The sequence below is a fragment of the Dermacentor andersoni genome, chromosome 7 (genome assembly GCF_023375885.2).
Source record: "Dermacentor andersoni chromosome 7, qqDerAnde1_hic_scaffold, whole genome shotgun sequence".
In the NCBI taxonomy this organism is placed as follows: Eukaryota; Metazoa; Arthropoda; class Arachnida; order Ixodida; family Ixodidae; genus Dermacentor; species Dermacentor andersoni.
In genome coordinates this window covers 53607433-53886113 of record NC_092820.1, presented here as the reverse complement: position 1 = coordinate 53886113, position 278681 = coordinate 53607433, and the positions used below count along the sequence as shown (strand labels likewise).

At 44.4% G+C, this 278681-nt stretch overlaps 3 protein-coding genes and 2 long non-coding RNA genes across 6 annotated transcripts; 3 read left to right on the top strand and 2 right to left on the bottom strand.

Annotated features, from left to right (window-relative positions):
- Nucleotides 1–15300: 15300 nt before the first annotated feature.
- Nucleotides 15301–27095, top strand: LOC140219257 (uncharacterized). Its single transcript, XR_011895394.1, has 4 exons — nucleotides 15301–15396; nucleotides 18232–18449; nucleotides 18629–18710; nucleotides 26956–27095. It is a non-coding gene; the product is annotated as an uncharacterized lncRNA (long non-coding RNA).
- A 42414-nt stretch (nucleotides 27096–69509) lies between these two features.
- On the top strand, nucleotides 69510–93379 carry LOC129385785 (uncharacterized). Of its 2 annotated transcripts, none has more exons than XR_011895393.1 (4): nucleotides 69510–69738; nucleotides 86495–86694; nucleotides 88043–88124; nucleotides 90050–90092. XR_011895393.1 is itself a non-coding variant. In XM_055072898.2 (4 exons), the coding sequence occupies exons 1-4, from the start codon at nucleotides 69687–69689 to the stop codon at nucleotides 93309–93311; spliced, it is 393 nt and encodes a 130-aa protein (XP_054928873.2). In that variant the 5' UTR covers nucleotides 69510–69686; the 3' UTR covers nucleotides 93312–93379. The 2 variants fall into 2 exon arrangements, 1 of the variants encoding a protein (XP_054928873.2); XM_055072898.2 differs by lacking the exon at nucleotides 90050–90092 and adding an exon at nucleotides 93253–93379.
- An 8000-nt stretch (nucleotides 93380–101379) lies between these two features.
- Nucleotides 101380–165123, bottom strand: LOC129385867 (uncharacterized). The gene is made up of 3 exons (XM_055073040.2): nucleotides 164943–165123; nucleotides 134304–134480; nucleotides 101380–101948 (listed from the first exon to the last, which is right to left on the bottom strand). Exons 1-3 carry the CDS (start codon nucleotides 165121–165123, stop codon nucleotides 101878–101880), a joined length of 429 nt encoding a protein of 142 aa, XP_054929015.2. The 3' UTR covers nucleotides 101380–101877.
- Nucleotides 107085–117984, bottom strand: LOC140219256 (uncharacterized). Its single transcript, XR_011895392.1, has 2 exons — nucleotides 117618–117984; nucleotides 107085–110277 (listed from the first exon to the last, which is right to left on the bottom strand). It is a non-coding gene; the product is annotated as an uncharacterized lncRNA (long non-coding RNA).
- A 103777-nt stretch (nucleotides 165124–268900) lies between the features above and the next one.
- On the top strand, nucleotides 268901–277822 carry LOC126534432 (sulfotransferase ssu-1-like). The gene is made up of 2 exons (XM_050181707.3): nucleotides 268901–268992; nucleotides 276109–277822. The coding sequence occupies exon 2, from the start codon at nucleotides 276129–276131 to the stop codon at nucleotides 277071–277073; it is 945 nt and encodes a 314-aa protein (XP_050037664.2). The 5' UTR covers nucleotides 268901–268992; nucleotides 276109–276128; the 3' UTR covers nucleotides 277074–277822.
- Nucleotides 277823–278681: the final 859 nt, after the last annotated feature.

Below are 278681 nucleotides of genomic sequence, written 5' to 3'. Positions count from 1 at the left end.
GTAAGAATGAAAATGGATTGATAAATCGAAGAATAAATAAATAACACAAATCCAACTAAGTTAAGCAAATAAGTATGCAATTGTCAGAATTGCAAGAAGAGACAAATAAATATGAGGTGGCTTGCAGGAATCTCACACATCTGAGGATGTGAACCATCCGCTTCGTTTATTGTTGCTGCGGCTGCTGCTGCTGCTTATGAGACTTCTGCCAAGAATTCCATGAAACCGAGTTGTAAAGGAGCCTTTGGTATTTGGCTGCCGAAATCTATGCTCACATACTAATCATGATACACTACACATAAAGAAGAAGGAACCGCAACTCCATCAAAGACTGCTTCAAATGTCACTACATCATTAATTACACTCACGTTGTCACCCAGGTGCCACTGATGGCTGCAGCAACGCGACTCGTGCGGGAAGTGGTGGTGGCCGCGTTTGAAGCGAGGTACCATGCGTTAGCGCTAGCGGGTGACGCAACGCTGGGCCTAACTAACGCTATATTCATACTGGTGAAGCGAGTAATACCAATGTTTTAACAAACATTGACTCTTCTGCCAGATCAAATGGGAATCATCATTATAAGCCTATTAATATATCCACTGCAGGACGAAGCTCTCTCCCAGCGATTTACAATAAGCCCTGTTTTGCGCTAGCTGACTTCTTGCGACTGCAAATTTCCTAATTTCATCATCGTTCCTAATTTTCAGCCCTCCTCTCGTGCACTTCCGTTCCCTTGACGTCCATGGAGTAACTCTAAGGCCCAACGTTTATCTGCCCTGCGCATTACATGGCATGCCCAGCTTCATTTTTTTTTTACTTAATGTCAACTAGGATATCGACTATCCCCTCTTGCTCACTGATACACATCACTCTCTATCTGTTTCTTAATCTTCAACTTAAAGTTCTTTTTTTCTTATCATAGCTCTTTTGCGTTCCTTAACTTGTTGCCGAGCTTCTTTGTTAAACTGCAAGTTTCTACGTACTATATTGGCACCGGTAGGCTTCGATGATTGTACACGTTTCTTTTCAACGACAGCGGTAAGCACTCAGTCAGGATTTGGTAACTCCGGCCGTTTGCACTCCAACCCATTCTTATTCATCTGTTAGTTTCTTTCTCATGATCAGGATCCCTTTATGAATAATTCACCTAGATAAACGTAGTCCTGCGCAGACCCTAGAGGCTGACTGGAGATCATCAATCCTTGTTCCCTTTACATGCTATTGAATATTACCTTTGGGATCTGCCTATTATTCTTCAATCCTACTCAAGAACTCTCTCGGTTAAAGGGGTAAACATTTGATGCAATTCATCCTCACTGTCGCTGAAATGTAAAATGTCATCTGCAAATGGTCGGTTGTTGAGATATTCGTCGTTGATCCTAGCCGCTAAGTCTTCCCAGTCTAATACCTTGAATACTTCTTGTAAGCGTGCAGTGTATCGCATTGGAAACGTTGTGGCTCCTTTCCTGGCCCCTTTGGAATAATATACAGGGGGTCCCAACTATGATGCAGCAAGATTTAAAAATACGCAAATGCTACGTCGCTGCGCAGAGAAGCAATGTAATGTTCTTTACCGCCGCTTGGAGATACTCAGATCATTTTTTGCATTCCGCCTAGTTGCATAATTGGTCCTAATTAGGCGTAACTAGTTATTCAAATTCTCAAATATAATTATTAGATGAGAGTTGGCTGTGAGAAAATTGTAGAGCAACTGTAAACACCCCCGATACAGATTTTTGTTGTTGAATACGTCCTACAAGAAAGTGTTTTTGCCAGCTTGAAAGGAGCCGGCTAATACACGTAAAATTGCCGTGCGAGCGGCCGCTGGGGGCACTTTTCGTGTATTTTCCAGCTTCTTTCACATTCGCAAACGAAAACATTTTTATGTAACACATACATTGAGCAACAGAAAGCTGTATCGGGAGTTCTTTACGTTGCTCCCCAATTTTCTCGTTGACACTTTTCATCTAGCTATAATATTTGAGAAGTTGATTAATAATTAAGACTAATTATGTAATTAGACGGAGTGCAAGAAATACTCTAAGTATCTCCAAGCGACGGCAAACACTATTACCTTGGGTTTGTCCAGCTACGTTTCATTCGCATATTTTGAAATCTTGGTGCATGATAGTTGGTATACCCTGTATATTTGGACTAATACAGTGTGTTCAGTTGATCACTCGAGGCCTTTTTCGGGAAGTCACCAAGATAATGGGAAATGCATACCTTACCAAGGAAGCTTCGCACGGGAAACGACATAGCTATTCAAGTGTCTTTTTAACTGCAGGCCATGGCTTCACCCATTTCGGGAAGGATATGACCGGGCCAGGCCGGCCATACTCGAATGCTGCTTACTCACAAAAAGCTGACGAAAGCTTTAGGTTTCTATTGCGTTCTGAAAGTGCGCGCGCATAGAGGCATCTCTTTTGGAATGGCTCCGTGTTTATATTTATTGCTCGCCACAACATGTGCCTAGTGCAGAATGCTGTGGTTCGCCGTGCGCCATTCCAGTGTGCCAAAACATCATACGACATACGACATTGTGTATGACGTGTCGCCAGCACCTCACGAAACGCTATTATTATATTGTGTTATATATGTCACTATGCTCGCGTAATCCCGAAACTCTTAACCATTGTGTTTCTGCAAAATGAGATTTATTGGTTACAAGAGGCTTTCTGCACGATAGATGTAAAGCCCGAAAAATGGAAGTGTGCGATAAACAACAGATAGCAACGTGTGGTTGAACTTGGCCGCGGTTTATCTAGTACAATCCGGTGTTCTGGCTTACAAATCACAGAATGCTATTACAGGACACCAACATTATGCAAACGTCCATCCTTCACACGAGCGTCTGGAAGCACGGCAGCTACTTTGATGGACTGCTTTGTGCGACTCTGGAATGTACAGCCATGCTGGCGAGAAGAACACTACGCTTTAAAGTGATAAACAAATTCACCGACAATTTCGATACTGCCTAATCCGAAATTTCAGCGCAGCTGTATATGTGTTTTCATTTCGCGATATATTGGCTGGCGCGGTTAATCTGCCTCGTGCAGCACGTTGGAAACGCAGCGAAGTGTGGCGCATCTGCCACGCTAATCTGCAGAGCGCGAGAGGCAGCGCGTGCATGACGCGTGGGTGCGATTCACAGCGGCCGCCGCAGAGAGACATCCGCTCATGCAGCGCTTTGTTTCCATATATAGTTATCGGTGGCGTCATCGGTGAACAGACGACGTGCACTACTCTGACGCGATCTCATAGTCCGCGACGTCGTCCATAGTACCCTCCCTATCAATAACCGCGCTTTTCTTCCTTCTTTTGGTCGATACAATAAAATTACTGTATTTGGCGGTGAACTGTCATTATCGTACATCTGATCAATGCTACTTAACACCGAAACAAGTCTCCCCATTGTCAAGAAGCAAACGTGACACGTATCATGCGTGGAATAACCCCTTCAAGATTTCTTTGTTTCTGAAGAGCGTTAAACAATGGAATAGCTTATTGTGGTGCATCCATGGACAGCAACTAATTGAGTGCTCAGATTATCCTAGCGATTAGACTGTCTTGTTTAAAGATTCTGAAAAAACTGTCGTAAGAATAAATGATGTTAAAATGATGTTAAGGTGATGTTAAACATATCACATAATATAAATGCAAATATGAAACCTGACCTACAAGCAAACATTTAGGAAAGATGAAGAGTCATTGCCCGCTGGTGAAGGTCCACGAAATTCAGTATTTCTCTTTTGCGCACACGAATAGATCCTTTAAAAGTTAGTGTAAAGTTTAAAGTTAGTTAAAAGCGTACAAGACAAGTTGACGCATCACCACGTAGGAGTACAAGAATGGCTTAGAAATATCACTGCCACAATGCATTTGGAAGCACGTGCACGGCCATGAAAAAATGAAAGGAAAATAACGTTTATAATGGATGTACAACTCACAGAGACTAGATTGTTCAAGCGAACTTTCTTTCGTGCCTAGCCACAGTGTGCTGAAAAAAAAGTGCTCCTCTGCTGGAGAAAAATTTATGCATGCCGCTTGCTGATTTGCTTTTAATATATTCTGCACAATGTAATTGTTCTGTCTTTCGCACGAACTAATGTGTCAAAACAGCTGCAGGCACTTGCAATATAATGTTGTCGAAACCACTACTAACTAGGTCTACAGTTTATAACCGGGTTATGCCACTGTTTCATACTTTTTATCACGGCTGCTGATACCTCAGAATTGTGCTCCCACGTTCAAATTTTACCGGCCACCCGTGTCTTTCTGCAAAGTGAAACAACCTTTACCCGAATATTTAGCGCAACAAGGCAAGCCAAGATTGCTCCTTGACGGGGTTAGCGCTGTCATGTACTGATTTCTAGGGGAAGAAAGAACGTGTTATTACTCAACAGCCGCATCTATAGTTGTGAAATAGCGGGAATAGTCATTCCTACATCGAACACCTTTTTTACACTTCTTCTTACTCAACACAAAAGAATAAAATTTTGTCTCACTAGATATCAGTTCAATGTATGCCTGGAGGTGACTTCTCGGAGTTAGCGTATTCAATACCACGGCACCATATGTAGTAAATACAACAAAAGCTCGTTCATATCGCTAGAAGTCATACTATTTTGATTGGTTCACGAAATATTGAGACATCTGACCAAAGGCATAAATCTGTACATTACCACGTTCTCGTTGCCCCATCAAAATCTTGTAATTAAACTTTCTGATTATTATATCGGAATGAGACAGCCTTTAAGGCGACTACACTCGGACATTTCCTACACATTTCATACCTCTCTGTCACCCCGACCTATAAGCTTATTCTGCTATCGAAAGTGCAATCACAATGGTTGATTTTATAGAAATGGTTACTGGAGTGGTCGATTTCTTGTACAGGTAGCTTAAGAAGCTGTGAAAGATGCATGGAAGTTAAAAAAAAAAACGGTTCAGAAATGTTTTAGGTAACGCATGTTCTCCCTGCTAGTCCGCGTTATAAAGAGGCGCTTAGTGTCGGGTTACGTTTGCATCAGTGGAATTGAATGCAACGGTGTTTGTTGGTGGTTTGTATTGTGCAACAAAAACAACATGTAGCATGGTAATGTAGCATGGCCACTAACCGAAGCTTTCATTTAGTTCAGACACCGCCCATAAAAATGTGAGATTTGCAATTACGTATCTGCTTTGACAGCAGGCCATAGAGTAATATGCCAAATTACCCTTCCCTGATCCTGAGGCGCAAACTTGGAAAGTCGGTAATTTTGGACGTTGTTGAGGTAGTTACTACGCAACGTTAATCTGCCTCGGACAAAAATATTACGTTTTCGATAATAAAAGAGCTTCCAAATGTTCTTACTGGCGACCAATATGTAATGCTTAAGGCAATTGGATAATCGAGCGTTGCTAAGTTCTAGTATGTGCCCCTAATGTTGGTGGATATTGCGCGTATCCCGTTCATGGCGGCCGCATTTCGATGGAGGCGAAATGCGAAAACACCCGTGTATTTAGATTTGTGTGCACGTTAAAGAACTCCAGGTTGGTCGAAATTTCCGGAGTCCTCCACTACGGCGTGCCTCTTAATCAGAAAGTGGTTTCGGCACGTTAAACCCCATAATTTAATTTAATATTGCGCGTTCATTTTTTGAACAGAATCTAGCTAGTTCTTAGTGAAAAAAAGGCCCAGCACGAAACCCTGAAATCTCGTGGCAGTGTTTGTCGCTGCTTTCCAAATATTTCCAGTTACTTCTAGTAGCACAAGATTTTAGGTCCAAATTGTGGTTTACACAACTTTCCTAATTCCGTTTTATCGAGCAAATAATACGAAGTTCACGAAAACTTGGTTTTCTGAGCAGCGTCTCCAAAAAAAAAAAAAAGGATTATTTATCCTCCGGTGCGCAGTGGACGTTTTTATTGTCTGCCTATACATGCCTAGATACCAGTACTTGGTACCAATTTATTTATTTATTTATTTATTTATTTATTTATTTATTTATTTATTTATTTATTTATTTTTATTTACTTATTCATTCATACCTCAAATGCCCCATTTGGGGTTTTACATGAGGAGTGGGCATATCTATGTCACATTTTCAATGAATGCCTTGAACGATGAATGACTGAAGTGGCGCACCGCTTCAGCAGGTAGGTGATTCCAGTCTTTCCCTGTTTAAACAAAAAAAAAAAGTTAGGATGAGCGGTGCTGCGAACTGGAGGGAGATGAGTAGCCTTTGAATGGCTATGACGGAATGGAGTGCTAAGCGCAGGCGTGATACCGGTCTGGTGAAGCATCGAGTGACAAAACTTGCAAAAGAGACGCAGTCTTGATGTTTCCCGGCGGTGCTCGAGAGTTAGAAAGTCCAAAGATGACTTAAGTTTGGTGACGCTAGGGTAGTAAAAGTAGTCAGAGTGAATGAACCTTGCTGCACGATTCTGTATGGATTCCAGTGCTGTTGCCAGGTTATATTGGTGTGGGTCCCACCCTGAGCATGGGTATTCCACTTTGGGTCTAACACGTGTTTATATGCAAATAGTTTTACTGAAGGGAGAACAAGTAGATTGCGGTGCAGGTAGCATGGTACATGGTTGGCATCATTGGTAATGCTGCAAATCTGTGAGGACCAACTGAGGTTAATGGACAGGTAATACCTGAGTACTTGTAAGAAGTCACCACACAAATTTCAGAACCGGCGATATTAGCTTAAATAAATGATTGACGACGGTGTAAAGTAAGTAGCGACGCTTTTTTAATGTTGAGAGACATTAGCCAATTCTTTCACCAAGTTTCAATAACGTTAAGGTCGGACTGGAGAGCTTGAGAATCAGCGTCGTTAGTAATGAGACGATAGATTTCGCAATCATCAGCTAATAAACAAATTTTCAAAAAACAACCTTTCCGTAAGTCGTTAGACGAGTTCTAGACGACAATTGGCTGGCGTAAACGACCTGTTAACGGTTAGTCAGAAAGTTTCGTATCCATTGGAGAACAGAAGGGTTACGAACAGAAGGGCTCACAGAACATGGCTTTCTGAAAACCATGTTGATTAGGACTGGCAAAATTAGCGCATGTTAGATGCATTACAATAGCAGAATAAATTATATGCTTTATTCGTTTGGAATAAACACTGGTGAATGAAATTGGACGGTAATTGTGGCACAATGACGATGATCCTTTTTTTGGTACTGGAATTATCTTAGCTATAGTGCAGTCTCGCGGCACCACTCCTGATGATAATGATTGCTGAAAGATGTGACACAAATATACACTAGAGATGTGCGCGATATTCTTAAGCATTTTGGAATTTATTCTATTGATGTCGGCCGAGGCAGTCAATTTGAGGGATAGTGTTAGTTTGGTGACTCCGTATGCCTCAAATGTTATCATCTGGCGTGGTTGGGTGGTTGAGGTAAGGACAGCCTGGGAGGTCAGTGTTAGGTTCAGAAGTGAACACCGCAGAGAAGACAGAGTTTAGTACTTCAGCTGCTTTGTGGTAAGGTAAACGGTTAGTGTCGTCATCATATAATAATTGTTTGCTGTTATTTGGGTTAATGTATTTCCAGAACTACTTGGGATTCTTTTGCAGCATGCAGAGTGTTGTTGAGTAAAACGTTCGTTTATCTGTTGCGGCCAAAGAAGCAAGCGCCTTTTCACTGACGTAATATCTTCCCCAGGCAGGAGCGGTATCGGAATGTTTGGCTTTGCTAAATAATGTTTTCTTTTTTCTTGTGTAGTCGTTTAATATGTTGTTGAATCATCGGGACCAAGGTTGCTCAGTTGAGGTGATATTGGTATGCAAGTCTCAGTGAGTTCGATCATATTATTATTAAAAAAACGTCCAGTTGGTGTCTACTTCGCGCGTCGGGAAATCTACAATATACCAGCTTTAACGCTCGGTTAGTGCATTGTTAGCACTGATGTAATGATCTTTATCGTAATGTATTATTTTTTTTGTTTTGTTTTTTGTCTGAGGTAGTTGCCAGGATAATTCTGCATGTAGTACTGAGTGATCAGGTAGTTTTGGTAAATGTGTTACAGAAGAAACACTGTCCGGATGGAATGTTAAGATAAGGTCGAGTATGTTAGAGCACTGTTCGTTTTTTTGTGTTGGGGTAGATACTAGCTGCGTCAAAGCAAAGGAGAAGCATGTGTTAAGAAAATTACATCCGAGGTCATTCTTAGAATGCGTTATCGCTGGTTCGGACCACGTTATATCAGGAAAGTTAGTCACATAAGAGGAGAACTGCGTGCTGGCTCGAAGGAAGATTTTCAATAGCGCTTAGAATAATGCGCACAACAACATGCTTGCCATTTGTCTAGGTCCTTGTTTTGCAGCTTCATATTGTACTACGGAACGTCTGTGCCGGTATGTAGCATTGATTTTGTGAGCACTCGCGAAGTTAATCAAATTACTCAAAATTTCAAGCAATGTGCACAGCCGTTCTAGAATATATGCGGTAGCTCTGTGCGTACGTATGTAGATGTATTGGCTGGAACAGCAATCGTCGTATTTCTCGAAAATTACTTCAAGTACAGGGGTTGCAATATAGAATCAGGACTACACTTGGCCTCAATCAACCAAGTGAACAGGCTGGCTTCAGCAAATTGTATGACAAATCGTGTTATGTCACCAATAGGGAAAGTGCACAATATACAAAGTACAATCAACTTTACAAGGCTTTCATAGATTATGAAAAGGCATTATATGCAGCGAGATATAGCAGAAGACATGGAGACATAGCGCAATCAACGAGAATGGGAGGCTTAGTTGAATATGTCGGGAAATATCTAGCAAAAGTCTACAGCTACATCGATTATTCCAAAGAAAAGTGAAAGAAGCACCTCACAAGAGAGGAATCAGGGAAGGAGACACGATAGCTCCAATGTTAACCACTGCACGTTTAGAAGTTTTCAAGCTATTAGAGCCGGAAGGCTTAGGAGTGAGTACCATCAGCTCATAATGTGCACAGCCTTCGGTTTGCAGATGACATTGTCCTCTTTAGCTACACTGGGACTGAATTGCCAGAAAGGATTGTAGACCTTGGGCGAAAAAGTGTAAGAGTAAGGTTATAATCCCGAAGGAAAAGGTAATGTTCTATAGAGTGGCAAGGAAACAAGAATTCATAATTGGCAATCAGCCTCTATAGTCTGTACAGCAGTAAGCTTATCCAGGCCATGCACTCGCAGAAGAACCTGACCATGAGAAACAAATTCACAGAAAAAAATAGAGATGGTGTCGAGCACATATGGCAGGCATTACTAATTCCTGACAGGCAGCTTACCACGGTGGTTGAAAAGTGAACAATTATTGTATTCTACGGATTCCAACATAAGGGGTAGGAACTTGGAGGTAACAAAGAAGGTCGAAAAAGATTAGGGCCGCATAAACGTGGATGGGGACCATGGGGACCTTGCATGTCCCACACATGGCCTTCCCACTTCAGCAAAAAGTTCTCTTCACGAGACTATAATGGGTGAAAGAGCTGGTGTCGGTTTATCTCAAGGGAATAAAACAGAAACAGCGCGGCACAGGACGAGCAGGTTTATCTCGGTCTCTTATAGCCGACTCATTAATGATGTTCTATGTTTAGGCAATTATGTTTGACCAGTAAGCAGTAACGACGCTCGGCCCAAAAGTATTGTCACGTGGTACTTTGCAGTTCCTCTGCTCTTTTCTGTAGCTTAAAAAAATCAAACCGGCATGTTTACTTCGTAAACTCTGCAACGTCTCCCTTTGTTGTTTTCCGTGTAGTTTCATTATTCAAAGAATTGATCAATTATTTTTGGTAATTAATTACCCTTATCACAAAATTAAAGCTCGGTCATGTGATGTGAACATTGAAGAATTGTGCGTCCTTCACATTGGAGTACAGAACGAGCTTACTTACTAAGGCATTGCTACTGTGAAACTTGCTTCCTGCATAAAATGATGAAAACAGAAACTGACGTCTGTTGGATGCGGTTTATTGATAGAAATGTGCAAGATGCGCTAGCAACTGCCCTCACCTCATCCGTTATTACTCTCTTCGTTTTCGGTTTTCATTACACTTTCGCGACCGCATTGCCCATGTCCGCCTCCAGGAGGTACAACCGCTGTATAGGACATGGGACTTGCTGGTCGTTCGACAGTAGTATAAGGAAGGACCGCGTAATACCGTATCTTCCTGAAATGCCCTAATGACACGGCATATCTGTCATGTCAGAAGCGGCGTGTTTATGTACCCAATGATGAGAGCATCCTCGGGCTTTAAGTTCCATGACAGCATATGCTTGCTATAGTCGCGGCCGCGCAGGAAAAGAAGGTATTGCTCCTTCCACAGCTTTCCAAAGCCTCCGAAGCAGCTGCTCTCGATGCCGAGCCCGTCATCGAAGGTGAGGGATACCTGCACTAAGAACAGGGTTTTCTCTTTCTCTTGGCAAAGTGACGAGATGCTTTCCGACTAAGACGTGCGAACGCGTCAAAACGGCTATACATGTGACGTCGTCCTCCGACTAGGTGAGCGGAGGACAGTTAACTGCCACCTCAAGCTCAACTATGGTGAGCAGCCCGTTGTAACTTAAGCTGCTCCGTCTCAGGCAATGCTTTATTATATCTCTCAATTATGCGAATTACACGCTCCCAGAAACCTGACTACCACGGCGCATATTCAACAGTGCGCCATTGTATTCGGTGAGAGCTAGCATAGTTCTGAATATTGTCTTCCAAAAGGGAGCACAAATGCTTGGCGCTGCAGCTGAATGCCTTCGCTGTGCTGCAAAGAGACTGAAGTCTAGTAAAAATACTTGAGCTATCAGATCTGTGGTCATCTCTAGGTGCACTGCCTTCGTCACAGCACAAGAAAAGACAACAATATTGACCTTTACGGTTGAAGGTAATTCTGCAGGCAATAGAGTAGCCCATTTTTAATGATATTGCTTCAGTGGTTCTTTATATAGGCATAGGTACTACAGGGGAAGCTTCCGGAAGTATAGGTGCCGTCGGCGACATGCTAAGCACGCTTTCAGAACGCGCTTCACTGTGCCATACCCCTTGAAAGCCAAAAGCGTTTTGGAGGGTCCAGGAGGGTGAGTAGAACTCCTCAATGGAGGAGTCATACTTGTGTTGCATCAACGAAGAGGTCGGTGAATGGGTGATCTGGAGAAAGCAAACTCGGATGTTTCGATACTTCTCGGTCGTTAAGGCGCTTAAGTCGGCCTCGCGAACAAAGTGGTCTGTGACGTTCGAGAACCAGTTGTTACGTCAACAAACTGGAAGCGTTTGCAACTCGCTAGCCTTCTTACAAAGCTGTGACTTCGCTTACGAATGCGGAGTGCCGCACAAGCCTCAGCCAACACATCTCCGCCAGTGCAACTCTGACTCCTTTAGTGATCCGATATATGATGGCGTGTTCTGTGAAACCTCATGATCGAAGGCGTTGCTCGCAGTAATCAGGAGAGGTGTCCGAAGGTTGAAGCCTCTAGCATTGGCTCGTGTGGAAGCGCAAGGGATGCCATTAGTGTGATGAGGCAAGCTGATATCATTTCAGAGGTCTCGCGATAAAGGCAATCCGCTGATGAACCAGAACAAGTCTTCGCACGACATTGCAAATGACGCTGTGACAACCACGAATGACCGGCCCACAACTGAGGCTTGCGCGTCAGTAATAGGGCTGCTGCTCCACGCGTGAGCGAACCTGTATTGGCGTTACCTGCGCAGTGCCTCCAAGAATAACCCCAATTCAGGCGTTGTATTTCAAGAGCATGGTTTCTCACATAAGTCTTCTATAGTTTGGCGTAATGAGGAAACCAATGTAGGGCTGTCAATGAGTAGCTCCAAAAAAGCTCTGACAGTCCGATGTTTGGTGAACACCTCGTAGTTGGTTCACAGCCTGGCAGCCAACAGACGCGCAAGCAGCTCCAGCCGTTGCAGAGAGGTAGTTTTCAGCAGTGCGACACTGCACTTGCTCATGGCACTTGAACCTTAAACGTTCCTCATTTGATCTGTAACGCAGGTAGACGGCTGCACAATATGCCAGTGGGCTTGCATTGCAGAACACGTGAACTGGAAACGGCGGAATCTGTTGCGGAGTGGAAGCAATGACGCATCATGGAATGCGCTTCTAGAAGCGCGTCGCTTGTTCGGATGTCCAGCTTACATACAGTTGCTCAATGTCTTTTGATAATGGCTCTTCTCACGCTGAGGTGACTTGCCACAGCTGCTGGAACAATAGTTTCACTCTAATGACGAACGCAGCCGTGAGGTCTAACGTATCGTAGAGTCTTGCGAATGACTTGATATTTGCGCGTTTTCTGGCTGAGTGCGCAAAGACGTACGAGGAAACAACTGTGGTAATAAGCGCAACTTTCTCAGCGTTGCTATCCCATACTAAGCCGAGCAATTTTCGTATTCCTCTGGCTTCTCCAATGTAGTCGAGAAAAGCATTGTTCTTGAGGAACTGACGACAAAAAAAGTGCGAAGTAGAGCACCACTTTCTCAGCTTCGTACTTAGCGTCTGTTAAAATAATAAAACCAGCGTGGTAAATTTCCAGGGCTTCTTCAGTGGAAGCTCCTATGAAGAGGTCGTCCACACAAAATGATGTCTCTAGGCTTGCAGCTATTATTGGCTTAGTGTTTCTCCACATTTCTAAGTGACGCTGCAAAGTGGCAGAGAGATGGGCACAGCTGGTTGACGTTCCGAAGGGCATACGAATCATTCGGCGTTCGGCGATGGAAGGTATTGTCCGGTATTCGTTGGCTGCTGGTCGACCCATAGAAAGCGGAGAATTTCCCAGTCTTCATCACGGTCAGGACAACTGGGTTCATCCTGAGCTGTAGAAATAGTTGCAAGAGCTCGGCACCAGTTTTCCTACCTTTTTCCAAGATTGTCGTTGAACCATGACTCGCTACATTCATGGTAAGAGCTCCAGGGATGACTGCGGGGTGCGGGAAGTAGTAAACCGCCACTCCAGGCTCTAGAGTGGTGTCTACGTGTTTGGGGTGAGCTTCTTTGAAGTACTCACTCATGGAGCACGTACTTTGGGAAGTGCGTCAGTGCCACTTGGTTGCTGACGCCGGCTCTATCCAGAGGGTCGGTGATCCCTATTGCATTGAGTCGCCACATCTCCAGCGAGTCAGCAGTATCCTATGCAGCTTGCCCATTCCGCTCACACGCAATGAATACGGCAGATGTGCTGAAGTTTTTAATTAGGCAAATCATTGGCGGGCCTTACTGAGTGGGCCTTGCTCCAGCCAACTGGAGACCGTTTCAACTGGGCATAAGTCGCTGCTTAGGCGTTCTATTCCAGTCACTACGTGGCAATAGTAGCCTGATCCAACAATGACAATGATTGTACGTATTGGCCGATCCCCCAGTCAGTGCTCATCGGCGACAAGCAACTTGCGTTCACCAAGCTGTGCTAGGCGATCTTGTCGGATGGATGAGGTGTTCACAATGCAGATTTCAGTTACCTCCAACGGTTCCACCATGATGCGGCGGAAGTCAAACCAACTATCAATTTTCAGTTTGGCGCTGTTACCGCAGTAATTATGGGAACACTTAGAAGAGCCAAAAGTCAACAGAGATAGGTCTTTTGCCTCGAGGCAAAGCACGTCAAATTTTTTGGACGAGTCGCATCCAACGTATGTTCTCTGGCGCCCGGTGTCAAGCAATAAGAAACGCGGAATTGTGGTTTCCGGACGGCCACACTGTGGCCGTTTGCCTCAGGATAGGTGCGGATGTAGAACTACTAGTTAGATCATTTGTCACTGGCGACTTGTCACTTCTTGTGGTCATCGTTGACAAGTGGGTCGCTTCTCTCAGTAGTGGGGTGTTCAGTGTAGTGTTTCCGTGTGGTGCAAAGTTCTGAAAGATGACGTCTCGAGCAGTACTTGCACTTGAGCAACGCTGCGTTGCGGGTCTTTCGTGTGACCTCTGCTGCATTTAAAAGAACAGTTCTTCACAGTTAGTTGGTGTCTAATCTAGTCGGCTGACAATGTTATGTGGCAGTCTTTATCGTGTGGTCCCGTTGATCGCACAGTACACAACAGGGATGGTCGTTCGATGCAGATCCTACAGCAAGCGCTAATGCTGACACCACCGGCAGTAGGGGACAATGTTGACATCGCCCATGTCACGCAGGTGTATTTTCCGGAAGGGACCTTGAATGGGAGCCCTAGCTCACTTCTGTGCTGGCGACTTGGTCCTGCAGGGACTTCATGGCTATTCGCACTTGCTCTTGCCGCGACCTCGGAGTAGCCCCGTCGTCGGCCTCAGTCTCATTCATACATGGATGACATCTTCAAGTGGCGATATCTTCTAGGAGTGATCGCATAACGACTCGGTAAAGGACCGCGTATTGTGACGCTCGAACCCCGAGACTATCGAGGTAGCTTCTAGGAAAGTGCGCCTCTTCGTCGAGTTCCGCAGCTCCGATGACTGAGAAGAGCGGTCGATGGGTTTGGCGGCAAGCAAACTGTCAATATGGTCGTCCCCGAGCGCGGTAGGACGACCAAACCTCTCTCGGAGCATTCTCACCGCTACTGCAAAGTTCGCAGCCGCCAGTCGCACACCTTCGATTGCACGCTTCTCTGTTCCGGTTATGTATGATTTCCAATGTGAAAAATGTTTTTGTATCGGACAGCTCGTGGTTGTTATGGGTCGTGGCCTCCAAATGTTGCCAGAATCACTTCCACTCAATGTAAAAGAAGAACATGGGTACCCTTAGTTTTTTTTTTTGGTGAACTCGTTGTATCGGTGCTCGTATCGTTGTGTCAGACACGCACCACTTCTGCCCGCTCTATAGCACGTGAGAAAGACTCCGCTGCATTCACATGACAGCGGGCGACAGCTGCTTCAGTCGCCGTCGTACATGACCTAATAAATGAACGTGTAACAAAATGAAAGTTTTCAGGTCAGAAATAGTGGTCTCATTTGCGATCTTATAAGCTGAAATTAAATTGAAAAATATGCACGTAGTAGATCCTATATACGCAGTTATTTATGTACCGCACAAAATAAACATTGCTGTATAGATTTTAAGAGACTTTTTTGACACCGTGAAGCAAATTAAAACAGGAGAAATGCAAGCGCCTGTTCTCTACGCCGTCGGGATTATTCTTTCAACGCAATGAGCCCCTTTAGTGTTTAAGACAGCATGTCCTTGGCAAGGCAGATGTGCTGCGCTTACGACATAGCACTGATAACACACAAAGGGTTTTTCTTTTATTCACTCTGAATTCTTGCATTATATTCTAGAAAAACAATTCAGCATGAAATCTGCCATCTGCGGGTCAGTATATCTTCTCGCTGCGGGAGCACAGCAGTCTTGCAGAGAGTAGTTGACAATAGAACTTACCTAGAGCGGTCCACGATAGACGATGGGTATGCAACCCTTGGCCGTTGCTATATTTCTGATGTCTGTAGGTAAGTATAAATTGGAATGCATTTCTGATATAGAGCCAATTCAGAATATTTTGGCGCCATATGTATGAAGCTCTTTGGGCGTTTCATGCGTGAACTTGTATCCCGCTACAACTGCTGACTCCTCATATTGTGCACCGTTCTCCTTCTTTTCTGTGCTTGTTCTGGAGTGAAAAGCAACTCTTATGAGCGATCCTACAGAAATGATGCACTGTCTGACCTTCGTATTGTTGCTTGTTTAGGAATTTAGTTTATGTTTACTGGCATGTTTCTGGATGGTTTCGGATTTAAAAGATCGAGATTTTCTCCTAGTCCTTGCATTGCTCTCGTTAATCTTACTTTTAACTCAAAATGTTCGAAAGATTTGATGGGATAAGCCAAAACATAATATTTTATCACCACTTTCTGATTTCTCGTGAGAAATTCCTTTAGATATTTGTGACAGATAAACAAAGAGGGAAACCCATCGCCTGCAGTAAGTTCAGTCAGATTGTGCATGCTACAGCCAGAAATTCTGTGGTGTGCCTGCGTAAGTAAAAGCTTTGTCCTCTCATTCAGTCAAGCAGGAACCGGCACTCCTTGCTGTCTTGTTGTCGGAACCTCGATCGTCAAGCCGACGTTGTGATCTATGCTCATAATGGATGCATTTTTTTTCAGGAAGTGCTCGATCATAAAGCCTAAAAACTCTTTTTGCACAGTCGAGGCCTTCCGTGGCAAGTATTTTAATTGGAATAAAACGCAAAAATTATCATGCAATGGACTCGTTCAATTGACGTATGCGCGTGCACAAATATTTTCGAGAAATATATTGTGTGCCAGTGCATTTGCTCAAGAAATCACTTGTCAGCAAGATATTATGGATTACAGCTTTTCAGAGAAAAAATATGTGGGTGTTGATAGCTTCCAGTAGCCAGAAACATTCTAGCTGGCCCTAAAATTATTGCACTAACCCCTTACACGTTAACGAAGGAAATATACGAGCCCCATTTATTGCATAACCAACTAGTTGAACGTATTCGTGTTTAAGTTGTGCTTACTTAAGTGCGCACGTGCGTGCCTTTATACATTGCACGTGAAATTCTTAAAGAACAATGATTTGTAGTTGGTTTATATATCTTGCGAAATGTTAAGTGGTATTCATAGTTGTCAAATAATTCGCTACGTTTCGCAAACAATAACCCTCTGCTACATGTGGAAGAGTATAAAAGCGAGCACAAGATCTCATGCTGTAGAGCACGCAAACGGCACGACAAGCGTTATCAATGAATAATCAGTGTAAAGTAATATTCCCATGCAGAGTACTAAAACAAGAGTTTTCTCAGTGCAGGCATACAACGCCTGCGTAATTATTACCGATGTTAAGGATCAATGTACTTATGGCATTTGATTCAGTTCAGATACCAGCAGCCAAAGAGACGTTACGTAATCTAGGAGTATAGATGACGCTTACGTAAATATCTTGGAAAATATTCACAGCAATTTCACAGCTACCTTAATACTCCCCAACAAATGTAGGCAGGTACCTATAAAGGAAGGGGTCAGACAAGCAAGCACAATCTCTCTAATGCTATTCACTGCGTGCTTGGAAGAAGTACTCAAGCTAATAAACTGGCAAGGCTTAGGAGCTCAGCAACCTTCGGCTTGGAGGTGATAGTGGCCTGTTCAGCAACACTGGGGATGAGTTACAACAAATGATTGAGGAATTTAACAGAGAGTGTGTAAGGGAGGGGTTGAGTATATTATGCAGAAGGACAAAGATAATGATCAATAGCAGGGCATGGGAAGAAGAGTTCAGGATCCACAGTGAGCCTCTAGAGCCGGAAGGAGTACGTTTACCTAGGTCAATTACTCACACGGGACCCTGATCATGAGGAGGAAATTTACAGACGAATAAGAATGGGTTGGAGCGCATAGGGAGCCATTGTCAGATTCTGACTGCTAGCTTACCATTATCAATGAAAAGAAAGTTGTACAATCAGTGCATTCTACCGCTGCTAACGCATGGGGTACAAACTTGGAGACTTTCAAAGAAGCTAAAAAGAACTTAAGGACCGCGCAAAGAGCGATGGAAGGAAGAACGTTAGACGTAACGTTAAGGCTAAGGAAGAAAGCGGTGTATATCAGAGAGCAAACACAGAAAAGAGGAAAAATGAAGCTGAGCAGGTCATGTAATGCGTAGGTCAGATAACCGGTGGACCATTAGGGTTACAGAATGGGTGCAAAGAGAAGGGAAGTGCAGCGGAGGACGGGAAAAGGCTAGGTGGAGTGATGAAATTCAGAAATTCGCAGGCGCTAGTTGGAAACGGTTGACGCTGGACAGGGATAAATGGAAATCACGGGAACGTCTTTCGTCCTGCAGTGGACATAAAATAGGCTGGTGTTCTCAAATGTCGCCTATTGGATGATGGTAACTGTCCAGAAACTCCCTATGACAGTAATTTTACGTTCATGAACACATAATATATGTATATATATATATATATATATATATATATATATATATATATATATGTAGTTTTCTATCACTTGTCCTTAGGTAGCAGAATTCCATGGGGCAGACAAAATGTGCTTATTCTCTTAAATCATCTCACATTTTGGAGACAGCACTACTTACTGATTGTCACTGTATTGAAGGCAATTTATATGCATTGAATATATTGTAATACGTACTACAACAAGGAAAGCAGGTAATTAAAATTGTTTGGGCGAAGTAGTTATGCCCTTTTTGCGACAGGCTGGTAGTTCTTTTATAGAAGCCAGAACTTATTCATTGTATATTGATTTGCGAGCTTTGTGATACAGTCATGATGGCGTATCTGAAAAAACCATTTTTTTCAGCATCTCTGACAAACTCACTTCCCAAGTACCAATCGCAGAACACTAGTCCGTATCAGCGGAACGAGTACGAATACTGGAACGCCTACAATCCTCAAGGATGGTATACGCATGACCATGGCAGCTATCACTTGCCGTTTTCCTTTAACCATCCCGAAACTGGAAGCAGTGGGGTCATTCCTATCAATCCAAGACCAAGCACTGACCGGAGCTGTTGCGCAGTGAGCGTATATTGATACTTTATGAATACTGTAACACAGTAAAGGAGGTTCTCTGCTTAATTTTATAATGGATGCTGAGCATGCAATGAGTGAATGCACTGTATGAATTAGGTTATTGCGCATGCTGCCAATGCCAACACTTGCGTTGTATGAAGGGACACGTTTATTATTTATTGCAGGCGGTGTTCTGTGCAATAGGAAGATACTGCATCTGCAGGAAGATTTATTGCTTCCGTGCTCCGTGCCCGTCTCAAGCTATGTGTAAGTGGGCTCCCCTGTTTTTTTTATTCCCAATTCATCTGTATGAACAAATCTCCATCTGTTATTTGGACATGAAGCACATTATATGAGCAAGAGCGATAAAGTTAAGCACTGTAAAGCGCAGCGCACTTCAGCGTCCCGTGTACAGCGAGAGCGGAGCAAATGCAGCACGAGCGTTGCAAGCAGCAAGCCAACGAGTACGCGCAGTACGAGCAGCACGAGTAAAGAGAGGACGCGCAACGCGACTGAATAACACGCCTGAGAAATGAGTAAACGCAGTGTGTGGGTCATAAAGAACGCGAGAGAGACCACGTGCCGCGTAACGGGGTGCCACGTGCGAGAAAGTTGCGGAGGATGCAACGCGAGCGCCTTTAGCAAGGAGAGAGTGAGCATGCGCAGTGCTAGTGGCACGAGCAAAGAGACCATGTGCACCGTGACTGAGCTTCGCGTGTACAGAGAGAAGGGATCAAATACACCGCTTGTGCAACGAGCAAAGAGGCAGAAGGCACGCCCACTGCGAGCGCCACGAGCAAAGACAGCACGAGCAGCGAGACTAAGCGCCCCGTAGGAGATAGCAGCTAGCGCAGCGTGAGCGCCCTGAGAAACGAGAGTGGCGGTACCCGCAGTGCGATTGACACGAACAGAAAGAGCACGCGTAGGGCAAATGAACATGTCGTCTACAACAAAAGAGGAGCGAATGCAGCGCAAGTCACACGAGGAAGGCGACGCAGGACACGCGCAGTACGAGCGTAATGAACAAAGAAAGCACGAGCAACGCGACAGAGCAGCGCGTGCGAGATAACAGCTAACGCAGGGCGAGCGCTCAGAGCGACGAGCTAGAGGGCACGCGCAGTGCCCCAGAGGAGCAAATACAGCGCCAACGCCGCGAGCAACGAGACAGAAGGCACGTGCCGTACGAGTGCCATGAGCTATAAGAGCACGCGCAGCGCGACAGTTCTGGAAGCGCGACCGCCTTGAGCAAAAACAGCACGCACAGCGCTGCTGACAGCCGCGTGTACAAGCGAGGAGCAAATTCAGCGCGAGTGCCGCGAACAATGCCAGAGGGCACATCTAGCGTGATTTGTCAAAAGCAAAGAGAACAGGCGTAGCCAGACTAAGCGCCGCGTGTACAATGAGAGGAGAAAATGCACCGCCGGCTCCGGAGCAATGAGAGAGACCACACGCCCAGGACGAGAGCCACGAGCATAGAGAGAACACGTAGCTCGACTTAGTGCAGCATGTACAAGAAGAAGAGCAAATTTAGCTCGAGTGCCGCGAACAATGTGAGAAGTCACGTCCAGTGTGAGTTGTCAAAAGCAAAGAGAACACGTGTAGCCCGACTAAGTGACGCGTCTACAATGAGAGGCGAAAATGCCCCGCCGGCTTCGAGAGCAATGAGAGAGACCACACGCCCAAGACGAGAGCCACGAGCATAGAGAGAACACGTAGCTCGACTTAGTGCAGCATGTACAAGAAGAGGAGCAAATTTAGCTGGAGTGCCGCGAACAATGGAAGAAGGCACGTCCAGTGTGAGTTGTCAAAAGCAAAGGGAACACGTGTAGCCCGACTAAGCGCCGCGTGTACAATGAGAGGAGCAAATTGAGCGCAAGCGCCGCGAGCAATGAGAAAGACCACACGCCCAGGACGAGAGCCACGAGGAAAGAGAGAACACGTAGCTCGACTGAGCGCAGCGTGTGCAAAAAGAAGAGCAAATTCAGCGCGAGCACCCTGAGCAATGGAAAAGAGTGCATGCCCATTGCGAGCTCCACGAGCTAAGAGAACACGCTCAGCTCGACAGAGCGCCTAGTACAACGAGAGAGGGCGAGCGCCGCGAGCAATCGGAGAGGGGTCACGGTCAATGCGAGAGCGGCGAGCAAAGAAAGCACGCGTAGCCCGACTGATTGCTTTGCGCGAGACAGGAGCTAACACACCGCGAGCGCCTTGAGCAGTGAGAGAAAGAGCAAACGCAGTGTGAGGACCACGTGCAAAGAAGCACGCGCTGTGCGAATGAGCGTCGCATACAAGAGAAGACCAAAGGCAGAGTGACAGCTGCCAGCAAAGAGAGAGGGAGAGCAAGCGCTCGAGCAACGAGAGATGGAGACAGCACACGCAGAACGAATTAGCACCAAATGGAATTTGAGAAGAGCGCGCGCGCTCCCTTAGAGACATAACTCAGTGAGCGCAGCGGCGTGACCGCAGAAATACACTTTGTAACATTGGAGGCGCTTCAAAAGGGGCGCAGGAGCTCTGTCCTCCGGAACTTTTAAGGCCTATAGCTGTCCTTAACTTGAGCATGTTTTCGTATCTTGTTTGTGTGCATGAAAAATTTACGGCACTCTTCGGCCTCTACTGTGGCATGCTTCAGCCGACATGCTACACGTCATGTAAGTCCTGCCACCAGGCTTTCCATCTCTAGCTACAATAAAACTTTCGTGCGTCTTTATCCCACAGTACACCGCCTAATTACGTAGTGGTAGGTAGCAGTGCTCTGAACTTAGTAAGAGCATACCGCGAGCCCTAAAAAACATTCGCACACTTTTGTTTTATTCGGCAGTTCTGCTTTAAGAATGCGGCGCTATTGCAGTGACGGTCGCGAATGTGGTACCAGAAAGATGCACAAAGGAGTTCTGTACATTACAATTCATTTTTTACTTAGATTGCCATAGTCCCCGAAAACTCAATAAGAAGCCAATATGCCGCTACTGCTACGTTCACACAACGCTTTGTTGGCGGCTTTATCGCCGCTAGTATTAAAGCGATGGCTAATTTTGGCCACACAATACTTTGTCAGTGCTGAGAATTGGCTGATCGTACCTTTACTCGCTGCAGTCGCAATCGAATTTTGGGCCTGATGATATATCAATTCCAGCAACGAAAACAGCGAAAGCCTGTCATCCATTCATTTTATAGTTTGTTAGCTGAATGGGTTCCGACCGCGTTTGTCTCTAGACATGAGCGCCATATGGCGGATACATTTAGCGCCAACAGATAGTGGAGGATGAAAGGGAGGAGAGTGCAGCCTAAATCCACGAACAAGGAAAGGAATTGAGCGGAGGTAGACAACTCAATGAAATACGGGGTGCCTTTTGTAGATGGGACAATAGTTGGGTACACCAAATCTGTTGCAAGATAGCCGTGTCGGCGCTGCTTAATATTTTACTCGGTGGCACAGGAGCGGTAGTGTAAACCACCTGGTCATGTACATGATACCGTTGGTTTGTAGCATCATCGCACACATTTAGGACACTGTTATTTGTAATTTTATGAAACATGAAGACAACACTTTAACCGTTTTTGTTATGTCCACTGCACTCGTACTTGCATTGTTAATAGAAAAAAATCGTTGCAGGCGGCGTGGTGGTGTGGCAATCTTTATTGATAACAAATTGCATTGTTCTGCTTTTAATATCCCCTACTGATATAGGAAGTTGACTCTTGCATCACAAGAAATGATTGTAGGAACAGTGTACAACACTCCTTAAGCAAGGCCGTAGGACTATAATTCATTTGTTGACTTTGCGCGTGAACTTTTTATACGCTATGGAAATATCGTAGCAGTTGAATTTAATGTGCCTCATCTTGTATGGAAGATGAAGCGAGGTGAACGCGATGACGAGGCCGCTGTTTAATGGAAGGAGCGATCTTTCAAGAGTTACGAAGCAGGTACCCATCGATGCTGTTATCATTATTAACAACATAATTATTATGTGGTTGCTAAGACAGGTTAGAGCTAATGTTCACTCTTCAGTACTTTCAAGTAGTCACTTCTTTGAAAACGTGACCATTACACCAAGCGCTGGTGTAATGTTCACGTGGAATTATCATTAAGTTGCATTTCGTGGCGCTCAGTTTCATTTTCCATGTGTTACAAAAACCACGAAAATTGCTATCAGACTGCACGAAGAAATGAATAATACAATAAATGATATGATATGCAACAAAGTCGTCTGCGAATAGGCCAATAAAAGAGGCAATACAATCAGTTTGGTCGTTTACCTAAATTAGAAACAGAAGGAGCCCAAGGGCAGAGCCTTGGGGAATTCCTGACCAGACAGGTGAGAAGAATAGTGGCCAGTAGCAGTTAGAAAGTGTTGTAGGGTAAACAAATTTTTTTATGAATACAAGTATGTTAGGGTGAAGATTTATTTGCCTGAATTTAAGATAAAGTAGGACATAGCAGACAAATTCTAAAGCTGTACAAAAATCTAACAAAGCAGAAGCGATATAAAACATCGAGTATAGAGCTTCTCAATATTCCTTACCAAATTAAATTATTGCGTTTCACAGCGGAATGTCTTGCGGAAAACATGTTGACGAGATTGGGGAAAGGAATTAGCTTCAAGAGAGTGAACAATATAAGAATAAATGTCACCTTCAAGGAATTCACAAGGGCCAATGGTTAATGATAATGGCCTGTAATCTATCGCAGAATGAGTATCACCATATTTATGTAAGGTCACTACTTTGCCTACGTTCCAACCGCAAGGCAATGCACCAGAATTCAACGTCGGGGCAAAAAGCACACACAAATATGGACGAGTAAATAACCGTACTTTTCAAAAATGTAGCATTTATACCATCAACGCCACATGACGAAACTTTTAAGTTGTTAGTGAGGCTAATGACATAACCGTAGTCTATTAGTACTGGAACCATTGTTGGAAAGCTCGCGTCACAAAATTCCGGCAGGTACTCAACACGCCATTCTAAAAATGTTTTGGAAATACATCGTTGAACAGGTAACAACATTGCGAACGAGAAATGGTAACACAACTGCCATGAGTTATTGACAATACGTTTTTGCTTGCCCCCTTAGCACCATTACAGAACTTTTTGGGCTCGACCTTTAGGAAAGTGTGTAGAGTATTGCCACAGAAAGTGTCCTCGTCGTCCTTAAGGGGATTTTTGTATTTGCCGGCGGTTTGTTGATACGGAGCCTAGTCACCTTGACCAATTAACATTGATCAGTTCCACAGTGTGCTCCTCAAAACTTGGCATGGAGTCTTCCAAAAAGGCTGCTCCCTATTAATAATTGAAACTTCGCCATGTCATAATCTCTGATGAAATTTGGTTGACTGACGGATCGTTCACCAGCGGCGTAATATAAAAGTAAATCACTGTTGTGCTAACACAGTGATCATTCAGTCCTGGTAAGAAAGCTAGCCAATGCAGATCAAGGGCTGTTAAAATAACACCAAGTACATTAGCGATGGGTTAAGTAGGTCTCTTTAAATTAGTAACTTAGTGAGTAAAATTGAAATGGTAACGTAACTTTACAAATGTGGCGTTTTCACTGGATGATTCATTAGAACAGGAAAAAAACTGAACGAATTGGTGTTTGGGAAATTAACATCACCTAAAACAAAAATGTGTGCGTGTGCGAACCTAACGATTGTAGCGTGCACAGAATGATGCAAATTCTAGAAAAATTATACCCTGCGTTAGGCGGCCGATGGCGAGCACAAAAAAATGCCGCAATGAATAATGCGCATGTATCCGGAAATAACTTCTGAAAATAACTGAATGGGAACGTAACACGAGAAAATGTGATCGGAAAGGGGGGCATCAAAACGCCACCTCCAGATATAGAGCCACGTTCAAGACGATAAATCTTGACGCCTTCTGTAGAAAAATATTTCGCTATCACGCACTTTCGACAATTACCATGCCTCCGTTATTTTACCACGCTTCTTAATTACCACGGTTGTTATCAACACGGCCAGCATTTGTAAAAAGAAAATTGCGGTTATTAGATGAATATCTGAATTATGCGATAGCTGTGCCAAGTGAGCGTTATTTGAAGTGAGCAGAACACGGCATGGCTCTTCGTAAGACGTCGTTGTTGATATATCCGTATATCAACCGTCGTTGATATATCAAACATTTTATCAGTTTTGTTTTTATTTATAACAAATTACTTGTCTAATCAATGTCGTTCCCAGAAAGGTCGGTCAACAACCGGCAACATTGTGCGCATCAAGGGTGTCATTCACAATGCATGTGGACTCAAACAACTATTCATGTCCATATTTCTTGATTCACGGAATAATTACAAGTTGTGCGAGAGTTGTTCGAATTGCGCATGAGGGGAAACCAAATTAGTTTTAGAGATATATGATTGTTCAGACACACTTGCCGCCTAAAGGTAGCTAGAGTAATTTCAAATATATATATATATATATATATATACATATATGATGATGTGGTGTGTTTAGTGGCGCAAGGGCCAGGTTTGGCCAAAGAGCGCCATGACAATATATATATATATATATATATATATATATATATATATATATATATATATATATATATATATATATATATATATATATATATATATGGCGCACGCATGGCTGGCAGGCTAACTGCACTCTCTTGATGGCAATGATAAACTCGCTTCGGGCATGCTCATTACTAGCCAATTTACATTCTCTCTGCTTAGACGAAGTGTAGAGGGACTTCAGGTCCTGCAACGTTGCAGTCTACAAGCGACAACTCCAGCTTAGCCTGAAAATGCTCTCTAAGCGTGAAACCGAAAATACTTGCGATATTACGCTTGTAAAAGTTTGCGTGTTATGCCCACAAGAATGAGAAGTGCGCTTTATTGAACTTCATGTACTGCGCTTACAATGAACAAAGAACACTGTTTTTTTAGGCCTTATAGTTATTTGAAAATTAACTTTGATTCAATCAATGACAACTTTCTAAAGGTAAAATGCCTCAAAACAATGAACATACGAAAGGTTGCACCGAACGAAACGCTCGGCAGGGAGAGAAAGTCTATTATTCAGATGCACAAAAGTCTTGTACGTTTGCGCTTACACTATGACGCCGTAGGTTATTGGTCTCTGAACGAGTCCTGGGCAAAGCATATACTCAGAATGAAATGAGTGGTCACTGCACCCGCACAAAACATACGCCACATTAAAATAGGTCCCGAAAGTATAGTTCAACCGTCTAGTGGGAGAATGTTATTCACGGAGTTTATGCTAGCTTTGTAAAAAAATTGATGTCAACTCTTCGATAATCCGTTTATGGCTTCGGGAACGTGTTTAATACCATGGCAGAGGCAGCTCGTAGAATGTGACATGTGGTGTGTATAAGTCTCCAATACGCTGCATCGTATTTGGCCAAACTGAGGAGATTCGTCATCAATAACAAAAATAACACTAGCTGAAGGCATCTTCTGTAAATAAGAGTAGGTCCCACATAGACCACACACAATTATTTCTGCACGTGTGCTGAATCTCTAAGGTGTAGTAAATGTGGCTAGATTGTAACCTTCCTTCACGTCTCGTAAGTGTGTCAGGAAATAAGAACCTCCAAGGAAATTGTACTTTTTTAGCGTACTGAGAAGATATTCTTTTTCCTGCGGCAATGATCCTAGCACCCTCCAGTTTTTACATCGCAAATTCATTTAAGGTTCTTTTTTTTAAATATGTCCCTTCTGTTTCTAAATCGTCGATTGGTTCAAGTTTTTTTTATGTTGTTGGTTCAGTGCAAGTTATCAACCAAAAACATTCATAGTGTGCAGCGACCATCTGTTACTGTGATTTGTCTTCGCTTCGGTGAAATAGTTACCCTGCCTGGCCTCCTCATGGTGGTCATTGCCCCCTACTCTTTCTCGGGACGTGGGGTGGCTGCCCGACGGAGACGCCACCACTGCCACTTGGCAAACCAGTTTTACTGTAGGAATAAAGCCAGTCTACTCGTTGTTCTCAACCTCTCAAAATGTGTGTTACCTGCCTCTGCTAAACCGAGCTCCCAACAAGCTCATACCCTGACCAGAGGCTTCTGCTGCTAGAGTTTTGTTTGCATATTCCTCTAGGCCCTTGACATTGATTGAGAGCTTTTGTTCAGGCTGTAGCGCTTCTTTAAAACTATTTCCAATAAGACATTTTCGTGTATCATTGCTTGCTAATATATTTTCGTGTTCGTAGAATAAGCCTCTTATCATTGTCATGCTTTTAATACAGATATATTTTAAACGCTTTACAGGGCTTGTTTCGAGGCCTCTGTAACGTCATGTTGCATATTCTCTGTTATTCAACTGTATATTGACTAACACCTCACCGCCTGTTGCATGGCGGGCTTTTGAGACATCTGTACCTTGCGCCACAAAATACCACATAATCATCATTTCGACAGAAAAACACCACATTGTCACACGTCAGTATGTGCAAACATGCATTGTGCATTGATACCCCATGCTCTCTTTCACACCCAATTAACCTGCACATTTCAGGTGTGTCTTGGAGGAAATATAAACAGCATAAGGCCTACCAGTGGTGACCGTAAGTGGTATGACTGAAATGTTGCAGTCATGAAAGAATTGACACTACAGATTAGCAGTCAAATAAAACCCTCTTCTGTTCCATTTTTCTATTTTGGTTCATTTACTTCCGTGTGTGTTGTCTCCTCGTACAACTTTGAGCGACACGGTCCTGTCACAACATTCGCGTCCTTGGGTCATATACATTTAGATATTTCTGTCTACTTATGCCAAATTCCTTCACCTATGATGAAACAATCGCTCTGATCTGGGCTAGTTGGCTTACGTACACAATGGCGAAACGGCAAAGACGATGGATAGGGTGAAAATTTACAAATGTGTGGCCTGTTTCACCCGTCTCTTGGCCAGCTCTGTTTTGTCATTATCTATGAAAGGAGCCCATGGACTAGCGGTGACCTATTTTTTGAAAGAATTAGCAATAGCAGATGATATTTCACACCCGGTTTAAAGGCAAGTCTGCTCATAGAATATTTTACGTTGGTTGCTTCTACACCGACGTCTCATTTCAGGCATACATCTACAGGCAAATGGTTATATTCTGTACCTAAAGCTCACATATCCAAGGGACGGCTACGTTTTGGATGAAATTCTGACAGAACACTTTCCATGTGTAATGTCGACACTTATGTCATAAGTATTAAAGCAGTGTAGCAACACATGGTATTGCGACCGAATACACGGGTAGTGGCAACATCGTTCAAATTCACAATGCCAGATAATACCGTAACACAGTATATTCATGTAGTCGGCATTATTAGGGGGCCCGTAATCAATGCCAGGACGCGGCGGCCGCACTTCGTTGGGGCTAAATGTAAGACAGTCATGTAGCGTTCGCTAGGTTCAGATAGGGGAACCCCAGCTGGTCAAAATAATCTACAGTCCTTCACTATGTCTTGCCTAAAAAACATATACTTGTTTGACACGTGAGTCCCAGAGATTATTTCATCATTTTTCCAGGAAAGCTGGCAATGGCGAAGATCCAGAATTATGCGGCGTCAGCGCTGAAAAAATCTCCCCTAAAAAGTGAAAGAGCCAACGCCCGACCTGGTCCTATTTTCCCGCCTGAATCCCTTGTATGGCGCTGGGTCCAACCTGCGACTCCTGGCCTATTTTCCAAACAACTTCCTCAATTTAATTGTCCTTAAAGCGTCATTCCTTACTCTTCGCCAGTCAGCTGCATCGTCCAGCCACTGACGCCCTCAAGTGACCACCATCGCTGGGTGCATGAAATTGTTCATATAGAAATTTTGGTTCACTTACTTTATGAGCCCACCGTATCGTCGTTGCACTAGATCGCAAGGATGGCTCCTTTTTCAGCCAGGGAGCCATTGTAAGAAAAAAGAATGGCACTAGAAAGTCCCGTCACCATCGCATGGATCGGAGCTAAGCGAAGATCGGCATGCTAGAAAGTGTTGTCGCCTTGTCGTGTGTCATGCGGCCAGTTCACCGATACAGCTGAGCTGTCGTTGCTGCTATTGTATTTGTAGCTGTCGGCAGGTGGGTCCAATAAACCTTGTCAGAAAAGCAAGGATGGACAGTACGTAGGTGCCTGACTCAGGGCGAATATGTCCGGGAACATTGATAAGGTACGTGACAAGCAATCTGCATTTTCATGCAATTAATTGTCTAGACTTGCAGATGACAGATAATCTACAGTCCTTAAATATGGCTTGCTTAACGACCATATCGTTCAAGACTTGTCTTCTGGGAGTCTTAATAGCCAGTAACCTAGAAGTCCAGTTGGCTCCTTGGGCGAGGAGAGTCAGCAGAGGGCATGATGGTCTGTAACCACAACCACAAAAACAGTAACCAAGATGGTCTGTAACCAGTATGGCCGAATGATTTGGGTCTAATTTCGGTGAAAGGCCATATTAAAGCCACAGTCACCTGTGAGTAAAAGGAACATTTCTTTGCGGAGGTGGAAGAAAGTGACTGGCATAGGCGAATACGAGTTCCTTGCCGCACTGTTTTTTTTTCTTTGCCAACGAAAACAAAAGTAGATTGGTGAGGGCCGAAAATGAAGCGGCTTTTGCGGAACTCCCCATGAAGCGATCGTCCTTCTTCAAGAGTTCATGAAAGGGGAAGCTATGTCGGCGAAGATCCAAAGAGAGCGAAGAAGTAGGAACATATTACTAGAAACATCCGGATGTCTTTGGCTGAGCATGGAAAGGAAAATAGTTACATTGCTTGCGCCTTGTTGGGGTGTGGTTGAGCACCGGCAGCACTCCAAGGATGACCAAGTTTAGTTATCTGGTGTCACCCGAAACAGTGCATGGCAGAGTTCAGCTGAAGAGCGGCTCTACGGAAAGTGACAAGAATGGCTCTAAAAAGGGTGAGGGGGTTGTCCAACGTAGTTCAGTAGAAAATGTTATTTTTTTTATAACAGGACAGATGGCCCACTTATATTCCTCCATTAGAGAGTCCACCATACATTGGAATATTTCTGGGGCATTACACAGTCCGAACTGCATCACGTTGGGTTTGTATAGGCTACATAGTGCCATAAGGGGAGTTTCTTGATGGTCCATGAGGTTCACCTAAATCTGCCAGTAGCCCGAATGAAAGCCGGTGGGCTAAAAGTATTCGGGTCAACGAAGGCAGTCGAGGGTGTTGTCGATGCAAGGCAGAACTTAAGCAATGTTTTTTAAGAATTACTTGGTTTCAATTCCGATGATCAGCTTCGTCGATTCTTTTTCCTGACAACAACAGGGAATGCCCAGAGGCTAGACGAAGGCTTGATAGCGTCCTTTGTAATCTTATTGTTGACCTTGTTCTGGATGACGTTGTGTGGAGATATCCTACATGAATGTCGGCGTGAAGGATTGCGGTCGCCAGCATTTATTGTACAAGTCACTACATATATTTAGCGCAGAAGAGGCGATAGAGATTTAACATTTGTCTGGGCTAGACGTTCATCCAAAGCAGCAATCATGCCGGGGTCAACAAGGAAATGATTGCCAGCGACGTGTCTTACGCGATAACCTTTGTTAACAGGTTGGTGGTGAGAAGGAGAATGAAGGCTGTATTTTAAGAAAAGGAAATGGGTGTGTGCAGGGGTGACATCCTGGTCTAAAAGATGGCGACAAGCGGAGACATGATGTATTCGCCAAAGGGAATTTCGCGTGAGGACGTCAAAGTAACGCATGTAGCAGCTTAGGCGCCGAGCGAACGTGATGGCTAGAGCATCAGCGTGCTGATCTGTCGGCTCAGTTATCGGTAAAGTAGAGCAGCTCGAGCAGAAGAGCACCAGTCGGACAATCAATGAAGGCAGGATGAGTAGGCGAAAAATGTTAGCCCAGTGTTTGGTCGCGGGAGTGTTTCTCAAAGACGATGGTTTGGATGGATGTTTGATGACCAGCAACACAAAAAGGGGTCATGCGCATGCCAATAAAGGCAGGAATCACTTCACCATGCGACGCGCATCATGCTGAAGGCGGCAGGTGTGAGCACTTTATGCAGGCAATGACGAAGATGTGCGCTGATTACAGAGATATGCGCCCCAGTATCGATTACCGCAGGCATAGTTATGCCATCGACATCAACGTCTAACATGCTTTCCTGTGGTCGGAAGCTTCAGATGAGAACTTGTGGTGGAAGCGGCCAATAAAGCAACAGCTCTGGGCGCTGCATTGTTAATTTTTTCTGATATGCATGCGCAGGGCTAACGAGTGATATGCATGCGCAGGGCTAAAGAATGAAGACGATCGGCTAATCTGCGGTGAATGAGAGGAGAGGCGAAGGCCAATAAGTGAGCGTGACTAGTGGCCATGCAGCGACGGGAAGCTACTATTTATCTCTGTGGGAGCGTCGGCGTTGGGGAAGTAAGACTGGGTTGAATGTGCGAAGGGGTTGTCCGGATGGCAGTAACGGGTACACATGGTTTCAGGCGATGAGGACCAGGGGGATAATGGTCAATCGTCAAGGATTCTTCACGCAGCGGGATCAGCTTATCGTGTAGGAAATCGCTGCTCTTGACAGAATGAAAGCGAACACCATGAAGTTTGTCTTGTGCTCATCCTTAATGCTCATCCATGTGGGCGATATGCTGTGGGACAAGGGGTCGGACAAGACGAGTCGTTATTGAGCTCTAGTCACTGGCGCGAACTGGGTCAGTGGTCATGGCCTTAGCTTCGCGGCGTACAATAAGGAATCAGCTTATCTGACGGAACTCACGGATGCCGTGCCATGTAGTCTTCGCAAGAGGAAGCTGTAGCCATGTTGGGAAGCCGAGAAACGCGTGACCAATGCGCCGGCTTTTATGCTGCTCAAAGCACCGGCAGGCTTTTTTTTTATGGTGCCGAGTGCAGAAAAATATTTGCAGATTGGAAGGTCAAAGGCGTCGTCCGAAATCTCTTTGAGGACATGACTGACGGTATTGGTTGTCAGCAACTCGGCACCCTTCTTTTGGCATACCCATACGAAAATTTTTTTTTACCTTCTTTAGAACTGTTGCCAACATCGTATCAAATTTAGTAACAACCTATGGACTTCAACGTTTTAGTGACATTTGTTAAAAAGTTTTTTACACTGTTTCTTTTTTAATTTTTAATCAACTTCCTAGTAACAGATGATAATAGAATGTTCATAGAAAAAAGATTTTTTAAGAAGGGCACAAAAACATGTTTTCAAATGACATTAGGTATTCAATGTACATTATATTGACACGTGTACTTATATTTATCGGGCGACCACGTTTCGCCGCCTAACAAATGTTATCGCACAGCGCTGGACGCGCCTGAATGTATCCGAAGTTTCTGGAAAGTTATCGATACTTCTATCCGCTCTCTGTTGTCGCCGAACTTCATGTTATCTGATTTCATCACCTGACGCGAATGGTGTAGAACTTTGTGGAAGGCACGCGGGTCCGAACGATTAGTCTGGAACATTCGACGACTGCTCTATAAAAGCCGACGCTCTTGACCCGCTGATCAGATTTTCGACGATCGCCGAGCGTGTTCGCCGCTATCGTTGTGCTATAAGTGTAGCCTGTTTTGTGGGCACAGGTTCGCCCAATAAAAGTTTGTTTTGTCGTTCGCAGTATTGCTACTGTGTTATTCAACGTCACCACCACGTGACATCTGGTGGAGGTGCTGGGTAAGTCCGGTAATGAACGGTAATTCTTGCCGTGCAGATCCCAGTCGGCGTAATCAGGTGTCCTCCAGCGGTGCGAATTTGAGGGCCTTCCCATGCAGTCTTAACTTTCCTCAACTGGGCGGCGATGGGTCCACTCATGACGGAGTAATCGGCTCCTGTGTCTACTAAGGCGGTGACTGCGTGGCCGTCGAGAAGCACGTCGAGGTCAGTGGTTCTTTGTCTTGCGTTACAGTTAGGTCTCGGCGTCGGATCACGGCTGCATCGTGTTGAACTGAAGCTGGAACGTCGCGTCGTCAAGTCGTCTTTCGTCGGTGTAGTCTTGGCTTCCTGACTTCGTCGGGACGGCGGCGTGTCGTCATTAGGTCGTCGAGATGGTTTCTTCGTCGTCTTCGTCGGCGGCGGAGGATCTTCGTCAGTTCGACGAACAGCAACCGCACCTCCATCGGTTGCTGCTTTTAGTTTTCCGGATACGGGCTCGCTGACCGGCCCCGGGCTGGGCCAGTGTATGGTCGGCGCTGCGGCGACAGGTAGCGGCCTGGTGATGGCGAACGCGACGGTCGTCGAGAGCTCCACTGAGTAGCGGCGAGGTAGTCGGCGATATCGCGAGGGCGTTCACCTTGCTGCGGGCGTGGAGCGTTCACGGCGAAACCTCGCAGTCCCATTTCCCGGTACGGACATCGTCGGTAGACGTGACCCGCTTCCCCGCAGTGGTAGCAGAGCGGGCGGTGGTCAGGAGCGCGCCAAACGTCGGTCTTCCTCGGGTAGCTGCGCTGGGCGACGGGTGGGCGTGCTGGTTTACGGCAGGAACCCGACGACGACGCTTGACGCCATGCTGCCGCACGTAACTGACGAAGAGAATGTTGACGTCGCTAGCTATCTCCAGCGCGCCGAAGAAGCCCGACAGCTCGCCCGCCTGCGAATCAAGAGCCAGCAGAGGACCGACAGCCGACACTACAACCTCCGACGACGCTTCGTCGAGTACCAGCCTGGCGACCGTGTTTGGGTCTGGACCCCGATACGCCGACGAGGTCTCAGTGAGAAACTACTCCGACGCTATTTCGGACCCTACAAGGTCATCCGACGTATTGGCGCTCTGGACTATGAGGTCGTGCCAGACGGCATTTCGCATTCACAGCGGCGCCGCGCACGATCTGAAGTGGTCCACGTGGTGCGCCTTAAACCCTTTTACGGACGCTGACGAACTTCGTTATTTTTGTTCTTTTCTTTGCTACAAGTGCTTTTGTTTATTAACTTCGTTTGTTCGCAGCATCGGGTCGATGCTTTTTAAGAGGGGGGTATTGACACGTGTACTTATATTTATCGGGCGACCACGTTTCGCCGCCTAACAAATGTTATCGCACAGCGCGGGACGCGCCTGAATGTATCCGAAGTTTCTGGAAAGTTATCGATACTTCTATCCGCTCTCTGTTGTCGCCGAACTTCATGTTATCTGATTTCATCACCTGACGCGAATGGTGTAGAACTTTGTGGAAGGCACGCGGGTCCGAACGATTAGTCTGGAACATTCGACGACTGCTCTATAAAAGCCGACGCTCTTGACCCGCTGATCAGATTTTCGACGATCGCCGAGCGTGTTCGCCGCTATCGTTGTGCTATAAGTGTAGCCTGTTTTGTGGGCACAGGTTCGCCCAATAAAAGTTTGTTTTGTCGTTCACAGTATTGCTACTGTGTTATTCAACGTCACCACCACGTGACAATATGTACACCTGGAACTTCTTGCTCTTCTATCAGCTTTCGTATAACGTATGCATGTGATACAAATTAATGATTATATATTTCCTATATGCAGAAAACAAGGTTAAATTTTCCGTTGCTACCGGTGCAATTTTAGAGATACTCATTACTGCTTTTATGAGCCATATGTGATTAACGATAAAATGATAATTTTTGCAGCCTAATAAAGGTTTCAGTTCGGGCATACAACATACTGATATGCGATAATTGGAAGAATGATGTATCTCCTGAGATTTTTTGGGTGTAGTTCTGAAAATTGGCGTAAAAATGAATCAAGTTGTTGCGCTTTGGCTGAGTACGATTCCGGAGTTGAAATAAGCACATTTACTAATTAAATTTTAATTATGGACATTGGTTAATTCTCTAATTTTCCATTGCTACAAGAATGGTACTGCCGCCATTCTTGCATGAAAGCAAAATTTAATTTTTGCACTACTCTTCTGATTTTGGAAAATTTCAGCAGACACATTAGTTTTAAAAAGGGTCGAAGAAAAAGTTATTTCAATGGCACGATAGATTACTTCCCGTAGCATCATGAATTCCTAGCAAAAAGAAAACACCAATTATTCTGAAAAGTTCGAGCTCAATCAATTAACCATTTACTCTGGTATTTAAGGTTTTTCAAAAGAATATGAGGCTGGCAAGAAAAAAGCAATGGTCACAGCTCAAAATAAGTGATAGGGATGCAACATATTCAAAGGTGTTGTACTTTATTTTGTAAAAAGTATACATTCACGCAAGAAGTTGAATTGCATAGGGATTATTATTCATGATCGTAGCAATATATATTCATGATTTAGAAAAAGACACAATGTGAATGTTCCCCATATATATGCAACTTATTAAAAATAAACAGGCATACGAAATCTAGGACCGGGCTATTGGGCGCTATCAATAAAGATAACAAAAAAAACATGAGAGGTTGCGCACTTACATAAAGCTTAACAAGCAGGTATAGTGGCGTAAATAAATCTTTCAGCAGCACATAACTCATTGGGTAGAGAAAAAATATTCTACCGTGACACTAGTGCACTTCTCCCATTTCCCTGGAACTTTTGTGATACCTTGTGAATGAATCCTCTTGCTGGTCAAATTACTGTTCTGTGACAGTTTCAAGATGGTGTAGGTTCTCGCACCTTGCTCCTTTAAGGTGTTTTTCTAGGTTCATAAACAAAAAAAAGTCAATGGGGGCCAGAAGAAAATGTTAAAGTAGGCTTTTAAGTTCTTAAAATGCACGTTTTCCAATGACAGCCTCGACAACAAATTTGTGAGCTGTAGCAGTGTCCTGAACGAGGACACCTCTCGTGAATTCCCATAGTCTCTTGCATGCGGTGTTCTCACAACATTGGCATAATATTCTCATGTGTCTGTGGTTCTATAAGGGCTATCCTGACCTTGGGTCACCCTGTGCTGCAGGCTTTTAAACTAGTTGCACCAAGAATTTATTTTACCAAAAGTATAACTTTTTACTTACACATTTGCTATTTTACCACAAATTTCTTTATGAAACTGCCGTTTTTGAACAAAGACTTTATCACACTCGGGCACACGACATTAAAATTATGAAACCTAGGACGCCAGTTCAACTGGCGGATGCGGAAGGATGACGGAACAAGATGTCTGTGTATTGTGACCATGTTTGGCTGAATAGACGTGCGGACCAAAGGACGAGGGGAGTGAGTGCCCGGCTCTTCGTCATAGCTGAATTGCAAATCATTGACTGCGCCTCATATGGACACATGTATATTTTAACCCTTTAATTGGCACGCCAGAGATGCCTCGGGCATCCACCCTCACGTAGCCCCTGCCAGTCCCAAGTATACTCATTTTATATTTTCAGCACACTCCCTGCCACTCCAGAAATAACTCATGTAAGAAATGGCATTGCACACAAGTTGTGCCATCCATGAAGAGGTCATCTATACATACAAAATCCATGCAAGTTAAATTTCTGACTGCCGGGGCAGAAAATATCGCAGTGCTCTGCCACTCTGTCACGGCAGGGCAGCCACCGATTCCGTGGCAGGCCTGTCCTTACTTTGGCAGGTGAAGGAATTTACGAACAAGATGAATTATGGATCGGAAGAAACTGACAGTGTAAAATCACATCATGAGAACACACCAAGGACAACATAGGGAAAATTACTTGTACTTGCTGATTGAATTATATGAATTTTTGGCAATGACAGTGGATGAACAAACTTGCAGCAGGTGGGGAACGATCTCACGTCTTCGCATTACGCGTGCGATGCTCGCATATCAAACTTTTTGCCTTACCCTTGCAATCACCACGCAGCGTTTTTTTGCATCCCCTTTGGCATTTGCCAAGTCATCTGCTGGACCCACTGCCCCTTTATAGTGCACTCTATAGGGGTTGTATAGATGGTGTTTGCTTGGCTATGCTTGGCTATTGAAAGCGTGCTTGCTGAATTTTTTTATTTACTGTATACTTTGTTCCTGCCTTTTTAACAACCTCTGAGCAAAAAAAAAAATGTCTAGGACATTGGTGATGCCCACATCGATATCCTCAGAGACAGTTTCATTAATGTATCAAAAAATAATCTCAAATTATCACGGTACTACACTGCCGCCTGTCGTTCCGCATTCAGGCTTTTCCAATACAGCCCAGTCTGCTTTTAAAATGTAAAGCGCATAATATATGGGCACCACCAGCAAGATTCTCAGAGTCTGCGCCCACGTAGATTACTGCGTATCATTTTACAACAGCACCATGATGCACGTTCTCGTAAACTCGGAGACTGAGGACACGTGGGACGTGTATCCAGTAAAAAGAATCAGCGGTGTAGCCATCAGGATGGAGCTGTTTTGGGACCCGGCCAGCGCACTAGAAAAGATTCAGGGCATCATTGTGGACGTCATGTGGGAGCCTGGAAAGCCACCAGCACCAGCCAGGATTCTAGCTATCGGTAAGCTGAACTACAAAAAGCGGTAGAATGTTATAGCCTCGCAAAGCAAATTTCGGTAGAACTAAAATGTGTCAAGCGATGTGTGCGCCTATCATATTGCAAGCTATGTGCGAGGAAATCTTGAACTTAATTTGCTTTCACTGCTGGAGAATTCTCCGTGTGCTAATTTTGCCGTTTTGTGTCCTTATGTTGGTACGCAAGGGGTTAGAAAAAGAAAAGAAATCATTATTGTTGATTTAAGTTGTTGCGCACGTGGTTGGCATTTGTTGCGCAAGGAGCGAGTGGCATTTTGAAGAATTTTGCAATCGGTGTCACGTCCTATGATTTTAAATTTCTCTAACCTCGTGTATTTGCGCAGCAGATCAGTTTTCCCTTCTCCCGTGTTCCACCAAGTTTTGCAGCCACTCGGCCCTTTGGCTGCCGCAAGCCAATACTTAAATGTAATCTCCTACCTGCTTTTGTTTCTTCTTTTAAGCCATGCGTGTGAGAGCTGTAGTACTGTTTCTAGCAGTTAGCTAGCACGTGCGAGGGTTAAATGTGGTCATTTCAGATGCGCACGTGTTAGGCGAACAGGCAAGCTGAGTGGTAGGCCAGAACACATACTTTTACCTGCATTTACCATGAAGTGGTGACTCGTCTGTAAAATGGTAAAACTTTCTCCCCGTGTACAGTTCAGCTCTTGAGGAAATTTTATGCAACATAATTTGCCTTCCTGTCACCTATGTACTTCGAAATCGCCTACGACTGGCACATAGATTATTTCTTTGTGGAAGAAACAGTACCTTAGAACGTGATTCATTTTGATGTTTGTCTACAAGGCTACTAGTTTAGAAATCTTTAACGTTTGCAGCATCTGTCTTCTGATGCAGCCAGTAGCAGCAATTGCCCCCTTCAGCGTAGATGCTTTTTATTTTAATCGGTGCAAGCACGTTTTAACATGCATCATTAATGACATGCCTGATATATACAGCTTAATGTGTAAGAAGTGCACAGCTTCTTATGAAGTAAATGCAAGCAATAGTCTAGAAATTCTCAGCCAGAAGTAACGGTATTTAAGATATGCCAAAGAGGGGTATTTGTTTCTGTGCACCAGCAAACCATCCACTATCACTGCAACTTACAATGTTCTGTGCCCGCATGCTTAGAGGGACTCAGGCTTCCATGGAGAGAAAAAGAAATAGGCTGTCACTGGAGGCTGCCAAGACTGACAGCCCAGCCACTGGTGCGGAGGTAAATGCCAGTTCTTATTTAAATAAGAAATTTCCAAGTAACTCCCATGTGTTTGTAACCTGTGCACTAACAAGCTTACAGATTGTCTGTTTGCTTGCTTTCTTGGAGTGCAATTAAGGGTACGGGCATTCTCTTTTTTTTCTTTTTTATTTGATTACATGTGCCGCTTTTAACCTGATAGCTGTTTACGTTTCCCTAAAACTATTTCCTTCATACCTTTTATTTCCTTGCCACATTAGGTTATGTTGAGTAGAACGTGTGGTCGTTGAGAAACGCGTTCAACTTTTTTTAAAGCAAGGTCCTACCATGTGTGAAACGCAGCACTTGGAACCACTAATTTCACATTTTCGTCTGCAGCTATACCATAATACCATTGGTGTTCTCTGTTGATATTGAAGACTTCGATCCTGGAATAGCGACTGCTGCGAGCTGCTAGCCACTCCAAAATGACCCACTAATTTGCCATGTATCTCTGTCATGGGAAAGCGCGTGAAAAGTGCTACTATACATGTATTTTCTCAAGCAGAAAAAGTACACCGAAAACGACTTTGAAGGTGTGCTTTAGTTCAAGAAACATTGCAAATGCAATTCTGCTACTCTTCGCATGTACAGGGGTGGTAAAGTTGCACCAATAGTGACCAAGTGCTACCTTTGCTACTTGCTGCACTGAAACAATAAAAAATGCCTTGGATTGCGCCAAAGTTGCTCCGAAACACTATGCGGGACCGCCACTGGTTCGTATTTACGCGAACTTGAGTGAAAAGTGGTGGCTAGGTTTCTAGCTTGGGTTTTGTAACTTCATTGTAAGGATATCGGGAGTCACCATGTTCTCGAATATCGCGTCAATTTAGCCAGCAGGCCCTAAACAAGGTGTCCATGTGGGCAGACCGAAATGGATTTAAAATCAACCCCCACAAAAGTTCCTGTGTTTTCTTCACAAGAAAGAGAGGCCTGGTCCCAGACCCTTTTCTAGAACTGGGTGGACAACAAATTCCTTTTAACAAAGAACACAAATTTCAAGGTGTTATAGTTCACCCCACGCTTACATTCATTTTACACATAAAATTCTAAAAACAGTATGTCTAAAAACAATGAACCTACTTAAAATCCTATCCCACACAACATGGGGTAGTGACAGGAAGTGCCTGTTGAATCTTTACAGGAGCCTAGTTCGATCACGAATAGACTATGGTGCCGTAGTATATCACTCTGTCGCCCCGAGTGCGCTAAAGGTGTTAGACCCCGTTCACCATCTGGGAATCCGCCTGGCCACTGGCGCATTTAAAACAGCCCTGTTGAAAGTTTGTATGTCGAGTCCGATGAGTGGTCACTCCATTTTCGGAGGACATACATCAGCTTTAACTATTTTCTGATAGTTCGCTCTAATAAGGAACATCCGTGTTTCACAACCGTTAACGACTTGACGCGTGAAACACTTTTTCGTAATAGACCCTCTGTGAGATTACCTTTCTCATTGCATGTAAGAGAACTTGGCGAAGAAATGGACGTCCCATTTCTCGAACATCGCCTAATGCCCGCAGTTAAGCTATTACCGCCCTGGCAGTGGCAGGTGATAGAATGTGACGTATCCTTTGTAAAGGTCACAAAGCACGCTCCTGAGCTTGAAATTGCGATGCATTTCCGTTAGCTTCAATTGAAGTTCTCCTGCTCCGAGTTTTACGCAGACTCATCAAAATCACATGCTGGCGCATCCTACGCTGCTGTTGGTCCCTCTTTTACTGAATCTGACGTGTTGAACCCTATAAGAAGTATCTTCACTGCAGAAGTCTACGCAGTACTGTGTGCAGTAAAACATATAAAGACACCTAAACTCCACAAAGCCATCTTATTCACAGACTCGTTAGGTCTTGTAAAAGCACTCATTTCTTTTCAAAAGTATACGAATCCTGTCTTCAATGAACTCTACTCACTCTTATGTAGCATGTACCTATCACATAGGCATGTAGTAATATGCTGGGTTCCTGGCCATAGATGAATCGAGGGAAATGTGCTTGCCGACGAGATCGCCAAATCAATAGCATCGCAAGGCATTCGTTCTGTTGCTGTCCCTGCCACAGACATGAAGCCTTTTCTAAGAACCAAACTCCTAAAAGTAATGAGCTTCACCTAATAAAGCCGAAGTTAGGTTCCTGGCACCCAACTACGAAAATACGAAGAACCGATGTCCTATTCACTAGACTGAGAATAGGACACACATTTGGCACTCACAACTTTCTCTTAACCGGTAGCGAGCCTCCAACCTGTGGTAGATGTGGCGACCGGTTGACCGTCCTCCATGTCTTCCTGGAGTGCCGGGAAGCCGAAAGAGACAGGAGAAAACATTTTCCTTTTGCATATAGCCATTGTATCCCCCTGCATCCGGCTATGTTCCTTGGTGACGAACCGCTTTTTAAGACCAAAGCAGTCCTCGCCTTTTTGAAAGATGTTGTGCTCCATGCCACAAGCCCATTAATTTCGTAGCGCATCCTCTTTCCAGAGGATGCTGCTACGATAGTTTTCTTTGTAAAGCGCATGCCTCTAAGCCCTTGGCTTTCAACAGCTCTGGTGAGGCAGTAGTGCTCTAGACAATTTTAGCACCTCACAGACTTCATATATTGCATCATTCTTTCTTTATGCATTCTAATCTTCATAGTACACGTCAATAATCATTCCCATAATTTTATTACGCGTAGATTTGATGGAATATATATCAACCCTTTTAGGCGTCTTACAGTCACGTCACATTAAGTTCACTAAACACATCAGTCCACTGCGAACTCATAACACTAGCATGGCGCTCTTTGGCCACACCTGGCCATTGCGCCATTAAACATCATATATTCATTCATTCAATTTAGCCATTGTTCGGCTCAATTCATGTGCAGTAGCACCCATATTAGCACTCCTGTGTTTGCGTTATGTCGTAGACTTATGAATCACATACCTTTATGCGTAGCCATTCAGATGCGCGCAATCTTTTCTGCCACTGATAACGGTAGGCAAAATGAACCTTGGCTTGGTCACCCACGCCATCTGAAGACATCTTGGTTCTTTTAAACGACTTGTCGGGTGTCTACTGTTGATGCAACACGTTTGTTTGTGGGTGGGTGCTCCTTTACAGTAGTGGGACTAAATGTAGTAAAATACGAATCCACAAGCTTCTAATAGACTTCACTCCCGTCCTAGTAAGACCGTAGCAACGCACACGAAGCATTTTAATCTAGGTGCGTTCGGTTTCATGTTATTTGAATTGCCCCTGTTATAAGAATGTTACTTCATTTTTTCTGGTATTTTGCTACTGCTCTGAACGTGCTTACTACACACTAGTAAATGCCTCGCTGCAAATCTTGACCACGTCATGTTGTAAAGACAGCACGGCAAAATTCTTAATGTGGAAACGAAAACGGAGAGAAATGGTGTGCAGGGACATGCTTTTGCTTATCAGGAGTGATAAGTGCAAAAATACTAAGATTGAAAGCATTATTAGGTTGATAACAAACCATCACTAATTCTGCTTGACATGGTCAGTAGCACACCTCGGAAATGCAGATAAAGCGATTCATTATAGCGACAAACACGCCCGGTCATTCACCAAGTAAATGCCAAAGCGCATCATATTATTCGCGGTAAAACTGTGGAACAGAAAACTTCTTAATTCGCAAAAAGATTACGAATGGTAAGAAATACGTTGGTTAACAAGGCATTTTTAACAAACATGGTTTTAACATGGTTAAAATTATCAAAATAATGCCTACCGTGTGGGAAGCAAATCATCTAGCTAAACGCGAATGGAGCTGCACGTTTGTTGACATACCAGCATCACGTACTTCCTACCAATACGCGGTATGAAATAACTGATTGTTTCAAGTATAGCTTTTTTCCAAGAGCTATCAAAGAATGGAACGCCCTGTCGGAAGAAGCCGTTTCATCCTCATCAATTGATTTCTTCGCAAAACTCATTGTAGATATCTTAGTTTGTAAGTAATATACGTTACTTTGTGTCTTTGTTATCTTCAGCGGTTTATGCTGTTACCCCTTGGTGTTAATAACTTTAATCTATTGTCCCTTTTTATGTTTCAATGTACAATTTTCCATGTACAAAATATTTGATTTGTAAACGTTCGTATTCCCCTCCTCCTACAGCCCTGTGTAAGGGCTGGTAGTATCTGTAAGCAAATAAATAAATAAATTTCTATAACATGTGCCAGAAAGCTTGCGTATGTCGTAGCTGTCAACTAGAGTTTTATTTTGTGTCTAGGCATGCAAGTACAATAATAAGAACATGATACATATATATAAGAATAATAAAATTACACAAGTGGTAAATACATGTACTGCTGGAATCGCACTTCGGCCAAAATGTCCGCCATATTTTGTAAAAAAAAAACCCCGGGCTACGCTGCAGTGAAACCACGCAAAGTAAGGTCGCTTGCCGGGTTCGTGCGCTATAGGGAAATCATACGTGGAATCAAGCAGTCGCCGCAACGTAGCAGTTACGGAAGCTGACACAGTCTACATTCAGCCACTCAACCATTCTTGAAGAGTGTGTTCAGTCTGTATTTTGTTTAAGCGCACCTTTGTTCTCTGCATTGTCACGTAGTAGTGGCGGTGAAAACACAGCCGTAAAACTGTGAATAACTTAATTTTTTATTGGGCGAACCTATGCCCAGAAAAGGAAGTTACTTTCAAAGCACAATGATAGCGACGAATACTGTCGGCGATTGTCGAAATCTGATCTGCCGGTCAAGCGCGTCGGCGTTTACACATGAGTCATAGAAGTTACCGGAGTAATCACTGGTGCCCACGTGTCTTCGAGAAAGTACTACACAATACGCGTTGCATATGCAATCAGATTATGCAAGCTTCGGGCTACAAGAGACAATGCTGGAACCGTCGATAACATTGCAGTAGGTACCAGTCATGCGGGTGCGTCTTGCAATAAGCGGTAACCTTAAGTTGTTGGTGAGTGAAATGCAGTCTCTGAGAAAAGTATAAATAAGTACATGGGTCAAAATGTTAAAGATATAATGTATTTTTCAAAGAATAAGGTCACGGTGTTTGGATTTTCAAGATTTCAAAGGTAAACAAATTTATCCCTTTTTGTTCATGACAAAAGCTCTAAGAAAAACGAATATATGTTGTCAGTGGTTACCACCTTTTCTCAAAACACTGCGTAGTATGCTTTTGAAATTCAAGCAATTTTTCCATCTAGAAAAAGAATATCTCAACAGTTTCCAGCGTTCGGTTAAAGCAGGCAATTCAATCAGGCATAAAATTTTGCTATTCGGGTATGCCAGAATAAATTCTACAATGAAACATTGCTTGCTCTTATTTTAGTGGATTACACCAGCTGAAATAGTTCCTATTAGCAAGCTCTAACATTGATGTAATATACGTTAAGTAAGTCGTTAGATAAACAGATTGGGATGCTGTCTTTAATTTGCAGCGAAGGAACCATAACATCTACTCCACTTGCAAGAGCTTTTGGAGATCTGGACTTTCCAGCCCCACTATGTAATAATGTGATGAAGTAACTAGAAGGACACGCAATACACTTTAAAAACAGTTGCACCATTTGGTGTGTATATTTGCCACACAACAATAATGGTCATGTGTCTTGTCCGCATTTCCTTTCTTTAGCGCGTTGAGCCCGGTGCTTTCCAGTAACGAACGGCATGCGCGTTCTCAGCATGACATAGCATTCGCGACAGGGAAGTAACTAGCGCAGCGTTTTCAAGAAAGGAAATGCGGGCAAGGCGGATGACGATTATTGTTATGTGGCAAATATACACTCCAAAGGTTGTAAACTTTTCTTAGAGTGAAGGTGCAAAGTGGAAAGGATGTATTCTGCGAAGTATACACCTTGAATAAGTTTAGGGTGTTCGGGCTTTTGAGCAATTCAAGCAAGTAAAAATCCACAAGTCTCTATTTCACAGTTGTTTCGACCAAATTATGAGGATACAGTAAGCTAAGGCTGTCAACCTGCTTCTTCGTCTTTATGGCGCCCCAAGTGGCGAAGCGGAAAGTGATCGATTTTCTTTTTCTTTTATTTGCTACTACACTTTTCAGCGTTTATCACTGGCTTCAATTAAGCTGTTTCTGCTCACTGTTCTGCTTACAACCACTGCCAATGGCCAACAAATTAGACCGCTAAGCCAATAACAGTTATTCAGGCACATGTCCATTATAGCGTAGCAGCGGCGCCGACGCCGTTATATGTACTGCATATCTTGCCTTGATTCTTGCACTATCAGCTGGAATAAACATTTGCCGGTGCATGAAGGGCAATCTACTATAGATTACAACACAACAACCTATAGTGGAACGGGCATACCACGGTGGTAAAGTGGAAACATGCAACTATTTGGTCTCTCCTTCCAGCCTTTCACATCTTGCTGCTAACTTCACTTCAACTGGTTAGCCTAGGTGCTCAGTTAGAGATGCTTTAAACCAATAAAGAGCGTGGTGTCTGCCCGTCAGAGCAGCTACAGGCACTACTGAACGCCTAAGGTGCTGTACTATTTCCTCTAGTAGCGCCATTGGTTGCTTCGCTAAGGAGTTACTTACGGGGATCTGTAAGCTGAATGTTTCAAGTGTATAAAATGCTACAGCCGGAACGAGACTGGCTTTCTAGGTTAAAGGGCTGATGCACATGCCAGAGTCTTTATTATTTCTCTCCTCCACCTTTCCTGGAGTGCTATGGTTGCGTAATTTATATCTGCGAGAAGGGAGTAAAGGCAATAAATAAAGTGCGGTGGAGGTGTAACACTTCCGATTGGCAATCTGTAGGTCCAAAGTGGGAATTCAGACTGCGCCGCTTCCTTTCTATTTGATTCAGCTTTTTTTTCAATATCCGCCTCGAAAAACACTTCGGGACAACTCCGGCGTACGTGCAAAAGATTACGGTATGGATAGAATAGCATAATGACTGCAAAAATAAAACGTGGTATAGATTTTTCGTGAGAAACGCATTGAGGAAAGGTTCGAATTTCGTAATATCACCCTATCAAATTAGTGTACTAGCTCGCCTAAACACCCTTCTCAATCAATGTAAGGGGGTGGGTATTGACGCGACAGAACTCTCTTGAAGGGGCAGTTTCCTTAATGTGTGCGCCGATACAACATTGTTTTGGTGTGCAGACACATCACCGACGGCTGTGTCAGTGGAGCGTCGGCTGGGGCAGACTCGTCGGTAGAAAGTCGGACAATTTTCTTGTTTCAGGGCAATAACACGACCATAGAGGAGGCAAACATGGCAGCGCCTTCGAGGCGACAGCCGCCCCTATTAGGACCTTCATTATAGTCGTACTGCGCTGTTTCGTCCCATCGTTCTGAAGAGACACGTGCATTTGCGTTCGATTTTCCTCATCGTGCGACTACAGCAAATTATTGCGGCAAACTAGGTGCACTCTGCGAGATGCTATATCAGTTTTCTGACCCAAGTGGGTAAATTAGCTGAACATGGCCTCCGAGCTTTTATACACTGCAAATACTCAGATGATATACATTACGAATGTTTGGCTCTTCGTGTGTACAACAGATTGCGTCACACGAACAGCACGCAATGTACATTTCGTTCTTTGCTTCAAAGACAGCTCAAACCATGCAGTATTGACAAAATTATTGTCGAAACGAGGAAAAAACATATTTTTGGGCAGTTGAGCAGCTTCGCATAGCATTGAGATCACCTCATAAGAGCCGCTGGGCTTCGTAAACAGCTTTCAGCGGTGTTTGTGGTAGGGGGTCTTCGTATCGCTCCTTCGCACTTCTTATTTGCGCTCCGTACGAAGTACAGAGTAATTCATTTAATGTACCTATACGCAGAACTTAGCTACACTGAGTTCTGCCTACAAACCAGCGTCGCGTTGCCATTGCGTGATCAGGCCTCTACTTCAGGCCCCTAGGTAGTGGGTGAGTGACCTCATAGGCTGCTGGAAAGCTCACGGCTGAACAGAATTCGCACAGGCTCAGTAACTCGAGAACTACGGCTGGCAGGGGCTGACGATCAGGCATTCTGTATTCGGAAGTATGTTTTAAATCGCTTTGAGTGCGTGTAATTAAATATGAGAGCGCAACTGCTAGGTTAGTCGCGTTATCGGTGCGATGTTGTTGCTCTGCGGCCAATCTCACGAAGGCTGGTCGAACGACAGTCGACAGCCTGGTTTCGTCGGCGTCGATTACTCGCCGTCGTTGGTCGCGTCGGCGGCGTTGTAGGCCTAATCTGGCAGAATGGCACTCGCAGAAGCATTCCGCCAATCATCCGCGTCATTGTTTGGTCGTTGGCTTGTGGGCGCTAGTGCCACGTCAGCCTAGTGTGATTGGGCCTTAACAGAAGCGAAGATCAAGAAAGGTCAACATACGTTACAAAGGCGCAATAACTAAAGTTGTGGATAGCAGTGGAGAAAGACCACTGTAGAAAGCAAGGCGTTACACTTTTCTGGGGCTATGGATTCACAAAATAAGTTAATAAGTATTTCTTTCTCTGTAGCTCTCCCATAAGGGTACGTAAGCTAACCAGAAAATCGATCTGTTCTGCCAATATTAATGTCATCAGCTATCTCACACAACTAACTCGACCTTGGTGTACTTCTCACTAAGCATTGTCACATGAGTGTCCTAAAATCATGTCCGACGATTGATTTACATGTTGAGCGTGAACAGCACAGGAGGCAGTACGGAGAAGCAAGCGTGGCTGGACTGCGCTGGATTCACCTTGTCCTCGTCCGCGTGTTGCCTCTTGCGCTGTTCACACTCATCATGGATTACCAACTATCCCAGCCTGCTACATTGTGAAGATTGGTTTCTGACCTTGCTTCCTCATCACAGCAGCCAGATGCACATATAATTCAAAGCTGTTAGCTTAGTGAAGATTCTGTCAATTCTTTATTGACTAAGGAGCATTTGCAGCAAGGCAAATTTATAAAACAAAGCCAACTAAAAGCGTTCAACGTTGCCTCTTGCACTACCTTAAGCACTGTATCTGCAAACCTATTTTACATCACCTAACGGTTGTAGTCTTCTGGGAGGTATGGCTTCAGTCCGCCATTTTTTAAGGCTTTATTCCAATCGCCTGAGTTCCAAGGCACGCCTAAAGGAGGTGTGGAGAATCTGACGCTGTCACAGGCGCCGAGTGCTTGGGGCACGTTGCGTGGTAGCCTTTTTGTTGAGCCTTATGCAAAGCTTGTGTAAGATGGTGTAAGAGCCACTGCAACCCGAATCCTCCTAAGAGATACTTCTTGCGCCCGCTGAACGTTACCCGGAAGTCAGTAACATAATACTGACCTAATTTCTATCGGAAAGCAGCCGCCTACATATCACTGCATACCACCGACCTACCTTTCCTAGGCTTGAGGTGGTTATGAGGTGTCTGAAACCTCTCGATGAAATCAAAACAAAAGCAGTGGACAGGACGGCAAATGTACGCAGTGTTGTCTTGCCGAGCTTACATGCACAAGAAACTACTTTCGTTAGAACGGTTTTGGAGTACGCTAACACAGTTTGGTTTCCCCACTCAGTAACTAACATAACGAAGCTGGAAAAATTACAGCGATAAGTGCTGCGGTTTATTCACAACAAGTATAAGCGCACAGACTCACCCACTAACCTTGCGGCTATATCGGGTTCAGCGACGCTCTCATGAAGGGCGAAGCAAGCACGGCTCAAATTTTGATTTAACTTGATTCACAAGTATTATAACATTGTCCTAACAAAATCATCTGTTTTTCGCAGTCACGATCATCGAGACATAAACATGCACACGCTTTAACAGAATATTCATGCCATAATGACACATTCATGTACTCTTATTTCCCCCTCGTGATAAGGGAATGGAATCGCCTCGATCCGTCAGTCATTTCTGCAGACTCATTATCTCAGTTCACATCACGGTTAAAATCCACGTCTAGTAATCAGTAACGCAGTCTTATTCACATAATATGCTTTGCAATTCTTGTAAGCCATGCTGATTATCGTGAAGGTGTTTACTGTTATTTTTGTTCCCGTTTGCTGTTCTTTTCATGATGTATTCTCTGTATTGCTGCGCATGTGTCCTAGAAATGTGATATCTATATTTGTTTTCTTTTTATGTATTCTTACCTTGTTCCTTTACGTTCCTTGTTTGGCTTATTGACACACAATTTGTATGTGCACGTTTATTACCATGTCTTTCATTTCTGTATGTCCACCTGCTATGGTCCCTGATGGGACTGGCAGTATTGAAAATAAATAAATAAAAATAAAATGCAGTTTCATTAGTTCCGCCTTGACTCAGCTTCGCGCCTGCACGTTACTCAGATCATCGTATCTCGAATATTCGTTTTAGAGCGCAGCTCCTAGGAGCCAGTTCCTGCGGCGATCGCAACCGAGCGAATGAACGAGCACAGGGAACGATTAAAGAGCGAACGCGGAGCGCAGATGGAAGACGGTGAAAGCGAAGGGAGCGCGAGGAAGAAAGCAGAGGAGGACGGTGCAGCGGCGCTTGTGGAGGAAAGTGGAGGAGGAAAGTATGGCAAAAGGATGAAGAGGAAAGCGGAGTGCCGGCGGCGACGAGGCAAAAAAGCGCATGCGCTACTTCGCCTGCGCCACCGGCGCTAGAGAATGCACCTCGCACGAGCCACGCTTCCCGTGTACCGGAAAACCCAGCTATAACAGCTTGTATAAAGGCGCTGAAAACTGCAAACTTGCCAGAACCATAGCGAAGGAAGAGGTCCACGCAGCGATCGAAGCTGCACCAAAAATACTGTTCAATAAACTGATCGCATAGGAGACGCTATCGTACGAACCTTCGCGACGAGGACATTCAAATTCTCACAAAATTCCTAAATCACCGTGGGGAGACGGAGACCGTGCCCACAGAATCAACGTACGTGGAAGTCACACTCATTCACATACCAGGCAAGAAGCTCCACGCTGAGAATCTCAGACCAATATCGCTTACATATTGCATTGGTAAGCTATATGCGCGGATCCTAACACAGAGACTCCAAAACTACATAGAGGAGAGACATTTGTACCTGTGCACTATGTTTGGTTCCCGGGCTAAACTGTCGACGAAGGACGTGCTCCTTCAACGTATGGAACAGGCCCTCAAGGACGTCATAACTCCAGGGGGACCGCATTCTTATGGCCCTACACATCAAGGGGGCTTTTGGCAATCTCAGCCATAAAGCCATCCTGACTGGACTAGGCAATCTGAACTGCGGCAAATGCATCCACGGCTATGTAAAAGCATTCCTCTACGACAGAACAGCTACAATAGGTAAAAACGACGCCCGCATAAATATTTTCCAACTCCCCAATAAGGGCACACCCAAGGAATCAGTCATCTCACTGTTGTTCTTTAACATAGCCATGATCGGACTTGCCAGAAAAATAGAGAACATCTCAGACATCAGACATGAAAATTACGCAGGTGACATTACCTGTTGGATCGGCCAACGTTCTCTGGGGGAATAGAAAGCAAAACTACACGAAGGCGCCATCTGCGTCGAGCATAATAATAAAAAAGGAGGCCTGGAATGCTCAACAGAGAAATCCGAGCTACTGAAAGTATGGAGACACAAACTAAATAGCACGGCAACCACGGACAGAAGTGCCCGGCTCAACGTGCAGCTCGAGGGCCAGGAAATACTCGAGAAAACGATCACCAGCCTGTCAGCCTGTTACTACAAGGGAACTCGATGCTGTTCATAGACTTCCAGCGAAAGAAGGAAAGACAGAGCCGATACTAGTGAAGTTTCAGTCTCGAACCACTAAGGAAGAATGGCTCAATAAAAGGGCGGTCTTGAGGGGGAAGGAAGCAACTGTGGGCTTGCGTGAGAACCTCACATACGAACAATAGACTGTTTTGGCTAATGAAAGCAAAGGCAGCTGAGAAGGATCACATGTTTACATGGATAAAGCAAGTAAAGCTATTCGTCAGGAAACGTCATGGGGATCGTGCAATTAGAATTCAATCAGAGGATGACTTGTCATAGCTACAATAGAAGCTGACAATGTCGGTAACACTGATGTAAATGGCTGAACTACTAACCCCCCCCCCCTCCAAAGAGAGAACCAATACTATAGTCAAGCAACGTTCAGAGTAGATGTGGGCAGTTATGTTCATAACAAGCAATGCTGCTCAGTTTTGCACATGAATGCTAGAAGCCTCAGGAACAAACTTGACGATGTTAACATGCTTCTCGACTCTCTGCACTATTGTTTCAATGTCTTGGCCTTTACAGAAACCTGGTTCTGTTCTAATAATTTTATTCCCGAACTTGAAGGTTACAGCTCTGTGTCTATTTCGCGATGTAAAGGAAGAGGTGGCGTCGTTGCATTCAGTTTTTGCAATGACGTATTGTACAACGAGTTGAAAGAGTACAGTATGGTTAACGATGATTGCGAATCACTTGTAGTTGTGTGTGACAGCCTGCTTCTTGTTTTCCTGTACCGTCCACCTGCAGGTAGTGTGAATATTTTTTTGCAAATTGTTGAAAAGATCCTGGAGCACAGCTTGTTGTTGAAAGTGCCAGTGTTACTCATTGGTGACTTTAGTATTGGCTTCCTTTTTGAAAACTCTCATAAATATGATGTACTAGATGTTATTCACTCTTATGGCTGTCTGAGTTTAATCGAGGTGCCAACAAGAATTAATGTCGAAGCAAGTATACTGTTAGACTTGTGTATATCGAACCATTTAAGTGATAAAATGGTCTCAGGCATATTGTCTAGCGACATCAGTGACCACTTACCAATCTTTTGCCTTATACCGCGCTCTAACCATCACAGTGTTTCACAGAATGGGAAAAAAGCGAGAGCAAGTAGAAAAATAAGTGACAATATCATCACGCAGTTTCAGCAGCTTGTAACTAACACCGATTGGAGTGTAATAGAGAGAGAACAAAATGTGTACCAGGCTTACAGCAAGATTTTAGCACTCTTTAAAGAAATTTACGGCACTTCTTTCCCACTAGAAACGCGCAAAACGCACCCAAAATTAGAAAGCCTTGGGTCTCCGACGAACTATATACAGAAATTGAACACCGTAAAAAGTTATATTTAACATTCGACAAATCGAAGGATCCACACGTCCTGCAAGCCTACAAACAGCTTCGGAATAAAACAAACTCTAAAATTAAGAAGGCTAAACGCTAGTACTTTCAGAATAAATTTCTGCGCTGCAAACAATCCTTCACTGCTTTGGAGAAGATTTGGAGAATTACTGACGGGCAGCAAAGCGAATTGTCCTCAGCCAATAGTAATCGACGGGGTAACATTATCAGGGGAATGCCAAGCCAACAAATTTAACTCGCATTTCCAGGTTTATGCTGCGCAGCGTAGCGATGCTCCTGTAGGCCGATCTGAAGCATGCAATAGATGTTCTGATATGCCAACTATATTCCTGTACCCAACAAGCCCAGCCGAGCTAACAGATTTCATAGCTACAATAAAGAGTAACTGTGCATGTGGAGCGGACGAAATAAGTAGAAAGACTATAAAGAATGTAGCGCAAGTAATATGTCACCCGCTTTCGCATATCTGCAACCTCGTCTTATGGACTGGTGAATTTCCCGTGCTCACTAAAATTGCAAAAGTAGTGGCACTGCATAAGGGGGGTGCGTTAGATAACCTCAAAAATTTCAGACCCATCTCAATCCTTCCTATCTTTTCTAAAATCCCTGTGTGTATTCTAAATAGAAGAATAGAGGAACTTGACAAAAAACGCAGCAATAGTACCAGCACAATTCGGGCTTCAAAAACAAAAGTATACTTTAGATGAGAACTTCGAAAAATAGACCTACACTATTGGAGTGTTTTTGGATTTCCGAAATGCTTTTGTCTCTACTAATTACGATATTTTGCTCCGAACGTTACCCTGGTATGGCATAAGAGGTGTAGCATATACTTTAATTAAGAACAATATCAGCTCCCGTAAGCAGTTTGTTTGCCTAAAAGAGTCTAACCCCCGTATTCAGTAATGCAACTTAACTTGAAGCCCATGCTTGACTTAATCTAAGTGACGCCTATCGTGAACGTGCCGAACGAAACGCAGTGAGCGTCTTTGGGTACGCTAAGGCCAGGCGTCATGTAAATTAAGTCATGCGTAGGCTTCGACTTAAGTTCCATTTCTGAATGCTGGGGTAAGTCCCAACTTCTTGATTTAAACTGCGGTGTTCCTCAGGGCTCAATCCCAGGCCCACCTTCGTTTCTTCTCTATATTAATGATATTGTTAACACCCCAAACACACCGTGCACAACTTTGTATGCAGATGACACCAGCGGTTTCTCTGATCATGACATTCAAGAAGCAGTTAACGTTGTCAATAGATAGGTGCCAATAGATAGACCTCAACTGTTGGCTAAATTCAAATAGAATATAACTGAACTGCGAAAAAAACTAAGTATGTCATATTTAGACCTAAAGGAAAGCAGCTGATGGGCCACTACAAGTTAAAGTTTGGGGGCCACATTATAGAAAATGCGAAATGCTAAAATTTTTAGGCGTATGGTTTAAACCTACATTGGTCCATTCATGTAGAGACTGTCAGAGCCGACATTCGTATAGTGACGGGAATGATTAACATGTTAAAACGTCTTGATCCAATGAATTTAAAGAAACAGCTATATTACACACTAATACACTCTCCTTAACATTATTCCCTTCTGGTTTGGGGAACCACTACCAAAACTGACCTTATGTCACTACATAGGTTGCAGAAAAGAGCTGTAAGGGCAGTTTGTAACCTACCTGATCTTGCACATGCTAAACAGTTTTTTGATAAGCATGGCATACTCCATATAGACCTACTGTTTTTGCATAAACTATCGCTCGAGGTCTTCCGTCTCCGTCAAGCTGATCACATACAGTTTAATCAGACCTTCGCCACCAAAGAAACTCCGTATAATCTCATACATGACCCAATCTCTATTACGCTTACTCGCACGAACTATGGCAAACAGGCATTAGACTTTCAAATATCGACGTTACTAAACAATAATCCCACAATCCTGGAACAATTGCAAACCTCGAAATCAAGCTTGAGGTTCAAGAAATCTGTTAAAACGTATTTTCTTCGCTGCTTTATTGTATAACTTCCTTATGTACCTCAATGTTATTGTTTAGTTTTCCTTTTTTAACATGTTCTGATTAAGATTCGGATCCTTTGTTGTTTTGATATGTTATCATATTTTGAAAATTGTTACACTTGTGCTGTTGTTTGCTGCAGAGTGTCAACATGCATTGGGTGCTGCAGCCTTTGTCAGGCAAGAATACTGCCTTTTGCTGCAGCACGTCAGACAGCTGTATGTCTCAAACAACAAATAAATGAAATGAAAATTAAATGAAATAAGATTGCTGCGGATGGTGGCTCCAGTCTAACCAACGCAGCGACCATACCTATACGCTGCTCAAAAATACAATGCTACAGGTTACCAAAATGACTGAGATAATCGCCACTCATTTGACAGGACGGCGGGAACAGGACGCTTTGAAACTAGTAAGAAGCCTAGTCATCAGCAGAGTGATACACAGTCTACCGTACCAATGGATGCATCTCCACGAAGATGATGATGCTGATGATTTGGGAAATCTGCGTGAAGAGAAACGAGCGGAAGTAATACTTCGGAAACCTACCAAACGGCACTGAAACTCACAATCCCTATGCCAACAGAGACACCACTTGCTTTGGAGGTGCACAATACCTTCCAAGAACAGCGGAAAGCTCAGCTCCAGGCACAAAAAGAAAGACTCCTGCCGACACCAGCGCGTCGAGCACTTCTGAAACATCTTTTCTATACCGAACAAATTAAGAGAATGCTAGCAACAGCTAGCATACCGAAATAACATCCGCAATGAGCTCCGAGTAAACCCGATGCCGAAGAACATGGATACCAAATTGCACGAAGCCGGGCGGGTAGCATGTACACATTAAATCCAACTCATGTATTCCGCCAAAAACAACATAGTGTACGTAGATGCAGCCACCCAAGATCTTAAACGAAGACGCAGGGTGGCTAGAGTCATCAACGCAAACTATCACGAAATGAGAAGCGGCTCAATAAGCCAAAACACCGTGGCTGTAGGTGAGGAGCGACCTCTCGCTCTAGCAGCTGCGGAGCGTTTCAAAGGCGGCAAATCTCTGGCTATTGTAATTGGTTCTCAAGACGCCTGCCGTAATTTCCTGAACTGTAGAATAAGCCAACGCGCATTCCATGTACTCCTCGAGAGGACAAATGGCGTAACACGCCACACAACACAACCATAGCCGATCGAACACAAGGTACTGTGTGTGCCTGGGCATGCATAAATAGCGGGGAACGAAGAGACGGAGAGGGTAGGTGGTGAGTTTGCAATACGAGCAGCGGAAAAATCCACACTGGAAAGTCTACCCTCTGTTCCAAATGAATACTCGGCTTTATTGGCACACTAGAAAGGAACCAGGATACGATATCCTCTCCCGCGTAAATCACTCACGAAAGCACATGCCACTGATAGGAGACAGCTCTAGACCTGTGTCATTTCCTATCAAATGGTCGTGACTGTATCTCTAGCAGTTTAGTAAGTAATATGTTCCCCACCAGATACGACGAGAAACGCCCACCTTGTATCCCACTACATGAGAATGTTAACTTATAATAGCCGTCCCCAAACTCATAAATCCAAGGGCGGAGCAACAGGAGGCACTGCTGGCCAGCGATCACTGCGAGGACCAAACTTGTCTCGTGCAGTAAGCACGCAGGGCCGCTGACGCCGTTGGAGCCCTGGAAAAAGGCCGCCACCCATGCTAAACCCAGGCAAGGGCGTCCAAGAACACCCCGACGGACTATAACAAAAGAAGCTTTAGAGATCAATAAATGTTTTTGGGGATGATGATCCCATGTTCCCAATTTCTTTCTGAACACTGAGTGACACAACCGATGGAAATGGCTTCGTGTGCAGCAGCTGCTAAACGAACTGCTTGAGCAGAGGCTCAGTGTGGCCACCGAGATGACCATGTCGTTCAGGAACAAATCTTTGCCACATTACATCGCGAATTCAAAACAAATAAACAGCTGCGCTCAAAATTCAAATTTGGTACCATCGTAATCGTCGGCGATTTTTTTTTCTTTGCTCCTGTCATATGCAGTGGGCACAGTTCACGTGGCAGATTCCTCCAGCGGTGCCAAGGAGTGCTATTTCCCAAAGAAGTGGCAACAAACTTGGGCGAAAATACGCAGTTAAATATTTTCAAGATATTTTGTTCTTTAGGAGTGTCGTAAGTATTTGAAAATGAAATATTTTTTCAAGTTTCTTTGCTGATACAAATGAAAAAGTATCTGGCCAGCGCTAAACATGGAAGATCAAAAATGCGCTCGCACTCAGGCTCAAGAAAGTGCTTTACGCACCATGGCTACCTTAAGGACAGGTTTCTGTATATGTTTTACAAAGCATTAATATTTTGACGCTGACAAATTCATGTCTTACAATTTGTTTTCGGCAGTATGAAACTGAAGTGACAAGAATACTGAAATCATGCAAGCCTAAAACGGCAGACCATTTTAGCTTTGAAAAGTAGTAAGAATACTTATTTCAAGAAAGTGCATGCTTGACGACCGTGCAACCTTATCGAGCGCGGCCCAACTACGTGTCTACACTTCGAGAGATAAACCGTTTGTTAGTGAAATTTGGAAATTTCTTTGTCGGTAAAAGCTTTTTACACGCAAATCCAAATGAGAACAACAATAATCGCAACGCAATATTTGCGTTCAATTATACTGATCTGCATTCGACGCACCGTTTTTCCAAGGCCGAACTTCGTTGCCGAGGCTCTTTCAATGTTATAAGACGTAAACTCATGTGCTTTTTTCATAATATGGTCGTTACTGTGTATCTAGCAGTTTACTAAATCAGCGGATTGTTTTCTTAGTCAAGAGATTGTGTCCTTTACCCCGGCGGACATGATTATATGCAATAAAAAATAAGGCGACAACGTTTAGTGGCTCCTAATGCTCGAATTTATGAAATAATCACTAAATAAATGTATAGTAAGTACTTAGCACCGCGTTACACGAACGCGCAGTCGCAGCGCCATCAAAAGAATGACTATGCAACTGTTCAAGCGCTAGCATAGTAGAAGACACAGGCAAAACTTCCAGGGGACGTGAATAGAGCGTCGTCGTTCACAGTGCCATGCTCGGTTGCGAATGGTGCCACTAACACATGATACCGCTGTCATATCCTATTTTATAGGATTTTATTACTCGAGAACGTGCGAGAGAAGGCGCTCTTAGAGAAACAACAAAAGTCACGAACACTAGAATGTTGCACCAATACGCACTCAGCTGGCACAACTAAACGAAACTAGGGGCTGAACACTCCACTATGCGGGTGCGGAAGGATGGAATACTGAAAAAGGAACAGAGAGAGATCATGTATCACGGGAAGGCAGTTGAAACATACGTTGGACAAGAGAGATCTGGGGATTACTGGGTGCTTCGTCATGCTTTCGCGACAACAGGGGCGAAATGCCGGTCAACTTCTCACATGCATAAAAGGATGGAGCTGGAATTTAGTAAATATATTTAACTATACCAATCTCACCTGACGAAATATATCACTTTGCTTTTGTTCTGAAACCAATCAAGTGAGCAGGGCAAGGCGCATTTGCTGCACGTGTGAGAGCTAAATTCACCGCCGAAAGAAGGGGATTCACAACACTGAGAAAATTCTATTCGTCGTTCAATTTTGCCACTTCTTTCGAATTGGCTAACACCCGTCGCCCTAATTTACGCATATTCACATTTGTGTGCTAGATATGATCAGCTATCGCCGAGGCACTCAAGACAACCCTTGTGACTACGGAGGACCGAGCAGCGGACCTAGCACTCATTCTGAGGACCTGGCAGCGCATTTCTTACCTTTTATGTCACGTAATCGCTAACTGACACTTTGATGAACGACCAGCACGCCTGATCAGCACAAGACAATAAAGGAGCCACACTCCATTAGCCCGCCCTTATGAACTAGTCATATCAGATATAGCGTAATTTATTATGTTACAGAATCGAAGAAATGGCCATGAAACCACTAAAACGAACCTCGCCAAGTGAATAAGAAAGAAAGAAAAACAGAAAAATATGCTTTCTTTCATATTCCTTCGAGATGTATGCGACTACGTTTTAGATACTTTTCTTTGATGAGGCTCATCAAGACACCTCTATCATTCGTAAGCTGATTTCATAGTATCTCGGTTATTTTCATAATTTTCGCATAATCCCTTTCCGTTTTTCTCAAGCTCATTAAACCGCCTTAGCTGCTTATCAAGCCAACAAATGATAAACGACTTCCCCTAAAACCTTTGCTACAAAAAAAGAAGAATAAAGCTTATGTGATGCCCCACGTCTTCATATAAACCAGAAAATTTTATACTCCTTCCCGAATCTACTCTCCGGTTATCACCGTTGCCTGACCGGGGACCTCACGCTAGATAACGTGGAATCTGATGACAAAGGAACGACGCGACTACCAGCATTCGAGAATATCCAACTAAGCGCTTGTGCTGCCCTTCGTTCGGCCACTTTGCGGAGTATGTGGCAGCTGCGCAGGTTCATAATTTCCTTGCGTAGCGCAATTTTGAAAAATCACTTGGGAAAGATAGCATAATTCTTGGACTTCAGCAGTATTATCGACGAGGTGGACATTACAAGCACGAGAAATCAAAACCAGGTAAAATAAATAATAACAATGCACCAATTACCTTCTTAATTGCTTACCTTGCGGCACATATATTAATTTGCGAATTGTAGCCGACGTGTTTGCGAAACGTATTCACTTGAAGTAAATCCCCAGGAAGACACCAGTCTTGCGATAACATATCACAAAATGTGGGATTAAATACATGGGTGTTTCATCTACTTTGGTGCTTGAATGCATAAAAGAGCTCCTTGTTAAAAAAAAAAAAAGTTACTGAAACTGTAAGTTTCATGTCGATATTGATGTTGCATGCCTTCAAAGTGGTGTCGTTCTGCAAATGCATTCCAAATGAACAGATCTCGCAAACGCACCGGCTGCAATTCGTAAATTGTAATTTGTGCCGAGAAGTAATTATATAAGCAGATAATTAGCAATATTTTAATTGGTTGAATATGGGTTTCCATTTCTCGTGCCAATAATGCCAACCTTTACGAACAACCTAGATCCAGGACTAGTATTGTGTTATCTCCAATAGACGGTCTTTAAAAATTCTGGAAAGCTTACGAATGATCACACCGGATAAGTGCCACATATAAGCGCTGCAAATTTTGTAGTGTGATTAAAATACTTTGAAGAAATCTTAGAGAAATGCGGAAAATTGTCCCCTAACGCATAAGCATTCTTTGGCTCGGTTGTTACTTCGCTTTCATTTACTTATTTAGCTAGCCTATGCCTTTCCACTCATCGCTACCAATCATCTACTATTATGCCATTATAAGGAATACATTTGTAAATTATGCATATATATAGCGCATATCTTGAATCAAGTCAGGCAAAATGCCATCACAACCAGGGGCGCTATGCAGGATGCGCCGAGTTTCTCGTTCACCCGAGTTTTACCCGAGTTTTCTCGACGGCAGTCAGTGAAGGGAGATAGGGTGAAATGCGCAAACGCTGCAGGCAAAAAAATATGTAGACAGAAAGCCGCGCATGAAAACATGAGCGCACCCTGTGCGGCACGCTGCTTCCACGTTTCAAGCGCAGACGGCTGCACAACGAAGCGCGCCAGCGCCGCATATTGTTATCAATGGATTATCGCTACTTAGCAATACCGCGACTGTCCCGCTGTCTGTCTGCACACTTGCCGTGAGCCGCTTGCCACGCCTTTCCCGGGCGCGTCAAGGCCGTGCCTCCTCTTTCGGGCACTATCTTTCTATCCTCCATCGAATGCGAACATGGTACATGCAGCGCATTCTTGCACCTACACTTTCCCTCATACGAATACGTTAAACTACAACAAATAAAATTACAAACATTTTTATTTCTTTAAGTGTTTCTTTTTCGTTTTGAATGCTAGAAATTTCTGATGACAAACGCAGATCGAGCAAATTATTAAATATTGCTCTTCTTGCCGCCAGTGCCGACGGTGAGGCGAAAGCTTAGAAGCGGATGCATTGAAGCCAGTCGCACGCACGAGGCAGTTCATACGGTTATAAGTCGCCTAGAGGCGCTACAGTGCTATTCTCAAGAAAGTCACTTCTCACCACTCTTTCTCTATTGGGGGAATAGAAACGCAGCGCCGCGGTACGGCTGTTCATCGCAGGTGCTTTAAGGCCCCCGCTTTACCAATTAAAAATGACACACTAGTCATAAATACGGGAGCAACGGCTGTCGCTGCAAGAGGGCGGTGCGTAGTGTCCGTAGTGACGCAGTTCAGTGAAAATGTACCAGTTTATCTTTCTGCGCGAAGCCTCGGCGATGCATTGCGAAGAAGTGCGTGCTTCCCAGCGACACAATTCACCGCTTGTCATCGCTTGCCCAGTGAAAGGGCCTCTGAGCGCATGTACGCAGTATTTGAGTGTTTTCTGCACACCAAGGTGCTTGCGGATTACCCATGCTGGAGCCAGCAGCGATCGCAGAAGGATATCGTAACGACACCGCAGCAATCGCATTTTGTCAGGTAAGAGGGCTCTTGTGTGCAGGTATGACTTCGAAGTGAGGAAGGTGTTGGAACTGTTGAGTGCGCAGTGCTTGTGGTGAAGAAATGCCGTTGCACTGGGTCTAGAAAAGTGAGCGATTCTCGGACGCTAATCGTGTTTACGATGCTGCGGCTCCGATACATCACCGATGACAGAGCAGCCATCTCAAATGACTGCTGCGATACGCACTCCTCAGCATCGTCGTCCCCCTCGGCGCATCGATGCCTTGCAAGCAGCTACAGGGACGTGCCGATAATTATTTACTGTGCGCTACGCCGCCACAATGCAGGCAATGAAACCATGCTGTGGGGCCATCTCAGCCCGAGAAGACATGCATAAGCCAGCGACAGTCAACGCTTTGTTTTTGACGGTGGTGCGCAGTACATCACCGATGACAGTGCGTTGTGCGTGTTTTATGTCGGTTGTGAAGATTGTTGATGCCTCTCAGCTCCGCACCGCGTCGCTGTTGCCGAAAGATAAGTTGGGTGTGGCCCAGCCGTGGTGGGTGCGTGCACAAGAGTTACTTGCCTCGCGCGGGGCGTGACCTCTGGCTTTGATTGACAGGCGAACTCGTGCTAAACTCGTACATCGCGAAACCCCGTCCGAGTTCAACTCGGGAACATGGCGGCGGCAGCAGCAGCTTGTGTCATTGCATCCAGCAGCAGCAAGCGTCAGTATGACAGTCTGGACCCGTTCACGTACATGACCGCCGTGAAGTTTCAGCGCCATTTTCGCCTGTCGAAGACATCAGTGAGCTGGCTGTGTGACGAGCTAGGCGAAGACTCTCGTCTGTGCAGACAGCGTGGCGGGCTTCATTCGCTCACCGTCGAAGAGCAAGTCCTCTGCGCCCTCCGTTACTACGGCACTGGGGAGTTTTCAGGGAAGCGTCGGCGCCGAGCGTTACCTTGGACGTCATCAAACTACTGTGAGCCTCTGTGTCAGAGATGTGTCTGATGCTGCAGTGCGGAATCGGTGGCTGGCTTTCCCGAAGACTGCGGCTGAGCAGGCATTTATAAATGAACGCTACTTACTTCGCGGAAACATTACGAACGTAGTCGCGTGTGTCGACAGAACGTACGTAGGAATTAAGGCACCTTCAATGTCAGCGTTACTGTGCTTAGCATTGAAGGAATGTCTAGACGCACCATATTGCCAAATTTGTCACTTCTGTGTAGCCTAGAGTGAGTGAGTAAAGACTTTATTTGAAAACAAGGTATTCACGGATGACCTTGTTGTTAGGCAGCCACGCGCCCCTGGGCCCGGGCGGCTTCTTCAGCTCTCTCGATGACCTTGGCCTGCAGGTCAGGGTCGGAGCTGAGCAGCACGGCCTCCCACTGCTCAGTACTACTTATTTCGTGATTTGTGTGATTTTCGGCTGGGAACGACCACATAATATGAAATAGATCCGCTTTTTGCTTACAATGCTTACAGGCATTAGGGTATTGGTCCGGGTAGTAGTAGTGATAGGCTACGGGGTTGGGGTAGGTGTTCGTCTGTAGTCTTCTCCAAGCTACTTCTTGTCACTTGTTAAGCGATTTGTGTGCTGGCGGGTACACTGCCCTGGCTAACCTGTAGTGCTGAGTTATTTCCTGGTAACTGACCATGCGATCCCTCCCTGATCCTAGCGTGAGCCGTCCGGGTGCTCGGTTGGCGAGTCCTCGAGCGGCGGTGTGGGCGGCATCGTTGCCGGGTAGGGAGGAGTGTGCTGGCGCCCAAATGATCTGGATTGGTCGTGGGTGTTGGTTGGTGTCTATTATGTGTTTTACGGGAGCTGAGACCCGACCTTTCGCAAAATTGCGGACTGCTGCTCTGGAATCGCTAATAATGTAATGACAATTTGTGGAGGCTTTTGCCAGAGCGATAGCCGCCTCTTCCGCTGTTTCGGAGCTTCTGGTGCGAATTGAACCACCAGCGCGTATTTGACCTGATGAGTCCACCACTGCAAGGGACATACAGTTGCGTTTTATGTATTCTGCTGCGTCGACAGACTAGATCTTTGAAGGCGTGGAATTTCTGATGTAGGGCTTTGGACCGCTCGGCCCTCCTTTCCTTGTGGAATTCGGGGTGCATGTTTTTAGGGAGTGGATTAATTTTGAGATGGCGCCTCTGATCGTGAGGAATGTCTACTTTAATGCTTTGCATCGACTCGTAGTTGATGCCGAGATTCTGGAGGATGTTTCGCCCGGCGGCACTCTGAGCTAACCTTTCGTATTGAGATATAAGGTGCGCTTCTATAAGTTCATCTAGGGTGTTGTGCACACCTAGGGCTAGCAATTTAACGTTGGCCGTTCTTATAGGTAGCCCAAGAGCCTGTTTATAGGCCCTCCGGATAATTCCCTCTATTTTCTCTCTCTCAGCCGCTTTGAGGCAGAGGTACGGGGTGATGTAGGTGATGCGGCTGAGAACGAAGGCTTGTACCAACTTTATGAGGTTGGCTTCTTTCATGCCAGAGTGTCGGTTGGCAATTCTTGAAATGAGTCGCATCGTCTGCTGAACGCATGCTTCCAGTTTATGAATTGTGTTTCCATTGCGCCCGTGAGCTTGCATGAAGAGGCCTAGTACACGGATGGTGGTCACCACCGGGATCGCGCCTCCTCCGGCTCGCACAGTGATTTCTGGGGATGGCGCAGTGTCGGATTTGCGGTTTGTAGGGCCTCTGAGTAGGAAGAGTTCTGATTTTTGCGGGGAGCAGGCGAGGCCTTTCTCGTAGGCTTCTTAAATTTTGTGTTAACGACATGACACATGCGGCAGCCTACGATATTGACTTTTTCGCTGGTTGCTGACTTTTTGCCGATTGTTCTACTTATCTGTCAGGGTGCCTTAAAAATGGCTCACTTTTTGGGGAAAGAGGTTAATGAAGTATAAATAGATAAATTGATATCACAGATTGTGTGAAGTACCCTGTGAATGCTAATCTCATAAAGAACTTGGAGTTCTTTATGAGATTACTTAATACTTAGTACAAGTTACTTAGTATGCATAATGCTGAATTTTGGTCATGCGTCATCTATCGGCCGCACTATGAAACAGCAAGGCATTGCACAATTCGTTGCAGTGCGAGATGCGGGTGTTGCGCCATGCCGGTTGTGCCTATGCGTTTATGGCAAAATGAAAATGCATTGAGAATCTTAGTGTGCTGGCTTGCATGAAGAAAATACTTCAGAGTGGTTGCTGTGTTCTCTGTTGGTGCATGTGCCAGAGGTTCAGTGCATATTCTTTTTTTTTGGGGGGGGGGCAGCGTTGTTCTGGGTGGAGGAATCGTATATTTTCGTCTCATAATGGGGCTCTAATTCTTCAGCAGTAGAACAATGGAGATCCAATGCTCTGCAGAACTCGGTGTGCGTGTAGATGTCATGAACCACCAAGGCAAAATTACATATCGGGAGAAATGTGGTGCAAATGCCAATGAAAAGTGGGTATTTAACCCGCCATGATAAAAATAGAGATTGCAGACTGAATAGACCTTTCCTACAGCTTTAGAGCAATGATTACACAAAACGTGACATGCTCAAACGTGTAAAAGCTTGCCGCAATGCCAAAGTAGGATGAGTGAAATGCAGCATATTTTGGCATTGAACATGTCTTGTAACTGCTATTTTTATTGTAAGCCTCGCTGTCACACCTTTCCCTCCGGCACTCCCTTTACTGAAACACAGCACTGTCTTTCCATTGGTGTCATGATGATGATGGTAACGGCAGCAGTAAGGCTGGTTAATGTTTGCCCCTTTGATTCCTGCGAGTTGAGTGGTACAGAATATGGCACGTGCATACACCTGTGCAGCAAAATTTTATGCTTGTGGTGATTTGTTGGAGAGCTAATTCGTGTTGGGACATTTCAAAGATGTGTGCAATTGTGGCCTAATAACTAGAGCATTGGTGAGATTGAAGACTGGGTGTATTGCTATAGAAGCTTGAAGTGGAATTGCACAACAATTCGACGGGGCACAAGAGAAATACACAAAGCAGAACGCCCTGCTGTGTGTGTTACTCTTCTTTGTGTGCCGTCGAAATGTTTCGCGATCCAACTTCAAACAGAGCATTGGGCTTCTTTGGTGCAGGATCGAGGAAGTGTGAGGTATTTGACAACATGCCAGTGCCTTGCCACACAATTATGGAAGTCAGAAGGTTTGCAAACAAAGCTTTGCTTTCAAATCCACCTGCTCATGTAATACAAGCACTGATTGAAAGAACCGTCATACAAAAATAGTGGTGAAATAAATGGCCTTTGAAAAGTGTAATTTTCATGTTGACACTAATGACATAATAGGTGCCTTACCGAACTCGACAATTGTACTGGACAGAGCAGTTTGTTTCCTATGTGAAGCACAAGCTTCCATTACATGCCGTACAGTTAACCAAGCTCAGTTTGTTTTAACGTGGTACACAACATTCACTGTAATCGGTTTTTGATTCTAAAGAAGTGCCAAACACCGCCTCTTTTTCAAGGATGTCATGGGAATAATTGGCGAGACCTTTTTACAGCCCCTCATAATGGAAGTGTGGCCAGCAAGCTTTGCTTGGGTGTCTTTATAGATTTCTGTTCCTGATCACGGTGTGCTATCAAGTTGCTAAAGTCTATGCAACCAGGGCAAGTAATTACATGATTCTATTGTCGGATACAACTTTAGGAGGCCGCAGAATCTGCAATTGAACGGCAGGTGAACACAAGCCTGCACCAATGGGCACACACTCTACACTGACGTCGTATCGCCGGACACACTAACACCCGCTCGTGGGAGAGGGACTATTTCTTTAGACGTGGAGGCAATCGGCTGCTGCGCTATGGTCATCTGGGCGGGGCCTCTCCTGTCTTGTGAAGTTGTATCCGACTAGAGAATGCCGCTTTTCATACAACACAAAAGGACAAAGTGTACAATTATATGGCCTATGAAATGGATACATCACAAACGAGCTATGCAAAGGCCTAAGCTGTGTGAAAATTAGTACATGCAAATATATGACATTGTTAAAGAATATGTGGTACCGAACATGCATGTATTGGCAAGTTTATATTGGTGAGTGTTGCATTCATATACACAGTCCATAGGTGATAGCATTATTAAGCTCATGCCGTTTCCTGTCTTATCATTGGGAAATACACACACCGTTCATCTTGTGGCTAATCAACACCCACTGTATTCTTGCACATAAAAAGAACAAACCGCACAATGACGTATGTGCTGCAATAGTGTCTTATTCATTTACACGGCCCAAGAGTGGCACAGGTTGTCTTACGTTTTTGCCCATTTTGAAGAGACATCAAGTGCATGTTACAATTGTCCGAATATGCACAGCACAATGTTTACTGCAATAACTTTATTCATGCTCTTGAATAACAAACAAAGTGATAAACTGAAAGCTCCTTTATAAGGTGTGTTCTGGGGGCTCGACTGGAGAGCAGTGAGGGCAGTTATACTACTGTTGCAGAGCAGCCCTCTTGACCTTGCCACACTCAAGAGCACATGCCTGGCACTCGCCTACTGCCACCAAGCGGTTGAGTGCCTCCAGCAGCAGAATGTTTTGCTGCAAAAAAAAAGTGGATTGCTGAAATGAATCAACCGTATATAAACCATCATTTACAAAGAAAAATGCTCATTGCACTATTAGCACTGAATGCCCTTAAAGGGAAGCTGAAGAGTCTGTCGAATTCAATAACATGCTCATATACGGATGCGGGGACCTTATAAACCATGTAGGTAAAATTTGGGGTTTTTTTTTCAATTAGGAGCGACGTAATCGTCGGCTAAAATTGCGCTGTAGCTCCGCCCCCCGTCGAATGCCGCGCGCTGCTGCTGACGCTGGCGATGCGAGCGGAGACCGGAAACCGCGGTGTTGTGACGTCAACTCTAGTGTTTCGTTCCTTCGCAGCGTCCGCGACCGTGCCTGACCGCGCTTGTTTCTGCGTGCGTGCCATCGCAATCTGCTTCGATCGGCCCTGCATTCCTTTGTTGATGCGTGTGCCTGTATGTAGAGTGGTAGTCAACGTGCGTGGTAGTCAACGTGAGTGGTAGTCAACGTGAGTGGTAATCAACGTTAGTGGTAGTCAACGTGGTAGTCAACAGATGAAGGTCACTACACGTACTGCATGAACCGGGAAGCTTTTCACGCGTTTAAACCGTCTTTGTAGATTGCCGACAGCTTTGGACAGCGCACAAATGCCGACGATCGCATCCTGGCTTACGTTCCACGAGGAGGCATGCAGGAACACAACACTACAGTTGTTTGACCGGAAACGAGCTCACTAGATCGGCGAAAGATCGGCGAGATCACTAGATCGCTTTGCAAAAAAAACACACTCACCAAAGATCATTTCCAACACGAGGAGATCCCAAGACTTTGCTTTCGTTCGCGTCGAAAGCACTGCTCGCACCAGCATCGTTTGCTTCTTCGAGAGGCCGGCTCTTCGCAATCGGCACGTACATGTAGGGAGTAACGCCGAACTTCTCAGAAAAACGCAGTCTCTCTAAATTTTCCATTACCGTCTCAGAGAAACAGCACCAAACTACCTGGCGCCGCGCTTCATGTGTAGTGGCAGCGGTCGGTTGCTAGTGTTGACGTCACGAAGCGCCCGACCAATCACGGGCGGAAACGAGACGCACGAGCTGGGCGTGTCCGCTGCTGCACTTTTCAACGAAATAAAATATATTTGCGCTTTCTTTCGCTCAATTTCGATATTCGAATACGGAGGGTTGAAAACCAATATGTACAGATGTTCACTCATTTTTTCTGGAAAACCTTTCAGCTTCCCTTTAAATGTGGAAACCTTTATTGTATGTTTAATAGAACAATTTGTCGGGACAAGGTTGCTTTAGTTTTCATAACTGGGGTTGTTTTTTCAGAGCCAATTGTAATGTTTATTAGTGTGCCAGCAGCTGAGCTGTCGTCGCACCTTCACGAGTCTCTACTGTCAGCACCACAAACCTATTTTTGTTCACTGCAAAACGAATGCCGCTCCCTAAAATCCCGTCTTATGCGAGCTGATTGCATCCTTTGCCTACAAACATCATATTTTTGTCCCATTACGCAATTTTCTACCATCCTCGGCTGCAGTTCTCTCTCCTTGACATCCATTCTGTCACGCTTACGTAATCACCCGTTATGAATTGGCCACAAGTGAGTGAAGGCGTGCATGGCCGGCCTGGCGATTTCATTTTTTTTTTCTTAATCTCAACTAGCATATCAGTTGCCACGGTTTACTACGCCACTGTCTTCCTGCCTTAATGCTATCTCCAACAATTTTTGTTACTTCGCTTTCTGCACAGTCCTCGACTTCTGATGTTTCTTTGTTACCCTCCAGGTTTATGTCCCATATTGCATAACCGGTAGAATGCAATGATTCTCAACATTTTTCAAGGATGTCGGTAACGTGGCGATCACGATTCGGTAATGCCTCCCATGTGCTGTTCAACCCATGAAATTTTTGTATATGTTTCCTGCGTTATATCAGTACCTGCTATTGATATTTCACCTGGATAAAGATACTCTTCCATAGATGCTGCGGGCTGAATGCCACTGGTGAATTTCTGTTATCTCACCAAGTTAGTTATCTCACCTTTATCTTTTCCATATTTTCGCGGGCCTACGTGCATGTAAAAGCACGAACACTCATTGGTTCTCAATGCATTTTTTAAACTTCTGGACATTCAGTTCGTTACTACGAAAGTGATTTAATCCATGCACTATTATTATGGTGAATATGAAACAGTAGAAATATACTTATCTGAAGTTTGGCGATGTCTCCTTCACTGTGTTGGTAGCGAGATCAATCTTTGGCACCACCTCCTTGTCACATCGTAGCTATATCGGCTGTCTTCCTTTTGCGCACAATATGCAATATTCGTGACGCTCGCAGTCACACAGAGGTGAGGAACTCGGCGCACTCACAGAAGCAGCACCGGATAAGTTGTTTGTTCAGGATTGTGCCGTGAACAGTAGGTGCGCGTTACGATCTGTAAAATCGCCGAAGCTATTGGCAGTCTTTCGGGGTGCACGGAAAGATTGCTCACGGAGGAACAGAACTATCCAAGAAATAGTGGTCATCGTCGAGCCTGATCACTACGTCGCGCACTTGAAGCTCGTTGCACGAGTTTTTGGACACTGGTACTCTTCGATGTTCAGCCACCATGCTCGCCCGGTGAATGTATGTGATGACGCCACCACAGCGTTCCCTCGTGGTATAATGCAAAGCGTACTAAATTACAAATTAGTCTAATACACATTCAGTGTACAGCTTGTAAGCTTTAAAATACTTTTAAATCACGTTAAACTAACTAATAATATTGTACTAAATCTATATGTTTTATAACTCGCTTGTGCATGTAATGCACTCGGTGGAACGACAAACAAGTGAAAGAAGGCACGACCATGCACCGACGGTATAATCACGTGAGCCCCAGTTTGTCGACCGCCCAGAAGGCAACGCCATAGGAATGATAGCCACCCAGAGTGAATCTAGATAAGCCAATGAAACTGTAGGCTTGTCGAAAGATAAACTGTGTCTCGGTACCATTTGTGCTTTCATCTTGGGGGGTCGCCAGAGCTCGGGGAGTTCCCGAGTTTCGCCAAACTCGGCGCATCCTGCATAGCACCCAGGTCTTTTTTTTTTTTTTTTTTGCCACAGCATAGCTTTCTTTCTGTTTTGGTTTTTTATACGACCTTGACGTGGCGACACCGTCATCACCAGTTTTTTTTAGCCCTATCAATCCTCTCCGATTACGCTATCATAACTGATATTCTTTAACCTCTGTAGTTTCATTTTTTACGGCCTTGACGCGGCGACAGCGACATAACCAGTTCTTTTTATGATCTTTTTCTAAGGCTACCTATTATCTACTGTTACGCTAGCATAAACATTACACGGGATAATTTGCTTCTTTTCCTTGTTTGTTATGACCTTGGCGAGGCGGCGGCAACGTAACCCTTTTTTCATTTATTATTATTTTTTCTACCGCAACCAATAATCTACTCCTTCGCTATTATAACCATTACGTGTGTTAGCATGATCTATTTTGCATTCATTTGGCAGATATAAGACGTCACGGGAAAGAGATATTTTCTTGGGTATTCACCAAAGAATGCTTGCGCATTATTCTAGGAGTGTAGGAAACTAAGGAAATTGAGAGAACCTTCTTACTGTCCTCCTGACTTCATCAAGGTGTGATGTAAACTGAGGCCGAGACAACTTTCACTTCGATAAATGTAATGAGGCTTACACAGGCATCTGCCTGCCAGGCTGTTGTCCACTTCGAATCGAGGTCAGAAGTATTTTATTTCTAACGTTACCAGTCACTTACTATTGCAATACTATAACCATTCTGTGTCTTAAATTTACCCGTTATACATTAATCTTGTAGATATAAAGCATCACGGGACAGTGAGATGTTTCTGGGGTGCTCGCCAAATAATGCTTACGTACGCTGCGGTCCATGATTCTAATCTCTTTGAGAAGTACCTTTTCCCCCTCTAATGGTGCTAACCATCTGCGATTACACTTTTATAATAGTTACACGTAATAACTTGACCAATTATGCATAATAATTTGCTGATATAAAGCGTCACGGGATGGACTGACTTTTCTGGGGTACTCGCCAAAGAATGCTTGCGTACTAAACATTTCTGCGCATCTGGACGAAAACTTTTTTGCTCAGTGCCGCGAGACCACTTTCTGTAGTCTTGCCGCCAGTTACAATAGCAAGAAACAAACGTCTGTGTCTTATGCAGTGCGATTGCAAGTCGGAAGCAACGTAATACTGCTACCCTTTTTCAGACAATGCACGCACACCCGTACAGATACGCCTGCCCTCTAAAACACATGCATTGTTTTCTTACTGCACGTCCACTCCAATGACACAATGCCTCTTTTCGTGGTAGGTTTCACGTTTCTGAGTAAGATATAAATGTACTGCGTCTTCTTCAATGTTAGAGCAGCATGCTTCTGCCTAAGGTGTTTCTGTAACCTTTAAGGTTTACAACCTTGCAGCTAAACTTTACCGGATTCTTTAATGCGAATAGACCGCGCTATTCCAAGGCAAGGTTGAATTTAATATGATTCTCTTAACGAAAACGGCTATTTTTGAGATATTATTCTTCAGTACAGGTGAGTTCTCATTATTGCATTCTTTCTCCCTTTTTATTGTTAGGCGGTGTCATTGGTGCATTAGTTTATTCTTACAAAATGGTTTTAGAATTTATTGCCAAGACAAGCAGCTGTATTACGAGATTGAATGAGCATTGCTTTACGCTTTTTCCTCACGTTTTTCTACCATTAACGTATCGCTACTTCCATATGATGACGATGATGATGATATTGATGATTTCTTGGTGTACCCCTTCAAACGGGGCAGGGAGAAATATTCACCCTCCTTCTTGAACTATTCAGGTATGGCCTAGATGCTTTCCGTTCTAGTATTTTCTGCATCTATCTCCTGGACATCTTTTACGCTTCTCAAAAACTGCTCTATCCAGCTGGCACCGCGACCTATGCCTCTAACGCATTCCATCGTATCCATCTCTTCCCTGCTCTTTCTCCACCAATACTGTAAACGCATATTGATTATCATGACTGCTTACCTGCGGACGCTCCTGATAACTTTAAATCCAAATGCTTGCGGAACGTGTGCCTTACCTACGCTAACTGAGTGAATGCCTTTCTAGTATTATTGAAAGAGTAGCGCCACGTAGCGCATCTGGGCGGATTCGGCCCCCATCCCGTACTCTTCAGCTAAGTGCAGCAGCCCTTGACTGCACGACAAAAGCTGCTCGCCAACCGGAAGCATTGATTCCTTGGGTCGATTCGTTTTGTATAGTTAGTATGTGTCCGGGAGTGCGCGTACGTTGTGGTTGTGTTCTCAAAAAGATTAAGCTATGTGTCGTTACTTCAGGCGACACTAATTTTTCCAGTACTTTTCTTTACTACATTCGATTTGTAATACAGTTTTATACAAAGTGTCCTGCGGTTGATTATCAGTCCCTAAAATAGACATATTTTACCGTAGTCGTGCCTACATGTTGATATGCATCTTACAGGCAAGCCCCGTGCGTGCCAAAAAAAAAATTCTTCATATCTGCATGAGGTTGCAAAGGGCTATTCGCCCACTTTTCAAAGAATCTGTTATTGTCCTTCTGTTTAACATCAATGTTTTCTCCGGCTAGTTCAAGGTATAAGAGCAAGACACTTTCAAAGTATAAGAGCAAGACACTTTTATAGAAGCTAATGAGATTTGTAGGGCTTAGAGATGCTGTGTGCGCAATTGTAACAAGCATATTTCCTGATAACATGCTCTTTTCAATAAATAATGATAAAAATTAAATAGTTATTACAGAAAGTGTAGCAGTTACAACGTACAGGCATGCACAGACTGCTTGAAGAGCACCAGCTGTCAATCAAAAGGCAAATCACAGATTACCAGAACATATCACGACAAAACAAAATATATTTAAACCTAGCACAAATGTGTAATAGCCGTTCTTTGCAAGCATTGTTACAGGTAACAGCAATGCAAATAGATCACGCCTAATAAAAGATAGCGTGGAGTGCGAAATCAACTCGGAGGTCAGTAAACGTCATTCTTGTAGAGCAGTAACATACGTTCTAGGTGACAGAATGTAAGACATACCCCACTGACACTAAGGTCTCTAGAACTGACATAAACGAAGGATTAGGCGCCGGAGAGATTTTTTTCTTTTCGACTTATACACAGTGTTTACCTGAAATCATGGTACGGTAGTTTATTTAAATATAACAGGATATAATGAAGGCTTGATAGCAAGCCATGTTTTCTGTTAAAACGATCTCACGTAATGTTCTTTTGAGTTTCACGTTTCGAGCCGGGAGTTTCTAGTCTGCTTTTTTTTTTAATTGAAATGAATATTAGGAGAGGTTGGCGCCGTTATGGTGGCACCGGCTACTCCATGTCACTTGGCAAAGGAAACAAATTTGCGTAAAAAGGGAGAATAGGGACACGAAATATGGCATTCAGTAGAACACTAGATGAATAAAAAATGTACAGTCCAACAGTACATGAGTCGCAAAGTTCTGTGCATTAGTTCAGTCCACGCACGCATACATAAAGTCAGATATTTCGAACAGCCAAAATACACAACACATGTAATGCACTGCAAGTACAGAACAGTATTACACATATTGGGCAAAAGTTGTGATCACCACATAGATCAATTATGAACCACAAACTAGTCTACTCTTAGCGGTTCAAAAAGCCTGTATTATTCTATGACGAAATATCGTAACATGTCTATTCTAGTTAGGAATGTAAAATTGAATTTTGTCCATTCACAATATAAGCAAATATTGACCATAGACAATTATTCCGTAGCCTCAAACACTGTAATGTTGCCATGAACTGTTGTTTTATGAAGATATAGAGGCATTTAATTAGTTTCAACGTAAACTAAGCTGAGTACTACACGGTGTTTAAAAACATCAATATGTACCGGCACTACCCCAGTGAGGCATGCTGCATCGGAACACACGGAATGTGCCTTGGCACGAGCAAAGCATGCATTTAGCTGTCCAGCGTGAAACTTCAAGCACCTCAAAGTGAATCATGACAAAACAAACAAGGTAAGCCGGATGTGCATTCATAAAAACAAGGCTGAATCCCTCTAACGTACCTTCAAAAAAGTTGGAGGAATACGTCAAAGGTACCTATAGCCCGAGTCTTTCATTCTTCCTGTCTACAGAACACCTCTTTCCGATCACTGTGTAGGCTGGCGGGCGTCTTTTGTAGCTTTAACCAGTTTGGTTGAACTTGATGTCGCCCTGGCCTCGATGTCGTCAATGGACCATGTTTGCCTAATTGGGCATGTCAACATAGATACCGTACGCCATTCAGCAACGACAGTTAGCAATTATTAGGGCGTCATCTCCAAATGGGGCTTGCAAAACACGATCTGTGAACCTACACGCGAAGAATTCCTTGCTGGTCATCTTGTCACATCTTGCATAGATCATATAAATATACGTGTACCTAACTTAAGTGTCAAATCTGCCGTTATTACAACGAAACTTGCTGATCATTACATGGTCTGCTGCTCTCTAACAGATGACACTACCAACTTGGTCACTCCAAACGAAGTCAAACAAATCTCAATTGTTGACCCCTTGGCTTTCGACAAATGTGTAATGAATCACGACTGGCATAACTTTTTGATGACTGTTCCTCCAGGCGACGCCTATGACAACTTTGTAACACTGTTCACCGATTTCCGCTTGCAGCTACACGGGTCTGTAAAGTCAAACAACGTAACTTGGACCAAAAATGGATGTCGACAGAAATACTCGCGGCAATACAAGCAAAAGGTGTATTATGGGTTCAAACAAAGAGAAGTCCTAATTGTACTGCTTTGCGGCTTCGATTCAAAGAGCTTCGAAATAAGGTCAATGCTATGATACGTCTAGCAAAACGTAATAACTTACGAGCAAAATTCACGGCCGCTCGTTGTGACAACAGGAAAACATGGTCCCTAATTAACAATCTTAGAGGTGGTGATGCAAACGCTAATCGCCATGTTGATCTGATGTCTCATTTTTCTTCAAATGATACTGCAACCACTAATGATTTTAACTCATTTTTTTCAAGAGTGTCTGGTGTAGCGAGACCTCATCCAGATATTTGCACATTGCAAACTAGTATTTCAGAATCCGCCCTTCTTCCCATGTTTTCGGAGCATGATCTCAAATCAATTCTTTTCAGTCTAAAACCAAGTAAGTTTCCAGGAATTGATGGTATTTCAATGTTAGAGCTGCGCAGAACTTTCGAAGCAATAAAAGGTGTGCTACTACTCATTTTGAACAATATTATTACCACTGGTATCATTCCCGATAATCTGAAAAATGCGCTGGGCATTCCTCTTTTTAAATGTGGCGCACGCAACAATATCGAAAACTGCGGGCCTATTTCAATCCTTTCATGCATTGGGCAGATATTGGAAAAACATCTGCTGAAGACAATGAGCAGCTTTTTAAACAATCATGGCGTGTTATCTCCTAGCCAGTATGGTTTTGTGCCGAATCGGGGTACGCAGTTGGTGCTTGAATATTTTTCCGATACACTAAACTCTGCGTTTGAACACAATCAGATTGCTTGTGCACCGTTTCTAGACGTTCGCAAAGCGTTTGACAGCGTCTGCCATAGTATACTGCTAACCAAACTTTCTTTACTAGGCTTTCGGGGTGCGTTTTTCCGGCTTCTAAAAAACTTATCTCATAGGCACCAACTTGTGTCTTTTGGAAAATTTCGTAGCAACCTGACCGAAATTAAAGCTGGCGTCCCCCAAGGTTCAATTTTAAGTTCGTTATTATTTAATTTATATTTTAACGATTTATCTAATGTTGTGAACGTCAAAGTATATCAGTATGCTGATGACACTGTTCTTGTTTCACACGCTCGAAGTTACACTGACGCCATCTCCTCTTTGCAAATGGCAACAACAAAAGTGATGGACTGGTTTCAGAATAATGTAGTCGATATCAATGCGTCCAAAACTCAACTAATCTATTTCCACAACCCTGTCAAGCAAGTTACCCTATCGTCCCCATTATATCACATTGCAATCCCTGTTCGTGTGCCCCTGTGCAATAAGCTTGCTCAATTAAATACCTTGGTGTCTTTTTTGACAGTGATTTATCCTGGAACTCTCATTTCGCATATATTGTCAAAAACTTCGCGCCGTGTCTTGTGTTTTGCACAATATTAAATTTTACATACCATTATCTGTCTGAAAGCTTGTAGTACATGCCTTATGCTAGAGTGTAATCCGGTATGAGATATCTACATATGGTCATGGCGCTTAACATTTGGTAAACCGGATCAACTCCGTCCTTCGTGGCATTCTGAAGCATGCTGCTTACGATGTCTCCCCCAAATCTGATGTGTTCAAAACTTTGTCTTTACCTGATTTGAATTCTTTGCTGCTAGAAACTGTTATCTTAAAGCATTTTTGGATAAGCCAGTGTAAAATTCCTTATGTGCCTGTTCATTCCCTGAGACCAAAGAATCCTTACGTTACACCCCGCTGTAAGACGAGATATGGTCGAAGACTCCGTAACTATTATGTCCCAGCAATGTTTAATTTACTCCCTCAAAGCATAGAAGATGTGAAGACGAAATATGGTCTCAGAAAGGCTCTTAGACGCATTAATGCGTGATCGGAAGCCTGTTCATGTGTTTGTGTGTTTTATTTTTCTTCACTGTTCTCTACAAGCTAACAACGTGTTACTGATGGCTCTGTCGCTGTTTGCCAGGCACTGCCGTTCCAGCACACTGCGGCTATGGAAGGCCAGATTCTTCCACTGTATGATTCTCAAGTCATCAATAAAGTATTGTTATTATTATTAGTCAACGACAACGGAGCAGTGCGTGAAGGTATGAGTGCGTGAGTGAAAACAGGGGGAAGGCGGGAGATGGAAATCTAAGAGGATGAGCAAAACGAGAACAAGGTGAAAACGGCAAGAGAAAGTGGAAAAACAGTGGTAGGAGAGCTGCAGTTCTTGTTTATTTGCAAATGTAAGTTGCTATAAATATTACAGGACAATCATTTTTCATTTAAACCATGAAGACGACTGAGGAAATTTCCATCCTTCCCATTTCACGTGTGCGGTTTAATTAATAACAGGTCAGACAGCTTAAAAGCTAGCCGTCAAGGGAAAAAAAAAGAAACCTATTAGTATAGCGGAATAAGCTGTTCTCCTCGGCCTCGGTATCATCCTGCTGTTCTGTTTCCTTCAAGCCTGCTGTCGTGTTTGCTTCCGTCTGAGCATGGGGGCATGGAGAAATACCTCAGGGCTAGTGGCCCGAACGTCACGTCAACGCTGTGCCTTGTAAAGAGACCACAGGCAAGGCGGCTTCCAAGAATAATGGCTTCGGTTCCCTTCCCGCTCAAATGCCGGTTCAGGTACCGCTTTCACTATGAGTTCCTTTTGAGACACTGATTATAACCCTGCATGCATGAGCTAGACATGCGTGCTGATACCGTGACAGCACTACTCCGGCAACGGTGAATACGCAAAGATGCCTCAAGCCTCTATAACTGATATCGCAATAAGACGTGGTGCAATAATACGCTATGTTTCAAGGGTCCGCAAGCCAACTGGTATAACTTGCAGTTATTTGCGTGGACAGTCGGAAGACACAAGAACTATGCGTGTTGCCTTTTGAGTAGGATGATGAAGATTTCCACATTTTTGCACGAATTCACAACCAGGGATTAGACAACAAGCCGGTGGTACATATTGTGCGAACGCCAACTAGCTCCTTGACATGATCGTTGCGTGTTTATGACAATCTTGATTTCCGTACTGAGACACATAAGCACCAAGCCGGATCGACCCAGTAGCGTGAGCGCGTGCTGACTATGAAAATGTTGATTTGCATGCGAGAGAACGTACCCACATTGTCGGAACAGCCACGCATGCGCGCTCGTCGATTATGGTGATTTCTAAATAGTGGCGGACACCGATAAATGGGGATTGGACAAGGACCATGAGGCACATATTGTGACAACGCTAACTAGCTGTCTGAGATGATCGCGGGGTACTGATGATTTATATGATTTTAATGCTATGGCACATATTTACAGTAATATAACGTCCAAGAAGTGTGTCCGCGTGTTCAATATGATGATGGTGATTTCCGTAAAATGGCTCATACCCAAAACAAAGGGCTGGTCAAAAGGCGCGCGGCACAATGGCACATGTTCACAATTGGTGAGTTGCAGAGATGCGGAAATTACATGTCGTGTCAACCGCCAACTAGTTGTTTCAGATAATTTCCGCGTGTTGGTAAGGATTATGATGTCCATACTATGGCACGTGCCAACAATGGTGCCTGGCCAGAAAGTCACACGTATATATAAGAAACGGACGAAAAAATGAACAAATACAAATCTCCATAAGATTTGTCAAATTGCTTAGAACATGTACACTGCAGCACAAATACGCGAGAACACACAAGCGCGCCAGTTTCTGTCACCTCAAGAACACAAGAATTAAATGTGCAAGTTTAGAGAATTCCATTAACCCAGCTACCAAAAAAGCGATAGAAGTCTGCTTCTGACGTAGTAGTTCTGCGGAAACCCGCAAGTTGGAGAGGAGTAATTAATAAAGGGAAAATCAGACATCCACCCTTTCGTAGCAATTGCTACAAAGCAAACCCATACGGGCTCCTTGAAAGAAAAGCCTCAGAGTTGAAGAAAAATTCGTCCTGGTCCGATTCGCCAAGACGAAATGATAGTCGGAAAGACGCACTAAAAGTTCCATGCAGTCCGTTTAGGAGTTCGCATATCTTTGCTAATGTCCGGCGGATATGAATACTTGAAGAAGTTCTAGAATGCTGCTTAAAGCAGGTTAGAAAAATACTTTCTGGGAAGGGACCTTTGTAAGACCGTTACAAGCTTTTAAACATACCATAGGAACTCTTGTAGAATGCGGATTTCGATAGTTGTTTAATCTTTTTGTTTCCCTTCCCCTCCTATCTTTCTTTCCTTATCCTGTTCCCTGCGGCATTTCGCCAGCCGGTGGCCTGTTGGTCTGCTCAATACACGAAGCACATATAGCAACAATTTTCGTTTTTCATATAAGATCGATGACCGCTATACTCGCGGACAACTTTTTGGGCAATGAAGCGAAAGCTACGAAGGCAAACTGCGCACAATTGAGAGCACTTCTAAGGAGAGTCCCATGTTTTCATCCGGGTTAGTTTAAGGTGGGGAAGAGAAAACATAAGTACCTCATTGTATACAGTTAAATAACATAAAACACACCACTGAATGTAGAAGTTTACTTATTTTGGGGCTTTGCCCTTCCGCGTCTGGGCAAACGCGAAGCCGCCACACCTGAAGCTGCGTCGATTCAGCGCCTTTCCTAGCATGCAAAAGCACTGTCAAACGCTGGCGGACTACTTGGCGCCGTAACACATGTGTAGCTACCACGCCCCCGTAGCATTCCCTTCTTTGCCAGAGAACGTTGTCCGCCAATATACAAAATAAGGGTAGTGATCTTGTATGTGAACATCAGAGACTACTAAAGCTAACCACAAAAACACGTGATTTGGTGAATATTGTGCGCTTGCTGAACGTACAGAAAGCCAGATAATCAACATAAACTGCTTTTTTTGATAAGGCACTCGCATGCCATTTTTGCAATTTACTGAGCAATATCGAAGGAATGTTTTCACCATTGAATTAATATGCATAGGCAGTTAACAATTTAGAAATTAGTATAATAAGCTTGAATAAATCAATTAGGATATGAAAATATAAATCCTCCAAAAAAACCTACACCCATTGATTGTAGGAATAGCTTGACGTTTTGAACACAAGAGTAATATTGTATGGAACAGTTTGAAATCAGGTTCTAATAATGCTCCACGCGTGTGATATTTGATTGTTTGAACAAGGCGCGTGGGCGCCATCACTCGAGAAAGGAGGTATCAGAACGAACTAGGCTCGCGCTGTGAATCTTACCGGTCAGCGTGGCAACTGCTGTTGTAAATATAACCTGCAAATAGTTGCTCGCCTTACTGACTCGTCCTTCGCGTAACATTGTGGTGGAGGATGCCGTTCACCGTCCTCGCCACGGAGCTCTGCAGCGGCCGCACTGTCCTGCTTTCCGCCATGGCTCCCGGTGATGACACCTTGTCTACTTCTACTCCTGCGAACCCGACAACAACGTACGTTACGGTTACCAATCCCCGCGATCCTGGCATATTCTCCGGCCAAAATAATGTCGACGTAGAGGACTGGCTCAACCTGTATGACTGTGTGAGCTAAAACAACCACTGGGACCCTAAGATGATGCTAGCCAATGTCCTAGTTTACTTGGGCGGAAATCCTCGTGTCTGGTTCCGGACACACGAGGACAAGATCTCAAGCTGGGATGCTTTCAAGGAAAAGCTCGTCGACCTCTTTGGAAATCCCACCGGTCTTCAGCTGGCTGCTAGAAAAGAGCTTGTTACGCGAGTTCAGTCTTCTACTGAATCGTATGTCTCATACATACAAGACGTGCTCGCTCTTTGCCGGAAAGTCGACGAGAAAATGAATGAGGTTGACAAAGACGGCCACGTACTTAAAGGGATCGCTGACGACGCCTTCAATTTCTTGGTCTTCAACAATGTGTCCACCATCGACGTCATTGTCAAGAAATGCCGCCGCTTCGAGCTCGCCAAAAGCCGCAGCTTCATTCCACAGTTCTCCCGGCTCTCTAACACGGCTCCGACGTCGTCTTGCGTTGACCTTACCGCTCCCCCCCCCCCTTTTTAATGAGCGCGTCACACGTAATGTTCGCCGGGAACTCGAGGCTACAAGTCCTGCGCCGTTCCATTCAGGCCCACTTGAACCCACCATTAACCAACCAGCCCCAGCGATCTCCCTTATTCAGGCACTTGTCCGGCAAGAATTTGCAATCCAAGTTTTCCTGTTGCCTGCTTCATCTCCCGACCTGACGCCCGACCGGTGCAGACTGCTCCGCCTCAAGGCGATCTGTATTCTCATCGCAGATACCGCAGCCAGGCCGAGTGGCCCACGACAAGCCCATTTGCTTCCGTTACCACGGTATAGCCCACGTCGCTCGCCACTGCCGCACCTCTTGGACGTCGCCGTATTAGAGCTCCTTTTCCCCGTCTCCTCAACCATATGGCTACCCGCGCCGTTACTCGCCTCGCCGTATGCCTCCTACCTCTGACGTATCCGACGAAATCGGTCGTCCTGCTCGCTCACCGTCACCTCAGCGCCGTCGGTCCCCATCTCCCCAGCCACGCCGATATTCGTCGCTGATCAATTATTGACCATCCAGGACGGAAAACTAGGCCATACAGATCTTACAGGTAGTGCTGCATCACGTTCGTCCTGTCCAAATCCTCAATTGACGCCCCTCACCAACACGAACCTAATCGAAGTAGACGTAGATGTTGTTCCGCCCAAATGTCCATAATGAGCGCTAGCCTATGTCGTCACCTCAAAAAAGTTCTTGCACCTGCGATCACTCGCGCAGTACGCGTCGCGAACCGCGTTACTGTTGCCGTCAGGGGTATGTGCACTGCTCGCATAGGGATTGCTGGCCGCCAAGTTCCAGTCCTGTTTACTGTGCTGACCAGTTGCCCTCATGGCCTAATCTTCTGGCTCGACTTTCTGACGACGCATTCTTCCCTCATCGAGTGTTCCATCGGTAGGCTGTGCCTCGACCTTCCTCTTCTTTCAGACGTTCGCCCCGAACAACTGAACACCCTCTGGACTACAGCGTTTGTTCGCCCACTTCCAAAACCCTAACCTTCATCGAATTGGCCTCAACGGCGACCATGCCTCATGGCGATTATGTCGTCGCACCTATTCGTGATGTCCTCCTGGCGCGCGACATCTCTGTGCCACACTCCGTCGTAACCCTTGCCGCTAATCGCATGTATCTCGCCGTTGTCAATTTTGGCTGGACGAAGCAAGTGTTACCTGAAGGCATAGCGGTGGCCACGCTCCGGTCAGTGACAGACGACCCCGTCACTGCTTTTGCAGCGGACGCGTCTCAAGATCCTCCTGATTACCTGCAAGGTGCCTTGAAACTCGACGACCCATTACGTCACATGGTCGCTCTGGACCTCGCACCTGACCAAGCAGCCGCCCTATATCACATTTTGCTTTCCTACCACGACATATTTGACCCTGACAATCGACCACTTGGTCAGACGTCCCTTATTAAGCATCGGATAAACACTGGTGATGCAGTTCCGCTTCACCGCCAACCATATCGCGTGTCCACGGCAGCGCGGCAAGTTATTCAGCAGAAAGTAAACAAGATAGTTTCCACAGGTATTGTTGAGCACTCGTCGAGTCCTTGGGCGTTACCGGTCGTGCTCGTCAAAAAGGAAGATGGCTCGTGGCGTTTCTGCGTTGATTACTGCCATCTCAACCAGATTACTAAAAAGGATGTTTACCCTTTACCACGAATCGACGGCGTTCTTGATTGTCTTCACGGTGCCAAATACTTTTCGTCCATCGACCTTCGATCTGGTTATTGGCAGATTTCCGTCCATGAGCGAGACCAAGAAAGGCCGCTTTTGTCACTCGAGATGACCTCTACCAATTCAAGGCTATCTTGAAGGTTAACTTTATCATTATCAACAAGGCGTAGCTACAGCTAATGAGTACCTTGGGCCCGTTCTCGACAGTACCTATCCCGACGATCACATTTCTTATAGCGGAGTTTGTGTGGGAGCTACGTGCACAATTAGTTCCCTTTGACAGGCTCCTTCAAACCGAAACTGGCTGGCGAAAGAGCATATGCGTCGTCGATATCGCCACCCCCCGCCTTTCATGAAGTCTCCGAAGTCACCGCCGGTCCGGCCCTGCGAGCAGCTTGCGTTATCTACTAGGCCAACGCTGCTGTGTGCGGCATTGGCCTAGTGCTTCAGTGCCAGTGGGCCGCCGAATTTACTTAGTCATTCCGTTTGGCGCCACATTGCCGCTATAGTGCCGACTCCACTCTTTGGGCGCTTAGATGTGAGTCGGTAGAGTCAACCATATGGTAATCCTTTTTTTTCCTTCCCTTGGTGAGTTATGTAACTATCTGTTTTAGTTCACGCGTTTTTATTTACACAACTCGTAAGCGCTTGTTCGAGACAGCTTTCCCGGAAAAAGTCAATTTCGACTAAACGTCATTCTCATCAAAAAGCCTTAAACGGCATTTCATCGGTGGAAGTGGACACGTCGTGCCCAACGGCACGACGAAGTAAATTTGTGGGCCCTCCGGCACTGAAGCGCTAAGCCAGCGCTGCAGACAGCAAGTAGATAATGCAAGCTGCTCGTGGGGCCGGACCGGCGGTGACCTCGAAGACGTGACGAAGGAGGGCGGGAGGGGGGAGGGGCGGCTACATCTACGCGAGAGACGCTCTTTTTCCAGTCACTTTGGATTTCAATGACCCTACCAAGGGTGACTAATTCTTCGCCTAGCTCCCACATGATAGACCAATATTCAAAATTTGATCGTCGGGATAGGTAGTGCTGAGGACGGGCCCCAGAGTACTCATTTATTGTAGCCACCTATTGTTGTTAATTAGAAAGTTGTTTACCGTAACTAGGCTAATAACGCACGTAATTGCGGAAATCATTCTATATCTAGAGGCTGCAAATCCATACACTCACATGGTAAACGTAACGTTACCGTGATTTATATTTTTGTTATTTTAAAACTTTGGTGCAAATAGAAAAAAACACCCTGAATACTGCATACTATTAAGATTTCTTGATTTTTGGTCGGCTCAGAAGTTCAAACAGCGCAGTAAAATCAGACAGTGCAACAAATGTGCATGTCCGGCTTTAAAACGCTTCTATAAAAGTGGCTTTCGTTCTCTAATAAAGATACTAAGGCATAACATATATCGGTGATACGATTTAGGAGTTTATATGGAAATGAAATGAAAAGGGTCTTTATTTGCTGGAGGAATGAAAGGGGCAATATTCAAACTGAATCGCAGCGGGGTTATTCAACATCAGTTTAGCTATCGCTTCAAAAAATGAAGGATGCCACGTGTTCAGTTCATCATTTAAGGGCGAAACCCTTTTGTTTGTAATTTAAACAGCTTTTCTTTACTTAATCGAGTGTGTATTTTTTTTTTATTCTTAACCGCAGAATAGAAATTCATAAATGATCTTGACTTATAAACTGATGACCTAATTTGTTTTATCGTCGCCACTCAATTGTGATATGAAGTTACTCTTGCGTTCACATTCATATTGCGAATGAAAAAAGGAAAATGGTCCAGAACAAGCGTCTAAGGGCTGCCGCTTCTTTCAGTTCGCGTAAAGCCCACATTCCAGAATAGTGTTGTGGAAACCATGAAAGTAAAATTTAAGCGGGACATCTCGGAGCGTTAACTTTCCTACATATGGCGGACGGTGCGGTGCGACATGTGTTTTTGTAGAATGCTGCTAGAGGGGGGGGGGGGATATGCTGACATTTATGCGTTTCTTATTTCTGTATGCTTGAGTAGTAGCAGCACAGAAATGAACGAATTTACATTGCGGAACATTTACATTCCACACCACGCCATGCGCCCTATAATACTACGCGTACCTTCGATAGTTCTCGTTCAGGAATGTACCGCTTAAATGGTGTGCGCGATGCCCGGCACGGCATAACCAAGGCGGTAATGGCGGCCCGTGGAAAGACAGGTGGGCGTGCGTGTGGGATAACACACGAGAGGCCCATCATCTCTTTTTGTGTCTGCTTTGGTCACCTTCCACCTCATTGGTCGTGTTTTTTCTGGAGCGTCCCATACTGTTTGCTATCGCCCTATTAGTATAGGCTGAAATACGGATGGCTTCGGTTTAACTTCTCCTTCTTAGGCGTGGCGTATGGGGAACAGCGAAAGCAGACAGGTTCGTAGAATGCTTTACGCCGGCGCTCCCATTGCTATCGCGGACAATGGGTCGTTTGTCCCTGTAGATCGGATGGCAGCTATCAACCGCGCAAACGTAGAATAGGTTTAAACAGCGCATTTTCGCCCTCTATTGAGAAAGGAACTTTCTGGTTTCTTATAGAATTTTAGAGGGACTCACCAGAGAATGCTACCTATCATTATATTTAATGTTCTGTCAGCTCGTTAAAACTGTCCTCCTTAATTTCACATGCAGAGACTCGCCGCGCTGGAGACTGTCAGACTACGCAATGCATTGACGCCGTGTATTGAAAAATTATCGTACGAAACCAGACATTTTGATCCTACATTGTACAACTCCAGTCCACTTGTTCTGCTTGATTACTTTAAAAATTAAATTTTGGATGGTCTCGTACTGCAGGATAATATAACATGTGTGCTAGTGATTTCGCGGTCAGATAGTTTTATTTCCACGAGGAATTGGCCAAATCTTCGCTTCTATCATTGCTGAAATCGCAAACTCCCTGAAATACTCCTAATATAACTCAAAAGGAAAGGAGACAAATGTATTTGCCCTTGCATGGCGTATTGTACCTTATTTGGCGGAAACAACTCTTGCGCGCTCGTGCATCGCTTCAGCAGGCCATTCTGATAGCTCACATAATGTGTATCAAAACACCGCTGACGCAGGAATTTATTCACGGTGCCAGCACACCGGTTGAAATCTGCCAAGGTACTGCGCTGCGCACGAAGCCATGTGCAGAATGCAAGCCTGAAGTTCAGTATCAGGGCTGGTGCAGGAGTGTTTCGAATCATATTCCTTGCGATTGCAAAAATTTTGTAAGCATGATTGAGTAATGCTGAAGTGCGCGGTGTGGTTTTATTCACGAAAGCACTGTCTTCATGTGAATGTGTAATAATCATCACAACTAGACTAACCTCGCAGTCCTGCTTTTCAGTCATCGCCTGTATCCAAGGCAATAAATATAAACTACAATGTGATTTTTTTGATATATTATTACTGGCGAACGTTTCTTTGGACCTCGTATGCGCTTTTTCGTTTCGTTTTCTTCGTTTTCATTTTTTATAAGCTCCATAATACCCTTGAGTGATTTGGCCATAGACCGAGATAGGCACATTTCTCGCGTACTTACTATTTTCTGCAATGTTTGTACAATTAAAAGTGTCAATTACTTAGCACCTCTTCTACCAATGACTATCTTCATGGTTAGCACAAATTCGTAAGGCGCAAGAAAGACAGCAATCCCGAGTTCGGTAACCCTATCAAGAGAATTGGTTCTGTAAGTATTTATTTATTTATTCATTTATAGTACCCATTGAGTAAGTACACAATATAGACGAGAGGGGTACATAAACGAGTTTAAAAGCACGGTTATACAGGAAAGACGCAGTATAAGTAACAACTAGAAATTATGCCAGCTCACTAATTTACACATCATAATAAAATCAATAGTGGTAGTTCCCCATAAAATCTGATGATACACTTTTCAATTCACAAATTAGGAATGTTAGATCAATACATGCATAGTTAAGTTGCAAATGTCTTTTTTAGTTTCATGATTTATATGTGCTTAACTAAAGCATCTCTAAATCGAACAAGATTACTTATACTAACAATAGATGCTGGCTGACCGTTTCATTCGTTACATGTTTCGGGGAAAAATTATTGCGAATGTGTTAGTGCGTTAGAACGAGGAAATGAATTGTGCTGGATTGATCCACGCCGAGCGAAGCGGGGCGTTTTGGCAGTAAATCTTATAAAATAAGCATAGACGTGATTGCCTCGAGGGGGTTAACAGCGAAGGTAGGTTTAGTGTAGTCTTTATTTTTGTTAGGCTTGCTGTACGATGGTAATTAGTATAAACCGAGCGAGTGGTTCTGGACGCTTTCAAGGCAGTTAGTTGGGACGGCATGATGTGGGTTCCATACTGATGATGCATATTCTAACTTTGGACGAAGATATGTGGTGTATAACAATTATTTGTGCGATAATGGTGCGAACGAGAAATTTGTGCGAACATATCGAAGTGTGAGATTAGCTTTGCTCGTTATAAAGTCGATGTGGTTCTTCCAAGATAAGTTATAGGTTCTACAGACGCCGAGATATTTGTAGTTTCTTGCGCTCTCTCAACGAATATTATCATGTGAATAGACAGGACAAGCTTCATTAGTACGGGATATTTGCATCGATTTGCATTTTTTGACGTATAGTTGCATGTGCCATTTTATAGTCAAGGGGCGCTATAACGTAAAACTATTCCAAACGTTTCTATTCCAATTCTGCTATCAGCCCTCCGCGATTGGTCAAAAACTTTTTTCGACCTACCCCCACTTCACCTGTCTGTCACGCGACGTCGCGAAAACCGCAATACCTCCCCATCTGATATGATGTGTACACACTGATTATGCATGATTTGACAGAACAAAGAAAAACAGTTATTTCTGATTCGACCCCTTTTCGCCATTAGCCCTCGGCCATGGGTAAAAAGTTTTCGGGCTGCACCCACTTCACCTGCCTGTCACGCGACGTCACAAAACCGCAAGACCTCACCACGTCAAAATGACGTGTACGCGAAAAAGATACATTAATATGCCGAACAAAACTGAATTTTTTTCGGAATAGCCGCAGACTGCCCCGTTCCGAAAGGAATAAAAGATGGCTGCCGCCGATCGCTGAGACGCTGGCTACTCGCACCTGCCGGAGAGCGTCGGTGTATTTGCGTATAATAAAACTTCTTGCGTGACCGTGTAACGTTTTCAAGCACACTCGGCACGTTTACTACCTCATTCTGCCAACTCTTCTTTGCTGAGGGTCCGTTTTAGCGTCATTCTTAAGCTTCCCTTGCATGCCGCCGCGATTTTCGACCAGCCACCACAAGCTAAGTAAGGGAAAGCCGACCATTCGCAGACGCCGGCACCGTCCTCTTCATCCGGTTATCGAGTTTCAGTGCTCTGGCTCTGCCCCAGTGAATCCCTCTCCACTTGAGCGTTCTCCTCGCCTCTTGTCAGCCAATTAGATACGACAAGCCGTTCAGTGTAGGCAATGTTATTCGTTTTTCAAGCAAACAAAAGTGACCTCCTATGAACGAGGAGAGCGTTTGATTGGTCTGTTCAGACAGCCCTGCGGGTCACCGCCCGGTGCTTGCGTCGGTGATTACGCAAATTTGACGTCAGGAAATTGGAATAGAAACATATTGTAATAGTTTTACGTTATAGTGCCCAAGGTATGCAGTGTGTTGAAATCGTCTTGAAGAGAGAAAATATTAGCCTCATTCTTTCTGGGAAACACTACCTGTTCTGCGGGTAGTGTTTCCCAGAAAGAATGCTGCTAATATTTCCTCTCTTCAGGACGATTTAAACACACTATATAACTCGGCTATAACATGGCACATGCAGGAGACCTCTTGCTCTGGGTAAATCACATTCTTTCAATTCGCTATATTTTTTTTTCAGTATGCGCCAAGTATTATTTTGAAGAGGACCTCATAGGTTTCCCGTTCGAACGCAACAACCGAGAACAGCTTGGTGATTCTCCGCGCTCCTACATCAACGATGCTTACTCCTTTGGATTTCCCAGACCGAATCGTCATCACAGGACCAGTGCGGCCCGTCCAGTATATTCTCCCTCCCAACTTCAAGAGAAAAAGTGCGGGGTAAATAAACTTCGCCATTTATTTTTTGTTCTTATGTGGCAAAATTCTATGTGGCAGAATCTGTTCTTATGTGGCAACAAGATTAGCTGCAAAGCGAAAGAAAAAAGGGTTTCAAAACACAAATTTCTTTTAGTTATTGTATTTCTTGCTTTGAAAAGCTGCATATAGTGGCAGTTTTGCTTTCTTCTGGGCTGTTGTGGGTACATTAGTGCAGGTTGCTGAGAAGGTTGGCAGACTTGCACGAAGGTTAGGCTGGCGTGTGTAGTAAATATACAGGCGCAATTGAAGATGTTGACTTGGGTAATGCATGTGCTTTCCTTGTTATACAGCAGAAACAAATGGGCAGAGCAGTGTTCTCTAAGACCTTGCCACTATAAAACCATTTTTGTATTGTCTAGTATATGTAGTATCGCGTAGCAAATATAAACCAAGAAATGCTATTTATTGGTATGATGCTTCTACATTTGCGAAAAATAAATGTTGCATGTCTTTACTGAAGTGTACCGCGGCATCATCCCTGAATTATTTCGCGAATGTTTCATTGGGGGAAGCTAAAAAGCTCGAAGAGCGCTCCTACGACACTGATCACCCTGTTGAATTAGTGCTGTGTTGTAGCAGAGTACTGGAAGTTATTCTGCACCGAATTTACGCCGGCTGTGCCATCGCCTTGGAGAGGGTAATATATTAGCAAAGATGGCTAGTTTCGTAGTGGTCGCACGCTCAATGAAAGACCAAAAGCATCAACAAGTTTTCGGGAGCTACTTGGATAGTAAATGTTCAAGGGAGTCCTAGCCATTAGGGAGAACTGAACGTTGCACCGCCTCACCTCTCGTTAACTTACCCTGTAAGGGAGCTGCCTGGCTCTGACGTGTCAGTTATGTTGAGTAAAGCTTAGTAGATGTTTCACGATTATTAATTCAGTTACTTGTTCCAACTGGGCACACACCTTTGCAATATGAAGACGATGCTGAATGCTTGAAATCGCAAAACAAACTTAGGTGTTTCTAACCTTTTTATAACCAAACTAGATGTTGCCGGACTGTTAGGCAATACATATACGTGTGGGGCAAGATTTGTTCAATTTATTTCTTCTTTCCTTATGATACATCAATTGGCTAACAGTTATTGCTGAATCCAGAGGCAGTGATAAATGCTCTCAAGGTTGAAGGAGAAATTAAAGTTTAGCTTAACAATTTGGCACCGGATCTTTCATGGGAGCCCCGTCATAGTACTAAGAGGGACAAATCCGGCCACTTGTCCGCGAGCACGTGCCCTTCGGTAGCTAAGGCAGGATGTCTAAATATATACCATTGTTGGGAATATAATGCTTTCTGTCGGCTTCCTACAGAGGACGACCTGCCCGCGGGGAACTCGCTGTGCCTTTTTCTACGTCTCCTGCTACGGCGGTGATTGTCCGCCGATCTACTACTGTGAGTTCTTTTTCCGCTACATTTTGCATTTATGGAGTTGAAAAAGCAAAGCGTGTGACGCAGGTGTAAAGTCAAATTCAGCCATATTTTTGTATCAAATACTCATGCACGTGGGAGGCATGAGAAATATTGTATTGTATGCATATATCTGATTGTGAAAGAGTGCGGCCGCAACCAAATATGGCAGATATACGCGGCGCGAAACGAACATTACGCTGGCACATTTATATTGACGTATGTATAATATGATGTACGTTACGATATAATTCGACTTGCGTACCTCAAAAATAAAATGCAGCAGACCTTAGCACAGTCGCGTAAAAATTGGTGGTAATGCAATGCTGCGTAAAAATTGGTGATATATTGCAAAGTTTCTTGAGGCTGTGATTGCGTAAGGCGAAAAAATTATGTTTCTTATGCCTAAGAAATGAACCCGTATATAAATTAATGGTAGGGGTAGTCGGAATGCATCGTTTGTTGCTCTGTCTCACTCAACATGTTTACCGCGAGTGTGCCAGCAGAAGAAACTGCTTCACTCATCTGCATCATTCACGTTGGAACATTCCGCTCAATTAGTAGTCTCCATCAAGACATAAATTTCGGGTGTTAAAGTTCTGTCATAATTTCCGTAGTGAAAACAGAGTAATGGCGTCCCAAAACGCGGTCATATTAACTCAGGCAGGGGAGAATCCACCACATGTTTGAATGTAGTCGGCGCATCGCAACGTCAAAATGAAGCAGTTAAGCCCATGTTACCCATACACTTTATAACGGAAGTGGTCTTAGAGCAATCCACATGATCCATGCCAACGTGCCATTGCCTCAAGGATATATATAAAGATTAGGAAAACTCGGCATTTCGTAAGCAACGAAGACCGTCATTTGTGCTCTGCAGCGGAAGTATGTCTATGTAATGGATTCGTTTCAGGTGCCTGCTGCGATCGACACTGAAGCCAAGTAGAGCCATTTCTTAGCTCGACACTGGATCGCGGGAGAGGCAAACAAACAATGTGTTTGTCCGCTAAGCATGTTGTCTATTCGTTCGGTAGTATACAACTTTCAGTATTGCAAAGACGATATTATCTCTGCCGAAGCACCGAGTGGGTGTCAGTTTTTATGTGAAGAGCACAAATGTGGCTCGGAATGAAAGAAGTGCACCGAGACAATTTATGCACCACAGAAGCCTGAAAACACCAAAAGAAATCAACCTAGGTCATTCTTGCGATGCACTAACTGAATATCACTTCAGTAGAAGGGTCGAGAAGACGGAAGTCTGGCAGTGATGCCAGCCTTAAGTGAATCCGTTTGCACGGCGAATCTGTGCAGAGAAGCAACCGGCTGGCGCCCTTACAAAATTTACATTGAAGCAGCCTCAAGGGAACCGAGCAGTGATTGCTGAGAGAGTGCGTGCTGGAATTCGTCATGCGAAAATAGGACTTGAAATGTAAAGGTTATTTTTGCGAGTCGGAAAGAGGTTGCCTACAATTGAAAGCACGACTGCATTAGACATAGCGCTTAAGAATGTGGGTATTAGAATCCAGGCGTACGCAGGAGTAACGTACTCGTCCTTGACATTAAGTTTACTCAGAGCTTGGTCAGTGCCCGTGTGGGGCACAACTACACAAAGCCGTCAGGCAATGTAACCAAGGGTAGCACCAAGCAAGTTCATAGCCTTCTCTAGTCGAAACGTAGCATTATAAACAAAAGAGAAATACGGTGTACAGCAAGACATATTGTCGTAGATTACAGCTTTCCTGATGTACGCGCAATGTTTCACAATTTAGATATCACAGCGGTGGTCCTTTCCTCCGCTTTCTAATGATTTCTGCATATATACCTGATTCAACCTTTAGAGTGTTAGCTAGTGTAAATTAACCCCACTGTAGCGTATGTGAAACCTCATTTCAGCCACTTATCTCTCGTAGTAGGTGGACCTTGGAGCAGGCAACTGGCCAATCAATCGACGTATCCTATTTTATGAGCTCAATGGTACCAAACCTGATATAATTTCTACGCAATTACCGAGAACAATAGGCAAAATAGAGGGACAGATCTCTTTCTTATCCACTCACATGGTCCAGGCAATTATTTCTGGAAAATTCTAGTGGAAATTGTCTTTTCTATAAGAATGAGGACAACCAATAAGCTGCACGTTTTGTTAGTAGTAACGACCTGGACAGCCGCTAAAAAAATTATTTAACAAACCAAACGCTGCACTGAATAAATTAGGGACATGGAGCACAGCAAATTTCTTCTTACACACTTCACACCTGCCGCATCGTATCGGCAACAACAATTCAGTCTAATATATATATAAACATGTTCTCTTGCAGAAAAACTCGCGATGTGCAATAACTAACCCGGGATTAGGCGCACAAACCGAGCCTCGTTCTTTGCTACTTTAAGTGACGAAGGCACATGACCACATTGATCCCTTGTCATTAAAGCTGGCCGAAAAGGACATACGTCGCTTTATACATATTTAGAAGCCAATCTCTGGAGGCATTGGCTTCTCACTAAACATCAGAAATCATACAACATGTGTAAGGAAAAAAATATGGCGCACACCTGCATCACGGACGCCGTTCGGTGACCAAGTATACCACTACAGATTACCATTTCTTCCAAATATACCACTAGCATTGTCACATTTTCTTGTTCTTAGAATATGAAGTACTAGCCCTGTGTCATGTAATCGTTCTATAACTTCTGCTGCCATCACGGTATGCGAGTGCTAGCTTTTAGGGGGTGAGGACCCCGCAAGCCTATTTTCTGCATAACGTCAGTACAACTATTTTATTTACACACTGTTCTCAAACAAACTACAATTTGACTTGAAGTGAACAGACAGTGAATAGGAGGAAAGCACAGGACAAGTGAACTGTTCCAGAACCAGGTAATTGCTTGTAGACCTATTGTAGGATATATTGTCTGTTGGCGTAATGTGTTTCTAGTATAACAAATCAGCTCTGTGGCATCGCTTATTCTTTTCACTTATTCGGTAACATGTCACTCACATCGAGTAACTTGAACTGTGGAGGAAGAAATGTGCAGATATCGCGCTTAGACACCATAGGAAACGTTGGTGTTCGATGATACTTGCCGTTTCGGCAACAAGGGCTTGGGGCGCAGCGCCTGAATACCCTCTGAAGTGCTCGGAGTTTCCGGCCCCCACGGCTTTAGCGGATTCTTGCCATCTGCCGTGACTATGTCCAGAGACAAAGCCCACAAGAGAGATAGTGCATAGTGGTGCGAGAATATAGATAGACCAGAGGACCAACTACCAATGGTTAATTATGGGCGAAACATTCCTCAGGCCATTGATGCAGCGCAATCACAAAGAAGACCTTCGCGCATTTATGCAAGAATTATATGCGGCATGGCAAACCGTGCATTAAAACAAAAAAAGAGTGCTAGAGCAGTGCACGCAGCTCGCGGCTGAATTGTGTGTACGTTCGATGTTAGCTTGCACGGTTAGAAAGAAGCATAAAGGGCATTGAAGCTCTAGTATCGAAAAACGCATGTGTACACTGTTCAGAAAAGAAAAATTAAGCAACTTTTGACGTAAGTGGAAGACCGCTGCGTGTGAGGAAAAATATATATAAAGATGAAGTGCAGAAGGAGCCTAAATATTGTCTAATAAGTTAGCACAGTCTGGATATTGCGCTTTCTAGGGGAACGATGACGACACATGGCCCGCAACAACAGCAAGTGAGCTGAACCTGAGGCATTCGTAGGTTTAAGGATAGAAAAAAGGCCAATTTGAAAAATTATAGCGAACAAGCAACCGACGTACATTGGAAGCAGGCTGATTGGTGCCGCCAAACGGTGGCACGCGAAAATTGTTACAGTGGACGATGTGTGTAGAGCAAGTGCGCAAAGAGCAATTGGACGGTTACTTTTCGTACATCACGGATTCACGATGACAATACCAGTAGATAGCACGGAAGGCCAAGGTGCTTATGTATCCGTAGTCAGGTGAAAGGGTTTGTACTATTGTGGTTTGTTTGTTCCCACAACTTTCGTGTAAGTAATCGGCACAGTCAGAATACTCTGCAACAGAAAAGCTGTCCGGTTTTAGTTAAACATTTCAGACCATCGGTGCGTGGCTCGCTGAGCGAAGCATTGTAACCAGGCAGCCAGAAAGATGTGGCTAATATGCAATACAATAACTTTTTTGTTGGGCGAGTTGGTGTTTGCTAAACGACACGGTATTGCAGCGCCAAAAAAAAAAAAAAAACAGAAAAGGAAGGTAGGTCCAGGAAGATATCGCCAAAGTGGTACGAAAAGTACCGAAATATAGACTTGAGCCAATGACGTCGGTGCATGACTTGGCCGCAATGAACCGTTCCATGCCAGGAAAAGCAGATGTAGAACAGCGTGAGAGGCGTTTGCCTGAAACTGTTGATTGCCTGCATAAGTTTGCTGTGTAGCGCCGCCTTTCCTTTTCTCTTCTGTCTATCAGTAACAATCTTCAGTTTCCATTTCTTGCGCTAAAATACCATCTCGTTTAATATGCAGCAGTTCTTTTGTAAACCATATTGCATGAGAGCTTGAATATGGCTCATTAATATGGCTGATTACATTCTTACCCCTTTTGTTACGCGCTCGCACTTTAACTTGCGTACACAGCAATGCGTGATCAGGAATGGCTTGTGATCATTTGAGTGGGTCATCACTGTACCCGGCATGCTATCGCAACTCATTGTAGTTTTGTCACATGTTATCGACTGCTAACAGTATGCTGGCTCATTGACAAAAGCTTCCGAAAGGCATTATTGGTTACATTTCAATTTGTTGCTGTTCAGCAGGGAACGCTGCTTGTTTAGCAGGGATTAGAAATTCGTAAATGCCGTGTCAGAAGCTCACGACCAAATGGGCGGCCTACTTCATGGCCATGGTATATTTATCTCACCCAGGTTTGGCGCCGAAGGCTGCTTGTACAGACCCCGTGTTTCTTTTTATTGAAGTTGTACTGCCATGGAGGGTGTAGGTGGGGATGGCTCACGAATATGGCTTATTTTATTCTTACCCCACTTTGCTCACTAAATTTTCAAATTTATTGCATCAGATATTGATTTACATCCCCGAAAGTGTCACTGACTGTTGCTTTTCTTTTTTATTTCAGGTAAGCCAGCAAGCCCAGAGCCCATAAATCCTTACCTGGATTCTGTTTTTTTCTCTTGAGAAGAATATGAACTCCAAGCTAGGACGTATCGTTCTGTGTGCGCTACAATAAAACAGTAGAACACTTACTTGTATTTGTTGTTTCTCCACCTTGACTCATTTCCCCAAACAACGCCACTTGGATTTAAATTAATATTGAAAGAGATATTAAATCTACTGAGAACAATTCTGTGTCCGGCATTGAACAACGTAATAACTTCCCTGATCTTAATAGTATCATTACCTTCCTTCTCCTTTTCAATAGCTCTATTGTTTTGCAATGAGCTCTGGAGCAGCGCATGTGTCAGGCACAACACTCTGCATCATATGAAATCAGCTGACTCGGCTGCGAGTGCATTGTCATCACGGTAGGCCGCATTGACGGCTCCATAAGGAACTTTCTACGTGGGTTTTCAAAAAGCTAGTTACAGCAGTTTTTTCTTGCAAGGTAGATTCTTTAATAATATTTCTATAAAGAAGGAACGAAAAGACTGCCAACCACTAAAACGTTAATTTCCTGCTATTTGTTCGCTGCCATACAAATAACACATGTCCTAAAATATGACTGACGTGTAGCCTGGCAAAATAAAATGACTCGTCTGAACCAAACATCGCTTTTTCAAAGTCTGATAAATGTATAATAAATCGTAAAATTATAAACACTTAACGAGGAAAAATAATTAGAGCATTAAAAAACGGCCACACTACACATAACCTCATTTTGCCCAACCAATACGCAAAAAAAAACGGTTACATCTATTCGCAACGAAATATGATACCATAGGAGCATTTTTACCTTTGTGTTTTAGAGCAGGCTTACCATGTAGTTCAATGAGGGAAGTCATGTTATTCTGCAGTAGACACAATAGCGTGGAAAAAAATGTGTGCATGAAAGCACAGAAAACGTTGGCCACAAGCCCTGACTAAGCTCACATCGGAAACCATATGGATATTAATTTGTCACGTGTAGTGACGATGAAAAAAGCAGCGAAACAGTGAATGACGAAAGTGGCTTTTGATTGGGTGAACCTGTGCCCTAAAAAGAGCCTACACTTAAATAAAAGCGATAGCGGCGAACACAGTCGGCGCTTGTCGAAATTATGATCTCCGGGTCCATCGCATCGGCTTTTACACATGAGCCATCGAAGGTTCCAGAGTAATCGCTACACGCAGAAAGTACTGCACGATTCGTGTGGCTCATACAATCAGATTACACAAGCTGCGGTGGCAACAGACAACGCATAGAATCATCGATAACATTCCAGTAGGTTCCAATTACGCAAGTGCGTCATGCGCTGGGCGATTAGGCGGGCGAAATTAGTGGGCGAAATACAGTCACTCAGAAAAGGATAAATAGGTACATGCGTCAATATAAACCATTAAGTAGCGTGCAGTCCCTGAATATTCTCTCAGTTGATTCGGTCAACGATTTGAATTCAATATTTTTGAAGCAGTTTTCCAATATTTCACCAAGGTGGCTGTCCGTGACTGAACATGAGACTTCAGCTAAACGAACCAAATTTCACCGCTGTAACAGTGGACATAAACATCGGAATGGTGCGTAGAAGCGCACTGTGTCGATCAAAGAGCAAGGCCTTTCCAGTTGAACTACAATTACTCGTAGTCAAATTTTGTCCAGACATAGTATTCGGAAATAGATAATATTAGGTACTTTGGTAATTATTGCAGCTGCAAGTACGTGATCCTTTACTGCTAAACCTGAATATGCTCATTTTTAAAGTTATTTGATAATATAGTCGCATCATGGGGTGCGGCACTTCTAGTTAGAATATAGGTGCTTGCTTCAGTGTGCTATCGCTGCAATAAAAGTGTGCTTCAAAATATACGCAGAAGCTAACATGCCCAAAAGGACGCCTTTCAAGCTTTCCTTTTGCTAAACCGCCACCGCACATGTTCGCAAGAATTCTACTCATTTATTTAAAATGTTCCATGTGAGGTTTTGTTCAGTCATAGTAAAAAATGTCCAGCATAATTACGGAAACTTGTTATTGAAGTGCATATTATGATGTCAAAATTAGTTGAAGTAACTTATGAAAAACGTGCTTGCTTTCTCTCACCGGCGCAGCTAGCCTATGGTACCGCAACCGCAAAGTGATCTCCTGGTCAGCATTGTGGCAAGTTTCCCCTGACTATTCGGCTACCCAGTGGTAATATAAGTTTGTGCAGACATTCACATGTCGTTTTGAAAGCTAACAATACCGTACTCATCATTGCCGCCAGTTTTTAAGGTTTTTTACAGTTTACTTTGCTTCAACATCTTGAAACTAACAAAATTTTATGCAGAATCCAGCATGGTTTTAGACGTGGCCTTAGCACTATAGCTCTACTGATAAAATTCATTCATGACATCAGCAGCACTTTAGACATGGGTGACCAGATTGATGCTGTTTTTATTGACTTTGCAAAGGCTTTCAACACTGTCTCATAGCCCAAACCTACGCACAAGCTGTTCGCTATAGTAAAAAATTCATCTTTGGTTGGCATTGTTGGAAGTTAGCGCTGTGTGTGTCCCTATGTGTCTTCTTTTGTCCCGTCTTTTAATCGCGCTACCGTACTCCCCTTGAAGATGCATTACCAACAAGCCCACATTGCAACCCTTGTGGATATCGAACTTTCTTTCCCAGCGTTCGCAATATGTATGTTTCAAATATACTAACTCACCCTTGATGCCTGTTTCATCAGAGGTTCCCCAAGGTTCAGTACTGGGTCCTCTTTTATTCCTGCTTTATATTAATGATCTGCCCCTACACACCTCAGTTCAAATGCGCCTTTTCGCAGATGATTGCGTTATGTCACACAATAATATCTCCTACGGATCATGTTGTCCTTAATAATTATTTTGCTGACTTCTGTAACTGGTCCAATGCATGGCAAATGAATATGAACTTTTCCAAAACTGTCTCCATGTCCTTGACACGACACTCATCACCTTCCTTCTTTGCCTATGCCTTTAACAATATTACTTTAAATAGGGTACTTGAACTCAAAAAAATGTAGGTATCCTACTAACACACAATTTGTCATGGTCGAAACACATTGATGTCACCTGTAACAAGGCCCATAAAAGACTAGGTTACTTAAATCGTACTCTGTGACACGCTCTTCAATAAAATTCTCACATACAAAACCCCTATTCGCCCCATCCTCGAATATGGCTGCGTTGTATGGAATCCATACAAACAACGTGACGTCAAAAAACTAGATTCAGTGCAAAAAAAGGCAGTGCGTTTTGCGTGTAGAAGATATGACAAGGAATTTTCGCCGTCTCTCTTCCCCTAATTGGTCTGACTCTTCTCGCAGAGCGTCGCAAACATGAATGCCTAAAATTCCTTCACACGTTAATCAATCATCCTCGTCTCTCCTCCTTAGATAACTACTTGACTTTTTGCAAACCCTCTTGTACGAGGAGTCACTATGCTCTAAATATCTCAACCTTTTTTGCCCGCACTGATTACTTTAAACGCATTCTTTCCATCAGCAGTTGAAGTCCTGAATTCATTAGCGGTCAACATCCGTTCACGACCACTGAAACAATCCACGCAAGCTTATTTATGCACGCAAGCTTACGCACGCAATTCACGCAAGCTTATGTTGTAGGTTTGTTCTTCTGCAATAGCCTCATTGAGGCTGCAGTATAAATACACAAATAAATAAATAAATAAATAAATAAATATTTACTCAATGTGATGAAGAAATCCATCTGCAAAAAAGGAGTATATCGGCTAACGTTTGCACATGTCGTGTCCCCTCTTTCTCGTTCATTGTTTGCGCACGGAGACGTCTGATAGGGAAATACCAACCAGTACAATTTCTGACCCGGCTACAAAATATGGCAGTACTTTTACACGTCAGGCGACCTCATTTGGCAGCGCATTTACCCTTTGCCACGACAATGACAGGTGTTTCCACGCATCACTATCCTAACAACACTACCATGGGTCCATGGCGGAGCGTACAAATGAAACGCGACGTCGTCCAGCCAGCCAACAGTTCGTAGGCATCAACAGCCATCTTTCTTAAAAAGAATTGCTTTCGTGAGGTTCTGCGTTGATTATCGCGGTCCCTACAACGTTACGTGCAAATACATTCAGCTTTCTATTGCAAAAACCAGCGTCTTCCGATGCGTGCCAGGATGAAATCACCACTTTTTTGACACTGGATCACACTGGGCACGCTGCCGCTCGACGGGAGTCACTGGTACGCCGGTGAGAACGCTGGAGACGAGCTGGATCACATTGGACAATGCGCCGGCTACACTGCCGTGACGCTGAGGTGCACCGCTGTGCGCTGTAAGAGCACTGTTTCTGGAAGGAATTCGATGGCTTGTACTAGAAACTGTGATGCATTCACATGTGACAATAAATGCGCCTTTTAGCGTACAAGAGGAGTACAGAGAAAAGGCTAAGAAACTCGAGCGCAGGCTTCACTCGTGTGTCTGTGCTCGTGTATCTTAACCCATTCTCTGTCGTCTTCTGCGCAAGAAGGCGCATTCGTGGGCTACCAACATGTGCGAACAGTCACCTTAGTTACACCTAAGATTACTTATATTCTTTTGCAGTTTGCTTTTGACTGTGAAGATCCCTATATCCTTGAACGACAGTACGCAGACGCAGTTAACGCTCCGCTTGCGAGCCGCTTACAGTTATTTTTTTATTCGTTTGAAATTAACAAGGGCTCATTGTTCAACCAGCAGACAGACGCAGTATTCCTAGACTTCGCGAAAGCATTGGATAAGGTACCACATCAACGACTATTACTAAAGCTATCTCTAGCGAACGTGCACCCCCATATATTGCGATGGATTGAAGCTTTCCTTACTAACCGCTCACAGTTTGTCCTTATTAACAACAGCCCAACTGTTTCCCTAGCGGTAACTTCTGGGGTTCCACAAGGATATGTCCTCGGGCCTCTCCTCGTTTTAATATATATTAACGACTTACCTCTGCATGTATCCTGCAACATTCACATGTTTGCAGATGACTGCGTCGTTTACCAAACAATTGCTAACATGTCTGACCAAATCTCCCTTCAGGAGGATATTAACCGCTTGCAACAATGGTGCGATTGCTGGTTAATGACGCTTAACCCAAATAAATGTAAAGTAGTGGTATTCTCCTGCCGACGTAACCCACTAGCTTACCCATACACAATAAATAACGTAGTCGTAGAAACTGCGCAGTCTTACAAATACCTTGGTGTTACCCTTACTAATGACTTGACTTGGAGCCCACATATTACTAACGTCATCTCATCTGCTAATAAATTTCTTGGTTTCTTAAAATGAAACTTAAAGTAAGCACCCAAGCATGTGAAATTACTAGCCTACAAAAGCATAATCAGACCTAAACTCGAATATGCATGTGCCGTATGGAGCCCTCATCAAGCATATCTAATCAACGCACTTGAATCGGTGCAAAACTGCGCCATACGGTTCATCCATTCAACGTATTCATATGATTTCGGCGTGTCATCATTGAAAAAAGAATCCGGACTGTTTACACTCGCTGATCGCCGTCGCATCTCAACTCTCTCTCTTTTTCACAAGTTTTATCATAATTCACTTAATCAACCACCATACATTATTACCGCGGCCCGTATATCACATCGCACTTGGCACGTGCACCAAGTTGGCCGCCCTCGCACTCACATTACCACTTTTTCAGGCTCATTCTTCTTTCGCGCAGCAACAGATTGGAACAACCTGCCCCACCAAATTGCCGCCATAACCTGTGCACCTACATGCATGCAAAAACGAACTGACCAGTTTTTAGAATAAAAAAAAAAATATACGGCATATGCTATCTATGTGTGTACAAGATGGAATTATCTACTTAATTTTCACGTGTGTTGTAACTTATGCTCTGTTATTCTTAAAATGATTTATAATAAATATATCTATGCCCACGCCTTATGTAATGCCCGTATGAGGCTTTTAAGGAAATAAAATGAAATGAAATGAAATTGCTCAGCTGCAGTACATATTTACCTTTCATGCGCGCTCCCCCTACTACTTATTGGAGTGTCCGTCACGTGTTCCATCTATCATTTCAGATTGAATGATAAGTCATGACGCAAGGGATGACTGGGAGTTGTCGCAGTTTTGTGAAGTCTGCACGAATTAAAAAAAAAGCCAGCAGTCTTTCGGACGTGTTGAAACGGGCTTAAGGAAACCTGCCGCTGATTGACATTATTGCACCGACATAACAACTAGGGCAATCCGTGCATTTCCGCTTTCCGTAGTCTACTAAACAATAGTAGCCAGGCCTCCCAGCCAGAACCCCGGGCTCCATAGTGCTGTTCACTGCGATTTGTTGAGGCCGGAGCGCCATGCTGCCGACGTCCGTGGTTACCATTCTGGAGAGGGCAAGGTCTCTTAGACTCTTTCCGGTTTATTGTGAACTTCCCTGCTAAAGCATGGTCTCCAATAACATATAGGAGAAGACGGTGCTTCGAGTGCGGCCACAGGGTTCGGGAGCTGGCTTCCTTCTCTGCCACGTACTATCGTGAGCATTATGAGCGGGAGCACGCGAATGCTTCAGCCTCGAAACCGAGTTAGAGCGATATGTGGATGAGGCTGCATAAAACAAAAGGGAAACGGGAACGCTCTTCTGCTAATTGCTCGCACTCCCATAGCCTCTGCATTTGTCGAAAATGGCAGTTTACGGCATTTCACTGGCCGCCGATGGCCGATAAGACGGTTACATGCACAGGAATTTAAAGCGAGTCATTTTTTTTCAGTCACGCCTGTTTTTATTTAGAGAGCAACTCTTAGGCGCCTGCTCCTGCGTTCAGCGTAAGGTATCTTCAGATATACCCCATGGTACCTGAAGTATCTCTTGTGGAGCGCATCGTGTCATGCGTTCAAGAAAGACGGACAGATTTTCCAGCAAGTATATCTGAAATGTTTACGCATCGAACCAGTGCTGCTATTGGCCACGCTTCGGTGCACAAGGTTATTAGTAACCGCAATATCAAACAACTTTATGCACGTGCGCCGGCGGTGCGAAGTTTCGCACTTTGTATAAAGAGACGCCTTGGTGGGAGCCCCTACCGTTATTAGAACAACGTCCTCCTTTCCACTTTGTTTCCGACGGCGCTCGCCACGTCCGCCCATAGCAGCGTTCGAAGCTATCTGACACGCGCTTCTGTGCTCCCGGTCATATTGCTCATGTTAGTACATCGCGTTCTGCCACAAGCTGATGGCAGCGCCGCTGCTACAAGTTTCCTTAAACAGCGGAACCTACCCAGTCCCTCATCTAAGTGACCCATGCCGGCGTAAATTTTTAAAGAGTGATACGTGTGTACCAACTCCGTTTAGCAGCGGTTGGTAAAAACATTAGGCCCGTGCTAACAAGTGCCACTACCATCCCCTTGTCGCTTAGTCTCTTAAAAATGCCAGGCGCCTGCAGTGATAGTCTGCTTCGCAGTCGCAACTGGAGAGGACAGGTTAGTGAGACGGCGTGAAAGGTAGGGGCAGTACTCCCACCTCCCTAAATTGAGTTAGACTACCTGCGTGCCACGTACACGGATACCTCAGTTTCAACATTTTGTCAATACGCCAACTTATGAAAGTTTGTATACATGTTCAATGTTTGCAATATTCATGAACAGTTTCTTTTCCTTTCTTTAAATGTATTTCCACCAATGAATATATCGGTTTGTATCTTTACCTGTTTAATCGCTTTCCGTTCTTGCTTCAATCTCCCCGATCGAGTTCCGAAAAAAGCAATTTTTTTTCGAAATAAAAGAAGCAGCGAGTCCCATACTGTTTCGAAAATAAAAGTTTATTCCTCCTCCACCAGAAAACACTAAATTTTTATGGTACAGGCGTTCATGAATTCCCTATATTTTCCCTTATGGGCCTGTGACAGCGGAACACTGCGCACGAATCTCTTACTTGATGCTGAGTTTTGTTCGGTTAAGTCCTATGTTGAGCAGAGTCTACGTTCGAGTTTGGTCCACTGATTGAAAACTCCCTGGCACCACGAGAAACAAGTTCGCAGTTCCTGATTCAGTACAATGAAACTTATTCAAAACGATGGGAAAATACTTAATATTATGGGACAGAAATACAAATGTTGCGCTGGTGCGCAAAATTTTACGCGTCAATTTTGCACTTTTCTATGTCTAAGACTTCTGCAACCATGAACATAAATGTTTATCATACAAAGCATAGCATCCTGTCCGTAACAGCGCATCCTCATCATATCTGATCATCAGCATCGGGCATCTCGCGTAGTGCGAGTAGCGAGCAACCAATAGAACGCGCTATCGTCACTGACCTGGCTAGACGCCGCACTTCCCTCTCTGCTTAAGGTTTCGCTTTTTCCCTTGCCAAATTATTGTAAGGCCGACGACACGCCAAGTCCGTCGCCCTCACATCGTGCTGTGGTAGTCATGAAAGTAGATCTCCGTGGCATCTGGTGACACCGCGCAGCAGAGAAGATTTATTGGATGCGCAATATAAAAAATAAACACCATGCAGGCGATTCCATCGCAAACTTCTTTCGGCAATGTTACAAGCGCCCTGTGCTGCGATGGTCCGTCAACGGACTCCATTCAGCGATCATGCTTTGCGCCGCCGGCCCGTCTCCCTCAAAGAGTCCTTGTCACGCTTCCGTGAACTTTCTGGTTTTCCTGTGAGATTTAAAAAAAAAAAACCGCTAGGCATCAAACAACTTTCTTTCACTTCCTTGAAATATAAGCAAACACGACACTTTCGTTCGTGACACTTGCTTGGCGTTACCGTGAGCGGAGACTTGCGCCAGAGTTGTAATGACCGATGACAACGGAAAATGAATGCCTACATTTTTTTCGTGCGAGCAAGTACTTATTATAGTGAAGCTTGCTTTGTCCCTGCCACCGAGTTTCTTCTCGTCGTGATGTTCTTGAGTGATTAGGCTATAAGTGTAGCACAGAATTTTCACCGACAATTTGATACCAACGAGTGCATATCTGTTGTGCCTAACAAATGAATCAATCTCGCCAAAAAGAAAACCGTACAGTGACAGATTATCGACATTTAGAATCATGCACACCTCTTCAATATCGCGTGATGTTCAATAACTTCTCCGACTTCATAAACTATTTGTTTTGTTTGACCCGCTTGTCTCACAACTCCTGCTGTGACAAAGCATGCTCCGGCTTCAAAGTGACAAAATTTTGACAGAAAGTAGGCCAATGAGCGCCTCTCTGTTCTCCAATAAAGTAATAATACACGGAAGAAAACCTACAAACATGCAACCTTGTCGGACTCAGTGATGTGGGTGTCAACTTTGCGGCACAGAGCCAAGACGTCCTGAATGTACGTGACATAGGGCTCTGTTGACGTCTGCACACGGCCGGAAAGCGCCTTCCGCGCGGCACGTTGGTGACCGTAGGGGTTGCCGAACAAGTCTCGAAGCTGTGTCTTAAGTGAATCCCAACTGGTGAGCTCATCTTCCTGCGGGCAATACCAAACTCTAGGAGTGCCACCGAGGTAAAAGACTACGTTGGCGAGCATAATAGTAGGGTCCCTGCGGTTATTGCGGCTGACGTGTTCATACAGGCTGATCCAGTCATCGACGTCTTCCCCATCTTTGCCCGAGAATACGCCAGGATCACGGGGAGCGGGGAGAATGATGTAGGTCGTCGAGGTGGCAGCAGGTGTCGGAGCCGGCGGAGTCGGGTTGTCGTCGCCGGGAGCCATGAAGGAAGGCTCGACGTACCGTCCACTGCGAAGCTCCGTGACGAGGTACAGGGAACGTCCACCTCCACCAGATATGTTACGTAGGAAGATGCAGATGAAAAGCTATGTACAAGTATATTTACAAGAAAATACGCTGCGCTTGGCCAAGAGGCAACAGCCCGCGCTAGCTTCTAATCGTCGTCGTCGTCTTCTTACTGCTCGGCTCTTCGTCATTGGAAATACTATCCCGTAGCAATATTATCCGTGGGCTCTTTAAACCAGATATGTCTGAATGATACAGCCCATCATTTGTAACGGATTTTGTATTTTTATTTTAGTGCATTTGGGCTACCCATATCGTGAGTTGTTGGGTACGTGTAAGTGGGTGCATGCCCATTGTGAGAAGCACAACGGAAAGCAAGCACGTACGCATAGCATAAAAATCATTCTTGCCCTCATACAATTTTTCCGCGTCGCTTCGATGTCAACAATGCTCTGGATCTGCATGACTGTATTGCCATAGGAGATATATGTACTCTCCAAGAGCGTTTTCGCCGTCGCCATTCGCGCAATCGCGCTTTCACGGCATAGACGTGAATTCGTAGCAGAGGTGCGAGCCGTTACAGAGCTCCAGACACCCACAGTCTGTCTGGCAGCAGAAGGGAAGAAGCCAAGAAGGCCAATCGTCACGCTGACCTGAATCAGCTCTGGCTTCCGCCGCTGGCGTCAGTGTTGTGTGCACATACATCGGCGCTCCTGCCGAGCAGAGGTCGGCATACCTCACTGTGGCGGATGCGCATGTTTTAGAGGAACGGGCATCAAGCGTTAAGGAAAATCTGTCCAATAATTTCTCAGGGCGCTCAAAAACAACGATGGTTTTCCTGCAGTCTCATTTCATGAACAGTTAGCATGAGACGCCTGTGACGCCGCCGGTCGTGCTGCTAATCACATCAGATTTCGGAAACGCGTTTAACGCAACGCTGAACCTTGCTATCGGTTTCAATGCCTGGCGTTCTAGCGAAACTGCCAGATACTTTATGTGCGTTGTTCGGAAATGTTGAATTATTTTTGTATTAAATGCGCTGGCTGTCTTTTACTCTTTCGCCAGTTTTCTTTTTGGTCGGCGGCTGAACATTCTTCGCTGTGGACACGTGATCTTCACTACCAAAAGCTAATCCTGCTTTCCGTGACTCTATCAGCACTGACGAAACGTCCTGCCGCTGCGATGTGCGTATGGTAAAGTTGGAGGCAATTACACATTATATTTCTCGTTACATCTCAACACGGCCAAGGGCATTAATTAGACGTTTACAAGGAGGTTACCCCCGCTCCCATTTGTCAGCGCCAAACCAGAATTCAACGCAGCGTTGACACTGATTGCTGACGGATCTACAAAATATGCCTCCTCCTTCACCTGGCAACCTGAACTAATGGTGAAAAGGGCCAACGTCAAATGCTATCGTGGGTATGGCTTCCACCTGGGATTCCCAGAATGCTACGCGCTTGCTAAATATTTGGGGGAATATTTAGCAACATCGGAGGTGGAGTTCACCGGAACGGTGCGGTATCATCGGCGGGCTTTGCGACTGATTCCACTACTGTGACTGGCCGCAATGTAGTAAAAAAATTCCCTAGTGTAGCAATGTAGCCAAGACGATGGTATTAAACGCGGAGACGTTTGCTGCAGTAAGAAGTGCTCACGTGTCATAATGTGAACTCATACGTTTCATATGCTCCTACATGGACTGGGCTTCCGTATATGTAGCCAGTGTAAATATTGTAAAATAAAGCCTTTTTCTTTCATTAGACGGGTGCGTAGACGAGTGCGTCTACCAGACGCACTCGTCGATGGGCTTTGTAAATTTCTGGTCCAAACACCACCTTGAGCTGCAACATTCTGTTTGCATGCAAAAGTAAAGGTTGGGCTGTCCATAAATTACAAGTCCCTGCTGATTGATATTTACTACAGGCAAGACATTCCTGGTTGTCTATGTCACCAACCTGTCTTAAACTTTTCTCGACTTAAGCCTGTGTGGTGTTCTCTGCACGGTGTCTGTGTTTTCAAATGCAAAGAGATAACTGTTACCGTTATTCGTGCATTTTTAGTTATTGTATCACACGCATTGCTTACAGCGTTATGTTAGGTGTATTAGAAACGTCTCACTGTAATATCTTGTTGAACTTCTCGTCCCTAAATCTATAGAAGAAATAGCATGCCGCCAAATGGTGGTGTACATTCAAGCTCCACAGATGTAGTGTCATTTTCCTATTACCCCTACGATTACAAGTACCGTATGCGATACCCTATTTGAGTCACATTTAGAGGTGCCCCCCCCCCCCCACCACCCCCCCCCAAAAAAATTTTTTTTTTACCATTTGATGTTGTTTCTTAGACCTTTTTACACTCACAATAATTAGGTTTAACGTATCACTTAGATTCTGTTAAAATAACCCGCGTCATTTCTGCTTCCGCCGCCCTATTAGTCCATTGTATTTTTACGTATGGGCTATTGAAGGCTTCTCCTACGACATATTAGAACGCCTACAGTCATGGCATGCAATAAGGAGTTGATTCCCTACAATAGTGCGCAAGGTTCCTGCTTATCGACGATCTGTGTCCTTTTTATATCACCTCGACTCTTTCGCTCAGAAGAAACAGCACTTGCATGCAGCAGCATTGAAATTTCACTCATCATGAGGAGGAGGAGAGGGGTCTATTTCGGCTGCGAGAAAACCCTTAATGCCAGAACCGCCGCTTCTGCTCAGTTTTAATTCCTGTGATATTACCTTGAGCACATGTTTAACGTTTGCTGTCCTGCTTGTTTACACTCTGCAAGCTCAGTTTTTTCCTTGAAAAAAAAAACCGATGCCCTTGCTCGGCACCCCGTTGTATACTGTGCGACACCTTACTGGAAGGTAAGGTAAGGTGAGTAAGGTAAGTTGCTGGAAGTAAAGCAAACATGTGTTCATGTTTCAGCTGCTGTCGTGATCATCACATGTTCGTCATTCCAGCTTTGTCATTGGACGCTGGACACCCGACTCTAGTCATGCCGCCGTCGTCATACAACCTTCGTCGATCCATCTAAGCATCCCTTGTTTATCATTATATGGTTATGATGCTGTCATCATTCAATCGTTTTTATGGCACCGTTCTCGTGACACTGTCGCCATTGCGCCGTCGTGAGCAGAGGCTTTCATGCATCCGTTCTCATACAGTCAACGCCATTTCACTGTGGGCGTGGTCATTCCAGATCTTTCATGCGGTAGTCGTCTTACCGTCGCCACGACATCATCGTCATGTCATTCTCATGATGTCAACGTTGTTACAATGTGGTCGTGAATCTATATAATATCAGACCATACACTGTAAACAAAAAAACACCCAGATGGGCGTTTTTTGCTTGTCCTCTAGCGCATTCCCTTTTGTACATCTTTTTGCTCCCATTGAAAGGGCGTACGATAAAACTCCCATTGACGTGGGCATTAATTGGGCACACAACGCGGGTACCGTAATACGCCCACTTCACCCCCCCCCCCCCCCCTATTTGACTGGGAGGTACAATGGGAGTATTGTGAAGGAATTAAAGGCATTTTAGTTTAGGTGCGGCAAGCTCGCAGCGAAATGCATGGTGGCGCGGGTCACGCGCTTACGCAGTACCAGACGGAACACCGCAGGCCGAAATGTCGAACGCCGGCGATCAAGGCTCAAGGGAACTCGGCCGTCCGTGAGCTGCCACCCGAGCAGGCGTCGCACCTGCTCGGAGCGAACGCCGGCGTCCGACACCTTGGCCTGCGGTGTTCCGTCTGCTGCTGCATAGGCGCGGCGTACCGCCACGAAGCATTTCGCCGCGGTCTCGCCACACGTGGTCCAATCGACGGCACAGGGCCACCGCTGAATCGACCAAGTCACGCGCACACGTGGTCCAATGGCGAATGAACCCGTCACCGCACGTCTTCATTTTTTTTTCCCTTTCGCTGATCACAGAGCCCCTCTTTGCAAAGCTTTTATACAGTCGTCCTAGCTTATCGGCAGTGCCTCCGAGGCCAGCAAACGCCTTCGAGAGCAGTTGCTGCTTGCTGAAAGGAAAAATGCACGAGACACACACTGACAGTGAATAAAATTTATTTTACACCAAATGTAAGAAATATAATATGTTCACTTCCGGGCCCAAAAGAAAGCACATTTCTGCCCCAGTAAAACAATTGTCTGGATTTTAAAAAAAGAGCACTGTACATTGTAAGCATGCCAGTTGCTAGTATTCTACATGTCCTAACACAATGAAATTAGTAAATGAAAGAAATGCTAAGAAACCTTATCTCCTTTCATACTGAACTGTAACTACAGAGCCATGTGTTTGAACTGTTACTTTGTACTGACACTCCACACTTTTGCACAGACTATATATTGAGCTCGCTTGACTAAGAGTAAAACTTCATTTGGCCTAGTTGGTACATAATTCTGAACTTAAAACTTACAGCGCAAACACCTAAGACGAACCGCAAAAGGCAGATACGACACACGCTGGCGCTGACAACTTCTTTATTTCTTCGTCGTCGATGCATATATATGCCCTAGGCCACACAACTGCACAGGCGCACACATTACATTACAGAGATCTCCCAAATTATCACATATGCAAACGTAGGAACTCAAATTCAGATGGGTGCAGGGACAAAGCTATGTCACTGATGCAATTATCATTTTGCCTTTTATGTGGTAGGCCTCTAAGGCAAGCCGCGCAAGCTCATTCATGCTTTTGCCAAGAATCGACGTCCCATCAAGTCGTGCCTCACAATTTTTGCAAGAGTTTATATGCGCAACAATGTGCACTCTTCTATCTACATATTTGTTTACTTTTTGTGCATGTTCTCTGCGCGGTCCCTTAAACACATAAGGTCATCTATCAACTCAAGAAAATTGCTTGCAGGCATAGTGTTCCTTTGGCGTTTTCTGCACCGAACAAGCTTTTAAAGCTATGCTCCCGCACCTGCGGAGAGGGCAGAGGAGGATGCCAAATTCGGCATGATGCTTCATACGTGTTGTGCGCGGTCGGCGTGGTTTATACCATTCACTCTCAAGTGGTAAGACATAGCTTGGCTAGATAGGGCATTGCGTCAATGAGCGACTCAGGGAACATGCGGAACAAGTAAACAAAAATGTAGATAGAGGAGCGCACCTTGGTGCGCATATAAACTCTTGCAACAATTGTGAGGCACAACTTGATGGGACGTCGATTCTTGGCAAAAGCAAGAATGAGCATGTGCGGCTTGCCTTAGAGGCCTAACACAAGAAAGGCAGGGCGATAATTGCATTAGTAAGATATCTTTGTCCCTGCATCCATCTGAATTTGACTTCCTACGCTTGCGTATGTGATAATTTGGCAGATCTCTGTAATGTAATCTGAGTGCCTGCGCGGTAGTGTGGCCTAGGGTTTATATTGCATCGACGACGAAGAAATAAAGAAGTTGTTAGCAGCAGTGTGTGTCGTATCTTCCTTTTGTGGTTCGTCTTAGGTGTTTGTGCTGTAAGTTTAAGTTGCTTGACTAAGCCATTCCTAATTAACAGTGGCTGGTATAATGAGGCCGATCAGTGGTATTTTGCATGGACTAGCACACAAATATGATAAATGTCAAAGTACTAAATTAAGAAATTGGGACTCATCACACAAACAAGCTACATAATTTAGTGCTGGATTTCTGAGCAAGCTATTAAAAATTATTGTATTTTACGAACCAGAACCCACCTTCTGATTATGACACATGCCATAGCGAGTAACCACGAATTAATTTGGACAACCTGGGGTTCTTTAACATGCACCTGTCTAAGTACACGGGTGCTTTTGCATTTCACTCCCACTGAAATGCGGTTTTGTTTAAGACTACATTTACGAAAGTTCCAAACACGATCCCCCCTATATTTTTACAGTGGGTGCTCTTTAAATGGAGCCTCAAGGTGCCAGGGAAATTGGTTCCATTTACCAGACATTATATTTACTGAGAGGCATTGCAGAGAGCCAACCAATTATCAGGATGGTGTCCTATTTAAGCGGCAGTTTCAAAGCGATTTTCGTTTATCGAGATTCCACTGTAGTCCATAATAGTGGATGAGTTGTGTTCTGCATGGACACATTAGCATGGCTACCATGTTTAGTTGAATATTGTGCAAGCAGCAACATTTCACTGTACCCAGTGCAATATATAAAGCCAGCAATGTAACATGTTGCAAATGCAGCCACGAACAAGTACCTTCCCTGATCATATCCAATAGCAGCATCTTTAGACGAAATTAGTCATGCTTTCTCCCGTTTAAGTGCCTTGTTTTCAGAAATCAAATCCTCCTTATCACATTGACCTCAAATTGTGTCATTCCCCGTGCTGAGGTCATTTGAGATTGCATTTAATTTCCCTTCAAATAGCATATTGGTCTTATTTAAAAAGCACATGGCATCACAGTGACCACCTAGACATAGAATTCGAGCTGCAACACAGTAGCAAACATTCTGAGGTAGAAGCCTAACTATTCTTTTGAATTTGGATGCATGCTCAAAACACTGCTATGCAATTGCAGACAGGGCTGATAGTGTAGCAACCAGGACAGATTTAACGGAAAGAAAGGAGCAAAATTGTGTGAGCTTCGAATTATTATTCTCTCTGAGGAACCATGCTGTCCAATTATAAAATGGGGATCAAAATAAAGTAATTGGATAGCAAATCTGCATTTCATTAAGTAAATAAAATACTGTTCATGCTACCTTCCAGGGTGCACACTACATTCCCTTTCCTTGAATGTGAATTTGCTACCTTTCCATGGGTTGCCAAATGTATAGGTGTATTGTTGGTCAAGGGTGGTGGAATGGATATAGGTCTCAGGCTACAGGAAATATTTCGAGAAGGAGACTTGCCAGGTTGAACAACGAATGTCTCAGGCTGGAGCCATTTGGTTCTCTTGCAAAGATGTTGCCTCCAGCTTGAGACTTCCTTTGTTGGACAACTGTTGATGACTAATTTCGCCATCTTTTCATTTACCCTCGTCTTATTCAACCTATTGCTCCACGCCGAAGCTGCACTTTCTTTAAAAAATAAAGATATTAATGAGCTCAAAGGCTTTGTGCATGGCTGCATCCCCAAGTGCAAAAATTTGTTTTCAATGAATGACAGAGTTGGGACCTTTCTTGAGAATTCAATAAGAAGAACCAAAAATTAAGCTAGCAGACTGGTTATGACGACAAGTAAACATGAATTGATGTGGAGTGCCACTTCTTCATATTGCACCAGGCTTGGGGCCAGCCAGACTTCTTCCTAAAATTGAGAAAATTTTTCTAATGAAATACATATTAAGAGTATTTTCTTCATAATCTGAAAATTTAAAAACATGGTTATTTGGTTATTCATATTTAGTTGGGAACAGTGCAAAGGACACTGACGAAGTAAGGGCTTATGCAGTAATGCCACATAGTGCTGGCTGAGAACAGATTCAATTTTAGAACAGACAAACAGTCAAGTACTTTGGAATGCTTCCTAAAAGCCATAAAAAACCAAAGCAGGAAGCAGTTGTACAAAATAATGTATGTGCATGAAAAATGCATCTGATCATCGGTTCGCAGACATGTATGCCATTTGCTTGTCAGTTAACAAAACATGTGTTACACTGAAACATTTCTCCTACAATTTGGCAATTCTGTGGGCTTTCATTATTGCTCGGGTCAGTTGGTTGCTGTTGTTACTGCTACTAGTGTGCGGTGAAGTGTAATGTAGATGGGCAAGTGCTACTGACAACTATGAACAATGGCAAATTTTGCTGCACCAGGATAACGCATGCATTGTCCCGCTGCAGCGAAACTTTCCAGTAAACATTCACAGTTGTATGTAGCACTTTCCCATCTGTCTCGCCTCACACTGTTCCATCTATAGCGCTTCACCATACTGTAATATGCACCACCGACACAGAATTCTACCCTTCTGAAGTTCTTACTGCTACTTCGCACTCGTCACATTCAGGCCGCCAGGCGTACTGAGCCCAATGTAGTATAACTGCATAGACTGGCAGCTCCTGTCATGGACTTATTCTGGTGTAATGGCACCACAGAAGCAAACGAAGACAAAGACATGCAGGACACAAGTGCCTAACCTCAACTCTCGCTTTAATAAGAAAACAGACATATACAACACATAGTGACAGGAAGTGATGTCATTAATTCAAAAACAAATTCTTTGTGCAACGTAACTGAGAATGACTGATGCATTTGTCCTTTTCGTGCTAATCTGCCAAAGCTTAATTATCTTATGTACATCTGCTCATAATTTCTGGCTACGAGTTTTGATGAACACAGGAACGAACCAATCTATTTTGCAGTGCATCACTATGTGCGAATGAGAGTTATTCCACACAAACTTCATTAGCCGCAATCTCAAATTAATACAATGTGTGTATGCAATGCAACCATGACTGGATGGGAATGGATGACTGTACATAACCTCCATTGCACAGTGCACCGCCTGCAAATTGTGCTGCACGCAACAAATTAATTTGTTTTCCTGGCTTGTCTTTTTTTCTCATCAGAGCAAACCTCTCATCACATGTTTCATACAGAAAAAAAATTTGCCCGTAGAGACCAGCTGCACAATTACCCATGAAAATTACAAATGCATACGAAACAACTGCCACTTTTTTACTTCATCTCATTCATTATATTCCATATTCATGCCTAATTTAGTTGCACAAATCATTGTTTTCTCAGGCCCTTGTTAGGAGAGTTTTGTGCTGTAATAAAAGGCAGAAGCCAAAAAAAGGAAAAGGTTGGTTGTGGTTGAAGCACAATATGCATCTAGTGAGCTAGGCCGCAAGCGTTGTGTAGTCTGCTGCCACCATAAAGCCGTGCCTACATTGGACAGATAGGATGCTCTATTAATGCGAAATCAGGGAAATTGAGGGAGTCTGAGTCATCCGTGTGAAACAATCCTCCATCACACAATGTTAAATACTGCAAAGAATGTGACTGCGGTCCTGTGTTCCACAAAACTTGCGTTGTAGCCAGGTATTACGACCTGACAACATGCAAGGTAATTGTGGCTTGCAACATTTAAGAAGAATGACGAATGTATCAGTGATCCATTAGTTGCACTGCATAAAGAATTTCTTTTAACAGATATCATCACATCATGTCTCCACCTGTTGATAAATATTGCCTGTTTCCTTATTTTAAAGCTTGAAATGAGATCCGGTGCTTGTGTCATGTGCATACATATCTTTGTTTACTTTTTGTGGTGTCATTACACCAGAATTTATATAACCAAATGGCCACACATTGCTTTTGTCACGTTATAGTGGTGCTTGCAAAGCCTCCCAAACAGCAGCCTATTTGGTCAAAACATGCTTTTGTACATATGCTCTTCCAAATAGAAAAGCTATCAAGAAGGTAACAAGAATCAAGAGCATTAAGTTAAATCCACTGCAATGCTTTACTTTTTTGCCTTTATTCCTTACACCTAAGTGGATAAGAAAGAGTGTGAATGTTACAGAAATGCACTAAATAAGTTGTTGAAATTATGCAAAAATGTTAACGCAACTAAGCATAGATTTATGTGCAATAATAGACACCGGTCTCAGTTTCTTTCCTTCTGACACAAACATAGTATATCTTATTCCTTTGGCATGAAGGAAAGCATATGTAGACCAGACAAGCTTATATTTGAATGAGAGCCTTCACGATTAAGCACCACTATAATGTGACCATAAGAGTACATACACTGTAAACAGTGCAGATGACAGCCCAAATTTCATAAGTGCAACATGTTAGCGAAAGCAGCAACCATTAACCCAGAAACTAATCAAATCCCACAAAATAACAAGAAAAAAAACATTAATGTGTCAGCGCAGCACCTGTTCTCTGAAGTTACAGAAAAGTGGTATGCTTGTTAACAAACCTGAAACCACGGCACATTTGTATCTGACCACCCCCTGCCTCTTTATGTGCTTTCGTGCCTTTGACAAGGCATTACTGGATATTTATTTGCTTGTCTGTTGCAAAAACACATCAATTATTAGTCAGTGCACAGTGCACCATGCCATTTATCTATGTGGACTCACTTTGTGTCCTTAGCACTGCTCTCACCTATTCAGAACTAAGGATTGCAAAAAGACTTGTTCTACTTAAATCTACATGCCTTAATATGTGGGTTCTGCAGTTGAAATAGGGTAATTATAAGTAAAATGCATGACATGTTCTGATGAACTTTGTTTTCATAATCTAATTGTTTATTTGGGCACATAACCAGTCAGATCATTTGTACTAAAACAAGAAAACAAATTCAACACACTGGTTTATACTGGTTGGTGCTCTATTGACTTTAGTACACACATTGAACAAATGACAGGCAGTGAGAAATACCAACAACCACTAACTTCCACACGGCATTATTGGTCACATGTGCACGATATAGCTACAAAAACCCAAACGAAAGTAGACAAAGAAAAAAGTACATTTTAACAGAAAAAGAACAAGACAAAAAAACTTCTTTTGGTAGCTAAGTCACAATCAAGGTGTAAATGACAGCTATAGTTTGGCAAGCACACATGTAGTCACTTTGCTCAGTTCCTCGATATCCCAATTTCTTGTTTGACAGCAACACCAACGGGACATCTACGCATATCTATTGCACATGCCATTTTTGCTCGCTCCAAAATCCTTTCGTGGTTATTCATTTAGTACCTGCTTCGCCTGTACTGGCATTGCAGGGGGGGGGGGGGGGTATACATTCTGTGTAACGTAACTTACATTCAAATCAAGCACACAAAGCAGGGAGGGAATTGTCTTTGAAAACTATGCAAACAATTGCAGGCTTAAAAACCTTGCAGTCCCTTTGGTATAAGGAAAAAACAATGTGAGGCATCACCTATAAGTAAAAGGAAATTATTAAACCTTTTTAGTGTAATCTCTTTCTTGTGAGGTATGATGATAGCCTGATATGAATTTCTCTATCTCTACATGTTTGGAACAGTATATGCTTGAAATAATTTTAACTGAAGAGATTTCCCAGTCTTTTAAATCCTGCCATTGCAGCTTACCCTTACTCTCAGTAATACAAAGCCTTTTAGTATGACTTCCTATTACAAATCTAACTGCCCTATTTTGAACATTTTCAAGCAGACCAGCTGACTCAATATTATGGGGATTCTAGCAAACATGTACTTATTTGATTAGTGAATGCACATATGCAAAATACAGCTGTTCTTTGAAGTTTTCGGGAAGCCAACATGTGTATGGGTGGACACACGACAGCTACTAGACCGATAAGCATCGTGGCCAACCAAAATTAAGTTTATTCCTATATGGGCGGGCGCGGCGGAGTGTGAGCAGACAATGGTTGGCTTTTTCTGGAGTCATAGAGAAAGGAACCCCAACATAACGAATGCACTAAAATCAGCAATTTGGTTTGTTGTACTCAGATTCGACCGTTTAGTCAAATAAGTACATTTGCAAATGGATTGTTTTCCCACGGAAAGGGCCGCAGTCAGAAAACACAAATCTGAATGAGAAAAGAATTTTGAATTTGAGAGTCAGCGACTAAAGATACGGTTTCACGGTGTGTTAACGATACCTTCACATAGGTAGCATGAAGCAAACCCAGCCTTGCTTTCGCATCCACCCTGTCCTCTTTGATACTGCCACACACAGTGGAACGACACTATCATGAAAAGTGCTGGTAGTGGAGGCGAATGCTTTGTCTGTCTCAAACTTCAATGCATCTCTGAAACTACAGATTATGCAACCCCGTGTACTAAACACGTGGGAAGACTGCACATAATACCACGCCATATCAGCACGTCTAGTCTTTCCACACGCAGCAGATCACCTCTAGAACAGGGTGCGCAGGCTGCAGATGTGCTCAGCTGCGCTCACAGCCATGGCGCTAGAAAAGAAGACGCACGGACTCGGCCCTTCTGAGGGCCCCCTAAAAGCTCAGTTTGTCATTTTTTGTTTCTGTAATAGGCTAGTGATAAAAGTGAATTTGCTTCATGCCAATGGTAGAAAAATTATGAAAGTAGAACATTTTATTACTTTTCACCCCTCTCAGTTGGAATATCGTGCAAATGCATAAGCAGCCATTTTTGCCTTGTTTCATCTAAGATGTTTTTTTCATGCTGAAAGAAAGGCATGTGTTTAAAAAATAAGCTTGGTGGCAACATGTAAAGGAATTGTGTAATGTCACAAGGGTTCCTGAAATCAAAATATATTTGTGATTTCTTTGCGACTGGAACACTCAAAAGGAAAACGACCTTTTAAACAGACTAAAACAAAGCCACAGCACATGCACCCATACTAAGCCAGGGACTGTATCAAGCTGATATGAGAAGACTTTCAAGAAAGAATCTTTCCCGGTTTGGTAAAATTCTTAAAACAATGGTTAATACCTGGCCCCACGCCTTAAATCTAGAAGGAATAAAGTTCTTAAGCTACTCTGTGTTCTTTCTTGAACCCAACAAATGTGCCTAGAAAAATGGGTCAAGTCTACATCTTGCCGCATCTGTGGCAAGGTGTGAACAAAAAACTCGCTTTAGCTGGCTGCAGTGCTCCCTGCGATGAATATTCAGGCAGAAAATTGTTACCCCAATATGACTGTGCACCCAAGAAAACCAAATGTGGTAGACTACATTAATGCACATGGAAAAATTTTTAGTCCATGCTTGCTGGCACCCCGTGTCTGTATTGGCCTCTAGGAGAATTGTGGCCCCCACGTGCTGGAATATTTCCGTGGCATAGAAAACATTGTGTGATACCAGCTATCAAGTGCTACCATCAAGTAGCTACCAGCTACCAGCTATCAAGCTATCAAAAGAGCTATAGGCAATTTTGCTGCAATAACAGTACTGTTTTTATAGCATTCGTTGTGGGGAGTGCGGCTTGCCCCTTTTGCCGGAGTTCTTGCTGAACGGCGATTTATTATCAGTTTGTTATATGTGGAACTTGAACAGCTTATATTTTTGTCTCCTCAATCCACACTTCTGCTGCACTTTTGCCAGCATCTCTACACAGGGTGTCCTGACTGAGGTCATACCAAGTAAGCACGCTACAAGCCTTGTGTGCATCGTTTTCATGACTCTTTCGATGACCAAATTTCATTTTCAGTGACTTTATCAACTAAGTATCTAGCGGCAGCTTGAACATGGGTACTCATGAGAACTCGCACCAGGCTTGGTCAAATACGTCCAGCACTGCAGCACTGAGTAGTGAACCATGCTGTAAGAGTTGGCAACTAAATTGCCACCTTGTGATTGAAACTTTTTATCCTTACAATCAAGGCTTCAATTGCCCAGCCAGCGAGCTGCAGCAATGGTGTGAACTATAGTCATCTGATGTCACATTCTATGTCATAGCGATAGCAGGTGATCCCTCCAGTGGTGGCCCTCAAGGCCAACAGGCATCCCTTTCTATGCACGTGCTTGTGTAGGACTGGGGAGATGGTGCCAGTTGGTTCTTCAGCATTAACACTGTTCACGCTGTATCAGGAACACATTTTCTTACTCAGTGCAATAGCCCTTGAACCTACATAATTGCCAATGAGTCCTTTGTCGACCAACCTTTCCTTTGCCATGTCATTTGCTTCTGCCTTGATGTCACAGCAACTTCAGCTATATGAAGCAATGATGGTGTTTGAGTACCCACACAGCCTTGCAGCTTTCCAACCTGAACATTGCTTCATTAAAAGCTGACATGATTTGGTCTCAGCAGACAGATCAGAGTTAAAAAGAAGCCTTAAACTTCTTTCAAAGTCATTCTAACCTTGTCAATAATCCCGTGCCTTTTGATGTGTTATTCAGCATTGTCCAAAGCAAGTCGGCTCTTAAAAATCAAAATAACAACTTTTGTGATGCCACCTACTAGGCTACCACTGTCTCTTCAGCCAGCCTGAAGTGTCTTGCCGCCATCAAAGCTGGAGTGCAAAAAAAACGACAAAGAAAAGTGTGGCAGACAAAATGCTCATGGAAATCTATATGTTTATGGACTGTTACACTGACTGAAAAAGATGGTGGCTTCCCAATACAGTCTTGATGTACGTAGCTGTTTCACTCACGAATAAACAGCCAGTTGCGCAGTCCTGCACAAGCACAGTATACAGATGCCCATGGATTAAAATTTGTTGTGTGTACATGTGGTACAGTGTACCACATTTCATGTTCCTGAGGCTGCAGTACACTGGGAAGACTGGTTGCAACTTCAATAGTAGGCCCTTAGAGTATTGCAGCCCTTTGTTTATATTTTGCTGCAGATTGTATCAAATGCGAATGCAAACTGTTTTGCAGGACACGTCAGTTCAGTTCAAGCAATTAGACAGAGTAACCCGAGAAATAGTTTAAGCCTCGAAAAGGTCTTAATACAGTCCCTAGTTTAGTACAGGTTTTCGCCTGATGTTCTGGCTTCTACGGTATAATGCTGTTGCTTGCTAGGTACTGGTGGTGTGATGTGCACACTCTCTTGTGTTGCTATAACGACAACTTGTAAAAAGGATTTTCCTTCCTAACAAACATTTGGATACAGTGCCTGTGAGCTTATCTTTTAACCTGCTTTTCATTTGATCTGTGCATTTACATTGAACGTAAACTAGAAAATATCAGTACTGAGAATCACAAAAGAACACACCTGTGTAACGATTCTGCCGAGATCGTTGGAGTGGTCCAGCCACAGGATGCAACGCAGGTAGAAAGGCCTCCTGAGTTAAAGCAAAATAACAATCGTTGTAAGATGCGAATAAAAAATTTTATTCTGTGAGGCTTTCGGCATGTATACTAATTACCACATTTGTATGTAAAATAGTTTTGCATAATAGCTGAGCAAGGTTAACGTCTCGCCCTGTGACTGTCCGCCAATGCTACTCATGGCAATGGTGGCAAATATGGCACATCCTTTCAAATGGAACTTTTGTGGGTTACATGAATTTCAAAGAACTTAGGTTTACATAACACCTGTGGTTAGAAGGGTGTCTTGCATGCAGCACCAATGCCACAAGTGGCACTCCTTAACACTTCCAGGGCCGGACTTAGGACATAAACGATACAAATGTGCAACAAAGTGAACAGGTGGTTAGCTGCTGCTATAACTCAAAGATTGCATGCATCATGTAGATGTGAATGCAGCTCCCATCAGGAGCGAGTTGCCCTTTAGTGCACTTCACTTCTCTTCCTCTTTTGTCTTCATTGCATGTTGGTGCCATATAGTAATAATGAACAAAAATTAAGCACTTCAGTTCCCATTCTTGTTTTACTACATGCTGTAAAGTCATCTAAGTGCGCTTAATACTCTTAAGAATGTACTTTAGCCATCTTGTCAATATTTTTCGCTTGGCTTCACTACACCTTAATGTAGTGCAAATTCTAGACAATGCTTACAAAAAAACCTACTCCACACAATAACACCTCCAATTAAGAGTACACAGTCTATGGCTTTGAGATGTGTACATACATACTTTATACATGGTTACAATGAAAATATAAGTGGCTGTTCTAATACGCACACTTAGCATACTGCATAACAGTCACCTGGTTCTAAAATGGCTTTTTGTTATCACACATAGGACGGCCACAACTATAAATTTAATTCTGGCAGTAACTTAAGCCACGGCCAAAACCTTCATAGTGCAATCAATGAAAATTTTCGAATTTAGAGCAGTTAGACATAAACAGGGCAAGTAGTTTTAAAGTGTTAAATAATGAACTGTTATGGAATATGGCGGTAGAAGGCCATGCGCCTGAAACATAGGTACTGTTTATCATATAAGCACATTCTTATATTTTTGCTTACTTTCCTAGGGATTGCATCAAACAGTTTGCTTGTGTAAATTTTGCTTCATGGCTGTATCGTATTAGCCCTTATCTTTTCACATTTGGCTTACTGCAGCTTTATGCACATGCATAAAGCTACTACTGCTACCACTTTCTACACTACTACCTACTACCTACACTACTACCTTCAGCTGAAGGCCAAGCACTATGCTGTCCAACATACATGCATTTAACAACACCGAACAGTAGACAGAGAATGAGCAACTCTTTTAAAAAGTGCAGTTCTTTGGAGACACATTGATATATATCTGGAAAACAGAGATATATATCTGGAAAACAGGTTGATCGGTCTGCCTTTTTTTTTTTCACCAGCAACAGAAATTTTGTTATTAATACTCGTGCAATATAGGATGACGCTGTGATGTGTGATATGATCCTGAGTTGAAAAGCGCAACTTCTTTGTGTGAATTTGGCACCTAGAATTCAATACTAAATATCTGTACCCAATACGCAATGGCACAGCAGCAAAGTAATTAAACATTAAACAAGTTCAGGTATCCAGAGCACAGCGCCAGCTGTTGAATAACAACATTGCACAAGCATCGACTATATAGATATAGCGTAGTATGTGCACCGCAGGCGTAGTGGCGGCCTCAGCAAAGAACACAGGCATGGAGCGACGCGCCCGTATGACCTATCACCGGCAATGCTATCGCGTAAATTGATATATCTCGTCACGGCACGGGCACCGTTCTCTGCCCGCCGAGGTGCCGGCGCCACTGGTACTCACCTGCTTCGGCCGCCGAGGTTCAAGTGACGACGTATCCAGTAATCTGAACCCAAGCAGGACACCTGTTACCGCCAAGCAGTACGCTAACAATAAAGAGGTTCATATACTCTGACCGGCAGCTCATGCGGCGTTGACCCGTAGTGCCGTTGGAAGCTCACCACACGCTTTTAATACCACAGTCGCGCCGCCGACATTTCACGCCCGTAGATCAAAGTCGACGGGCGCAGGCTCTACATGCTACGTGCCGCAGTCGCGCACTGCCTGCACAATCAACGACGTGGGCGCGAAGAGACACAGACGATAGAAAGGAGCGTACTGGCAAATCTGCACAATGCGCGCTAAGTGGGCGACCTACTGCACACAATCGCACGAGCTAGGGGATTGGCGCCACGTACGCGCCAGCTATAGCAAATACCGCGCACAAAGAAGCGCCGCCGGTTCTCGCTCAAATGATCGCTGTACAAACACTCACACACGCGCACCGCAGTAAACCCTTAACGAGCCGCCACATTTTCAGGCCGCGGTTAGGCGGCGAAGCTTAGCTCACCTCGCACTGCACGTAACTATTATGGTAGTGGCTTGCGCTTCGGGGATCATGTCGAATGCTCACATCCGCCCAATTAAAGACGCGGCAAAGTCCCTCATTATATAAAATCCTAATTTTTAAGTACACTCGCTTGACTCTGAGCACTCAAGTCGCCTCGATTACGACAAAGCTCGAAGAAACACAGTGATCGTGCAAAATGGTTCTGGACGGCCAACTGTCGCGCCATGTTGTACCGAGCCCTTCAATAAGTCATATCAGTGCGTCTCCTCACTTAGAACACATGCACACTCATAGAACATGTAATAATCGTTCAAAGTCACTTACCGTGGAGTCCTGGGGGTTCAAAGCAGTGAGAAACATCAACCACGGTAGAAGAATGTGCCGTCGCTGGCAAATGGCTGCTCGATCGCAGCTTTCAACGCGCGCGTGCGCGCTCCGAAGGCTGGTGTTCCTCCGCGCGTAGTTCCGACTTCGGCGTCCTCTGCAGCACCAAGGCGCGGCTACTCCGAACAGAAAAACAGCGCCGACACACATTGCGCGGGATATTTCGAATCTGAATGCAGAAATAATCCTACTGAAATTGTCGCTGCGGCTGACTGCCTTGTTGGTCATGGCTGAGTTATTCTTTTCTCTGTTTGGCTCGTCTCAATTTCCCCTACGCCACCGTTATTCCTTGAAAACCCCCATTTTACAACCGCAATGCCCCTTCAAATGGGGTCGGGGGTACAATAATGGTTCTAGCTTATTTTACTTCTTCTCGTGGGAGTACTCATTTTAAGCTAGGGGGGAAAAATGGCATATCAACTGTTAAAACGCCCATATGGGCTCATTTGTGTTTACAGTGATAGTTCATATTGACTGTGGGGGTGGAGCGCAAAGGATACAGTGCTGATCGCTCTTTTTCTATTTCCCAGGTTGGCTGGAGACCCAATGCTACTACAAATGGGCTGTAGTACAACGTTTCTTGGACCAGCCCATCTGCTTCCATCTTCAGTGCTATGCTACTTGCGAAGAGCATTCTCATCACCTCTGCTAAGCTGGACATCTGAACTTCGTCCCATCTGTTGGCAAGTCGGACCACGTGTGATGCCATCGTCGTCGACGAAGCGCAGCTCGTAACTGAGCCGTGGGCGTTTCCTATCATATTAGCTGTGGCGATGGTGCGCAAAGGACACGGCACTTATCACTCTTTCTGTGTTTCCCAGCTTGGTTTCCTTCTCTACGTTACTCATTTTGCAATGCGCTCTTTCCGCTACTGCCAATCTACAAATTTGTGTGTTCATTTGCTGTTTTTTCCCCTATTTCGGAAAGCCATAGACCTGTGTAGTTGCAAAGATGCCGCGTTGTTGTGAATGTTGCTCTGTGATAGATGAAGGCGAATTGTTTCTGACTTGTTCACAATGTGAATTTTCGTGTCATAACAGTACCTGCTCTGACGTTTCTGAAAGGGCCATTAAGGGCAAAAGAGATCAATTCAAAAATCTTGGAAGTGCGAGTCTTGCAAACCTACAGGAAGTACCAGCTCCTCCTCTGCCAAAGCGTGTAAGAATGAAAATAAGATAATAAGAAACGCTGATATGGACCAAAAACTAAACTTGCTTGTTAGTCTGCCAAACAAGGTCGACGGGATCAAACAGCCCTTCCAAACACTTTCCGATCACTTTGATGAAATTCAAAGAAGGCTTTAGAGCCACGGAAAGGAATCAAGCACTGTCAAACGTAAAGCAGAAAAACTAGAGAAGTACGCTTGCGCTAGGGAGCTGGATCAGATTCAGGCTGACATAGACGCACTTCATAGGCTCCAGGCAAAGCAAGGAAAAACGCACAGAATTATTGTCCGCCTTGCACTGCAGGAACTGAGGGATGCATGAATTGCCAAAAGGCGAGCATTATTGGACAGCCAGGGCAACTTCTTTATTGAAAACCTAACCTCTAGCTCGAGGAAGCTCCTTGCCACTGCCAAAGAATGGGCAAAAGAGGCGACATACAGGTTCGTGTGGCACTCAAATGGAAAAGTTCTCATGCGTAAGGCAAACGGTGAATCAGAAAATGTGAAGGATTAAAATGATTCGTGCTCTCTTAGAATGAACGCCAAGTTCTTGCTGCTATCATTCGACTCTCTGGCGAAATGAATCATTCGGGAAATATTGGCAAGAAGGATAGGTTCGCGTCCTTGGCCACTCAAAAGAAGGGACTGTCTTTCATACATGCTACCTGAAATAATTTTTTTTCTGATAGAAATAGTCAGTGCGACGTAGTCATGCTAAGGAACACGTGGTATTGCTCTGATGATGTCTCTCGCCTGCCTCGCAAAAAAGTATTTCATAAAAACCGAACATCACGTCATGATGGGGGAGTATCTGTTTTTATATATGATTCTCTATCACGTGTACTGTTAGCCGAGTATTCTTGTACGACAAAAAAAACATTTTTAAATGTTGTGTGTCCAAACACCAGGTGTACTATATGGAGTATGTTTCCGCCCGCGGGATGGTTTATTGGAACCCTTTTAAATTTTAGAGCGCATGCTAGAATTTGCCTCAGAAAACAAAGATAAAGTGGTCTTAGGAGGAGACTTCAACATTTATATGAGTTCCGATAATGCTAGAGAACGGATATTTCACAGAATTTTTGTGTCAAGCGGATGTATAAATGCAGTTCAAACTTTCACGAGAATAACAGAAACTACGAAAATAACTCTTGATCTAATTATAACGAGCTATAATCCATTCTTATTAACTAGTGGAGTCTTAAATTGTCCTCTTAGTGACCACGTGCCAATAGTTATGTATATCCACGCAAGAGCAAACGAAGCCGAAAACGATGACAGTGAAAAAACATTTCAGACAATAAACGAGTTCACATTAACTGCCTTTCAAGATGTCTCGAGACAAGTATCTTGGAAGGAGGTTTTTCAACAAATGGAGACAGAGCCAGCATACATTTTCTTATTAAAGAAATTATCAGTTGTTTATGCGAAACATTTCATACACAAGAAAAGAAACCACGAAGCTTATCGAAAACCTTGGATCACCAAAGAGCTTCTAAAAAATAAAGAAAAGCGATAAGCTTTATGCCACGTTTATATCTCGGAACGGCGAGGATCTGAAATGCTTCAAAATTTTTAGAAATGAGTTAAGAGTTAAATACAAGAAATCGCTATTATTTACGTACATTTTCTTCATGCGAGAAACATACAGATAAGATGTGGAACAAGTTAAATGAGCTAATGGGACGCAAACAGAACACTGAACCTATAAAGAACATTTCTGTAAACGGATGCCTATTAACCGGAGATCATTTATTTAACCCATTTAATGATTACAGACACTGATTTTCATTCATCACAAAGTCCACCGTATACATTTCAGTTCCCTGCAACTATGCACATCACTTTTTTTTCAAGCGACAATCCCTACCGAGGTTTGTTCAGTTTTTATCAAACTGAAAAGTTCATGTAGCTGCGATGCTGATGGCCTCCAAATACGACCTATCAAACATGTCATTTTTGACATTGCACCTATGTTAGCTGATATCTACAAATTATGCTTAACATCAAGTACATTTCCTGAAAAAATTAAAATCGCAAAAGCAATTGTGGTATATAAGAAAGGTGACAAGCTCGATATGAAAAAATTACCGCCCGATATCTATTCTCCCGCAGTTTTCTAAAGGTGTTGAAAAAATCATTGTTAACCAATAACATCTTTCAGCAAGAAAGATAAACTAATGACAGACGCTCAATACAGTTTTCAACAAGGTAACTCAACAGCACTAGCACTTGTAGCACACAAAGAATATACACTGCAATACTTCTAAAATAGTTTACTTGTAAGTGGTCTATTCATAAGCTTCACAAAAGCGTTCGACTGCATAAATCATGACCTCCTAATACTTAAGCTTGAATGATATGGCATCAGGGGCCTTCCTCTTCATTTACTGACATCCTACCTTAGAAATCAGCAGCAATATGTGTCTATATACACTAGCATATCATCTGCATGACAAATACAAACATGTGACCCTCGGGGAAGTATCCTTAGTCCATTTCTATTTAACATCTACATAAACGACATAGTTCTTATCCACCGAGAAGCAAAATTCATAAACTACACAGATGATACAAGCGTTTTTTATCAAACAATCTTTATACAGGCCTCATTGGTGCAGCGAAAAATCTCTTAACCCATTGTTCAACATCGAGCCACGACAATGTTTTAAAAGCAAACTCCAATACAACACCAATAGTCATCTTTAGAACAAGAGATACGTGTACTCCATTGACCCACAATATATTTTACAACTATGAGAATATAGATGTTGTTGACGCGGTAAAAGTAATTGGCGTATACCTTACCGACACATTGAAATGGGACGCTCACGTGGATCTTATACTCCAAAAACTGAGCCGTATAACAGGTATACTACATCGAAATCGGTACCTGTTAGCAACGCCAGCTAAATTGATCATTTATAAAGCACTGTTTCCCTCGTATGTAAATTATTGCCATATTGTACAGGGCACAACATCAGCTTCCAATCTCTCTAAAGTACTACTGATGCAAAAAAATAATACGCGCTATTGCAAATGTTCCGTACAACTCACACACTCAAGGCTTTTCACCAAGTACAACATAACAAAAAGTAATCATCTCTGCAAGCAAACTCTCCTACGCGCCTGCTACATTGAGGTAAAAGAGAGAAGTAACTTAATTACAAATATAGCAAACTTAAAAGAGAATGCACCCACATGTGACATGCTCAGCCATGAAAAATGGCGCATACCTTTTTTCGAGAACTAATTACGGCCATCAAATGGTCGCAAACACCCTGCCATGGCTACTAAATTCTTATCTAGAAGCTGGAATTGACATTCATGCCTTGACACCATCGGATGTCATCTGTCTAGCGAAAACTATAATTTAAATCCCCATGGTACAGAGAAACCACGTGTATGCACAGTGAAAGAATTGTAACTACACCCTTTAATCGATGTAACCCACTGTTATTTATTTTTTTATTTCCGAAAGGGTTCTTTGCCACCGGTCTGCCAATATGTAGAGGGCGCCAGGGACCACTCAAGCTGCCAATAAGCAGCTTTTACCTTGGCCTCCTGCATTTGCTTGTAACTGGGCCCAAATAAAATAAAATGAAATGAAATCTATCGTTGTAACTTAGCAATCAATATTTCATTGTCCTAAAGCCGTAATCGTTATACCGCCTTAGTCGTCCAATCATTATCATTCCTTTTTCGCTATTCCATTTTTATTGCATCTGTCTCATACAGTCGCCATGCTGCCATACTCATGGGTGACCATGGCAAGTGAGTGCCATAGGAATCTGGGACGACATCGGAGTATGTGGCATATAGCCGAAGCCACGATAGTTTCAGAAAACCACAAACCTGTTAAGTAAACGTCACTTCATGAATACGGTCTGTCACTACATTGCTTGAAAGATACTCGCATTACCATTCACAGTCATCGTGAGATGAGTTCAGGCGTAATTCTTTAGCCTTTCTCTTTTGGGGTTAGCTGAAATTAGCAGCTTAAAGTCCGCCCTCACAATCTTTAAGCTCAGTCAAAATATGCAAGTGCAAGTCTATGCAAGTCTATGCAAATATGCAAGTCTTAAGCAAGTGCTCTGTAATCGCTGGCAAGTTTTTATTTTTCGGTTTACTTCAATAGAGCAAAATTAACCTGAAAAAGAATGCCTATGGCAGGTGCATCTTGCCGCTTCGTATTTTGTGACGTCGAAACTGTCACCACTGGCGTGCCTCCTCGAGCACGTGCTTTTTTTTCTCTTTTTGCTATAACGACAATGCCTTGGTGCCAGCAGCCCGTTAAATTGAACCATCACTCTATTGTGCACGCCTTTTTCGGCCCAAAAGCGTTTCAGTAGTGCGCTTTCAGCACTTTAAGGAATGTAAAGCTCTCACATGCTCATAATAGAAAAAAAAATAAAGGTACAAAGGTTATTCAAGAAGAGAGGGCCATTTGCTCATATTTAAATATTTACATGTCAGAATAAAGTTTTATTTGTCCTGCGCCATATGTTAATTCTTCGCGAAGGTAACGAAGTTATTGGTTGGGGCCAGTAGTCATCTGCTTGTAGGGCAATGCAGGCGACGATGTCCGCGAAAATCCTTGCTTCCATTTAACGGGTGGAAGCAAGGAGATTGATTTTGAATCCAAAGGAATCATCAGATGACGTAACCTCGGTGAGTGCCCCAGCCCACTAACTCGTTAGCGGCGAATCATTATGATTCAAAATAAAGTTTTTCTCTCTCACTCACTCACTCTCATATTCATGGGCAGGTGTGCGCAGTTTATGGACGTACAGGGCGGAGGGAAGGAAACGTCAGAAAATTGTGTCGAGACAAAAATGGACGCACATTTGTGCGCGACGAAGAGCTGAGTGACAGGCTCAGCATCTATAGCAATGAAATTGTTCAACAAGTGGACCGGGAATTTCGATTAGATCCACGACTGACAAATATCGGTCTGGCTTATAAATTTCCTCTTGTTGGACGCACTACAATTTGCACGATTGTAACTGCAAATCTCAGATATCACCAAATATGTACAAGATGGGCAGCATAAATGCTTACCGAGCAACTGAAACAACAAAAAAATGTCAAGTGCACGAGCGTTTTTAGAGAACTACCGACAAGACAGAGATGAGTTCTTTTCTCACATAGTTACAGCTGAAGAGATTTGGCATGAAGAGAAACAAAACAACAATCAATGCAGTGGAGCCATGCCCGCTCACAAAAACAAAAAAAAAAGTTCAAGCAATCTCCCTAGTCGACTCGGAAAATGATGGGTACCGTTTTCTGATACGAAAATGAAGTTCTTTTGGTTGATTTCATTGAACGTGCGACCACACTTGCAGCTGACGTATACTGCGAAATGCTCATCATACTTAGGCGTGGGAAATTGTTGCTTTGAAATGTCCTCCTCCATTACAACGCGCATCCTGACACCACTGTCCGAACGAAAGAGAAAACTTAGGATTTTTGCTGGAAATTTTTTGGTCACCCACACGACAGTCTGGACCTTGCACAAAACGACCATTTCCTCTTTTGCGCTTGAAACAGGCGCTTGGGGGACAACGGCCTGAAGACAACAAGAAACTCAATGCCGCCGTTGTCAACAAGTTCAATACTCCGGCGCCTGACTTCTATGCAGAGGGACTAAGGAAAATAGTGCAGCGGTACGAAAATTGCCCCGAAGTTTACGGTGATTATGCAGAAAAGTGGTTATGCAGAATTTGTGCTAAACTCAATCTGGCGATAATAACTTTTACTAGCGTGTATATATCTGTAAGGTGCCTTGGGGTGGTCCCGTGCTGAAGATGCCCTCTCGGTGAGCGCATATTTCCCCCCTCATCTTTTAAGAGGTTCAATACATACAAGCATTTGTCTGGCAAACCAGATTTTTTTCAAGGGAATTTTCCACGTCTCAGTAATTTCGCTCGTCGTATTCGAGTGCTGATTGCCGTGTTATAGTTTGTTTACGAAGCTTTCCCTCAAGTCTAAATATTTTAAGGCAGTTTGTCGTGTGCGTATCATGGCCACGCACGCTTATATCGCCTTCCATTTCTCTACCACGGGTGCGCTTTAAAACCACGGCGCTGTAATTTTGCTTCAGAGACTTTCCTTTTCTTCCTTCTTCTCCGCCCTTAAGCTGGCTCTCTTAACTACTACACAAAGAACAAAGCAACAGCACGCGCATTAGATCCCATAGATGAGATGCATATTTACAATTAGTATTAGGGTTATAATTATATTCGAGTGCTGATTGCTGTGCTATCGTTTGTTACCGAAGCTTTCCCTCAAGTCTAAATATTTTAAGGCAGTTTGTCGTGTGCGTATCATGGCTACGCACGCTTATATCGCATTCCGTTTCTCTGCCACGGGTGCGCTTTAAAACCACGGCGCTGCAGTTTTTGATTTTCTTTCCTTTCTTCTTCTCCGCCCTTAAACTGGCTCTCTTAACTACTACACGCAGAGACAAAGCAACAGCGCGCGCATGCGATCCCATATATATATATATATATAGAAAACTATCAGTCATAGCTCTCGTAGCATAGCCCTCTGGGCCGTTTCCTTTTTTTTTTTTCTTTCGAAAGTAGTCCTATTAGGGTTATTATAATTACACGAAGGTATTTCGCCGTCGTCAGCAGCAGTCCTTGGTATAGTTATTCTGGCGGCTAGCTTCCCACGCTATGCGTGCCGCCATCGCACCTGGTTAAGCTTTTCCTAGACGCTAGAGTTATGCTTTGTCCGCGCAACCTTGAGCGATCGGAAAGCGCGTTTTCCCCTCTTGGCCGGCGGAGAGGGGATGCTTCGTTCCGGCCGCGAAGCTCTCCACATCTCTGTAAGGTGCCTTGGGGTGGTCCCGTGCTGAAGATGCCCTCTCGGTGAGCGCATATTTCCCCCCTCATCTTTTAAGAGGTTCAAAACATACAAGCATTTGTCTCGCAAACCAGATTTTTTTCAAGGGAATTTTCCACGTCTCAGTAATTTCTTTCGTCGTATTCGAGTGCTGATTGCCGTGTTATAGTTTGTTTACGAAGCTTTCCCTCAAGTCTAAATATTTTAAGGCAGTTTTCCTAGCCTCTAAAAGCCGCTCGAGTTCGCTCTTCTCCTCGAGCGGCCATTTTTCCTAGAAAGTATGCCTTCCAACCACTCGGAACCACTCCAACCACTCGAACCACTCGGAAGCCGACTATCGCGGACAACATAAGTCTCTTTCCACGTAAGTGTGACGCTCGGAGCAGGAGCTGTGGCGCTTGAAAGTAGCCTGGGGCCTGACGAACCAACCGACTGAGCTATCTTTCCGGGCAACATCGAAGGGTCACGAGTTCAAATCACCTGTTATGTTCCTTTTTTTTCGCCCCTTTTTCTTTCTTTATTTTCTTTCTTTTAATGTCTTTTCCTTTATTTTATCACTGTACGGGAACCCTCCTAAAAAAAAAGATACATCTTCAAATATGTATGGCCTCACATGTGCAGGTCATAAATACCAGGTTCTCTAGCCGAGTGCCATCCATGCGGTATAACCGAGCTCAGATTGGTCCACCTTGACTGATCAAATAGGGCACCACTGTAGGTTAAATGAGGCGTACAACTCCTGCGGGACCCGCCGTGGTTGCTCAGTGGTTACGGTGTTAGACTGCTGAGCACGAGGTCGCGGGATCGGACCCCGACCACGGCGGCCGCATTTCGATGGGAGCGAAATGCGAAAACACCCGTGTACTTAGAATTAGGTGCACGTTAAAGAACCCCAGGTGGTCGAAATTTTCGGAGTCCTCCACTATGGCGTGCCTAATCAGAAAGTGGTTTTGTCACGTAAAACCCCATAAATTAATTTTTAATTTAACTCCTACGGGGACGGTAGAGTATCCGTCTCCAGTGCAAGAGGACCGTGATCCAAATCCCGGTGCCGCGCGATTCTCCACCGGAAAATACAAAAAAAACAACCGTGTGTTGAGAAAATTGCACAAACAGGCCTGGAGTGCGGCCTGATCCCGGTGACCAGAACCGGTAACGCACTCTCTCACCAGAGCAGGATTGGCCACCCTGGTGCAGTACTTGGCCACAACCTCCTATATGAATACAACAATCGAACCCCGGCCCTCAGTCCCCAGCAGCCGCGAAGCAACTGGCCACGGCGGCGGTCAGATCTGTGACGCTGCAGAGGGTGCTAAGAATACCTGGCTCCGGACAGGCCTCCATTGGAATCTGAACCTGGCAACGTTTAACGTTAGAACGCTATCTAGTGAGGCGAGTCTAGCAGTGTTATTGGAGGAATTAGAGGGCAGTAAATGGGATATAATAGGGCTCAGTGAGGTTAGGAGGACAAAAGAAGCATATACAGTGCTAAAAAGCGGGCATGTACTGTGTTACCGGGGCTTAGCGGAGAGACGAGAACTAGGAGTCGGATTCCTGATTAATAAGGAAATAGCTGGTAACATACAGGAATTCTATAGCATTAACGAGAGGGTGGCATGTCTTGTTGTGAAACTTAATAAGAGGTACAAAATGAAGGTTGTACAGGTCTACGCTCCTACATCTAGTCATGATGACCAGGAAGTCGAAAGCTTTTATGAAGACGTAGAATCGGCGATGGGTAAAGTCAAAACAATATACACTATACTGATGGGCGACTTCAATGCCAGGGTAGGCAAGAAGCAGGCTGGATACAAGTCAGTGGGGGAATATGGCATAGGCTCTAGGAATAGCAGAGGAGAATTATAAGTAGAGTTTGCAGAACAGAATAATATGCGGACAATGAATACCTTTTTCCGCAAGCGGGTTAGTCGAAAGTGGACGTGGAGGAGCCCGAATGGTGAGACTAGAAATGAAATCGACTTCATACTCTGCGCGAACCCTGGCATCATTCAAGATGTAGACGTGCTCGGCAAGGTACGCTGCAGGGACCACAGGATGGTAAGAACTCTAATTAGCCTAGACTTGAGGAGGGAACGAAAGAAACTGATACACAAGAAGCCAATCAATGAGTTAGCGGTAAGAGGGAAACTAGAGGAATTCCGGATCAAACTACAGAACAGGTATTCGGCTTTAACTCAGGAAGAGGACCTTAGCGTTGAAGCAATGAACGACAATCTCATGGGCATCATTAAGGAGGGCGCAATAGAAGTCGGTGGTAACGCCATCAGACAGGAAACCAGTAAGCTATCGCAGGAGACGAAAGATCTGATCAAGAAACGCCAATGTATGAAAGCCTCTAATCCTACAGCTAGAATAGAACTGGCAGAACTTTCTAAGTTAATCAACAAGCGTAAGACAGCGGACATCAGGAACTATAATATGGATAGAATTGAACAGGCTCTCAGGAACGGAGGAAGCCTAAAAACAGTGAAGAAGAAACTACGAATAGGCAAGAATCAGATGTGTGCGTTAAGAGACAAAGCCGGCAATATCGTTACTAATATGGATGAGATAGTTCAAGTGGCTGAGGAGTTCTATAGAGATTTATACAGTACCAGTGGCACCCACGACGATAGTGGAAGAGAGAATAGCCTAGAGGAATTCGAAATCCCACAGGTAACGCCAGAAGAAGTAAAGAAAGCCTTAGGAGCTATGCAAAGGGGGAAGGCAGCTGGGGAGGATCAGGTAACAGCAGATTTGTTGAAGGATGGTGGTCAGATTGTTCTAGAGAAACTGGCCCCCCTGTATACGCGATGCCTCATAACCTCGAGCGTACCGGAATCTTGGAAGAACGCTAACATAATCCTAATCCATAAGAAAGGGGACGCCAAAGACTTGAAAAATTATAGACCGATCAGCTTACTGTCCGTTGCCTACAAAGTATTTACTAAGGTAATCGCAAATAGAATCAGGAACACCTTAGACTTCTGTCAACCAAAGGACCAGGCAGGATTCCGTAAAGGCTGCTCAACAATAGACCATATTCACACTATCAATCAGGTGATAGAGAAATGTGCGGAATATAACCAACCCTTATATATAGCCTTCATTGATTACGAGAAAGCGTTTGATTCAGTCGAAACCTCAGCAGTCATGGAGGCATTACGGAATCAGGGTGTAGGTGAGCCATATGTAAAAATACTGGAAGATATCTATAGCGGCTCCACAGCCACCGTAGTCCTCCACAAAGAAAGCAACAAAATCCCTATAAAGAAAGGCGTCAGACAGGGAGATACGATATCTCCAATGCTATTCACAGCATGTTTACAGGAGGTATTCAGAGGCCTGGAGTGGGAAGAATTGGGGATAAAAGTTGATGGAGAATACCTTAGAAACTTGCGATTCGCTGATGATATTGCCTTGCTTAGTAACTCAGGAGACCAATTGCAATGCATGCTCACTGACCTGGAGAGGCAAAGCAGAAGGGTGGGTCTGAAAATTAATCTGCAGAAAACTAAAGTATTGTTTAACAGTCTCGGAAGAGAGCAGCAGTTTACGATAGGTAGCGAAGCACTGGAACTGGTAAGGGAATACATCTACTTAGGGCAGGTAGTGACCACGGATCCAGATCATGAGACTGATATAACCAGAAGAATAAGATTGGGTTGGGGTGCGTTTGGCAGGCATTCTCAAATCATGAACAGCAGGTTGCCACTATCCCTCAAAAGGAAAGTGTACAACAGCTGTGTGTTACCAGTACTCACATATGGGGCAGAAACCTGGAGGCTTACGAAAAGGGTTCTGCTGAAACTGAGGACGACGCAACGAGCTATGGAAAGAAGAATGATGGGTGTAACGTTAAGGGATAAGAAAAGAGCAGATTGGGTGAGGCAACAAACGCGGGTAAACAACATCTTAGCTGAAATCAAGAAAAAGAAATGGGCATGGGCCGGACATGTAATGAGGAGGGAAGATAACCAATGGTCACTAAGAGTTATGGACTGGATTCCAAGGGAAGGGAAGCGTAGCAGGGGGCGGCAGAAAGTTAGGTGGGCGGATTACATTAAGACGTTTGCAGGGACAACATGGCCACAATTAGTACATGACCGGGGTAGTTGGAGAAGTATAGGAGAGGCCTTTGCCCTGCAGTGGGCGTAACTAGGCTGATGATGATGATGATGATATATATATATATATATATATATATATATATATATATATATATATATATATATATCATAGGAGGCCAACAAACACTGACACCAAGGACAACGTATGGGAAATTCCTCGTGCCTAATAAATGAAATCAAGAAACCATAAATAAATGGAAATTAAAGTGGATGAAAAAACAATTTGCCGCAGGTGGGAACGGAACCCACAACCATCGCATTTCGCGTGCGATGCTCTACCAATTGAGCTACCACGGCGCTGTTTCCCCATCCACTTTCTTGGGTATTTATGCGTCATATAGTAGAACCCTGGGAGTGTTAGCCCGCGCCACCACTCACAGACCTTGGCGACGGACGTGGAACGTCCTTTTTGCCCCAGGCGTCATGAGAACATGACCTTTTTTGGGTGAGCGCAACTGGTCATTAAACCCACATGTGCTACCTGAAGGCATCAATGAAGCCGGATTCGAGACCTTTGTTATGTAATAAACGAGAAGAAAGGGGGTTAACCGAGGGGCCCAATTTTTATTCGTCATATCATAAGAAGCCAGCAAACACTGACACTAAGGACAACATAGTGGAAATTACTTGTGCTTAATAAATGAAATAAGGAAACAATAAATATATTAGAAAATAATTAATACTTAATTAATTGAAATTAATTGTGGATTCGGTTCCCACCTGCGGCAAGTTGTTTTTTCATCCACTTTAATTTCCATTAATTTATCGTTTCTTTATTTCATTCATTAAGTACAAGTAATTTCCCCTATGTTGGCCTTGGTGTCAGTGTTTGTTGGCTTCTTCTGATATGAGAAATAAAAATCGGGCCCCTTGGTTAACCCCCTTTCTTCTCGTTTATATATATATATAAACGAGAAGAAAGGGGGTTAACCGAGGGGCCCGATTTTTATTAGTCATATTAGTCATATTATATTACATATATTATGACTTATATTAGACATATTAGTCATAGTGTTTGTTGGCTTCTTATAATATATATATATATATATACATATATATATATATGTATATATATTTCACGACCAAACGGCCCTTTCTTTTTGAATTGAATAACCCTCGAATAAAAACTATGCAGACGTAATGCACATGTTGGAATCTATTTGAAGCTGATATATGGTGAAATGCTCAATGAAATGTTACATACAACTCGTTGAAATTAACAGAATTGTGTTGAGGTTTATTTTATAGAGCGTATATTTCGTGCGATGTTTATACAATGCACTGTTTGTGAGAAGTGCCGGAATACAACCGGCAGTCAAGGTGGCTAGCCAATGTAAGAGTTTGGTGATGTTTGACCCTTTTCGGCTTTAAGATGTTTTGGAGAGATGTATGCCTGGATATGCCCCCTTGTGCCATAGTACAGATAGGTACACTTAAAGACTTCTACACCCAGTGTCACAGTGACACATGCCCGGTATAGCTGATTGGCCAGAACTGCACTTCACTTACAATGAACGAGTTACAGAAATATTCATTCAGTGCAGTGGGGAAGCCGTTTGAGCGCATGCGTAGGAATGTTTCTTATATTGGAAGATGGGACACAACATTATACACTTCGCAGTCCACGATATAAATCCATGTACACCTATATGTTCCCTCGAACATGCTGGTGGGGAACTCACCTGTCGCCTTCGTTTTCCGGTGTTCATCGGGGCAGACGCAGATGTTTCCGCCCTTCTTTCTGCCGGCCGCGGCCCCTTTATGGTTCCCCACGTAGACACAGCGGCACCCGTACTCTCGGTCCTCGACGCTGACTGCGCTATGTCTTTCAACTGTGTCACTGTTGCGTTCCCGCGTAACTACCGAAGAAAACAGGGATTACAAATATTAGACGTTATTTGCTTTATCGGTTCATTCGCTATTAAAGAGATAAACTAGAGGTAATTTAATCATATATGTAAACACGGTACCAAAGGCTGAGCAGGAAGCGCGGTCCTCTCTAAGCAGTTCTGTATCCATCGATCCTCAATGTGAAGTGCAGTACACAGTGCAAGCTGTTGAAATGTTATTAATAATAATCACCGCCAGCCCTCTGCCCATGCCTACGGGTGCTTTGCAATCATCGTGTGTTTGTTTTTCGTGCTTCATGGGAGCAGCAGTTCTTTGCCTCACAGCTCTAAATGAAGCAGATAGATATATTCGGTAGATGTTAGTCAATATGAAGTATTTTTCGTCTAATACTACGTCCGACTTCTCCTACGACGTACACCGCAGCTAACAATAAAGCTTCACAGGAAGGATGCCTTTATCTGAAGGAGTTTGGTTTCAAATATTATGATATACCTTCGTGGAAACACACGCTATACCGGTATACTAACACTCCCACAAGCGTATGTGGAATCTCTACTTTTTACTGGAATTTTATTTCTTGAGTGCCCAGAGTTGCGATCGTTCAGCTACCAGAGTAATCAAGGTTAGTGTATAGATTTGTCTCATCTTCGAACTTGTGGCTTCAGACGAGCTCTTGACTTTGTTTCTATTGCTTGCTTTTTTTTTAATTTAGTTCATCACAGAGAGGAAAAACGAACGGTCACTGTAGGCGTTTTAACTAAGTTTGGTGAACTTGTGCTGGTTTCTGATCCAGGCCTCCGCCTCTCACTCTATAACGCCGAAGGAGACTCAAACTTTGGAACTTGTGCGAAATGTTTTATTATAGTTATGCTGCTTGGCTAGCTTACTCTATGGCTCCCGAAAGTGTGGGTGTGCCGAAGGTACTACCACCGCGGTGAACATTTCACAGGCAGCGATTATTTCTGTCGGCTCAGAAAGTAACTCTTGCCGTCAGCAGTACCATCAGCAAGGGTCAGATATCGGTTCCTAACAGCTTTACTAACATGTTACAGGTTCATGTAACAGGTTCCTAACATGTTTCTTTCCGCGTGCATGTGAGTGCATATGTGTGTTTGGCTGGCTTGCAGTGTTTCATTTTTAGCAGTTTGTTTTACTGGCATTTTGTTTATAGTTTAGTTTAAAAGAAAATTAACACAATATTTCGAAGTCGAGATGACAACTGAGATCGATTTTGGGGACACACGGATATTGTATTCAAAATATCGTCGTCGAAGACAGCTTAGAACATATGCGCGCAGCCAACCTCAAAGTGCGGCGCCTCACGACATTGACATCAACAGACAAGGTTTGTAAACAAACGAGAAGACGCCGTGTCACGAGTTTGTGTTGTCTATCATGCTGCTCGCATGTGCTCTCCTTCTAGCTGCTGATCGCGGTGGGGCACTCTCCTTGTCATTGCAACAGTTTTTCCAGTGTCTGCCGGAGGATTTCTCGCTCTATCGCTTGACTTTGCTGCACTGAACACGCATGACATGCGTTTTCTTTGTGGGGTTTTACGAGCCAAAACCACATTCTGATTACGAGGCACGCCGAAGTGGGGAACTCCAGAAATTTGGACCCACTGGGGTTCTCTAAGGTGTACCTAAATCTAAGTACACGCGTACGAAGTGCGTGTTCAGTTCAGCAGGGTTAAGCGGCATTGTGCGAACACAGCACAATGCCGCTTGTATACTGCTGCACTGAACACGCACTTCGTACCCGTGTACTTAGATTTATGTGCACCTTAGAGAACCGCACAATGCCGCTTGTATACTGCGTCACTGACTTTTCTCCAACACATTCAGGGATAGGTACAGCGATGCATAATTTTCTCCGCCATGAGCACGAGGCACGTGGTGCCATGTTGCGCGCAATGCGTCGTACGACCATTTGCATAACTTCCGCCTTGGTCGGATGGCCTCGGTCAATAGCAGCGCCGCTAGCGCATACGTAATTTTATTTGAAATACTGCAGGCCGATGATTCGGTTCGAGCAGGAGGGGTTTCATGTACAATACTGAAGTACATAATAAACAACGCAAGGGATGAACAAAGGAAGCAAATGAAATTTGTTTAACAATTGCGGTCATAAAAAGAAAAAGCACAATACACATATAAAAGAAAAAGCACAATACACATATAGTAGGAATGCCCAACAAATTCAGCAGATGCATAAAATAACTAGTAAGGCTGGTAATTCAAAACATGTCACTCCATTTCCCTAACAAAGTCATCAGTTGTACATATGCTAGGTGGCAAATAATTCCATTCCGCGACTGTGCGAGGGAAGAAATTATATCGAAATGCGTTTATGCGAGCGAATATTGGTGCAAAAGAATGTTAATGACCGTGTCACGTTGTCCTCCTACTAAAGACGCCTAACAGATTTTGGGAGAGCTAGTTTAATTTTTCCGAAAAAGCAGTTGTGAAGAAATGCTCACGTAGCAGTCCTGGCGGTGCTAGGCCGGTGGGCAAGTTCTTTGCGCCTCCACCACCCCGGTGTTTTTCCTACCTGGTCGTGACGCTGGCCTCTTTCGCCGCTGACGGCGGCTCAAAAATTGGCTTGAGTTTCTCTCTGACACAAGATAACTTGTAAAGTGACATCCAGAGTGTGAATGTTATAAGACGCTGTCTAAAATAGTAAATCGTTGGCATGATTTCGACTCGCAAGCGGTCAGCAGGTTTCTTTCCATTGCCGCCACCCATGAGACTATTTCAGCCTCCCTGACTTCCCGCTTGACGTTCTTTGTTGCGGTGTTTGCTCACCCTGTAGGCCGAATACTTGCGGGTAAACTTCTCAGTTCTTTACCTCCACTGAGAATCAATATTTTTCTTCTGTACAAACACCTCAACACTCGGCCAGTACATTTACTTTCTTCCATATTCCTCAGTCGTTCTTCATAATCAATTTTCCTGTGAGCTTCCCTCACTTCAAAACTTGTCCAGCCCATGTCGCTATGCTCAGCTTCATTTGTAGTCATCCCGCGAGCGCCCAATGCGAGGCGTTCCACTGACCTTTGGTTGCCATCGAGTCCTGATTGTACCCCTGATTTCAAGCAAACAACCGCATTTCCAAAAGTAGCTCCTGGAACCATTACACCTTTCCACATACACCGGAGCACCTCGTACCTGTTGTATCCCCATAGCGCTCTGTGCTTCAATATGGCTGCATTTCGCTGCCCCTTTATTGTTATTGTTATTGTAACGCGTGGCAAAGCAACGTCACCTGGAGGACAGTCTAGGTGAAGTTTAGCAAAGGGTGGAAGGAGAAACGAGGAGAAGCGTCGCAGAGGAGGACGGTAGGCGAAGGCGCGCTGGGTAGACCTCCTCTGGCACTTGCTACAGGTTTTGTTTGCGATAACGACATAACGGGTTCGTCATCTGAGAACACAATCCTCGCGCGCCGTACGCTGCGTGTGCGAGTGAAAGTGTGCGACGGTGAGCCGACGATTTCGATTCAATCTTGCGTGCACAAAGGGAGAAAGCGGGAAGGAAGCGCGCCGTCTTTCATCGCGGGCGTGGCTCCGGGGAAGGGGAGGGAGGGTCGTTGTACTTCGGCCGCGCGTGGTCACACGGCATTTTTCTTGAAAGTAATCTGCTTTGGGGGCAGTATAGCTGGGCCGATAGCTCGCTGCTTTAAGTGGGCTGTGTTCTCGCCGCTTTGTTTGCGTCGAAGAGATAAACAGTGCGAGTGGTCATTTCGCTCGCTGCTGCTGCCGCGATTCCTCATGACAGCCTTTTAATAGCGAGCGTCCGCGGTCATCAGGTTTGATGTGTTCACTTTTGCCGGTGCGTGCTGACACCGTGGTTGGTTATTTAGTTAGTAAGCGAAAGTTTACAAGCGGGCGTTCTACTCCTGCTGCTGCTGCGTGTAGCGTCGCTGCGCGAGCCATGTCTTGAATACGATCTGTTATGCGAACAGTATAGGTGTCTAGGCACACCGAGGACCGATAGCTTCGCGTGCGCCATAGCACCTATACGGTTGAGCAGTCACCAGCGTTCCCAAAATAAAACGTCACTAACTTTTTTGATCGTCATGAATGGCGCAGGGAAAGCTAATTGTTTTGTTACTTATGAGCGCCATAAATGTGCAGACGTTGATTGCGTGGACGAATATAGGCGCTTTATTATAAGCAGTGGAAGGATCGCAAGAGGCGTTGGTTCCAGATCCGACGGCCAGCGAGCTAGGCCTATACTGTTCCCCGCGATTGACATTTTGCCTGGCTTGATCATTTCCTGCCATCGCCATCGATAAGTGGCAAAAGTGAACTGAGTTCGTGCGCGCCACTTCACCCTTAGAGTGGACCCCATTAAAGAGCAGCCTGATTTGTTAGCTTCATTTTGAGCCTGCCTCCTATAAACGAAGCCCACCAAGCTTAGAGCAGGCGCATTTTCCATCAAGACTACGTTCCCCTAAGCCTACTCCTCTGCCGACTATTTATCCCGACTTGTGCCGCGCTCCGAAATATTCTCCATTCTTGAAGCACCCTCGACGATAGGTTCGTACTACCTCGAGCAGTGCGTACGATTTCCAAGTTGCTGAGTACCGAGTTGCCGAGTTGCGATTTCCGAGTTCCCAATTTCCGAGTTGTTGCTTTGTAGTGGATGGACTGGAAAGTGATCGGCTACGTTTAATACGGCGGTGACTTCCTCTTGCAGCAAATTGTCGTCGCTGGACGACGAATACGAGGACCATGATTACGGCGAGGACATCTCAAAGTACGTGCAGGCGCAGCACATGAACAACTAATGCGAAGCACGCGCACGGACGAGCGTGCTGGCCTGCGCGTCAGCGCACATGTTACAGTTTTAAGTGATCACATGTGCAGCCGTGTTTACGAACCCAGTGCCTTCCTCCCCCTCGTTGCTCCCTAAAACCGAAACTTGGACTGTTCACCACAAACAAGACACCAATAATTACCAGTCGCGCTCTGAGGGAAACTAGCTTTCGTGCCATGATTATTGGGTCATTAGATACTTATTATAGCATAAAAAAGGACAAGATCGAACATTTTTGAGTCTATACTCCTTTAACTGTCTCGAAGTGAAGCAAGTTATGATCGCTGTTTTTCTGTATGTAAAGGAGCAGAAGAAAGCAGCTGACAGATGCTAGAGACAATGGAGAACCTATTGATTTCAAAACGGCACAAGTGTACGCAACGCTGCCTAAAGGTGAGTAGCTAAAACGTCGTACCTCTCTATGATGATGTTTAACGCAATCACGATATATGAGTCAACGGCTATATATACACGCCGTGAAGCGATGCAAGTGGTAATTGTGTCGCTAGTCTAAATTTAACAGGAACAAAGCTACTTCTCTTACGCAACCTTTCCTTAACTATTTAAAACAAAAATTTTTTGCAGGGCATGAAAAGCTCATAATACTTTGTTATTCACAAATGTGCACTGAAAAGGCCTATTAGGTCATTCTAAGTAAGCCAGTTATGTTGATCTCCCTCAGCAGGCACCACCAAAGATTCGGCTGCTGAGGCAGGAGCTACGGAGCAACATGCAGGTCTCAGCAGAGCTACATGATGCTCTGGTGAACAAGGGCAACAGCGCTACAGAAAGCCGCGGACAGCTTGTAATAATAACTTCGTTGCCAAAAATAAGAACTAATTTGAACAGCACAACTGCTTGTTTGTTTTCTGTCAAAATAAGAAAATGATGCCTTGACAAACATGATTTTCCAAATAAAATGATAGAGACAGCAGTTTTAGTTGCACACAGAATGAATAAAAATTCTCATATTGTTATGACTTTTCTTTTCGCCTACTGCTGAGAGCCACCTAAACCGTCTTTGTCGGCCACATTCGATGTGTTTCGCCGCGCTAGCCTGAAAGTCAGCTCATCCACGTGTCGTTTCACTCCACGTGTTATCACCGTCCTTGATAACCTTGCTAGTGCTAGTGGTGTCTAACCTGACCCCGACAAAGTTCGTGTCATCTAGGCCTTTCCTGTTCCTTGCTCAGTCAGAGATTTCTGGAGCTTCGTCGGCTTCCGCTGTTATTTCGGATACGTTGTCCGGAATTTTTCAAGCATTGCTCTGCCATTTACTGGCCTACTCAAGGAGAACGTCTGTTTTACTTGGGGTCATGACTAAGCTACCGCATTCACAGCCCTGATACGTTTACCCGCACCATCGCCCATCTTGACGCCTTTTGACCCATCCGCCCCTACAGAAGTTTGTACTGACGCTTGTGGTTACTGCATAACTGCAGCCACCGCTCAAGACCAGAATGACAGGCACGTGTCATTCATTACATACGCCAGCCGCATTCTCTCGTCGTCGGAGCGGAATTTTTAGATATATGAGCATGAGTACCTCGGTTTAGTCTGGGCTCTGACAAAACTTCACCTATATTTAAATGGCGGAACGTTTTCTGCCGTCATGGACGACCACGCCCTTTGCTTGCTCTCGTCACTGAAGGATCCTACAGGAAGGCTTGGGCACTGTTCATAACAGGTCCAGGAGTGCACCTGTGACGTTCTCTATACGTATGGCCCAATGCACCAAAATGCTAACTGTTTATCACACTACCCAGTCGGCCATCCCGACACCAACCTACGTGATACTGTTGACATCGTCTTGGCTGTTTCAGATCTGGCCAACATTCGCGCTGAACAGAAAAGCGACCGCATGCTACTATCTCTAATGGGTCGCCTCCATTCCCATCAGCCGAACCCATCGCTTTGCCTGTTTGAGCTTCGCTACGATATTCTTTACCGTCTTAGTACAACTTCCAATGTTCCGGAGCTTTTCCTTGTTTTCCCCTAGCAACTTCGCGCTACTTTTCTGAAAGAACTCCATAATGCCCCTACAGCTGGTCATATTCGTGTATCCCGCACACACGAGCACGTGCGGCACCGGTGTTTATGGCCTTATTTGTACCTATCTGTTGGGCGCTATGTTGCTGAGTTTGACTTTGTCAGCGGCGTAAACGACCCCTGGAGTTGCCTACAGGCCTGCGGCCGCCCATGGAAATACCCAAGCATCCATTCTACCACATTGGTTTTGACCCCCTTGGCCCATTCCCTATATCTACTTCAGGGAACAAGTAGGTAGCAATTGCGACTGATCACGCTACGTTGTGTCATCGCACAAGCTTTGCCGACTAGTGGCGCCACTGACGTCGATTTCCTACTTCATGACGTTATTCTTCATCATGGTAGCCCTAGGCAATTTCTCAGTGACCAAGGCCACCACTTCCTGTCCAAAGTCACCAATGACCTCCTTCCTTCCTGTACTGTGGAGCGTACGCTCACTACTGCACACCACCCGCAGAAGACGGACCCACCGAGAGGTTGCACCGCTTCTTAACCTATATGCTGGCGATATAGATGTCTGACGATCATTGAGACTAAGACAGCACTTTGCCATACGCCGTGCTCGCGTACAACTCATCCCGTAACGACACGGTCGGTTTTTCGCCATTTTATCTACTGTTTCCCCACCACGCAGCATTGCGCTTCGACACACAGATACCTTCTGTTATACAAGATAGCACCGACTACGCCCGCTACACTGCTACGCGAACCCATCTGGCAAGTGAGATCGCTCATGAGCGACTATCTGATTTGCAATTACTTCATAATGACCACTATGACCGCAACCACCACCGCCTCTGCTTTTCTCCAGGATCTCTTGTACTTCTAGGACTCAATTTCGTAGTTTAGCTCTTTCCCAAGAGCTTTTGTCGCATTACACCAGACCTTAAAAGATTTTAAGGTAATGTAGTGACGGTAACTATGAGATCGCGCCATTGGACAGTTCTTCAAAATCTACATTGTCACCTCGTAAGGTTGTGCACGTATCGCGGTTCGAACCGTCTATTTACGCCGCCTCATTTTAGTGTACTTGGTCTGCGCCGAGCCGGCACTCCACCCCTCAAGGGGGTTAAAAGTGGCGAGCCACCTCCTTGAACTAATGAAGAAGACGGCAATCACCCGGATGTGGCGCGTGTTCAGCCTATCTTCACCCTCTCCGTAAATATTCTGTTTACAAATCGTACTTCTCTTTCCCGTGCTTCTATCTGACAACGCGTTGCAAGATTATCATGCATGCGGAAAATGTGACTTGGTCAATAAATTATGTTCGTACCCTATAAAAGTAAAAATAATTATTGTAGGGTTTTACGTGCCAAAACGACGCTCTGTTTATTAGGCACGTCGTAGTCAGAGACACCGGAAATTTTGACCACCTGGGGTTCTTTAAGCAGCACCTATGAGCGGGTGTTTTCGCGTTTCGCCCCCATTTAAGTGCAGCCGCCGCGGCTTGAATTCGATCCCGTGACCTCGCGCTTAGCAGCCCGAGACCATAGCGAGTGAGCAACAACGGCGGCTGTCTACAAGTACTGCGGAAAAGCGAATGAAGGAGCCGGCAAGTGCAGATCCCCAGAAACCTGCAGAACTGGGGCAGTCCGAGCTACGGAAACGTGCCAAGACTTTTTGTCTTGAGCTTCGTTGTCAGAAATATGTACTCTTACAGAGAAACCAATAAACTGCTTGCTGTGCAACATAGAAACGTTACCTTTATTAAACAGTGCTTTAAATATTTTTTTTTCCAAAGGAACAAGCGGTTCAGATGAAAAATTTCACTTACTTATCATTCAATATCTAAATTTTATAGTATTAAGACAGAGAGTAGTCAGACAGAGACAGATAGAAAGAGTAATCCCTGCGTCCCGCGTCATTCCTGCCCCTGTCTTATATTGCTTTTTTCCTCGAAAAGGTCATCATGTGGCTTTTGTCAAGCAGTCTCCTGGTTTTACAATATTACCCTGTTGAAAGAGCGATACGTAATCTTTCCTTCATATTAATAAAAGTGTTTACGTGCACATTGCAATGCATGTTTCAATGACAAACATAGCTTATTCACGGCGCTCGTGCCCGCGCTGCAACAATTCAGTGCAAATTTGCACACTAGTCCACTGCATTCATTGAGATACAGATTTCACACGGATTTCACACCGTGATGCAGATTTCACACAAATGCGGGTCTCTGTCGGTAGCTTGTTGCACTGCAGTGTTGTACTATTCCAGCTGTTTTCTTTCAATTTTCCCTTGCACCTTCCTACAAGAGATTGCGTGGTATCATAAGAGGCTCCACTGAGCACTACACGTCTTGTAGCCGTCTTGGATCAGATGAAATGGGCTAAGAAATTTACCACTATTCGAGACGGCCACAAAAATTCCTTTTATGCAAGTCTGCAGGACCTCCTAAGAAAGACGCCTACAAGACATCTCGTTCAGCTGTTGTCATTTTACACCTTAATGAGACGCCTGGAGAGGGTTTGGAAAAAATGACTAGAAAGAAATTTGTCCATATCCGCATAAATAATAAAACAGCCATTCGATGCTTTCCTCTGCTGCACGCAGTTGTAGGATATATAGCGCCTGAAATTGCCGCAAGGCCTGCACTTAAATAACACGTACTACATGCACTGTAATTCCTTCGGTTTTTGAGTTTACCATTCCTTAAGGTGCACATTTTCATTGACAGACGTGTGTTTTTGCGATGTGTTTCGAGTCACAGCGCCTATACGTATTTCACGCAGAAAAAAAAAAGTTTATGTAAACAATATCGCTAGACTGAAGTAAGCCTACACTGAAGACCCAAGGCCTTTAACAACATTGCTAAAACAGAAAACGCTAAGAAATGACAACCATTCCACTCTCTCAAGCTGGAATGGCAGCGAAAGCTGACGACAGTCAAAGCTCTCAAATGAAAAGAAAAACGATTTCACTGCCATTCTGTCTTCGGAGAGAGGAGTGGTTGTCATTTTTTGCGTTGCGAGTCTGGCGTCGTTGCTCGTTCGGAGGCGCCCACGTTCGCGACTGTCGTTTTTGTTCCGCATCGCGGAAACGTTTTTCGTCGGTGGTCGTTTCGTGCCGGCGCTGTTTACATTCTCGTTGCTGTTCCCTCCGGCGCTCCTTCTACGCCTGTCGTTCTTCGGGTGTGCCAACTATAAGTGTCTGCCCCATCGATAATGCGGCTGTTTTTAGCGCCGATACCTCTCCTGCTTATATACTGCGATAACCTTGACGTCATGCTGTTGTTCACGGCGAGCTTTCTAACCTGTTCCGCATTTTGACAACTGCGCCGCCACCTTGCCCTCGTATGGGTTTCTTATGCATCTCTAAGTCCCTTTCTGTTTGCGGACGCTGAAGAAACTACGGAACATTAGTCATGTACAGCTTTCTCTGTAAAAACATTCCAAGAGTTTTACGTGTCATAATCACGAATATACTTATGAAGCAGACAGCAGGTGGATACTACGTGGGTAGGTTATGATACGTAGGTAACAGTCCAAATTATTGTCCACCACCTGGAGGTGTTTTTAATGTGCGCCTCAGTCTATGCACACCAGCATGGTCGCATTTAGCTCCTATCCAACACGCAACAGGGAGCTTAAGTAGCGCGACGCTATATCCACTAAGCTACCGCGGCGGGTAACAGAAAACGTGTGCCTACGCAGAGCAGCGCGTAAATTTATTGTGAGCGTTAGCTGCAGAGACATTGATGGCTGAGTCCAATGATAAATTTTTTCGCCAACGATCACGGGTTTCTACCTGGCTGGCTTTCCGCAAGCTGTCCCAATCGCCGTTTATCTCACGGTACCCGTTCGACCTCCTAACCAGCGTGTTATTCGCCAGTTTCTCGCTTCTACATAAATCTGCACATTAAGCTACATAGCATTTGCACTGTCAGTGGACATGAAGTAGTGAAAAACTATAGCATCGCAATCTGATTGGTACCTAATTTATTACGTTTTTCACCGTAGCGTACTACGAAACTGTGAGGAAGAATCGGTCAATTTATGACTCGTTAAAATTAAATACATCTATATACGTTACAATACCTCTATATACAGCTAAAATGGTTGCTTTAAGTATTCTTGCACGTTTTGGGGGGAGAGCAGCATATTATGCATTTCATCTAGACGTGTTCGTGTTGTGCAATTATTTGTAACAGCAGCACGATGATTTTAGAAGTAAACCGCATAGTATAGTAAGCATTTCATTACAAATTTTAATACTGCAAAGTTTGATTGCGATGTATTTGAAAACTGTTTGATCAAAACTCTTTGCATATTTACTTGCAATATTTTTCACAATAAAGAGAAGCACGAAGTTCACAAATTCGTATCTCTGCACCAACACCGCTATTGCAATTGATCAGCAGCTGAATACAGCAGATGCACGGGGGGGGGGGGGGGGGGGGAGAGGGGTTTTCAGCAAGTGCCTACCTACATAGCACATTTAAGGCGGACAAATGTGCTGTAGAAATAAGTTCGCAGTCCACGTGAACTAATCTAAGTGTTTACAAAGGTTTTTAAAAAATCGCATTTGCTAATAAGCATAACATTCAGAGCCGCGCCTGTATTGAATTTACTTTGTCCGCTTTACACGTGCTATTAGGTACTGTTTCCAATATCCTAAACTCGATTTTATTGCTATGTCGCAGAGTTATAAACTTGATACTTTTCAGTTTTAGAAGCTTTTTCTAAAGAAAGTGAACGCATAAATTGAGCATTTCCTTCAAGCTGTTGCTAAATTTTAAATTCCACAAACGTAATGGAAATGGTTCCAGTGATTGTCGAGAAAAGAGAGCCGATGTTTCGCCCGAAAGGCGAAACGTCAATTGCGATAGCAAATGCGTATACATGCATAAGAAGTATGGATACTAGCAGTATCGGCCGTGTAAATTCGCAAACATTCGGCAGCAGTAGAGAGCGAAGTGACATTCGTGCGATTCCTACACAGGGCCGAGAACGCAGCACGCATGAAGGTATACGCCATCGCTGCACCTAGACTCAGCCCCCAAAGAAGATCGCTTTCAAGAGAAGGCGGGCGCGGCCGCTCAATGTGCAGTTGCTGCAACAGTACAATGCCTTCCCATCCCTCCTTTCCCTTAAACGTCATGCGCGTGAAGAACGACGGCGCGTTTCCTCCCTGATTTCCTCCCTTGGCCCGAGCGACTGAGCCCCGAACGTCGCCTGACCTCGCACGCTTTCATTCGCACCTACAGCATGCGGCGCGTGGCGATGGTGTTCTCACCCTTGGACTTTATACGGAACATCATGACGACGGCTGCGGCAATGGCAAAAAGTGTGGCTGGGATATCAATATAATTGTTCTCGATTTAAACCGATTTCGCTATTCCCTTGTGATCCATACGAGAACTCCAGAGCTAATGTGCCAAGTGAAGTGTATTTCAAAACGAGCGCTGTACTCTAGCAGGTTTCTGCAGTTTCGTTTCTCCCCTCTAAAGGCACCGCGACTGGTAGATATGGAAGGAGCATGAGATTGAAGTTTACGACTATCCCCCGTTACTGATGGCCCTCGCTACACATCGACGCCTCCAACTATAACGTGACCGAATGCCTTGAGAAAGGGTGTTGCGTGAGCTCGCCCTAGCTCTGCCTTTAAGTTTTCACTCCGAACCTGCCCTTCTAATATTTCACCCTTTCACACCTTTCACAGCGGGAAGCGGAGCCGGTTGCTCGGTCAAGTCGGTTAGCGAATTTTTTTTTTTTTTTTAAGCGAAGCTTTCATTGCCTGTTCCTTTAGCAGCAGCACTGGGCAAGTGCTGCTGCTGCTGTGGCTGTCTTGCACGCTACGTCGCGTTTGGTTCAGAGCTTGCTTATACATGGAAGGAGCGTGGCACAGAGGAAAGGAGCCCCGAGGAACACGGTTGGACCTTTGTACAGCATCGAATGTGCATAATGCCCTCTGGAGCTTCCAGGCGTCCCCACATTAGCGTCTTGACAGCTGTAATTATTCGAGATTCCCCACAAAAGCATTGCAGAAATGGCAAGGCTTACCTTTCTACTAACGTGCAAGTCAAGAAGGAAGATAGATGAATAGTTGAAAGGAGGAGTAAGGGGAGGGGTCAGAGCAGGCAGAGAATGTCTGGAACCGACGCATTCGCGAAACGAGTGAATAGGCAGCCTTACCACTCTTCACTCGCAGCTTCCGTACGAAGGGTGGGGGAGGTGGGGGGATAGGAAAAAGGTGACGCTACTACTATAGACACGACAGCATTTGCGGAAAAACAGGATAAACTTACGTTGAACGCACAGTACCTTACGTTTTCACTATTTCTGAAAAATAAACGCCATGCAAATTGTCAAGCCGACAACTTACGCAAGGCGTGCCGAACGGAGTCGCAATAATTAAAGCGTACCGCAGGGTCTAAGCGACGCGACGGAAGTGGTCGCACGTGAGATCAACACTTCTGTGCCCGCCACGGTAGCTTTGTGGTTATGGCATTGCTCGAGGTCGTGGATTTGATCCCAATCGTAGTAGCCGCCTTTCGCGGGGGAGAAATGAAAAACGCTCGTGCATTTAGATTTAGAGATACGTTAAAGAACACCACGGTATCAAAACTAGTCCGGAGTCCGCCACTACGGCGTGCCTGATAATCTGATCGGGGTTTTGGTACGTACAGCCCTATATTTCGAATAAAGTTTAATAATTCTTCCACAATGCAATGTACCTTGCGAGGCAATGACAATGCCCAAGCCTCTCTGAGGCGATCAAACATGGCGCACAACAAAGCCTCAAGCAAACACCTTTCCCTGTGCTTTCTTTGTACTACGCAGGCAAACAGCAGTGGTGCAAGCAAAGCAACGTTTACCCTAAACTCAGCACTCTCGCGTTGGACTAAACATTGAAGAAATTGAACGTTCACCGCTAATATCAGTGCAAATTATCTTAAATAAAAGCAAACAGCACACAAAGCGCGGCTCACATGAATTCCCCCAGTACATCGCATCTGAATATTTTTTTTATTTAGAAAATTCCCAGAGAATGCTCTCCAAGTTGTGGTCTCAATGGGTTAACAAACAACACTTGTGGACCCTAGGATTACACGTCTCTCGTTCAAGTCCGAAAGCCGATCCTGCTTTGGCAGTGGCCGCGTGTCAGCAGAAAAAAAAAAAAAGTGACTGCCCCTTCAAAGCGCCTTATTTATTTGTCGTCCCCAAATGTCCTCTGCAAGGGTATGTAACGTTGTGCGATGCGCTCGAAAGATACGCATGTCGTGTTGCCAAACTAAACGCTGAGACATGTAATTTCACAGTTACACGAATGCTTTTTTCCATATACTGTGCGCCTATTTCTCGCGGACAAATTTTATTTCCTTATTATATTGCAGTCATCCATGGTCTGCCGAATGCTTGCAGGATAATTAGTGTTCCCATGTGTCTAAATAGAGAGACATTGCGAACACTTAATTACTCATCACCATCTCATCAAAGGGGAGCGCTATACGCATGCCGGGGATTCAACCAGTGTTGCTTGTTTGGCGACATAGAGCTGCTTTGCTTGCTCTTCCACTGGCCCGCCATTCCGCATTTTTTGCGACCACGAATGCGATCGGGCAAGCTCACGTAGCCGAAATAAATTGTTTGACATGCTTATTATTCAATTACTTGGTGCCGAGGCAAATCCATTAGAAAAAATTCGCGCCCCCAATCGGATTCCCCTGTGTTCTCACGTAATTCGAACGCTTGCTGTCATGGCAACGTGTTTCGTCTCAACTCGTATTGTACTCGGTGCGTGTGACGCACTTGCGTTATTATTTTTATTTGCGTTTGTTGACCAGGAGCTGACTGTGTCGGGCGCATTCGGTCAAGGGGGGGTGGGGGGGAGGGAGCCATAGTCACTCACGCTTTGTATGGGCTGATTGCTCACGGGTAGTACCATAATATTGCTTGCTCATGGCTGCGATTTCTGGACCACGGCCCTTTGTGCATTATTTTCGTTGGAGTTGTAATGGGGTGTATTGAACAGTTCAGATGGTAGCGTCTGTTCGTAACAGAGAATGCAGGTGACGCAGAGCAAGAACAGCTGGTTGCCCGAATGGCTCACACTCGTGCTACACACTGGCGATCCGGCTGGCCCACTGGTTGCACTGCAGGCATGGATCAGACGATCTGGCTGGCCTTATCCTTGTGCTCTTCTTCTTCATTACAATTACTACCAGTGCAAAAATGGAGCCATCCTGGCGACTTACGACGTGGAGACGAGCGGGTTATAGAGTTGTTTCAGGCGGTGAACGTGAAGAACATCCTATCGACGGCGGCGCTTGTCGGATGTCGGTGTAAGCGGCTCTATGACATAGTTGACCGGAGAGGTGCATTCGACGATGCGGTATGGTCCATCATACAGCGAGAGAAGTTTTGTAGAAAGTCCAGCGTGGTACAAGGCACAGACAACAAGATGTGTGTGCTGGGACCGAAGTTCGGATTCGTAGCGTCGCCATCACGATTGGCTTTTTGTCGTTGTTGGTCGGCGGAGGTGAACTTTCGGGCTAATTGACGGCATTCCTCGGCGTATCTGGCGACGGCTGAAACGGGAGCGTACTCTGACGTGTCTGGTATATAAGGCAAACCATATCGATGGTATAGGAAGGATCGCGACCGTAGAGAAGGCCGTAGAGATAGCCGTATTATATGCGTACGTCACAAATGGGAGGATGATGTCCTAGTTTGTATACTCCGATGAAACGTACATGGTGAGCATATCGCCAAGGGTGCGATTAAAACGCTCCGTGAGCCCGTTAGTTTGAGAATGGTACGCCCTGGTGGTCCGGTGAACTGTGAGGCATTGAGCAAGCAGAGCTTCAACAACCTGCGACAAAAACACACGGCCTCTATCACTCAGCAACTCCCGAGGTGGGTCATGACGAAAAACGAAACGATGTAGCAGAAGGGATGCAACGTCCCTGGCGGTCGCTGCAGGTAGAGCAGCGGCTTCAGCATAGCGTGTAAGGTGATCAACTGCGACAATAATCTATCGTTTGCCAGCGGGTGCTAGCGGTAGCGGCCCGTACAGGTCAATTCCCACACGGTCGAAGGCACGAGCAGGGCACGGAAGCGGCTGTAATAAATAGTGGGCCGGATGAGGCGGAGATTTGCGGCGTTGGCATTGCGGCCACGAGCGGACAAACGTTTGAACAAAAGTAAACATTCCTCTCTAGTAGTAACGTTGCCGCAGCCGCTCATACGCCTTGAAAACGCCTGCGTGTGCACATTGTGCGTCAGTATGAAAAGACGCGCACATGTCGGAACGCAAAGTCCTAGGGATAGCCAGAAGCCACTTGCGACCATTGGGCTGGCAGTTCCGTCGATACAAAAGGTTATCCCGGGCAGCAAAATGGGCAGCCTGGGGACGCAGGTATCGGGAGAATGGAGATGCAGGCGAGCCAGAAGGGAGATCCAAAAGAGAGGCCACTCTACGATCCTTGCGCGGTTCTGATGCGAAGGTGTTGATGTCGGCCGAGGATACCGCCTCAATGGTGGAGAGGAAGGCCGTGTCGGCTGGCAGCGGATAGCGGGACAGAGCATCTGCGTCAATATGCTTGCGACTTGAGTGGTAGACGACGTGTATGTCGTATTCTTGAATGCGCAGAGCGCAATGGGCAAGGCGTCCAGACCGGTCTTTTAAAGCGGATAACCAACAAAGGGTGTGACGGTTAGTTGCAACATTGAAAGGCCTAACGTATAAATAAGCGCGAAACTTGCCGAGTTCCCAAACGATGGCCAGGCATTCTTTTTCTGTGACGCTGTAATTGCGTGCCACATTGGTCAGCGCACGACTAGCGTAAACAACGACATACTCGGAGTAGCCAGGCTTGCGCTGCGCAAGGACAGCGCCAAGGCCAATACCACTGGCATCGGTATGCACTTCAGTTGGGGCGGTGGGCTCGTAGTATCGCAGTATAGACGGAGACATCAGGAGACGGCGTAAGGTCATAGACGCGCTGTCGCATGCAGGAGACCACCAGCATAGGTCACTGGCGCCATTAAGAGTTGTGTCAGAGGTGATATAATCGAGGCGAAATGGCGGACAAAGCGTATTAAGTGAGAACAGAGGCCGATGAAGACACGGAGTTCTTTGAGTGTCTTAGGTTTAGGAAACTGTGCCACAGCGCGAAGTTTTGATAGGTCGGGGCAAATGCCGTCTTGTGATACGACATGACCTAGAATCATGAGCTTGCGCGCGGCGAACTGGCACTTTATCAGGTTCAGCTGCAGGCCTGTGTTGGTCACGGACGTCAACACTTGCCTAAGGCGAAGAAGATGCGTTCTGAAATCAGCGGCGAACACAACGATGTCGTCCAGGTAGCATAAACACGTGCTCCATTTGAGGCCGCGCAAGATATTGTCCATCATTCGTTTGAACGTAGTAGGCGCATTGCATAGGCCAAATGGCATCACATTAAATTCGTATAAACCATCTAGAGCAATGAATGCAGTTTTAGGGCGATCAACTGCTGATATCAGGAGCTACCAGTAGCCCAATCGTAAATCCAACGAACCGAAGAATTCAGCGCCTTGCAAGCTGTCCAGAGTGTCGTCAATGCGCGGTTGAGCGTATAAGTCTATTCGCGTTATCTCATTAAGACGGCGATAAGCGACGCAGAACCGAATGGAACCATCTTTTTTGTGACAAGAACCACTGGTGATGCCCACGAGCTATTGGAAGGTCGAATGACGCCGCGCTGAAGCATGTCGTCCACGTGCTCACCGATCACCTGACGCTCCTTGGCGGAGACGCGGTACGGGCGCTGCAACAATGGCGCGTTGGAGCCAGTCTCGATCTTCTCAACCGTCAGCCGTCAACCGGCTGACGGTTGACGTGCGATCCAGAATAGGCTGAGCGATATCAAAAGAAGAATGGAACTGGGCAAGCAGGTGAAGAAGCTGGGAGCGCTTCTCGGAAGTAGAGTCATCGGCAATGAAACGTGCGAATAAGTGAGGTGATGGCGGAGCATAAGTGATATGTGCACAGAAGTCAGTGAGCTCTGCATACGAAGCATCCGGCACGTCGGTTATAAATATGTCATCAACAGGCTGAACACGGCCAAGTGCTTTGCCGGAAAGAGCCTTCACGGCTGTAGGAAGTGGATTGCAGACATCGATGGAGCTGAAACCGGCTGAAATGTCAAGCGTGGCGGAAAGGAGGGGAGCATCGTTGCGGGTTATGAAGAGTTGCGAAGTAGTGAAGAGGACCGCGCCTTCAGAGAGAGCGCCACAGAAAACGGGAATAACGGCAGACGAGTACGGCGGTATGGCGATGTCTTCCCGAAGACCTAGCTTAGCGGTAAGAAAAGTGGCACCGACGAGGTTCACGTCACACACAGGCCATAATTCGACTTCAGCACGTGTACAATTGATGACGGCGCTGTTTCGCGAAAGAAAGTCGCACCCAAGTATCACGTCCTGAGAGCAGGACTGCAGAACCACAAACACCACAATCTTGTTACATAGGAAGACGCAGACGAAAAGCTATATACAAGGAAATTTACAAGGAAATACGCCGCACTTGGCCAAGAGGCAACAGTCCGCGCTAGCTTCTAATCGTCGTAGTCTTCACACTGCTCGCCTCTTCGTCATCGCAAATACTCTTCCGTAGCAATATACAGAATTCCCTGAATAACAACTCTAGCTGAGCAAGCTGCTGAATGCTGAACTGGCTGGGCGCTTGCTGTGCGAAGAGAAAAACCAGAAAGTGGCGTCGTAACTTTTTGTAAAACGCAAGAGAGGCGTTCGTTTAGTACAGACACGGCTGCTCCAGTATCAATTAGCCCAACGGTAGGGACGCCGTCAACAATAAGGTCGACAACGTTCGATGGTGAATGTACAGATCGATGGCGACGCAGCTCCTGCCTCCTGAACTGCGGCACTTAGTTTTTCTCTTGCGTGAGTGAAGGGAATGTTTCAATGCGTTGTTGCGCTCGCTGTCGTAACCGCTGCTCGGCGCGAAACTTGTGAATGGCGGGGCGACCAAAAACTGCAGCGAAACTGGTCTTGAACGTGGACCAGGACTCAAAGTCGGCTTCGTGATTTCTAAACCATAGGTGAGCCACTCCCGTAACGTAGATGCCTGCATTTAACTTCGTGATATCGTCCCATCGATTGTGCAAGCTCACCCGTTCGTAGGTTGACAACCAGTCATTGACGTCCTGCTCATCCGTACCGCTGAAAACCGCTGGATGGCGTTGCGGGACAGCGCCAGAGCAGGCAACGGAGAGTGGCGGCGACGTCTGTTGGGGAGAGTCAGGCATGACGGGACGCAGAGTCCAAGACCGGAGTTCCAGGGTGTAGATGTTCTTGAATTCCCCGCACCTTCCACCAATTGTAACGGAGTGTATTGAACAGAACAGACGGTAGCGTCTCTTCGTAACCGAGAAGGCAGGTGACGCAGAGCCGGAACAGCTGGTTGCCCGAAAGGCTCACACTCGTGCTACGTACTGCGATCCGTCTGGCCCACTGGTTGCACTGCAGACACGGAACAGACGATCGGGCTGGCCTTGTCCTTTTGCTCTTCTTCTTCATTACAGCGTCAACAATTTAACTCATTAATTACGGTAGGCCTACGTGAACTAGCGTCAGCATTCGTTCAGAAAATCATGAACTTAATCTGCTAGATCTTGAAGGCTGAAAATAACGAAAGTTTAGGCGAACACGTAATGAAAATTAATGGAAATATCGGTTTTGCGGGTCAGAAACACGATAAGATTGTGAGGTGCCTTAGTGGGGGACTTCGGATTAATGTTTAGCGCCCGCGGCTCTCTAAGGTGCACCCACTGCCAAGCACACAGGCATTTTTGCATCCCCCCCCCCTTTGAAGTAAGGCCGCCGTGGCCGGGTCTTGATTCTGCGCCCTCTAGACGACCTCGTCGTAAGGTCACTTGCAGGTCTTCTGTTCTTCACGGCGGCTTCTTTGGGCGCATTCAACTCTGCTCACACGCATGCACGCTCCGTCAGGAATGTATGTTAATAGTGTCGTGCCGGCATGAGAGCTCTTATACCTAATATGCGGCGTGGTCATTTTTTCTCATTATCAGAATTCCTAGAACTCACTTGTGGAATGTAGCACAATTTTACTTTGGAGCTCAATTACTATGAGGCGGACATCTTTTGCTCGAGAAATTTAAATACATAGTTGATTAATTGGCCATTTCCAATCAAATTTCCAAATTTCGTCACCCAATGTTTGTGACGAAATGCATTGGTGTTCTAGTAATCCCTTCTTTTTCAATGTAAAAATAGCATTTTGTTAGAACGTTAACCGAACAACAATGCATTTTTACTGTAGTTTTGATCGCGCCTATCTCAAAACTGGTGGTAGCTTCGAAGTTTGCTCCAAGTGTACGTACTTTGTGAATTCACTCGTTTGAGTTCATGTATTGCAAAGTCTGCACTCAAGAGATTAGTTCGGAAGGTGATTATGGAACTTCTGTTAATGAGTCAGTTATCAATTTTCATTTTCCTCCTTTTTGGCTAATCTAGCCAAGTACAAGTAAATTAGTGCTATATGCCAAAGGCGATTTAGGTTATCGTAAGGTATCCGATATTCTTGTTTATGATTACAAGCTTGCCATGCAACTGAGACGTGCTTTTTTACCAATGATACCGCGTGAAGGAACGCGTAACGCGCCCCATCGTAACATGTTGTTGCATTGAGCTGCCAAACAACTCGTTGCATTTTACAATTCGGAACCATTCAATCGTAGCTGACAAAAAATATTCGTAATGCATGAAATTTTCAATATCCTCTATTAGTACACCTGAATGAAAGTTTTCGGCAATTAGCAACCTTACTATCCTTTCCTCGGGTCATGTAATACAAAGATTATTAGAGTGCGCGTGGCAGTCTAATTTAATCCTTGTGTGTGCGATGATTAAGGCCGGAAACTTGGCATACGTAATTGGACAGAGCGTTACTTGTGGATCAATAGTAGCAGGGTCACTGATACGCATAAATCGCTATATGGAATCGTATTGTGTTTTAAAGGAATTATTACCTATCAGATTTTCTTCTCACCCTATTTTATAAAATAAAAAAACTTGTACTATGACGCCAGATTCAAACAGATAGTGTACCTTTGAACCATCGCCAGTAGAAACTGCGATACATCCGTAGTCATATTACGGACAGTTATTTCTTTGATCTACGAATTTTTCATAGGTGCACGAAAACACACGTACAGCACGTCGCTTTGTACGAACCTTCCTTGAGTCAGTGTTAGTTTCGCTAGTTAAACAAATACCGCAAGGTCAGTTACGGGTTTCCACGCCGTTGTTAACTGCTGCTTCCGTTATTGTTTACCGTTTGTTTTCTCGGCACTGCATGGTACCTCCGGTGAGGTCTTACTCACCTATAGCGAGTTCCTCCAACGTTCTTTACTGGATGGGAACGGAAATAACAATTTTACGGTTCGTATAAACGTTAACATAATGCTGTATATCACTCTATACCGTTGCTGCGACGGTCTAAGGCGCAAGTCTGGCTGGCGCGTGCACGCTAAGCTGCACCAGTTGCACGCGTGGTATTGTTTAGGTATTGCACGCAAACCAGCTCGGTAGCTCAGGAACCCAGTAGCGGGAATGGTCAGGCGGCTTATGGTAAATGCTTCTTGATTCAATGTTCCGGTGGGAAACTGTGAGGTATATGAATGACTAAATAAAGTGACGTTTGTGTGCCTACTTGCACGTACAGCGTCAAGCGTTAAGCAAAATCACAGACTTGTGGCGTTCCATCGGCAAAGTGAAGCGCTTGTATACTGAACGACGGGTGAGCCAGCTGTTCCCAGTGGTCCATACAATTATATGCCATTGTTATTGCAAAACTTAATATTCGCAAGGCAGAAAAGGTCGTTTGTTATTCCTGTAGTGTCATAGACATGCGGGAATGTAGTTTACAAATCTCTGCATTTCATTAGGCGACATGTTTGTGTTGACACGAGGCCACCATTTTGTTCCGAAGCACATTCTGTGTTGCGATATACATGGTGGTTTTTTTTTTTCACCATTATATTTTAATATTGCCTGCGGCAGATAGTACACTCAAACCTTGATCAAGATTGTTCGATCGTGTAGCCATTACTTACACGAGAACTCAAAATGCCTAATTGAATACTTGACACAATTACACCAATAAACTTTCACAACGAATCTGCTTATACCTAGGTTTCCGTGAAATTTCCATGTTTTCGAGCAATAGCACCGGTCGGAAAATAAAAGTAAGATTGTGCCATTCTACTCAAACCTTAAGTTTCATCACTTGCATAAGCATGTTCAGTAAATTCGTTATTAATAAGCACCATTCTCAATATCACTGGACTCCAAGGTAGGGAATGAATATTTCTCAAACAACTACCGTGATGCGACAGGCGTCGGCCGTGCGTATGCTCGCGACGCCCTCTCTTCGCCATCGTTCTAAGTTCATGCGCACCTAGTTTCGTTCCGATCTTCTGGGCTGGCGGCACCGTCCTGCATGCCGTGTCTACTTTGAGCCCGTGGCCACGAGTCGTTCGTTTGAGGGATCGCGAGCCATTTGTGGGCACGCGCGAGTAAGATCGGGAGTGAGAGAGAAAATCTGGAGGCTTTTGCTCCTTGAATATATGACTCTGCCTAGGTACTACAGAGGAGGTTTCTAAGCGCGTGTTTTATGTGTTTGTCCCCTAGGACACGCCATTTGGTGATCGTTGTGTCTGAAGGGGCAAGGTTCTTACTGGTGTTGTACTAGTCGCGGGTCTGCTTTTTTCGTCGCGACGCTAAATTTGATATTTTATAAGCAGTACACTACAGGAGGGCACATGTAACCGGAAAACTGAGGCCTCAGGAGGGCACCTAAGGTTATAATAAAGCAGGCGGCGCCGGATCTCCAGGGCACCCAAGGGGTAGCGGGGGGATCAAAGCTGGAAGCAGGGCGGCGTGTGGGTGACGGCCGTGGTAGCCAAAGCGTGTCGGGGGGTGTTTTTATAAAAAAATTGGCTATCCGCTATCCAGGACAGCCGACCTTATACACCCCTGCCAGGCGCAGGCCTCGGCGAGCCCCAACCAACGGGCCATTTCCGGGTTCTAGCTTCCGTGTCCCCTTTGCCGCGTTGGTGTCCTGGAGGTGCCGCGAATAATGCGAAATAATGACAGGTTGTTACAATTAGCAAAAAAAACACGATTGAATAAATATATTGTTACTCCCACGAAAGGCGTTTATTGTCAAGCCGGGTAGAGTTAGGCGCGATGGCTTTGATCAGCTGCGCGCCTGTCGAGATTCAGCTAGCCAGCCGCACGTCGTCTTCCTCGTTCCCCCCATACTGCTTGTTGAGGCGTAAATCCACTGCGCACGTAAGAGTGCTACATTGCTCTCCGCGCACGCGAAGCCCGCCGGGAGAGTCAAACAGGCTGTCGAGAAATAAAGCGCTTTAAACGGGCGACATGAGACAGTTCAGTCTTTGCTGACCGTCTGCCATTTTACGTGCGGCGTGCTAAGCGGTAGGTTAATTCGCTCATACGCTAATTGATAACACAGAGTCAAAAATAGTGGGCGAGAAGTTTTTCACATAATCCACGTTTTCTGGTTGGTTTCCAGGAACACACTAAATCCCCAGGGTACTATATCACGTGTTGGCGTCGGCGACAGTAGCGTGCGTTCGAGCGGTCTTGGGACACAAGACTGCGCAAAGAAGCAAGTCGTCGGGCTTCTTCGGCAAGATAGACTTTCTGTGATATACAAATATTATCGTGGCTGGAAAACGGGAAGATAGTGTCTAGTGTATAACGATGCGGACGAGCGTAACGAAGAAAGAAGGGACCGTAGCCCGTAACTTCGTGCCGTGAGGTGTTACATGTGTACGTAATGAAAGGTAGCGTGCAGTCCCATTTCTTAGGATCGGGTTACATCCTTTATTGCCAGAGGCAGGGTACAAACTGGCGGGAAAGTACCCATCACGTGACACATGGTAACACAGGGTTGCTTGGCCCTAAGATTGTCCCGCTATAACACTCCTACTCCCTACGTCACGAAGTCCTTCAGATACGCAGGACGGCTGCGTTGGCGCTGTGGTCGCTGGACTTGATGGGATGCGCTCACTTCACTGTCCTCACCACAGGAACCAGGTTCGGTACTGGGCGTTGCAGCCTCCTCTCGTATTTTTTATTTATTTATTTACAATACTGCCAGTCTCATATCGAGACCATAGCAGGTGGGCATATGATTGTACATACAATTCATGTTTTATACACCGAATGGTAAGGACATGAAAACATGGAAATGTAAACACATCAAACAGGTTCAATGCACAATTTTACAACACTAATAATATGAATAACAAGAGCAACTCACAGAAATAGTACACTTAAGGTTACATGTACATAAGGATTATTACAATGTTATAAAAACAAAGAAAGAAACACAGCAGGTAAATGTTTAGCTATAGTTAAGAAAATGGGAGTTCTGACGATTATATATGCATCAGAAATATTCTTTTCTAACTACTTATTTCATCTTGTAATAACTTAACAATATCAGACTGCGATACTGTGTTAGTTACAGATGCATCTAGGTTATTCCACTCGCGAACAACACGGGGGAAAAAGGAAGACTGAAAAGTATCGTTATTAAAAGGAACTCGTTTAGTGCATATGCATGATTATGACGAAGTACGCGGGATTTAGAAAAGTATTTTCCTTTCCTTAATTAGTATTTTTCCTTCGTCCCGTCTTCCAGGGTCATCTGGGCTTGAAGGAATGCCATGTTCTGAACACTCTGCCGCGGAAGCACCCAACGGTTTCTCCTATTCACACATTCCAGAAGTGGAACTGCCCATTGCGTAGCTGGCAGAACGACTTCTGAGTTGATCAACATGACGTCTCTATCGACGTCCATCCTTGGTGACGACCAAGTACGGCACTGGTCCACTGACAGAATCCACAATCCCCGCAACCACTTGGGCCCATAGGGATAGTTGCGCACAAACACTCGATCCCTCACGTCAAACAGTCGCCCTGCCTGGTTACTGCGCTGAATCACCTGCTATTGTTTCCGCTGCGCACCGGACTGCAGGTCAGGACGCTTACGCTCTAACACTGTTGAAGGTTTCCTGCCCATTAGCAATTCGGCTGGGCTCTTGCCTGTTGTAGCATAAGGCAGGACATGCTGGGTCATTAGACAGTTTTAGTTACACGTACGTAGAAGCTTCACGTACGCAAACGTGAAAAGCCTACGTGCCTTATGTGCACGCCATCTGACACGCTTTTAGCTACACGTACGCTACGCACGCCAAGAGGCACCCCGTAGCTACATCTATCGGGAAATGTGAACACGGCGGTAGCCAATTCAATCCTGTCGCCGTGTTTCGATGCAAGCCGTCTGCGCGCACGCGGCCCGCTATCGCTTGTTCGTGATCTCGCGGAACTCCCGCGCGAAGCTGTCTACGTGCGCAAGAAGGGCACGCAAAGAATTGAATCTCACGTACGTCCGTGAGACGCGCGCGCACCCGCTACGTTGTACGCATGCGCACTGCTGACACGTAGAAGCTCTACGTACGCAAAGCCTCTACGTACGTGTAACTAAAACTGTCTATTAAAAACATAGCCAGACGTGTGTCAATATTGCCTCCAACGATGCGCTTGAGTACTTCCTTGCTTTCGCGCACCGTCCGTTCTGCTTCACCATTCGAAGAAGTGTGCTATGGTGCAACGGTCACATGTCGGATTTGATTTCGGCACATGAAGTCTCTGAACTCCTCTGAACAAACGACAGTTCTATTATCCGAAACAACAGTTTCCGGAATACCATGGGTAGCAAAAAGAAAACGAAGCTTCGAACAATATACAGCTGCCGACATGGAAGTCATTCGGCGCACTTCCAACCACTTTGAGTGAGAGTCCACCACAATGAGGAAGACGTTGCCTTGGAACGGCCCAGTAAAATCGATGTGTAGTCTTGTCCAAGGACGCTTGGTGAAATTCCAAAGGTGAATTTTTGCAACTGCTGGCGCAGACCTGCATTCCTGACAACGTGCACAGTCCCTCACTTTCTGCTCAACACATCTGTCAATTCGTGGCCACCACACGGCTCCTCTGGCGAGCCCTTTCATCTTGACAATTCCTGGCTGAGCTGTGTGAACAATGTCCATGACATATAGTCGAGCTGGCTCCGGAATGACCTCACTACTGCCCCAAAGCAAACAACATTGGTACACCGACAGTTCATGCTTGGGGCTTCCAAACGCTGCAAACTCTTCTGGTAGATTGCCCTCTGGCCACCCATGCTGCAACCAATTGCAGACTCTAGCCAACAGCTTGTCCCTTGACGTAAATCTTGCCAGCTTCCTAGAGTTCCATGTTACTTTTGGCGCCATATCCAGAATTCCTACTTCCCAAAGACGCTGCTCCTCTTCCTCCGCCTTACTGGCCCTCAGTGGTGAACGACTGAATGCGTCAGCATTGAAAAGCTTCTCCGTTGGTCGATACTCAATTTCATAGTCATATGCCGATAACATGACAGTTCAAAGCAGCATCCGTGGTTATAGCACTTTGGGAATGGGCTTGGCATGGTGCAACAGTCCCAAGAGAGGTTTGTGATCGGTCGCAATTTTGAAATGCCCCCCAGAGAAAAACTGATGTTACTTCTTTATGCCAAAGTGGGTGGCGAGCGCTTCTCGGTTTGTTAGGGCATAATTCAGTTCTGCCGCGCTCACTGTTCTCGATACATATGCAACCGGTCTCTCGCTGCCATCTTCACCCACATGACTCAACACAGCTCCCAGTCCATACACGGACTCGTCATAGGCCAGTACTAGAGGCCTGTTGACATCATAGTGCACAAGAACATGTGCTGACTGTAGCAGATCTTTCGCCTGGCGAAAAGCGTCTGCCTCGGTTACCGTCCAACGCCACTCGCGACCCTTGTCCAACAGCCGGTACAGTGGCTCCAAGGCATGAGCTGCTCCTTTAACAAACTTGTAAAAGAGCCCTCAAAGAGGCTTGAAGTTCCTTTTTCCATGTCGGCTCCGGGGCCTCGTGAATAGCACGCACCTTGTCTTCTGTCGGATGCACACCTGCTGAATTCACGCTGAATCCCAAGTAACACACTTCCTCAACACAAAATTGACATTTGTCAAATTTCAGTCGCAGGTCGTCGTCATGGATTCTTTTGAGCAACTCTTCCAAACGAGCATGGTGCTGTGCCTCATCCCTTCCACCGATCAAGATGTCATCCAAGAACACAAGAACACCATCAATTCCATGCAACAGTTCTTCCATGTACCTATGAAAAATAGCCACTGTCAGGCCAAATTGAAGACGGGTTACGTGGAACGGTCCCCGATGTGTTGTAACCGTCCACAAGTTAGCTGTTTCCTCATCAACAGTCTTCTGTTGATACCCTTGTCCGAGTGTCTCTGGTGTCGGCAGAGGATACGTCTCGAACTACACTACACGATTGACTGTGCTCTTGCAGTCCTGCAGATCCTTATAGATCCATCTTTTTTGACAGCTAGAACGACAGGTGTTGCCCACTTCGAGTGCCGTACAGGCTGGAAAATGCCTTCGCTCACCAACCTGTCCAGTGCTTCATCAACCTTCGGTATCAATGCAAACGGTACTTGTCGTGGCGTCAGAAATCGCGGCGGAGCTACAGGGTTCACCTCTATGCGTACAGGAGGCCCTTTACTTGTCCCAAAGTCCAGGGTTAAAGACTAAGGAATACTACTTGAGCAGGGCCGTTGTTCCCCTTCTGCCAGTTCCACTCGGCTCACACACACTGTGAACGCCACTCAGACTTATTCCCAAGGACTTGAACCAGTCCCGACCCACAAGTCCGATACTAGCACCCTTAACCACCACCAATCGCAGGCCATGTTCCTGCGCCTTAAATTACACCGCCACGGTCAGTTCACCCAATACTCGCATTTCCTTGTTGTTGTAAGCTCGGACATGAAGACTACTTGGGCGCGACGCCCTTTTCGATATTCGCAGCTTCCGCACAGTCCGGTCATTGATGACTGAACACATTGCAGCCGAGCCCCCCTCCATCTCTAGGGGACTTCCGTTGATGCGCACTTCCACTCTCACGGCTGGCTCCTCACTAGACAGCACGAACACGTCGTATACGTCCGACGCAGCGTTCTTGTGGCGGCCTCCATTGGCCCATTTTCTGGTCGAAGAGTTGCGTTCAGCCGAAGCGCGAGCTGCCGCCTTCTTCCTGCATGCTCTTACTATGTGCCTTGGTTGCTTGCAGAAGTGACACTGCACATTATTGAATGGGCAACTGCTTGGCGAATGCGTGCCCTTGCAGCGGAAACATTCGCTTGTGCTCCCTGGCGAACCAGCCTGCTTCTGGGTACCCTCCTTGGCTGTCACTGGCGCAGAGACCTTCGTAACACATGGGTCGAAACGCTTCCCGCTCAAGCTACAAACTTCAGACGATGTGGCACTGCCACGAAGTTGCTCGGTCTGTCGCTGCGCAGATTCCATTGCAATGGCTTTCTCCTGAGCTGTCGCAAACGTAAGCTCCGGATTCGCCAGCAACCGACGCTGAAGAGTGTGGCTTCGCACACCGCACACCAGCCGGTCGCGCAACATGTCGTCGAGCGACGCACCGAAATCGCAATGTTCCGAGAGACGTCGCGGTTCTGGGATATAGTCGGCACTTGACTCACTGGGCTGCTGCCGACGCCTGCCAAATTGACACGCTGTACTGTCACCGACGGTCACGGCGTGAAGCGGTTTGAGAGACGCCTGACGATCTCATCGTAGGCCACCGCCGACGGCGCATCCGGATAACGAAGGGAGCGAACGATGGCATACGTTGCTGGGCTGCAAACGCTGCAGAGCGTCGCTCACTTCTCGTTACTGTCTATGTCGTTTGCTTGAAAGAAAAATTTGAGGCCTTCCAAATACAACTGCCAAGACGTCGCCTCCGTCGGAACGAATTCCCCAATCGTGCCCAGTGCAGCTGCCATTTTTTCTACCGCCAACCGCTTCTGCTAGCCCTAAGCCTAATCAGGCCTAAATTTCTATCCTCGTCACCAATTATGTTACAACCTATATTGCCAGAGGCAGGGTACAGACTGCCGTCACGTGACACATGGAACACAGGGTTGCTTGGCCCTAAGATTGTGCCACTATAACAGATTTGACGCGACATATATGGACAGCATGTGAGTAAGAGTTGCAGTGAACCGCCGCCCACGAACGCTGATGATGAGTGTTGGAGGTCCACGTCGAGAACGACAAAACACAGCAGAAAAATACACACTTTGGTTGCAGTAGTCGATGGTATCGCAGCTGTCTCACAGCAGCGTGTCAAGTGATCGCCACACACGACAATCCAGCGATTTTCATCAGATGACCGCGGGAAAGGACCTAGAAGGTCGATGTGAACTTGTTCAAAGGGAGTGCTTGGGGGTAGCACTGGATGTAGTAGACCAGGAGGAGCACTCGTCAGACGCTTCTGATGTTGACACTCGCTGCACCTGAACACATACTGGGTGGTCGTCTGGCGCATTTTAGGCCAGTAGAACCTTTCTTGAAGGCGATAGAGCGTTCGCGCATATTCCAAATGACCAGATGTTGGATCGTCATGCATAGTGCGCAAGACGGAGACACGGAGACTCTCCGGGACCACCAGAAGTATCGTGAGCCTATAGCAGAATAGTTCTTTTTGTAAAGAACCCCATCACGAACGCAGCGACGAGCGGATGGTGCTCATTGCCTTGCATTAATGAGCAGTGGTTTTAAAGGCGTTAGGCAGGGAGACACGATCTCTCCAATGCTATTCACAGCGTGTTTATAGGAGGTATTCAGAGACCTGGCTTGGGAAGAATTGGGGATAAGAGTTAATGGAGAATATCTTTGTAACTTGCGATTCGCTGATGATATTGCCTTGCTTAGTAACTCAGGGGACCATTTGCAATACATGCTCACTGACCTCAAGAGGCAAAGCAGGAGGGTGGGCCTAAAAATGTACCTGCAGAAAACTGTTTACCAGTCCTGGTAGAGAACAGCTGTTTACGATAGGTAGCGATACATGCGGTAGCGATGCATTATTATTATTATTATTATTATTATTATTATTATTATTATTATTATTATTATTTATGGAAACATACAAGTACGCAGCGGGAACAGGGAGGGGGCAACCTGGCAACTGCCACCGAGAGGAGCACAACGCCTGCCTACTCTTTCGGGAAGAGGGAATGAACACAGGAGAAGAGGAGAAGATAGGAAACAAACAAATAGGAAAGAAAATAGGAAATGAAGAAATGACAGAGACACCGACAAAAGAAAGTAGGAACACGGAGCAAATGTCTATAAACGGTAGGGCAAATCAGTTTTCTCCATTAAAATAAGCAAGGCTCTATGAGCCTGGTCGCATTTGGCCACACTCCCTCTCGGAAACAGGCAGTTGTCCAGGGTCCGATGCCTTTTATCAACAGCAGATACAAATCAGCATCGAGGAAAATTATTTCACACACTAGATCAGACTTCTCGTAGCGCAGGTACTGTTTTGTAGCGTTGTGAAAGGGCGTTCTTCAAGCGTTGCACCCAAAATAACTCAAATGTGTGTACGCCTGTACTGGACTATTAGAATTAGAGTGAAGCAGGAAATAACCCCATAACTCACGGTAGGCGGCCACAACGCCGACCCCAAGGACCACGGCAGCTGCAGCCACAGCGATCATGCAGAAATTCAGCTGCCGCGGCTTCTCCTCGAGAGGCGCCTGCCTGTGATGAGTAGAGTACGCACACATTAGTGGTCCATCGACTCGCAGGTACTTTGTGAAATCCGAGCACATCATGTACATAGTGGTATGCTGAACAAAAGGGATGTTTACACTTGCTGCATCGTCATCCAGCATCACTCGGCGGTTTTCCATCAAGATAGATTCAACGGCTGCAATGCTTTCAGGTATCATAACGAGGAACATGAACAAGGGAAATCAAATTGTCTGCGAATTAGTGACTTCATTCGTAGTCTTCCCGTAGTAACACATGTATCACCATATCAGTCCTTCATTCTATAGTGAATTTAGATGAGTTTCACGCCATCACTATGCATAAATCGAATAACAGAACGATATCCCTCCCTGGTGAAGGTCACATGGAGGGGACTCATTTTTCCGCAATTCGTGTGCCAGTATTCTTGCACCTGTTGGGTGGTCCCACCTAGTAAACATCGGAGGCACTCTTAGGAACATGTCTGCGACGTACAGGCTACTGACGTCATCTTTCACTCATTTCTTAGACATTTGCAGTTTTTATTTGGCTGACCTTCGTATAAGATATCACAAAACACAACTTTTTTATGAGAGTTGTAGTATTCAGTTTTCAAGCTGATTTGAATAGTGCCTTCATCGCGAGATAGGCTGCACAAAACTAAGTTGCTGCTAACACATAGATTCTCGATCGCGTCCGGCCCTGTGGTTACAAAATGTTTAAGCATTAAAAGAACATTAATGTTAAGCTTTGAAAGTGTAATATTCAGCTTCTCAAAGGGCAATTAATATAGGCATTTAGGACTACTATTGTTGTGGACGCAATAAAACAAGTGCAATCATAAGAGCGGTAAATATTCTCGGAACTACGTAAGTCGGCTCTGAAAATATGAGGAGACGGACTGAGCTATAGAATACAATCAAGAACTGAGAACTAAAAATGCAAAGAAATCTTAACCAAAGTCGACGCTATAGAACACACGGTTTCGTACATGGTGTATATATAAATACGTCTGCTGAGAATGCGGCATCAAAGATGATGCAATTTTCATAATTGCATGATATTTTCAATAATTTTCTGCGTTGCATTGCTAGAGGCAACGTTTTTTTTTCCAGGCCTTCTATTGCTTTATTTCATGGAAATTGCTTTTTTCATTTGCTATTTTATTTCTTGCGCGTAGGCGTCGATGTTGTCTTCTTTCGCGGTGGCGCGAATTGAGACAGCCTTTCTCTTTGCCAACAGGCCAGGTGCGCCCATAGTGGCGATAGTCCAGTGTCCGAAGCAATCTGTGTAGTTTCGACCATATTAGCGCGAAATACACTCATACCATAAGGTTGCGCACTTTGTAGTTGATTCCGGCTTCTGGTTTTGTTGAGACTTACAGATTATTGCCTATTGCGACTAGCTAGGGCGCTCTGGAGGAGCGAAAATGCCAGATAGATAGCCACATCTCACGAATGCCAAGCTGTTCTGAAGTCGCACAAGAAAAGCTTGCATTCTGAAATGACCGTTCCGGCAAATATGGAAACACTTGAACGAAAGCTTTATAAATATGAATTTTGTAGGTTTCTGCAATGGTAATACAAACACATAAAATTCAATTCTGAGTAATAGAACTACTTGTACATTATCTATGCAACGCGTCAGCGTATGGAAGGTTCATGCTTATGCAGCGTATTGGTCCCAACATTAATGTGAAGCCATGATCTTCTGCTGTACTCTTCCCAATCTTAGCTGAAATGCAAGCTCCAGTTCGCGTGAGTGCACTGGGAGAAGTCAGTGATATCAAGAGCATGAAGGTCATGTTTGTCGAGTAAGAGTGGTGAGGACAGTTTTATCTTGAAAGAAGTACGACGTGAGCGACATGTGTAATGTTAACTAATATACGCAATTCCTTATTTCATTCCTGAGGCCATGGCCTGCTCGAAACTAGCGCATGCGCACACGTTCTTGTGCGAACATGGTGTAGGGTGCACGTGATACCCGACTCGAAAGCAGGCACCTGTTTGGCAAGAACCGCAAGAGCCTCGGTAAGGAAAGTATGGTAGGGTTTCCTAAGACACCTTTGCTCTAAAAACCTGGTAATTGCACGCAAACTTAAATAATATTGAGGCTAGAATGCACAGGCCCATAGATTACAACTGTAGGAAATACCTAGGCTGGGGGCGGGGGGGTCTGGAAGTCAGCGCCGGTCTAATAAGGCAATACGGGGGCAAAAAAAAGAAAACAAGTGGTCCAACGATAGCACCACACTTTAAGACAGACTAAGGCAACGTCAAAAATTTTCACCTAGCCTTCTGCGCAATTTCTTTTTCTGTTTGCTAAAACAAAAAAAAAACGCAAGAACAAGATAAAATTCTTGAAGGGACTACGTTATGGTTGGCATCACGCTTCGGACGCATAATATATCGGAAAGCGAACATAAGTTTTTATTTTATCCGGCAATATTGAACGTTTTTTAGATGTAAAAAAATGATTGATCCCTGTATAGGAGAATTAGGACATAACAAGAAAGAGGAACGTGTCTTTTTAAAAGCAGGAGCAGCTTTGTTACAGAGTCGCAAATACAAGTCCATTAATTCGCGCAGTTATTTATTAATATAAGTTCCACTCGAAGCGCGAATCAATGCCAGTAATCTCGACTGGTGATCGGTTGATGCTTCTATCCACCTTAAATCCAAGAGCTTCAATATGTGTAGGCTGTCTACAGGTCTCACCATGGGTCAATATGCAAAGAGCGAGGCAAAGAACTGACACTTCGCGGTATCTGCCAGAAAATTTACCTGATGATGGTTTTGTGGCGTGCGTATATGGCACAGATTTTAAGTTAAGCTTGTCAGAAGACACTTTCGCGTTAAATAAAACAGATTATACACTAGTCATGAACCCGAATATATTGCGAGGCGTTCTCTGAGGCCAGAAATTTCTGGAACAGAAATAACCTCTGGTTATATTTGTCAAATGCGTTATGTATTGCTGAATGCGTAAACGCAGTTTCTACAAGAGAGGCAATTTATATCAGAAGTAGGTTACCTTATGTGTTTGAAAAGCAGCGTAAAGTTCCATCTACGTCGTTGAAGCCAATATTGCACGAATTCCAGTGCACGAAAAGCAGCAACCGTGGTACAGGGCTTCTTTACAAGTTCTGTTTAAGCTGATCTGCTTCCGATTTCAAAAGTTGTCCTTCAACTTTAACATTGCTAAAAGAACACCCTACTATATGACAATTAATGTCAAACAGAGTTGCAACGTCCTGTTAACACCATATATATATATATATATATATATATATATATATATATATATATATATATATATATATATATATATATATATATATATATATATATATATATATATATATTGTTACGGTATCCGGAGAGGGCTCAGGAGGGATTTTAATGATCACCAAGGCACAAAGACCGGGGCACTCGTAGGAGCAACGTCTTCCTCCACTTTTCTTTTCCCGATTCCCGTGCTTTGCACTGGCAGGGAGCCTTTGTAACATTCCTCCTTTCCCAGACAGCCCTCCTGGCGAGTCACTCCTGCTTCCTGCTTGTGAACTGTTTCAGGCGGGCAACATGCGTCTCTTCAGTCTTGCGTGAACAGCGGCCATCAGCAGTGAGACGTGCAATTGTGTAGTTCACCTCGTTTAAACAATCGAGGATAACGAACGGCCCGACATAATGGGCAACAAGGTTTTGGCTAAAGTCACGTCTGCGTATTGGAGTCCATATGCACACGAGGCTACCGCGAACTGGGTAACATGTTGGTGGGGACCGCCGTAGCGTGTTTTAAAGTGGCCTTGCGCGGCCAAGGTATGTAAACGAGCATGTCGACGAACCTCTTCTCCGCGATAGACAAATCGTCATGGAAGACAAAAAAAATATATATATAATGTCCAGCGTATGACGAGGTGCATGCGCGTAAAAAAGAAGAGAGGGCCGGAACCGGTCGCTTCGTGTTTCGCACGGTTGAAAGCGCACTTCACGAACGGTAATAGTTCATGCCAGTTAGTATGGTCCGAAGCAGCGTAAATTGATAATATATTGATCAATGTTCGCTTTGCGCACTTGGTCACACCATTCGTTTGTGAATGGTAAACTGTAGAGTGTGCGAACTTGTAGGCACACGAACACAGTAACACACTAATTCTTCCATAATATCGGCAATAAATTGACCACCATGGTCTCTGATTATCACACGAGAAGGCTCGTGTCGAAGTGTGATTGAATATAGCATAAAATCAGAAACCTGGGCTGAAGTGACGGAGCATAGGGCCGCCGTCTCGCAATACCGCGTCAGGTAGGCAGCACACACAGCTATCCTCTGTTTGCTTCTTGAAGAGTTAACAGTTAACAGTTAACACCAGTGAACAGTTAACAGTTCACACCGACTATCTTCCGTCGGTGTTAACGTGCTCTGACGTTTAATTATACGCGGATGATACGGCCTTATTTCTTGTTGGGGACACATTCGAAGAACTGCTGGGCAAAACAAACTAAGAACTCGGTCGGGTCACGAAAAGGTTCACAAAAAATTAACTCATACTTAACATCGACAAAACCAATTTTGTAGTCTTCCATTCCAGGCGACATGAAGCGTACTGTGACTCCCTGATCATATTTTTGAATAATATCCAGCTCAACAGGGTATACCGCTATAGGTACCTATGGGTCGTTCACAAATACATTTCGTGCGCTTTTCAGAAAGTTGCTTACCCCGTCCGTGCGAACTGCAATGCAAGTACTGGGATGCCCTTAATCCAGTGCTTGCAACTCTCGTGTAAGTCCCATAGCTCAACCACAGCCTCCTATTCGCGTAACGACCGCTGGCCCTTTGATCGTCCCAGATGGTATCAACGCAAGTCGCCAGTTATGAAACTCCACTTTTGTGCCACGGTGCTTCACCGCACACGCGGTCATTACTTCCTTCCTCTTTCCTTCTTTCTATTACTTCTTTACCTCACCCCCAGTGCAGGTTAGGAAACTGGACGCTCGTCTGGTTGACCTCCCCGCCTTTCCTTTATTTGCTCTCTCCCTGTCTCTCTCTCTTTCTTGTTTTGAATCGCATATGCATTGGAAATATCAAATTGGTAAGGTATGTTCCAAATTAGCGTATGGTTGTCATGTATTGTTAAAAGCCCATCAATGATCTGACCTGGAAGTTTTACGAATACTTTGCGTTAATACAGAGTCACCTTTATTATTGTTTAGAGTCATGGGGAAGTACGTACAAAACCTATGTCGAACCTGTCATCGGTCTTCAAACATGGGCGCTACGAAAAATTACCTTTCCTAAACATACTGGTCGAAGTAAACCTGTGTTTCAATTTCTTCGTGCTCTGCCGTTCAGTGAGGTGACCAAAGTAAAACTTCCTCAGGCGGGTAATGCCATAATACGTTTTAATAATCCGCTACCCATCATAATATTTAATTTTCTGACACAAAACACGAATGCAGCCACTAACAACTGTGTTAACTTACCACCATGTCACAATGTATATGGACAGAGACTCGTAGAGTTCAAGGCTGCTATAATATGGAACGCACTCCAACACAATGTAAACACTAGCCAGAACCTTGTACCACGCTTAGAAAACTTCTTTCATGAATGCTCACAGTGTCTATTTATTTCTATTTCTGTTGCCATAACATAGCCTTTTGTTTATCTTATGGTTTCGCTGTAAATTGTTTGAATATCGTGTGTTTAGGTTGTCTCGTATTATAACAACGCCGTTCTTATGTCTAACTTATTATCGGACCACTAACTAGCCGCCAAGGCTATGAGTCCAAACAGTAGAGTGTATTGTCTGTACACACTAAATCAAATAAAGAACAAGAAAGCGCAGAAACGGTCAAAATTAGGTTGATGCCGACTTCTTCAAACAGGGAATTGGGGTACTTTACTGGCTGCAGGTGACAGACTGGAGGTGAGGTAGGCCGCTTGTGGTTTTCTTTGGTATCGTTCATTCGTTCATTGGAATCATTCTTTGGTACGACTCTACCAAAGAACGATTGGTACTAGTGTTCGCGGTCCCCTAAGTTTGCGGTCCCTAAAGAACTGTTGGTACGAGTGTTCGCGCGGTCCTTAAGTGGCCAGAAGTCGGGTCATCGTGCGTAACGCGATTAACAGCTGTGTGAAGAGACTCTGGAACCACCGGTAGGAAGCAGGCGCCCATCGTTGATAAGTTCTTCTTATAAAGAAGACCATCACGGACGCAAAATCGGCCTTCCGTTAGAGGTCCTTGCGTGGAAGAGAACCAAAATGTTCGAGCTTGGGTCTTTGCGCTCCTTGACGGCGAATGTCAAGGCATCGGGAAAGTCAGGCGACAGGGAGCCGATAAGGTGGTCAAAGTTGTCGGCTTCGCAATCTGTCGTACCTAGTGGCTTCCTAGAAATGCAATCCGCGTCAGCTTGTGGACGGGCATTCTTGTACGAAATAGTGAACACATATTCCTGTAGACGAAGGGGCCATCGCGCGAGGCGACCGCATGGGCCCGGAAGATTAACGAGCCAGCACATAGAATCGTCATCTTTAACGATGGTGAACGGGCGACAATAACGGTACGAGCGAGGCCGCTGCACGCCAAATACTACTGTTAAACATTCTTGTTCGGTCACAGCGCAGTTGAGTTCAGGCTTGCTTAAAGTACGGCTTGCGTACGCGACGACATGTTCGTTGTTCTTAAAGCGCTGAACGAGGACGGCACCGATGCCGACTCCACTGGCGTCTGTGTGAATGTCTGTTGGAAACGAAGGATCGAAGTGCCGAAGTATTGGCTGTGAAGTTAACAAGAACTTCAGTTATCGAAAAGTGGCTTCACATTCGGGGGTCTACCGAAGCGGAGTGTTCTCACGAAGAAGATTCATCGTAGGTTTTAGCGACATCCGCGAAACCAGGTATGAACCGCCGGAAATATGAGCAGAGCCCTACCAAGCTACGATGCTGTTTGACAGATTTAGGTTGCTTGAATGATTCAACGGCTGCCGTCTTGTGTGGGTCGGGTCTAATGTCATCTTTAGTGACTAGATGTCCAAATGCCACTGTTTCGCGCTCGCCAAAATGGCATTTTTTTTAAATTTAACTCAAGATCGACCTTTTCGATACAGCTGTGTACAATAGCAAGACGGGTGTTGTGCTTCTCAAATGTTCGTCCAAAAATTATATCATCAATGTAGCCCATACATATCTGCCATTTCAAACCGCACAGAATTGTGTCCATGAATCTTTCGAATGTCTCAGGCGCATTGCACAATCCAAACGGCATGACGTTGAATTCGTGCAACCCGTCAGGCGTAACGAATACCGTCTTTTTCTTGTCAGCTCGGTGCATCGCAATTCGCCGATAACCTGCTCTCTCACCCATGAAATAAAAGTAGGAAGTGGAATGCAGACAGTCAATGGCGTTATAAATACCGGGCAGCCGGTAGGCGTCTTTCTTGATAACGGAATTCATTCATACAACGCAGAATCTTCACGTACCATGTCTTGTTCTCAAGAATAACGGAAGAGGCCCAGGACTGGCCAATTGTTGAATTAATCCCTTTCCTAGCACCTCTTGCACTTCCTCATTGATGATGTGGCGCTCTCACGGTGCCACTATGTAAGGCTTTTGCAGTATGAGATGCGCCAAAGCGGTGTTGATCCGATGACGTATTCGAGGCGCTTGAATAAAAGGCATTTTGCTGCTTTTTGAAGAGTCGAACACTTCCGACTGTTTGGAGAGAGCGCCCAGGAGTGTATGACGTTCGCTTTCACTAAGTGAATTCCTGATCATTTGTAACAGTTGTGAATCTTTTGAATCTTGGGAAGGTAGATGTCCATCCTCACATTTAGCATCAACAACCACAACCAGCGTCGAAGAGGTTTCGGGTTTGCATACAGCAAGTTTTATGCCACGAGGCAACACTGCAGGCTCCATTCAACTGTTAGGTATCCACACACTTGCTCGTCCTTCAACTAGAGACACCACGCAAAGGGGAACTCAAATGTTCTTTTTTCACGCAAGTCAAGTGAATTGCTTCCAGCGTGGCATCGAACATTGCAAGGACGTTACAAGAACAGGTTAGTGGAACGCACAAAGGAGAAATCGGGAACGACCGTGTCCTCGCAGACAACAAAGATGCATTCATCAAGGAAAATTTCTCCAAGAGCGCACCTGGGATACTATCGTGGACGGAAAGGCGCCCACTTCTACATCATGTGTAGATGGTGTAATAACCGTGAATTCCGTGGGAAACACTTTGCCGCACAAAAACACGTCCGCTGTACCGACTCCCTCAGGACACAACGCATCACCGCTCACACCACGGAATGTCGCACCACGGCTTAGACAAAACATCACTTTCAGTTCAAGAAGGTTCTTGAAATTACGACTCATCACAGAAATTGTTGCGCCTGTATCCACAACCACCATTGTGGCTACGCCATCAACAAGTAAATGTTCAGGACGGGCGATCGAAAGGCTGGGAAGATATGAGCAAAGGCTACCGCTGGTATGAAAGGTGGTAGTGGGAAAATTGCGAGGTCTGACCTGGGGTGCCACAACTGTAGCATACCCGAAGAGGTCGAGACACCTGCGGCAACTCGGAGTAACCAGGCCTTTAAGGCATTGAATAGCAGTATCGCTCTTCATGGGTACGGTATCCAGCCGACGTTCTTTGCGATAAACGAGGCGAGAGAAAACGCCGTTCGTAATTGGAGGGTGGCCGATATGAGTGCCCACATCGCAGTGTTCCCTGGTAATTGCCGACATCTGATGCATCAATTGATAGCCACCATGGAGCCGGAGCAGCCAGCGTTCGCGCGCGTTCTGTTTATCTTGCACAGTCGTCCTGAAAGTCATTGGGTAATGAGATATTTACTGACTTCGAAATAATTCTTCTCTCACAATCTGCCGTATTTTCGACGAGAGGTCATTAGGTGACATTCTGTCGACACTGGCCACTGCTGGGACGTGGCTACGACAAAACATCCGTAATTAGAGGAGGCACGTGTATGCTGAAGCAAAATTCCGAGACCACTCAACATATCCTAATCAATTGCGAAGGGATTCACCCAAAGAGAGCAGTACGTAACGTACAACTTCCACAAGCACTTGGATTTAAAGTAGACAGGATGATCAACTGGTCGGTAGTCGAGAGAAGCAAGAGACGTTCACAGTATTGGTGGGGAAAAAAGCAGGGAAGAGACTGATACAACCGGATTCATTACAGCCATAGACAGCGGTGCAATGTAGGTATAGATTATAGTTCTGTATACAAAAATGCTAAAAGGAAAACATTGATAGCATACATGTGTAACATAAGCAGGCTAGGTGACGATTTGTCTCCGCCCCATTTCAAAGGGGATGCCAATAAATTATCATCATTATCATCATCGTCATCATCAACTACGGCAGTGGCAGCGCCGGTCGTGTGGGGGAACGAAAAGAACCACAAGGCTTGCCTTCGCGTATCTGCGGCTGCACGGTAATGAGGAAGTAAACCCTTATTGAGGATAGAATGAATTCGAACTGCGTTACGTATTTACGGGCATGTTGCCTGTGAAACCATGACGCGTTCAACGTATCCCTCAAGCTCGATCGTAGTCTGCAACCGAGCTTAACACACGGCTCGGTATACCTGTGTGTGTGTGCGTGTGTGTTTGTGTGTGTGTGTGTGTGTGTGTGTGTGCGTGTGTGTGTGTGTGTGTGTGTGTGTGTGTGTGTGTGTGTGTGCGTGTGTGTTGATTGTACTGGGGTTCCAATTCTTTATGCACTCGCACAAAGGTTCGCTGTATTTAGATTCCAACTCGTTGGACCTTCTGTAATTAATTTCTTCTCTTTGTTTTGTTTTCGATATGTGATGTTAGTGAGGGTATGATAATCACTTATTAAATTCTATTTTAACCCAGTTAAGCGATTCATTTTTTATAAAAGTAGTAAGAGCACGCGTCTTCGAAAGCATTCAAGCCTTGTTACTTACTCTTCTTCGGCCATCTGCGAGTCTGTTAAAAAATACAATGAATATTTTCACAAAAACAAGTCGCGCTCATAAGTTATGCACGAGTTTTGCAGATAAAATATAAGCAGGGCATTTTCCCCACATAGCGCAATTCTAATACTTCAAATATAGTTCTTGAAGAGGCTGCCAATATTTCCACGTAATGTATAAATGCGTAATGAAATGACAAACACGATTTCACTAATGTATTTTGGATAACTTTTTCCAACCGCTATTGAGAATAATAAATTCCAACCAGTGAAATTTCAAAGCATATGTAGTTGGAAATAAGTCTGAAAATTATACTGGTTTTGAGATATAAGAAGTCAAACTTGAGGTAAAAAATGCACTGTCGTTGTACTTACAATTTAATGAAAACGTCTTTTTATGCAATAAGCAGAATAGTTGGAACGCAAAATTTCGTCACGCAGTTCAAGAATGAATATCTCGAACTTGTCATCCTCATAAATCCTTCCAAGTTGATACACAATACGAACTCAAGTGCTAGAATTCGCAAACTTTGATATGTACAGAAAGTGAGAGAAGCATGAGAGAGTTGCCGCGATCTGGCACTGTAATATGCACAGTAAAGTTATTAGCTAAAGTCACAAATAGTAATATTTCGGCATTAAATAGTAAAATTTTGGTAAACAGGCAATTCTGCTCTACGATTCGTTATGTAAAAGTTGTCCGCTCTGTCGAGCAACTTAATTCAGAGATTATAAATGCATTACTTGCCACAGGCAATACTCAAAATAATTGGTCAGCCTTAAAAAAAAGTGGCAGTTTTGCCCGAGGAATGAAACATCATTAGAAAAATTATGAGAGAGCTGTACGAGGTAAAGTTGGTAGTTCTTTCAGCTGCAAACATATGCTTACTAGCTAAATTATTAGGCACGTTGTCACGCTCACGCAAGCCAAGAGGAACACATCTCGCTCGATGACCCAGAACACTCGCAGTCAGAATGCTGGCGGAATGAACTGCGGCAGCAGCGGCGAGCGAAGTCCCTTCGTGCTGCCTCTCGCTTCACTGAGAACCAGGCGCGTGAGAAGACAGCGCATGCGAAGCCGTCACCCATGTCTCGTCGCCTACTCCTAGGAGCCATCACAGATTACCTTCAAGATCGGAGCGCACGCAGCCGCGCTCAGCCGCCGCAGCCGGAGTAGAAAAGGAGACGCGACCTAACCCTTCTCCTCATAGTGCGCGAACATCTCCCCGCTGCCCGCCTTGCGCAGTTAGAAGACGGCGCGCACCCTTCCCGCGTTGCTCCCTAGCACGCTCGAGAAGACGCCGCCGCATCAAGCAGCGACCCTTCTCGGCTCATGCTTACAAAGTTTCACTCCCACCTGCAGCGTATGGCATGCGGTCGCGATGTTATCACAGTTGGGCTTTATAGGGAAAATCATGCATGGCAACACCGATGGTGACGAGGACGATGTCAATTCACCTGGAGTTTTCACGTAGTTGCTATCAACACAAAAGACCTCGTATATCGAGAGATAATTTCTCATAACAGTCGATCAACCTCGACATACATAAATCAATATGGCCATTATATCTTAGGGTACTCGATGCTTTAAGACAGGAGACCTGACAATGCTTATGCCGATCCAATAAATGAGCTACTGAATTACTGTCGACCGAATAGGCAAAGTGAGTGCGTTATGAGGCCAGGTATGCGAGCTTTATTTTGAAGAAATATCAAAAGTAAAATAATAATATAATTCTGTGAATGTTTTACCTAAGTATACAACTTGAAAGTGCGATAAATGCATTCTAATACTACATGCCTTCCTTCATTCCGCGTAATTACTTTCTGTTATTTTCCTTGCACCCTTTCATAGTGAACTAAAACAATAAGCCGGGCAAGAACGATTTTTACGGCAAAAGCGAACCCTTCAGTCATCAGCCGGGGTAAGACTGAGGATTTCGCAGTAGGCTGCTGATGTTTCCACAAGAGGACTTGTCCTTATTAGGGTGAAAGCAATTCCCTATGCCGAAACATTACCGGCAGCATAAGATACTCTGATTTTACCATTGCTGATGAAGAATGAGGGAGCGCATTTTAATGTTGTATTTACCTTCTTTACAAGACGCCTAAACATTACACGAATGTCATTCAGTAACAACCCAAGCCGTTATGCTAACGCTGCGTTTCTTGAAGGGAGAACCATTGATGCAGATAAGCTGAACACTTACTTTGAATGCGTGCCATGTTTGGGTTTCTTTGGTTCCAGTAGTTACGGGCTCAACCCTCTACGGGGCATAGGCCATGAATCGAGCAGTAGAAGTGACAAAAAGAAGAAAACCACATGCAAATTTCTAAATAAACGCGCAGGTGAGGTAAACTAATTGTTTCAACCATATTATTAGGTGTATTACTAAACTAGATACTGCTTATGCCATTGCATGAACAGTGCAATAGTGCTTAAGCATTAGGGAAGCGGCATTGTTATCTTGCGCACATTCATGCTGGCTTACATGGGTGCAGAGAGTACCCTCTGTGCCCCATTTCGAGGAAATGCTTGGTTTTCACTTATTTTGCGTATACCACTTCATCATTTTTTGAAAAAGAAAGAAAAACAGCGCAAGGCAAAGGATGACAGCAAGACGGAAGCACACAGGCGCTTCATTCAATTTGTATTCTTTCAACTACAATTTTTCTGACATTTTCTTAATTTTCCCACATCCCATTCTGTGAAAATAAATTTTACAAGTTTTCCCGCTCGAGCAAGTTCTGCGTACGCTTCTGTGACTTCATTTGGGTTTCAGTGATGACGCTAAAATTGAGGTTCAAACTCGTCGTCCAACTATTTTCTATTTTATTATATAAAAAACAGACATGACCTAACTTTAAGTGCTATGTTTCGTCGGATCCAATTTTATCCTTTAAACCTCCAAAAATGTTTCGGGAAAAACATACCAAATTTTACTGTTTTATGTAGTCGTGAAGCTTTTTGTCATTCTGATTCTGAAAATTTGATACATGTATAATTGAACCCAAAGCCAATCACCGACCGTAACTCATTTTCGCCAGTGGCATCAGCCCAACATCAAGATGAGCGAGTGGGCCTCCTCATTAGCGATAGTGGTGCAATCTCCCATGGCATGTAAATCTTGGGATTGGGGTTAAAGGGAAGCTGAAACAGTTTTCAATTTCAATGAATTGCTGGGGTTGGGAAGAACAGACCTAATAATTTACGGTACTGAATTTTTTTCTTTGTTTTGTTAATACAAGGGGCAAAAATCGCTTTCTAAATCCCCCCCCCCCCCCGCGGACACGCCCCCGTCGCTTCCCGGAGCGCCGGGTGAGGAGGCAGCCAGAGGACAAAACCGGCGGTAGTGACGTCATTCCCGGGGACCGTGCTGCCGGACCGGCGTGCTGGCATGTGCTGGCATGTTTCTTTCTGTCCTGCGCTTTACTAAACGACGCTACGAGAGATCTGCCGCCGCTCACGCTTGTTTTTTTTTTGTGATTTTCGTGAACTGTGCTTCCTTTCTGTGCTGCGTGATTGCCTACAGCCAAAAGCACCTAACATGCCCTCGTTCTGTGCACATTCTGCTGTGCGAACACAGGCGGGCGAGAGGATGAGGTGTTCCTCATGTTCCCGAAGGACAAGAAACTTGCAGCGCAGTGGGTCCGTGTGGTGAGGAGAGATAATTTCGTGCCGACGAAATCAACTGTGCTGTGCTCGGAGCATTTCCGCGACAGTGATTATCATCGGAGCTTGACAACCATGCGGGCAATCAGTATTCCAATTGAATCGGCGCGTCTGAATGAAGCCCGGCATTGTTCCGTCTATATTCTCCCATAAGAGAAACACCTCGCCACCTCCAAGAGTGGCCTTCGCCAAGAGGAGAAAGGGTGAGGTAAGGGTTTTAATGTGCACACGGGCGATTTTTTAAGCAGATGATCACCTGATTGTCGCACAAACGGCCTTACAGCGGCCTTTGACGAAGCGAAGTGGAGGCACAGCTGGGAATATGCACATGGGGGCAAAGTGCTTGCCGTTTTCATCCTCTTTTTCCACTCCACTGTGTCACGGAACACTGTACTACGGCTGTTTGTTCGGCGCTGTTTTTATACGGTGAAAAAACTGGCCGGGGGTACGCTTGCGCATTGCGTGATATTTGCGATTGTTTTCTTGCCTTTGTTTCCTAATGTTTTCTTGCTATTGTACCTAATAATTTTGTGATACCTGGCGAATAATACCTTTGCCATGCATCAGGCATGGCAAAGTTATTATTTGAAAGTAATTATATTACACTACTCATTTACATTACTCATTATTAGATTACGCTGATCGATTTGAACTACATTACCAATTACCGCTTTCAAAAAAGTAATGGTATTACTTTACGATTACTTCCAAAAAGGTTTCATGCATACAAGAAGCAGAAAGCAAAGTATAAAGGGACGCCAACCTTTCTTCAAGGTAACATACACTTGCCAACAACACACAGTCTTCTGCCGTCCTCGACTGCACTTCCCTTCTCTCAGCACCCATTCTTCAACCGTAATGATCCACTGGTTATCTAATCTACGGATTACACAACCTACCAAGCTCCATTTTTTCTCTCATAATGTCAATTACAATATCAACTATACCTGCTTCCTCTCCTATCCAAACCGCTCTCTTTCTATCTCTTTATGTTATGCCTAGCATTCATCATTCCATCGCTCTTTGCACCGTCCTTAACTTAATTGTCGTCAAGCATTTGCAGTCTCCAAGTTCCTTCCCCAAGTGTCAGCACCGGTAAAATGCACTCATTGTACACCTTTCTTTCCAATGATAATGGTAATCTTCCAGTCAGGAGCTACAATGCCGGCCGTATGCGCTGTAGCACATTTTTATTCTTCTTTAATGTTTTTATTAAAAAATAATTTTTATTCTTCTGTAATGTTTATTCTACTGTTTTTTGAAGCTCCAAGATATAGAATATACATTTCGTGACCTTCATTTGGTTCTCCTCCCATAAACGCCCAGCGTACTTTGTAAATTACACTAGCGTATCGTTTGAACGAATAAAGCGCCACTCATAAAACTTTCACAATGTTTATACACCGTGAAAAGATCGTCTGACAGGAAAAAGCAACAAAATGTGACAGGTAGATTTTTCTTGGGTTACTTCTCCGCAAGAACAGTAGGCAGATACCTATAATGAAAGGGGGCAGACAAGGGGACACAATCTTTTCAGTGCTATTCATTGCGTGCTTGGACGAAGTATACACGCTATTAACATGGGAAGGATTAGAATAAGGATCAATGTCGAATACTTCAGCGACCTTTTTTTTTTTGCGAGGCGGAGACAAGATTATGGAAGGCGAATGCTTGTGTTTATGGAAGGCGAATGCTCAAGGCACCAGCTGACACTTGAACATGGCGGCCGAAGTGTCGCAGCAAGAACTGTACTTCTTCGTCATCATCTCTTGTCTGCACGTCCGGTTCTGCATTGCGACGCTACTGTTTGTTATGGAGGTGTTTTTACTTATCAAGCGTGTAACGTTACTTCATCGAGTAACGAGGAAGGGCTATGCTGTTGCTCTCAGAGGGGCGCGCAACGGAAATACATTGTTGACGCACATCTAGACGCGATAATTGGCGGCGAATACAGTCATTCAAAACTAAAGCATTCAGCATTTGGTTCAGTGGTAATTGAAACATTCAAGAGACTGGTGACATCTCCTCCAATGACAGTCGGTTCTTGCATTACAGTCCTGCTGTATGATTGCTAGGTGTCCTTTTAATTTGAATTTTCTATCACTGCAAAGGTCGGGTCTACGTCGAGCCCACCAATCTGTGCTGCCTACATATATTGCACAACTCATCTCGAGTGGCACAGGAATATGCACAGTCTTTGTTGTTTTCTGTGTCCTTCCACTCAATTTCCAATTTGTAATAAAGGGTACATGAATCATATCTATTTAAATATTATTCATATCATAGCTATAAGGATTCTAGTTATCTAAATTTACTCTAACACTGGTACATCTTCTTTGTGGGCAGCAAGAAAGAAACCAGGAGGAATAAAATCAATATTCGTGTAATTCTACATAGATTTCTTTGCTGCAAAAGTCTCTAAAATTCTTGTAACCAGCAAAAAAAAAATGACGAAATGCAGGTAATAAAACATCGTGCGTGCTTCGAGATCAAGCACACCCCTCTAGCCTACACATAGGCCAAGTTTACTTTACAATGTACACCTGGGGCGCTATAACGTAAAACTATTCCAAGCTTTTCTATTCCAATTCTGCTATCAGCCTTCCACGATTGGTCAAAAACTTTTTTCGACCACACCCACTTAACCTGTTTGTCACGCCACGTCACGAAAACCGCGATAGCTCCCCATCTGATATGATGTGTACACACTGATTGTGCATGATTTGACAGAAAAAAGAAAAACAGTTATTTTTGATTCGACCCCTTTTCGCCATTAGCCCTCGGCTATTGGTAAAAAGTTTTCGGGCTGCACCCACTTCCCCTGCCTGTCACGCGACGTCACAAAACCGCACAAACTCACCGCGTCAAAGTGACGTGTACGCGATAAAGATGCATTATTATGCCGAACAAAACTGAATTTTCTTCGGAATAGCCGCAGGCTGCCCCATTCCGAAAGGAATAAAACATGGCTGCCGCCGATCGCTGAGACGCTGGCTACTCGCACCTGCCGGAGGGCATGGGTGTATTTGCGTATAATAAAGCTTCTTGCGTGGCCGTTGTCAGGATTGGGGGGCCCAATCCCATCGCTCGAGATCCGTTGCCAAGATTGGAGTCCGGCATGAATTCGAAGGTAGCTGGCCCATGCCGTCGTCCAACTTAAACACGCTGAGGACGTTGATGAAGGGAAGAACTGCTTCTCATCGAGAACGAGGAAAATGGGTTTATTTACAGAAATTAAATCAGTCTAACATGACTGCTTAAGAAAAAGAGTGTCAGTCCAACATGACTGCTCAAGAGAAAGTGTGTCAGTCCAACCTGACTGCACGAAAGAAGTGTCTCGAGCCTCCGCCCAACAGCCGTTTTTAAACGCTCGGTCCTTCGGCGATACAAGGCATCGAATGTTCGTTTCGTCATCGCAAAACTAGCCGCCTCCCGCGACAAGGTGACGCACACACACACGCAAACACACAGGTGCGAAGGACTGGAGCCGACGACCGAGGGGAGTCGTTCCGGGAAGCTCGGAGACATCCTGGGTAGCTCGTTGTCCCGCCGCGGCCTGCTCATGCGTAGCAAAATCAGGTTCGCACTGGGGACCTCGGGCACAATAGTTCATTCGTCGAACCCGTTTCGTCACAACGGAGATGGGGCTCGTGGATGGAGGTGGTTTTCAGCACAAAGCCCGCTTCTTCGAACGCAGTCTAGCTGCAGCGACGGAGAGTGGGGGATGCGCGCCTTGTCCCCCAGTCGTAATTGGGTGGCAATTTTTCCTTGCAGCTCGCCATTCTTAACACCGTGTAACGTTTTCGAGCACTTTCGGCACGTTTACCACCTCATTCCGTCAACTCTTCTTTGCTGAGGGTCCGTTTTAACGTCATTCCTAAGCTTCCGTTGCATGCCGCCGCGATTTTCGACCAGCCACCACAAGCTAAGTAAGGGAAAGCCGACCAATCGTAGACGCCGGCACCACCCTCTTCATCCGGTTATCGATTTTCAGTGCACTGTCTCTGCCCCAACGGATCCCTCTCCACTTGAGCGTTCTCGTCACCTCTTGTCAGCCAATTAGATACGACAAGCCGCTCAGTGTAGGCAATGTTATTCGTTTTTCAAGCAAACAAAAGTGACCTCCTATGAACGAGGATAGTGTTTGATTGGTCTGTACAGACAACCCTGTGGGTGACCGCCCGGTGCTTGCGTCGGTGGTTACGCAGGTTTGACGTCAGGAGATTGGAATAGAAACATATAGGAATAGTTTTACGTTATAGGGCCCTTGCATTCATTTTCTTGCGACGGTATAAATATGTATTGTATATGGAATGTGATGCGTTCATAGTTTGCACCCTTCTTTTCTAAAACTTACCCAAAAACTTCAGCTTGGAGAAGCGTATTCTATACTTGAGAAAAAATGAAGAAGCTGCATGTAGAGCAGCACCTTATATGTTCAGCACTTTTCCAAGTTTGGCAATGAATAGAGAAAAACACATCATGCAGCTGACAAAAGTCTACAATACGGTCGTCTTCTCTACCAACAAACAGTTCGTTTTTTCTTTGGTTATTTACACATGAAAATGGCACTGTACTTTTAAAGTACGCTGGGCGTTAAAGGGATAGCGTAGCTTTGTAATGTCTGTAGATATCTTCCGAGATATTTACATAAGCGGCCTGTACTCCTTGATTATGTAAAGGCTCTATGACTGCTTGTATCTCTACTGAATCAAATTTCTTTTTGTAATCTATGAAAACCATATGGAGTGGCTGATTGCACTCTGCAGATTTGTCGATTACCTTCTCTTCTAAATCTTACCCAAAACATCAGCTTGGAGAAGCGTATGCTATGCATGACAAAAACTAAAGAAGCTGCATGTAGAGCAGCGCCTGATATGTTCAGCACTTTGTGATCCGTTGTAAAATATCCCTTTCTTAAGCCAGCCCGTTCCCTGAGTTGTCTAATGTCCAGTGTTGCCAATACTCTATTGGAAATTATCTTGTTGAATATTTCATATAATACTCGAAGTAAGCTAATGGGCCTATACTTATTCAATTCTTTAACATATCTCTTTTTATGGATTAGAGTAATGTTGGCATTCTTCCAGTTCTCTAGGACCCTTGAACTTGATAGGCAGTTCGTATAAAGGGCCGCCAGTTTCAACCAGTATGCCTCCTCCGTCTTTGATTAATTCGATTGTTATTCCATCTTCTCTAGCCGCTTTTCCCCGTTTCATGTCTTGCAAGGCCCTTCTAACTTCATCGCTAGTTATAGAAGAACTCTCTCCAACGTGTTAATTACTTCTGATGGAGATATCGTGGCTCCTCTCGGTACTGTACATGTCAGTATAGAATTCTTCCACTCCTTTTATTATACCTTCGAGATTGCTGATGATATACCCTGCTTATCTTACAGGGCATACATCTTGGTTTGTCCTATGCCAAGTTTCCTTCTCACTGATTTCATGCTGCGTCCAGTTTCTGCAGCTTCCTCAGTCTTTCTCACGTTACACTTTCTAATATCCCTTATTTTCTCTTTGTAAATCAGTTTTGATAAATCCGCGAATTCTATCTTATCTCTTCAGTTGGACACTCTCATTCTTTGTTGTTTCTTTATTAGGCCCTTTATTACTTGGGAAAGCTTGTGCGCTGGTGGTCTTGGTGTCTTGCCTGGCACTTGAATTGCTGCCTCTGAAGCCAGCCTAGTTACGGTTTCATTCATTACCTCCACGTCATCTTCATCTCTCTGTTGTAAGGCTGCATATTTGTTTGATAGCAGGAGCCTGGATTGGTCTGCTCTTGTTCTTACTGCGTCTAGGTTGGCGTCTTTCTTCCTGACCAATTTTACTATTTCTCTCTTGAAATTGAGGTGAAACCTAGACCTCACTAACCTATGATCACTGCACTTTACTCTACCTAACACTTCAACGTCCTTCACTATGCTGGGATTGCCAGAAAATATCAAATCTATATCATTCCTTATTTCACAATTAGGGCTTTGCCAGGTCCACTTCCTTTTGCTACGCTCTCTGAAGAAGGTGTTCATTTTTCGCAGCTTATTCTTTTCCGCTAATTATACCAGCATCTCTCCTTTAGTATTCTTCGAACCGAAGCCGTAGTTGCCAACTGATTGTTTACCAGCCAGCTTTCTTCCCATCTTTGAATTGCAGTCGCCTGTTTCTACAGTATACTGAGTTTGCACATTTTCATCCCTAACTCAACATGTTCAAAAGCTGATCTACATAATCATCATGGCTGGATGTTGGAGCTTAGGCTTGTGTTACCTTTAATCTAAACCTCTTATTTAAGTTGATTACAACTACTGCTACCCTCTCATTAATGCTGCAGAAATCGTTAACGTTGCCCGCTATCTCCTCATGGATTAGGAATCTTACTCCGCATTGCTTCTTATCTGGGATACCTCTATAATAAAGGACATGGCCGTTAGCCAGCACTGTATAAGCCTCACAATTTTTTCTAATCTCGCTTAGGCCAAGGATATCCCAAACAATGCCTGATAGTTCCTCAAAGAGACCTGCTAAGCTATCGTCACTCGACAAAGTTCGCGTGTTAAAGGTTGCCAGGGTCAGTTTTCATTGACGGCCTATCCGGTTAATGAGATTTTTAGCACTCTCTGCAGCGTTGCAGGTCCGACCGCCGCCTTGGTCAGAGCTCCGCAGCTGCTGGGGACTGAGGGCAATTGGTTGATCTAAAGAGTCATTTGGAAGTTAGTGAACTAATTGAATTTCTCAAAATAAAATACTTCATAAAATCGTAAAATATGACTTACACACAACCTGCAGCCTACGATTTACACACAGCCTATTTACACGGGCCGATGCGGGCACATCTCGGAGGCCACGGAGCGGCGCGCTCGGTTCCTTGCAACACCTCCAGATCAGCCTCGCCTCCGCCACATCGCGGCCCACGCAAGAGGCTGCGTTTGAACGGGAAAGCTCGCCTTCGTGCATAGCGCCAGCGCTTCCCTCTAAACATTACGGTTACACCAGCTGCAGTCGCCGGGAAGAGTGAGAAACAGTCAGGGATCTTTGAAAGCAATCGCGCTCCACTTTTAAAGTAAAAGCTTAAGCGCCCTCCGGAGTGTACCTTATTCACATCATGTTATTTTTTATCTCGCTCCGGAACGTTGCTGTGTCGGTATTCCCCACTTACTATACGCTTTCCTTTAGCACGCAGGCAGTCAGTGCCCTTGTTTTTCGTAGTTTAGTAAATAATGCTGAGGACGTTCGGCTAATTCACTACGGCTACTTTCTTTTTTCATCTCTTTTTTTTTTTTGCTGCATTGGTTACCTTACATCATTTAGAGCAGCGTTAACGCATACTAAATTGCGATAAATAACTCAGCACTTCAAAAAAAAAAGCTCGTATAATGTGCAATAACGCAATATGTTCCTACTAAAACGTCCTTTGGGAACTTTAAACGAGTGCTATTACTACAAAGCATACTTTTTTTTTTTTAAGTTTCGGTCTAGTTAACTTGCTTTTGGGGACCGGCTATACAATGGTACATAAATATTTGCTACCATAGCTATTTCGTCTCATCTCTTCTATATTTGTACCTACCTTGTGCGCTTGCTAAATAATAATTTATCAATATGCACCTGACCGAGATATTTGCGTGTTGTACTATATGCGGAGCTATTGAAGCGCATGAATAAGGACTTGTAGAGGATCCGCAACTATCACGTCCTGACAGCTGTGGTAGCACTTGGGAAGGTATACCATCTATTCTAAAGCGAACGGATTTAAAAGCATGCTCTGCACGTAACATATATCGCGACGTTCACTGATAGGAAAGAATAGCTTGTGTGTATTGACATCATTGGGATAATTATTTGCTTTTTGTGGTTTCACATCCAGTTGGCGCTTATAAATGTTGTTTTTTTGTGTACATTACCGTTTGTTCAATAGAAAAACTAAACACCATTTGAGAGTTTGGGTAGATCTAGAGCCTGCCTTCATTCCTCCGGCTTTTTTTTTTGCGCTACCTATAATGTCAATCCAGTTATTATAGTTATATTTTCTGTGAGACGGCTGCGACTGGAATTGTGGCATCGCATATCTTGCGTAGTGATCAAACACAGAAACGCACAGTCACGCAAATAAACTTATGGGTGGATTTTATTTCCCTGTTTTCTCGACAGACGCAGCTCAAGTGGCCGCCCCCTTCTGTGAGCTCTATGAATTCATGGTTCCCCACGCACAGATACTGCGACATTACCCCCCGCTCCACGAACCTCACAAATTTTAGTCTCCAACAATGCTGAGCCTACACATGACTTCCGTAGAAAGGGAGACAGCGGTGTGTTATTATCACGATTCTTGAACTTAATAGTGAAACTTAATAATAATAGTGATGAAAAGCTTTTAATGTTAATAAACGGAACAGAATCTGTGCGATTAAGCGAATAACTGAAAAAATGGTTCATTTGCGCGCAGTCTTTGTTAGGGTACTGTCACACTAGGCCGACACGACACTGAATTTGCCTGTCGACTCTCAGCGAAAGCGTTTTCCGCCTTGTCGTATTGCTGTTTCCCACCATACTGTGCAGACATCAGGAGTCTGCAAACGGTCTCTAGACGACCGTGTCCGCGAAGCGTCAGTGGGAAGGGACTCGTCGGTTGAAAGTCGGGTGATTTTTTGGTCACCTTGCGGCTACGCAATGTTAACCGAAGTAAACATAGCGGCGTATTCAAGGCGAAAGGCGTGCGACACAAGACGATATTGTTGTTGTGTTCTTGATTTCACCGAGACAAGTGGTTCAGCGCTAATATTGTGCATCTTATCTAGATAGGTTGATGCCGCACCATAGAAGCACCAGCAGGCTTATCCGGCAGGGCACGAAGGTGTGAGAGTCGCTGATTTAAAATTCTGAGAAGTGGACGGCGGCAGTTGAATTAGCAAAATGTAAGGAATTTATTGCATGACCAGGAAAATAGGTAGCACTGCAAGACACTGCTTGCATATCGTCACAAATTTAAAGTAATGCAAGGTGCCAATAATACCTCTTGGGGTAGCGAACGACTATGCTCTGGCATGTCGCCGTCCTGTATGGAAGTTCACCTGCATGTTCCTGGGAATTGGGGAGATGTGCATAGTGTTGGGATTTTTGTTGGGTGCGCTGGTCTTCCGTACGGAATATATAAGACGTTTGAAGGCGCAGTGCCCCGCTATTGTGCGTTGTAACCTTTCCTTCTGGCTTACCAGGCATTCGGATATTACGGTCGGTTATGTTAGCTTGAAATCGTCATCCATTCGCCATGACAACAGCATGGCAAGAGCCTGGAAAATTATGTGTATCTTCCTACCACGTTCGCAAGTGCTTTGTATTTAGGGTTCGGTACGAGTTCACTCTCCACCGTTCTCACGCTCCCTAAAATGCGCTTTGAGTTAGTGGTATGCGGGACACCAAAGAATATTGTTTTTATTTCCAACGCCCCGCACAGGAAAGTTTCGCTACTGAAATAATCCACTTCGTCACAGCGAACAAAAACCAGAAATAAATTATCTGTTAATTTCGAAGTATGCATTCCTCGAAGTAAAAGTTTGTTCATACAAATTGCACGGACACCGGCAAGCAAACTCTCCATTTAAAAACAGGCTTTATTCGGAAAGAACTGTCAAGGAAAGAAGCCCTTACTACCGACTAAAATCATTATGAACGGCTTTGTTTACAGCCCATAGGAACGTTCTCTATTCTGTTCAGCTTTACGAGGAGCTGCACCTTCGTGAACGTAAAGGGTATGTGGAGAACTCATTCCAGAAAGTTGTGCTATAAATCGCATGACCTAGCGGGTTTGCAGCTGCCTGCGTCATCGCCAAAAATAATGGGCTAAAGTGTCAGAGCGTCTCGCTTTCTGTGCCTTGCGCAAACGTTCACGCATAATAAGATTTTGTTATGTTAGGAGCTCAAAATAAATGTGCAGATCACCTCGGTTTAATAGGCACTAGAGCTAAAATCTACATTTGCGCCATATCAGCAGCCAACGTTTCTCGGCAAACGTGACTGGCAGCAAATGTGACACAGGGGGATAGAAAATCAACGGGGAGTGCCGGCGCTTCGTTAACATTACTAAGATATCTGAAGATGATGCCACACTACTTCCCCCCATCGCTCAGCGTTAGCTGTTAATAGAATGGCAGTTATCTCACTGCATGCGAAGCTATGTGCTGCATCACCTTTGCAAACGTCGGAAATTTTAGCTCAATAAAGAAGGTCGAAATACGCACGAATACATAGAGGTATATCATGTTACGTTGATTTAATTACCACAACAGCGTGGCCATAAATATCGTGTATACTCGTGTGAGGGTAGCATATGTTTTTTTTGTCTAGAATCTTGGCTGGGTGCAGGTCTTACATGAATCAGACCGATGACGGGCCGCTAAATGTTCGTACTTAATGTTTTCGCAACTGTTGAAGACGGTACGAAAGGTGAAAATGACGTGTTATATTGTTTTATCGTCACTCAATTTCACCCTCGCTTTCGTCGCTCCAGGAAGAGCTCCCTTACCAGCACTGCCCCAAACAGGGCTCTCTAGAGGCGAAATGCCACTGACGTGACCAGAAACACTGCCAACACAGCCGAGACGAAGCGCCACATAAAGAAATAATTGCATTTGGCGCCTACTTGAGCGGCGTCGACAGAAAAGCCGCTAGCGTCATCTAGTGGCAAAGGAGCTAACTTCGCTTTCCATGTGGACGTTCTGAATCTTTTTCAAAAATTTTGCCCTGTAGAGTGCGTAGCCGCCCATACACGAAGGCGGTCCTTAGTCACAGTATCTACGCCACTCCAGTTGGAAAATTCTGTCTTTCAACCAAATTGGTCTTTAGTCAAAATATAACCACATATCTTTATAAGGAGGCATCACTGCGCTTTACCGATATCCAATTTTGTCTTATTTACCTTGAATACCGAGGAAAATACATGCGTCTATGCATAAAAAATTGTACTTATGAAGGTGATCAAAGATATGCAAAAGCGCATATGTGACTGTGTCGCGAACTATTCGGTATTGCAGATCACTTGTGCATACCAATTTCCTGTATTTCTTGTCGGATGTGTTCCCACTAATTCAAGCCATTATGTTGACCCCCAACAGGTTTCATTACCACGTGGATCCCTGCAAATACTCTAATTCCAAAGCAGAATAACATTTTGTGACAGTAAATAAAATTGTAATTTTTATGTAAGAAATGTTTACAAAGATCAATGCAAGAACTACATAGTAAAATACTTTTTGTTCTTAAAGATCAACATGAAAAAATAAAATTTCAGCTCGGCAGCCTCCAAAAGCGCTTCTTGAAATAAATTTTCATATTGAAAAAGACTGCGCGCTTGGGCTCAATGATCTTACATTTTGCCAGAAATGTAACAGTGATGCATCCTAAATTATTATTTCTACCTGTAGCATGAAACTTTTTTTTGCCTTTTTATTTCTTTTTTACAGCGCGTCCTTAGTAAAACGCTAAAGCGTCATTACTTACTCTTTGCCCATGTGCGAAAAAGCTCTATGCACGATGAGCATCGTCTCCCCCAAAATATAATTAGTATGTACAATGTTCTTCTGAAACGTAAGAAAGTTCATAGACACATTGCCAGTCATAGCCAATCAGCTCTAACGCGCCATCAAGCAGTGTTTTTATCGGTGTGCGTGAAACTGCTAACCCAACAACGATCTTGCCGAGCATGCTTCAACCAAGAATATTGTTTCACATGTGTGTTGTCTACCTTTGAAATTAGTTTGCCCCCTCAGCAAAATATTCTCTTTAAATGAGTGGGTGATCTGTGGTAACAAGAACACAAAGAGCGAGACCACGGTCAATTGTTTTCGTGAATCGTAAAAGGACAAACGCGATAGATTTCCTTTTATGTTTTGCGTCTTTCATGTATGGGCGGACTTTTTCGTGATACCTCTCCACGAACAGAAACATTGACCCTGCCCATTCTTAGGTATTTCCTTGATTCATTTTTGTGCGTCAAGAAATTTCAGGCAAGCATTTACGCTTGCAACGACAAAATCAGTTACAGGCGAGTCACATTACTTCACACTACAATGTTTTTTTATTTTTTTCGACAGCTTAGCAACACTTAACTTCTATAAGCAGTATGACTAATTTTAGCGGGGTGTTCTTTTTCTGTGTCGTTCCTTCACGTGTGGCGCTTACCCGCGGTGGGTGATCGTCCATGAAGCCGGTGGATAAACGTTAGAGTAAAGAGGGAAAGAGAAAACCCTAAACTAAAAAGTAAGTTAGCGTGAAGAAGAACTTTTATAGTTATTAGGAAATAGATTCACTTGGCAGGCACAGAAATAAGATTACCTGTAATTACATGTAAGCAGCAAACATTTTGGTATGTATGACGACATTAGAATAATTTTGACAACAGGATGAGCTGTTTAATCAGTCATTCCTTTATTGATTACAAAAAATAATATGGCGGGCTTCTTGCGTCACAAAGATAGTCACAGAGGGTCATGGAGACGTTGCTGTGTCTAATGCCCAATCAAAAATCCCCGAAGGAAACATTATATTCAGTATTTAGAGATACACCTAATTTTCAGAATTAAAATTCCATTTTTTGTGTGATTTCTAAATAGACGGTATGTTAGTAGACATTGGTCATCCATCCTGCAGGACATACATATTACAGTAGCTCTCTCGTCCCCACACATATTCTTGGCCATGTAGTGCAACAGATTTAGAAGAGTGAACTCAGGAACACATACAAGTGTAATGACATATATTTTCGTTCCTATATTAGATGGTGCTGCAAACGCTGATTCTCTATTAAATACACAGCAAAAGGGGACATCTATTAAGCGAAAGATGGAGAGTGTGACTGTTGATAGGGATAGTAGACTGTGTTTAACTATCACTCTTATTGTATTGTAAAGTGCCGTCTATATCAAAAGCAATTGCTAAATGTTGGCGCCTAATACGTAATCTAAGGCTACGGGCCTTTGTGTGTAACGGTCGTTGTGATTATTTGGCATGCAATCACTGATCCCCGTGTTATACTGGCTTTTCTATGAGTAAGAAAAAAGTCAATATATACCAACGCTTACAGTGCCTCCTCCCGTGGAAATAGGACACTAGCATGCAGCACAAAGGTACCGTAAGGACAAGGAACTGAATTTTGCAGGTAGCTGGCTATTCGGAGTCGCTTGAGGTTCTGCAAAGCGCTTCGAGGTACCGGTAGTTGCTACGACGAAAGGACTGAGGATTGTGGGCCGATACCGAATGAGGTGCAGTTCAACACAGTCTCAAAGTATTAGCTGCCACAAAGTAAGTATGGGAGAAACTCGCATACTCCCATAAACAGCATGTTTGTATACGACGTGACACGTGTAAGGTTTGCCGTTATTTATAGGCTTCAGCCCTGATACTGTGGGCTAATTGAAAGCGAGGCGAGCGCACTCGCGATATGCAATGAAGACATACGCACCGATCGTCCCGAACAGCAAGTTGGCGTTGGCACGAGAGAGGTGCGCGTGCGACGGTGGCCTCACGTTCGAACAATGGGACTGTTGTGCACGAATACCGAGGTTCAATTTCATCACCCGCGATTCGATGTATTTTTTTTTTAATTTAGTAGGCCAGAAACAGCCCCAGGCAAGAACGTGTACGTATTGCCACACGAACGTGCCTGATAATAGGCGACGAGTGCTTCGTACTAAGAAAAATCACGAAACAAGGAAAAGGAAAGAGAGGAAAGGCAGGGAGATCAACGAAGCCTTGTTGAATTTAGTGCCCTACAGGTGGGAACAGGGTTGGAGGAATGAAAGAGAGAGGGAAATGGAAGAGTCATCAATGTGGATCAGTCACCTAAACCGAATAAGTTGCAGTTTATCTACAGGCAGGCACTCGAGCTTGTCGTTTATATGTAGAGTAAAAGTGATTACGGGGCTCTCTGGGAGTATATGATGCGATGGCAGGCTACTCAACGCCCACTGGAGAGTCTGCCATTGGTTGTCAAGCGGTAACAGCGGCAGAGTATGTGATCAATAAGTGAGCCGTACCGAGAAAAAACGTCTTCTCCCGTTGGGTGTATTCACAGTGTTATCTACTGGTAGAGCCAGATAAAACACACACCCTTTTTTGCCAGGACATTATTTGAAAGATCGACGCATCCGCTATATCGCGTAGCACGTGGAAGCGCACGTGTTCACGAGAGCACGTGTTCACCAGAGCACGTGTTCACAAAAGCGCTCATCGTGCGCGAGTTTCAATTAGGTCACAGGTGCAGGACACAAAGGCGCGAATAATACTAATTTCCTACGCAGTTTTTGCTTTCTCGTACTTCTATCTGCAAACGACTGTTTGTATTCATTCTTCCCTAGACAAACATTGCCTTCGTCCTCCTAAGCATAAGCATAAGCATAGCGTTACAGTAATTTTGTGCTTTCTGTGGTGCTTAAGCATAAAGATTCCACGAGGTACACGTTGAATGATGAAAATAAAAAAAATTGCGCGGACATGCCTTACTTTATATAATTTAAATATTCACTTCGCATATTTGATGGCAAAATGTGATTTGTAGCTGTAACATCTGCATATTCATATTTTTACTTCTTTGAGCACGAAGACACAAAGTCTATTTCGATACTAAAGCAGGTGCGGACGGATTTAGTGACGATAAATTTTATCTTCAAATATAATATTCGGGACGCTGGCTGAGATGGACCGAGCTGACGGGATCCAATCGACCTGCCGCGAGATTTAATCACTGCTTGGCGTGAGTTATTCCCTTGCTTCCATTCGAGGTCCACAGCGCTAACTATATCGACCGTCTGTGTGAATGCGCCTTTAAATGCGCCTTCTGCCACCACCACAACCATCCTTATTCAGGAATGTCCTTGCTGCTCAAATATGGCGTCTGTTCAAGTATGCTTTAATGTTCGGTCATTAGTACACAGTGTTTTACAACCGCACAAGGATTAGAAGGTTTTAATCTTGTGTGACGTCAGCACAACGTTGACACCTCTCGTGTCAGGCTTTGCTGACGAAGAGAACTAGTGAAGGCGCTTGCCGGAAGCTGGTATGATCCTGCAGCCCTGCTTCGCATCCAAAAATGAAACTGTTTCATGCCCTCGGGACTGTCCGTGGTAAACTGTTTCGGTACACTGCTCAATTCTAGGTTAGCATGTGTATGCAAATACTCATTTTTACTTGGCTTATCAAGTACGCAGGCAGCATTGTTTGGTTCCACCAACATGCTGGCACATGCGTGCTTGCGTTCTTTCCCAGAACACTGATCACCAACGGGAAATGCATGCAAAGTTTGATTAGATTTCAGTCCTGAAGCTAGAGTAGCAGAACACTGTGTAAATTTCCGATATTTCTGGCAACACATCCACTTTCGCTGTAGCAGTCGTGGACGGCAACGGAACGTACGATCATCCGCATCGGTTAAAACGGCCACCAGCTCTAAAGCAGAACAGGCAGCGGTAGCAATGGCCATGGCAGACTCCACATTTACCCATATGCTCCCCGACTCGCGTGCCGATATTCGGGCCTACGAAAGAACAACGTATCTAAAGAAGTAGCGCGTATACTACTAGCAAACTCTAAAGAGAGCAAACGATGCCTCTTCTGGTTTGCCGCTCACATGGGGAAAGATATTCACGCACGAAAACCAAACCTCAATGAAACGGCCCACGACCGTGCGCGAGAATTTGCCCGCCGCGATGGTCCCGTGACCTCCGAGGGGCTGGACATTCAGTGTAATGACCCGCTTCTCAAATACCAAGAAATCACCTTAAATAGCCGCTCCCGCACGCCAAACACGAACGCGCGCAGGCGGCCGCGTTTCGTATGCTACAAACGGACTCGTATCCGCCACGAGGCCTACTAAGTCACTACAACTCAGACATCCCGGCAAATTGCCCAGACTGCCGAGAACTTTACTGCTCACTCTCACACATGCTATGGCAACGTACCGCGTTACCAAAGGGCCCTCTCTCCAGAGAGTCCGAATGGGAAGAAACCCTCAAAAGTGCGCACCTCAAACTCTAACTCAAAGCCGTCCAGAGGGCCCAAGAACTGGTGGAGCGTCACCACGTTCCCGTCCTGACTTGGGCGTCGGCTACGGTTTCAGCCCGAGGTGCTCCCCGCGTGGGATCACCAATGGTTCAAAACTCCTCAAGGCCTCAATAAAGTTGTTGACTGACTGACGGTGGAACTGAGATATATACGCGTTCATTAGACCCAACTAATTATATAAGACGGAAAATTATTTCTTTTTGCTTCTTGATGCCTATTGAAGACCCGCTTCGGCAAGTTTAATTTTCACGCAAGCATATCAAATTGTCTCACACAAATATTACCGCAACGTCCAGGCAACCCATTTCATTCTTCTTCTGCGTATATAGCCGCATGAAAAGTCTTGATTTTTATTTACTGAAGGACACTTTATTTGTCATAATAATTGTTGAAAAAGGACATGCATCGGTTAGCGAACGAAGCTTGTATAGATAACAAATCTGCAGATTACCGCATCATAGGCTATTCGTATACGACAACATTTTCGCCTTGGTGCGTGCGTAGAAATGCTGCGCCAGCTTCTTCCGACGAGTTTTTCACTGGCGCAGTATTGTTCGACAACTCTCTTGAGACTTGCAAAGGCCCCGACAGTTGATCTGCAGGTAATAAATAGGTGGAATATATGTCTAACAAGTGGTGAACACTGTGTGCTGTTTCACACATGCAGGTTCACTTAAATATTTATTCCATTTAATTATGTTTTCCACGGCAGATATGCATAGACAAAATTCAATAAAAAAAAAGGAACCTGGGTTAGTGACTCTTGATCGAGTCACCCATGTAAAACGGCCGCGAAAATAAAAATGTCCGCAGTTGTTTCCTCAAGCGCATATTGTGTGCTTTGCGAGATACTTGCTGCTAAGTCAGGAGTCTGCGATTCTAGCATGAGATACACGTTATCTCGGAGCAGAATAATAGCCATTGGTGGAGCCCACATACTAGCAAGACAGATACCCAAAAGAGAAAAAGGCATGAGTGCTTACTCATAAGAACTTCTTATTTTGTATGAAGCACGTACAAAGTATATACAAATGTGAAAGTAAAATAAGTAAAAATGGTCAGTTGGTAGGTTAACAGTGATTTTGATCTATTGAGGTGTAGAATAGTGCTTGTTAGGAACGCGTTTTTTTTTTATAACAAACTGAAACTGATGCGTAAGTGATGTGCGCCTTCTGGTTTGAAGGGAAATGCCTTGATTTCACGTGATGTCTGATTACTACAGCTAACCAAGGTAGTTTTCTTATGACTAACAGGATCACAGTCGCACGTGGTGCAGAGCGCACTGCAGCACAGCGTTAATGAATACTTGTGTTCACTCAGGCGCGTTATAATACAACGGCCCCTCTGGCGCACATAGGTCCTGCCACATGTAAAGGGCAGTTCGCGCACATTTTTGCCAGTACGTTGTCTCAATATTTCAGCTATCAATCAGTACGACTAAGACGGCGTGAACACATAACCCAGAATTCTGCGACAGGAGGAATCCAAGTCGTATGAATTAATTTGTGTTGCTTTCCTTTTTAACTTCTCCTCATGCAGTTGAATTATAACACACAGTTAACAATAATAACGCGAAACGGGAGCAAACCGCTCTTCCCGTATTCGATTCCCATTTGTGTACTTATTACAGAACGTACCAGTCCGCTTAAAAATTTACTCTCGTGCTAACTCTGTTTTTGCGTATAAGCATGGGAGCTTTTTTTGTCATCCGTGTGAAGCTTGTTGGGGAGGATAGCGGGATCATTTTATTACTCCCTTAGTAAAGTTCTTGCGACTATTCCCGATATGCATTCCTGAGAGTGCACCGGTTATGGCGCCTAGTGTCGTGTTTTTCAGAATATGTCGTTTCATCTGGAATCGGTGGAAACATATTTTCTCGAAGCGTAGGAAATAAACACTAGAAAATGTCGCGATGGCTGGCTTGCTACGGCAGCTGGAGCAGCGGCGGAAGTGAAAGAGGCGCAGTGCTTGCACGCATGTGCAAACAAAGAAATACCGCCATGCTCCGTCCCCAGCTTTTACTACTCTTGCAAGTGACAGTTATAAATCATTCCTTTGTGCGCGCGATCAAGCACTTACGCCATCTGCGCTGTTGTACGTACTTCTCTTTCACAGCTGCTAAAATCAACACAGCAAAATTTTGGGCGATAGGCCACCAGGGCTTGTTTTCCAATAACTTGGCCGCGCCTATGGCCGAGTATAGGTTTAACTTGAAACAACAGAGCCTGTGAGGTCTTGGAGAGTAAAATGGTAGTATTTATTCACGCGGTCTCCAGCAAGATTCTAGATCTCGTGGTTGTAAACTTCGTACGAATTGCTTCGACTAAAGTGATCTAAAACTCCGTACGTGATAAAGTAGGATAATGACATCCTTTTAGTACGTCTCTTAGAGGTGGTAGTAAAGTGATGTAATTTACCGCAATTTACTCCAGCAAGCGACAGTAATGTTTTTTTTTGATGGAGTTATCAAAGCGCAAGAGCGGCGAAAACCACATTCTGGGGTAATCGCTGCGAGCAGTGTATGGTGCTGCAAACAGTGCAATCATTATTGCAGTTCCTGCTGGGGCACCTGAATCAACGTTGTCAGGATTAGGGGCTCAATCCCACCATTCGTAACCAGTTCTCAAGATTGGAGTCAGGCATGAATTATAAGGTAGCTGCCCATGCCGTCGTCCAACTTATCCACGCTGAGGACGTTGTTGAAGGGAAGAACTGCTTCTCATCGAGAACGAGGAATATGGGTTTATTTACAGTATCTACATAAGGAAGTTGCAGATCATCAGTCTAGCATGACTGCGAGAGAGAGTGCACTGAGCAGCCGCACAAACGGATTATAAACACTCGGTCTCCCCTCGATGCCAAGGTGAGGGAAACGTTCGTCCAGTCATCGTGAACAAGTCCCCTCTCTGCGGGACGGCTTACACACACACACTTCCGCACAGGTTAACGGTCCGGAGCCGACGTCAAACGGACTTCGTAGAACTCGGGGCTTACTCCAGGAAAGGCGCCTTTTATTCCCCGAGCTGAGCCCCGCAGCGCGCCGCCAGGTGCCCATTTTCTTGCGTCTTGAACGGCGCGTGGGAAGGAGTCCCGAACTACGTTCCCTCGGGGACTCCCTCGTTCACAGCAGACCAGATTGGCGGTGGCGGGTTCAGGCACAAAGCCTGCTTCGTCGCACTCATCTTGGCTCCAGCGACGGAGAGTCGAGGACACGCATATTGTTCTTCACACACAGTCGAATTAGTGACGCCATGGCTAGAGGTTTGCACTGGCGTTCCAGGAAAGTTGACTCCGCTGTCGCAACTGGCTGGCAAAACTTGCACCTCTGCTGGGCCGTTCTTAACAGCGCCTCCACGTTCTTAACAGCGCCTCCATGGCCCGGAAAATCTCGACTGTCCAGCGCTTACAACCGCTGGGCAGGAAGAGAACGGCTGGTGGCCAGGGTGTGATGCCTTGGCTCGCAGCAACCACTTGTGTAATGATGTCACCGCCCAAAACACGCAACAAGGACAGGCAACTGCATAACAAACCCCACAACACGGCTCTGCGCCGAGATGACGTATCTTGGCTCTCATTTTAGACCCGCTATGCTTCAAAGAAAACATAACTTCAGAAACAAAAAATGCTGCATTCCGCTACGCCAATTTTTGAAGCAATTTCGTCCTGACAAATTCAGCAATGATAGAGGGAATCCTGCTAAATGAAAGGGGATCTTCTTGGCTAAACAGAATTAAATATGTTAACCCTAAAATTTAGGCGGGACCCTTAAACGCAGAATTCAAATTAGCCTGCTCAAACCATCCGCATTGCTATGCAACTTTCCCTTCTTATATCTAACGGAGAAGTTGTACTCTTGGAGAATGAGACTCCATCGGAGCAAGCGGCCATTTTGTGTGACATTTGATTGAGCCACGTCAGAGAATAATGGTCGATCTCGAACTTCGCTCCGTACAAGTAACACGACAACTTCTGGGCGGCCCAAACTAAACAAGCGCATTCCTTCTCTGAAGCGCTGTAGGCTTCATCTCTTAAGATTAGTTTACGGCTGGCATAGAGGATAGGATGCTCCTCGTTATCGTCGTCGACCTGACGAAGTACCACGCCCATACCTCTGTCGCTTGCGTCGTATTGAACTATGAGTTCCTTTGTGTAGCCTGGCGCGCGAACCGCAGGACGAGAAACCAATAGCGTTTTCAAACTTTGGAAAGCGTTCTCTTTGTCCTTATCCCAGTGTAAGCCACTCGGTGCTCCCTTTCGGAGGGCGTCCGTTAATGGATTTGCCATTTGCGAATAATTCGGAATGTACCGTTGACAGTACGCCACAAGTCCCAAAAATGAACGGTCTGTTTTCGTGCGCGGCTGAGAAAATTCTCCAATCGCAACTATCTTCAGCTCGGCCGGCCGTCTCGTGCCGTGGCCTACAACATGGACCAGCTAAGTAACCTGCGAAAAACCATATCTACACTTTTCCGCTTTCGTCGTTAAGCCGGCTTCCCTCAACCGTGAGAACGCCTGTTTGAGGTGCGATACGTGTTCTTTCCAGCTGTCCGAAAAAAATTGCTACATCATCAAGATATGGCAAGGCGAACTCCTGCAAGTCTTTTAGGACAATATCCATTAACTTAGAAAAGCTAAACAGCGCGTTTTTCAGCCCGAACCTGAGTGCGAGAGGGCGAAAAGTGACTACCGGTGAGATGAATGTGGCATAGCGGCTGGTACTTTCTGAAAAGGGAACTTGCCAGTACCCCCGCACGAGATCTATAGTGGAAATGTATTTAGCAGCGCTAACACTTTCAATTCGTTCCTGAATGTTGGGTATCAGGTACAGCTGATTCCTAGTGATGGCATTTAACTTCCTGTACTCAACACACAGACGAGGTTCATTGTTAGGGGTTTCTACCAGTATTAGCGGTGACGTGTAGTCACTCTCAGCGGGCTCAATAACTCGCAACTCTAGCATGCGCTATATCTCTGCCTCCATATTTCTCTCTGTCTTGGAGACACCCAGTAAGGCTTTGATCTTACGGGTTCGGTCGATGTCAGCTCTGTTTCATGCGTTATTAGTTCGGTTCTACCGGCCGATCGCTGAATCTGTCGAGATATTCCCCTAACACCCCTTTTAGCTCATTTATCTGCTCGGGTCTAAAAGCGTGCGAGCTTCCCGAATGTTTTACTACTTCTTCTAGGCCGATTTCATAGTTAGAGGTCGCCCTATACTCCTTAAATTTGGTACTAGTGCCATCCTGCTCTTTGATAGTATAGTTAACGACTCCGCTCCCCTCTGCATACGGCTTCATCAAATTGCAGTGATATATCCTCACCTCCTTCCTGCGAGCGGGCATTTTCAGAGCATAGTTAATATCTTAAAGTTTGTGGACCACTTTAACGGGCCCGTCCCAGTGAACTTCAACATTGTTCTTTCTTGAAGGGTTTCAGGATCGTTACCTGGTCTCCGGCGTTAAAGGTACGAAGCCTCGCATTCTTGTCGTAATAGAAGTTGGCGTTCTTTTGAGCTACTCCCATGTTCTTTCCCACTAGTTCTTGGGTTGTACTTAGCAGTTCCAGCAGATTTCGCACGTATTCTACCACTGCTGGACTCTCTCTTCTTTCCTACCACATCTCTGTTAACATTCTTAGTGAAGAACGGAGTGTCCTCCCTTAGACTAGTTCTGCTGGCGAGAACCCTGTCGCTTCATGTGGAACCGTTTGCAAAGCAAACAAAGTTGCCGGCAGACAGTTCTCCCAGTTCTCCTTGTGCTCGTAACAGAGTGCACGCAAAACTCGCTTAAGCACTGAATGCCACCTCTCTACACTGTTTGACTGAGGGTGATAGACGGAACAGTGTATTAACTTTACCCCGCACTTTTGCAACAATGTGGGAGTCAGTGCGCTGGTGAATACTGACCCTTGATCCGCCTGAATTTCGGCTGGAAACCCAACTCGTGCAAACACTGTCAAAAGCGCGTGTACTACTTCGGTGGAGCTGAGCTCTTTCAGAGGGATTGCTTCTGGAAACTTTGTGGGTTGACACAGCATGGTAAACAAGTACCGGTAACCCGATATTGTTTTTGGTAGAGGCCCTACCGTGTCCATCACAAGTCGTCTGAAAGGTTCCGTTATTAAGGACAATATCTTTAGTGGAGCCTTCCATGTCTCTCCTGGTTTACCCGAACGCTGGCAGGCGTCGCATGATCTTACAAAGTTTTCTACGTCTTTGAAACAGCCAGGCCAGTAGTATTCCATAAGCAATCTTTCTTTTGATTTCTTTATGCCTAGGTGGCCGGACCACCCACCGAGACTCAAAAGGTCCTCCCTGTACTTAGAAGTTACGACTAACGGATCTAAGATCTTACACTTTCGATCTCTGTAGTGCCGATACAACAATCCTCCTCTCTCATGTGTCGTCACGTTACGCCTAGCAATGCCTTCTTTAGCTGTGTGATGTAATTTAGCTAAGCTCTCATCATTCCTTTGCTCGGCTGCCAGTGACCCTCTATCTACACGTAAGAGCTGATCAATGTTCTTTGAGGACGGTGATAGTAACGACCCTGTCTCGCTTGCAGGTGCATCAGCGGGCTCTTCCTACAGGGGTGAACTTTGACCCCCTGGCGATACACTCTCATTGAGCTGGTCAGCTGGCAGGCTTTCCTCAACTGTTTTTTAATCACTCGAGCCTAGCTCGGATTCGGTTATTGCAGTTATCTCCTTTGCTACTTCCACTGGAGCAGCTTGTGCATTTTCGGCCGAAAGCGACGCGATTTTACGAGCTTGGCCTTGCGTCAATGCCTGTACTACGCCCTCTCCCGGCTTAAGCCCTTTTTCACGCAGTAACCAATTTGAACGATTCGAAAGAATGTAAGGGTACTGCAGTGACAAAAATTTGCAAACAGCAGCCTCAGTCACTAGCTCCCCCAATGGTTCACTGATTTTGACTTTCGCCATGGGCAGATACACGCTGTGTTCTTCAACAACCAGTTTGATCCATGCTACTTCTCCGGTGAGGTCATCTACCGTCACGTAAGACGGATGAACAATGTCCATCGTGGCGGCACTGTCTCTTAGCACCCGGCATGGTTTGCCATTACCTTGCAGGTCGTGAAGATATGGGCTTAAACGTTCCACATTCTCGTCTTTTTCATCCACGTAGGAGAAAACTACGCTAGGCTTCCCGCAGTTTATAGCTATATGTCCCAGTTTGTGGCATTTATAACAGCGGATTGGTCTGGAAGATTCGAATTTTCTTTTCTGCTCTTTTGGTACTGTTTCCCCGTTTGATTTCTCCTCGCTCTTTTCTGAGGGCTTTTCCTCCACGTCTACAGGCTTAGGTCGTCTAGTCTGCGAACCCTTTTTGAACGGAAATGGTTTCCGCGGTCCATTTTGACCGTCCCAGTTTCCGTCCTCGGCGTTCAACTTTCTATGCGTTGCGTACTCTTCGTCTAATTCCGCCGCCCTTTCCACAGTGGTTACATTCCCTCAGTCTTGCACCCACAGTTTCAAAGCTTGGGGGATTGTTTTGTAAAACTGCTCTAGACACATGCATTCAATGATCATGTCTCTGCTATCGTACGCTTCCGCGCTTTTCAGTCACTCGACTAGGTTGGCCTTGAAGCTGTATGCAAGCTCCGGATACCTCTCGCTATCTTTCTTGCCTGTGCTCCTAAACCTTTGGCGAAAAGGTTCGGCAAAAAGGCGGTATTTTTTCAGGAGACTAGCCTTAACTTTTGAATAATCATATGCATCCCGTGCACTGAGTCTGGCGATTACTTCCGCCGCCTCACACGGCAACATAGACAGCAGCCACTGTGGACATGTACTCGGACCGAAGTTCATCTTCTCGCAAGTGCTTTCAAGATTGCTGAGGAACAAGCCTATGTCGGTGCCAACCTCAAATGGCTTTAATAGCCTGTCCATGCGGTATGATTCTGCCTCACTTGATCGTCCCAGAGCCCCTTCACTTCCTTGAGGCAACTCCATACGTTTGCTTTCAAGCTCAAGTTGCATTTTTCTTAACTCGCGATCTTTGTCGCGTTCCTCTCTCTCTCTCGTTTTTCTCTGTCCCGTTCTTCCCTTTCTCTTTCCCGTTTCTCTCTCTTTTTTAAATGTTCCAATCCCATTTCAATTTCTTCCTCACTGGCCTGTTCAGAAATTAGCTCCAATACTACCGATTTTATCATTTCCTTGCGTACATCTAGGCCCAGTTCCTCACCAACAATCAACAATTCGTTTCTCAGCAGTGTCCTTAACTCCATGATTGCTGCTTTACTGCCTTGGTACTGCTCGCTAAATCTTCCTAGGAAAACACAACCTAGCTAACCATCAACAGTTCTAAACAGAACAGTTCTAAACAGAACAACCCCAAAATGAAGCCTAGAGAGTCAAAGCAAGAACCAAGCACTCACCGCAGAAACAGTACCACGTCGCAAAGTCCAATCTTGACAACGGATTACGAGCGATTGGATAGAGCCCCCAATCCTAACAACTGGCTGACAGCGGTGAGATGGACTTTGCGACGTGGTGCTGTGTGGCGGTGCCCCCCGGCCACCAGCCGTTCTCTTCCTGCCCAGCGGTTCTCAGCGCTGGACACTCGAAATTTTCCGGGCCATGGAGGTGCTGTTAAGAACGGCCAGCACATGTGCAAGTTTTGCCGGCCAGTAGCGACAGTGGCGGCAACTTTCCTGGAGCGTCGCCTTAAACCTCTAGCCACAGCGCGACTAAGTCGACTGTGTGTGAACTACAATACGTGCGTCCTCAACTCTCCGTCCCTGGAGTTGAGTTTGACGAAGCAGGCTTTGTGCTTAACCCGCCACCGCCCACCTGATCTGTTATGAGTGGGGGAGTTGCCGCGGGAACGTCGACGGAGACCCCTTCGCACGCTTCGACCAAGACGCATGACAATGGGTAGCCGGCGCGCGCGCTGCGGGGGTCAGCTCGGGGAATAAAATGCCCCTACGGTGCCTGGTCGTCTCCCCTACGGTGCCGGGTCGTCTCCCCTACGATGCTGGGTCGTCTCTCCTACGGTGCCATGTCGTCTCGCCTACGGTGCCGAGTCGTCTCACCTACGGTGCCTCGTCAACTTGTCTACGGTGCCTGGTGGAACGTTTCCGACACCTTGGGATCGATTGAGGACCGAGAGTTTATAAACCGCTGTTGTGCGGCTGCTCAGGACACTCTCTCTCATGCAGTCATGTTAGACTGATGTACTCTCTCATGCAGTCATGTTAGACTGATGTACTTTCTCTGGCAGTTATGCTAGACTGATGTAGATACTGTAAATAAACCCATATTCCTCGTTCTCGATGAGAAGCAGTCCTTCCCTTCATCAACGCCCTCAGTGTGGATAAGTTGGACGATGGCACGGGCCAGCTGCCTTCTAATTCATGCCCGACTCCAAACTTGACAACGCGTTACGAGCGATGGGATTGAGCCCCCAATACACAGATACACAGAGATTGGAACCCGGACGTATCCCTCATCATCGGGTATCATTTGCTGAAAAGCAAGTTCAAAGAAACTGCAGAGACACTTGTCGAATTGCGCCTTTTAGATGGCGAGCTTGCCATCTTGCTATCTTCGTTGCAGATATGACACAGGTAAATTATAGAATACTCAAACATAAATGTATACGGAATATCACGTTGACGAAGACGGTGAAATTTCGCCTGAAGTGTCCATATCACTGCTGTCGAAAGATACATACTTCAACGACACGTGGGGCTGAAAGGCAGCAGTCCATTGAAGCAAATACATTGCGAGCTATTTCAGGCTGCCATTGACCACTGCAACTAAAGCTGCTACATTGATTCGAAGCTCTCGGTGTTGCTGTCATATTCAACTATGTTACCTATGGCGTAAGCTTCGAGGCACTTTCTAAGCGCCTTGATTCATACAACACGTGCATATCTCTCTTTATGTCCCAACTTTTTCGAGTGATGGGCACTTGTGATCAATTGCAGAACGTATTTGTTCAATTAGGGCACACTGTAAACGTAAATAAGACTCAATAGGGGTTTTCAGGGTTTAATACCTTGTAAACCTCCATTGCTCTATAACCTCCATCACCATGGAGTAAAAAAGCATAAAACCGTGAGGTTACCTCCTTAACCAAATGACTGAGCAAAAAAAAAGAACTGAATGACTTCATAAAACCCTATTCACAAAAGTGAGTTTCTTAGTGTGAAAATGCTGTGTCGTGAAATGGAGTGAAAACGTACTTCCTCCGTGCAGTGTAAACACGATTTAGAGTCGGCATATGTACGAGATACGAAGCACGACCTGTTGAATCTCCTCGTCACCAAATTTCACTTTATCAGCGCGAACGTATTTATTATAAAAAGGTGAATTATTTCGCAATACTCATCGATGCACTAAAATCGGTGCTTAATGGGTATCTTCTTCCTGAACGGACATTTCATATTTAAGTGGGGTAAAACAAAAGCCAATGTAGCAGCCGCGTAAACTAGGTACAGTCATGTTCGTTGCGGCTCTGCAATTGTTTCTAATTTCGTGCACTTCCACTCATGGATACTACCTTGGATAATAAGCGGCCGTTTCTGCAACTCTGGCGTCACTACATGATCGCACCGACATCTCGATGTTTTCCTCAGAACGCCGCACACGACGGAAATTGCGGCTGCGTCGTCGACGACGCTAGGAAGAGGCCATTTGAGGCCTAACATCCATCTACACCTCCTCTTGGCCAGGCAGCACTAATGTCATGCACGCGCGACAAGCCTGTTCCAGCGGAGCTAACCTGTGAAAACGTGGTGAAAGAACTTTTCGAGCGCTAGCTAGTAGTACATGCATTTGGAGTTGTGCCGTTTACGTGTGCTCCAATGGACGCCTTGATCGCAGCGTGCAAGAATAATATTGTGCGAGAATGGCGCGGGATGGTGCAGGAACCAGGTGAGTCTAAACGTACAGGTAATTGCATGACATGTTGCACGGAGCGGACGAGGTGTCTTTAATGTGGCGCTGCCGCTTTCTTTAGTAACTTGATTCATGTTGAGAATACCACGATAATAACATACGAAGCGGGCAGACTCTGTGACGAAAAAATAGCGTGTCTCTGCTTGGGGGCGTGTGCGCGAGGAAGGAGTGTGCGCACATGTTGCTTGACTGTGTGTGTGCATGTGTGAGCCGCGCCTTTTGCTATCTGTGTGTGCGCCGGTGCTCTTTCCTTGGAGCTCACGCACGAAAGCTTTCATGCGTAAGCTTCGGCTTGCAATTTCGATGCAGTAGCGCTTGCATGAACTTGCTTGTGGGGTTTTGACGTCGGTTAGCACGCATGTAGGCACAGACGCGCGACTGATTTCAAGGCGAGGCGACGTAAATAATGTGTCATGTCAAAAAACATGCTCTTATCACGCGTAATTTTCCTCATGTTTTATCTACCGCGTTCAAGTTGTAACACCTGCAGGGAATAAAATGCACTTGATGCAGCTGTCCAAATAGTTCTGAGTATAATTTTTTTTCTTAAATCATAAGGTACGTTGAAATGCTAACAAAAAATACATAAGCCAGAATGTACTCCTGTAAACATTTCCATTCAGTAATGGTGTCAAGAACAAAATTGGTCCGGCAACCTTGAATCCCGTCACTGTCACATGCACTGGAGAACGTGAAAGCGCTAATGCGCGCGTTTTATTTATGCTGAGTTCGTGTTTTGATTTGTGTTTTGGAATACTGTTGTCTACTTGAGAAAGGACGCTTAACTAGAAGGCTAGAATAATGCTCTTCAATTCAATATTAATCTTCAGTGAACTAATATAAAAATACAAAATTTATGTAAATATATCTAGAAAGGAGTGAAACACAATAAATTGAAGTAGAGGCTGTGACCGGCACAGAACATTGCACTTGCAGTATTTCATCGGTCAGTAATAAGTGTCCTCAAGCCACGGCACGAAAGCTGTGTCTTTATTTCCTTGCAGGAACAAAAGTAGAAATAATCTAGCAAAGTGTCAAGAATATTTCTTCAGAAATGGAGAAGTAAATTTACCGCACTTGTAACACCTCAGGAAACTTTTCCAGAAATGAGTTAATATTTCCTCCATATGAAACCCCTAAAACCCTTGTAAGTATGGAAGTAATAATATCTCCAATTAGAACAACTAAAAGCTCCTGCAAAAAATGAAGTAATATTCACTGCAGTAAGTGTGCCTGAAAGCACCTTCCGAAAATGATGTAATACTTACTCCAAAGAGAAGACCTAAAAAATTCCCGCAATAAAAGAAGTAATAGTTACTCCTATTTGAACACAATAAGAACTCTTGTGAGGGATTCCAGTTAACTAAAGCTCCATATGGATGAAGTATATTAAACTCTCATTCAGGAGTGCGCTAGGCCACGTGGCATTTACTCCAATCTGGGATAATTTCTGTTTAGTTCCACGCCTCCTCGCACTTTTAGGTTTTGGAATAGACAACTGGCCTTCCCACAACCACCAAATGAGGCCTACAACTGGTGAGTTAAAGGGGCCCTGAATCACCCGCAAGGCATCGTGAAATAATATAGTCCGCGGGTAGCATACGCTGCTGTGAACATCTCAGCGAAGTTCGGCTGTCGTACGCGGCGCATCAAGCTCGCAAGCGGCGCGTGAAGTCAGCTTTCTCTCAAACGCTCTTTTCAACAGAAGCGGCTTCTCGTTCTCTTCTGCACACTTTATTTAGTATTAAAGCGGATTCCCATACGCGACTGCTATTGGTAGCTGCAGTCGGCTGCGTAACGTAGATGCCGCGACCGCCGCGGGGTGCCGCCCCGAGCCCACTGGCGAAACGCACTGCGGCTCGCTGAGCTAGGACAGCCGCATTTGGTTTACGTTTAGCGCGTCGTAGAACCAAAAGCGGAAGTCGTGGCGTCTACGTTAACAAGCAAAATGAAATTTGAAGCGGGTGCAACGGTCACATTTAGAAGGCGGAGCGTCCACCGTAGCTTTCTCAGTGCAAGACTTGAGAAGGAACGGGAGCAGAGCGGAGGCCGTGCATGGTTGTCAATAACTGCGCTTCTGCTGAACGCATTGAAGTGCTTTTTGCGGCAAAGTATTTATTAAATATCCGATTTTCACTTGACATGCCGTTCTCCACTTCAACGAAAAGTTTTTCAGGGCCCCTTTAAAAAATGTAGCGCAGACAACCGCTCCTTCTATAGCTCAGCGGGCCATTAGTGTCGCATCACGGGTGAGTTAGAGTGTTTATGATCTGTTTCTATAGTCGCTCGCAGTATAGCCAAAGCTACGAGGACTGCGAGAGCCGATTCTTGTGCAGCAAATTGAATTGGATTCTGGGCTTATACATGCGAAAACCGCAATTCCATTACGAACCACGTGTAGTAGGGGACTCCGGAATAATTTTGACCACCAAGGGATATTTCATGATTAGGACTGCCCCCAAATGACAGAAAGGTTAACAAAAAGTTCCCGTGTTGCAAAGTGGTAATGAAAATTCGTCGTAAAATCACCTATCTCACTGAACTTGCATCTGTTGCAAATTGCTCGAACGTACAATTGCATCTAATACTTTTTAACCAACTCGAGTCTAACGTCTTTTATAATCAGCATGGGTTTGGGAAACCATTTTCGTGCAACAGACAGGTGTTTGAATTCACCTCCGACTTTGATTTTAACACGGATAATAACCTTCAAACTCGTTTTATCTTTCCAGACCACTATGAAGCATTCGATCGTGTTACTCACTCTCGGCTGATTTTAAAATTATCTCTTCTCGGACTTGACTCACTAACGCTATCTTGGACTCGATGATATTTCTTGATGTGTCGGAGGAAGTTAGCAGCAGTAAATTATTCTCTTTCTCATATGGCTTCTTGTGTGCCAAAATGCAGTGTTTTAGGTCCTCTGCTTTTTCTAATTTACATTAATGACTTACACTTTAACATTTCCTCCTGCAGGTGACTATTTGCCGACGAGTGCACTATTTATATAGCCGTTAAAAGTCCTGATCACTACATTTGTCTTCAAAATAATTTTAACCTAATCAATTCCTGGTGTTGTAATTGGATAATGAACCTTAACTCGTCAAATTGCAAAATGGTTTCATTTTCTCGTAAACAATCCTATTCTTTTCCTACTAAATAAACAACCCTCCAGTGGCTCGGGCACCGTCATATGACCACTTGAGCTTAAATCGCACATCTAATCTTTCATAGAAAACCCATATCATTAGCATATGCACTAATGCATCAGAAACGCTAGGTTATTTACGTGGAAACCTACGTCAGTCTCCTGGCAGCACACGCAACTTAGCTTATGTAACCTTCGTCAGTCCGTAGCTTGAATCCGCCTCGTAAATCTGGTCACCTCGTCAAGATTACTTAATTTCAATGTTAGAAACGCTACAGAACAGCCGTCAGATTGATTTTATCCATGTACGACCGGTAATGTAGTGTCACTCGAAATAAAGAAGACTTATCCCTTCAGGCATTATGTACCCATAGAACAATCGCACTGTTATGTTAGCTACACAAATACATTCATGACACAACACAACACAAATTGCCACTTGTAACTTCACCATGTACTTATAGGCGTCTTCATAATCATCTCAGCCTGAAGTAGAACCAAAGCTTTTAATTCCTGAGTTTTCCTACAAGCCATTGTACTGTAGAATCATTTTGCTAATAGCCTTATCTCAATCACTAAGCGTGAAATATTCCGCATGAATTTGTACACTCTCTTGTGAAGTTGTATGCTAAGTATTGTATAGAAATTTTAAAGTTATTAACGTTTATTTGTTTCTTTTTATGCGATATGTAAATTTGTTGTGGTGATCCCCCCTCCCCCAAAACTAAATTTTCTATTGGAAACTGTGGGGCATTTTTAAATAAATAACGTACCCAATATACGAGACACCGTCGTTTCTCATCTCCCGCCCAATGAGGTGTGACCACCGCCTCCGAGATCACCGTCGCACCGTAGCTGCTAGGCCCCCGCAGCGGGTGGTGGCGCATAGAGCCCGATCAGAACTCGTTGCTTGACCGAATTGCCTGGACAATCAATCTTGTCGGCAAGTGTTTACTTGGAACTTTTCCTGCAGGTCACTGATGCGGCTTCTCGCGCGATTTTGACTCGGTTTTCAATGAAATATTTGTTCAGACTCTACGGTACTGAAAATCGAGTTCTTCACTTGTTCGAGTGCAAAAGTGCTACGGCCAAAATAAATCAATGCAAGTCGGCTGTATAAGGTATAATTTTTATTTAAAAAAGTGCGAGCAATTAATTTTATTGTGCGTAGATTATATGTGCAATCGGCACAGACATACCACTACGGGTGGTTTCATTGGTTCCCCCTCCGCAGGTACGCCCAGTGCGGTACCGTTAAGAGGCAAACTGCCTTTCTGCGCTGTTTGTTTCGGGCACCTGAACTCCCCGTTAATGTGACGAGACGGTCATGTCAGGAATCGCTCCATGTTTGTCCGCAGGCGGGAGTAAAAGCTGGTGCAAGAGAGAAAACATGGGGACTTTTGCTCCTCGAATATGTAACGTTGCCTAGGTACTACGGAAAAAAAAGCTTCTTTGCGTGGGCATTGCGGAGTGAGGTTGTGCGCCCATGCACGAGTTCGTTCACGCTCCAACGCTGGCTGCCGGTGCGGCGAAGATGGTGAAGCTGTGGGCTATGACGCCCCATTTGGTGATCTCTGTGTACAGAGGGACGTCGGACGTACGTGAATGTCAGAAGCTCAAGGTACCTCGGATACCTTTCTCACGCTTTGCGGCAATCTGCCTTAAGAATAACATCATTTCCCTGGGTAGCATTACGTGTCTTGTCGGCTGGAACAGCGTTCTATATGTGCTCATCCCTATAGCATAGAAAACGCGCAAAGAAACTTCACCTCCGTTGTACCTAGACAAAGTGATATATTCAAATAGAAAAAAGCCTCCGCATTAACTCTGTCGCATCAGCTTTTACTCGCGCCTGGGCAAAAATGTCGGGCAATTCCTGAAATAGCCGTCTCGGTTTAAAGTGCAGATGCGACCGTTCGCGTGGTAGCCGGGCGGTGCAACGCGTGGCCAACGTGACGCTATCATCTTCGGTGCCTCGGTTCTCATCTCATCGCAGCTCTCCGCGTGACGGCCACCTCGCTCTCTTCACCAGCGGCCAACGACCCACATGCGCAGGCCCGCTTCCCTCTGTACCTTCCACTGCTAATGGCGAAGTAGTGTGACCCATCTCTTCTAGATGGCGCCGTGCTCCCGCAGCCGATTGTGAGCTATTCGGCGAGAACACAGTAGCAGGTGGCAGCCGCAATCACCGAGAGAAGCGTAGAGGTTCGCAAAGAGAAGTTCGTTTTAAAAAAAGACTCCACTAACAAATAATCGAACCCATTCTGCAAAAGCGTATATTACAAGAGCGAAGGAGAGATGGCGCCCCCATCCCACGCAAACACTGCGATATTCTCACGAATCCTGCGTATCTGCAACCCTGCGTGAGTTGTTGCTTGCTTCTTTGTGCGTTTCCGCACAGCCGGGAAAACAGGCAGACAGAGAGAGTCACTCTCATTACCAGTGAGTTGTCAAGAGGAGGAAAGTGTTCTAAGAAGTACCTCCACGACTTAAACAAGCATGTACATATATGGACCGGCTACTACGCACCGTCCAGAAATGCATTCGAACAGCTCGAAAAATGCCTTGCAACTATGAATGGGTGTATCAAAACTGAACTCTCAGCCAGGCCGAGAAGTCAGCAAGTGTTTGTTGACTGAGCGCTGCGCGATTATATACACTTCGATTCAACATCTCTGCATGCGGGCTGTTTTGAGTGTTCAGCGGGGAGATATACTGTTCTGAACGAGGACAAGCGGTTAAAAATAATGAAGTTTGCAAACAAATGGCCCTATAACGTAAAACTATTCCAATCTGTTTTTATTCCGATCTTCCGACGTCCAATTTACGTAACTGCCAACGCAAGCATCAGGCGTTGACACACAGCGTCGTCTGAATGGCCCAATGAAACACTCTCCTCGTTCGTAGGAGGTCACTTTTCTTCGCCTTCCAAACGAATAACATTGCCTGGACGCAGTCATTCTTCTTGTCTAATTGGCTGACAAGAGGCGAGGAGCACGCTCAAGTGGAAGGGGCTTCGATTGGGCCGAGCCACAGTGAAAATACATAATCAGATGACGAGGGTAGTGCCGGCGTCTGCTATTGGTCCGCGTTCCCTTACTTAGCTTGCAGTGGCTAGTCGAAAATTGATGCGCTCTGCAACGAAAGGTTTAGAATGCCGCTAAAAACGAATCCTGCGCAAGGAAGAGCTGGCAGAATGATGTATACGTGCCGAAAGGACTCGATAACGTAATACTGCCATGCAAATAATTTATTATACGCAAATAAATTTATGCTCTCCGGCAGGTGCAGTGCCTGAGCAATTGGCAGGCAGCCGCCTCCTATTCCTTTTGGAACGGGGTACACTCCTGGTAGTCAGAAAAAAACTCACTTTTCTTAGGCAATTACGCAAATGTATGTTTCACGCCTACACGCCACTTCGATTGGATAAGTTTTCGCAGTTTTGTTACGTCGTGTGACAGACAGGCGAAGTGGGCGCAGCCTGAAAAATTCGTTCAGGCTGCGATTCGTTCAACAAAGAGGCAATTAATCATAAATTATTATTATTACTATTATTATTACTATGTTCGCTCTATTCATGCATGATCAGTTCGACAAGTGATATCATATGGGGAGCTATGGCGGTTTTTGTGGCGTCGTGTGCCATGAAAGTTTGCGACCAATCGTGTAATGCTAATGTAGAATTGAAATGGAAAGTTTCGGATAGCTTGACGTTATAGGGCCCAAAGACTGCCCTTTCGGAAGCGACCTGTATCAAGTCAAAGATTCAAGAAGTAACCATAGAAATGTCAGGTTATCTGAGTAAAACGTACAGCATACTATCTTTTTTAAGCCGCCAGTCGGTGCGTAACGTATGTTGCGCGCGGGCATACTCTCATGCGCACGCTTCATCCACGGCGTATTCCTTGGGAGGACTCGAATTGCCGGAGAAATTTATACCGCTCACGTTGCTCAGCGCTCAGTGTTGTCCTTTATTCAAGTCCCTTGTTCTGCTTGCGGTAACTTCCCAAAATTATGAATCACCAACCGGCCTTCACCCACACTCTGCTATGTTAAGATGTTTATTGGATATGAGCTCGTGTAATTACTTTCATCAGGGACTACTAACAGGGGAGGGCGGGGGGGAGGGCGCGCTTCTCCGAAATTGAGCGGCATAGCCCCCCCCCCCCTCCTCATCCACGCCACCACTCCTCACACAGGTTATTAAAGTGCCACCAAATCAAACTTGAGACTTAACAGCTATTCAGCGGTCAGCATTTTGCTGCCTTTTTCACTCATTTTGGATGGTGGTAGTTATCGGCATCTCCTGGGGTGTGAAGGCCAGCTTTCACATCGATTCGGTGCCCGCGCGGTTAACTCGAGATGCGTTCAGTTGTCACCATCTATTCAACGGTCACGCGCATCGCTGTTGCTTTACTAGTTCAACTTTCTTTGTTTAGGCTGATCCAGGGAGAAGGACAGTGATTCAGTTCGTAGTCAGCTGGTTTGTATGTTCGTGGAGCGAGTTGCGGCCGGAGAAAACGCCAGTTGTGTTTAACGTTTCCTGAAAACTGCATTATTTCTTCAAGTGACGGCTCGCCGCCACGCTGGCAGATCCTCGGAACCGTATACCCGCGATATGAGTTAGATAAGGTTGAAAATAAAATCATGCGAAACAGCGTCCATTTTCAAACCTTGAACTAACCCTTAAACCCATAAGCAATATCACTGTCACCCACTATCTCGTCTGGTTTTTCCCCAATTGTAGAGCACTCCACGTGCCAAAATAGCAACTGGAAGCAAGATTTGCAAGGAGTTGAGAAATTAAGCGATCTACTAAGGGAGAGAGCCGAGGCAACAGCGAAACAGGGAGGAAATGCGAAAATTTACAAATGTAGCCGTTGTTTGTGAAAATATTTATGGATTAAATTTTTTTTTTGTTTATAGAAGAAGTAGAGAAAACACCGCCGGAAGTGGAGAACAATTCCGTGTGTTTTCAATGACGCTTCTACGGTTATCAGTCGAGCCGCCCGACGTATTCACTTCTCTGCTGTGGTTATGTGGGTGTTTTTCGAACATTCCGCGGTGGGCGGAGTGCGTCTAGAACCGCATCGTCCTGTGACTACGCGAATGTCCTGGACTGGTAGCGACGCGTCGTTACGCAACTTCGCAAATAACAATAGGAGTCGGTTTTGGCACTTGGTAAAGCAGTAAACGAGGGATCCTAATGAACTATGAGCGTTCCGCAAATATGTATGTCTGTATGATTCTTCCAGAGCTAATTCAAAAAACGCTAGCAGAAATTTTTAGTTTACACTTTCGCTTGTTTACTTGTTCTTGGCAGTGTTCTTCCTGCACTTCTTGCCTGCGCGACTTCATTTGATGTGGTTCCTTGTTTGCCAAGTAAAGGCAAGGTGTATTTCGAGCGTACCTGTGAGATACCCCTTATTTATTTTCTCTTTTGAGGGTTTACGGGCCTATACGGTGAATGGTGGGCATTATTCAGATTTGTACTAGTAAAGATACCCCCCTTCATTTGCATACAAAAGTTACCTTAGCTGCCCCCCCACCCCCGGAAAAAAAAATTCTGTGTACGTGCCTGATACAGACCGTAACAGCTTCACTGATGCTACTCTAGTCAAGTCAGCGACTCCGAAAATTTTTAGAACACGCATTGACCGCGGTCTAAAAAATGCTTCTGAAATTGGTTGCCTTTAGTCGGCTTTGCCGCAATAGAGTGATGTTGCGCGCTAAATTAATTTAAGAGTGGAAATGCGCCACCGCCACGAGACAGAGTTTCTGAATTACACACGTGCGTAGCCATCGTCTCCTGCCATAGTACGAGCACCGAGAACATCTAATAAGTCTAACTGGCAGGCCTTTATAAATATTTCGGACGTGGCTGTGGGGATTTGAGTCCTCGTTTCGTACACTTTTCAAGCATGTAGCTATCAATGTAGAACTTATTCAACACTTGATAAAAAACGAGCTGCATAGACATCGCCATAATAAAAAAAAATATTACTCTCTTACACAGGCCCGCGCTTATCGCCGCAAGTAATTCAGGAGCTCTAATCATCACACCGCAGTCAGAAACTGCTTTGTATGACAGCCAATAAAGTGATTAGACTTCTTCGGGCTCAAAGATATGACAGATGGCGGTGGATGCCTGCGTGCATAATTAAGGAACACACACTACGTCCCGTGCCAGTGGCCGCTTTACCCTCTCAACAACCTTCACAATAACACTTTATTTATGCTTCATGTCATAACATTGCTATGCTGCGGCAAAGAAACCTTCAGAAATCCGAATCACACAACGCTTCTTAGGAGCTTGTCAGTGCATAAGGAAGAAAACCTTGTTGAGAATGGACAGGTTGGTGCATGAACATTTGTCACTAAAACGACCACAATGGGATCCAAGGGCAAAAATTATGTTATTTTAATGCGTGACGCTTTGATAGTGAGCTTGCCGATGTATTACTAGATCGCATGACTAACAGCTAGTACACCTGATTTCAAGGAAGTTTTTTTTTTTTTTTTTGTCTTTCAACAGGCGAGTGAAACAAGCTGGCCAGCAAGAACTTTTCAACTGCAGAAAGTGAAGTTACGAGGAAGTAAGAAAAAAGGCTGCGCTTCTGGTATGCATGCAAAGCAAGTAAAAATTTAATGTACCCATAACTCATGTTAAGTAAGCATGTGAGCACCGTACTTTATGCGGTGTTCCACGTAAATTTGCCGAAATTTTAAAATATGCAAGTTCCACGTTCCGAAGGAGAACCAAGCTAATGTTGTTTGCCGCCGCTTGGAGCCATTCAGGCAATTTTATTGTGACAGCAATTATATGGGCACTTCAGGCCAATTTCTGCCGAAGCCGTCGGCGTAGCCGTGAGGTTCCGTAATGCGACCTAGGGCGATAACCTCGTCGAAGCGCGCCGTATGCTGCATGCGCAAGTGAAAACATGCGTGCGTAAACCGGCGATCGCGGCATAATATTGCGCTCGTAAGTGAGGGAAGCAGGGAGGAAGCGCACCGTCTTCCGTCGCGCAAAGCTCCAGGGGAAGGGTAAGGAGGGGTGCGCGTTCTACTCCAGGCGGCCCGGACGTCTGCCCAGGACGTTGTTATCTGAAAATGATCTGCGACGTGGACACAATCTGCCGTGTGCTGCGTTTTCGCGGCTTAGTTGCCATTGATGCCACACGCTGCACGAAGGTCAATTGGCGTGCAGCTGCAGCCGTGCTTCCTTAATCCAGCGTTCTTACAGCGAGTTTCCGCGGTCATCGAGTAAGATGTGTTTGTTTGCTTGTGCGTGCGTGACACCATGCTTGTTAATATAGTTCTTACGTCTATGTTTACAAGTTTATGCGGCCGGTGAAACTACTATCCTTACTTCGTGTACCTAGCTGTCCCCTAATTTGCTATCGCAATTCCGGATGAAACTGCGACTTTTTTTTTAGGTGGACACTCAAAGAATCACCCCCTCCCCTTACTTTTGATGCCATGTCACAAAATACTAAGTTTTGTTCCCTTTCTTTTTGTCTGTGGCACTTTGCCTGACGTGACGAAGCGTTTTCGCCAATTACACCTGACAAAGCAAACCGACTTAAACAATGCGTCATCACTGCTGCCTGACCACCACACGCATCGGACCGATGGGTCATTAGTACAAGTGAGCTTCTTGCGCCATTGTTATATGCGCTACACAGCTCACGTAGAAACACCGCAATAAAATTTTTATATAAACAGCACAATGCACGTACTGATACGCGTGGTTCGACGGTGCAATAGATCTGGATTTCGAGCTTCCGTGACGATGCCTTGCTTGCTCTGGTTCCGTACTCCCAGATCTAAGGGTAAGGAGGGAACGTATTTTCGCCACAGCCGAGACACTGGTGAAGAAAGCAATAGATAAAAACATCTAGCTACGTTGCCGGCATGAATCGAGCTCTAGACCGCAGCGTGGAAGGTAGACACTTAACCCAATGAAGTTTGCAGCTGAAGCTTGCCAAATAACTTTTTCCCGTTATACAACCATTGCCGCAAAATTGTTAAGAGTCCTTGCTCGATTATTGTTATCGCGTTCAGCCTTTTGACGGCAGATTCTTGTGCGCTTTGCGTTCCTTCTACTCTAAACTTTTGTCTTTATACGTATTTATTGCCCAGAGGCACTTCTAAGGACCTCTTTCGTTAAGCCAGTGTGTACTCCTCAACGACAGCACTGACTGCCGTCGAGATTTGCTACGGCACGTACTTTTACCTTGTGGAGGTTGCTTTCTAGCACACATGATGACGGAAGGGTATACGTGTGTGATAAGCAGCTATCTATGTATTTTACCCACTGCATACGGAAAGTAATGTGAAGCTTCGCGGAATGCGGTTGTGGAAGAGCTTTCTCCTGACGGATCCGCCCATTCCCGCGTATCTCTAAAGCGACAATTGTTTGCCCATAAGTCCAACATAACTCTACACACATCATTTTATAAATAATAGTGATGTCGGCGCAAGTTTCATTTAACTTTGTTAGCTTAGTTTTCTGCCGCAGCATTGGTGTTACTAATGCTTTGAGCAGCATGAATATTCTCGCTAACCTAACTTTCTTCGCAGGTACTGTATGTAGCAAGAACGGTAAGTAGCTGAGAAGGTCGGAAGATGATCAAGGCACATGTTATACGCCGCGAGGCGACATATCATTTTGATGGCATGCTTTAGTTCAGCGGTGTAAGCACAAGATTCCGTCTTCGCATTCAGCGCCGTGAGTTGTCAGTTTCTTTACTCACAAAATATTTAAAAGCAGCTGCAAACATCACCTTCGAGCGTTGGAGCGTTGAGCCTGCGCACAACGCCGCTAGTTTGCTTTCCGACACTGGGCACATAGTTAAATATCACTACAAATGGTGCAGTTTGTGTCAAAGTTATACAAGTGACTGCTCAAAAATCAACCCATGCTAAATTGAGGAAACCTGATGAAATGAACTCAACTTAGTGCGATTGGATGTTATTCATTTCTTACGTACGGGGGTTTGCGGATGTCTGTTTGGTTCCCAAACGCGAGATCTACCTCGAGCACTGCGTACGGCGAGCACGCAGATGCGTTATTCGTCAAACGCAAACGGCCTCATCGCACGGATCAGCTAACTATAAAGATAAAGGTGCGCACCGACTCAGAAATGTAACTCTCAACTCCTTTTTATCCCAAGACACACTGACCTGGTAACATTGCAGTTTTTAGTTTTGTTCGAAGAATTCACAGTATGCGCATTTACCTCCTGAGAGCTCTAGAGATATTACTGTCATTGCAGTATCTACCAGGTGTGTTTGTCTAGAAGGTCCAAAATTTGTAAAGATTGCCTCCGGTAGATAGCACAATTCAAATCCATGAGCCGGTCTACTTGAAGTGATGGACATTACATGCAGACAAAAATTAAATGCATAAATGACAAGCTAACAAAAAATTAGTTATTAATTTTAAGCTGATTAGCTTATGACACATATTGCAATTTACAAATTCAAGCGGGTGAGACAAGAAGGCATATCGACTTCAAAAGAATTGTGTGAATCAGATCGCCTACGTGGTATGCGCTGTCAACTTTGCGGTAAAAATGTACTGTCGTTCCGCTTACTTTGTCCCCAAAACATTGATTTATGCATTGAAGCACAAGATTAACTCGAACTCTAATGTATTTCTCGGCAAACTTCTGGAATTACTATATCGAAACTGGTTTCGCCCGGAGAATTCTTCCCAAGGGAATCTGCCTTGCAGTCTCACCCACCAGAATTTGTAAAATGCAGTATGTGCCATAAGGTAATTTGTTAAAACTCAATTACTGAATTTTTAGTGATGACGCGATTATGGATTAAAATTTTGTGCAAGTAATGTGCGCCTCTTCAAGATGACCAAATTATGCACTAGAATTATGCTATCTGCCACACGCAACTTTAAAAAAGAAGAGAGAAAATTTGGTATGTAGGAAATCCTAAGCGCAATTATTTCCGCGGTCTCGTCGCTTAAATTCTCAGGCGAATCAAAATAATGTCATCGAAGCAATGACCCTATCGGCTTCGGCGAAACGGCTCGATTCGAAGCCGAAAACGAGAAACTTGAGCACAGCACCAAACGACAGTGATGCTGTGACTCTATATGTCGTGCACATCGTTGTTTATTTGGGCAGTCTTTCCAGCAGAAGTAACAGATTATTGAGATGCCAATAGTCCTGTAAGCAAGCTTTCAGGCATATCTAAGTTTGTTCTATTTCGCATCTGACGTGGGATAGCGTCATGCCTTAAGGCGCACAATGTGCGGAGCGAATTGTATAGCTTGTGGTCGTTGTCGAAGCCACAAGCAGTGCCTTTTATAGGGCATGCACCTTTGTCTAGAAATATGTAAGATCTTTCGAGCAGGTACTACACCCGCAGCGTTAACTCAGTTAACTCTGAATAAAAATTAATGCAGATGGCACTTTCTGCAGTAAGGACTGTAGTAACATTCTTACCTTGTCATTTTGCGTTTCAGATTACCATGTAAGCAAGATTAGAAACAGCCGATAGTCAACAAATTCCAGTTACAATCATGTCTGTTGAACGTACTCCCTGTAGATAAATTCCTTTACCGACAGGTAAATTACAGATAAATTAGGCCGAAGGACTTGCGGCGCTATATGATGCGCGAATTGCTACGATAATGTAGAATCTTTCGGTATGATGTGTTATTACTTAGTGCCTCATGTTAGACTGCAAGATGAGTAAGTGCATGTAGTGAGTCATCAATGTTGCACAAGTCCATGCTCCAGGAAGACCGCGCCTCAGTGCTCTTTCGCGTTTGTCACAATTGGGAAATGCCATTTACTGTATATGCTTGGCACTAGACTCCGCAAGTAAATCTCGTCACAGATCGCTTTTAATTTTTTTACAGTTTCCTTACCGTGCGCAAATGTCAGGGAACGTTTCAACAAACTCTAGGTATCGATAAGCGCAAGTCTTGCTCTATTGCAGAAACTACTGGTCATACTGTTAAATAAACCTATGCACTACCACTTGTTCCCACCATCACTGAAGTGGATCATGTTGCGTATTTAACACCACGGTAAAAGGCAATTATCGTCGTTTTATGTTCATACGGTGTTATCTTAAGAACCGACTCTTCCTACAAGTTTATATTGTAAGCTAACCAATGGTCTGATTATGCCGAGAAAAAATTTTTTCTCCAGATTTCCGCCTGCAATTTATGGCATGGGGTGTTATTTTTCCGCAATGGTTGCTATACGGCGTGGTAACATACTCCTTATCAATAGTGCAATCACGCTTTATGTATAAATAAAAAAAAAACTCTCACGTCGCGGCTCCACACTCTTTAGCCTATGTATGGCTGAAAGGAACACCTTTATATGAGCCCACTATGTGACTTTTGCGTCGTCAGCAAACCTATCATACACCTTCTTTGTGAGTGTTTTGCCGAGCAAACGGTAGGCTTCTCCTCCACCTTGGTTAAGGTAAAGAATCATCCACTCAGTGAAATCAAGATTTCCGAAACCTCATCTCGAGAGTGATCAGCGCATCCGGCTCAAAGGCAATTAGTCGTCACTAAAGAAAAGCCGAGTTTCGACACATTGAAATTTTGTTACATTCTGCACTGTGTACCACTGGACGGATCGTTACCAAGCAGAAGCTAATAATAACAATAATCTCGCCATAGCCAACGTTTGAATAAGGAGACTTCTCTCCATGAGAGCAAATTTTATTGGCTTTGAAGTCTGAGAGGAACATTGCGTCCGGCTCTGGGGCACTTTGACAAAACGTGTGGGACAACGCCTGCAGAGGTGGTTTTGCATAGTTTCCCTTTCCTTTCATTTCTTCTTTTTTTTGTGTCAAGCATATTTCGTATCCATTTATGGTTGCCGGCACAAGGGTTGCCGTCAGGGCATATCTTATTATTGACCTGTTTATATTTCCTTTTTCTCCATCTCCCTGTGTCTTGTTTATATACTCAACAAGCATTTTTCTTTCTCTATATTGGAGAAAACATGTCAGTTTTAAAGCTCGTTGGAAATGCATATAATGAATTTTAATGCTTAGAAGAAACCTTCCTGCTGCTGAAGCTTTATAACTCTCCTGACGCACCTGATGAAGCGATGTTTGCAAGATAGGTATTATTAAAACTAGCAGCAGCAACACCAATGAAACCCATTACACAAATCGCGGAACAGCCTTACACAATGAAAAAAAAAAAAATAGGAGTGCTGGCGCGCGTTTTCACCTTGTTGTAAACTTAGCGTTGCCGCACTCAGCATTTTTTTGTGGCGTGTTGTGCTCGAACATTGAGCGCCTATAAAGACACCCAATTTGCTTTTTTTGTGTAATACGAAGCCTGTAGCCCAGGATGCAAAAAAAGAGACAGAACCAATGAGCGTTCATTCCATCAAAGGCAGAAAGGGTGAAATAATTCTTTCCCAGCAAAGTATTAACCATAGTCTAATAAAAGAAAATGTCAAGTATGGAGTTCTGTTACATGTTGCGGTAAAGAAAGTATTTCTCCCCACTGGTAGCCTAGCAGAAGGTTCTAAAACAGTATAACAGCGCCACTCATTTTCCTTTGTTCTGTCTTCCAGAAGAATCAGAATAATTCGAGAGTAGTAAATGAGTTTTGAACTTAATAGCGCTCCGCGGTGGATGTACCATGGTCAGAAGAAGCGGCAATACATTACGGTAAATCTCTACTCCACCTACGTTACACATAAAGTAGACATGACACTGGTCATAAGCTAGACAACACAGCTGTTTAGTGACCTGTTTTTCAAGAGAACTCACCGGCCTCTCCAAGGAGCGCATTGTCTTCGTCGGGGCAGGCGCATATGTGGCTACCGTTTTCGATATTATGATCAGAGATTACGGCGTTGTCCGCACACACACACCGAGACGTGTTATCGACCTCCGCTCGCCATCTTCGCGTGTGGTGGTAGCTGTTGGTATGGCCACGCGAACTCGCCAATAGCACTGTGTACATGAAAAGGGGAAAAAAAGTAGTATTCACTTAAGTACTCGGTCATCTCAAGTTTAAGTGCACATATGACGTGCCGCTTCACACCGAGCTTTGTCGCATAGAAAGTAACGTATATGGATACAAGCTACAATTTTCTACCTCTTCATGACTTCCTATAAACTTATCAGAGGCAGCTTGTGCACAGCGCACGCTGCACAAGCAGAACGGTATATATGTGTTTCTCCTTACTGACGTCCTTGAGCCCTCAATGAGCCTGTTCCAGATTCACTGCTTCCCACTGTAACAAAAGTTGTCATGTAAATGCTTCTATGGGACGCTAATAGACGATGCATCTCCTAATGAGCTCTGTGATGTTCTTTGTGCCCAATTGTTATATAGAATTGGTTTTTTTTTACAATACAACTTTATTTTTTTTTAAAAAGTTATAGGTGCAATGCACGTGGCATTCTTGCAAAGGAGTTCTCCGGTGAGATAGACATATTTTGCCGCTAATATTGCGTGCTCCCGAAGAATGCTGACACAAAAGTATTAATTCCCCCCTTTCTTCGTGCATTGGGTGAAGGTATTTAAATCGTAAATGCGGCAGCAGTCACATTCAATTGCAGTGGTGAGTGTGTGACTTTCTCTGTTGAGTTTTATCAGGTTTTGTTGAAAGGTTCGAATAAAATGGATAATTCAAGCTATTGCTGTCGCCTAGTTAGGGTGCGGCAAGACGGTTCTTCAGACTATAGGGAGCAGCTCTGAAAACAGCCATGAATTTGAAGTCATGGGGTAAGCCGGAGTTGTTGCAGCTGGCAAAAAAGTTGTACTAGGATGCCACTGACACACTCGGAAAAGCACAGTTGATTGAGGCTATTCTTGCTCTAGAGACTGAGGATGGTGAGTGTACGGAATGCCTAGAGATCATACACAAAGCCAAGCAGAAGTGCGCGAACAACGGGAACGTAAAGAAAGGTAAGAACGTAAAGAACAGAAAGAGTGCGAACGTGAAGAATGAGAAAGCAAAAAAAAAGGGAGCATGCGTGAAGAAAGGAAACACCCAATTGAATAGAAGTGACTCTAGGTTGAAATGGAAAGCGCTCGAACAGAAGGACAGAGGAGCGAAGGAAAAAGTGCTGGAAAGGGCGTATAATTAAAGATTACAGAGCTAATGCGGCCATTTAAGCTCGGTGAGTGCACTGGTTTGTTCTCAGTGATGTTCGAGAAGACGTGCAAGCAGCACGGGTTCTCCCGCGAAACGTAGCTGCAGCGTCTGTTCGCACGGTTACTGGGCTTGGCAACGGGGGTAATCCCTAGCTTAACGTGAGGAGAAAGTGAGGGTTATGATGAGGCAAATTTCAGTTTGTTGAGAAAGTATAGGCTGTCAGCGGAAGTGTTCCTGAGGAAGCCCCAAAATAGAAAGGACAAGCCTATGATTGAGGGTAACTCATAATGTAATACTTCATGTTCGGAAGGCACCCCTGAAGAAAAGAAATTGGGAGCTGGGTAATGCTGTCTTTGCTACAACTGTTACAATCCCGAGCACATTGCTGCGCAATGTAACAAAACAAAGGTATAATTTTTTGGTCGTTTGCAATGACGAGAACACGAAGCTTCTCGAAGCACAGATGTGCGACTTTGAGGTAAACGGGATACCATGTCGGGTACTGCGCGACTCCGCGGCTAGACGTGATTCACTGCTGTTATGTGGAACCTGAGGTGTTCACGGGTAAATGCGCCCTTATAAAACAAGTTGTAGAGGCTTACAGCTCATGTCTTCCGGTTGCAAAGGTATCCATTAATGGTCCTTTCAGAACACTTGAAATGGAAGCTGCCATATCGCCTACGTTTAGTCCCCAGTGGTTTTACCCGCTCTAAGATCGGTCGGATTAGATCCTGCCCGAGAAAGGGCTAATGTTTGCTGACGCTAGCGTTATAGCACTAAAGAGAGCGAAAGTTGGAAAGTTAAGTGCAACAGCAGTCACGGAAATAGCTCTAACTGAGGTGGATGGCTGTTCGGGGCCTCATAAAGCGGAGATCGAAGCGCAGGAGTTTGTATCCACACAGGCAGACGGCCCGGTAATGGCGGTGGCCGAGTTATCGGAAGGTCAGTGGCCAGATTTGTTTGTAGCGCCTACGTCTGAAGACCTACAGCGGCAAAGCAGGAAGCCAAGTATGCGGAATATCCGATGGATTTTAGACGAAAGTATGGCACGGAAAAACGTAAGTTTCTATGAGAGAGGCGGCTTACTTTACCGGAACGATTTAGATCGTAGGGGTGTCACATGTGACTAGCTCGTCGTGCCTCAGGCTTACCGACAGGAACCCTTGCGCTTGTCGCACGGAAGCTCTTGGCCTGATATTTAGGCGTTAAGAAAACTAAGGAACGACTATTACAGGACTTTTATTGGCTAGGTTGTTTCCGTGACGCAAAGCAATTTCTAAGGACCTGCGACACATGTCAGCGCATGCGGAAGCCGGGTGAAAGGGCAAGAGCACCGATAAAGCTAGTGCCGATCACCACTGAGCACTTTCGCCGACTATTGGTCGACACGGTAGGCCCACTTGCAGTAACAACGTCGGGATACGGTCATATATTGACAGCGATTTGCCCCGCTGCTAAGTTCCCTCAAGCGGTCCTACATAAAGAACCAAGTTCGGCGGAAATAGTTAATTCGCTCCTCTCGATATTCACGCGATTTGGTCTTCGCGCCGAAGTACGGTCCGAACAAGGCACCGTGTTTACTAGTGCCCTAACCATAACCTTTCGAGAACGATGTGGGTAAAATTCAACGATAGATCAGCGTATCATCCGCAGTCCAATTCCGCAGAGAGGCTACACTCTGTCATAAAGCCCGAGTTAAGGTTGTTATGCTTCAAACTAAAGACAGAGTGGGAGTGGTGCATGCCCGCTACGACGTTTGCGTTGAGTACAGCGCCGTATACGGCTCGTATACAGCCACTCGCTGCGATCACCACTGCGCATGTTTCATGAATCATTACAGGTACGCAGGGAAAATCGATTTCTGGTCGAGTTATTAGAACGAACTTAAGAAGTTCAGTTATTAGAACGCTCAAGGAAGGCCCAAAAGTTGTCAGAAAAGGCCATGTGTAAAGCCCAGCATAGGTGGTTCGAGGGGTATTACAACCGGACAGCCAGGACCCGTGGATTAGAAGTCGGCACTAAATAATTACTCTGCGACCATCGCAGAAAAGCAAGCTCCTGCTGTAGTGGGAAGGCCCCGCAAACGTCATTCAGAAACTGCTTTACACTAACTACGTTATAAACCTGCCTGGAAAGTGGAAGATACAGCAGGTTTGTCACTACAATCTGCTCAAGCATTACAGGAAACGGAAAGCAGTTATATGCATGATGGTAAACCTTCCCCAAGAGATTTCGGCCGAGCTTCCGGGGCTCGTCTGAAGGAAAGGCTATGGGACAAACAATAAGGAAGTGGTCTCTAAAGCGCAGCTAGAACCTGAACAAATGACGGTGTTGCAGGAAATCCTGCAAACATTTCAGGCCTGGAAGGACATTAGTTCTTAATCTCTTAGTCTTGTTCTAGAAAAGTTACAGATAAAACATTGCTCCAGATATTTTATGCGCAACGGGTGTCGATTTTATGTGGCTTCTAGTTGATTCACGAGTTTTATCCGGAACAGTAGCTGTCCTTCCTTTTATTTTTGCTTAGTTAAATGTAACAAGCCATAACTGAACAAACTCAGTTATTTGTTCCGGTAACTAAATTGCGTGTTTTGTCATTTGCTACATTAACGACTCTGAAGCAACGCGTTACCTGGATCTCATGTTCGAGCTAAAAGATTCATGCGCATCTGTGTAGTCTTTAGCCTACGACTTCCTCTACATTCGTCCTTCCCATGAGCCATTTCATTGAATACGAAACAACAGTAGTGCTGAAATGAGACAAAGCCCACCAAATGCTCGACTGGCACTTGCAAAATAATGACTACAGCACCCCCGTCGTCTCACCGCGGTGCATTTTTTTCAGAAAAGGAGAGCATGTCTCTGCACTCTAACCGACAAACTTTCATCGGCGGAATGTTATGGCGGTTAGGGAGTTACGGTGAGAATTGTTTTACTATTTCCACACACACTGTGACACAGAACGGGGACACAGAAGCGAAGACTTTTGCGAAGCCACGCGTCACGCCCGGAAGAAACTTTTGCAATTCGGTAGAGGCTTGAACACTAACTTCAAATTAAGCTACAAAAGACTATTTTCGGAAGGAAAGTGCTACATGTTCAATGCCGACGAAAATTCCGTTATTGAAGTGAATACTGGCAGACAAACGAGCAATGCTGTGGCCACGTCCCCAGGAGCAACGTGTCCTGGACGTGTCTATGCGGGAAATAAATAGGCTCACGCGACGGGTGGAGGCCCGTCGGCAACAGCATCCGTAATCTTTACTAATATTCGGAGCGTTTTTCCTAAAAGAGATAGTTTGAACAGTATAATTAACGATACTGGAGCTGATATTGTAGTACTAACGGAAACCTGGGTCTCTGACAACATAGACACAGGCAAGCTCTTTCAGTGCAACAAGAAATTTACTGTATATCGGCTAGACTGCGCCGATATAATAGGCGGTTGTGTTTTAATTGCTATTAACTCTAGTTTTGAATCATTCCTTTTCAGTGTAACTACTACTTTGGAATTACTCTTGTGCTGCCTATCTATTGGTTTCAAAAAAAAATAATCATAGGGGTCTGTTATCGTCCCCCTAATCCCGATTGTGATATTGCAGAAAAAATTCATGACACCCTAAACGAAATATCCGTTCGATTTCCTGGTTCACCTATGTTTCTTTTAGGAGACTTTAATTTCCCAACTAGTGACTGGTCGCGGTCCTGCCCCTTTTCTAATCCGACATGTGCAGAGGCTACGAGATTTCTTAACGTTTGCGTAGATTTTAACTTTGCACAGCTCGTTATCAAATCACCACGTGTCACATCTACTGCAAGTTCGTTGCTTGACTTGATTCTGACCACTCATGCTGATAACCTTTCACCAGTGACCCACGTGCCTGGCCTAAGCGACCATGACATCTTACACTTTATTATTTCCATCCCGCCTACAAAAGTAAAGAAACGCACCAAATATATTAGGGACTACAAAAAGGCTAACTTTAACGCTATAAACTCTGAGCTATCAGCCTTTCTTGACTATTTCCTTATGACACATATAGACTTATCAGTTCAAGAAATGTTGTTGTTTTTAAAAACTACAGTAATGCATCTTCTCTAAAATTATCAGCTATGATAAACTGCCACCTTGGTGGTGCATCCCCTGTCGTCACTCTCCAGCTATGTGTGGAGACTTAATCAAGGCACGAATGAGAGTAAGGATGACTTTAACCTATCCACACATTTTTAGAAAAGTAGGACGTCTATATCGTCTGTCACTTTCATATGGCTCACCCTCTAGTGAAACTTTGCACAGTGCAGCTTGGTTTCATCATCATTTAAACGACAGCATCGCAAAAAATACACTCTGTATTAATGTAAAATTATCCAAGCTGAAAGCTATAGGCCCTGTAAAATGGGTCAAACTTCAATTGCATGCACAATTTGCACGAATTTTGAATAATCCATTTATTATGCTTTTATCAAATCTTAAATGCCTTCTTGTGCACTGTCTCCCTGCATGTTTGCCTTGCTTTTTTTTATTCTTGATGGCCAAATTACCAACCTCACTTAGAAATATATTATACAACTGCTCTTTATGGGTGCAGTTTAGATGAAGCTGACTGCTTTTAACCTGATCATGGGGCATGCGCCCTGCAATAACTAGGATTCTTTTAGCATTTCACCAGCAATAAAGGTCAGTGCCAGGGTAGAGGTCCAACTTGCATGCACAGCACTAAGATACATGTCTGATCATTTGAAGCATGTCGCGTCACGTGAAGCATTGATGAGCGTGATGATTAATTAAAAATGTGTATATACACATACATCAAATCTTCTATTAGATTCGAAGCGAATGCAGCTGAAAGTAGGTCGAAAATACAACAAAGGTAATTCAGTTTTTTAAACACTCCCTCACATGCTTCTATCGCTAAGCTCAAAGAAAAAGAATTCATTACTACAAGTTCACCTCCTTTTGGTTTTGATGATTTGACACCTAATTGTACTAATGTTTTGCTTCTATTTTTCTTGAACATGCACAATTTAGAACACAGTTTCCAGAAGAAGATCATATGTTGGCCAGGCAATAGACAGTTCACCTTGTGCCTGGATATTCCGTAGAGACGGCACTAATCCTATGCTTAACAATCTATTTCATACTATAGGTCTCGTATTCGCATGCATTTCGACAGACCTTAGGGTTTCTGCAATCCATACTAGTAAAGAATGAGACATTTCAACAATGACTTATTTCATATAGGATCAATGCTTTGCTGAGTAACCCCGAAGATCTACTTCACAAAGACAAGTCAGAAGAATAGCGAGGCCTAAAACTTAGTACGCAAACAACTGACAGTTTTTTTTATGTAGCCTCAGACAAGCTCTCTTCTTCTATTTTTCGTGGGTTATATGTCTGGCCAGTGCAAACTGCTCATCTGCATTAACAACTGACAGCTGTGCAAATGTGTGTGACTCATCAAACTGAATACTACGGGCCAATACTTGTGTTACTTTTTATTTATCATGGTTTTCCTACTTGTTTCAAGCTTATAGATGTTCTTGCAACACAGACTTCTTTATAGTTGTTTGTTATGGTTTATTCCTTGAGTGTTAAGGCTCGTTTTGTATTATCTATACATATTGTACTTCTTTGCACCTAACCATGCTGCGTAAAGAGTTCTGCAGTACAAAGTGTTCAAAATTATTTGGCGTCTTTCTTTACTTAGTACTGCAAGTCAGAATAACAGGTTTTGCTCGCAGTATTGCTCCTCTGTAAGTAACATCTTATAGCGCTGTCTGCTTGAGAAATAGGCTTCAACTTTCAGATAATGCCCACGTAAAGCATTGGCATCAGGTATCGCGATGGCAGCCTCACATATGCTGTGCAGCATTGCTATTTGTTTGAATATGGGATAACGTAGGCATGCAACTCCACCAAATCCCGAGCAAGAACCCGGAATGGGAATGCTGTAGTCTTTACTGCGGTCCTTCTCAATACTCTGCAAGTGCTTTCATTGATCCTATTGAGCACTCACTAGAGCATGGCTGTTTCCAGATGCAGCAAAAATTATGTTGCTATTTTAAGCGCAATGAATATGTGGGTGACATATTGATGGGGCATGTCGTGGCATCAGCGTGCGCAGATCACAGTTTGCGTCACCCGTACGTTTCCTGCAACTTAACCGATATGACATTTAAATCAGACAACTCAGAAACAACTTCTCTTATATATTCATTGTGTACCTGAAACAACAGTTTCAAGATTATTCTTTATTATATTATGATAAGAACATTGCATTATAAAACAGTTGCTGCTTTTCTGCAATGCTACCCAGATATTTTCTTGCGGAACACTATTCCAGGTACCATTCCTGAGAGCGTATGTGAAGCGTTGTTCCAAATTGTATGTGAAACAGTGCTACGTATATAACTAAAGAGAAATACTAGAACTGTGATCCATTTCGTAAATAATTGAGACAATGCTGCGTATGCAAACCAGTAAAAATATTTGAAACAATGTTCCGCATATTTTAGAGTTCATCTGGGGCTGCTAGACACACTTCGGGAAGCGGAACCGCTGTGCAAGAAAGTTCCGCTTACTAACCGAAACTTATGCGGAACCAGATTATGAATGTACACAAGAGAATAAGCTCCCTCCGTCGGAACAACTACGTTCAAAGGCTTATCGAGTGTCACCACGTCAACGTGAGATTATGGATGCGACGGTGGAAGAAATTTTGACTCAAGTGTTATCGAGAAATTTAGTAGCGTCGGCTTCATTTCTAGCCTGGATCTAATTCGAGGCTACTGGCAGGTTCCGCTCACAGAGTGGGCTAGAAAATATTTCGTTTTCATACATACGTTGGGAACGTTCCCCCCTAAGGTCTTACGCATCAGTTTGCAAAATTCACTGTACTGTTTTTCAAGCCTTATGGATAAAATGTTGCGAGGACAGGAATAGTTCACCTTGCGTTACTTAGATGATGTCGCAATATATTCTGCTTCCTGGTCGGAGCACACGCAACATCTGAGGACACTGTTGGCTAGCTTGGGTGAAGCAGGCTTAACCGTCAAGGCACCAAAATGCCAAATGGCGTTCAAAAAGGAATCTATTTCGGTCATGTAATCAGACAGGGCCGTCGCCGTCCCTCTGAGCTAAAGGGGGCTGCGATACGAGATTTCCCGCATCCGCGCACAAAGACCGATATCCGATCTTTCTTAGGGGTCAGCGGATATTGTTTCATTTATTTCATTTCATTTATTTCCCCTTAAAGGCCCGAAGGCATTGCGCAAGTGGGGGGGGGGGGGGGAGAGGGCAAGGTGTAATAAACTATTCGACAAAAACTCAAAGAGAAGAAAAAAAAACGCAGTACAGAAGGTAAACAATCCAAAAGCAATGACAATATTACAAAGTGGGCCATAAAATTACATTCTAAAACGGCATAGAACGAGTATATTCAGTTTGATTGCCACATGTGATTGTTTAGCATATTGCGGAAAGTTTGTCGGTTGCTGCACGTGACTACATTATCGGGTAGGTTGGTGCATAGTGCTATACCGTTGGGAAAGAATGAATTATTCATGGCAGAACTTCACCCGTTGATTGGTGCTATAAGGTTGCACGAGGACGTGTCGTGATGGAGGGTGATAAAAAAAACACGGATAAGGCACATTCGGGAAACGATACGACGAGATTCAAGTTACGGCAGATTGCTTCATTCTTTCAGTGCGGTGATGCTGGTATTGTTTGAGTTCGTGAGCGGTGCCAAATTGAACAAGCATGCTCAAGTTTCGGTCGCACGAAGGTTTGATAAGCTAGCTTTTTTATGTCAGGTGATGCTAACTTCAAGTTGCGGCGGATGTATCCGAGTGTGCGCGAGGCTTCTGCGCCGATGGGTTGAATATGGATTGACCATGGTAGCGACGGTGACATATGCACTCCGAGATATTTGTATGACGATGTACGGCTAACCGGAAATGACTTGATCCTATAGGTGTTATGTGCTGTGCTGATTGTGCCGGTGAAAAACATCATTTTACATTTAGTAAGGTTTAATGGCATGAGTGATTTTTGACACCAAGTTGCAATTATTCCGAGGTCATGTTGAAGTGTAGTGCTGTTGTCTGGATTACGGATGGGAGAGTACAAAACGCAATCATCGGCAAAAAGTCTTAAATTGGTTAGTACGTTAGTGGGCAAGTTATTTATGTATATTTGGAAGAGAAGCGGGGAGAGACAGGCATCCTGGGGTGTGCCTGACGTTACGTCAGATGGAGGCGAGTCGTAGTTATTAGCGGTTGTGAACTGCTTCCGGTTTTTAAGAAAATTTTCTAGCCAGGAAATTATGATGGCAGGGCTTAGAAGGTTGCACAGTTTAAACTATCAACGGTACATCCTTAGGTATTCGCAACTACCTAGTGCTCTAACTGAGGCTCTTCAAAAAATTGAGCCGCAGAATGTTCTCTGGGACGATAAAAAGAAATCCTCTTTCAACGACTTGAACAGCGCGCTGACACGTCAGCCCGTGCTAAGATGATCGGTCTATACGAGGGTATTTGTGATTCAATACGATGTGAGCGAGTGAAGCATTGGCGTTCTACTAGGCCAAAAGGGAGAGAGCAGCAAGGAACATGGCGCCCTTTACGCAAGTCCGAAACTCGCTATTCGAGAACAGGTGTACAGCGCTACTGGTAAAAAGTGTGTATGTCTCGTGTGGGCTGTTCGAAAATTGGCTTGCTTTCTCGTGGGCTCGAGGTTCGTCATTGAAATGCGTCATTGTCCTCTCAAATGCTTGCAGTCAACGCCTTCCAAAAATGGCCATCTCGTGCGCTGGAGTCTCGCTTTGCAGCAATATTCTTTTGAAATACGTTATAAAATGTGGCCTCAATGGCAATGCCGATGGCTTGATTCGAAGCCACTAGACCGAGAATCGGCCTCAAACGTTTCCCAAAAGTTGCGCTTCTTTTTGCTTTTTACTTCTTTATGTAGTACTGGCAGGGTCTTATATTTTGCGCTGTTCGTTGAGTCATTTCACGTGAAATGTATAGCAAATACATGTATGTAATTGTGCTGCTGTAAGCTTCGTAAACCTCACTTTTAAGTGGAAAATAATCCTGGTGGAGCTCAGCCAGAATTTCCTTCGCACCTGTTGACTGAGTGAATGATTCTGGGCGTAGATAATCCGATGCGTTCCATGAACTAGAAACTGTTGAAAACCCCTCTGAGTCATCTAGACTCAGACCGAAACGTTCAGCGATGTGGCTTAACGCCCACCGTGTTTCGTGTTCCAGAGAGCTGTGCGACAACAGACGATGACTATAAGTACCAATCTGCGTCATACCTCTGGCCAGCAGATGTCATCTCCTGCCCATCAGGAGCTCCTTCGGCGGTTGGACAGCCTGTTACGGTTCACTTTGTGCGGCCAGGAATGGATCAGATGCCAAGCGCCTGAGACACAACGTGCCTAATCGTCGGGCTCGTCACAATGAAAAGACTTGTCCGTCGGGTGTGTGCGACGGCATTATGCACCAGTGCAAATCTGACTCGCATCTGTCCTATGATCACCAGCCCTACGCGAGGGAGTGGTTTTTGGAGAGGTTGCACAGCATAGGCAGAACCAACGCAATCACGAAGCGAGTGAATAACAGCTTTCCCACTGTTCGTTCGCAGTCCCCATACGAGCCTGTGATGGGGGGGGGGCAATGTGAAAGTTACGTCAGAAGGTAAAGAAGATAAGAAACTATAGCCAAGACAGCGGTTGCGGGCAATTTGAGGCTGCGGTGCGGCACTTTTCTGCTATTTCAGAAAAATAAACACCATGCATGGTTGTCAAGCGGACAACTTACGGTGGGCATGCAGTAGTCCGCATAAAGCAGTCCGTTTTAGGGTCTAGGCAACAATACAGAAGCGGGGTCACGTCAAATCAATATTTCAGTTCCTGCCGCCATGGTTTTGTGGCTATGGCATTGCTCGAGGTGGCGGGTTTGACCCGATCGTGGCAGCAACATTTCGACGGGGGCAAAATAAAATGAAAACAAATGTTTTTGCGTTTATATTTAGGGACACGTTGAATAACACCGCGGTGTCAGAATTATTCCGCAGTTCGCTACTATGGCGTGCCTCATAATAGGATTGTGGTTTCGGCACGAACACCCACATAATGCAATTAAGGTTTGATGGCTCTGTCACGATGCGGTGTATCACGGGAAGCAATTAGCTCAACCCTCTGAGAGATTATGAAGTATGGTGCACAACAATGCCTCAAGTAAATAGGTCCCTCTGTGTGTTCTGTGTACTACGTTGACAAACAGAAGTGGTGGAAGTAAGGTAAAGTTTAACATCAACTCACCACTCGCGTGTTGGATTAAACGTTGAAGAAATTAAACATTCGCCGTCAACGCGATCGCTAATTATCATCAAACAAAGTAAACAGCCCAGAAAGCTTCGCTTACATAGATTCCTACAGTGCGTAGAATCGGCATAATTATTTATGTTATTTATAAGGAGTGCAAGAAAAGCTTCCACAGCGGAGCTTGTATTTTATCGATATGAACGGCTGTTAAATCACGTTGACTACACCTACGGTACCTTTCCTCGATTTAGTACCATCTTACATAACTCCCTGTACTTCACCTTTACATTTCTTTCTTTTCTTAGTATACTGCACTATTTGAGAGATCGGGTAGCATACTTAAACAACAATATTCCTGGGATAGGTCGACACTTTTTTTTAGTAAACCAGACCTCATATTCCTGAGCATAAGCGCACGGCACAATTTGAAAGAGAGATCGTAAACGATTTTTACACTGCCACTAGCCGCATTTCTAAATTGCAAAGTCTCAAAGATCGATCCGCACTTTTTCTTAGGTAAAGCCACACTTCCGGTTAGGCTTTTATGCGCGTGCACTGTGAATGAGCGCAGTCCGGTTTCATTTCAATCTCTTAAGTGCTCAATACATAGATAGCCCTCTGCTAAATAGGCGTGCAATTGTTTTTGTCCTAACTTTCCTTTTGAAGCCTTTTTTGTTGTTCTATAGGTTTAGTAGAATGCGTCCTATTGTCTAATTCGAGAGACGAAAGTGGTTAGATAGCTAGATTCCATAAACACTGAACGATCTGAAGTCGCCAAAGACGACTTGATCAATAAAAAGCCAGAAAGGTGCTCTCTTTCAGCTGAAGTGAAATAAAAATAAATTAACATTTCTTAGAAATGAATTGTTGCGCCGTCTCTCATTGTAATTGCGAAGCAGTACGCGTAATTTCCTTGCCTAGGATGATAGATGGAGTCGCCGTTTCATTGCAGCAGAACGCACATTTATTTCACCAACAGCACTAGAGCAGACAATGCGCACTTCTGAATTTTCTAGTTGAAACAATGAAATGATGCAGCAGAACGTTTCGTTAACGTCACGTATGGCTATTTCTAGCGTGCGAAATTTCAGAACGACCCATGCTTTCACCAGCTCGAATATTCAAGTAAACCTTGACAATGTGTTCAAAGGGGCTGGTTGGTGCATCATTGAAATAAAACTGAAACAGCGCGACACAGGATGAGCGAGTAAAAAGCACTCCGTGGCTAACATTTATCCTTCTTTTTTTCTCTTTTATCAATTTCAATGATGTATTTATATGTTGCTCCTGCAAATAAAGCACTTAGTTGCTAGTCAGCGCTTTGTCCCGTGCTTTTCACTCGCTCGTGCTGTGTCGCGCTGTTTCTGTTTTAAAGCGACAGCGTAAGGTGCTCGTGTCGCAGAAAAGCCGGTGTCGGCGTCGTTGGCCGTGAGCGATGAATCCCAGCAGGCACTTCATGAATAAAAAAACAACTTGCAAGATGGGCTGGGTGGGAATCGAACCAGGGTCTCCGGAGTGTGAGACGCAGACGTTACCGCTGAGCCACGAGATTTTTTTTTCTTTATTGCCTTTTCACAAACGAAAACAAGAAGATCAAATACACGACATGTACATATTCTAAAAACACCAGCCACAGCTCGGCCAGTGTAAGGTGTTTAAAAGGGCTTCACAGAAGCCAATTGGTCTAGTACAGGAAGCCATTCCGGGGGTTCACATAGTGCTCTGAACAAGTCACGTGTGTATATAATGCTCTCAACAAAATAGTGTCTTGCTGAGTGAGCCTGTATATGACAATGCCTGATGTCCATTCTCGTCTTCCATACGCTGTGCATGCAAAGCAGCATTAGCATATCATTCGGCGCTCCCCCTGTTTCAGCACGTGGAAGAAACCGGATTCCAAAAGGGCTTATCGGCAATTCTTTTTTAAGTGTTCTTTGTAGGACGTCCCACAGAAAAACGGCGTCATGGCAGTCAATAAAAATATGCTCAATTGATTCTGGCTTATTACAGATTAAGCAGTTTACCGACCAAGGTACAAAAAGACCTTTGCTTTGTAACCATGGCTTTACAGGGAGAGTGTCGGTATGTAATTGAAAAAAGAACGTTTTAGCAGAGGGTCTCACTGGCATTTTTTTAACGCGCTTTAGCACATCGCGCTCAGGACCTAGCCTGTAGGCAGCTCGGTAAACCGGTAATGGTAAAAATACATCGAGAATATCAGAATACAAACGCTTTTTCGTGACATCACACAAGTGATCGATGCTTCAAAGCGGTACAAAAGCGCCTCTAGTGAACGCGGTGTTGCCTTAGAAACGAACTGTTCCTAAGGCTCAGGCATGCGTCGCTTGCTCAGGCGCACATTTCGTTGTCGCGCCGAACGCTGCGTTGCTCGACGCTCACCGCGTCCGATGCGGGGCGCGTAGTCGCTGCGCAGTAGCGCGTCTTACACCCCTTGGCGGGTCGACGGGGACGCTGTCGCGTTCCACTCTTGAAAGCGAAGCTTAAGCGTCCTCCGATTTTTATTCCTACTATACGTGTTCCCACTGAAAGTGCCACATTCCGCTTTGGACCGCATTCGCTGTTCGATAAAACGAGCCACAATTGGTGAGAGCACACCGTTCGTTTATTCGTGTATATATGCACGTCCACCTTATGGCCTTTTAGCGATATAGCATGTGTTTGAACATTGCCTGTGGGTTTCTGCTCCAAAGCTGTCGAGAAGCTTTAGCAGGTGAAGAGGCACGCATTTATATGAACACGCGTTTTCTAGAGTATGAGGCGACAGCATACCAAGGGGAGAGCTGGGCAAAAAAGAACCATAAACGTGATTGCTGGTTCTACTTAGTTGCTCCCGTGTCGCGACTATTATTGCCAGTTGAATGTTTGGGATGTAAATGTTTAGCAGTTTACATGAAAATGCGCAGTCGTTTCTAATATTTTTTTTTTTTTTGGCGAGTGCATTTTCGCTCACTCTTTCCCATTTTTGCACTTTAGTAACAAAACTCTTTCAAGTCACCAACCGTATAATTGCAGCGCTATTATGCACTTTCTGCTTTCCAAATCTTCTGGTAGTTCACAACTCAGCAATAACCACACGACTCACTTTGGACGAGCACCAGGTATGCCCACACAAGGAACACTCCAATTGTTGCGGCCACGGAACACACTGTGTTGATCCCAGCTCGCTTCCTATGGCAATTACTGCGCCTTTCGAATGGTCCGAAGCGCACACTGCGTAATCAGTACAGGGTGCAAATGTTTGTAGGGCATACGGCATCATGGAAGAGAGCTTGCTTATTATTAAAGTATAACACGGTGCCGCTACAATTCAGTAAGAGCAGTGTTTGGAGTTTGTTGAGTGCGCCAATACGTTCCACTCTTATTACAGAACAGATATTACCTCTCTTACGTATTTGTGTTACGTACCGTCCATGTTTCGTTAGGAACTTCTTAATTACCCATATTAACAAAACAAAGCCTTATAAAAAAATGTCGGACTACTCTTCGGAAGACGTTCGAATACAAATCGTTTACAATTCATAACATATATACAAGAACTCAGTCGCATCTCTGCATCCTTAGCAGCCGTGACTAGTAACAGAGCGACAAAAAACGATTCAAGTAGCCAAATATTGGAAAGCTGAGACATCATCTTCCAACAGACATTTCAATTTTACAGTACGTTTTAAGCAGTAGAGGTTTTTCTACCATGGAGCCATTAGTGAAGTAAACGAGGAGTTTATCCAAAGAGGTCATAGGTGATGTGAGAAGCTTTTCCGCTAAGTAGCTTTCACAAGAATAACAAGACAAATTTGTCAAATGTCTTTTTGACACCCTTGAGTGTAGTTGTTCATATGGCGTACATGGAAGCAGTCCCGTTGTAATGCAGCCTTATTTCTAAATACTTTCCAAATTACGTTTAACTTTCTTTACTTTTAATTACTTTTAATTACTGCTTTTACTTTCTAAATACTTTCCAAATACACGGCAACGGAAAAAGTTTTTTTTACACGCAAATAAACTCATGCTCTCCGGCAGGCGCGAGTAGCCAGGGCCGAAGCGATCGGCGGCAGCCATCTTTTATTCCTTTCGGAACGGAACAGGCTGCGGCTATTCAGAAGAAAATTCAGTTTTGTTCTGCATAGAAATGTTTCTTAAACGCGTACGCGTCTTATTGACGTGGTAAGCTTTTGCGGTTTTGTGACATCGCGTGAGAGGCAGGTGAAGTGGGTGCAGCCCGAAAACTTTTGACCAATAACCTAGGGCTAATGGCAAATATGCGTCGAATCACAAATAACTATTTTTTTATTTTCTTAGTATAATCAGTCTGTGCACGTCATATCAGATAGGGATCTATCGTGGTTTTCGTGAAGTCGCGTCACAGACAAGTGAAGGGGGAGGTGGTAGGGTCCAAAAAAGTTTTTGACCAATCGCGGTGGGCTGATTGCAGAATTGGGATAGAAAATTTTTGAATAGTTTTACGTTATAGCGCCCCAAGTTTGAAAGATAGCATGTCGCAGCAAATACTGGTACTACACGTCGCGGGTGATGATTGTCAGGAAAAATATGCCTTATCGGTATCTTCCCCGACTGCCACGACGTTCAGCTTGAAATTTCGTAGTGCTTCACGTTACGGGTCATTTCTGCTGCTACCATAGTGCAGCCGCCTGTTCAGTGCTCACCCGCCGTGGTTGCTCAGTGGCTATGGTGTTGGGCCGCTGAGCACGAGGTCGCGGGATCGAATGCCGGCCATGGCGGCCGCATTTCGATGGGGGCGAAATGCGAAAACACCTGTGTACTTAGATTTAGGTGCACGTTAAAGATCCCCAGGTGGTCGAAATTTCCGGAGACCTCCACTACGGCGTGCCTAATAATCAGAAAGTGGTTTTGGCACGTAAAACCCCATAATTTAATTTTTTTGTTCAGTGCTCCTGGCGCTCTGGATTTCAGTAGTGTATGGGTTCAGCATTAAAATTCGTCAATGAAATATTTGAAAGACATGCGATTTTGAATATTTCCGAATAAATGGAAGTACATTAAACTATGATTGCCTCTAAATTGATTTTGCAAGCAAGTGCCCCTACGGTTATAATTGCGAAAGCGTAGTAATATTTTGTAATTTCTTTGGAAATCAGACTCCTAAAACTTATGTTATTAGCGGCACGGTGTATCCACCTGTCGAGGAGCTTACATTTAAGAACGCCAAGTTGGTAGCGCTCATAACCTTTCTCTATGAAAAATCTGCTATGTAAATGTACGAGTACCAGATACATTGACATTTCAGAACAGCGGTGATGAAAAATTGCTAAAATTATTAAGCACAAGACAAAGCGCCATATGTGTGGCGAACAATAGTTTTACAATATTGCATGGAGCAAAATCAGTTTTTTTCCCGCCGCTATTAGTTTCAAAGCGGTGCACAAATACTTGCAGTAAATGGTACTGAATGGTAGTTCATTTCTAATTTGAACAAATGGCAGCATACATATGCAGTGTTGGTTATTAATGAATTGTAATTTCCGTACGGCCCCTGTCGACTAGATCATCTAGTCATAACTATGTCGAGCAAATTTAAACATACCGGCAGTACTCGGCTGTAAATTACCGAATGCGTTCCTTTGCCACTGAAATGGCCGTTTTCATTCATGCCATAAATAACTTTGAATCTGCAGTTCCAGTGGAAACGATGTCTTCTGTATCGATAATACTTTTCATTCAATTTCATTTATTGCCATTCACAAAGGTCAGTACAGTGTAACTCATTTGTGCAACAAGAATAAATACAGGAGTTAACGTAATAACGAAAAAATATCACAAGTGCGCTAATGAGCACTTATTAATTAATGCATTTATAGTGCAGTGCGAAAGAATTACGGTATCGGTTAACGATGGAAGGAAAGTTGGCTCTCATTTTTTGTTCGTGGCATATGCAATGTATTGTATAGATCCCTATTTAATACTCCTGGGGCTGGTGTGGCTTTCATGCTTGCAATAAATTGTTATTGATGCAAATATATTGTTGCCAAACGGTGCTCATCTGTATCTGCTCTAAGAAGATAAAAATGTTATAGTATTTGTGCCACTGGCGAAGTGACAGCAGAATTGTAAAACATCAAACGTCGTTTTACTTACTTCTCGGTCTTCATATCTGAAACAAGTGGAATTTTGAAATCATGTTCATTTATTAGAAGGCAAATTGTGGTAAAAAGGTGTGTCAGTCGAACGCCTTTCGTGTTTATGGTTTAGAGCTCATGAGTGATGGGTCGCGTTGAAGCAGCTATTTAGTCTTTTTTTCTCGGAGACCATTTGGCGGTTATTGCTGGCATTATAGTTATCAGGCATCTTTCCAGCCGCAAAAATATGTTATACACTATAAAGACAGGCGATATTGCTCACACCTATAGGAACGACAGGAATAATAATTTAATTATAGGGTTTTACGTGCGAAAACCACTTTCTGATTATGAGGCACGCCGTAGTGGAGGACTCCGGAAATTTCGACCACCTGGGGATCTTTAACGTGCACCTAAATCTATGTACACGGGTGTTTTCGCATTTCGCCCCCATCGAAATGCGGCCGCCGTGGCCGGGATTCGATCCCGCGACCTCGTGCTCAGCAGCCCAACACCATAGCCACTGAGCAACCCCGGCGGGTTAGGAACGACAGGAGACTGCACCAATTCGTTCGGCAGCAGTATTTTTCTGCAGTGAAGAAGATCAGGGGCAGAACTCGCTAAACGAATTAACGAACAAATTTTGGCGTAAGAATTATTTTACGAAACAAACGTTTTCACAAAGCTAGAGCTGTTCGTAAAATCAGAAAGCTTGCGATACCCGCCGCTTCAAAGAGGAACGCTGTAGTCGAAAAAAGGCATGTATGTAATGGTGGCGCAGTTGCGAACTTCAGTAATTACGCCAATATTAGGCGTAAGTCGATTCACAAAACCTAAAAAGCCGTCGTAGCTGGCGACTTGAGAGAAATAGCTACGACAGGGGGTTAGCACGCTTACGAACTTAATTATGTCTATCTGTACCGCTCGAGCTGACGCGGGCAAGCGTTGAAGCACACTGTAGCGGCCGTTTGTCCAGAGGCCACAACTGATAGCCGTGGATGGCGCATGCTTATAATTTTGAGGCGCGCTCTGATTGGCCATCTCAAATGCATTGAGAAGTTTTAATGCCTAATTGTATTGGACGCGCTGTGCTGTGGAATGCAGTAGCATTATTGCTATGCGGCAAGCTTTTGCTGAACGTCTGATAGGCTGTGCGTCTTTACACGCGCATAAGCCGGATTTTTCGTACCTTCATGACACTCAAACGGGTAGCGGCAAATAGAAGCGTAGTGTCCGTCCCTGAACCCAATGACCTTTGGCATTCATAACTTCTAAGCACTTCAGGATGAAGGCCGGAACCCGGCCGAAACGTCTATTCTTTTTTTTTCTACTTTGAGCGTTCGCTCCCTCCTAGGGCTGCGGATGAATATATATCGCGACGCTTTCGCGGCTATACATCTCCACAAGAGATGAAACAACGAAACAAACGCCGAAACGATTCTAATTATCAAAACTTGTTGGTGTTGTACAGTTCACTGTCGTCTTTCCCGCTTTTAGCCTCAGCCTTGTATTACATTTCTCATAGTTTCAATTCTGCACTAAGTCGAAGCGGCATGGTGTCTGCCGTCACGGTTTTGCTCACCCTCTGGCCTATGGTGTGAGTGACCATATATGACCATATGCGTACGACGGACGGCAGTTCTGCCTATGACGTGAAGTGGGAGTTCAAGTAAGCGTACATCAAAAAAAGGAAATAGCGAATTAAATCACGTACTACCACTGATGCGAAAATCATGTGGACTGCTCGAACAACAGTGATGCTGTGAAATAATACACCTCGCGATAAGACTGATTAAATATCGCATGAGTGCACTCACACAAGCCCACACACGCGCGCAAATCCATTTATATATATATAAGCTCTTTGACGCGTATCATTACAGACACTCACAAAGAACGCTTGTTAAGAGGCCCCTACGTTCTTTTTTTTTTTTTTCAAGCGTTAGCCAGTAACAGACAATAGACCATGGGAAGAGCAGACGACAAAGCAAAGCGACATCACTGAATGGTTGGCTGGAGATGCTTATTCTAAAACCCAGACGAACACCAGTCTTGGGCGAAATGACGTCACTAACGTATTTCAATAGCTTCATGCGATGTTCCTTCCATCTTTTCTCTTTCTCACCAAAACAATGATTTGTAGTGGGGAATATGCATGTAGCGCTGTGGGCACTGCCACCGCTGCGGCGCCAGACCCGAGCTGGAGCTGCTGATGCCAAGAGCTAGGACTGGTCATTAAGAGCTACTTGCGATCCCTCGAACGAGCTTCAATAAACCCCCTTTCATTTGGTGTAATTGCAGCGTTACCTATAAAACTGGCTCTGAAGCCGGACGCTACCCACTGTTGTGATCATGCCTGACCAAATCACTCAGGAAGATACACCGCAGCATCCAGCGCTATTCGTTTCTGGTTTGTTGCGCCAGTGTCATGCTGCCTTCTTTAGCGGCACCGGTGATCAAGACGTGGAGGATGGGTTGTCACGGTACGAACAGGTGAGCCAGCACAACAAGTGGGACAACGCCGCCAAGTTGCACAACGTGATGTTTTACTTAACCGGTGTGGCGAACCTCTCGTTTCGAAACCACGCAAACGATTTCTCAACATGGAGCGCATTCAAGATAACTTACGCAGAAGTGTTCGGGTGTCCCGATGTGCTCAAGTTTCGCGCTGAACAACGCTTACGGGGGTGTGCACAATATCACGATGAAACATTCACAGGTTACATCGAAGATGTCATTGTCATGTGTAAGCGCGTGAATCTGTAATGGCAGAACAGGACAAGATAAAACACATCGTGAAAGGCAATGTGAGGACGCCTTTCAAATGTGGTTGGTGAAGTATCTGTGTAACGTGGCCAGTGTTATCAATTCGTGCCAAAGTTTCGACGAGCTACGGAAACAACGCACCTTAGCTCGGCACCCACCGCCCACGGAAGATTCGCTAGCAGCATTGGTTATTTGCAACAACCAGACAACTTTGCTGACGCAGATAAAAGAATTTGTGCGCGAGGAGGTCGCGCGACAGCTCTCCATTTTTCAAACCACGTAGGAACCTTCTCCACATTTGGCTCCAGCGATCCGACAGATGATTCAAGAGTAAGTGACCGAAGCTCTTCCACTTCCGTGTCAGCCGGCCCCCGTGACCGCGCTTTTGACATATGCTGAATCCATTGCACGGGCGCCTCGTCTTCCCAGGTGCTCTCCTCCACCTTCCCCTCGCCAGCCGGCGGCTCCCTTTTTCAGTGCACAGCCGCCGGGTACAAATCATTGGCGAAGTCCTGACAACCGCCCAATGTGCTACGCCTGCGGTACCCCGCCAAATGTAGTGTGCTTCTACCGCCGGCGCTCACCGGGCTTCACGGGCATCGCGCGAAACCACAGCTACGGCTTCCGACCATTCCGTATGCCTATACAACATTCCGTGGGCCGCACAAGTACTGTCTCTCACCACATTCATACGGGACATTACGCACCATTACGCCAACGTCCGTAGGGCGTGTCATCGACTGAACGTCGTGTCATCAACGAGCGATTTGATGATATGCTTGAAGGTCAAGCCATCCTGCAGTCCTTGATCGTCTCCCGTAGCACTTAAGAAAACAAATGGCTCGATTCGTTTTTGTGTAGACTTTCGTCCCCTCAACAAGTTTAAACGAAAATGTGGCTACGCTATACCGGGCATAGATGACGACCTGAATTGTCTATTCTGGGTAACCTCCCTGCCTTCTGCTTTTCTCTTTCCTCCTCCATCCTACTTGGATTGTCTACATGGTGCCGAATTCCTTTCCTCTTTGGACTTGCGATCAGGCTATATGCAAGTCCCGATGGATGAGTCCGACCACTCGAAAACTGCTTTCTTTACGCCTGACAGCCTGTAGTTTGCGGTAATGTCACTTGTCCTACGCAATGCGTCCGCGAAATTCGAAAGGATGACGGACAATATTCTGCGAGGCCTCAAAGTGAAGACGTGTTTGTGTGTTTAGACGACGTGGTAGTTTTCTCCCCTGATTTCAGCACTCACCTCTCTCGTCTACGCGAAGTTTCTTACTTGCCTTGCAACCGCTGGCCTTCAACTTAACTTGAAAAAGTGTCGCTTCGGAGCCCGCCAGCGGATCATACTTAGCCACGCCGTTTCCAAAGACGGCGTCCTTCCCGACCCTGACGAGCTTCGTGCTGTCGCAGGATTACCGCGCCCTACTACGGTGACAAAGCTCCAAAATGTTGTCTCCGCTCTTATTTTCATCGTGCTGTGCGCAATTTTGCCATACTAACCGCACCCCGAACGAAGCTCCATGCTGGCCCCGGTGGCATTCGCAATTGGACTCCAGTATGTGACCAAGCATTGACCACTTTGTGTCGTCTCCTCACCTCACCGCCTGTTCTACGCCAGTACGACCCGAGTGCACTGATCGAAGTGGATATGGACACCAGCGGCGTTGTTCTTGGAGCCATCCTTTCGCAAAGCAAGCCCGGCTTCCCGGCATATGTGCTTGCATATGCGAGTCGCGCCCTTACGAAAGCAGAAACCGATTATTCTGTCACAAAAAAGAATGTTTGGCTATAGTTTGGGCCTTAAACAAACTTCTTCTTACATGTATCGCCATCTGTTCGACGTTGGGAGCGAACACCACGCGCTGTGCTGGCTTACGTCACTAAAAAACCCGTCGGGGCGTTTTGGACGTTGGGCTCTTCGGTTCCAAGAATTTGACATTGGCGTCATCTACCGCTCCGGGCATCAACATTCTGACGCAGATGCGCTCACCCGATCACCAATGTGATCCGACGAAACCCCCCCCCCCCCCCTCATTCATGGAGTGCCCGGTTGCTACGCTTGCTGTTACTGGCATGCCGCCTGAACAAAGAAAAAAATCCGTGTATTGCGCCTCTCATTGACGTCCTCATGAGTCCTTCAACGGATGCATGCCCTCGAGCCCATCGGCGCCAAGCCACTGATTTCATGTTACGGGACGCCATCTTGTACCGCCGAAACTATCAGCCAGACTGTCGAAAATGGGTGCTAGTCATCCCTCGCCATTTGCGTTTCGACATATGCACTTATTTCCACGCCGACCCACAATAAGATCATGCTGGCGTCAAGAGAACCCACGAGCGGCTACGCCAGCCGTACTACTGGTGCGGCACGTATTCTTATGTCCGTAAATACATTCGGTCATGTGCAGCCTGTCAGCGGCGCAAGACATCTCCTCATGTGGTAGGCCCTCTGCAGCCTTTACCGTGTCCTGCACGTCCTTTTGACCGGGTTGCCGTTGACCTTTATGGGCCTCTTCCATGCACTGCTAACGGAAATCGTTGGATAATTGTCGCAGTAGACCACCTCATAAGATAAGCTGAAACTGCTGTCCTTGCTTCGGCTGCTCCTCGCAACGTCGCCGCATTCACCTTACGGCATTTGATCTTACGGCACAGTGTACCGCGAGAACTGCTCAGCGATCGATGCCGTGTCTCCTAGTCCAAAGTTATTAATGAGCTACTCGCCGCGTGCCGCACTATTCACCGCACCACTACGGCGTATCACCCTACTCCTAACGGCCTAATGGAACGATTCAACCGCACTCTTGGTGTCATGCTCACAATTTATGTTGCGTCTGATAATTCCAGTTGAGAAGACGTCCGCGCTTTGGTGACGTACGCGTATAATACCGCCATTCAGGTTACCACAGGCTTCTCACGATTTTGTCTTCTTTATGGATGTGAACCATCCTCTTTCATCGACATCGTACTACTATATCATCCGGATGCCTCTTAATTCACCCCTCCTTTCGGAGGTGCTCGCCATGCTGAAGATTGCCCTTAACTGGCTCGCTCATTCACGTCGGATACCCAAAGCATCCAAAAAGATCGCCACGAGAACGATCAGCCCTCACAGACCTTCGCCGTAGACTCTCACGTCTGGCTTCGGCTATCCTTCCAATCTCGAGACCTTAGCCCAAAGCTTGCTCCGAAATATGAGGGTCCGTACCGGATCGTCGTGTGTACATCGCCTGCGAACTAGGTGGTCGGACTGCTGACGCCATCTTCAGACAAGCGCCGCCATGGCCGGGAGACGGTTCACGTAAGCCGCCTGAATTCGTAACATGATCGCCTCGTCGTGTCATAACATTAGGTCGCCGGGATGGCTCCTCTTCGCCGCCGAGGGGGCACTTGTTGCGGGGAATATGCATGTAGCGCTGTGCATACTGCCACCGCTGTGGCACGAGACCCGAGCTCGAGCTGCTGATGCCAAGCTACTATATAAGACTGCTATATAAGACTGGTCATATAATCAGCTATATAATACTGGTCATTAAGGCTGCTTGCGATCCCTAGAACGAGCTTCAATAAACCCCTTTCACATTTCACCGGCGTTTGTGAATTATTGCAAGAATTTTAGTCCACCCGGTGGCGGTCTTACGGTGCTCCACGTCTGCTGTGCAGTAGGCAGGTCAAAATGAAGGATGACAAAGCCGGCCAAAGTGGTCTGGTATCGCGAAGTGAACAATATGAAGGGTGCACGACGATAACCGCGGTCTCTAAAACGCTTCGTATGAGCAAGATCAGCGTTCACGTCACTCGAATTAGCTGCATTGTCTCCTCTCCTGGCGGCCACAGTTCGAGCTCTTTATTCAGTGCTTTTGGGCGAAACTACGACGTCTACGCGTATTTAGCCCTACAAGTGCAGATTGTGTGGATCGCACTGAAGGACTGAACAAATTTCCCATAAAGGCCGTGGAAATCGCGTGTAAAAGCCGTGTAAGTATGTAAGGCCACAGCGCATGTCTGCGCAACTCCTAATGCTTCGAATCTGCCTCGGTGATAGTTGCGGCTTCACATGTTTTAATTATCTGCTAGAAAAGTAGCAAGTTATCGAGAAAGTGGTCAGGCAAGGACGCACTATCTCTGCAATGATATTCATTGCGTCGTTACAAGAAATATTTGAGCTGGTACACTGGGAAGGATTAGGAGCGACGATTAACGGCGAATGTCTAAACACCCTCCAGCTTGCCGATGGAATTGCCCTGTTCAACAACGTTGGGGACATATTGCAATCATTCATTGCGGAACTTAACCGGGAAAGTTTAAGAGTGGGTTGAAAATCACTATGCAGAAGACAAAGCTAACGCTGAATAATCTGTCTAACAAAAAAGAATTACTCATTGGCAGTGAAACTTTAAATTGCATGCAGGAGCAAGTTTATCTAAGTTAATTACTCGCAGGGAGCACTGATAATGAGAAGAAAACTTACAGAAGAATTAAAATATGTCGGAGCGCACATGGATGGCATTACCCCACATTACTGAGACCTTACCGCTGTCTCTAAAAAAGAATCTAAAATCTTTCATTTCTTCATGCACTATCATATGGTGCGGAAACTTGAAGGTTAACGCCGAAACTTGAGAACAAGTAGACGACCGCTCCGGCAAGCCGTGACACCAATGATATTATGCTTAACGTTAAGAGTCAGGAAGCGAGCCGTGTGGATCAAAGAGCAAACTAGGGTAGTGGAAGTTGAAATTAACAGGAAATCTAGCTTGGAGCTATGCAGGGCAAGTATTTCGTAGGGCGGATAATCGGTGGTCCATTAGAAATACAGAGTGGCTGCTAGGGAAAAAAGAAACACTGTGGAGGACTGTCCAAAATTAGATGGGGTAATGAAGTGAGGAAGTCTGCAGGCACAACTTGGAATCAATTAGCGTTGATCAGAGGTAATCAGAAATTGCTGGGAGAAGCCTTCATACTGTAGTCAACAAAAAAGCACGTTGATGTCGTCTTACAACATCCAAAGCTTGCCCGGAATTATAACGGACTCTTACTGAGGAGCAGCAGTTCATTTCGCACTGCGAGGTGGCACTCGCATGTGTGCCGCTTGCATACCATCACCTCCATCTTGGCATCCTACTCTACATGCAGTGACTGCTCTGAACAAACTGCGTCAGTGTCGCAAGATTGATGACTGGAACCAATTTGATCCGAAACCAGCTAGAACGTTGAATCACTTTCGCCTCCTGCACTCTGCTCTGGAGTATTCTGACGAGCACTTCAGCATTGGGGTGATGTTGACTGAATCTATGAGGTGCTGCTTCGGGTATGACAGACAGTGTAGTAAGGGGCACCATGCCCTGAAGTCGCCATTGTTTGATTTATTACCCGTCTCCAAAATTGCTGTGTGTGCGCCTTTGTGCATTTCGCTATGTCCGAATACGACCGCCTGAACCTCTTGATCCGGTGCCAAGCATCATCGTGTTTTATCTGGTGGGAAGCCAAGAAGGAGCGATGAAAGCTGATACGATGACAAATGTGCCATAGGCAGCAAAATTTGCACTTGTGGATGTCTCGTAGTGAAGTTTTCAGTCATAATTTGGGGGTGTTGGTATCAACAGATTCTTTCTGCACCTCTTCTTTAGGGCTGCTTTAATAGATCTCCGTGCGCTCGACAGTGATCTTATGCGAAGGGAGCGCGCGCTTCGTTGTCAGTCGGCGGCGGATGATATCATCAACTAGCACGTCATAGACGGTACTGGCTGCCGATGGAGCTGGTATTGAGCCTAGGCGCGACATCAGAACCGGACTTGCCATCGTCTGCAGCACAATCATATACCGTGCCGTTGAACGTTCGGGTGCAGGGCCCCTTGCCTTGGGGCCATAGAACTATGTGTTACTGAGCTTTTTTTTTTCATTTCTGTAACTGCTGCCTAAATACATACATTAGTCGCTTTGAAAGGGCGGGATTACCCTGGCAGACATGGCCGGCAATTGATCCGACTGAGCGTCTGTTTCTGCTCCTAATATGTCACCATGTGTCTAACAGTCCTGTTTCTCGCTGAAATGTGAGACGAATGCGTAACACGTCCACAGCAATTCTTCTTTTGGCGGCAGTGTGGTGAACGGGCGAGGACAGTTGGACTCGTCCTTGCTGTAGGAGACCTCCGGAAAAGGAAGCTGTCGAATAGGCATGTGCAATGATTTGCCCTAATAATATAGCCTCAATTAGATATGTATGATGAGCGATCATGCTATCGGCTTACCGCACTTGTTTCATTTCTCGTTTTATCCAAGTTTTGATTCCTCTTCGCTTTCATACGATGCCGTAAGGTAAATGCACTGCCACTTCGGCTGCATCTTTATCTTAGCTAATAAATTTTTGGCGAAGAAATTGCGTACGAACAACGTAGCTTAGTGAATTCCGCCCCAGGTTATTTTCGTTTGCCTGCGTTTTCTTCAAATATTTGCGTTCACCGACTACGAGCAAACAGACAAGATGCCATCGCTTACAGGCCGATTTGTTCGAGGTGGAATGGTGTAGGTGTGTGATAATTTATTATTTTAATGTATGAATTTAAAGAAAGACTTACATATTAAAGTATTTAAAATGTACCTAATATTGTATGGTAGGGCAGAAACATAGTGTGGATTTGTTTATACGTCTGGTATTTAATTATTCATGTTATGCGCAGCTTACTTTGTGTATTACATAGTAATAGAACTTTATCTACGTGCACGGACAGAATCTAGTACTATAATAGTCTTCGCATCTGTCGGTTGAAACAGTATTTTTTACATAATTCGTGTTTTATTGCAAAAGGGTCACATAAAAAATATACTCCCACCTGTAGTGAAATTTCAAACAGATACGTATAGTTGAATATGTCTCAGACATTTACAATGACTCGGACACTTTATAATGTCTGACTCTATAGACACCCTACAGACTGTCTATAGATAATTGAAAATTTACGTTTGTAGACAAATTTTTGCAGAAGGTCATAGAAAAAGCGTATTGGATTATACAGTGTTATTTTTGTAGACTGAAGTCTATAGAATATCAATAGACAAATGCCTATAGATAGTGTATAGACATTTGCTTATAGATATTTTACATACCTCAGTCTAGAAAAGTAAATATGACCATTTTATAGACTTTAGACTAGACAAGCAGAAATGAACATTTTATAGGCTTCAGTCTACAAAAGCAGAACTAGATGTTTTATAAACTTCAGTCTACAAAAAAATAACTGCACATTTTATACACTTTAGTCTACAAACTAGAACTGAACATTTTATAGACTTCAGTCTACAAAAGTATAACTGCATACAGTTCTACCCTTGCATTTATTAGACATTTTATATAGTAGTCTACAAAAAGTCTAAGGACTTAAGTCCATAGAATATCTACAGAGTGCTCTATAGGAGTAGTCTATAGATAGTCTTCAGACATTTGCCTACAGGCATTCCATAGACTTCAGTCTGCAAAAGTATAACTGCATCACCTTATACACTTTTGTTTATAGCCGTTCCGCCGACAATTACCTGCAAACGTGAGTTTTCATAAATTTATAGACACTCTATAGACTCAGACATTTTATAGACTAGTCTACAAATTGTGCGTGGCCATAAGTCTATAGATGGTCAATAGACCAGTCTAAGGAAATATTTATATACACTCTATAGACCTCATGGGGAATTGTCTATAGACTGTCTATATAGTTTCTACAAAATATTGTAAGAGTAGTTGGTTCCTAATCCCTGAAGCACGTGACAAGGTAGGAATCAGCACACAGATTTAGTGGCCTACAGCGACGTACAGGCCTGTATGCTCCTTCATATCCGGTGCCGTCTCCTAGAACTGTATTCCTGCGCCTGTTATGGCGTGTCTTGCCCCCACTTAACTGCAGTTGAAGACGCCGCTATTATTGTGCTCTTCTTAACACCGCACTTTCCTTCCTTGAAATCATCTGATTGTTTTCCTTACAGTATCTGCAAACACTCAGCTATTAAAACAGAGTGGGATTCTGCAAATAAAAACTGACGGGAAGTACTTACGAGGAGAACTGTCAATAATGTTGGTTTGTATGAAGTCTTCCTGACATATATACGCCTTTGCCGTTGTACATCCGGACTCGATTTTTTATTTTTTCATAATGCCTAGATCTATTATTGAACCTTCTTGGGCACTGGTTTCAAGGGCATACTTTCTTGTATTTCTAATAACCTTGTACTTCCGCGCAGTGAATAATATTCCGTACCTTGTGTTTCTTATAACTAAAACCAAACATTTATTACACACTTTTACACCTTAGACAAATGAGACCGATGGCATCAGTGAATTGCAATAGTTCTATGCTGCGCTTAGAAACACATCATAAGGCTGTTTTCGTTAGGTTATTTTAACGTGATTCCTTTTTCCGGGCTTTGAATGAAGCTCACGAAGCACGGAAGAAGTGGAGCAACTACGGTAATGTCGATAATAATTCATCCTAATGTTCCATTCTAGTTACACAAAACCTGCGGTACATACGGAGGTAATAAACCCATAATTAAGGTAAACAAACATTTGTCACACGGGAAATGAGCGGTTAAGAAATGATATTTTATCAAATGGATTTATTCGGTTAGAGCTCTTCTCTGAAATTAATTTTTTCATAACATGCTACACGAATAGTATTGGCCAAACAGAAAGACAATTAAAATTATCCGCTGTAATTAGAAAATCTTAAAACAAGGCTGAGAAACGCTTACCTTCTGCTGGTCTTTTTCCTCCTTCTTCTTCGTCTTCTATGCTATGGAGAGTTAAAAGAACAGGCGATGGAATAGGATAGCCGCTTAAAAAAATGTAGCCACTTGTCATAGGGAAGGCAGGTTAAGTGCGTAGAGGGATGTTGCCGATATAAAATGCAGAAAAAAATGTCACGCGTGAAAACACCTAACGACGGCTCACTTACAGTACTGGCTTGCTTATTTTCTTTTCTTTGAAACGTGGTGGATAAGAAACACCAGACATCAAACTCAACTGGTATTGTGAGACTAAAGCTATCATCCCGACAATTTTTTTTCGATGGAATACGCAGTTAGAACAGAACTGGAATTCCTAAACGGAGACATGAATCACAAAATAATTAGCAAGAATTCGCAGTAATACGTTGTACTTAGTAAATTATTAATTTTAATTACTCGTGAAAATAACGTCTTCTTCGAGTAACCCAGCTCGAGGAGCAGATTTGTGCTGTCATGAACAGGTGAATTTTATTATTGATTTTGTACATTAAAAATAACACAAAAGAACAAAACCACTCCGTGTACCTCGAAAAGCCGCTCCTCATTCCAGTGGGTGAACTGTTTGTAACTGAAGGGCTTCTACACTGCCACACATCACCTCTTAGGCACCATTTATTTATTTATTTATTTATTTGAGTACCCTAAGAGCCCGTTAGGGCATTACATAGGGGGGGGGGGGGGGGACGGCAAAGTTCAAGCATGAGTGAAATCTGTACAATGTAAATATATGAAGGCATTAGGAACGATAAAAAACATCTAGCAGAAGCAAACAAAAAAAAGAAAGAAAGAAATGGGTAACGACATTTAACGAAGTAGCGTGAAACACGCATAAGAACCTAAAATGCGATGCAAACAACCAGTACCCATGAGAACGCGAGTTTAAGGATACAATCGAATAATGATGTAGGTAAACAGCCTACACAGATACATATCAGATGAAACGGAATGAATTGCATACAATGCCAAGCACTTGAAAACACTGTTTAAGTAAATATTCAAGGAAATGTGGGTTCGGACAGGTAGATACACTCTAAAAAGGTTAGCAGTGCTGCATGAAATGATGATGCTTCCGTAAGCGAGACAATGTTTGCAGGTAGCGAGTTCCATTCGACAATAGATAAAACTAGAGGCGAATTTTGACAAGCGTAAGTCCTGGTAAATATAGGTTTTACTTTATGAACATGGTCTGTGCGGGTAGAGATGTGGGGAGCGGGAAGAATATGGGCCCGAGTGACTGCAATGTTGTTGTGGTAAAGGCTCTGGAAGAAGGTCAACCGTGATAATTTCCTGCGCATGTCAAGTGAAGGGAGATTAAGTAATTTATTTAAGGCGGACACACTTTGATATCGAGAGTATGAACTTAAGATGAACCGCGCAGCTTTATTTATTTTATGATTCGAGTAGATTCGTAAGATTAGAGTGATGGGGGTGCCAAATTATGGACGCATATTCTAAAGAAGGCTTGATAAGAGAACTGTATGCGCGAAGTCTGGTATCTGTGTTAGCAAGTGTAAGTGGCGTTTCAGGTAACCAAGTTTTTCGCATGCTTTTGTGTTGATGTGTTCAATGTGAGCATTCCAGCTTAAATTGGAGGTAAACAGGACACCCAAGTACCTGATTGAAGATACTGAGCCCGCAGTAATACCGCGTATTGTATATTGGTCAGAGGTAGGTCGAGTTATAGATGCAAATTTTACGTGTTTAGTTTTGGCTATGTTAATTTCCATCTGCCATGTGTCACACCAGTCAGTTAGTTTTGTTAAATCAGACTGCAGCACAGAGATGTCGGCAGGGCAGCTTATTTCATTATACAAGACGCAGTCATCTGCGAAGAGACGTATTTGTGAGGTAATATTAGTTGCGATGTCATTTATGCATATTAAAGATAGCAGTGGCCCAAGGACGGATCCTTGAGGAACTCCCAAAGTGACGTGAGTTCGGTTGGAAAAGCAGTTGAGACTGATTACTTGAAATCGGTTCGTTAGGAACTCCTCAATCCATCGCGTCGTGTTGTAGTCAATCTGTAGGTTTCTAACTTTCAGTTTTAGTCGATTATGAGGTACTCGGTCGAAAGCTTTAGAAAAGTCAATAAAAATGGCGTCTGTACTAATCAATCTGTGCAAAGAAATGTGAATATCTGTTACAAGTTCATTAATTTGCGTCTGACATGTGCGATTTTGGCGAAAGCCATGTTGGTTATTGAGGAGCAGGTTATTATCATTAAGATAGGCTATAATGTGAGAGTATAGGATGTGTTCCAGTAATTTGTAACAGATAGATGTCAGTGATATAGGTCTGTGATTGTTAGGGTCTGCTGTATCACCAGATTTAAATACCGGTATCACTAATGCTGATTTCCAGTCTTGCGGTAGGCACCCTGTATTGAGTGATTGCTGAAATATTAGAGATAACAAAACTGAAGAGTAGTGCGAGGTTAATTTTAGAAGTTTAGCACGTATACCGTAAGGACCTGGGCTGGTTTTATAAGGAAGCCTATCAATGGCACGAGAGACACCATGTTCCGTTATTATGATGGATGAAAAAGGGGATAGACTAGATGGTTGTTCAAGTATGTGAGTGTTATCAAGTGGCAGTTCGTTAGTAAAAACTGTAGAGAAGCATTTGTTAAATAGCTCAGTGCTATCTTTTGTGTTAAGCACTGCTCCATTTTCGGAAAGTAGTAAGGGAGCAGGGTGATTTAATTTTGGTTTAACTACTTGCCAAAACTTTTTCGGGTCAGTTTTTATCATATTGGGAAGAGTGCAATTAAAGAACTTGTGTTTAGCTTCGACAATTGTAGTTTCTGTATGGCACGCTATGGTTTTGTCATTGTGCCAGTCTTCTGAAGCATTTGTTCGGGCAGCTTTTCTGAACGCTCTTTTTTTTTTTTCATACACTTCTTCACTTCGCGGTTAAACCACGGATCGTTTTGCCTTGAGCTCATGGTCATTCTTGGTATGCATGTAGTTTCAACTTCTTTGAGTTTATCGCGGAACAAGCTTCAGTTATCATCCACCGTTCCGTTTTGAAAATTGTTTGAAAAGTCTCCTGTAAATGAGGTTAACATATCAATCATTCTGCCTGTGTCGGCGCGTGCGTAGTTGCGAATGTATTTTTTTGCTGTATATTTCTTGGCAGGTTTCAATGAAAAGGAACATTGCACCACCCTGTGACCACTTAATGGATCTAGCACATGTGTTGCAGCAAGGTCTGAATGATTTGTTAAAATGATATCTAGTATGTGTTCACCCCGAGTCGGTTCGCGCACAACTTGAGTTAAGTGATGAAAATACAAGCTTTGTAGAAAATGAAGACACTCAGATCTGTTGCAATTTTCCTTTAAGCGAAAGGTTGACCACTCGATACCTACGTAATAAAAGGCGCCCGCTAATATTAGTATGCATTTTGGGAACGGGGATAAGACTCGTTGTAAAGCATCAGTGAAAAAAATGAACAAATTCCGAACGGCTATCAGGTGAACGATAGCATGCACCAATGACACATTGCGCATGTCCGATACGTGCAGAAACCCACACTATTTCAAGAGGAGAGTCGATTATCACGAGAGACGGTTGATAGTCATCTTTAATGACCACAATAACTCCGCCTCCTCGGAAGCCTTCCCGGTCCTTTCGAAAGATTACAAAAGATGGGTCAAGTGCAAGTTCGCTGTTAGTGATGTCACTGGAAAGCCACTGGTTCCGTACCTATTACTATATCTGTGGTGCAAGAATGTATGAGCGTTTTCAGTGCATCAATTTTATGAAAAAGGCTGCGGAAATTTGCCAAGAGCAACGAGACTGCATGTACGGACGTAAGCTTACGCCTCTCAGTTGTTTTTCGTCAATTACTAGAAGATTGGTTCCTTGCAGCAACCTGTACAACATTATTAGTGACTGAATCGAACCGGTAAACATAATCTTTAAAATGTAGACATAAAACGAATAGAAAAACGTTCGTTTCCTTCACGATTGTTCTTAGCAAACTCGCGCAACTTCCTACGAGCCAACTGTACGTTAGGCGAAAAGTCTTCTTCTATCCACACTTTAGGGGACTGGAGATTTTTCAGTTTATGGGCATTTTGTAGGACTTCTGTTTTAGATTTAAAGTTGAGGAATTTAATTCTAATAGGACGGTGAAAACCGTGACGGCGGTGACTAATACGGTGAGCACGTTCAATGTCTCCAACGTTGACCTTCAAGAGAGTGGAACAAAATTTCTTCACAATGGCTTCGGATTCGGCGTATCCTTCATGGCCATCTTCGGGTATACCCTTGATTATAAGGTTGTTGCGCCGCATTCTCTTACTTATGTCGTCCACAACATCGACGAGTTCTTCATTTGCTTTAGATATGTTTGTCTTAACTTCCTGAGCAGAATTCTTGACAGCGTCAAAGTGATTTTTGATTTCCGGTACGCTACTAATTTTTTTTTTCAATGGCGGTGACCCAGGTATTTAATCTTGCAATTTGGGCGTTAACTTGTTTTAAATCGGATGAAATTTCTTCACGAAACTCTTTCAGAAAGGTCAGTACGTCCTCAACCTTGGGCCCGGGATTACTTTCCACGTCTCCAGCTCGAAGCAAGAGCAGAGCGAAACAAATGCGCAGCAATGTCAATGAGGGTCTGGGGCTAAGCGCGCGAATAAAGCACGAGCTGTCATGTAAACGTTCAACCCCACTATAACTGCGGTATGCAAACAAACCAATGCGTACGCGGTATGTGCACAGATCCACACCCATTTGAACATCAAAAAACGCACATACACGGGGGATCAACGGCCAAAAAAATCACCTACGGCTAAACGAACAACTCAAAATTATGGCCTACTTATGACAGGAAAACACACAACTCAATACATGCTGCTTGTGGCCGCGAATCCCAACGAGTTGCTGCAGTGCTGGTCCTTCTAAAGGTCCAGGTGGCGCTGCTCCCGATACCGGCGACGCAGACTCAGTGAAGTTCGCTGCGAAACCAAGATAATCTTCTGGTGATGCAGAGCTTCGGTTTTTGATGATGGGCGGCCAGGCAGCTAAACGAACAACTCAAAATTATGGCCTACCGCTCAACTCAGTACATGCTGCTTGTGGCCGCGAATCCCCATGGGATTTAACGATTGGTACAAGTATATGGCTTAGTTCGATCAGCTCTGGTCCTGATGATCACACATATTTGTTTATAAGAGACCTCCGAAGATGTGCAATATAGCGAAAATGCATGATGTATATTAAAGCGAAGATTTATATGTCTCAGTTATTCATCCGTGAGCGAGGTGTTTCAGCGAACACTTCCAAAAACCTTTAAAGGTTGCCTGTGGCCGATATCACGATTCTAATTCATGAGCTGTTCTACTCGAAGCGGCGGACAATACTTGCACAAAAAATTGAGATACCAAATGGACTAATTCGTAAAAATGCAATAATTATGGCCCATATTGCAATCTACAAATTCTAGCCGCGGAGTTCGCAAGGCGGATCCACTTGGAACGAATTTTTATGATGATACCACTTTAGAAATATAAATTCCAGAACTTTGACGAGAAATGCATTGGCGTTCCAGGTAATTTGTTAACAAAACGTCGCTTGATTCACTGAAGCACACAAGTAACTGGAACGTCCATGAATTTCTCCGCAGTGTTCGGGAATTTATATCTCGAAATTGATGTCCGCCTGAGAATTCGCTTCAAGTGGATCTGCCTTGTGAAGTACACTGATAGAATTTGTAAATTGCAATATGGGTCATAACATAATTATCTAAAAGTAAATAGTGAATTCTTAGTAATTAGTTGGTTTTTAATTACAATTTTTTGTGCAAGTAGTATCCGCCGCTTCGAGCAGACCAGCTCATCAACAACAATTGAGGTATCTGCCAGAGGCAACCTTTAAAAATTTTGAAAGTGCTCGCTGAAACACCCTGTATATGTATACTGTGCAAGTGTAGAGTTGTCCATGAAAATGGGAGTGTGTGCGTGTAATCAACGGTTGCATAATATAAAATTAAGGCTACGAAACTCAACGAAATATGTCTTCATTCGACTTCAACGTTCAAAAAATCAAATCCCTAACAAGCACTCAAATCACATATGCATAACGTCGGGTCACTCATGATTTCCTGGGTTCGTTGCGTGGTCGTTGGCTTTGGACTTTGATGCAGTTTGCTATGGGGAAAAACTTCCCGTTCAACCATCTTTCTTTAAGAAAGGGGCTTTGATATTTTTGCTGAGGGGTTTATTAAGATTTCCTTGGTAGATTGATTGATTGATTATTTCTATTTATTTGCTTCGTCATAGTACAGTGTAACAAGAGGCGGAGGGAAAAGCCGTTCAAACGACGGCTTGAGGGATCCTCCGCCCCCTTTGTGAACAATGGCAGCAGGTGAAGTACATCATAATATCAGAGCACTTTACTTTTTTTTTTTTTTAAGGATGAAGAGCACGGGGTGCTTGCTCGAACATATTGCAGTGCAGGAAGAGCTTTTACAGGTGTGGGCATGGCTGCAAGTCATAAAGGACAAAATAAGCAACCTCTTAATAGAAACGCAACTTGAAGTTATGCAGAAAAATAAGGATATATTATTAGGCTGCAGCGCCTGCTAGTGCTGCGAAAAATTCATTTGACGGGAGCGAACGCATATTCCTAGGTAGAGAATTACGTAGGCCTACAGTACCCGTCAAGTAAATTGTATTTAAAGACGTTAGTGAGAGTGAAAACCGGTTTCAGGTGAGGTATATTAACTGCAGGTTGAAGACTGTTAGGCAACTTATAAGCATTCGCTATTTGAAAGACGACATCAAGAGTTAATCTCCTTGCATATATGTAACAGTGAATCAATGAAAGTGTTGTAATAAGTTTACTCAAGCAAGAGCAGATGATGGGGGGAACTTCTCATCGGATTTGCGTCATATAAAGCGCACATTTCTTGTACCGCCTCAATCTCTTTGATATTACATCGATGATGCAGGAACCGTACAACTAAGGCATATTCAAGAATGGGCTGTATTAGCGATTTTAATTGTAAAAAATACGCCACCGAGTGCAGCGGTGGCATAGAAGTAGAGTATCCGCCTCACGTGCAAGAGGACCGTGGTTCGAATCCCGTTGCCGCGCAATTTTCCACCTGATTAAAAAAATTCATGTCTTGATAAAATAGCATGAACAGGCCTGGAGTGCGGCCTGATCCCCGTGATCAGAAGCGGTAACGCACCCCCTCGCCAGAGCAGGATTGGCCACCCTGGTGCAGTACTTGGCCGCAACCTCCTATATGAATACAACAATAAAACAAGCGGCTGCGAAGCAACTGACCATGGTGGTGGTCAGACCTGTGACGCAGCAGAGGGTGCTAAGAATCCCTGGGTTCCAACAGGCCGCAATTGGAATCTGAACCTGGCAACGTTTGAGTCTGGAACGTTATCTAGTGAGGCGAGTCTAGCAGTGCTATTGGAGAAATCGGAGGGCAGTATATGGGATATAATAGGGCTCAGTGAAGTTAGGAGGACAAAAGAAGCGTATTCAGTGCTAAAAAGCGGACACTTCCTGTGCTACCGGGACTTAGCGGAGAGACGAGAACTCGGAGTCGGATTCCTGATTAATAAGGATATAGCTGGTAACATACAGGAATTCTGTAGCATCAGCGAGAAGGGGGCCGGTTCTGTTGTGAAACTTAATATGAGGTGCAAGTTGAAGGTCGTACAGGTCTATGCCCATACATCCAGTCATAATGACTGGATGTAGGGGCATAGACCGAATCGAAAGCTTCTATGAAGACGTGGAATCGGCGATGGGTAAAGTCAAAACAAAATACACTATACTGATGGGCGACTTCAATGCCAGTGTAGGCAAGAAGCAGCCTGGAGACAAGTCAGTGCGGGAATATGGCATAGGCTCTAGGAATAGTAGGGGAGAGTTATTAGTAAAGATTGCAGAAAAGAGTAATATGCGGATAATGAATACCTTCTTCCGCAAGCGAAATAGCCGAAAGTTAACGTGGAAGAGCCCGAATGGAGAGACTAGAAATGAAACAGACTTTATACTCAGCGCTAAGTCATACATCTTCTATGATGCCAAGCTAAGCTTGGCATCATAGAAGATGTGGACGTGCTCGGCAAGGTGCGCTGCAGTGACCATAGGATGGTAAGAACTCGAATTAGCCTAGACTTGAGAAGGGAACTGAAGAAAGTGGTACAGAAGAAGCCGATCAATGAGTTAGCGGTAAGAGAGAAAATAGAGAAGTTCCGAATCAAGCTACAGAACAGGTATGCGGCTTTAACTGAGGAAGATGACCTTAGTGTTGAAGCAATGAACGACAATCTTATGGGCATCATTAAGGAGTTTGCAATAGAAGTCGGTGGTTACTCCGTTAGACAGGATACCAGTAAGCTATCGTAGCAGATGAAAGATATGATGAAGAAACACTAATGTATGAAAGCCCCTAGTCCTACAGCTAGAATAGAGCTGGCAGAACTTTCTAAGTTAATCAACAAGCGTGATACATCTACGTTGGGAAGTATATTATGGAGAGAAATGAGCACGCTCTCAGGAACGGAAGAAGCCTAAAAGCAGTGAAGAAGAAACTCGGATGAAACTTGCTTTATTGTAGATTCTTCAGAATTAAAACTTACGAACAGGGAGTGGTTAGAAAGGAAGCAGCCTACCAAATTCAATGAAGTTTTTGTTTAATATAATTTCCTTGACACTGAACAAAAGTTTAGGATGTAGCACTGTGCTAAACGCTTTCTAAAAATCGATGAAAGCTTAAGTGATCTGATTGCGTCAATCTAGTTGTAAAGAAATGTCCTTTCTGAACACTGTCCTTTGATTTACGTTACGGTACCGGCCCCGCAAGCCATGTTTAGAACTATTTCATCGGTTCTTCGATTCTAGACATTGAATAGTGTGTTTGTGTACAATGTGTTCAAGCATTTTACAAGAGTGACACGTTAGCAAAATTGGTAGAGATTCTGCATGCATGCTTTTCATTAGATTTATGGACAGACAGAACTTTCCCTAGTTTCTAAAAAAGAGGGTGCAGCACAACTCGACACAGTATTTTTTTTAAATTGATTGATAGAGATTTAGCATTCGATGAATCATGTAGCACTAATCAGGCGTTTGAAATATTTTTGGGGCTAGATGATTTTTTGGTGTGCAGATGATGCACAAGGTTCAGTACATCTTCTGCTGATATTGTGACGTCAAGAGTGGAGCAAGAAGACGAAGTGTCAAACACGGGTGTTGATGCGTCGTTAGCAGTGAGTATGGAATGAAAATATCTATTAAATACATGAGAAATTCGCACTGTGCCATTGACAGCTTTGGTATCAATTATAGGGAAACAGAAGACTAGAAAACAGGTGAAACAGAGTGCCAAAATAAACATGGTGTTCTTTTAGCAAATTGGGAAGTTGTTCTTGAAATTGAAAATTTCTGGCGGCGTTCAATGTCAGACGAAGCTCTTGTTTTACTGCATTAAATATGGCGAAGCTTTCTGGATTCGCATATGTTCTAGAGCGTCTTGAGCTTCTTTGATGGTGTGATATCTATAGTATTTCTCTATGCATCTGCAGTGGAGTAACATTTTTTTCAGGGGGACAAAGTGGTGAATGTGTCTTCTAATAATACATTTGAAATTGTATACGAGTATCCACATAGAAGCTGTGCCTACGGCTGCTCAACTGATTAAGGGAAGAAGCTAAATGATCGGTATCATTGGCGTCATGAAGGTAATAAAACGTCGTGAACTGAATGCGTGACCTTAAAACCGGAGAAGAAAATGAATAAGATACTGCCTCGCAGTTGGAAATGTCATCAATAATTTCTGAACATAGAAATAGAAGTTCAACATAGAAATACGAGGTCAGGAAGCGAATTCTGCCTTGTGGAATCAATTCTGCCATGTGCCACTCTGGACGATTTGTAGTAGGTCGCAGGACAAGGTGAGCCTAATACGTTCACCAGCCAGAAAGGCGTCATCTCCAAAAGTAGTGTCTGTGTATTCCTGTCGATACCTTGCACAGTAAGGTCTTCCATAATTATTGATTTCAAATGTGGAAGCAGAGTCTCTGCACAAATATATAGGGCACATATGGACTCTAGGCGGAAGTAGCAGGAAGGCGGTATAATGCCGACATTATTAAATTTTTGCATAGGAAGGTAAACTTTGCGAAAAAGTTCACGTGCGGCCAAAATAAAAGAGCGACACTACCTCCTATGCCATATTTTTAGCATTTCGAATGGAGAGCGACGTAACCAGGAGGTGTAGATACGGAATCTACTATACCGCCATGTCACCCGCAGTGGTTGCTCAGTGGCTATGGTGTTAGGCTGCTGAGCACGAGCTCGCGGGATCGAATCCCGGCCACGGCGGCCGCATTTCGATTGGGGCGAAATGCGAAAACACCCGTGTACTTAGATTTAGGTGCACGTTAAAGAACCCCAGGTGGTCGAAATTTCCGGAGTCCCCCACTACGGCGTGCCTCATAAATCAGAAAGTGGTTTCGGCACGTAAAACCCCATGATTTTTTTAACCGCCATGACGCTAGGTTTCGGTTATGCCGACTATATGCGGAGAAAACGAAGTTGTTAGTGTCAGAAAATCAGGCAACTTGATCGCTATGCTTCTAGCGTTTACAGTCAGTAAAGTAAGCTGCTTAGAGGAGGAATGGGGCCGTCAACAGTGCGATGGGAATGATGAAGTAGATTCAGCGGTGTCATTCATAGGCCTGTTGGAAAATTCCTCCGAGTTGGAAAATTTCCGAGTTAGAAACTGAGTGAGCGCTCACTCTGTACTCCGTTCCTTTTCACTACCCCTTGCACCTTCCTTTTTGCTCTCTCCGACCTGTGCTCCAAGCCTCCAATTCATGACATACCAACTAACCCAAACTGCCATGCTTTTGGCCCAAGGGTAACGAACGACGTCAATGAAAACATGGTCGTATCGGAGCTTCATAATGGCACCATTGCTTTGAAATGGCATGGTAGCATTCCAGATTTCATTATGTAGAGTGCGTACTCTTGGAAAAGAATCCTCAGAAATATGAATAGATGAGTACTTTAGTCATGAGAGGCTTTTCATTGAACCTATTTTGCTTCGAAGGTCGAGTAACGTCATTGCCACAGTATACATTGAACGTATACAGCGTATACGCTCAAGGTACATAGCGTATACATTGACGTGAAGGGTCAATGACCTTGCGAATACGCCGAAATATGTGGTTTCGTTTTGTCGTTTCGGTTAACGCGTATTTCAGTCTGGCCGACAATACTAATAATAAAAAATCGACCACCGCGTAGTTGTCAGAGCACCACGTAGCTGTGCTCCCCGCCAGCAGTTGGATTCCAGCATAGGTAACACACTATTTTCGTTTTATTTCAGTCACTAACCTATCAACTTACCGCAATGTGCCAAGAATGATGCAAAGAATGATCCTATTAATAAAGAAAGAAAAGTAATCGTGGCGTAAGGGTTAGAGCACCCGGCTTCTGTTGTCGGCGGTAAATGTTCGGCTTCCACATCGGTCACACTTTATTATTGGGGAAGCATCATGAAGCTTGGCCGGAGATGGTACAAAAAGTCGGGTGGTCACAGAGACACGCTTGAGCCACGGCTCGCCGTCGCCTTCTTCCACAGCTGACCCAGGGAAGCTTTCACTAAACATGGTAAGTAACAACATAGCGAGAGAAACGAGTATTAATGTCCATTCAATTGCAGCAATGCTGTGCGTACATCTCGAGGCGTGGTGTCTGATGCTATGAAGTGGAGCATGAGATTACAGTACTGGGGCTCGGCAATAGGGGTGGCATTCCGGTACGGGTAGAATGGAAATGGATTTTTCAATAGTGTTTATGTGCACATGAAAAACATTGTTCCAATATTTATAATTCCTTCTCCAGGCCAGTTATATACTGCTGAAATTTATGGTGCATTCGATTCTCTAGCTGCCACCTTACTTGCACTTTTATTTTGTTTTTAAACTTCACCGTAGTCCGTTTTGTGCGCGGCAAGGAGGTTGAAGCAGTCCAGTCACAAGTAAATGTCATTTATAAGGAGGTTCTTTTACATCTTGATTTCATATATCTTTAAAATGTTTCTCTATTCACAGCCATAAGTTGAAAGACTAATTGTCTCGTTATTTACAAGGCACAAGGTGTAATCAGTTGAGAAAAACTTACGTTCGCTAAATCACTGATAGCAAATAACATTAAGTTTTAGCAAATATGCTCAAGTGAAATGGGCCCAAGAAGGTGACATGTACAATAAGTAATGGCAGTGAAGTACTCTAGAAGTGAATTATAGCTAAAAGCCACGGCCACCCTACATAAAGTGAACTGTTGCCTTGTTTTGCGACTTGCACATTTATTTTTTTTTGGTAATATAAGCAGGTAGTGCAGCTATTTACAGCATCTATCATTTTGCCTAATTTAAACTTTTTTGTTCAGTAATTCAGCAAGAAACATATTGGGTTGCACAGGTGTTCTGTTGTGCAAGTACATATAGCGACAATATTCTGTTCAAAAAGAAACATTTAATACACAGTTGTAATAGCCACTGTTATATTAGGTACACAGACGGCCCAAGTTTATCAGTATAACAATGAAGTATTTCTTTGTAACTTACTCTGCAGAAACATACGTGCGTGCAAGGGAGACGGCACGCAAGAGCGAACACATAGGCCATGTGCCCATTACAAAAGTAGAAATTGAATTTAATCCTACAGGCATTATCAAGAATTAGTATAAGGAGTGTGTCTGTATAATTTAACATGTTAATAGGTTTTGACCTTAAGTACTGTTTTTTCATCCAGCCTAGTACTTTCGGAAACAGTCCATGCTAGAAATTATCAGCAGCTGAAAATAGTTTCCTTGTTAGATTAAGACATACCAATATGTCAGGCTCTGCCTTAGGCGATACATTTACCGATTGGAATTTGTTTGCCTAAATAAATACCGCACATTGGTGTGCAGCAGTGAATCATTACGATTGTAGTTCTCTAAAGTTACATAAAATCCTGTTCAGTGCTACAGGCTCTTATAAAAGCAAGATGATGCAATTTCTTTACAAGCACTTAAAAGCAATTTCTTGACAATGCTATTTCGGGCAGGGTTTCTAAGATGTATCTCTTAGGCGTGTGAAGTTTTCTTCTTACTGTAAGTGCTTTAACTGCTTTGCTGCAAATGGTTGCGATTTGTCAAGGTTGCACTCCTTTACTGTAATATTTTTAAGGAATCGCAAAATATTTTTTGATTGATAAATATGCAATGTTTTTTTTTTGCTATTGCCAAATGTTCAATATTCTATACAGGGACTGGTGTTGCAGCTATATGCTAAAACCTTCACAATTTCTTAATTAACTATGTCATCTGTGTACTGAATGGAGCTTTCAAGTTACAATACGAAATAAAATTGGGGTGCTCTAAGAATGCTACGTCACTGAAGCTGTGCTTTTTCAGTGCCGCAGTTACCTAATTCTAGGTAGAAGTTTACCTGAAATGCATTGCTTTCTTTCAATGATAAGTCGTACTTCCTTTGCATATTTTCAGGAGGTTGTTGTAATCTTAAAAATCACCAACTAGTCAAGACAACAGCCTCTTCAAAGCTTGCAAAAAGACGATCTTACACTAGTTGGAGATTTCTATGTGCAGCTCCTTCAGTTACATTTAAAGTATGTCTTCAAGGAAAACAGGGAAGTGAATCTCACTTGCGACCTGTCAATGTTAGACCCATTTTACGAAAGTACAATGCTTGAAAATTGTGCATTGAGGTCAATATATTATTGTAAGGAGTATTGTAAAGATTTATTGCAGTGCTGATTGCGAAGTCACATGGAAAAACCAAAGCGGACACTAAGAAAAGTTTGCTTCAGTTCACATGCGCTTTCCACATGCCTACTTTTTTACATTGACAAGACCTGCTAAAAGAACTAGCCTAACAATCTCTTTTCGTACACAAGGAGCCCGCGAGAATTTCAGTGCTTTCAGTACCGGAAAAAGTCAAGTTGAATTTTGAAACCGACGTAGGGTGGAATCTGGCATCGTGGAGAGGCAAGACACGTTATATATGAGAAAGTGACACGAGAACCTCGGAAGAATTCAAGCCTGCTGGAGAAGTTAAGCCTTATTCTCTTGATATACTCTTCACACCACCATCATAGTGCACCAAGGTCCTCTTGTGGGTGTGGATGGGGGGCAGGGGGGTGTTTATCTATCTTTGATGTTCAAGTAGGCATCTGAATTCACGGAAGACTACAGCGCAAGATAACCCCAGTGGTGAGAACTTCAACTTCTGCGTTCCGTGCCTCAAGTGACTGACAAAACTAAAGCTGTGTGCTGTTTTCAGTATAGTGTCCTTCCACATAAACAAAAGACTGATGGCCATCATTAAGCTCAGAAAGCTGTCGCGTGTTGAGTGCAGTGAATAGTGTTGACCATTTGTGAGACTGGACACCTCTCGCGACTGGCGACTGGTGATTGGTGTTTTTTTTTTATGAGGGTGAACCTAGAAACCATGGAAACTGTCAACCTTGTCTTGCGTTTAAAGACTGTGTGATCATGGAAGTTTGACTCATCCTGTCTAGCCTTTTTGTGGTGGAACATGTACTTTCTTCAGATTTTATTAGTAAATAAGCTTTACTTTGGTTATTGCAGCTATTGTTTCAGCAGTGTGGTGAACTGGGCTAGTTGTTGCATGTTTATGAGGGAATTGAACAGCGCTATGGAAGAGATGAGGTCTCGCTGTCGTCTTCACTTTCACTTTTCTTTCCCCACCAAAGGAAAGGCAAGATGTGATGTCCTCTACACGAGCCGTGCGGTGCCTTTGTCACTTTTTGTTTTTTGTAACTCATTGATGTGTTGATTGCACATTGGTGCCCTTTAACTATTTTACTTTTATGTGGCAGATTTTTGCCCATGTTTAGTTGATGAGGTTTTCTTTCTGACATTATTAACTGCTTTCAAACTGTTCTGTGCAACATTATTCTTTTCTTAAATATATCAAGTTATTATTACGATCAACACATATGTAGTTTCTCTCTGGAGAACTTATATTCGCGCATTTGTATTTATATACTGAAGCGTCTTATACTACTAAGTAAATTGTGAGAAAACACGGGGAATGCGGGAAATGGAAGTTCAAGACGATCAGCAAAAAGGCTTCTGTTTTCACCTTGTTCTGAAAGGCTCCTGCTTTCACCTTATTCTGGTTTTGCTCATCGTCTTAGGAAATTGTGAACTATTTGTGCATTCTAATTTATTGGTGAGAAGATTCCTTTGATAGAGTTCAATAAATTGGAAATATGGTTTGCAAGTACCTGATCAAAAACAGCTGTTTATACTGATTCTGTCTTTCTGTACGTTAAGCCAGCACGCAATATTGAATATTGATTATATCTTCATTACGAATACATTGGGGGATACAGGGAAGAAAAGCTGCAAGCGCAGCTTGAAAATACAACCTGCCCCCTATGACCACAAGACATGGGCAGCGCGGAGCTGCCGCGTGTTTTTAGCAATACAAAAATACACATTTTGCAAGAATGCATGAGAAGCCCTAAGTGAAAAGTGAGTAGTTGCGCGTAGTGAAGTTACAAAACGTTTCACACATGACAGATGAAAAAAAAAATACACATATATACACATATATATGTAATATAAATGTGAACAAAAAGCTGTAAGCTCAACTAATCTGCACTTCTGAAATAGCTGACCGTATAAACATGAATATTAGTCCCACTGATTAAGTTGAGAAAATTCTGATGGGGTAAGGGCCCATATATCAATTCCAGATTTGTTGTAAACATTTAAAAGTCTTGGTAAGTTGTTTTCTTAGAATTTGTGAGCTGTAATTAGTTCTTCAGTCATTTTTATTACAATAGCATGTGTGAATTGTATCCCCCCCTATGTAATGCCTCTCGGGGCCTTTAGGGTATTGAAAATAAATAAATAAAAATAAATAAAACGGTGCACTGTCCAGGGTTCTGTGTTTCTTGTGTGTGAGGGGACACATTCTTCTAAACATGATAACTTCAAAAGGGATAGATCGCTCTTCCTGTTCATGTGATAAAACTTCTGCAAAAGTCTATGCCTATAGATTTCATTCACTGATAATTTTGCTGTGATTTACTGTGATTTTACTGTGATTCTTCTTCCAAATCACGTGGATTTATCAATAATTTTAGTAGTCTGTGAGCTTCACGTACAGGATGTACCAACAAAAACGCTATCCTTGTTGTCTAGTGGTCGTCCTTATTATAATAAAAAAATGTTTTTCCTGTATGTGCTTCGTGTATTGGCTCAAACCTGCAGGCTAGAGTGCCTCGATGTTCTCCTTGCCCACCGCTCCACGCATAATACGGTGCAGCAGGCAAGGAGGACATCGAGGCACCCTACTGCGGGCCGTCGACTGGCGAAACACCACAGGGAAGTGTGTGAGGAACGAAAGACAGGAGGGGAGGGTGCGGGAGGGAAGCAAACAAAAACGAGAGAACGGATATGAAAATCTGCATTGCGGAATGATTTTACCTGTATATTGGAAAGCTTGTAATGGTCTTACAATATCCCCTTTCAACAGAGCATTTTTCTAACCTGCTTTAAACAGGATTACAGAACTCCTTGGAATAGTCATATTCGCCGGACATTAGCAACAATATACGTACCTTCTAAACGGACTGCACGGATCATTCAGTGGGTCTGTCAGACGTTCATTTCGTCTTGGCGGATCGATATGGAAGCAGACTTCTATCGCTTTCGTGCTAGCTGGGCGGTCTCAAAATTGTTCCGGAGTCCGCCACTGCGGCGTCCCTCATAATTCGATTGCGATTTGGGCGCGTGCAGGCCCGTAAATGAATGAAAGTTTAATACTGCTGACACGATGCTAAGTGCCAGGTGAGGCAGTGAATATGCTCAACCCTCTCAGACGTTATGAAATGTGGCGTACAAGAACGCCTCAAGCAAACAGCGCCCCCTGTGTTTTGTGCACTACACAAACAACAATCATTGGTGCAAGCACGGTAATGGTTACCATCAACTCACCACTCTCTTGCTAGACTAAGCTTTGAAAAAATTAAATATTTGGCGTCAACGTTACCGCTAATTATCGTGAATCAAAACAAATGGCACAGGTAGCTTAACTTACATTGACAGCCACCGTGCGCGGGTTCGGCATATTTCTTATATACAACGTTAATTGCAAATTATATGTCTTTTGTAGTCATCATTGATCAATATTAGGTGCATGTGTCCGTTGTCAGTCGATTAATCTCCCTTCTTGTTTGCCCCCTGCTCTGAAACATTCACTTTGTTCGCTTGAGTACGGAACGACCAACCGGCTTGTAAACCCCGTCGACGACTTCGCGCCGACGGCGAACTGGTGACAGGCCGTGGCACTGATAATCAAAGAGCACAGACATTTACCTCCCCTTATGCCAATCCTGTGTAACGGCTCTATTGAAGGTCAAGCAATGTTAAGCTTTTGAGAGAAAACTTGCGTGAAGCTCTTTTTAAGTAGTACGTTTTCTTGCTTGTGTTGTGTCATTTTTTTTGTATCAGGACTGGTTATCTATTTCAGTCGGAGCTTCAATTACATATAATCTTGAGACAATGGCACTGGAATGACGGAATAAAATTTCTCGACATCTGGGGGAACAGTCGTTTCGGTTTAAATTCAATTTTTATTTGGAATTAGTAGAAACTTGTAAATAAATGTCCTGCAAACGCAATGACCTGAAAAATTCATTTCGTTGTAGGCGGAAAGAAGTATTTTTTGCAATGAATGACATTTGTGTCGTAATATTTTGCACACATTGTTGCTTTTCCCAGCAAACACGAGTGGATATTTTGTTAAGCCAAATTATCATGCATCATTGTTTCCACAATTGTTCTCTTTAGTTTGACTGATAACACGTGATAAGGAGCCCGACTTTGTCAACAAGTTCTTATCTTTGAACACTTTTATACAGCCCCACCGCAGACGTATCTTCATTGCAGTTGCCTCTGTAAAGCCGAGCATCTGGCCGACAAGTTCCATTGTTAGCTTTGTAAAGAGACGGCACCCAGAAGCCAGGTCGCAGCAGTCTGAATTCAGGTGAGAGTAGAGAACTAGAAGCGCGATTTCTACCGGAAGCACAGAGTAGGCCTGCCAACACTCCGTTAGGTTAATTGGCGCCCGGCGGGCAAACTGACCTGGAAAACGTTTAACGTCGGGCTACAATTTATCACAGCAAGCAACGATTGGCGTGGTGTGACGACAGCACTTTGCTCGGCTTTGGCACGCGCATCGGCGCTTTCGCAGTTTTTGCACTTCACATATGGCATTTTCAACACATCTGTCCTTGCAATTTGAGCGGCTATAGCCCAACACAAATCAGTTGAATATGCCATCATGTGTCCGCTGCTGCCGTCGTTTTGGGGGATGTTGCAGAATTTCTGGAAGGGAAGCTCTCATAACTTTCCAGAGAAGTGAATTTAACGCTTGCCCGTCTTTCACCTCTCAAATAGAGCCTTGTAGGGTGATGTTCGCTTACAGATTAAGTGATCTGGCTCCGTTATTGTAATTCTAGATTAATTAGAAAATGAAATCTTGTTATTCCTAACGAACATAGTATTAGTATTGATGACGTTATCTCCAGTAAAATATGCGAGGATAATTTCTGACAATCTATGAACTCTACAGTTATCAAAATTCTAAGGTGCTCTGGCTGGAGAGAAGTGCGGTAGATTCGCTTTTGTTTTTCAATCTTCCCTGATCAATCATTTCTAGTGCACATAAGCAGTTTAGTAGCCAGTATTTATCTTTAGACGCAGCACATTGGGCAGCAACAAAGCTACCAAAGCAAATAACGCTGAGCAACAAACTGTTTCTAAAAGCAGCGACTTTTTCACCGGATTAGTTGTTGCCAATTTACCCTCCTTAAATTGTTGCCAATTTACCCTCGCGTGCATAAAAATGCTCAAAGAAAGTGTCACTCTTGCATTCTTTCGCTTTCAAAAAGACTCCAAACGGACAGTACGCACGCAGCCGATCGAACTTTTCCGCAAAAAAAAATAAAAAATACTTTTTGTAAAAGTTGAAGCAACATGTGCAAACTAGTAGAACAGTGTGAAATTTTTCAACTTTACGAAAAACTCGGGAGAGTTGACAGATAAGCAGGATAGTCAGATTTCACGACTAAAACCAGTAATACAGAGAAACACGTAGCGTAGTATTTCTTAGATGAATTAAGTCGTGATTAGCTCGTGGTAAGTGTGAGAAAACCGCTTTATCGCTATTAGCTAATGTCTTATCATGTCCCTCCAAACCCCTTTTCAGATGACTAATGTGCAGCTTCAACTTCGCGACATCATTGTCACTCCAGCAATTTCTTAACGCGATAACATTAAGGACGCTACTTGGCAAAAAATGTGCTGTTGGACGTCGTTTCACGAAAATCATTCCGAACCACAACTACGCAGGCCCAGCGCGTGGCGCAGAGGCGTTACTGAATTAATTAAATTTCTCAAAGGAAAATGCGTGAGAAAAATTGTAAAGTACAACATAAAGACAACCTCCACACATGGTATCGTCGTATTGTAACCGGAACATAATAGAAAACGTAATTATATGGCGCACAAACTCAAACCCACACCACTTTTCCAGTGTTTCTGCCACTTCTAAAGCGGCGCGGCCTTGTTCCTTGGAACAACACCATGTAGGTGGCCCTTGCCTCCGCGCGTCCGCAAAAAGATGCGGGGGCCAGGGAGCATTACAAGCAGTCATGGATGTTTGAATGCTGTCGCGTTCCACTGAAGCACGAAGCTTAAAAGTCTTCCAAAATTTTTAAGCCTTCTTGTTTATAGGCCAGTGTAATGCAGCCTTCAGCGGCGTTTAGAAATTCGCCCAGCGTTGTTGCACTTGGGAGCCATGAGAAGTGTGCGTCAACAATCCGATATCGTTGCCTTACAATCTGTTATGAGGTGTATTGGACTTTAGTCCAACTCTTCCGTGGCCACGGGAAAATACAATTATTGGCCGTTCGAAGAAACAACTTGTGGCCAGAAGAATGCTTTAGACTATAATGCGGTACTGTTTATTGTAGAAAATACATTACAGGCCACGCAGATGACGCAAACGCAAGAAATACAAGGAATCTTAGAAGTTTTAAAGAAGTCTTTTCAACGACTGCATTTATTGTCCACCTAAAGAAAACTATACAGGGCGCTGTTTCTACAAAAAGAGCACGCGTCCTACAATGATTTGTTCCAAGAATACTTTTATGAAAAAATATTTGCGCGCGCTGTTTTATTGGGAGAAAGTACATTAAATTTAGACTTTCTAGGGACCATGTGATGATATGAAGCAGACCCCGACTGGATCACGCAAAGTCAGTCTGCGCATTTCTGACGGAAAACGTGTCTATTGTGCACAACTTAGCGGTCCTGACAGCACAGCTTGCAGGATATGCCCAACTACTACCTTGCATGTCAGGCCCTCCTGCTTGCTTTCGTGTTGGAAGGGCATCACGGTCTTATCGGTCGAACCCCAGCAGCTGCCGGAAGAGCTCAGTGTGAAAAGAAAATGGCCTTAGTTGGTGCTTCTATGAAAGTAGAAATTCCGCAGACATCGAGAAGGTGCCTATTTCTATAAGTTGGATGCACTGTAACCCTTTTTTAATCGCATTTTACTCAAATAATTCCGGCGAGAGTAGTAGCCTAACTTCACTTTTAGGCAGTTGCAAAATTTTATTACCGCCGTTCAGCGCTATGAGCCTAATTTGATGTGCTGTAATCACGAGCAGCATGCTATTGTTAGGAAGCTGCGAAGGGCAAAGGCTAAGCCAATTTTCAGGACAATACGCAAGCGTTAGTTTACGAAATGCTGGATCCTAAATACATTTCTGCCGCAGAAACTCAGCCCCAACTCATTCTAAAAGTCCTTTTGTGGGTTTACTAGGAGTTAGCTTTGAGCCGCGGCAGGGCATTCTCAACGTGCTATAATTTGATATCTATATCATCGCTCACCGGTGAGTGATTTCAATTGACGTGGTAACGAGAGGGTTAAAGGTCAGTTCTGTCTTAGCTATGCAGCTTATGGCACGTGCAGTGTCACAGAAATGCATGCCGCATAGGATCGAGAGCCTTCAGAAAACAGATAATGACTCTAATATACCAGCCACACATTAAACAGAGTAAAACGTTATCCCGTATTGGCTTCTCATATCCCTCGGCTCATTTTCTGCTTAGCCTCGCGTACTTATTGTTACAATTTGTTGCTGCTTGGACACTTTTCATTTTTAATGACGAGTACATAACTGCGAGGATTATAAAGTATTTTTTTCCATTCACATTCGATGCATATTCTGCTTAATAATTCTATTGCACCCCTGTCTCTACCCACATGGGTATTAAGAGCCAGGGACGTGTACTGTACTACAGGGTCACGATGAGTTTCATTGAGGAAAATGTGGGGGAGTGATGTTTCCTCAGCAGCTAGACTGTCATTTCGGGTTATATTTTTGTTCGTACCAGCTAGTGACCGGCGCAGTGTTCCTTTTTTTTCAGAAAAAGCGTGTTTTTGACCAACAGAAGCACAATTATCTTTGTTGTAGCGCGGTTGGAACGTACGACGTCCTAAAGTTGTCTCTTATCTTGAGAGCAATGACCGATGTAGACGGCGGCATTGTCAGTGGCACTTAAAGCATCAATGAGGTCATATAATGCAGCTTTAATCAGAGAGCTGTAGCTCTGCGCAGTAATCAGTGCTGCGTTCAAATCCCAGTATTCGACCAGGAATCTTTATCGCCTACCTCTATCAGTACTTCTTAGTTCAACACGTGGGAGGTACAGTAAAAAAAAAAAAAAAACATATTTACTGGAAACGTGCTAGTGAAAACTGGTTAGAAAATACAAAATGAAACTTTGTTTAAACAGTTGCCGCTAGCACGCTAACGTGTGACGCCTTCGCTTACTCGCATCCCATTTCTTTCCCTAACGTGCACTTGTCGGTTCATATGCGTAAGAAAAAGTAGTATGAAAGTTATCATCATCATCAGCAGCAGCAGCAGCAGCAGCAGCAGCAGCAGCAGCAGCAGCAGCAGCAGCAGCAGCAGCAGCAGCAGCAGCAGCGGCAGCAGCAGCAGCAGCTTGGTTACGCCCACTGCAGGGCAAAGGCCTCTCCCATACTTCTCAAACTGCTCTAACGTAAGACAATGTGCTTCCTCAACGTGAAAGACATTTTGCCATAGGGACCGGTCGAGAGACAACGGCACTTCTCTCCAGTGAAAGACCAAACATAAGTGACCTCAGAGCGGGTTTTCTTTTACCCCAGAAAAACTTTGGAGTCTCGGTGGGGATTGGTTGCAGCAATTTCGCAGTCTACACTCCAAAAATGTTGGTGAAATGCAAGTTGCAGTAGCAGTTACTACTTTTCACAGGCCAATATTACTATTTCAATAGCTATTTCCTAACCGAAAAGGTTGCGTTATAGCTAACCTGTTTTAACATGCGTCCTACGTCAATGCAGTTAGTACGAGTAGATACATAATGCTTAACCTACAGTAATCGCGGCTACCTCGTTTCTCGCGTTTATTACGGTGTGTGCGTGTTCGGCGGTTGCTAATGCAACGCTTAGGCGCCGCTTACATATGCCACCGCGCCGTTGTATTCAAATGAATATTGCGTTTCACTTACATCAAGGAACACAACCATACTGATCACAGTGTATACAGTCAGTCCCACAGAACACTGAAAAAAAATCAAATCTAGTGCAGGCAAAGTAAGAAAAGAACGGATTATTGAATAACAAAAGTACTGTCCAAGTTATTTAAAATAATCATTGCTTTCCGTTCGTCACGACGTTAAACTTTCGTCAAAACCAATCGCCACCGGCTGTCGGTTTTCATTCGCGATCCCCCTCTTTGCGAAACATTTCTTCTTTTTTTTATCTGTGCACATATGGCACCTCACGTACTCAAGTACTGGGCAGAAACCTGGAGGCTTACGAAGAGGGTTCTACTTAAGTTGAGGACGACGCAACGAGCTATGGAAAGAAGAATGATAGGTGTAACGTTAAAGGATCAGAAAAGAGCAGATTGGGTGAGGGAACAAACGCGAGTTATTGACATCTTAGTAGAAATAAAGAAAGAGAAATGGGCATGGACGGGACATGTAATGAGGAGGGAAGATAACCGTAGGTCATTAAGAGTTACGGACTCGATTCCAATGGAAGGGAAGCGTAGCACAGGGGGCGGCAGAAAGTTAGGTGGGCGGATGAGAATAAGAAGTTTGCAGGGACAACATGGCCACAATTAGTACATGACCGGAGAAGTTGCAGAAGTGTGGGAGAGGCCTTTGCCCTGCAGTGGGTGTGACGAGGCTCCTGCTGCTGCTTTTGCTGATGATGATATGGCACCGCACATAACAAATATACTCCCGTCAGGAAAAGTATACGTGCAAGGAATTCTTGGATGAAGCCGAATTCCTCCTCCGCCTATAAACGCAAATTGAATTGTGGGAGAATACGTTAAGCTTGGCATTGCATGCTTTTCAGTTCAGTCGTCAATTTCATTTTGACTTCATTCAGAATAAATTAGACTTTTTCCGTGAGCCTGTGGTGCATGTACTTTCGCTCAATCCCCGTTGGACTCGCAGTTCCTGTTCCTTAACGGACTGATACAAAACGTGAGTACATCAATCATGTTGCACTCAGAAAAGGCCGACCCGAATAACGCCTTAGGTTGACGTCACCTGAGAATATTATGACGTCATGAATGTGGCACTCATAAAGTTTCTGATTAAAGTAACATATGCCGCTGTATTGTGGCAACCATGCTAAATAGTGTGATCGTAGTGGTGGTGCAAGTTGCTTCTCTTTGGAGCTGTTACTGCAATATGAAGTCGTTTGCAAACGAACTGCTGCACTGCTAAGTAGAAAACAAGTTTGGTGAGCGATAAAGTCATTATTATAAAGCATCACAATATTCTCACTAATTTCAAGTGATTGATTAGTTTTGCATGTGCACACATCGCACGAGGCTTGGTATTGGCTGGTGCATTATATCCGATACCTTGCCTTGCGTAGGGGACGCTTTCAAATATACAGGTGCTTTGTCGTCGTGTATCGCCCATAATGAAAATCTTTCAGGTAAATGTATACTAATCCCTAGAACTTTGAAGTGCGGCCTCTAGGGAAAAATATACGGAATACCTGCAACCAGGTGCAGCTTCTGTTAGTGTACATGCACTGGCAACGTTTAAGACGTAAAATGGTGTGGAAACAGCCCCTGTTTTACCATGGCGATTTCTGCAATTCTAGGTATTGTCAGCCATGCAGTACGAATACACTACTTATGGTTCCCGCGTTTTTTTTTTTCTCTCACCACTAAGCATTTCACTCTAATGCACCTCCATAGACAAAACAGGACTGTCTCGTTCTGATAGCGGGTCATGTCCGATGTCGATTTTGGGAACTTCTCAATATGCACTACAATCACGCGTGTAAAATGAAAAATAAATTGATCTGATACGCTCGCCGACGCCTCTTGGTTCTGAGCCGTATGGTGACTGAGTGACCGGTGCTCTGCGCCGAATTATGGTTTTCAACAATCGTAGATTGTACAAGAGTTTCACAATTTCATTCGAATGTGCGAGTCCAACCCGATTTTTCAGGGATCACACACGCACACACGCACGCATGCACGCACGCACAAATACACAAAACCATTTAAGCAGAATACATCTGGTAAACTTATGTGACGAAATTTCAGGATTGTGTAAGGACTACATAATGGTTGGAGGATTAAGTGAGACACATCACTCCTGATAATAAGCACTTTTCGTAAATGCTTGGGCGTACTGACATCGCCGTGTGCGATCGTATTACAATTCAAATATCTTGTGTTGGAAAAATCCTCAGATAAGAAAATCGAAAACATCGGTACTTCCTTGTTTGAAAATGCGCCTAGAAACAAACAGATATGAGGAGTGATTTCTCATCGTAGTTGCACAAGTGGATACTCCCTAGTCACGTTGTTAGATTTAAGGCGTACATACATGAAGGAATATGACGTGCTGCTATACATCTTACCGACTGGTATAAAGCATGACACATTACTGAGGACATCGTCTCTTATCCGAAAGTAGTTACATGCCATAGGTATAAACAATTGGTCCCAGCAATAAATACTTGTGTCTTCCAACTAACCATTTCTGTTTCATTCTATTGCAGCAACCCGGCCAGCATCTACAATGAACTGTGAGGACTACACCATTATCCGAGGCCTGCCAATGGCCAGCTTGTTTCCCGAAGTCAACGTTCGTTCGGCGATGGATTACCAGCCAAGCAATAGTGACGTGATCATCGTTAGTTACCCAAAATGTGGCACGACATGGACCCAATACATTGTGTCTAACATTATAACCAAAGGCAAACCACCAAATGATCCAGGAGAGTTTATGCTGCACTCTCCCTTCATAGAATTGTTTGGCGCTGAATCTGCAATGAACCCAGCAAGAAAAGGTCCCATTATAACGCATCTGCCAATGAACGTGTTCCCGTACACCAAGCAGGCAAAGTACATTTATGTCACCAGGAATCCTTACGACTGCTGCGTCTCGAAGTATCACTTCTTGAAAGGCATCACGCCAAAAGCTTACGAAGATGCCTCCTTTGAAAGCTTTGTTCAAAAATTTGTTTCCGGACGACTGCTCTACGGAGACTACTTTGATCTCCTGCTTCCTTGGTATGACCAACGAAACGAAGCAAATGTGCTCTTCCTCACGTACGAGCAGCTGAAAGCCGACACAACGCAGTGGATTTTCAACATAGCCGAGTTTCTTGGTGAGGAGCATATTAGGGCTCTTAGGGAAGATGATGTGCTCCTGCGGAGGGTAGCAGAAGCGGCGAGTCTGAGGAATATGAAGGTTGTCTTTAATTATAGCCCGCACGATAGAGTAAATCGTATGCTTGAACTTCCCCCGGAAAAATCTCTGAAGCTTGCCGAAGTCTTCAAGAAAGCACCCGTAACGCATAAAGAGACGCATGAGGGCTGCAGCTATGTCCGCAAGGGAATTGTAGGCGACTGGAAGAGTCACTTCACACAGGAGCAGATTAAACAAATGAAGGCGTGGATTGAAAAGAAGACTAAGGGAAGTGATGTGATGCACTTGTGGAAAGACATAGATCTCCCTTGAAGTGTATGGCGCCGAATATTTGTCACTGTTCGATAAAACACCAGCGGGCTTCCAGAGAAAACGGATGTTTAAAAAATGACAGCACTTGTGGTTATTGGTGCATTGTCACCCAATTGTAGCTTGCTCAATCTGTAACATCGTGATGCACTTGGATATTTAAGCGAACCAGGGAAAGGTAGTGTATCTATGTACGCTTGTGCAAATGAGGTCGATAGCTTACGAAGAAGCTAACACGCTATACAACAGGCTATAAACATCAGCGGCAAGATTGCTTACGTTGTAAATTTTTTCTTCTGTCAGAGAAGCTAAATAGAACAAAAGCTTGACCTGTCTAAGGACATCGCCCTTCTACGATGGCAAAAATAAGCATCCCTTCTTGCCGTGAGAAGAAGCGAGAAAAACCAGAAAAATCTCCAGAACAAAGGACAAGTGGCACAGCCACATTAAAGTTCTCGCACCACCTCACGGTGGCGTCAATAATTTCTATCACGCCTGTTGGGACAGAGTTAATGTCTTCTTCGTTAACATCGTACTGTAGAAATACAAAGACTGAAATAAACGTGTTTTGAGGACATTTGCTTAGTCACAATGGCCCAAATATGATTAAAGAAGAAGTAAAATGTGTGACATCTTACTGATATACTCGATCTGTGACGGTGGCGCGAAATTGCGAAAAGCTAGACCAAAGTTATTTTTAAATACTGATTTATTAAAAAAGAGTCTGCTAAAGCATTTTAGCACATTCCTAAGACGGCAACTGGTGCCCAGCGGCCCCAGCGGTGGGTGAACTCGGCATGTTCACCGGTAAGAACGTGGCGTCATACCGTGCTATTCGTTTATTGTACTATTCATTAGGGCTGTGTACTCGCACAATGTTAAAAATAGATTTCCACTGTATTTATTTTAGTAAATCAAATGCACTCCCTCACAAAGACTGAGTAGCCATATGGCGCCATCCACATCAACAAACTTATTTTCTAGATTTCGGATGCTACTACACTTCATAGAGCACGCTCGAATGTGCACAAAATTTGTGAACCACATGTTGTCTATACAAATACCGTCAGCTTGACACAGAACACTATATAACCAAAAACGCCCGCGAGAGTTGGACTGAAAATGAATCGCATTTTTCACGGCGAAAAATGCAAAATAAGGGGCCAAATTGTGGCAAACTAAAGAAATGAAGACGCAGAACCATGCTATGAGGGCATCTATCTTGCGCCGCGCTTCACTTCGTGGTGACTCTTACACGAGTGATCAGCTGGCAGAATAGCAAGCCCTATTGCAAAACACACAACTATTCGTTCCCAGTACCCATGTCCGCGTCTCAATATGGGCCCAGCGTCACAACGGATGCTGCAGCGCTGGACTGGTGTGGCATACTATATACGAGTTACTTGGTATTGATGCACAAAGAGGCTTCAGATCTAAAAGGACAGCGAGAGCATATGTACGAATATAATACTACATACGGATAACATACATAAAGATATATAATTGTGCTCACTATTTCGTGTGCGAGCACCATTGACTGGAAAAACAAAGCTTATTTAAGAATATCAATGGCAAAGCAGATCTCTATATAGTTTCTTCTCGTCAGAGTTC

Bases quoted from the DNA above. Each gene is read 5' to 3' on its own strand.
- LOC129385785 (XM_055072898.2), top strand. From the start codon at position 69,687: ATGATTCTCTTAACGAAAACGGCTATTTTTGAGATATTATTCTTCAGT. The intron at 69,739-86,494 runs GTGAGTTCTCAT...TTTTTTTTTCAG, and splicing joins GATATTATTCTTCAGTACAG to TATGCGCCAAGTATTATTTT. The intron at 88,125-93,252 runs GTGAGTTCTTTT...TTTTTATTTCAG, and splicing joins TTGTCCGCCGATCTACTACT to GTAAGCCAGCAAGCCCAGAG.
- LOC129385867 (XM_055073040.2), bottom strand. From the start codon at position 165,123: ATGTACATGATGTGCTCGGATTTCACAAAGTACCTGCGAGTCGATGGA. The intron at 134,481-164,942 runs GTGAGTTATGGG...TTTCTTCGGTAG, and splicing joins CGGCGTTGTGGCCGCCTACC to TTACGCGGGAACGCAACAGT. The intron at 101,949-134,303 runs GTGAGTTCCCCA...TAAATCTCACAG, and splicing joins CCGGAAAACGAAGGCGACAG to GAAAACCAGAAAGTTCACGG.
- LOC126534432 (XM_050181707.3), top strand. From the start codon at position 276,129: ATGAACTGTGAGGACTACACCATTATCCGAGGCCTGCCAATGGCCAGC.